The 288,358-nt window shown below is 36.9% G+C and overlaps 2 protein-coding genes across 6 annotated transcripts in view; one reads left to right on the forward strand and one right to left on the reverse strand.

Annotated features, from left to right (window-relative positions):
* Positions 1-12,164: 12,164 nt before the first annotated feature.
* LOC102103304 (guanine nucleotide-binding protein G(q) subunit alpha) lies at positions 12,165-127,228 on the forward strand. 2 transcript variants are annotated; one of them, XM_005522645.3, is made up of 7 exons: positions 12,165-12,671; positions 53,829-54,013; positions 94,008-94,162; positions 107,150-107,278; positions 108,226-108,355; positions 120,743-120,896; positions 124,304-127,228. In XM_005522645.3, the coding sequence occupies exons 1-7, from the start codon at positions 12,536-12,538 to the stop codon at positions 124,492-124,494; spliced, it is 1,080 nt and encodes a 359-aa protein (XP_005522702.1). In that variant the 5' UTR covers positions 12,165-12,535; the 3' UTR covers positions 124,495-127,228. The 2 variants fall into 2 exon arrangements, with proteins under 2 accessions (XP_005522702.1, XP_014107805.1); XM_014252330.2 differs by lacking the exon at positions 12,165-12,671 and adding an exon at positions 33,402-33,611.
* A 64,140-nt stretch (positions 127,229-191,368) lies between these two features.
* Positions 191,369-288,358, reverse strand: part of VPS13A (vacuolar protein sorting 13 homolog A) — a 111,488-nt gene continuing 14,498 nt past the window's right edge. Inside the window, exons 11-73 of one of the 4 annotated variants that reach the window (XM_088054416.1) lie at positions 286,985-287,112; positions 286,668-286,774; positions 285,812-285,983; positions 285,381-285,443; positions 281,513-281,648; positions 280,807-280,901; positions 279,865-280,007; positions 278,371-278,572; positions 278,173-278,287; positions 275,332-275,468; positions 271,425-271,557; positions 270,515-270,632; positions 266,724-266,862; positions 262,526-262,610; positions 260,656-260,828; positions 259,047-259,203; positions 258,633-258,712; positions 258,321-258,380; positions 258,083-258,239; positions 257,542-257,658; positions 257,356-257,459; positions 256,754-256,921; positions 255,802-256,109; positions 254,937-255,084; positions 253,878-254,028; positions 245,558-245,682; positions 244,696-244,865; positions 243,856-244,076; positions 242,408-242,640; positions 239,029-239,121; positions 237,536-237,892; positions 236,697-236,798; positions 235,248-235,406; positions 234,870-235,131; positions 233,845-234,005; positions 232,666-232,769; positions 231,111-231,408; positions 229,565-229,960; positions 228,662-228,766; positions 228,424-228,569; positions 224,896-224,935; positions 223,781-223,909; positions 222,954-223,087; positions 221,410-221,539; positions 220,819-221,054; positions 218,609-218,762; positions 217,595-217,741; positions 216,945-217,026; positions 215,624-215,693; positions 214,926-215,031; positions 214,452-214,565; positions 213,016-213,161; positions 212,814-212,895; positions 212,057-212,170; positions 211,541-211,616; positions 211,283-211,446; positions 210,841-210,886; positions 210,443-210,566; positions 208,582-208,696; positions 198,198-198,283; positions 197,490-197,613; positions 195,985-196,059; positions 191,369-194,193 (exon numbers count right to left, since the gene is read on the reverse strand). In XM_088054416.1, the coding sequence (XP_087910542.1) occupies positions 194,143-194,193; positions 195,985-196,059; positions 197,490-197,613; positions 198,198-198,283; positions 208,582-208,696; positions 210,443-210,566; positions 210,841-210,886; positions 211,283-211,446; positions 211,541-211,616; positions 212,057-212,170; positions 212,814-212,895; positions 213,016-213,161; positions 214,452-214,565; positions 214,926-215,031; positions 215,624-215,693; positions 216,945-217,026; positions 217,595-217,741; positions 218,609-218,762; positions 220,819-221,054; positions 221,410-221,539; positions 222,954-223,087; positions 223,781-223,909; positions 224,896-224,935; positions 228,424-228,569; positions 228,662-228,766; positions 229,565-229,960; positions 231,111-231,408; positions 232,666-232,769; positions 233,845-234,005; positions 234,870-235,131; positions 235,248-235,406; positions 236,697-236,798; positions 237,536-237,892; positions 239,029-239,121; positions 242,408-242,640; positions 243,856-244,076; positions 244,696-244,865; positions 245,558-245,682; positions 253,878-254,028; positions 254,937-255,084; positions 255,802-256,109; positions 256,754-256,921; positions 257,356-257,459; positions 257,542-257,658; positions 258,083-258,239; positions 258,321-258,380; positions 258,633-258,712; positions 259,047-259,203; positions 260,656-260,828; positions 262,526-262,610; positions 266,724-266,862; positions 270,515-270,632; positions 271,425-271,557; positions 275,332-275,468; positions 278,173-278,287; positions 278,371-278,572; positions 279,865-280,007; positions 280,807-280,901; positions 281,513-281,648; positions 285,381-285,443; positions 285,812-285,983; positions 286,668-286,774; positions 286,985-287,112 (8,873 nt within the window). In that variant the 3' untranslated portion in view covers positions 191,369-194,142. Of the gene's footprint in view, positions 194,194-195,984; positions 196,060-197,489; positions 197,614-198,197; positions 198,284-205,932; positions 206,451-208,581; positions 208,697-210,442; positions 210,567-210,840; positions 210,887-211,282; positions 211,447-211,540; positions 211,617-212,056; positions 212,171-212,813; positions 212,896-213,015; positions 213,162-214,451; positions 214,566-214,925; positions 215,032-215,623; positions 215,694-216,944; positions 217,027-217,594; positions 217,742-218,608; positions 218,763-220,818; positions 221,055-221,409; positions 221,540-222,953; positions 223,088-223,780; positions 223,910-224,895; positions 224,936-228,422; positions 228,570-228,661; positions 228,767-229,564; positions 229,961-231,110; positions 231,409-232,665; positions 232,770-233,844; positions 234,006-234,869; positions 235,132-235,247; positions 235,407-236,696; positions 236,799-237,535; positions 237,893-239,028; positions 239,122-242,407; positions 242,641-243,855; positions 244,077-244,695; positions 244,866-245,557; positions 245,683-253,877; positions 254,029-254,936; positions 255,085-255,801; positions 256,110-256,753; positions 256,922-257,355; positions 257,460-257,541; positions 257,659-258,082; positions 258,240-258,320; positions 258,381-258,632; positions 258,713-259,046; positions 259,204-260,655; positions 260,829-262,525; positions 262,611-266,723; positions 266,863-270,514; positions 270,633-271,424; positions 271,558-275,331; positions 275,469-278,172; positions 278,288-278,370; positions 278,573-279,864; positions 280,008-280,806; positions 280,902-281,512; positions 281,649-285,380; positions 285,444-285,811; positions 285,984-286,667; positions 286,775-286,984; positions 287,113-288,358 lie in introns of those variants that run through there. The other 3 variants (XM_005522646.3, XR_001331455.2, XM_014252248.2) reach the window with 3 other exon arrangements.

The following is a 288,358-nucleotide window of genomic DNA, read 5'->3' on the forward strand; positions in this document are numbered from 1 at the left end:
ACTGAGTGAGGGCAAGAAGGTGAGTATATGGACTGATTCCAAATATGCCTTTAGTGTAGTCCATGCCATGGAGCCATTTGGAAGGAGGGAGGGCTATTAACTGCTCAAGGTAATGAAATTAAGTGTGTTGAACAGATCCCCACACTCTGCAGAGTATCTGGAAGCCTTCAGAGATAGCTATTATGCATTGCAGAGGTCATCAAAAAGGGAAAACAAGTCCCCAGCTGGGAAATTGCTTTGCTGATGAAACCATGACTCAGGGTCACGATTTGCATGGGGCCAGTCTTCAATCTAAAAGGTGTCCAAAGCTCTTAATAAGAACAGTTACTGGATTGTAATCAATTGCCATCTTTAGATGGGAGTCATAACTGGCTATTGATTGGTGTTTTAATGGAAGCAAACCGTACTGAAAGGTGGGAACAAGTCAATAATACTCTTCGGCCCCTGAGTGGCCTAATAGGTCACGGGAATGATACAGTTCCCTGTGCAGTTACAAAAGCTACAGAAATGGTCATCCTTCCTTCATACTGCCATGGAAAGAATAAGCCCAAGAACTGTGAGGAAAAAAGGAATTAACATGGAGACTAGTTCAACTACTGTGACAGAGACTAGTTCAACCACTCAGGACAGAGTTGTATTGGATATGTGACAGTAAGGCCTGAAAAATCCTGCCCATAGATAAAGCTCAGGTTTGTACCCTTGGTACAAACAAGGGTATAAAAAGGGGCTGTAATTTCAAATATAACGATATTTGATCATATTAAAAATCCAAATGGGAGGAGGAAAAGATCTATTAATCCCCTCACTGAATGTCGTTGAATGTTTCCATAGTATAATCAGAACTCTTATTCCCTCTTTCAGAATAGTCAGGCTGGAGAGGGCAGTTATAAACATCTCAGCCATTATTGAACATGTTGAATGGAAGACTGAGAATGCAATTTTGGCCTTAAAGGAAGAAGTCCATGGTCTGTCTCATGGTTATGCAGAACAGAATGGCTCTCAATTTCATACTGTCTGCACAAGGAGGTATATGTGTTATTATTAATACTACTTGTTGTTCTTATGTGGGCCAGAGTGGAAGAATTGAGAAGGATTTGGCTGAAATTTGGAAGCAAACTCAAATTTTACATAAAGTAGCTTTCAGAAATAACACCTTTAACTATATCTTCAACACCCTTATCTCATGGTTATCAAACTGGGCCTGGATAAAAGATAGTAACTATAATTATAGTTGGTATCTGTATAATAACTAGTGGGATAGCCAGTAGTGTGAAGTGGTACTGTGGTAAACACAGAGTAGAGACTAGACAAGGTAGAGTATTGTTTGGCTCTAGAAAGGGGGGAGAATGATGCTTGATTTGTGTGATTTTTTTCTTTACACAAATATTTGCAGTAGTCGACTATTTTAACTTTACTTCAGTATTTTCCTAGGGAGAAGGGACAAAACACATTCCAAGATCCCTATGCTATTTCAGCTCTCCTTAGAAACCAAGATTGAAAACAGCTTTTCAAGACATATTTTTTATAAACAGAGTTTAGGTCTCATGCATTGGGAGGAGGATTTAGAAGGTACTAGAGCTGGGGGGTATGACTATGCTGAGTGTACAACTAATTGGGGATGCTTCCTGATACGCTAATTTGCAAAATCTATAAAAATTGTACATGTTATGCAGGGTGTGCATCTTCAGTGTTTTCCAGCTGATGAATTGTGTATCTAAGGATCCTTATATAAAGGTAACCCCTTTTTATCGCTCTGTGTCTGGCTCCTGTTTCTAGGACTACAGAAAAAGGCATCAGTATATGCTAAAAGGATACAAAAAAAAAAAAGGACAGCCAGAAGAAAAACAGATCCCAAATACTCACTGAGGAAACAATGTCCTGAATCAAGTCGTATTTGCTTACCAATAAGGGAACTTATAACTGATGGCGACCTTTTACTAATAGTGATGCATGTGAATACAAAATGAGTTACTTGCTTATGGGAAGTGTGGCTGATGCTTTCTAAAAACTGAGTTCTACTCCTTTTTAGGTGGTCTGAATGAATGATGGGAAGGATTTGATACGGCAGAGGGAAGGAGAGAGAATTTCTGTAGTTGAAATACCTGTATTGGCACACAGGGCTTTGCATATGAATTTCTCATACAACTACTATCCATTAGGACTGGAATCCTAATGGTCTGGACATTAAATAGAATTAGAGAAAAAAGGAAATATACTTCTAAATTGTTTATGCTTGTGGTCTATTCATATGCATGGCAAAACAGATTTAGTACTAAAGCATAAAAATCTACAACATGAACAAAGCAGTCAAATAGGACAATGGAGACAAAATGGAAATGTAACAGATTAAACAAACAGTAGGATCTACATTTCATCACATAGAATTCTAGCAAAAAATAATATTCTCAGCTCACTGCAAGAACTGGCTCTTCTCAGCATGGTCAGCTTTTTGAAATATTATATCCAATATAAACCTCCATGTAAGGCTTGATAAATCTTCTGTGAAGACTATGTAGCTTTTTTTTTTTAATTCATAAAGGAAAAGACAGAGCAATAGTAATTATTAAGGTAAAAGAAGATTAACTGAGCACATAAACAGCAGGCAAATAGAATTAAAACTGCAGTTAAATTGAACTTCACTTGATCACAGAATCAGTTAGATTAATCAGTCATCTGAGATTATCAAATCCAGCCTTTGACCAGACATCAGCCTGTCAAGTAGATCATGGCACAAAGTACCCCATCCAGTCTTCTCTTAAATACCACACATCCATCCAGGGATGGATGACTCCACAGCCTATCCAGGTGGCTTGTTCCAATGCTTAACAACTCTTTCTGTAAAGAAATTCTTCCTGATATCCAGCCTGAACTCCCCTGGTTCAGATTGTCCTTTCATCCTAGTCACCTGGGAGAAGAGGTCAGTCTCACTTAGCTACACCCTCCTTTCAGGTAGTTTTAGGAAGTGATAAGACCCTTGAGTCTCCTTTTCTCCAGGCTAAGTAATCCCAGATCCCTCAGCTTCTCCTCAAATAACTTACCTCTAGACTCTTCAGCAGCTTCATAGCCTTTCTCTAGACAATGTAGGGAACAGAAAAATCGTGAATGATCTGAGGGTAAAAACAAATGTCTTCATCAGTCTTGGAATGCTGTCTCTCTAATGAGACCACAAAGTGGCATTAAAAGTCAATCACTTTGGTTCCCTGGTTTATTTCCTAATTAATTATCACAAAGGAGCAATGTGATCCCTGAAAAGAGTGCAGGTAGATGCTGTATTGGGATCCTTGCAGAAGACGTTAAACCTGAGGAGCTGGTGATCTTGAAAAGATGCATTTCTCCTATTGGAACTTGCACTTGAGGATGCCATATGTTACTAATATGATTTGTAAATTAAATCATCTATTTGGGAAAGGTAAACTGTATAGGGATCAAGGGATGAAATGTATTGATCCTGACTGGGAGATCAGTGTACACAATGTACACTGTAACTAACGTGGGACTGTGCAGGCAGCTGCCTGCGGACAGCTTCTGATCAGCACTGCAATGATACCTCCTGCATGGACTTGCCCTTAAACAGACCTGTTTTCCTGTAAGGAAGTTAAAGATGACCTCAAATGACTTAAAGGGTGAGTTTCTTCCCCAGACAGTATCTGCTCTCTGCAGTGTGCCATGGGAAAATCCACTGGGGTACTGTTCAATGGTGCTTGCAGTGCCCAGCACCTGAGGAGATGTAAGATGTTACTATCTACACCCCTCTTCTTAGCCTGTCTTTTTGAAGTAACCTTATTAAGCCACTTGTTGTTGGGTCTTTCTCATTAAAATGTAGAGAGACCCCTGCACCAGCTCACTCTCACTTCACCTCCCACCTCCATGCAGAACAGATGGTATTTGGTGTTATCAGGCCAAAGAAATAGAGGTTTGCTTAACTACTTTTTGGAAATAAGAATGGTAAAAATGAAAGATTATTTCATTAGAAGAATTTTTAACTCCATAGGGAAACTTAAGGAGAAGTACCAATATATATGATACACTAGAGAGAATTTGGACTCTTTTTTTTTGTTAAAATACTATCACCTTAAGGTCACCTGTAAAGAGACTAGCAGAGACTCTATGAGAATGGGTATAGCAACACTGGAAATAATCAGCACATGAATATTTTTCAGCTGTTAAAATAATGAAAGCAGAGAACTCCAAATAAAGCTCAGCCTATGTGCAACTTCAGGCTTTTTTCTGGAAAATAGTAAGTCTTATTTAACAAAGAAATACTAATAAGCAGATTGCTTTGATCATGAGCACTGATGATGATCTTGAACTCATAAGCTATATATTATAAACAAATCTGGTCATTATGAGATTAAACACTTTCAGTGAAAAGTATCTGTAATGTCAATGAGTAACTTTGATTATGGGTCATAATTATGGCCATAAGTATATGGGTCAGAGTTCTAATTCTTAAACTATTCTTTGTAATTTGAAATGGTAATAATGTAAAGGAACAAAAAAAGATAGATTTACAAGTAGAAATTTATTACAAATTGCAGTGAGAGTTCCCAAGTCACTTACCGAAATAAATAACAGCTTTTTGAAAGCTATCTGGAAAAGTAAATTACTCACTTGAATGTGTGAATGTGCCAATATTTAGTAAGTCCTATGATACACCAATTTTATGTAAAGGGGACAAGATTAAGTGTATGCATACACAAATAATAAATCATACCTTCATACGAAAACTTGGAAAACTATTGTATGTGAAGATATACATTCTCATGCACATTATGCTATGAATGCTAAAAACCTTCAGAGTACTAACAACGTGGAAAACAACTTAGACACTCTCCATTGCTAATAGCACATTACCGGAAACTTAAAATGGTACTTCTGTATTGTTAAAGTTCTCTTCTATCTGACTGACATTTTACTCATAAAAACAAAATTCAGGTTTTCCACCTTTTTGCTTTTTGGATGGAAAGAACAGTAGGGGGAGCTCAAAGCTTTTTTTTTTTTTTTTTTTTTTTTTTTTTTTTTACTTGTAAATCTCAGCCTTATGACTAGGTTCTTAGCAGAAGCAGGTATAAGTGACAAAAGTTTTCCCTCATAAATATAAGAAGTTTGAATATCCTACATAGTTCAAAATACAGCTACAATTACTCTCAGTATCCAAACTAAAATTTAACCACTGATTCTTCTGAAAATTTCCCAATCTCTTCAAAGTTGCAGTTCTGTTAAACACTCTTTATTTTGGGGTAAAAGAAAATTATCTACTTTCATTCTCCTTAAATATGTAACCATCAAAACAAAACCAAAATTTCAGATGATTCTTTAATTTAGATTCTATGTAAGGCAATGGAAACCCACAATTCAAAATACTGTCAGATTAGGAAGCAGTCCCATAGAAATACAGTACCCTGACAATTATACCCATACCAGGGTAATATATGGGTTTTATCCAAACTGGTATTTAAAAAATCTTAGCACTCTATCCAATTGTCTATGTATGTCCAAAGCAGCATTTTCTAAGGGTTGAAAAGTCTCTTTTCTCTGTCTCTTAGGACATGTTAGCCTTTTCCCTACTAATGAATTTCTGTAATCCCCTTAAATATGATTATAGATTCACCAATCTTCCTTAAGAGTATAGTGCACTATCTAAATTCCATGTTTACTGCAGGGGAATTTGACTAATAACAGCAATCACTGCAGTGCTGCTGTTAGCTATGCATCTCAAGCATGACAATTTTTTTCTATTTCTGCCCAAATTCAAGCTCACAAATGGTTCCATGCTGGTTCAGGAAACATACTATCTGGCTATCTGAGGTTATAGTTATATAAACTGAGGTTATAGGTATAACTAAAGTTATGTAACTGTAACTATAGTTATAAAATGAGGCTTGCAGTTCAACCCACATTTTTACTTCAGTACATAACTGAGTGCCTTGATTCCTGCTCAATACTTCCTAAAGTATCGAATGGAAGCCAATTATTTTGCTATCTTCAAACTCAGTTTTCTCCATTACTTTAAATACTTCCACGGAAATATTACTTTTGTCAAGTATTTGTGATGGCTTTACGTAAGACTTAATAAGGACCATTTTTTCTAAGTACCACAAGCTTTTCTAATAGATCTTTGTATAGAGAAAGAAAGATACCTCCTGTATTAGTGTACTTGCACTTAGAGGAAAACACTGATCACCTTTTGTCCTAAGATCCTTCTCTGCATTCACTTTAAAACCATAAATACTTGAAACAGTCTCCTGATGGACTTCTGTTATAATGTTTTTAAATTATATATATCAATAAAAATAATTTAATTGCTCATCTGAAAATGCAATTGACTAGGTCATAACTTTTATACTTATATCACTTATCCCTCACATATTTCCTTATGATTTTCATTAGGAGATTTGGTAGTAAGGTGCAAAAGATATTGATGCTCCTATTAATACAAGACAATACGCATATACAAAGTACAGAATTCATTCTGAAGGCTTCTAAATTCTTGCATTTATTTTGTGTAAAAATTGCACATTGAAAAGATAATTTTATTAAGTACTACATGCAAGTGGGTATTTATTTTCTGTTCATCTTCACTGGAAAAAGAATTTTTCATTTTACATACTAAACTTTGGTACAAGATGGCGAAAAGTATTGAAGAATGCTTTGATTTTGGACAAGTCTTCCATTATAAAATTATGGGCAATGAGCTAGTTATCCATAGTCATTCTAGTGACGTACTTTGGATTGCAAGAAAATAACCTCAGCTGACGCACCTTTGGATGATGGAAAGATTCATAAATAATAGTTTCCCATGAAACGCCTGAAGAACTACCTCTCTCTGGGTAAAGTGTAACTCTTGCCTCCCTGTCCTGCAACACAGTGAGAACTAAGATGGGAATGAGGGCCTATTGGTTTTTGCTTCCTAATAGTTAGACTGAAATAGTCACTCAACAAACTGGAGGAGTCACACGATTACAAGGTGTATGTTACATATATTAAAGGGAGCTCAAGGTCTGACACTCCTGCGTATGATAATGAAAAACAGTGCGATTCCATTGAAAATTATGGAGTTACTATGCTACAAAACTTAAATGAAATCAGAATTGGGAAGCATATATCCAAGAGTAGACTGTAGGGGAAGAGTAAAAGCTAGAATAGAATGTCTGAGGTCTTAGATAAATAATCCAAATATACAGTGCCGTTAGCCCAGCAAAGCATGAGAAGTCCTACTGATGGCAAATGAACTAGACATTATACAAAGCCTCTCTAGGTTAATAAATATGTGTGATTAATATATATATATATATATATCTTATTTTGGACTTGCACAAAAGTAAGAAACCCATAAAGAATAAAAGCCACTTTGTTAAAAATTCAAGAAGCTGAAATAAAAATGTGATGTGATTAACATAATAAATGCACATAAAAGGTATTTTGACAGAAACAATAATATTTCTATGATGCCAAAATATGAATTTATAATTTACATCACAGAGGTGGAAGATTAGTATCCCCCATGATATATCCTGGGCTGAATAGTTAATCACAGGCTTTATTGAAACATTTGGGAGGAGATTTTAACCTGTATAACTGTCAAACAATAAAAATACAAATAAGGATCCATAATTGGCATTCATTTCATGGTAAACGCAATACAATAGGACAAAAGTAATCAGAGAAACAGCAGGTGCCAATACTGAAGAAGTATTCCTTTTCAGTCAGTGGCCATACACTGCAGTATCAGCTCATACTCTACCAATTTATTAATGTAATTTGTGTCATGTGGCTATGTCAAGTGTGGTGAGACTTTTTGCTTTGTTTTGGGTTTTTCGTTTTTTTCAGGGTTGAAATTTATGATACTGTTCCACCACATTTGTGTAGAACAATACAGGAACAACTGGCTTATGCAGGTGATCCAGCAGCTTATTCCCACAGAAGTGGTGGTCTGGATCACACTGTGCCTACTAGACGTTTTCCATGAGAAGGACTGAAGGGTCAACTGAAACTTTGTGAAAGACAATGCAAATCCTTAAACTAACAGCAAACTCTGGGAAAATACCCAGTCAAGCAAGCAAGCAAGCAGCCAACCAACCAAAAAAAATCCTAACGACCAAAAAAATTCCCACCCAACACAATACACCAGATCAGTTCCGCGCACAGCTAGGGGGCCAAATCATGCGGCTGGCAGCCTGTCCTGCGCCTGTGGCACCCCCGCCGTGCCCCCCGAGCGCAGCGCGCTGCGGGACGCGCACGGCCGAGCGCGCCGCACCGGGAGCGCTGTGACGGACAATGCTGGCTCCCGGTGCGGCGCGCTCGGCCGGGGGCGCGCCCCGCACCGCGCTGCGCTCGGGGGGCACGGCGGGGGTGCCACAGGCGCTGCTCCGCACAACACCCCTCTGCTGGCGCGGGGGAAAGTAATATTAAAGAGATGCGTCTGAAGAACAAAAGCGTTTCGAAAAATACTTGAGCTTTTTCAGAGATGGGCCATCCATAAGAAGCTTGACATGCAAACAGGTAGAAGGAAAGAATTTTCTAAAATTCCACATAAATCAAGTGAAAAGACGCGGGGGGTGGGGGGTAGGGGGTTAACTCTTTCCCAGTCCTTAGCCTGTACCTTAGCACCTTGGCGGGCACCTTTTGCTTTGAAATACGTAACACTGAGAAACATTCAGAAGATAATTTGTCAAAACTACACACACTGGAACAAATGGATATCAGTTGAAGGAAATTGCAAATACTGGATGCTATTAATTTAACAGCAGAGAAACAGCAGACACATTTTATTTGGGTTTTTTATTTCCCTTAGAAAAAGAAATAAACAAACAAAAAAAACCCCACAAACAGAAAACAAACAAAAAACAAACAACCCAAACAAAACCAGCAAACAAGAAACTGATTAAGAGGGCATACTGGAAGGATAATTTGCTCAACTCAGACATACTGACAGCCTCCAAATTTACTGGAAGCATTCACAAACAAGACTGGGATGTACCTATGCATAACACTGTGCAAGTATCTTCTTAATGCACAATGGCAACCAAAAAGCACTCACAAGATATCCCATTGCTTAATATGGGAGGCTTACTAATTATGAAAGTCCTATGATGTTGCTATACACAATCTTCTGTTTTACTGCCATGTGAGTACCAAGTTCAGATACCATTTGGAACCCATCAAAACATCACAGGAAACCTGTCTTAGGCAGAAGAGACAGAGGAGAGTGACAGTAAATATCTTCAGGCATATGGAAGGAAGAAATTGAAAACTGGGATAGATTACTGCAAAGAATGTTACAGACATGATAAAACATAGTGGTAGTTTCCAAATTTTTACAGTCTTATTAGTAAGAAGACCAAAGACACAAGGTGTTTTATACCGTCTTTTCTCCCTCTGTCAGTCTCACTTTTAATTTCCCCATGGCAGTAAGCAACATTAAAACTTTACACAAGCAATGGGTTGGTATGAGCCATGCAGTGGAGAGTGCTTGGATAGAGGAATATGATACTAGTGCTATAGGGAGGCTTATCAGGAAGTATCTGTCCAGGATTGGGTAACAGTATGGATAGTATCTATGGATAATAATTACCTGTATAGGTAATAAAGATTTCTGTCATTTACTGATAGTCGTTATTAGGATAAAATATTTATAAAGGATGTTTCACATTTCAAAACAAATGCCAACCATTATGGAATTGAGGTCTGGAAAGAAATTTCCTCATAGGTTTATTATCATGTAATTGTCCGTAATGGGGTTCTTCTGACTTCCACTTAGTCATGAAGCAAATGAGTAAAACAGTGTATAATAGCTATCTGCTGATGCCATATTCAGGACTAGATGGCTCAGCCATTAAAAGTCTGAAAACATCTATCCTGTAAATATTTGAAATCCAGTTATATCAATAGAAGTGGTACATAAAGATTACAGTTATAGTCAGTGGGGTGTCTTCTCTCATTAAAAATGCAAAATTAAATGACAGTTCTGCATTTAACATTTTCTATATGCCTTCTATACTGAGCATATAAAACAGTTAAGAAAGTTTAGTCTAACTTCTTCCATCGCAGACTATTACAGTTTTTATTAGAACAGTGTGCCTTCAGTTTTGAAGAGGATGTTGATTCTGTTTACCTAAAGGTTAGAAAGTCATTGACCTGTTCCTTACAGGTCCTAACTTTTTTCAAGAAGTGATTCCTGGAGATTGCTGTGGATTTGGACACAATGTACAAAACATCCAGCAAGTATTTCTTGTGAGCTTTACCATGCACTCACCTTTACTCTTTTGGACTCTGGCATTTAGAAGAAAACTTAAGTATTTATCTGGAAAAACCTGATAATTATTTTCTTGAAGTAACCTCCTCTCTTTTTTGTTACTTGTTGTCTCTGCAATTCAGTGTTGGCACTTTAGAAATCTTAATTGCATGTAATATTAATGCATCTGGGACCAGAACACAATACAGGTGAATACATAGATACATTTATATCTTACATACAGGTTTTAAAAGAGAGAATATGGTTTGAATGAAATATAATCTATTCTTAATAGCTGGAACTATCCAATTTTGACTAGAAGTCATTGAATGGAATAAAGAAAAAAGATTCCAAGTTGAATCAACCAGTTTTATACATTATATATAGCAGTACAATATAGATCCATGGGGAAATCATGCATTTTTTAAAGCAACGATTCTGTTCATGCTCTAAAAATTTGACTGAACGTATTATTTTCCTGATTGTTTTATTCTTTTATGTTTATTCTTAACTCCCTCATTGTTTTACTCCTTATGGCTGACCTTACTTAAATAATTTTGTCAGTACATATGGAAGCTTTTAAGAAAGAGCATATGAATTTCAAAACAGATGTCAGCAGGTGCTGGTGAGGTATCAGACATGGAGCTAGAAGACAGAAAGTGATGTGCCTTTCTACCCATTACCTAGGCTAGTACCAGATTCACAGCCGATTTGGCAACATTCCTAGATACAAGTAGCTTGAAATGGAGGCGGACAAGGAAAGCGCAGGTGTGGGAATTCTGTGAGTAGTTTATGAATTCACAAAAACTAGAAGGTGCATCAGTGCATTCTACTCGATTGTATGCCATCACTCTGGGGGCTACCGAGAGCTAGGTGGGGAAAGCTTTCCAGGGACTGGGCCTGAGGCAGGGGCTGGGTCGAATAGAACTCACCGCAGCCGAGTATCGGCCACACCGGTGGCGTTCCGTGGGGTGTCCCAGCGCGTTCGTGCGGAACGCACGGCTTTGCCTTCCCAGCAGGGAGTCAGGGCGCTAAACCTTCCGGGTGCCTGACCGTGTGAGTATGTCTTCCCATTCCGGCTAAAGGTGGAAAAAGCATTTTCGTCTCCTTATTCCTTCCTTCCTTCCTTCCTTTCAGCCGGCCACATTTTCCGCCAGTCCCTGCCAACCCAACTCATGTCTCCTAGAATGGGAACCGAATAAAAATGTGTGCCCACGACTAAAAAATAAAGAAGCGAAAGCAAACACGGCGTTAGGGAAGGCGCTGCCCGTCAGGACAAACTGGAGCAGGCACAGCTCCTCGCAGCCATTTGGCGTGAGAATCCTTTCAGTCTCTCCCCGCGCCTCCTCGGCTCTCGTCCGCCGCCGCAGGGCGGGCGGGGCGGCCCTGGGGGGCGGCACAGCGCGGGCGGGGGCTCGGCTGCCCCGGGCGCTCGCCCCCACCGCGCAGCGGGGCGGAGAGAGAGGGGGAGCGGCAGCGGGAGACGGGCCGCCATATTCCTGCCGCACCACGCCCGCGGAGCCCAACCATTTAAAAGCCGGTCGAGCTCGACCCCTGCTAGTGCGCTCGCTTCCCTTTCCGCTGTTCAGTCGGGGACGCGGGCAGGGCCGAGCCGGGCGGAGCCGAACAGCGGCAGCTCCCTACCACCGGGCTCCGCTTTCCCTCACCACCACCTCTCCCCCACCCCCCCCCCCCCCGCTTGGAAGGGCGAGCCGCCGAGGCAGCGGGAAGGAGGAGCGGCCGTGGGGAAGCTCTTCCTGCCGGGCAGCGGCGGTCTCCCCCACCCCGCAGGAGCCCGGCTCCCGCTCCGGGGGCGGGGAGCGGCGGGGAGATGTGTGCGTGTGTGGGGCGGGGGAGGGATTAGTGGGCATTAGCGGTTCCACGGCGGGTGGGGTGGTCGCGTCGGAGGGCGGCGGGGGTGTCGGCGGCCGCCAGGGACAGTCGGGGACCGCGCAGGTTGCGGGCGGCGGCAAGCGAAGGGGAGCAGCGGGGCGAGGGGCGGCTCGGCTGGGTAGCGCTGCTACTGCTGCCGCGGTGCATGTTTCCATATTGCTCGGTGCATGATTTAGAGGAGAGGAGGAGTTGGCAGCGGCAGAGAGCGGGGATCCGCGCCGCCAGCGGCCCTGCCTTTCTTCTTGCCCCTCTGTGGCATCGAGGCTGCTCTGCCTGCACGCCTGCCCTGCGGCGGCCCCCGGGCTCTCGGAGAGCGCCTGTGCCCCCCGGGGCCGGAGCGGCGGCGGGGTGCGAGTGTGCGTGCGGGTTTAGGGGGGGTGGGGGCTGTGTCTGAACCAGTTAGGAAGAATGACTCTGGAGTCCATCATGGCGTGCTGCCTGAGCGAGGAAGCCAAGGAAGCCCGGCGGATCAACGACGAGATCGAGCGGCAGCTGCGTCGGGACAAGCGGGACGCCCGCCGCGAGCTGAAGCTGCTGCTGCTGGGTGAGTGCGGGGCTTCCTCTGCTCGCCTCGGGCCGCTCGCCTGGGGCCGCTCGCTTCGGGCCGCCGCCGGTGCGCACGCCCCAGGTGCCACCGGGCTGCAGCCCGGGCATCGCCGCCGGCGTGGACTTTGCCGGGGCGCAGGCACCCGGCGGCGGGGATGGGGCAGCAGCGACATTGCCCGCGGTGCCTCTGGGCGCTCGTCGCCCCCGCCGCGGGTAGCCGCAGGCCGAGTCCCCGCCGCGGGGAACGGGGTGTGTGTGCCCGCCCGCGGGCATCGTCGGCGGGTGGGTTTGGAGTGGAACGTGAAGCGGCCTTCCAAAATGGAGAGGGAACGGAGGCTGGTGAGTGAGGGGGCTGCGGGACGAGGGGCAAATGTCGATGTGTGTGGGACAGCGACGGTAGCGAAGTGGATTAAGGAAGGGATTCGCAGGAGGAGTCACTGTGCAGGTCGATGGTGGCGGGTGTGATATCTGCATTGTTCCGTGAGCTTCGGGCACGTTAACTCACCGGTTGCATTTTTTACTGTGATTTTTATTTAATGAGGTACAGTGGGATAAGGGGCTTGTGCTCAGCTTGTGCACCGGTTTCTGTAAAGGAAAGGGAACGGCAAAGGCCCAGATGCGCATGCCAAGCTGATGGGTAACCTGAAGTGTGCACGATCTTTAATACCGTTGGAATACACCCACTGGTCAGGAAATAAAATCAACTAAGTGTATAATTTCTCTTTAATTATAACGGAGGTTTCTATTTTAGTACATTTTATGTACTATTTTAGTACATACTCTGCAAGTATGCAGAGGCGGCATTTACCTAATAGAAATTTGACTTACGTTAAAATAAGGCTTTCGAATTAAAATATGCCTGCCCGTGTCCGATGTGATGCACTAGGTCGCTTAGCTCCCTGGTAATAGTTCCTGCCTGGACTCATAGGCCTTTAAGTATTTTTGCACTACTGTCTGGTGTGTGGAGGAGTGAGTATGTTCCAAATGGATGTGGGATGTTTACAGGGAAGATTTCTTTTTTCTTGGGCCGCGTATATGGAAGTAGTGATTTATACTGGGGAAGTAAACTGCCTCTTCAGTGAGATAAGGCAAGTTGAAAGGAAAAGTTTGAATACATTTTAGTGCTTCTATGTGAATATGCAATTGTGTGAAGGTTATCTTCTGGATACAGAGAAGGTTGAGGTCTCTTAACTGGTCTGGGAGAGAAGTAGTGGACATGGATGCAGCACTCACAGTAATAATGTTCTGTCGGATTTTGGTTTATGGCAGTGCATGGTGTGACTTTCAAGATTCACAAAGAAGATAAAATAGATTGCCCTCACTTAATATTATGGATGTCTAAGTATGAGTAATGATAGACAGTCGCTTCAGGAGAGGCAGTTCGTACATTTGGTGTGTTACTCGGTCCAGATTTTTTTCTGTATGTTCTTGATTTCTCTTACAGTAGTGCTGGAGGCTTCTCCCAGATTTTCAGAAACATATGAAATTCACTGAATGAGACTGATATCTATTACCTAGAGAAGAAATTCAGAGATTAACTTCTGCAGTTAGGAATGCAGAACTTGAGCTGCTTTGCAAGGTCCTCCCACCACTAACATGAAGTATTGGGGTAGGTGGTGGTAGACTGTAGTCCAGTTATGACATTGTTTTGGACCAGATAATGTGTGGTGATTTGCAGACGAACAGGGGAGAAGCCAACCCATAGAATGAATTAGGGAAAACTGTACTGAGCTCCTGTATAAAGGATTTCTGTGTTCATCATCAGTGCCAGCTAAGAGTTCCAACAGGCTTGTGAAAGTGGAGGCATGATGTACTAGAGATCTAGAGGGGTGAGCTTTTGGCTGCATGTACTTAACAGCACATCTATATATCGGAGTAATAAAACCAGTACAGAAATTGTTACTGTGCACACATTTTTAGTCTTGTGTTTTGTCAGCCTCTGTCATATGTTTGGCTGAAACTGTATGTGCACATTTGGATTAACACTTAATGATCTTGTCGTGTGAAATGCAGTGTGTGGCGAACAGCTCTTGGTGTCTTGGTTTGCACAGAAGTTTCAATTTCTGAAAGAATTTCAGGGAAACTAATTTCATCAGTGGGTTTATTTTAAGTACCTTAGAGCACTTTTTTTTTTGTCTCTTTCATTGCTTCCCCAGCATAAGCAATTGCTCAGCTACTAAGTTTGTTGTCTGTATGAGCCATTCACATGGTTATGAGACAGAAAAAAACATTTTCACATGAAAATAAATCCATAAAAAATGATGAGGCTGGTAGCATGAAAGCCATTTGAACATGCTTTAAATAATCTGATTTTGTTTTTAGTACTGAATAGATGTTTACTGTCCCATTTCATCTCTTTCCCTTCATTTTTTAGGAGGAAAATCACTAGTGCTCTTTAGTTTTATGGAAGCATAAGCAAACATGTTTAGCTTTTTACTTTTTTTTTCTCTTTTTGGAAGTGCCAATTTCTCAGTCCTACTCTCTTAAGTATTGTGGGTCTGAAAAACCTAAGCGTGTTAAGGGTTTTTAAATATGGGACTAAGGAATATCCTTTGACTTGTAAAGAGCATACTAGTGCAGTTTAAGCTGAGCCTTGTTAAGTGGCTGTGCATGTTCTTCAGACTAGTTACAAGTGCAAAGTGAAAGGTATTATCGACATTTGAAGGCGCAAACAAGTGTATCTGTGCTAGGTTGTTTTATTATTATACTTGCTTAAAAATTAAGTGTACAAACATAAAAATGCAAGCTTTTTTTAAAGAAAATACATTTTCTTTATGCAGCAAACATAAAGAAAAAATTAATCTTTTTTGTTCAGAGGAAAAGGTTTTTTCCCTCCTTAACTCATGAAAGACACAGTGCCTTCTTGGAAGCTCAGGTTCCTCGTAATTGTCTCTGACACACACACACACACTGCTTTTAATGTGCTCATGATATCTTTTTTACTTTTCATGAAATCAAAGAGTTCAAAATCTGAAGTAATTCAAAATCTGAAGTAATTTGTGCAAAACTTTTACTGTGTGCTAAGATTATTTTTGGTATTAGTTTAAAAATAAACATTCTTTGATTAAACATTTAAATTTTAAACATTAAACTTTTAGGTACTCTTTTGTACATCATTACTTGAATTTTTATTTTTTTTTAACGTGTTAGAACAGGACAAAGTGTTTCTTTTTTTTACAGTTGTAATTGTGGAAAGACAGAATCCATAAATATGTACTGAAGCGTACTGCATACTAGTAGTTTCAACTAGCACAACTTGGCTGTAGTTTTTTGAGACACTTTGGAACAAATACAGTCTTCCACTGAATTTGGTTTACATCTGTATTTTTCAAACTCTTCTGGATGTCATTACTGCTGAACACTTCGTAAAACCCTGTGATTGTTCTCCAGAGCTTACAGTTGTTAATATCCATCCATTGTTTGCTGTTAGCTGTAAAAACACATTGTTTTTATAATTAGGGGAGGAAACAAAGAGGTGTTCTAACGTTTCATATCATTTATGCCACTGTGCTCTGCATGCTTTTATTTTAAGCATTTATGTACATACTTATATTAAAGTAGTATGAGCTATATACTTAGGTACATAAGTTTTTTTTAATACTTCCACGTATAATTTTTTCCTGCCATCCATGTACATTTTCCAGGGACTCAGAAAAAGCAGCATTTGAGCCTGCATGACAGGTTGTAGCCATAAACCATCAGTCCTGGACATAGTCTGCCTGTAGACTCTAGACATCAATATTGTATGCTATTTTCTTGCTGAGAAATGCCTTGAGTATCTAAGAAAATAATGTGCAAAGGGTTTGCTAGCTATGCCTATGTGTCTGTAAGCCCTGGCCAGATTAGGTATAGGAGATGTGTGTGACAGGGCTATTTTTTTGCAGCATATTGGTTGGTATTGTGTCACGTGCAAAGCATGTTTTTTTAAGAGTTAGGTGCTTCTTATGTTGAAGATAGTGAATGTGTCAGTGAAGAGACTTGCTTTGATTCAAGTGTCTTTCTATTCTCAGTGGTGTAGCGCAGAAAGTAAATGGACGATAAGCCATTTGAATTGGCATGAACAGCAGTCAGTCTTACGCCAAAAGATGCTTTTGAACATAAGATGAATATATGTATTATTTTTTAAACTCGTGTCAACAGAATTAGATGTTGAACATGCAGAACTTGGTGTAGTAACAGAGGCAGACTTTGTGTAGATAGGTTGAAGAGGAAATGGGTCCATTAAGCCAACAATGGCAGACTCTTGTTTCATGTAACTTCAGCTGGAGAAACAAGCTTCCTTATTTTTCTTTTAACTTGTATTTTTATCAGTCTGCCCTACTCATACTGAATTCTTTCGAACAATTTTAGCTAATTAACACAGTACATATTTACTACTGTAAAATGAACAGATAATTAACTTGCATCTTCATACATACAGACACTAGATAGGTAAATATCTCTTATTTAACAGAAGCTGTTTCTAAGGATATATAATTTCATTCTGTATGTATTAACATTTTGATGTATTCTCATATACACAAATATGTCGATATATATGAACATCTCTTTTTGTGGAGTAGGAAAACACAAATCATCATTTGGATATGCATGATAGTCTGAAGTACATATCTCCAGAAAATATTTAGGAACATTTAAGGATACCTGTGTGCAGCCATTAAAAAGGCTGCTCTTTTGTTTTTACTACTTGATAAGGGGTCTACACTCACCAAAGTTCATTAAGAACTAGTGGAGGGTCTGAGCAGTTAAAGAAATCAGACTAATGTAGCTTAATTTACATGTAAAAGAGCCAAGTGACCCCTAATTTGTATGTTACACTGACAAACAATGTTGAATAAATGTAGGATGAAAAATATATGCTGAGCAGAGAAATCTTTGGAGAATGGGCATTTGTGTGTGTGCTGCAAAATGAAGAAATAATAATTCTGCTCCTCTAGTTGCTTCAAATTAATTTTGTTGTTGTATGGTGGTAACAACAGTTTCATAGGGGAAAGCACTACCTTGCGATCTCTGCAGAACTAATCACAGAGAGGTGTGAAATAAAGTAAGGTAGATGTCCGAGTCATGGTGATTAGCTTTGTTGCAGCAATAGAATGCTTTAAGAAAAATATTTTTTTCTACCAGCTTCCTTAACCTGAATGGTAGAAGACTGAAGAAAATATGTTCTTGTACACAAATGCAGTGGTGTTCTTGTATACAAATGCAACTGTGTATGAACAGCTGTTCCTGATGAAATTACAGAATTTTTTTACAGTTATTTCCTGTAATTATCAAACCTGGCAAGAACAAAGAGCAGGAAAGCAGGAGAAAATAAAGGAGGAATTAGCATATAGGAAACACTAGGAAGCCATACACAGGGTGTTGGCCAAAAAGAAGGAAGCATGCCACAGGTTTTACATATCATTAACTCTGTGTGAAGACATTAGCTGTATTAAAACTGGAAGAGAGAAGTCCAAGAGATACCAAAGTTTTAGAAGTTAGAAGTTTTGAAAGCTACTGGGAGAGTTGTAGGAATAGCAAAAATGTTTATTCAGGCTAAACTAAAGTTTAAATCTGAGATGTTCTGAAAGCACATTGTTCCCTCAGTAAGTAGTGCTGATACTGAGACAAAACTGAAATGTGATTGTCTACAGATTTTTGTCCTCTGTAAGCTTTCAAAGGACAAATGGCATGGAATAATGCAACTACCTAATTTGTACACTCTACTTACTGTTTATCAGTAATGCAGAGTTTTATCCCAGAACCCTTATGCAGATGCAGTTGCCAACAGAAAAGTACTGCTGTTCATTTCATTCTGGTGTCTGAGAAGGTGGTGTGGCTATTCCAGAAACAAAAAGAAACTCCACCAAGCAATATTCCTCCTTTGTCAGTCTATTAAGGCATCTGACAAACTACTTTAATGAACTGTATGATTTAGGTGAGCTGCACTGTGTTGGTTCAGCTCACCTCCCTGTGGAAAGCAGATAGTGTGCAATACATGTATTGCTTGAATAAGCAACAAAACATTAGAAAATTTATGAAAGTGAAAGCAACTAGTGATTCAGTAAATTGAGAAGACCATATCACTGTTGCATCGGCAGAGCTGAGTCTGTTTGCCTCTGAGTACATGGATAAGATTTCTACCCAAGGCCCTGTTCTTACTGATTATCTGACTTTTGTTTTGTATGTAGGAGAATGCCATTCTGGTCCTTGTTGAAGTACTTTGGTACTCAGTTCCAGCTGTCCAAAGGCTCTTGAAAGATTTGTTTTTCCCAAGGGAAATTGTGGAAAGGGCAGTTAAAATTTGAAATACGTTATATTTCTCCCGTCTACCCCCAGTCTTCTCTTCACCAAAGAGCTGAGTGCAGTTAGATCCTTAAGTCTTCTGAAGTTCACGGAAAAATACAGGTCAAATTTTGGTAAGTATTAGCAAATGTGGATCAGAATAGTGTTTGCCCAGATAGGGTTAGCCACCTTTAAGTTAAATCCATACCATAAGGTTCCTGTTCTGTAGGAACTTGGTGTATCTGGATGTGAAAGAAAGTTAGCCTGTTAGAGATTCTTTGAGAAAACAGGAATTAAGGTAGAAATTACTCATTTAGTTCTATACAGACATGAAATCAACCTAAAGAGATCCTGTTCTTGATAATATATAAAAGCTAAGGTATAATACAGTGAATGTATTTTAGGTACACATTGAAGTTATCCTTTAGGAAAAAATATTTTAATTATAATATTTATTCTTATGGTACAGAATATACAATACTATCTAGTTTTGTTAGTATGTCTGTCACTGTACCTGAGCTATATGCTCACTAGACACTTGCATGAGCTTCTTGGTCCTTGGATAATTCATTGCTGTAATGATAATCTTTGTCAATAATCCTTACATGGAATGAGAATACTTCTGTGAGTTAAGTGAACTTGCTTTTATTTTCTTGTTCTATAAACCCACCACAGGAGAGTTTTTAACTCCTAAGTCGTTAAAGTTCATTATCTTGCTTACATTAGAGAATGTTGAAAAAGAATGCTGAAACGTATTCCAGCCCACATTTATGGGTGAGCTGTGTCATCCAGAAAGTCAAACAGAAGGCTTCTGAGATACCTGCTAATTCAGAAGGGCAGAAAAATGCAAAACACACAGAAATTGGAAAAGATGCCATCATTCTTCATGTTTTTGGGAACTGATCAGGCTTGGGAAACTGATGATCACATATGGAATTTATATTTTGCTCTGATAATGAATTTGCAAAGCACTGTAAGTGCCTTTCATTCTCATAGACCAGAGTAGCAAAAGCAATTGAAATTAAATGCTGAAAAATAAAGTCATCATTTAGATATCTTGAATAGATTCTTACACAACTGTCCAGGTATTTGGAGGATCTGATGCTTGTGTTTTTGGAGTGTGCTCTCTAGATGGTATTGAAATTAAATATTTATGTTGATAGTAAAACCTTTCAAAGATGGTTTGCAAAAAGAAACACTAAAAACAAAAACCAAACCCAGAGTACTCCTTTGTAAAATTTGTTTTAACTCATTTAATCTTTTGGGAAGGAAAATAATGATTCTTACAATACTTATCACTTGCATTTATGTTTGTTTGTTTTTAAAAAGAAAGTAATAGTAGCTTGGAGACAGAGATGCTGTGTAGTTGTCCTGGGGAGAAAAGGCCAAAGAATAAAGGACATATTCTTATACCTATATTTCAATAACTCTGGTAAATTCTCTTTTCCTTCTTTTAGTTTCTTGTTTTTGTGTTAATAGAACCTGATCCTTGGAAGTGTTTTCATACAGCAACAATACTCATGCTGCTTGAATCTCACATGTCCTGTGACAGCTTATTTTCTTGTGGGGTGATTATGGTGTATGGACCTGGTCATCTTCAGCAGTGATGGGATTAGTAGTTAATCCCAGAATGCAGGCCACCAAGTCACTCTCTTTTAATAATGGGCCAAGTCAGTCAGAGACTGACTTGGCTCATTATTAAAAGATTTAGAGATTAAAATCTTTTTATCTCATTACCATTCCCCCAGTCCAGTAAGTTGTCTAAGTGATTTTTTGTGGAAGGTTTGGTCTGGGAAGTTATAGGTATTACATGTCATGGCAAAAGGATTTAGTATAAAATTCTGTGACAAACACTTGAGAAGCTTTTTTAATCCCCCCCAAGTAGGGGAAGCCTCTTTGGCAACGTTAAAACTCAAGACAAAACTCAGGCTGGTCTTTACATCATGGAACAGATAGTCTTTAAACATCTGTTGAAACATAGGGAAGATAGGGAGGTATTCATTCAAGAGTCAGCCAGTAAGGCCTCATGAAGGACTAACTGCCTGATCTTGTGGCCTTCTATGGTGGAGTAACTGTATCAATGGACAAAGGAAGAGGTAAAGATACCATCTGTCTAGGCTTCTGTAGGACCTTTGATATGGTGTCCCCTCCCAAAATTCTTACTGTTAAACTGGAGTGAAGGAAGTTGGATGGATGGATTCTTTGATGAATAAAGAAATGACATGATGGCTGCATCAAAGAAGTTACGGTCAATGGTTTAATATCTAAGTGGAAACAGTAATGAGTGGTGTCCCTCAAGGAATCGTACTGTTTAATACCTTCATTATGATAAAAGCAGTGGGAAGTTGCAGCCTCAGCACATTTCCAGGTGATACCAGTCTGAGAGATACAGTTGGTTCCTTTGTTGGAAGGTAAGTTGGAACCTCAACAAGGTTCACCAGGGCCAAGTCTAAGGTCCTGGGTGTGTTGCCTGTGGGTTAGGACAGCCCCTGACATCAGTACAGTGTGGGGCATGAAAGGATTGAGAGCCATGTGCAGGGAGACTTAGAGATACAGGTGAATGAAAAATTTGACTTGAGACAGCAGTGCACACTTGAAACCTGGAAAACCAGGCCTGCATCAGAAGTCCGTCTGGGTGGACAAGGGAGGTGATTCTTGTATGGTGGGACCTGGAAAACTGCATCCATCTCTGTAGTAATCAGCACAAGAGGGACACACTTCTAAGTGAACAGAGCTCAGAAAAGAGCCACAAAAAATTATCAGAGAGCTGAAGCACCTTTTACGAAGAGAGTCTGAGATAGTGTGGGTTTTTCAGTCAGCAGAAAGGAAGGTGCCAGTGAGACCTTGGAACAGCCTTTCAATATACCAGTTGTATATATAAGAAAGCTGTAGAAAGAACTTGTTACCTGGGTCTGTTAGAAGATAAGAAGTGATGGTTTTGAACTGAAAGTGACTAGATTGAGACTGGACTCACAGAAGAAAGCTTTAACAGGGAGGCAGGTGAGACACTGGAACAGGCTGCTCAGGGAAGGATGTGGATGTTTTCCTTGGAAGTGTACAAGGCAAGGCTGGAGGGGTCTTTGAGCAGTCTGGTGTGGTGGGTGGCATAGATGATTTTTAAAGGTACCTTGCAGCCCAAACTGCTCTTTGATGCTATGATTGGACTGCTGTGGTAATAAGTGATTTCCTGAAGTCTAAGCTGTTGTACATCTTCCTAACTTGATAACTGTAAGTGCTTTATACATGTATTTTTTTTTCCCCGTATGAAAGTGCAAAATGCACCTAAACATACTTCTGTTTTTCTTGGTAAAGAGAGAGTATTGAAAAGAAATAACATGAGATTTTTTTCTGTACTGTGTTCAGTTTCTTTTTGGTCTATGTTTATCTCAGCACTGAATTGGTAAATTAAAGGAGATAATAAACATTTAGTCTGAGTGATGCAAAGATAGATTTCATTTAGGTGACTGTCTCTTCTGGTTTAGTAGCTTATTTCATAGAAAAGCAGAACAGACAATGTAGGAGTAAGTTTGCTTTCATCTAAATGTAAAACTAGGTATTTTCTACAGACAAAACAAAGATTCATTAGTATTGGTGTATTTCATTAAATGGACTAACAGCATGCTTCATGGAATAGCAACAGTTTGGGTGGGAAAGGATCTTGTAAGTTCCAGCCCCCTGCCAGGGGCTGCACCTTGCACTGGGCGGGGCTGCTCAGTGCCCCATACAGCCTGGCCTTGAACACTGCCAGAGATGGAACAGCTTCTCTGGGCAACCTATGCCAGTGCCCCTCCACCCCACAGTTAACACCAGTAAAATGGCTTGTCTTACAATCCTTTAAGCTTGGATTTTAATGCTGTTGGTGTTCATAGAAATCCAGAAACAGTCTCTGCCTAGAACAATTTTTGTTCTCTTGGGGTTTATTTACTTAATTGCATTCATCCTTTCCTCTTACCTGCAAGGGAAGGTAATAGTGAATTCAGATTCACTTTGATTTTGTTCTGTATTTGGCTCCACAACATAATACATTCGTATTAGTTATCAGATTGAATTAGGGTTAAGAACTAGACTCACAGTAATCTGAAGATTTTGATGTTTGAACCAAAACTACACAAATAACGAGAGCAGAATTTGCTAATAGCTTAATTATGGCTGTATTTCCTACACCAAATGCAAATACATCAACCTCTGGTGTTGAACAGTGAAGTTAGTATGTATACCTTTAAATTGTTTTCCCAGAGAAATTTATGACACAAACATTCTCTGGGTAATGACATTCTTGTGGTTATTTTTTTTTGTTTGTTCTATTTTGTAAATTTACAATCACATTAGTTTTAATAGTGCAGTTTTCATTTGGTTGTTCTCAGAAAATGCTTTGTCTGAATGTTTTTATTTACAGGCTTTTTTTGGTCTACAGCTTCATGTAGTAAAGTGAGAAGGATAGATTTAAATATTTGCATTGCATTTTCTGTCTATGGAGTTTTCCTATTAAATAATATAAACCAGTAAAGCAGGAGGAGATTGTCTTTTTGTTGTTTAAAATGACAAAATATGGTGGGACTTTTTTAATGCGTAATTATGCAAAGTTACTATATATGACTATATGACTTGTCAGACTGCTAGGGCATAGTCTTTTGTTAGAATTGCTTAAAAAAGTGGGGAAAAACTACCATGAAAACACTTTGTAATGCTTTTGCCTTATATTTTAGTTCTTTTCAAGGACTGACAGTATTTTCTAGAATAATCAATAGATGCAGAAACATGTGGTCACCTTCTGTGTCTGTTTTGTCTTGTTTACATGATACCAAGCTACTTCTGCTTAGTGACATGGAATTTTCTAATACCTTCCCATTTCTATGCAGCTTTTTTTTTTTTTTTCTGTAGACAGAGGATCAAAACTCTGGGGATGTAGTCAAAACAGAGCCATAAGCAAGACAAATGTGTATTTGTTGATTGAGTGTAACTGTCTTACTTGAAACAGTATTTCAACCTACCAATCTAGACTGTAGTTAGGTATAGTGATATTAATTGTATATAACACTGTGCTCAATAACTCAGACTTGTTGGTGGGTTTGGAAAGGCTTCTTTTTGAGGGTATTTATGATGGGGTTTTCTTTTTTGTGTGTGTGTTTTTTGAGAGGGTGGTATGTGGTTTTTTGAACCAAAATGGTTGCACAAAATGCCAGTGACCTGTCTGATAATCTCTTTCTTGATATATTATGGAATTTGTTTTCTGACGTTAGGTAAAGTATAAGAAGTAAAATAACTGCACTGATAGTTGTTTTTTTCAGCTCTTCATAATCATGAGCATTACACTTATTATCAACTTCGAGGACAGAAAGAAAATCATCCAGTATTTTGAGGCTTAATCTGAATGATTCCATAGTTCAGTTCTAACTTTGTAACTGTAGAGTGGATTTCATCATCCTTTAATTGTTTTTGTATCTGTTTTTTGACTTCTTTCTAATTCAAGGTCAGTACTGAAGTACAGATCATGAGAATTGAACAGTGATGTGTATATATTTTTTATTGTAAGTACTTCTGGATGAAATACAACTATTGAAGTGCATTCAAGGAGTGTAACAGCCATGACATTAAACTCTTCATGTTTAGATGACTGCTGTAACTCAAATGCTTTTCTAAAAAATTGCTTTTTAGGGTGGGTTTAGTCATTGTTTGACAAGTTTATGTTTAATAGTATTTGGATACACAGTATTTGCCTCTTGCTGTTTTACAGATTATTCTAATATAGTTTTTAGCATCATATCATCATCACTGTTTACCAGTTCATAGCTTTTGCATCACCTGCGACTACTGTCAGTAATAATTTCATGTTTTATTTTATCTCATGGGTGAAGATTTTAAAGCTTTTTAAAAGTCTTAATATTGTTGGGATCCTGTTTGGAAGACAGTTGTCTGTTGAGGACTTTTGCCTGTGTAGTTTACTACTTAACTGTTTAAACAACTGTTAGTGAATGCATGTTTTGTTGGTCTGTTGTACGATCAGTTGCTTAGCAGATGCTCAGTTCTTCAAAACCACTGACTTTGTGCAGCAAACCATCTGACTACGGTAACTCCATTGGTCTTGGTATGCAGTCTCTTTCTCTCACCCATTTTTCACCCTTTGGGTTTTTTTTGGGTGATGGTTCAAGAGTTTCAAGTCAGTATGCCTTCCTAGTCAGTCCTTCTAAAATCTTTGGACCCTCTGACTGACATTCTGACTTGAATAAATCCTCTGTGTTGTTGGTCTTCAGTGGGCACCCTTTCATTGTCACTGCAAATGTGGTCTGTGCTTCCCTGAAAGAAAAAAAAGATGAAAATTATATGGGTGTTTTTCTGTGTTAATAAATATTAAGTATTCTACAGCAGCAGTTTCATGAGGGAACGGTGTGGTTTGTCATTAAAAAAAAAAAGTGAAGTCTTACTTGGAGCCTCAGAGGTCTTCATTTGACTTTTTCTCTTAAAAATGGTTGAGATTTCCATGTTTTTGGCTTACCTATTTAAATTCTTTTCTTTTAGTTCCTCTCTTATCCAGGCTGGTTTATTGTTTCTCTTTTTTCTTTGTATAATTGTGGCTGTCTAGGCTACTTCATAAAATGATCTGAAATGACTCCTGATTGTTCCTGTTTTAAATCTAAATCCAGTTTACACTTTGAATTCTGTCAGGTTTTGCTAAAGTAGCTGTCATGAACACAGTGTGCTTATAACGAGCCTTTACTACTGGTGTTAAACTTCTTTTGTTTACACATGGCAAATGGTGTACAGTCATAATTATATGCTCCTGCAGTTACTTGTGACTGTGGTTCCGACACATGCTCCATTTCTTAAGAGGTATTTCTGTATGGTGCTTTTCTGGTTTAGGAATCACAATTTTTAAACTTGCAGAAATACCAAGGTAATTTGCTTGAGGCCTTTAGCATCAGTTACATGGCCTTAAGAAATTATACTTTTCCTTTTCATGAAAGCGCTAGAGAAGCCCCGCTTGACTTGACTAGTCTGTCAGGTGTGACGGTCATACCTGTGACTATCATCTGCTATGGCATTGGCCTTTGTTTCTGTTTTTCCCTATTAGAATTTAAACCAAAATCATAAAGATCACTGGCTGCCAGCCAATTCTCAAGTATAAAATAAAGCAAACCACTGAACTTCAACTGCTGTAAATATTTTCTTCAGTTATACCTCCTTTTTCAAATTGACATCTATATATCAGCAATTTTGTGGGTTTATTGCCTGTCTAGAATATTTGTACAAACAGTTCAACCTCTCAATATTATTTGATTATTCATTTAATTGTAATCCCTCTTCGACTTTTTTGCTAAATAAGTGCACTGCCCTCCCCATCCCCCTCTTCACTTTCAACAGTGCAAGGATACTCTGACATCTCTGATCAACCTGCCGTTCAGAATGTCTTCCTCTTCTAACAGTGGAAATTGCCCAAATTCTATAACTTCCATCTTCCACAGAAATCAAGGGACTAGTCCCCAGCCCAGAACTCTGTCATGTATTCTATTCCTTTCCAGGAGTTTATCTCCAGGTTTTTCTGCTTCCTTCTGGTATAGGACAGTAATGTTTAAACTGTGTGTCAGGATGTTAAATGCTGGGTGTTTAGGTACTTACAACTTAAAAGGTTCAGAGTAATTAATCAGATGGGAGTGTACTTCAGGCGCATGTACCATATTGCTGTCATTATTTCTATTAAATAGCATTAAAGGGAGCAATCCCTTGGAAGTATTTGCAGGGTCTTGCTTGCATCCAGATAGGGTGCAGTGTAATGATACCAGAATCAGTCTGTGCCTACGCCTTGGTACCTGCAGGCTTCTCTTGTGTACTGCATGTGCAGTGGTCATAGCTCATCCACCTTGGGAGTGCTGTCTGGCTATATAGACTATATACAGTGCTTGGTGAATGTTGGTAGCAGCTGCTTAGCTCTTGTGTGAAATACGAAAGCAGCTTTAGGTTGTACCTTGAGGACCACTGGCTCTAGAGGTCTGCTGTAAGGAGTTCAGCATCTTCTGCAGAGGCCTTAGAAAGTGAGTACTTCTGAAAATTCAGGAAGAACTGGACGTTCCAGGGCTTGACTGCAGTTGGAATAGTCTGGGATACTTACAGGGTACTTTCTTCCAGTTACCTTCCCTCATCTAGGTGTCAAGGCTTTCATGAATAGATTTATTCTTACAAAAATGAGGATTTGAGGCGCATAGGTCTACTGCTTACCTGTGGGACTGTTTTCTTGTGTACCTATGGAGCTCAGAAAGTCCTTATATAATTTTCAGATGGGTGTCAGCGCAGCTGAAGCATGGTCAGAACGTGACACTGTACTGATGCAGATGCAGCCTGAATACTCTGGGGAAAAGGTTTCCTTATGAAGTAGAGAGAGCACTTAGCACTCTTTTCCTTTTGCCTGGTGGGCTGTGAGTCTGATGTTAAGGTTGCCAGTAACAAGAGAGATAGGTGTGGAACTTCTGGAGGGATTCAAGCAAGGAGTGTCTATGGTAATAAAAGTTCAGCCAGCTGAAGAGAAGACTCAGAGAGGATATTACCAATTTATGTAAGTATGCAAGGGGAACTTGAAAAGAGGACAGAGACAGGTTCTCTTCAGTGATGCCCAGTGATAGGGCAAGAGGCAATGGGCAGAGGCTGAAACATAGGAGATTCTGAACATCAGGAAGCACTTTTTCACTGAGAGGGTGACTGAGCATTGGCATCAGTTGCCCAGGGCAGTTGTAGCATATGCCTTCTGTTAAAAAACTTCTACCCATGGTCCTGGGCAGCTTGTTGTGGCCCTGCTTGAGCTCCCTTCTGGCCTCAACCAATTTGTGATTTTGTGAAATACAGGGACAGGGACAGTATTTTGTGAAATACTGCAGCATCATCTTGCAGGTATGGATTAGCTGAGTCATCAGTTCACCCTGACCTTTAATCATACAGTGTGGGGGAAATCCTATGGGAGTTTTATTTCATTATGCTGCACTTGCTTTATTCTGTACAAAAAACCATTTTGTAAGTAGTCCTGGACCACTGTGACCAGTTACTTGAGGGGGAATCAGTGAAAATACTAGTTTTGCAGTTCAGTGGCACAGTATGCTCACAGTGGCAGTATGCTAGCATGCTTTTCCCAAGGCAGTCACCTGTGCAGCTTAAGTCTGTCTGGGAAGATAGCAAGGTAGCTCATTACCCTGAACTGTGGGTTGATACAGGTCTGTCTTTCAGCTGGTCCCTGAGTAGCTACAGGACTGACACAGCCTGTAGCTTCAAGCACTTGGTTGTAGGCTGACTTCTGGGCAGTGTCAGTGCTTCTGCTAATGTCACATCATTATCCATAATTACATAGGGTAGTTGTGGTTTTAGGTGTTTGACACATTATTTATTATAAACTAAGTAGACACAGCAGGGTTGAAACCCTCCAACTTGGAAACACACTTTGGCAACATCCTGAGACCATGTGTAAGCTAGGTGCACGATGCTAACGATGCATGTAAGCCCAGGTAAGTACAAAAACATCCTGGTAAGTGGCACATGGTTGTGATTACAAACTCAGTTTTTTTCGTGGTACTCGAAAAAGATTCTCTGTCTGCTGTCAGTAAATTCCTTTTGCAGAAGACAAGTTATTTCTGGATAAAGTAGCAGAAGGAAAAATATCTCATCTCCTACCCTCAAAATACTTACCACTGGTAGAAGTGTGCTGCAAAGTCAGAAGATTATTTGCAAAGGTGAATGTTAACTTGGTGTGTACATTCATGGAAGAAAGAAACGGATAAGACTTGTGATTCTCTACAAAGGTACTGTAGAGTACTTTTGTACATTTTTGTATATACAAAAATTTGTATTTTGTGCACCAAATATGTGTATTCTAGAATATGTACAAACAAATTCTTAAAAGCCTGTCCAGTCAAGGTTGACAAGATTGGGAGTAAGGAAGAAGTGCATGTACTGCCAGTCTATAAACCTGCCATGCTCGACCAGGGGGAATAGCAGAGCAACCAGCACCTGCCTTGGCTCTTGGCAGAGTTTTACTGTCTAAGGTGACAGGACTTTACTATGTGGATGCCTGCTAGAGGGCCTGGTGGCTTCCCTTAGAGGATTTGTGGGCATGGTGGTGTGGGATAGAGGGTTTTATATAGCGATGCACCCACTTCTGAAGTAACAGTCCTACTCTGTCCTTACTGCTTTCTTTAAGAACGCCCCTCCTAGCTAGTGTTTGAAGATGAGCCTGTACCCTACAGTTGAGTGATGTTGTGGGTCACATCTCCTGTGTCCCTTAAGTACCTTAAGATCTGCTGTCTTGATGTCTGCTGGTGACTCTGATATCTGGGACAGTGAAGCATGAGGGAAGCTGTGAAGCATACCTTAGCTCTGTCTGCCTTGTCTGTGCTGCAGGGAGAAACGGAGATATTGGCATGGTCTTCTGGTAAAACATTCAGTACATTTAGAGAGATACAGGACATTTGTCAGGCTGCACTGGAGCTGGAACGTTGGCCCATCCATAGGTCTCTGTTTTAAAGACTGGTACTCAGTGCTCCTGTGGAAACTAGGCACTGAAACCCATGAGGAGGGCTGAACCTTAGCAAATGAGTATGTAGCTGTGTTTGGCGCTCTGCTTTCTAAAAACTTTACTTTCGGTGTTATTTTCTAAAAATGGACTCTTGGGTTTATTTTCCTCTTGTCATAACACTGTGTCATGTTGAGGATTTATTTGTTAGGTGTTGGATTTTGGTTGTCTTTGAAGCTCTTAACTTGTAGAATTTCTTTGCATCCAAACCTGTAAAATCAAATGATGGCAAGTTATCTTCCAGGCTCTCCTGAGATAATTCCAGTAATGAGTCAGCTGTTTATGGATACGCTATTTTCTTTTCTTTCTTTGTGAAAACCGAAAAATGGAAGGAAGGTAAAAGCCATTTGAATACTGGATTATTTTTTTCCCTGTCCTTTCTTAATAGTCTGCTTTAAGTATATAAAAGCCTTTGCCTCCTACAAAGATTTTTCTTTTGTTCTTACCCATTCCCCTTAGAATAAGGTATGTTTTAAAAAAACCAAATGTCAAAACCAAAAAGAAGAAAAAAAGAACGCATCCTTAGAAAAAACAAACAAATCCCAGAAAACAAAACAAACCAACCCTCTTCCATGTTATGAAGTTACCTCGGAATATATCAGGTTTTGCAGTTGTAAATTAATTGTAGATGAAGAAGAAACCTTCCTGCCATTCTTCCTTTGGACTCGCCTTGTTAATGAATCTCCTTTCACAGAGAAGGGAAAAATGATCCTCTTCAAAACATCAAAAGTATTTTGAAACAGAAAACGCAAAAAACTTGCAATGCAAATTTTTTATTGCTTTCACCATAATTTTCTTCTCAATTTCAGGCAGCCCTTTAATCAGCAAGCAAGGTAGATTATTTTTCAGATTGTATGTTATGACATAAAAGTCACCTAGGAGTATTTCCTCTTTTTCTTAAATTAATGGTATCTCTGTTACTAAGTATCTTGAGCTGCTTGCTCTTCCCAGTAATCTCTTTGTAATTATAGTGTTATGAATTACATTTCAGAATGATACTGGAAATGATACCAGGCCTTATTCCTGGATCAATTAATGAATCCATACCATCATTTCTGAAACACAGTCATCATTCAGACTGATCTAGGGTTGGGTTTGGTTGGGTTTTTTCTTTTTTTCTTTCCATTTACTTCGTAATGCTTCTGATACTGTAAATTACAAGGGAATGACAGCATGTTGCCAATTTTGCTGGTTTTCTGCAATCCACTTAAGATAATCATTACAGTTTGGATCATAATGCATGATTCTTTCCTAAATGATAAGGCTTTAACTCAGGGCTTCGTGGATCATTATCTTACCTTCACACAATAGCTTTTCTTTTTGGAAAAGTCATACTGAAATTAAATTTTCAAGTAGGGAAAGTAGAAAGGTAGTAGTTGTTACTTTCATAGGTGATGCTGTTTCCCCCTCTATCACATCACCCAGTTTATACAGTGAGATAGAAAAGCGGCTGAGGTACCAGTGCTTCCAAGGAGGCAGATTTTAGTTTACATTGGACTGGAAATGCTTACTTAGGACTAATAAGTTTTGCATTCTTAGCCAGTAGTGCCTAAATGTCTGAACTAAACTTCACATTTAAATATCTTTGGAACATCTTGTTACAATTCCATAAAAAGTGACTATTTATAGAAGTTCCTTTTCATTCTTTCTGTCATGTACAATCAGGTGCTTATGTTATTGATGGCACCAGTAGTTAATTTTTTTCTGAAAAACCTTACTGTGAAATGTATTTTAATGTTCTCTTTTATTTAGTCTAAACTATGTAGTCATGCTGGTATTTGGAAGTAATTTTGACTAATATTTTTGAATGTGTACATAAAAGGTCCTATCACTCCTCTAAGCATCTATTTAAGGACACTGAAATTCATTAATTTATTTTCAGTACATCCAGCTTCTTTAGTTACTGGTTTCTCAAACTGCAGCTTCTTCTGGCATGCTTGGACACCTGATTTGTTTATTTTAGTATTTGTTTATGTTAGTATCATGCCTTGCTCTCTAGGTGAAGAATCTGTTCAGAGAGATTGCAGGTTTCCTGGAGAGAACTGTGACCTCTGCCATTGAGGACTGAAGTACTTACCTACCCTTTGACCTGGTTTAGAAGCCCTGAGAGAACTGGATGAATGAGTAAGCATATGTGTAAATTGCTAGAATTGGCAGGATCAGAAGTTGAGGCTAACTTTTGATCAAGGGTGAGAACTTTCCTTCCTTCATCTGATGATGCATCCTGCTTTTCAACACATGGATGCGCAATACATAGCAGTGTAGTTGGACAGCAAGATAGCTTTCTTGAGAGGTTGAAACTGGGAGTTTGAACTGATTTGGCCAAACAGAAGACACATTCTGTGTACAGTATGACTAAACCAAGCAGAAAGCTGTTTGAAGTAGAAAGGGTTATTTTCTCCTGCTGTTGTATTTTGAAGCACAGAAAATGTCCTCACACTATGTGAAGCTTAATCTGGTAGACTGACTTCTCAGGTGAGCCCCTCTGCAGCTGTTGCCATACTGCAAAGCCTGGGAGGTAAGCAACTCTGGAAGCATGACTACAGTGCCAAAATTAAACATAAAAGGTAGCAATTAACAAAATGGCAATCTCTAAAATACTTACTAATAAATTCTTTACATTGTCTTTGGTTTTATTATGCAAGAATAAATAAGCAGAAGATGCATGAGAACAACAGTAGGTACTTGTTGCTTCTGTTGTGTATAGCAGTGATATTGAGGAGTCATTTAGTTGTTTGTGGGTTTTTGGATCCTGACTGATAAATACTGAATAACCTTTTAAGATACAGAGAAGCTTATACTATGTAGACAGACTTGTATTTCCACAGGCAAGCTTCTGCTGGACTGAACAGGTATCCTAACTATAATCAATGCATGTACTTCGAGTGGACATGTCAGATTGTTGTTAAGTTCCATGAAATAACCTACTGTCACCAGAGCAGCTTCAGCAAGTGGAGCAAAGGCATATTGCAAAGAAATGGATTGGTTCTTGTTTATACACTGCTGTCTTTTTGGGTGGTACATGCACAAGAGTATTTGTAATAAGAGGGAATACCTACACAGTAGCGCAGATTTTTCAAAATGCTGCCCACCCACTAGCTAATCAGTCACTCTGTCACCTCCATATAGTTAATAATTATTATCCCTGTGATGATAGGTGGGGGAGTACAGACAAAGGCTATTTCTAAGTTAGCAAGTACTGTGAATGAGGGATCTGTAGGGCAAAACAGTAGGTGTGGAGAACCTGATGTCCATGGTCAAGGGTGTTTGTTTTTTTGTTTTTTTCTTTAGCTAGGTCTTATCTGATCCTAGGGATTAAATGCCGGTGTGTGGTTAGAATGCATTAGTTGTGGTCCTTACCGTCAATTTTTGCTGGTTTTGTTCTAAAGAAATCCATGTTCTCACTTGGGCATACTTTGACAGCAACGGGAAAGAACACAGTCAGTGAAGTTGAGGATGTTTAAGCAAGGTTCAGAAGAACACCTTTGAAAAAACACTAGTATGTGTCTATCCACAGGGACACTCTGGAAAATGGTTTCAGTTGGGAGCTTCACTCTATCTACAGGTTAGTTGTTTAGCCTGGAGAGAAGGGGGCTCAGGGGGTCTCTTCAACTACCTGAAAGTGGGTGTAGCCAGGTGGGGATAAATAGGACAAGATGAAATGGCCTCAAGTAGTGCTGGAGGAGATTTACACTGGCTATCTGTTGCACCATTGGGAGCAGCGAGGCAGTACGACATGGACTCTCTTGTGAGTTGAACGGGAAGAGAGCAAGATTTATTACCTCAGATCTTCTTTTATAGACCTGAAAGTCCAGAAAGGTAAAACTCTTACTGGTCAGTGAACTAACATCACCATCATTGGCCAGTGGTGTACACCACCCCTCGACCTTCTCTTGCAAGAAAACAAGAAACTAAGAAAACACCTGCCAGGCTGTCGTCTGTCTCTAAGGATTGTTTTGATTCTTCCTTACGATTTTCCAGGCTTCTTTCTCAGGCAAGTCTGAGGAAGTTACACAGCCTGCTTTTCCACAGGCACTGTGCTCCCTGCTTGCTGCTGGCATTTAGTATCCATAGGTATCAGTGAAACTTTCTTCATGGGAAGGTTTGTCACTAGAACAGGATCTTCAGGTAAGCGCTGAAGTCAGCACCCATGGAGGATGCTTAGGAACGTGGTTTAGTGGTGGACCTGGCAGTGTTAGGTTGATGGTTAGACTCTGTGATCTTCAAGATCTCTTCCAGCCTAAATGATTCTATACTTCCATGATTTTCAGAGCTGCTAAGGGCACTTCAACTGAAAAAAAAATTAGCGTTTGCAGAGCATCTCCCAATAGCATTTTATATACATGAAAAATAATCTGGTTTTAGTGATTGGCTGCTACTTTGCATAAAAGTGACAGAAGTCGCTGGGAGTTTTCCTTTCCCTATAACTACTACAAGATAATGAAATTCTTTGAAGTAGGTTGATTTATGTTGAGAAACATCTTCGGATAAGTCTGATTTTCAGGAGGAACGTGAGCTACTTTCCTTCTCTGTGTTTCAATGCCAGTAGTAATTAGTAATTAGTCCATTATGTGAAACAACTTGGATTCTAAGTTGTCCTCTTTATCATCTTTTTTACTCTAAATTGTCTGAACCATTAATGACATTTCACTCCCCCTTTGCTTTGTTTTTGATGTTGGACCCTGCAGTAAGCTTAAATTTCAACATAACTATTTGATCAGAAAAGTGTTTTTCCTTTGATTAGGCACTGTCTCTGTTAATATCTAAATTATCAGTCCTTTTTGTTTCATTTGACTTTTTGTTTCAGTTAATGGTAACAGCTACTGTTAATTCATACCAATATTCTTCAACAGAAGCTCAGAAAAACAGATGCTAACAGATGTTTTTTATCTTAAGTAATTGGGCAGGAAAAAATACAGTCCTTCAGGCTGTCTTTTTGTCAGGAAGCAAAATAATAGCTAATCTTCTGTCTCTCTTCACATGTACAAGCATTTTCATGCAGTTTATAAAATAATTTTGACCTATAGAGTTTATGTAGCTGCACAGCAGAGCCATTAGAATGAGAGGTTTGGTGCTGGCTTTCCTATGTGTCAGTTTCATGTCTACAAAACTACTCCATTTGGAACTTTTTTATGCTTTGAAGTGAGCTAGCTGCCTTTAACTTGATGTACATTTCTCATGAGATTTTTGGCAACCAATAAAATTGGGAAAGAAAATTTTCTTTCTTCTGAAGCTTCTTTCTGGAAGCTTCTGATCAGGTGGTTGATGGAGAGTGTTTGAATTCTTGGGGAGGTATGTCTCAGAAGTTATACAGTAAATAGGAAGAAAGGAGCTTAATCTTTCAATTGCATTTTTAAGGGATCAGTGCATTATGTTACAGGATTCAAGTACTGCCTGGTGATACTGAAAGCAAGAGGTTGTTGACTCTAGTTAGACTGCAGTTCACCACCATGGACCTTGTACTGTTCTTGGTTGGAAGAAAAATTGTTGTTTTTTGGATAAAATAAAAATGAGAAAATACAATATGTAAAGAAACCCCGTAAGGCAGGATTGGATCTGAAGCTACATAGTTTGCTAGCTGAATTTATGGGACATGGAAATACATTCATGTCCAACTTCACAAATAAAAGAGAATTGCAGACTTCTATCATTGCTTTGCAGTTAACTAATAAATGTATAAATTTGCTTTTTGGAAAGCAAATTTAATTAGAAAGATGATCAGTTCAAGCAACCAAATTGTAGCGTAATTATATGATGCATTATGTTCTAACTGAAATTGCTGGTAAAATATATAAAAAGACACATCTGTTCATGTAGCTTTATGTTAGCAATCCTTCCTTGCAAAAGTCAAGTCAGTATTTTTGTTTAATATGTCTGGTTTATGATTGTACAGTCTTAAATCATATGTACAGTATTGTATATGAATCAACAGCCATGTATCAGTTGACATAAAGAAGCTGTCTCCTTGTCCTAGGAAGTTATGTTGGTGATGTAATTGCTGTCACTAGTTGCAGTCTGAAATCCAGTGCTGTAGGTGCCTTCTAGCATAAAGTTTGTGTAGTGTCCTTCTACAGAAATAGAAATGGTCGCATTTCAGTTTTGGTAATTCAGAAAGTACCTGTGCAAGGGGAGAGAAGAATTTAAGATACTTAATTTAGGCTTTAGGCCACAGTATTTGGGGCTATAAAAATGTGGAACTTTTAATTCAAATTTCCACATGCCTTCCAGAGTTTACCAAATACTAGATTGTCTGCAGTCATGTATTGTTTGAGAGAAAAAATGTTTGTGTTATTTGAAGTCAATACACAGTATAATGTACAAATCATTATTTAGTTCATCCCAGGTTGTTTTCATAGCATCTGTGTTTTACTAAACGTACCCTAACACACTTTATAGTGGAGGGTATGGGGTCACAGAGGAATGTGTGTGATTATGGAGTGCCTGTAAGCAGAGTTTTGAATAAATCTAAATGAGAGTGTGTGGAGATGTAGTCAGAATGGAACACCTTTTCTGCATTGAGATTATTCTTGATACTGTATTTTGTTTTAAAAATCATAAACATGCAAAGCCACAATGAAGGTAACATTTTAATAACTGATTTGAAATGGATAGCTCACGTAGAAAAATGGTATGTGGATTTTTTTTCTAAATCTCAGCAAAATCTAGCATGCAGATGAGATTTATAGGAAGGCAAACAAACCTCAAGAAAAATAGTGGTGAAATTGGTGCTTATTATTAAAAGTAATTAAGGAACAGGTCATTAATAAGAGGTCTGTTTGACTGTTTAGTAAGTAGAATAAGTAATTTTTTTTGTAGTAAGAATTAACTATGGTAACATAAACACATTCATAAGGAACTGTTCAGAGGACTAGTACGTCACACAACAGGTATAACCACACTGTGCTGAAATGTTCCCATTCAAGTAAGTACACGTTTCACCTGTGTTGAGAAGGAATGGGATCATGACCTGTACACCTAGTTGTGTGATGTAATGAAATACCTTGCCAAAGAATTTTTCATGTTTCTCAAGTTAAAAAGCAGGTTAATAATAAACTTGTAACAGCAGAGTTGCAGTAGAATAAAATCAGAGAATTAGTAAAAAATTAAGTCTTCTGATACTTTAGCTTAAAAATAAAGTAGTAACTATAAAATTATAGACTTCATTCTTCAATTAAATTTTTCTGCGTTTGGTAATATGGTATAACATAAGTGAAGTCACTTTTTAAGGTAGTGTTTAAATATTCTCATTAGCTATTTAGTGGATTTACTGAAATAAAGGAGGATTTACTGAAATAAAAAAGGACTAACAGTTTGATAAAGGTTGACATTTGCACATAACTAAAATGACCCATGCAAAAAACCACTGTGGAGCAGCTAATATGTGGTAACTGGTCACACCATGGTAACTCTGTTCCTAGACTCTCCCCCATCAAAGGTACTTTGGTTTATAAGTGATAGGCAGAGAATTTTGGAAAGCATTTGATGATTTTTATTCCTGTTCTTTGTTTTTCAAGAATACTTCTACTATTATTAAAATGGATGTGCAGTATACTTCGTCTACTCTCAGTTTTTTACCCTCATTCATATAATAAGGCCATAGTTTGCAGTAATCTGTTGGGACTACTTAGAGAGTAAGGATGGCAGAAAAAATCCCTTATAAGGCTTACAGGAAAAATGAGGGGGGAGGGGTATGATTAACCTTTCCTGAGGTTATCATCACTTTCTTTAATTTCTTTTTCTAAACTCTTCAGTAACTTAATTTATTTGAAATATGACTGATCTTTCTTTACTACTGACATCAGAGGAGTCAGCAGATAGAAGAAAGTTGGATATGGTTGGAAAGCTGGGGAGGAGTGGTGAGTTGTTTGGGCTTTTTCCCCTGCAGATACCCTGAAAATACTTTTGGTCTGCTTAGTTGCAGCAAGGTTTGTAATTCTTTGTAGTTATGGTAGTTGAAATTCAGTTATTGACTGTAAGCTGCATAGTGTAAAAACCCATATTTTTGTGCAAATAGTGTTCATTTTATCTTGTTTTCTGCTGCAAACTTGATTGCAAGAACAATTTTTCACTCACAACTCAGAAATTTCTCTTTTTGTGATTTTCACAGTTTGGAAATTTCTTAAAGTGTAGGAAACCCTGTCTTAATTTTCTGACTTTTACTGAGGTTTTTTGGGGGAAAGAAAAAATGATAGTTTGAAGTGAAGTTACATGATACTTGAAAGTATCAAAAGTTCTAGTTTCTGAAAACTTGTTCAGAAGCCTTTAAAATTTATTCCTCTTCATCTTTAGAAATAAAGCTGTTCAGATGTCATGAGAAAACTTGACCAACAAAATAGGTGACCTCTGATAACAATCAAAAAGGATTCCTATTTATCTGAGCGGAAACATTAATCTTAGGTTTTGTATCAGGGAATAACACAGGGCATCTGGAATTCACTGATCTATTGTCTTAATCACATTTCCATAGCATTATTCTTTATAAGCCATAGTGAGAAAGTAGTCTTTGACTGCTTATTTTCATCAACTAAATTTCTTTGTCAGAGTTGATAAACGTAGAGTTTTGTAGATAGCATTTTCCCAGAACTGTTACAAGTGAAAGGGCATCCCCAAAACACATCAGTTTCTTTTGTGGGGACTTGTTCCCATGTGGCAGAGATTAGAGGACCAGCATCCTTCCTCGTGCAATAAATGTCAGAATGCTTATGTAATTTTGGACGTCATGTTAAAAGAGAAAATTGACTGCAGCTTCTTCATGGCAAACACTTCTTAAGTGTTATGTTTTAGATAATTGGTAATTAGTGTGAGGTGTTGATTATACTGGATGTGTACATGTGATTCAACAGCCTAGGAAGGTGCAATGCTTAACATTTTACTAATGCTCAAAGGCTTCCAGTGGTGGTTGGATCTGTAGGGTAATACAGATGTTGAAGCAGCTTTTTTTTTTTTTTTTTTTTTTAAATGACAAATGAGACAGCTGGAGTCAGCAAAATATCCCAAAACCTGACAACTGACCAGAGGGAAAAAGAAAGATAGTTCAGAACTCCCTGACTATTGCATTATCTTCTGCTTCCCATTGTCTTGAAAAGAAAAGTGTTGCAAAGCATGGACTAAGGGTTGGCTGCTGGTGCTGGAAGTGTCAGCCTTGTCCTTTTTCAGACATCTCTCACTCACCAGTGTGATGGCAGCCAGATGGCTCCATGTTGCTTGTAGTTGAAGGCTGGGGAGGGAGCTTAAAACTCTCCATAAGTAAATACTGCACCGTGATCTTTATAGAGAACTGCCTTGTCAGCTTCTAGTCAGTGAGTGGAGGAAAGGCTCGTTCCTGATACTCCCTCTGCAAGGGCCATGCTGTGCCTGACTGGGGAAAGCTGGCTGGAAGCTCCCACCATCTTGGCCCAGGCAGAAGTTGTTTCTGCCACACACAGCTCTTCTTTCCTGGTTTGCACAGAGCAGAAACTTGCTGGATGAGTCTGGACAGCTGCTGGAGGGTTTGGGAGAAGACACGCACCTTTGTGCTTGGTGGTGATTTTGCAAATTATGCAGAACAATAGCGAAAGCTGTGTGGAGGAGTCTGTTAGTTAGAAATTGTGATGGTAGTATAGGAAAAAGGTGTTTGTCTCAATACTTTCCCTTGTTTTGAAAAACGTTAGTGTTTTCAGCATTTGTACTCTCCATAAAATTAACTTCTATTTCACAATATTCAAGGCCATTAGAGCAATAGGGGTGTTATGACGTGGGGATTTTTTTTAAAGTCTAAAAGATATGGGCTCTTTTCTAGTCATGTATGCTGTTGCAAGTCATTTCTGCCTGCCTGCCTTTCTTTCTTCTAAGAACAAGCCTGATAATGGAGTATTTTTAATGTCTTCTGTTGGATTTCCCAGAGTTTTTTCGTGATAATTTATGATTTGATTTATGATTATGATTTATGATTTATTTTCATGATAGATCCCTATACAAAAAGGATCAAAGACTAAATTTTATCCAAAAAAGTATTTGTGAAAAATTGAGAAATTGAATGAATTTTGTATCATGTTTCCCCCACACCTTCATGAACAGGGACTCCTTACATTTGCAGGCCTGTGTAAGTCAAAAATAATTGGGGGGGGGGGGGGTGCGTGGGGGGGCGTTTTGGTTGGTTTTTCACTGCTACTGCAGGGGTAAAAAAAATGATGAAAAAGTGGAAGTAAATACAGAGGTGCCAGATATAATCACCTTTCAGCATCATGCCTTTGTGGTTGTTGTAAGTAAATTCCTGTTTAGCTTTGAATTGTTAACTCTGTGGTTTGTGGTGACAACTGGATATGCCCTTGGTTGTTTCGTTGTGAGTTTTTTTAGCTGTGCTGAAATTATAATTTTGAAAAATTACAAAAAATGTTGACTTGGTGGATAACATTTTAATAGCCTAAAACATAAAAATTTGAACTCAATACTTCTTATTTGATTATTGTGCAAAGGAATGACATGTTAATTAAATGTTTACTTCCTGGAAGCAAAAGTTTCCTCTAGAAAGAAAAATAATGGCTGACAGAAACTAGTCCTTCACCCTGCCACCTCGTGCCTCTGTGAACTGCAGTTGCCCTACAGTTCTTTGCCCTGACAGTTATATTTATTTCTGCTTTGGTGTATTAAAAAGAACAGGAATAGATTCTCAGTGTTACCATGCTCTTGAGTATCTTTTGCCATAGCACTGAAAGTGGCTAGAAGTATATTCAATGTAATCTTTTTGAAACCAGATGCAAGTACAAGTGAAAACTAGAATTACATGAATGTTCATAACACAAGAAACCATCACCACAGAAAGCCCAGTTACTAAGGATATTAATTTGGAACTTTCTCTCAGATGAGCCAGGATTTATAATGCAAATAACTTAAATGCTAATAAACAGCATGTGGACTTTAATTAATTAAACAGAAAGTCACATGTCATTTCAGAAGAGGTCAGAGCAACGAGGCAACTCTAGGAGAGAAAGGAGGTGGCATTTCCTAAGTTACATACCCAAGTCTAGGTGGTACATGCTTTTGGCTAGAGTAGCTGATGTTTGAGTAAAACAGTAGTTGTAACTTGGACACCATCTAGTTAATGGATTTTTGGAGATTTCTTTTAATATTGTAAAAGTATCCAGCAAAATGGTCACTTTTCTGCAGCTCAGGAAGGTGTGTTGCTTATCCAGGATTTTACTGAGTTCTGACTGATAATATCTAATGGGTTTTATTACCTTTATAAGTAAAAAGTATTGTTTGTTAATCTGTGCATTCTTTGTTCATAGTGTGTGTGTAAAGTAAATAAAAAATTAAAAAGTCTAAAAGCTTTCAGGGTAGGTAATAAGCTGGTATATAAACCGATTATATAATCAGGTCTAAATAAATATGTAACTTCAGCAACAAGGTTATTATAAGGAGGATCAGAAGTTTCTTTTGAAGAGTCTGCTAGCTGTCTGTTTTGGCGTGTCAGAGGTATGATTGGAAACATCTTTGAGCTCCTAAAGTTGCTCAGCTGAGCAGGTCAGTAGCATGGGCGCTGGGCCCTGTCTGGGCAGTCTGAAGGGCAACGAGCCATGGATGCTGTCTGTGTGATAGTGTGGTACTCCAGAGTGCTGCCTCCTGACTTCGCCTGCTGGAGCAGAGCATTGAAATGTCACTCTGTTCAGCCATACCAAAGCGATGCTTTAAGCAGTACGCATGCTAAGACATTGTGCTGTTAAAAACACAAGTGCAAAATTATGGCACCAGATGCTTTGACCATAAAATCTGCCTGCTTGTCCCTGTTCTTACTGACTGTGACAGTCTATGTTCTTACTGACCCAGTAGTAGTTTTCATCCTTCACTTTCCCCAAGCTTAAATTTTTCATCTATTTGCTTGAGCAAGTGCAGCATCTGAAAAGACTGCTGCATTTCTGTCATGTTCTAAGCATGGAAATAACTATATGATGCAATGTGTAAAGCCAGGAAGGATGTCCTCTCAGAACTTAGCTATTCGATTTACTTTTTTTGTTCTTAACAAAAAGCAGGGTTTTTTTTTTTTGGGGGGGGGGTAGAGAATCTAATTATAATTTTTTTAATTATAAAATTGTTCTTTGTTAATATTACCCTTGACCTGATTTCTTAAATTCAGAGAGTGTCAGTGGTATATTTATGTCTTCAGAGCCTTCGTCACTTTGTGTGTGTATGCATGCACATGAAAGTATGTGCATAGGTGATACTTATATTAAAATATGCAAGGAACATGATTAAAACAGGATTTGTTCAATTTTTATTAGTATTTTTCCAAACTTGCTAGATTTGAAATGGTTGAAATAAGAGCTATGATAATACAGCAGTTGTGTCATTCCTATCCAGCTAACTTGCCTAGACCCCCTTCCTTACAGGAGGAAAAAGTTGTGCAGGGGGTCTACCTTCATTTTGGGGGAGCTGCTTAATCAGTGTATGGCTTCTTGCAATGCCTCAGAAGACATAAAATGCAAGAGGACAGCAAATTCCCTCAAAAACTAGTGACTCTCCAGGGGAAGTAGCAGTTAAAAAGCAGTTTCAAGTTGAGGATGATCTGCCATAAGCTGCAGGAAATGTGCCACAGTATCTGGAGCTGTGCTTCCCTCTGGGTGGATTTATAATGGGCTTGGCCTTGGAGCCTGCCTGGGTTTCACAGTGTATCTGCACACCTCAGCCGGTGTGCATCAAGAAACGCATAAAAATTGTGAGCAACACTGGGAATGTAGGAACAAGGGGAACACAAACCCGACATTTGAGCCCCTCACAGTATTTGCAGGATGAAAATAACAATGGAGTCACGTGTTTTTACTGTATAGCTGCTGTGCCAGAGCTTCTTATCATGGTCTGTCAGCCCTCCTGCACTCTGTGTGTGCCTTGGGGGTGAAGAGATGTGGGAACGCTGCCTGTAGTAAGGGATGGGTCTTTTGGGGACAGAGTCTGTCTAATGGTTGCTAATGTCTAATAGCCTCAGAGAAGCTTGAGCATGGAAGGAGGCTGGCAAGAGGAACAGCCCTGGACTCTGCAGCCCTGCATGTCCATGGGGTGAATGCCAGCCAGGAGGGGCTTTCCCTTGTAGGGGATGGCAAAAGTTCTTCCCAGGGCTACTCACAGCTGCTGATTTGAAAGCAGTATCTGCACTGGACTTGCCTTTGTGCACCTCAGTTCACCTACTTTTTGTTCTCCCAGCAGCCAATGTCTGCTGAAGCTGCCTGCCTGTGCTATTTTGTCAGGTTTCTTTTTTCCTTATAAAATGGTTGAGTTCTCCCCACCCCACCCTCTTTCCATTTTAATGCTGTGACCAGCTGTAATGACAGTGATATCCCAATTGGAGTAACTGGGTTGGTGGTATGTAGGAGTGAAATGGATGCTCATTCAGTGAGAGGACCTGAAGCCAGGTGGGTGTGGCTCTTCAGTCTCCCTGGTGAAGGAGGAGCATTGACTTTGCAGCGGCATAAAAGAAAGGGGTTAAATGCTAGAGAAAAATACTTACTGTGAAACTTTCACTTATATCATTAAGTATTTCCTTTATGATGCTCTCAAGATTGTTCCCCTAGGAAACCAGAAAGATACACAATGTGTAATACACTTGTAAGGTGTAGTATTAAAAGAAACTATAGATTACCCCAGCTGATTACTTACTGCTGTCAGTTCAGGGCTCTGCTTGCAAGACCCTGCACTTTGTTTGTACTTGTTTGTGTGTAATTAAAAGCAAAAATTACTTCATCATTGTAGTGCTAGGAGTATATTTGAGGCTTGAAAGAAACGTCTGTCTTGTGTGTGGTGGTGCCTGTGAATGGACATGGGAAGCTGTCTGACAGGTATATGCATACCAACATTTCATATATAGTTCCTTTGTGTTTCTAGTGAAAGTTTCATAGTTACCCTGGTAAGATGACTCTCATCTAATTCTGTGTTCAGAAGCAGCTGTTACGGTATACTAGTACAGAGGTCATAGGGAGCTCCGAAGCATGAAGAGCAAAAAAGCACAAGCAGAAGAGACCAAGGGAACAGCTTGAATGTCTTTCTCAGGAGTAAATAACATAACACAGAAAGACCTTAAATAGCTTTGTGAGACAAATATTGGTCTCTTCATGTGTAGGAAGAACAAACATTTGCTTCTTTTTCTTATTTTTAAATCATCTGAATCCATATGAAAATGTTTGTTCATTCTTTGGCATGAAGGGACCATACATAAAAAGATGGAAAAGCAGAAGGGGTTTTCTGTTCGTTCATTTGTGTTTTTCCCCTGGAAGGAGTGCTTCACGATATCTAGACTGGAGCTTGGAACTGGAGCGAATAGCATTCACTGGAGTGAAGCAGTGGCCAACTGTTCTTGAGGAAAAAACATACTGAAATACTTGCTATTCTTAGTCTTAATTTTAGATAGTAATATTTACCATCAAAAACATTACTTGACATAAATATTTGATCATAACAAATGTGCTATTACTCATATGACTTGTTTTCAGTAAATTCATATTTATACTAGCTTTCATATAGCAGAGCAATTCACTTGTAAGCATTTTCACATTCTAAGAAGGAAAATGCTGTACTGTATCCTTTCAGCTCCTGGATGGAGCTTTTTTTATGAGTGGTAGGTGAAAAGTTTATATCAGGCTTTCAAAATAGAACTCACAAACATAGAATAAAGTAAATATTATTTAAAAAAAAAACAACCTTTGGAAAGTGTGTTTTCATGTTTTTGCACTTAGTTGTTACTAACATATTATTAAAAATATACTAATTAAATAATATAGTGGTGTATGTTGGTGTCTCAGATAGATGCAAATACATATCCAAGATACTCTTGATTACTTCAGTACTTCTTTAAAACACAGATTAAAAAACAGGTCACAGAATTTCTAAATGTACCTTACGAAAGCAGGACCTGCAAACTATAAGGCTTTGTGTGCTTGGTAAATACAGCTGTTGTTTCGTTGGTATGTTCTTTGGATAGAACATATCAAGAGAGAAATATTCACCTTTTGCAGTTTTCCATAGGGTAGAAGAATGTTACCTTATGGCATGGGGGAAACAAAGACAGCCAAACAAATTCTGTTGCGGTATCTTAAAGATGAGGGCCACTTTTTTGAAGACATAAAGTTTAAAGTAGTAAAGGTATTTTATTCCCTTCCATAATAAAAACAAAGAAAAGCTATTGCAATTTTGAATGCTACTGGTATTTATCATAATCAGGGCAGTTTGTACTGTCCCTGAAATGATGTGTTCAGAGTTGCCAGGAATACGAGTTGTATTTATCTGTTCATAATCCCTCTGAGTAACATAAGGTGAAAGAAACTTGAAAGACTTAATTATTAGGTAACTAAAGTTTATGTATTTTCCTTCATAAAAGTTTAGAGCTACCTCAAACCTTACCTTGCAATTCAGAGAAACTTAAATCACACTCTGCAATTCCTGGAGAATCCTCTTGGAGACCTGAAGGACATGTGGGGTTGTATAGCCTCTCTTAGTGCCCATCATTTTCAGTCCAGCTTAGGTGCAGAGATGAACAACTATAGGTGGAATATGAAGGAAACATACAAGATTTAACCCTAAACCCAGTCTCTATCCAATTAGTAATTAACGTATAGTTTTCACAGAAAATCAGGTGATAGCGTATTATTACCATTTTCTTCTAATAAATAGTTTACAGAAAGCATACATATAGATTTATAGATGGTTGTGTACTATACTGATCTCAAAGGAGATAGATGATCAATTCTGATTTGCTTGTGCCTTGGAATTTACTTAAGTCTGCTTTTCAACACACTCATATAAACATTAATTTGAAGTTAGTCACACACAAGTTTCTAAAGACTAGAAAAATCTAAAGATTTTGCTTCTCCTCTGTGCAAGGAAGGTATGAGTTTGTATGATAACTTCTTTTACAAATGCTGATGTTTGCTTCGGTATTGTTTATAACATTTCCATGGAAGAACAGCAGCCAACAGACTGATTTTAAGCAGTTTGCTGTTTAGTTGAGTTCTGAGTAACATCAAGAAAATATTTGTGAGCATGTAATTATATTTGTGATATTTTCTCTGCACAGATGAGTTCTTCAGGCAGCATTTGTCAAAGTTGCTCCAAACCTTGTAAAATGGAAAATCAAGCACTGACTGAAAAGAGTTGATTCTCTTTAGGGAGTCTGTGGTTTTTCAGAGGGATCCTTTCTAGAGAAGGGAGGAGAAGGTCAGACAAGGTGGGATCCTGTCCTGCTTTGAACTCATTTACAAAGCTGAGTGAATTCTTGAGGAATTACTTGTACTCTGTGAAGGCACCTGGTTTATCTCTTCTCTTGCTTTCTTGCCTCTGAATTACACTTAAACCATAATAAGACACCTTCAGAATGGTGAAAATTATCTGTTTGTAGCTATAAAAGATAAGGAGGAGGTTCTGTTTTGTTGGGTGGGCCCTTAGGCAGTGGTGGTTGATGTTGATCTGGTTGTTCTGATTTTGGGCAACTTGCTGGTGTGGGTTTTTTTGGTTGGTTGGGTTTGGGGTTTTTTCTGAATTGAAAGTGGAGAGAAGAAGATGCTGACTTTCAGTAATGAGCTGTGCCTAGCTGCATACTAGTGTAGTTTTGTCTGTGTCATGTTAGCAGTGTAGTTTTATCTGGCACAAAGTTGTATTTGATTGACTGCATTTCCTTTAAAAGACTTTGAGGTTCTGGTTCATGAAAAAGCTTGAATTTACATTAATTAAGGAACTACTGAACATCAACTGAATTGTATGTTTCAATTCTATCTTCCATTTTCTTCCAGTTTTTCAGTAATTCGGTATCTGCCTTAGTCTTTATTCTAGTAGTCACTTGAACTATTTTGAGTGCATCACTTGTACAATGAGGATGGGTATTTAATTTCTCTTAAGTTTTGTGGCTGCGCTAGAATGACTAATTTTATTATCATCTCAAAACCAGCCAGATTAAATTTGTAAGAGTATTTTTCTGCTGTAGAAAGCACTCGGACTAGCTGTTCACATAATGGGAGGTATTTTTTCCCTTTTTTTAAGGAAGATGGTTAATACAATTTCAATAGTGTAGGTAAGGAAATGATGTAACAACTTTAGTAATATTTGTAATAGATAACATTTGCTTAGTTTTTCATAGACATTTAAAATATTCAAGATGATTCTTGAAACTGCTCTACATGAATGTAGACGTTTCATGTTTCTTATTTGATGTAATTATCTACTTCATGAGCTTCTTCATAAAATTCTCTCCATCCTTTTTTGGAATAAATTTTGTTGCATCTTGCCAGGCTCTTTTTTGTTGTTACGTTAGTAATTCATGAAATAATTTTGTGTAGAATATTGACAGCCATCTTAATGAAATGTTTATAAATTACTAAAATGATACAGAAATAATTTAGTGAGTGATGAAATGATTATGTGCTTACTTGTTTTAAAAAAGCAAGTGGAATATGCGAGTGTGGCTTGTAAGCAAAACAAGAAGATTATGTAGTAGTTTTAATTTAAAGATACTCTGTCAGTGGAGCAAACACTTGTTAGTAGGATACTATGTACCCCTCTCCCATTTTTTCCTAAGTGGTTATTTGTCCTAGTTTAGGGCAAATTAGGGAGGAAAACTGGTTCACCAGTGCCTTCTGATTTTTGATCAGTTGCTGATGTTGAGGGTCCTTCCCCCGCATCATCATTATCATCATCTACTGGCTGATCAGTTTTGGTTTTGAATTTCATGCCTCTCGTGGTAGGAGCAACAGACACTGGCTTAGGCTCACTGTCTGGTTTGGCTGCTGGCTTAGGCTCACTGTCTGGTTTGGCTGCTGGCTTAGGCTCACTGTTTGGTTTGGCTGCTGGCTTGGCTGCAGCCTGAGTGACTGGGGTAGCTGCTGATTTATCTGCCTGCCCTACAGTATCTAGCACCGTGCGATAAGCATATGCTAGGGCCCAGCTAATTGCAATGATATTTTTCTCCGTAGAATCATCATAGCAATTCTCTTCCAGATATTTCCCTACTTCATCTGGGTTCTGAATTTGTTCACGTGAAAATTCCCAGGCTGGGGGACCAGAAAATTCTTTCAGAGTTCGGCCAATTCTCTCCCATTCTCTACACCAATCAGGATTTCCCACACCTGTGTCTACTTCTGGGGCAGGGGTCTTGTTGGCTCCTCTGGATATCTCAGCCCTCACTCTAGAGAAGTTGCAGACCATATAGAGGAAGCTTAACAGCTGAACTACCAGGAAAATGACCAGGAAAGTGGTATCCTTAACACTCAGGGGAAACTGGATATTCTCAAAAAGGGACATAACAGATTCAAAGGAGAAGAAGGAAAGAAAAGGCTGAAAAGCCTAATCCCCTGCTCTTCCTCTAACAAACTGGGTACAATTACTAATAAACTCTCAAAATGTGCTACTGGGACTGGGAGGCAGGGTCGGGCGAAGAAACCATAAACCAAACATACCTGACAGAAACTTCAGTAGTTCTATAAACTTCCTATAAATCATAATCACCGAGCCCAGCACAATAGCCATTCTAATCCGTACCCCTCTACTGTAAAAGAGGGAAAAGACAGGTATTAAAACCTCAAAAAATTCTAGGGACCAGATCCACATGAAGGCCTCCACCCCGAGAGATATTATGCATCCAAACACCATGGCTACTGACTGCTTTATCCCAATACAGAATAAATACAACCAAACATACAACTAACTATCAGTACGGGTTTTTCTACTTTCTCGCCCCACGTTGGGCGCCAAAAACTGTATTTGTCCTAGTTTAGGGCAAATGAGGGAGGAAAACTCTAAAGGGGGGTTTCCCCAGGGAAATGTCCCTTCCCCACCAATTGGTCCGGGAAAGGGAAAAAAAAAAATTCCTTGGAGAGAAGTGGAAAAAGCTGTTTATTTAACAGAAATTGAATAATATTAAATAATAAAACTTCTCACTGTTGGATGGGATGGCAAATCCAGGAAGAAAAGTCCTTTTCATGTGGTGTAGCTCGGCTCACTCAGGTTCTTATCAGTCCCTCCGGCGCTGGAAAGTGCCGAGGCCCAGGCCCCAGTGGGCCACAGGCGTGAGCTCCCGGGGTTTGGCTGGGTGTTTCTCAGTCCAGAGCAGGCTTGCACAGATCCAAGAAAAAAGGGAAAAAAAAGCTCCAGGGAACTCCTCTGCCTCAGCTAGCTAAAACTAACTAAAAGCCAGAGAGAAGCTCTGTCCCGCTGTCTGTCCGTGCTGCAGACACCACAGTCCAGGCGCAGGATGTGTGGGAGTGATGTTTTTCCTTAACACAAACTGCGTGCTTCTTCTTCCCCCTCCCTTGCTCTCAGAGCCAGTCTTAAAGGTGCAGAACTTAATATATAACATAAACCAGACGACTGGGGATACCAGTATCATAAAGTCACCCCAGGACATTCTTAAACTTGTGCACTGTTTAATCTCAAAAAGCCATCACTGTGATTCTCACCTAATTTGGCTTTTTGGAGTTATTCCTTTCAGGTTTTAATGTAACTGCAGAACATGGTGCTATTGATGTAGGAACAGATTCCAGGACACCTTAGTCCTCTTTCTTGCTTTTTTTGCTTGAAATTTGAGGTACTTAACTGTTTCATAAGCTTCTCTGTATCACTAAATGAAACGTCTTTGAAATGCTTCCTAACATCATGCAGCTCTTGTGAGGTTTAATCTGTTAATGTCATTTAAGGAGTTTGATAATCACACAAGGAAGATACAATGGTACTGCTGTTCATATTATGAAAAATATAAATATGCCTGCTGTATGCATTATCAGGACTGGTACTTCCTTACAGGAATTCTCTTCATGTCTGTGGATGAGTTGTCACTTAAATTCTTTGGTGTTTTTATGACCAAGATGAAAATGGTCAGTTTGAGTTACTAATTTACAGTAGTAAAAATTGGTTGGAGATGTAGGTTGGTACTTATGTATCTTTCAAGAGGGTATGATAAAGTGATACAGTGTTATAGAGATAATACTTTTTAAGCAATAGGGAAAAAAGTTCACTGTACTGGGAGTCTTCACTTAGAAACTGCCTGAGCAATAGCTGTACCAACTTGAAGCAGATCAACTCAGTTGTGGCAGTTGTTGACAGAGGTGATGGTCAAGGCTGTTGTAGAGGTAAGGATCTCTTCATAAGATGTCAGGATGAGAACATAGTCTTGCATGACCACATCAGACGGACTGACCTGTTTGTGTGGGAGAGCCTCCTTATTTCAGTAGCCTTGCTGCCTTCTTTTGATGGAGAAGAGATACTCCAGTTCCGCTCCAGAACTTGTCCAGAACTTGTCCAGAGCTGGAGAGCTTCCCCTCCACCTCAGGGAGTTTCACTAGAGTCTTACCAACCAACTTACCCCTACCAACATGAGCCTTCAACTGTGAGCCTGAAAGCTGCTGTTCCAGATGGTAGGACAGACTAGCTTCTTCGGTTCTGCTCCCAGGAGGATCTCATGCATTCCATAATACCTTTCAACTAATTTGTCACCTAAAAAGACAAGCTGGTCCAAGGCCTGAATTCTACACTGTTTTGTGTTTTCATTTAGCCATACTTGGTTTCAGCGGAAATGTGATCCCGCTGCATTCCACTGCTGGAACAGCAACAGACCAAACCATATTTTTTTGTTTTCTGTATCACTGAATTACTCGTAGCATAGAGGACATAAAACCCTCTTCCAAGTGAAATATAACTTTAAGTGAAATCAAGTATTTTTCTTCACATGTTCATCACATGTTCATTCACATTCTTCACCTTTCTATTAATGTTTTAGCTCTTACTCCTCCTAGGAGTTACTCTGCTACTTGCTATCTGATGAGATTGATTCCTCCCCTTTTCTGTAAATCTGTGAGCCAGTGTACGACCGACTGCTTTATCTGAGTAAATGTTTGATGAAACTGTAGTTATAGTACAGTTCTGCTCATCTCTGTAGGATGTTGATTCCACTCTGACCCATGAATCTTCACTCTCCAGGTACTTCTAGCCTTGCTTTCTGCATCCAAGCCCCAACATGAAAGCAGTTTTATGCAAATGTACATGCTGTTGTTTTGACAGTTCCTAGTAAATGTGTGTGTACAGCGACTAACAGGGGGTAGTGGATTTCAATGGCTTTCTCCTTCTTCCTTACATGTTAATGTCTTCTTGTATCTAATTTAAAAATTTAAAAATTCAAACAGAATAATAGCGGGTTTTCCTTGCCTTTTCGTAGGTCAAACTTGGGAAAAAAACACCCCCAGTGTAGTTTAGAAGTGTTTCTCTTTAACAGATGCCAGTGTGAATTTTGCTTAGAGAATGGCATCTTTGTTGTTTTATTTAAAAGTCCCGTATTTTATCTGAAGATACTATACTTGAGATTTATTTTTTTTTTTTTTTAAGTTGCAATGCAGAGAAATGCAAAGACAAGTACAGGTATGCATAGCACAACCATACAAAAGAATGGCTGGTCATTCTAGGCTTCTACAGTTGTCTTAAATTAGTCTCTTGTATCATCTTTGTCAGTCACCACAAGTTCTGAAACCTCTCTGCAAGCAGCTGCATTGTAATCTATTTAAAACTAACCATGTTTAAAGTTTTTCAGTAAGTTTCATAGAGCAAAGAATGTTTTATTTCAGCATTCTGTAGATTTTTTTCAGAATGAGTACCAGAAGAAATAGCAACAATACAGTAAATTGTATGTGATATGTATATATGTGGGTGCACGTGCATGCATAAGGATCTACTCTGCATTTAAGCATCCTGACTTCTGTCCTGATTCTGCCTGTGGATATAATACTGCTAGAAGTACTTTCAGCTCTCTGGTTTTAAAATTCTTGATGATGCAGTAATAGTTGTTGCTATTAACATTTTGAGAAAAAATACCCAGAGGTTTTCAGAAATTTTCAGTTTTTAAGGCGCTAAGCTCTTAGAAATTCTGATAATCCTCTATGCCATGATTGAACAGGAGTCCATTACTATTACAGATGTTTATTATTTTTAGAAGACCGTTACTATTTTTCATTCATTAGATTGATTTTATTTGGGAAAAAGTTTAAAAGTCAGATTAACAGTCAAGCTGTGTGTTTGAATCTGGAGTATGGGATTTTATTCAGTCACAGTACTCAATTCTCTCCCAAGTACTAGACAAGGAATTATATTAGGATTGGGAGGGGGTAGAGGGGAAGGTTGAAAGTCATGTTTTATAAAAGATGAGGGAGTCTGGTAATGGTATTCTGCTTATGATTGAGATTCATTCACTGAGGTACACTGAGGTGAGAAGATACTATACATCTGGTTTCAGAGAACTGACTTGACTAATTCAAATGTGCAGTGGTAGCCAGCAGAAAATTGGTCTCAGTATATTTTACTCCCCCATTGGTCCATTATGCTGATCCACTGGGCTGCCATTTCACCTTTGTTCTCACCTTTTATCAGCTAGAGGTATTCATGGAATGATGATGGTGGAAGCAGTGGCTAACAGAGTCCATGAGGCCTTCATATCCTCTCAGAAGAATGTGTAAATTTTTTTCCTATGTAATTTCAGGTTTTCTTCTCACCAGATGAAACAGGCCCACTCAAGGGTCCTGTTCAGGTTAGCCTTGTTCAACTGTTACCTGGTGTTGTTTTTTGTTTTTATTATGGTGAATAGGTAACATTTCAATGTACTGCGATGATGTATTTTTAACTTGTTCTGTAATGAGTGGATGAAGCTGTAAAAAGCACAAGTTGGTATCATCAGTGTCTTGATCTCTAGGGAGATGATCTAGCAGCCTTTCTTTACATAAATGGAGTTTACAAGAAAGCTGGAGAGGGACTTTTATGGGGGCATGTCATGATTGGACAAGGAGAAATGGCTTTAAACTGAAAGAGGGCAGGTTTACATTAGATATTGGAAAAAATTCTTTACATGTGAAGGTGTGGTGAGGCCCTGGCACAGATTGCCCAGAGAACCTGTGGATGCCCTATCCCTGGCTGTATTCAAGGCCAGGTTAGATGGGGCTCTGAGGAAACTGGTCTAATGGAAGATGTCCCTGCTTATGGCAAGGGGGTGTTATGATTTCATGATCACTAAGGTCCCTTGTAACCCAAACCATGCTGATTCTGTAGTATGTAACATCATGTTTGATTTTCTGGGAATGTGTGTGTAAAGAAAACTTGCATTAGAAGTTCATTATATGTGTGCAGGAAATGGGAGTAATGGTTTCAAAATTATGCTTGTGGTAAGGGCTGAAGTTTTTAGAGGCTTAGATTTTACAGTGTGTGCTATCTCAGAAATAGTTAAGGGTTAGTCCTATAAATTGTACTGCTGTGAAACATACTTTTCTGAGAAAACACCTAAAATGTTATCTAAGAGGCCTTTAAGGATGCCATTGTCCTGCATATGAGTATTATGGTACGAGGCATGAAAGCTTTACAGAAATGATTAAAATAAAGCTTAGGCTGAACGTCTGAAACAGCACTGAGCAATGCATTTTGTTTTCTGCAGAGCTGAGTAGCTGGGTGAACACAGGGCTTACGTAGCTGTGCAGATTCAAGTCCTCCTCTTAAGCAAACACAGGGATAATATAGATAAGCTTTTATAGTCACAAATGGGCTTGTTGAATTGGAGCAAAGGAAAAATGTTGTGTGTTGTAACCTTTGTGAAGTTTCCAACAAGCAGATCTTAAGCTGACAAAAAGTAGTATTTCATCAATAAACTAATTTTATACTTTGTAGTACAAAGTATAAAAAGACATAAAAAAAATTTAATGGAAGGAATGACTGCTCATTAATAAGTATGAACCAAATTTTAATTAACAGTGATTTTGTATGGTTCTGAGGTTGAAGTTTGATGACCTCTGATTGTTCCAATACTAGCTTAAAACGAAAAAAAACCAACCCAACCTCACCCCTCAAACAAAAAGTAAAAAACCAAACTAACAAATACAACAAAACTAAAAACCCGAACAAGCCAACACTCCTGCAAAAAAAAAAAACAAAACAAAAAGCCCAAAACGCAGTGTGTTGGTTGCTTGCAGTACCAGATTACTTTACTGTAATTTCCTGAGAAGTAGCCTAGGAGGATTAGTTTTCTTCCTCTTTGAATTTTTGTGATGAAATGTCTCGTGAAGTTAGAGTTTTGGACAATTACATCTTTAAGAACAGAAGATTTTAAAATATGAAGTCATATATAATGTGGATATTTTGGAGTGCCATTTTGCTCGTTAGTTTAGTTTTTAAATCAAAATGCAAAATTTTAATTCAGTTGTTCCTCAGTACCTGGTGATGCTACTGTTTGACACTGAATTGGTCCTTGCAGTTACCTTCCAAGCACCACTTGACACTGTTGAGCCCTGCAGTAAGCAAGCTGTCAGCATTGGGAAAAAAAAAGTCATGTTTGTGTCCCCTGGCTAAAGCATATCCTTCTTATTTGTCTTGCAGGCACAGGAGAGAGTGGCAAAAGCACATTTATCAAGCAGATGAGAATCATTCATGGATCAGGTTACTCTGATGAAGACAAAAGGGGCTTTACAAAACTGGTGTACCAGAATATATTTACAGCAATGCAGGCCATGATCAAGGCCATGGATACCCTCAAAATCCCATACAAGTGTGAAAATAACAAGGTGAGATTTTTGTTTATTTCTGTAGCTGAAGTTTTTCCTCTTTTTTATTTTCGGAAATATACTGAAGGTCTCCAAAAAAAAGACGCATCACAGAAACGATACTAACAGCTCAGAAGGGCGTTTCCTGGCATTTCCTACCCTGCCTTTCTTTCTACTTTCACAACACAAATCTGCTTTTAAACAAGAGACCTCTCATAAGATGCCTGAGGGGAATTGTGACAGAACAGAGGTTTGATGGCAGGCTGCCATTCAACTTCAGTAACTCTTCAGTCCTTTCCTATAAGGCTGTGCTCTGGTTAGAGCACAGTTAAACCATTCTAGTGATGTGTAGCAAAACTTCACTGCTTAAGGATTGCTATTGCATTACAAGTGGAAAAAATTCAAATTATTAGAAAAATAGGTGAGAATATCTGTTTTTGTGTGAATAGATTGTTAAATTAAAATTTTCTACACAAGACCTTGAAACAGTCAGAGTCTTGAGATTGATGTTATTACTGCAGTTTAAAAGGAAAAAAATACATTTAAAATGTTTCTTAGGGTCATCACTGATTACCTTAAATTTTTTAGTTTTTTTTTTTTTAATATTCAGATTTTAATAGTACAGTAGCTATAATAGTTGGTCTCATTCTGTGACTAGGAATCAAATGCTTAGTATTTACTTAATATATGTAGTAAGCCACAGAATTACATGTCTGTCTCTCCCAATATCACAGAGTCATAGAATGGGTCAAATTGGAAGGGACTACAGTGGATCATCTAGTCCAACCTCACTGCTCAAGCAGGCACTGTTTGGTAACAGTTCCCTGAGAACTTGTTTTTATTTTAACCATTGGTCCATTATCAGCAACTTTGTTGAAAGTAGAATTTAAGATCTGTGACAAAGTGGATGGCTCACCTTTGTTTCCATCTTGTGAAAGACTATTTATCTATGATTAGAAATGATTATCTAGTAGTCCTGGATGAAAGTAATACTTCCTTTGATAAATTACTCAAAAGTTATTTTTTTCTATTTTTTTTTCATTAAGATAAAATACCAAAGAGCAGCAACATTTACAATAAAAAAAAAAATCCTCCATTAACTGGGAAAGAGAAAATGAGGTACTTGGATTAATATTAGAATTTTTTTTTTTCTGAACATATGAAGTTTAATTATTAAACTGTTGTATGTATTTTAAGTCAGCTAACTTAGAAGTAGGAAAGATAAAGCTTATTACCAGGTTAACGATGAGTTGTTTTTTCATTTGAATTTGCTGAAGTCATTGCAGATGATCACTTTGTTGGTGATGTGATGTTGCAATAACAAGAGTCTTGCAAGAGCATGACTTCATGCAGTAGGAAGTCAGGAGGATCCCATCTGTCAGAATCAATATTGTTAACCTTCTTTAATGGTGGGTGGATTTTTTTGTGCACATGAAAAAGATTGAAAAATTTGTAATTGGTAAGATTCTTGACTGTTAACTTTCCTAGTCTAGCTGTGTACTGGAGCTCCTTCACCCTCTGTAAATCAATCAAATGTCTAGTTAGTTTTAAAGCTGTAATTTCATTTGCATTTCAGCCTTTTGGTTCCATGTTTTTGCTGTGTGGAAAGCATAAAACATACTGCCCTGAAAAGTTAGTCGATCCTAAAGCAGATCTTTTGTTCAAAATTGGTGTTGACTGCCACTTTGCCTTAATATCTGAAAATGCTAATGATAGATTAGGATTATTTTTTCCTTGTATTATGGTACAGAGTATGTGTTCTGTAGTTATTTTTCAGGTGTGCTGAGTTTTCATAGTGTTCTTATATGGCTGAGTGATTCAGGTAGGTTTCTATACAGCCATAGCTGTATAGACATGGCCAGAACTCTTCACTTTCTCTACATGGAAATTACTTCACTGAGAGTAGGAGTCTGTACTCAGCTACTTTGCAAGGATTCCCATCAGTTTCTAATAGGGCAGAGTAAAATAAAAGTTACCAATTACCTGTCTCTCAAGGCAATTCCTTTACAATTCCATCAGGAATACAGGAAAAACCAAACATGCTACAGCATTGTGCCTAAATAGGCATGATTGTGGTCTACAACACTGGCTTTGTATACAAGGTCACTTCACTTCAAAGCACTGAGCACTAGTCAACAGATAAATCTGCTCCTTCGTTTTTTTACAGGCTGTTGAAAACAAACTCATTAGTCTGGCAATCTAGAAAACACAGGAAGGACACTTCCTATTAATTTGAAACTCCTATCAGGAAGTCCTATCTCTGAAGAGAATATCTCGAAGTTTGTGTAACAGCGTATTTTTAGCACAGTAGCTGTTTTACACTGTAGTTTAGAAAATTGCAGGTCAAGCTAGAATTGATGTGGTTGAGCCTAAAGAAAAATTATCCCTTTTTTGGGTCAAATTCTTCATATTCTGCAGTAGACTTTAGGGCTACAGTATAAATGGTTTTCTCTTACAGTACCAATTTTCAAACCTTTAACTGTGATTTTTTTAAAATTGGAGTATTTTGAATCTCTGACTGCTGCTGAAATTTGAAGTGCCTACAGTGCCCTGTGCCCTAGTAGTCAGTTAAGTAGGCAGCGGTGTTCTTTCGTGTGGTGTACAACATCAAAACATTTACATTGGGTTATTTTAGTATAATCAACATAGCAGGAGGCAAATTGTAAATTTGGCAAGTCAGTTCCTGTGGGATTGAGTTTGGCTTCATAGTCACCAATGTAACTAAAGAGGCAGACAGTGAGATGCATTGTCCTATATTATAATAACCTAGACTGTTTTGAAGGATTCATTATCAGAGTAGTGAAAGCCAATTGAGAAATGTAACTGTGTTTAGAAGCTAGTATCTCAGAAGTGATGGTAGAGAATTATATGATGGTAGAGAATTATATGATGAAAGACATTTATTTTTTTGTGTTTTAACTTCAGAATGTGAGCTCTTCTGATGTTCAATGTAATGGGTGAGTGTGATCTCTTAGTAATTTGTCTGTCATAGGAAATGGTTGCTTATAGACTTTTTCAGTTTCCTTTTAGGTAAATTTTACTGTGCTTCCATTATTTCTTTTACTAGAAGTTATGAAGTTGTTGTATGACTTCTGAATTTTAGGGTAATAAGTATTTAATGAAATGAGGGAAAGTTAGTTTTTAAAGAAATGTTCAGAAACAATTCTGAAAACTGCCTGTCTTTTGTGAAATTTTGTTTATACAAACTTCCTTATGCAGCCACAGGTATTCAAATACTTAGTTTTTAGAAAACAAAGTGCGGGCTTATTCTTTTTTGCAGTTTGTCTTTTTAGACAAATGAATCTAGTACTGTACTAAACACTAAATGCCACTGTTGTCCTATACTATTCCATTTTAGTGTAAATTTCAAAAGACAAGTTGCCACTCTCTTCCAGCAGACAGTATCAGAAAGTATCAGTATCAGTGTCACTCCATGAAGATTAACAGGCAGGAAACTACTTGAATCCCATTCTTATCATTTCCTTTGAGACTTCTTAAATATTCATAACAATAAAGCTAATGTGAGTAACTGTAGCGTTTAAGAACAGGCTACAGGAAAGTTGTTCAAGAAGCTGGAAACATAAAACTAAGTTTAGTGGTAGACATTTGCTATTAAGTTTCTATGAATGTTTTCTGATTATTTTTTGTCTGTATTTGTGCCTGTTTCCTTTGGGAAATGTTTTGCAGTCAAAATGAGCAGATATCAGAAATGCTTTCAAAGTTCAAAATCTTACTGGCATTATCTTCAGATCCATAATTGCTTTGTTAGCTTGGTTTATTCTGTCAGACAGATCCACTGGAGAAGGCTAATAAAATTACAGGCAGAGATGGGACAATAGGAGCAGGAATGGAATCAGATTGCATAAGTGTTTGTCTTGGTTTAACAGTTAGGGATGTTAAGTGGTTTGGTTCTCTTGGTGAAATATGATGTTGAACGATTTGGAGGAAAGGGCCTACTGCAGACACCTCACCCAAAACAGTGCAAAGGATTGAATCTAGGGCAGTAGTGTGCAAACCAGGAGTGTAGGTCTCTCAGTCTGGAGGGTTGTTTTATTTAACAAAAAAAGCAAGAATTAAGTTCTTGGGACAGTGACATAAAATGCTTACCACTTTAGAGTGGCCATAATCAAATGGCTCTTAAAGCAGATGGAGAAACCTGTATGGTTCTTGGTTAGTATTTAACAATCTGTAGTGCTTGGTTAGTATTTAAGTTCTCTGAGGTGTTTCTCCAAGCACTCAATATCAAAGTAAAATTACCCAATAAATAGCAAGGCTTGCAGAAGCGTTAAATGCTTCTAATACCAGGAAGCTCAATAGGCATTATTTCAGCAAGAAATAGGTAGCTGCAGTCAGATGACATGTGAGAGTGTATAGACAATTTGAAATACAGTCCTTTAACTACATGTATTCAGAGGAACTGAGGATAGCTTGTTTTTTTTCCCCCGGAAGCTGTAATATGAGGGAAAGCCGATCTCCCTGATAGCTTTGTTTCCTCCCATGGGGACACTGATCTGTGAGCTTTAGGGATTCCAATAAGGTCATGAGCAGTTTCTTCTGAGTGCTTCATAAAGAGTCCTTTGTGAGGACTTGGACAATCCTAAATGGATAGCAGCCTCTCCTCAGCTGTCTTACTCATCTTTTTACCAGTCTCTTGTCAGTCATTTGCTCTTCTGATTCCATGCCTTTCTTTCTGGCACCTCCTCAGTCACATGTATTTATTTGACCTCAGCACATCTTTATGTACTTACCTGTGGCCTACCATTTTGTCCTATTTTCTGCTGTTCTCCTTCTTTATATTTGAGTAGAATTAAAACAAATAAAAAGCCCCCCCATATATGTAGCGGTTGGCATTCTGTTCTCCTAGTCACGCATTTGCTTGCTCTCTGTTTAGAGCAGAGGTCTCTTGAATTTATCCCTATTGCTCTAATGGAGTACTAAATTACTTGTTCCATCATGTTGTGTTTTGCTTAAGTGTTTCATACTTCATTGCAACAGAAACTCAAGTTCCAGCTGTTTTCCAAATGTGTGGGGAGTATGATGGTATATGAGAAGTAAGCTGGAGAAACAGGGCTGAATGCTCCCATGAAGAGTTTTGAATACTTTATTTAAAATAAAAAAATATGTAAATGAAAACTCTTCCCTTCTCTAGTAAAATAGCAGTTAATTTTACTGATATGAAATGAGGAAATTGTCAGCTTGCAGTTCAAAATAAATTTGAAACTGAATTTTAGCTCCTCTTTTTGCAGAGCAAAACGATTTCTTCCTTCCTTTTTTAATATTTCATTTTACATTAAGCTCTTCTAAATACATTTTAAGTGATTAACTGCCTTTTGCTAATGAGATGTAGTAAGTCATATGCAAAAATGATGGCCATGTTTTATCTTTACATTTCTGTTTTAGAGTTGTTGCTAGAGTGGACAACTAATGGGTGATAATAATGCTAGCAGGTTCTTGTAGATTTTGTGATCACTTACGCACTGGAAAAAGGGCCATAAATGCAAAGTATGTTTCTAGCATTTTTACTCCTTCCTTTCTGACTATTTTAGTTTAGATATGTTTGTCATTTAATTATTTTGCTTGCAGAGCATATTATGTGTCTGAAAGGAAATGTTCACATGAGTGTGTTCTCTTGCAGTGAATATGTGAAATTTGCAACTTTTATGTGTAATAGGAGTTCGGCATATGTTTTAAGGTAGTGAGATTGTGTACTCTTGGAATGGTTCTGATTTTCTTCATGATTAACAGGATTATATAAAGAACAAGTATTTATACAATACAGTTTTACAAAAATAATGGATAAACATAATTATATATAGATATTTTCAAGAACGAAGTATTTAAAAGTAATAGTTTCCTGATTACTTAGTTCATTTCTACAGGAGATAGGCTAAGCTTGTTTAATACTTACTTCTAAATTAATTTCAGATTGAAGTATTTTGATGATATTTTCCTTTGAAAATTTGTAAAAATATTTCCTTCTCCTTTTTTTTGGGAATTCAGATCCTGTTGTGTTCTAGTTTTACTATGTAGAATTACTAAAAGTTATTTGTTTCTTCATTGTAATTCCTAGTAACACGCAAGATGCTTGAAATAAGGTTTATTGCGTTTAATCAATAGTTCTTCAGATGAAATAGACAATATTTTTCTCCAGATTTTGTCAGTCCCTTGTTCAGTGTGCTCTTCATATATGGTAAAAATTACAGTGTCTGAGATGCAAGCAGGTTTTGTCTTACAATAAAATTCAGCCTTGGCTTGACAAGAGTAGTTAAAAAAATCCACAAAAAAACCAAAGCACCACCCATCCTTCCCTCCTTCCTCCCTCCAACCCCCTTTTTTTGTTTCTGAAGTATAATTGTTTTGTATTGTTTGATGTATCGCCCAGTAGAGGTATTCACATCATTCCGTTGACCTCTGCTTTTTCTGAAAGATTATTTTGCTCTTTTCTTCTCCCTGGTTAAATTAGGCTTAAAGTCTGTCCATGAAGAGGTGATTACATACTTGTACTTCATCAGTCCAATGGCATGCCTGCCTATTTCAGGCTATGGGCCCCTGTAGCCCCACTCTTAGACCTTGTGTTCACTTCGGGTGATTGCATACAGGTGAGAAATGAGGCAAGAATCCAGGGTTTTGCTTCTGGAAGAGTAGGTTGGCAGAGGAAAATCAAAGCATGACATTAGTCATGTTACATTTTAATTTTTTCCTAACAGTTACGTAACAAACAGACAATCACAAGTGTGCTTCATCTTTGTCAAGAAAGTGTAGAGTTCTTCCCTTTAGATTATTTAGTGTTTAGATTGCTATGGTGGACCAAAGTTACTGGTAAGGTAAGAAAGTAATTTATTATGTGCAAGTCACTCCTGTGGACAGTTTTAAACATGACAAAAAAAGCTGAATATTGGGTTGTAGGGTTGGTAACTGTGAAGAGCTGCTTCCTAACATTTCTCTAACTTGCACGTGTCTCTTCATTAGTCCTGTCGTACATATGAGTTTGAGATGATACTGTGGAAAAGCTGTTGCAATTAAAGTAGTAGTTAAGGTTGCTTCTGATGATGACTTACCATTTTTCTTAATATGACCTACTAGCCAGAGTTAAAATTTGGCTGTTTAGTTGTTAATCTTCTAAGCCAGTTTGTAGATACAGTGTACTAACTGGTTTTACCTTCAGTCATAAACCCAAGGAATGGTAAAACTGATTTCTGGCACAGAATATTTTTGAAACATTTTTAATGTATGTTTTTATTATTCCTTTGACCCTATGCTTTTTTTTTTAAAGCTGCTTTTATTCAAAGTCTGGATTGAAAAAGGATTTCTTTTTAAAACTGAAATATAACCTTAGAACTTTATGAATTTTATTTAGTTATTTTTTCTGCTTTTTATTTCTTTTACTTTCTCTGTTGCTCTTAAATACTGCCTGGACCTTTGAAAAGTTGAAAGAGTAGTGATGAAGGACTGGAAATGAAGCCATTGAAAACAGTTCAAAAACATAACAGATACTGTAAATTCTGCTGTACAGTAGTCTACAAATAAAAGAAGGAGAAAATCACAGGAGAAAATGAAATGTGGTGGCACTTTCCAGAAACAGTTCATTGATATTTTAATTTAGCTGTGCAGTAGGAATTTGGGGAAGAAATTGGGAAAAGGAAGTGGCGCTTTGGTAATGACCCATGGAGGAGCTGTTGGTATTGAATCCAGACACAACTAAAAGACATGAAAATATGTATCATACATGTATCTGCTGCTATGTATGCAGTATGAAATGGATTTTTATTAAAGAAAGTTGGAATTACTTGTGTCTGATTCAAATTGCTCATAAGGGAAGATGTTTAAGACTGTGTATGGAAAGATTGAGGAATACATGAATGGACACTTCTCAGAGGCTGCAGAGGAGCCTGCACACTGAGATAAACGAAGCATTAGTGAAAGAACACAGGCCATGCAGGTGGTATTTAAAGTATGGTGAGGAAGGTTCTAAGGACCCTTTTGTGATTTAGAGGGAATGTGTCTATTCTTGCATGCTTGTTAAGTTTTAGAAGCTCTTTCAGAATTTTTGTAATGATACGATGTTGTGTATAGTTCATTTATTGCTTGAAGATCCTGTTCTATGAAAAAACTCTAAACACCAATCAGCATTTTTCCAAGCTGAGTTTTTAATTTCACCTCTGGGATATTCTAGTTACTTCTGTTAGGGAAAAGAAATTATGGAAAGTCTTTTTTTAAAAAAAAAAAAGTTATTTTTCTGGGAAAGTTTTTATAGCTAAAACCATCCTAATCAGAGACATGACAGTAAAGCCTTGTGGCTCATGTCCTTCTTGTGTGATAAGCAGTGACTTGGACTGGCTGCCGTTGTTATAGTGGTGTACTCATTCACTGCATTGCAAAATGTTTCAAATAGCAACTCCCTGCTGTAAAAAAATACTCAAATTTTCCTCATCTCATTTTTTTCAGAAAATAAGTGTACCTTTTCAAGAAATAGATTTTTGAGGCTTAATGCTTGGTAGGAGCTATAGCTTGGTCACTACTAGCTTTGTCGTTTCCTGATTCCAGTGGGGTGTGTATGTTCTTATTGGTATGTTTCTGCGTATCTGTTCCTTTTTGGACACTCGTCAGCTTTTGTGGTCTTCCTGTAGAGCTTCCTGCGCACTGCTGTCTGATGGTACCATATGAATCAGCAATGTGGGTAGTGTTTTGCCTATCTGACAAATAAGGAACCTGCAACAGTAATGTTTTTAGCTTTTCTGCCTTGAAGTCAGTACTGTTCAGAGTTACTTTCTTAAGGCACACTTGGATGAATTTCTGTGATCCAGCAGGTCTTTTTTGATCTATCATTTACTGGCTAGGATATGCAGTAGAAAGCAACTTTTTATGAATGCATCCCAGGCAGGTGTTTTAAATGTCTGGTTGTACTGAAACAGACAGAATCCTTGCCAAGATAAAATGCAATAAAATTCTGGCTTTCCTAGATTTTAATGCAATTTTTCATTGTGTCCTTCATTACTAGTCTAAACTACACAAGAATTGGATTTTATGAATTCTTTCATCTTTGGATGAAAATTGGACTTCTCATATGAAGTTACTACAATAAGAGGAAATTTAAATAAATATACCTTGGTAAGAGGGGTTGGTAGAGATATGGGTGAAGGGAGCAATGTAGTTGATATGTAGGCTGAGTTACCAAGATGTTACTTTGTATAGAAAGGATTAGTCCCTGAAGAGTTGGTTTAGTAATGCTTTTCCAGTGTTGAGATGTTCTCATTAAGTCATTAATCTTTGAACACGACACAGTTCTTTCTCAACAGGGTATCAAGTAAGGTATTTCCTTAGACAGCTCTTGTTTTTTTTATTTAGATTTGGCAATTAGATCTATCTCCTTGTGTTAAGGTTTGTGGGTTTGTTTTTTTTCCCTTTCACTTTGAGTGTTCTCAGATTTTGTGTAATTGTATTCGGTAGAAGAACATGATAGAAGAATTGCCACTGTTACGGTACATTACAGGTGCCGTCATAGTTACCATTTGTAAATAAAATCAGTAAGTGAGCTAAGTATTGTTCTCTGCACTTCATAGAATTTTTTTTTCCTCAGCACAGCCAATTATAGAATAAGGAAAAGGCTCATGTCCCTTCAAATAATTCTTCTGTTCCATGGGAATCTTGCCATTCTGAGTGTTAGTCTCTAATGTCTTTTGTCTTACAGCATCTTGCTATGTGAAGACCTGTACTCAATAGAGACCAGTGATTATGTCTAAAATACTAATAACTAGACCTTAAAATGAAGACCAGTGATGGAAAAGTGTTCAGAGCTGTTGTGGGGAGGCTCTTCAAAGGCAGAGCTTTCCTCCCTCCTTTCCAGTATCATTAACTGTGATTCTGTCCAGTGCCCCAGACTCCCTGCCCTTTGCCCTATTTGCAATAGCAGTCTTGTCCTGTGCAGTCCCAGGATGAACCCATCCAGTTTGCAACACAGATTCGTAAATGGAGAGCAGCAGTAGCATGGTCAGCATGTGCTGCCCTGGATCACCATGAACTACAGAGTCTCTGAGCTAAGTTCTCTCACACGCCTTGTGAGCTGCAGTGGGCTGTAGGGATCCTTTCTTCAGTCCTGTCATTTTCACTGGCTTATATGGCCCTGAAAATGAGTTTTACCTCAAGCAGCATAGCTAAGAGCCTAAATGTGGATGTTGGGTGGTATCCCACAACATTTAAATTAACATTCATGTTAGTTAATTCAAAGATAGGAAACTTCAAGCAAACTAAACGTACTTGAGTATGGCAATTGCCTGTTTTTTCTTCCCTTTTCTGACCTCTGAATTAAACAAAACTGTTTCCTTCTTTTATGACATCATTTTACCAAAGTATTAGTCATTGCTAGTTTGGTGTTGCTTCAAAACCTGTATGACTGCGGAACTGAATTCTGGATTCACATTTGTGGCTCAGTGCCTTGAGCAGCTGCAAATGCATACAGAAGTACATGATCTACAGTCTTGAGAGCTGGTTCAGTAAATGGACTGCAGTGGTTTTGGATACATGTTATTTATGCCCAACCTCATCCTGGGTGAATGCCCACACTTACCTCCATTCCCCTGCAGTATTCATGTATAGAGATGTGATTTGACTACCATGGGCTTTGGTGAAGTAGAGAAAGCAGAGCAGTGTCTGCCAGATCCACTGGCTGCTGCTGAAAGTTAGGTCAGCATGGAGGATGTTCTAGCTTAACTTGGAGTGGTGCCTGAAGCTAAAAGCATCAACTGTCAGGGGGGTGTAAAGATGATTTATCACTATCTTATGCTTAACTCTCTTTCAAATCTCCTCCCCTTCCTCCCCTCCCCCACCTTAATTAAGTATTGCTTGGCTGATTTTCTGGGTTTGACCTCAGACCTCACATGCAACAATAGAACATTCTAGAAAATGTAACTAAGTCCAGACCAGATCCTGTTGGAGGTAATGTTTAATAATGTTTATACTGGCTTATAAGTTCATGCAGTTAATTGAACATGCCTTCCACTGATTAAAACAAGAAATAGATTACTTCCCCGAGCTAAATTAAGTGATCGACCTGAAGCTGAAGTAAGCAATTGAAGTTTTGCTATCAGGTCTCATTTCTTGCTGATCTGATTTGTTTGTTGAAGATTTACAGAGGTTGATACTATTCACTTACCAGCAAAATCAAGATGGAATGTATTTTTTCTGGTAAAAAAAAAGGTATGTGTTCATCTTTATTTTGAGATTAAAAGTGTGAACTGTTGCCTGTCAAGAAGTTTTTCTCCCTTCACTGGTTTCTGAATGTGAATTTTATACATTGTCAGGAGTTTTGTTCTGCTTTTGTATGTTCATTTTCTTTAATGGTGGGAAAGTTCCTTTTATGAAGTCAAATTCTGTATTGTGGTTCTGAAACAGCAGTGATTTAACTACCATTTAACATGAAAGCAAGGAAAGTTACAAAGAAATTGCCTTCAAAACTTTTTATTCTAGCATTAGCTATGTAACAAGCAGGAAAAAGAGAATCTAGCTTCAACAAATACAGTTTAAGGTGAAATCCAGTAAATTTCTTTTAATGTGACAAAACTACTGCTGCCTCTTTGGGCATCAGTTTTTTTAAACACTTAAAACCAAAACCTACTCCTTGTTAAAAAACGTCTGGCACAATTTTAGAGCATTTTTTAATAGGCTGCTGATTATACTAGCAGTTTCTAAACACAAGGAAACTTAAACACAATTTAAGCTGCTAATTCTGCTTTCACTGACTGCCTTTTCTTTAATTTTTCTTTTAGGGCTAGTAAATATGTCTTCTGCTCTGAGAAGCTGTAACAAATTAATCCTAATTTTGGAAATTGCAGGAGTGGTCGTAGTCAATTTGTAGTAAATAAATGCTAATTCTTTCTGTCACCACCCTGTTTTTTTCCTTGCATTACCACCTTGGATCTTTTTAATCTACGTACTTGCTTTTTGACCTTCCCACTGTCACTGTTTTAATTACATGAAAACAGAAGGACAGGTATTTACAACTGAGTAGAAGTCAGACATAACAAGAAGGAAGGCAAAGCATCGTTTTCCTCCTGTTCCAGCATTTTTAGTCAAATGCTGTTAACAGAACTGGTTTCTGCGTAGTGGATGAATAGTGAAAGCACAATTGAGATTTCTGAAAGATACTTCTTAATTGTACTGCCAGCCTCAGACTCCAGAGTCTGACTCAGCTAAGCAGTGTTATCCTCCTCCCGGTCTTGTCAGTGTGAGTTCACAGTTAGTGGGGCATGTGACTGCCATACAGATAGTGCATTTGAACAATCATCATCTGTAGTCCATAGGGCAGCTAAACTGGGTGTACTGACAGTGGGGTGCGCAAGGCAAGCAAACCAAGCTCCTTCCAGAAAAAAACTTGGCTCAAGAAACACCAAGTTTTGCATCTTTGATCTACAGTTACTTTCTCGTTATTTAGCCAGCACCCTGCTACCACTGCAGACCAGCAGCCTGAACCAATGCCATGTGTTTCACATGCAGTTAGCAGGAAATGTGTAGTTTACCCTAGAGCTCTTTTTCTCATGGAAACCTACTTGCCTCTGATTTTACACAGATTATCAGTAGGAGGAGTTATTCCTGGTAGTTAAGCAGTATTTAAGCTTCTATTTGGGAGCCACAGTACCCGCATCTCAGATTAGACAGAGATGGTAAAAAGCTTTCCTATAAATTTTCCTCAGCAAAGTAATGAAGATGAAGGATGTAGCTGAAATTATAACCAAAAATGTGTTCTTTCCATTTATTCAGTCTACAAGGCATTCCCTCTTGATGTCATGTATCATCCAAGCACGTTTCACAAGTCTAGGGGAATGTAAAAAACTTCATGTAAAAACGTTTTGGGAAAAAATACATTAAACAAATATTCAAATAAATCTTTACATATTTTAGTAAAAATTGCATTAGATCTGGCCCTTAAGTATTTTTCTTTATCTTACCCAAGGGTACCTTTACCTGGCCGTTAATTGTGATGAGTCCAGTGGTTTTCCTCTTAATCATGTTGATAAGTACTTGCTCAGACTAATACCAGATTATTCATGAAGGGCTTCATAAGTATGAACAAAGGTTTCATAATTTGGCTCAGTATATTTGAAGTGTCAAAAGGCAAGTCTCTAGCTGACTGCCTTCCTCTCCCAAAGTATGGGACTTAACAGATTTCTTCTTGGGGAAAACTACTACTGCATCTTTTCTATGTTTGGTATAAAGGCTAAGTTACTGTATGTGATACACAGAGTGCTGCCAGTAATAAAGTATCTGTTCAAGAAAATTGCAGATTTATTTCTGTGCTATGTATTTATTATATAGGACCTAGTTAAAATTAAGCTTTAGATTGTGCTTCAGTAAGTCATTTGGTCATTTGCTGAGCAGCATGAACTCAGTTTTTCTAAGATACAGCTTTCCTTTTTTCTGAAGCTTTTCTTTGTTAAGACCCTAACGAACCAATGTTAATATTAATGAGTACCTTACTGAAATCAAAAATACAGGGAAAACATCCATAGAAAGATTGCAGTAGTAAGTAACTGAAATTCAGTTACTATTGTTTTTCTCATGGGAATATTCTGTGATTTTTTTGAATTTATTTTTTTTTTTTACTTGATGTATTTAATAATCGTTTTTTCCTTAATCATATAAATCTATGGCATGGTCCTTGTGCTACCTTAGTCACTCTTTCCACTTAGTTCTGCTGTCTGTGGGGGTGGTGAAAAAAAATTACACCTCAAATCGTACTGCCTGACCTAATTAATTTTAGAACTCTTCTGAAGATCTAACTGCTGAAATACTGTTTCCTTTTTAATTAAGGGTCTAAGAAAAAAAGAAAAAGAAGGTGCTTACTGATGGGATGCAGGGATTTTTTCAGTCTGTAGAGACAGCAACTCTTCATGGCAATCCTTCTCCAGAAATACATTGCTCAGGAGCAACACTCAGCTCCTTGGGTTTAGGTTTGGATGCTTGATGGCAAGCAAACTAGGAATAGATGATGTTACTTAATGCAGAGTTACTTGTATTGTTGATGAGTCGCTGTCTAGTTAACTGTGTTCTTTTTAATCTGCTTCGTTCATTACTTTTCCCTCTCCTGTGAAACAAATACTTATTGTAAACCTTGATTGAAGTAAATACTATAATGATGAGTAAACTTTTTCATTTCAGTATATTGTTGTGTTTGAGGTTTTTTTCTGTTGTTGCTTCTAAGGCAGTAGCTGAAGTAAATGGGAAGAATTTGCTAGTTACCTGGTGAAGACACTCATTGTTTGATAGTTTATATAAATACCATGTCATAGTCATTTATCTGTTCGTTCATTTGACTCTCATTTGGAGACTTTTCACTCCTGTTCCACTAACTAAGGAGACTAAACATCATGTACCAGAATTAAACAAAATAATGATTATTAAAGAAAAAAAAAAAAAGAACCATTTCAAACAAACAAACACAAATCCACAATTTGCAATACTTTTTGTTTTAAAGTCTTGGTAAGATGCACTGAATATCTGCTGGGGAAGGGAAGGTAGCATTCTTTTATTATTTGCTACATATCTTAAAGGTACTAGACTGGGATTTTTGGAGCTCCCCTTTGCATTAAATTGATTACAATTGATTGATTTATGGCATTGTGACTCCTGCTCAAGACAGAAAGAACAGGAGCCTTTATTAATGAAAGTGCCTGTGTGTATGTTTCCCTTGATAACTATCTCAGGCTGCATTTTAGGTTTTCCTCCTTAGGAACTCAAGTCCAGACAAACAAGATTTCTGCATTTTATAACTTCCCTTGAGGACTTGCAATAGAATAAAATTAGCATAGTGTTCTAATTGTGTCGCTAATTCTGAAAAAAATAATGATGAGGGTGATGGTAAACTTGTTAATACCTTCTGTTGATGTTGAAGTTATGAACAACACCACAAGCAATTTAGCATTCTGGCCAGTAACTCGGGAAGAGAGCACTGTTTTAATATGCATGTGAGTCATGGTTGTTAACTCTGTAAATACAAAAGGAGAAGGCAAGCAAAGTGGTAATACTTAGAGCTTAAGTTATTAATGAAATTGGCTCGAAAACTGAAACAAAACAAGCATATCAAGGGAATTAGGAAAGTGGCTGATAGCTGTTACAAAGCAAGCGGATTTTCACCTTGCTACCTGAGCATTTATATAAATTGTGAGATACATTCAGGGGATGGGGGCAGGGGGCTATTTCACTGTTCCTCTGAATTACTTCTAGAACTGAACAAGTCAGTGCAGCTGTGTCTGCCTGTGGCAATGAAACTGCTTTGCTTCTTGATACTTTTCCTCACTATAAACTCCGTAGGCAGATGCTTTTATCAGTTACCTCCTTAGTTCATAAACTCCCACCTGCCTTTCTGTAAGCTGTGCATGTGCTGTGTTTTTGATTCACCTTTAGACACCAGGTTCTTCTCATTTCAGTGAGAAGTGGGGAACCGTATAGAAATCAGAAACAGTGTTTTGCATCTGGGCTCTGGTGTTTGTGATGCTGATGTGAGAGGCCCTAAAGAGGAGAAGGCAGTGAGCTGTGTTTGCATCAGGAGTGACACAGCACTGAAGGGCTTCACTGCTGTAGTTTTGCTTTTTACCTCTTAGCTTGACAACAACATGAGTCATGGCAAACAGGCAGAGGTCAGAAAATGTTCCATACAGGTGACCAGGCAGTCGTTAGGCTATAGTAACATAGCTGTGTTTGTAATGAGATGGCTTGTCATGTAATCTCCCACTAGGGCAAGCTTTGTCTCAGTGGATCTGGAGAACTGGTCAGTCCTTTGATTATCTTGTTTTGCTAACTGATTAATAGTGCTCTTAGTTTTATGATGTTTGGCTTTATTAGTACAGACATTCAAGTGCATTTTTAAAAGAGGATGTCACACTGCAGTTCTTTCAGACAAAGTTTTAAGCTATTTGAAAAACTGGTTTTAAGCTTTATGATAATGATTATGTATCTTCCGAGAAACATTTTTTGGGAAATTTTTTTTCAGTGCTGCTTTAATTTTTATTTTTATTTTATTAAAGTAATTTTGGAACAGATTGGATGAATTATCTGTGCTAAAATAACTTTATGTTCACTTGTTTCACTATTAAATTAAAAAAAAATCTAACATCCTGGATGATATCAGTTAAAAGCTTACAGAAAGTGTTCAGCACCATTTGCTGTATAAGAAAGACAATAATAAAATAAAGTTAGAACCAGATTCTAGTTGATGTAGAAAGCAGTGTTGGCTTTTTACACAGGAAAATTTCATACCAAAATCTTCATATGTTAGGGTATCCATTATTTGTAGTAGTGCTTAGGAACTTATTAGTAAATGTTGAGGAAATAAGAGGGGGGAGAAAAACCCATTGGTTCATGTTAATAAAAGCATAACATTTGGGAGGAAAGTTCAAAATTTGATAACTGCTGCACAATTCAGCTGTAGTTGTATGCACCAAACTCACTCCTTCAGTTCAAAGTCCTACAAAAATAAGTGCAGTGTATATTGCTCTGTTTTGAAATGCTGCTTTAGAACAGAAAGAGAATAAAGGGTATGATTAGAAATCTCATAGAAGTTTTTGGGCTTTTACTGTACAGTACTGTAACTTTGTACACCCATGTCACTAGAAGTTGTCCCCATGTCCTGTCCCCAGGACACACTTTGGGAAGCTGGAGTGTTTGTAGGTATTATGGGATCTAAGACAAACTTAGGGCAGCACCTTGGAAGATCTTTGAAGGAAATACTTGGAACAACAGAAAATATGTAAAAGAACAGAAGGGAAGGAATCATAGAGGAGAAAAGCAGAGATTGCAAAAATGTGGTTATTAATTGTATAGCGACATATGATCCTGCCATTTATTACTGATAATCTTCTCAAAATGATAGTAAAAAAGTTAATACCAGGTACAGAATGTAGTTCTCAGCCTTGGTTCAAAATTTATTTATTTGATTTGTTTAATTGTGGTGTGGGTTTTGGAGCTGGGGGGGCTGGTTGAGAGCTTTGTTTGTTTTTTTTATTCCCTTCTTTTTGGTGGATTTTTTGGTGAGGTTTTTTGTTTGAGTTTTGGGGGAGGGGGGTGGGCGTGTTTTCTTTGTGGTTTTGTTTGTTTTGTTTCTGCAGCCAGGGTCTCCTAGTTCTTCTGCAACACTTCTGATGTTCTGCTTTCAACCTGTCAAGGTGTCACTATTGCATATTTGTTGCTGACAGCAGACTTCATGTGTTTCATGACTTTAAAAGTTAGTCTGTACATAGTTTTGGAATCAAGACATTTCTGTCATTTTTCTATTGCTGGCTAAAGATATATTTCCACAGTAAGGAAGGATTCCGTTAAGAAAATAATTCTGCATCTGCTGTCAGAATTAGATGATTCCCAACCTGTGTTGTTCTAACTGGTTCCTTGGTCCCATTTCATATGCTGAATTACCAAAATCAGTCATTTGCTTTAGATTTTCTTCCCTACCCATAGCCCCTTTCTTCCCTTCAAAACCAGTTTAGCTTAGTTTTGATTCAGTTTAGCACTTCTGCCCTTTCATATGGGGCTTTAATTTTAATTATTAACTTATACCTGGTTTTATTCTTCCACTGATGCTTCAGAAAATTAAATCTCACAGTTGATTCCAGGATTGTAAAAATTGTAGTTTTCCAGTGTTCAGAAGCTGTTCAGATCATACCTAATATGCTGTGTAAGCTTCTCTTGGTGCCATTACATATAACTTCATAGGTTTAGTGACTGCCTTCAGCAGGAATAGCAAGTAACAAATAACTGGAACTGTAAAAAGAAAGTCTTCATAGGATTGCCTAGTTTTTTATTGTTCAGAATGCCTGATGTGTGCTACTGACATTTAAGGAGCTGTGATAAGCACTAAGTTGCGTAGCAGTTTTTCTGTGTTTCTGAAATTGTGATACAATGCAACAAACACCAGAGGAGTGATATTCTTTGTGATCTGTTTTTTCACCTTGATATAACTTATTTTCAGTTACTGAATATAACTACTGAAATGGCTACGTATTTCCAAGTGCAAAGCCATTCTGTTTTTATCATGAATGTGAAAATAGGGGGGAATTTGAATCAAATTTTGAAGTTAACTAATAAAACAGTGCTTTAAATGGTCATTGCTTGGAGCAGAAAAAAAACACATTTTATCTCTTCTGGGGAATCTAAATTTGATAGTAAAGAAAAAGCAAACATTTTCAGTTTCAACAGCAGAGCATGTTCAGCCAAGAAATGTAGTACAGAAAACCAAAAGTAGCAATATTTATGCTACTGAATCCTGTCCCATTTATGTAACTTTGGTACATATGCACACACTGCTTTTTGCTGAGCTTCAATTAAGTTTTGAGTACTTACAGAAAAGCTATAAATAGGGAAACAGCTTCTGCTGTTACTGGTTTTGGTATTGCTTTCTCAGTAAACAGAACATTGGTCAGGATGTCACATGATGGACCATTATTCCCTTATATTTGAAAAAAATCAACATCACTAGTATAATTCAAAATCTACACATTTTTTCCTGAAAGTGAGCTAATTCTGTAGCAACACTTAAAAAATGGTGTCATGGTGCTGAATATGTTTTTATAGCTGTGCTGTACACGTACCTGAGTACTAATACTTCTATTTAGTTTTGTTTTTGAAGACTTGCGTTGGATAAGTAATACTTCTGTAACATCACAGGCCTGGGGAAATGGGTCTGTTTGGCAGTTTTGATAACTGCTTGGTTAGAACATTTAGATAACCTCCTTTTTTGTGCTTAAATTCTCTGGGGTGATCTGCTGTAGGATCAGATAAGCAAACTTACTTTTTTTCAGATAATTTGTCTAATTTCAGAATCGTGATGTGATAAAGATATCTTTGTGTTTGCTGCCCTTACTTGGGGCAGTAGCTCCATTGTATCATATTTCATCATCACCCTTTCTGGAGAAAATTTTTAATACATCTTATGCATAATTTTAACATACAGAAGAAGGGATTCCCAAGTTCTCTTGTTCAGAAAAAAAAAAATCTTATTCCCTAGATACTTCTTCCTTTAGATAATTTGTAGGTAGCAGAAAAAAAACAGTATTTTAAAAAACTTCATGTGTTTTCATGTATCAGAGCACCTTTGTCTTAGTTTAGAAATTGTCTTTGACAAACCTCATTGATCATGAGAAAAATTTGAGACTTACCTTGTAATTCCCAGAACAGTCCGATTTATCCTTCTGACTCAGATGTCTTCCTGCTTGCCTGCCTTCCTGAAGGTCCCTAATATTTCATGGTTATACTGTGATTTGTTTTACCTTTCATTTTTGTTCAGTTCATGTGTGATTACAGTTTGTCCTTTTAGAGGCTTTCTTCTGGGCCTGGATAGGAATTACATGGTTCTCTCTGGGTCTGATGAGGCAGTATAATGTCAGCCATAGGATGCCTACCCTTTGAAGAACCCTGTGAATCGTAATTTATGTGGCTACCGCATCTTGGGGAAAAAAATTCTTCCCTTCACAATCTTATATAATGCGCTTGAGTTTTATGCCTGAAAGTTCTTGGGGAGTGCATTCCTGAATGGGTTATCCTTACTCTTTTGGACAGGAGGATCTGGAGGAATGGAAATGGTTTGTTTTTCTCAGAGATCAGAGTCTAGAAGGCAACCCATGGGCATCCTAGAAAATTCCAGTTATTTCTTTTCCTGTTTATTCATGTGGAGTTTTCTGGTTTCATAAAATAGCTGAGTATGTTTTTTGACAAAGGAGGGCAAAAGACAGCTCATTAACTCTTACGTTGTTACAAATCTTCACTGATTGTTTACAGGAAAACAAATGTTCATGTAATTAGCTCATCTCTTCTGAAACCCTCACTGTCTCCCAAAGAATTGTCTGTCAGATTACAGTGAGTAAAAAATTTAAAAGGAAATTTTAATTTGTGTTGGTGAAGTTAGTGGAAAGTTTGTTTCAGCCTGAATTATAAAGAAACTGCTGTCTTTGTGTGGTTTGCTTTGTTCCATTCTGCATATTTTCTGGTTTTGATTCGGGTTTGTGGTTTTTGTTTTATTCTGTTCCTTGTCCAGCCTAGCAAAATTTTTTTGTGTTATGTTCAAATAAGTTTGGAGGGAAGACCTAAGTGTGTGAGGTTTGGAGTGAGGACAGGGATATGGGAGAGATGGAATGTCAGACCCAACAATCATAGATTAATCAAAAAGGAAGTCAAATGCACCTAATTTTGTGTGATGCTAGCCAGAACTGGCATCTTTTTGTGCTCAAGTTCTCAAGCAGTTTTTTTCAAGCCACCTCTTTTGTGCTGTTCCCCCAGTGCCCCCTTGTTTTCTCTCTAAGCCATAAATCTTCTGTCAGACTTGTTGCATCCTCCAAGCCAAGACTTGACATGCATGCAGGAACGTGCCAGCTCAGAAGACAAAATAGAACTTGATCTCTCAAAGTTATTTTTATTTTCTGATGATCTTGATGATTATCTAGCTTGGAGCCAGAAAACAGTTCATTTGGAACACTTTCTTTACTGGCTTGCTGGAAAGTAGGGAGGACTTCTGCTCTTCCAATGGGAGTTTTTAGTGGAGCTTCATACTACATACTGTTGTATGTAGTCTAGATTAGCAAAACTTCCTTGGGTTGTTTATGTTTCCCACTTTAATTGTATCTCCTATTTAAGGGTTTTCAAAGCGATTAGATGACTTATGCAGGAGCACAAAGCTACTGAAAGAATAAACTGAGAAGTGTGCAAGAAGTTCTGTAAGGAAGTCCAAGCTAATGTTATTTCCTTTACCTTCCCACTGAGAATATCTGTCCTTGCTTATGGAGAAGCTGTGTCCGTTTGAAAACTTGGTTCTGTAAATTTTTCATGATTCACCTCCAATTTTTTTCTTCTCAAGTAGTGAAGGGCCTTCCTGCTTCCTTTAAAGAGAAAAAATGTAGCTGGAACAGACCAGAATTAAGAAAACTCCCTATGCATGCAGTTTCTTGTTGTTCTCTTCATGAAATAACTCAAAATGCATAGTAAATAGTTTAGATAACTCAATTAATTGTTCTACTTTAAATTCAACTGTTAATGGTACTGAGGACTGAAGATATATCATATCTCAAGATAGATATCAAGATCTCAAGATATATCATTATCTCAAACACTGTATGACAGACACACCTCTGCCAATGATTTTAAGAGGCATATTACTAAATATGAGGCTGTAGATATAATATTTGACCACTAGCTTGGAGACAGATAATGCTTAAATGAGTTCTATATGGGAGACATTGAAGTGTGTGAAAAACTTTGAATTCAGTGTTCTCTTAAGGTGATGCCGTCCATTCCCCTTACAGTGGGTTTAAATTCTTATTTAAATTCTTTACATATTGCAGCCTGCAAAGATAACTGATGTGCAGTTGGAATGGATTTACTTGTTTTGAAGTAATGGCAGCCTTTATAGTTTAAATTAGCTGGTTATTATAGCTGTATTAAGCATATTACAGTCAATATATATGGACATAGCATGTTCACTTTCCAGATTATTTTCTAAAAATATTATTTTTTCCTTATTTACATACAACATAAAATTTTTATTGATTTTCTGTTTCTGAGGTCTCTGGCTGTTGTCCTCTTAATTTGTGGATCCAAAAGTAGTGATGATCTTTTGTCAGCATTTTTTACTTTCTCTTGCTATAGCTAAATGATGAGAAGCAAAACCTACACTACGCTTATTTTCTAGCTTTAAAAATAAACACTGTATTTTATAACAAAGCAGATGCATTTTTATCTTTATTTTTACAATTTCTGTTATATTCAACGCTTTCCTTACACTTTAAAGAAGTTAATACAGCTAGGAAGTAGTATCCTGTAATTTGGTCCCTTACATATATTTCATGTTTTTCCAAGGAAAAAATGTGTTTTTTACATCTCTAAAATGTTTTTTCTTTGTGATGCAGTATTTTGCTGAAGTCATGTTAACTCTTTTATGAGATTTCTTAGTGTTCTAATTAGCATTTCACCCAAGAGGAGGCTGAAGATTTGAGAGCAGCTGTACTTTTACATTGCAATTTAATCATTTTATAAAGTTACCCAGAATCCATTTTTATGTATTGCATTATGTACTTTTTTGTGACCTAATATGAAGGCAGTAATGAATACCATAAATATTAACTGTGTTGAATACCAGCCTCTTATTTGTCATATATTTCATACCAGGAGAAATTAGGTATCAACAGCAGAGCAATCGCCTTAACTGAAAATATTTACGTTATATGTAATGACATCTCTTTAACTTTTAGCTTCAGATACATGGTAGATACTTCATATCTCCAGAATGACTGTGAACACTTAGAATCAGAATTTGACAGAAGAGATTCTGGGTTTTGTACCAATGATATATTTTCTGTTTACTGGCCTGAAGTAATGTTCATCAAAAGGTGGTGCTTCTTTAATAATGTAATACAAGGTGTTGGGTAAGAAGCTGGTAAAGATTAGAAAATCCTGGCAGACCTGCAGTGGTTTCAGTGATTCTGCACTGATACACAACAGTTGCAATCCATGCTTAAAAATTACAGATAACTATTTTTCTTTGGTTGTCCCAAGTTTCAATAGATATACAACCTCTCAGTTAAAATAAACCTTTTCATTTTAAAGTGTATTTTTCTATATAGCATTTTGTTTTCATTGTTAGAATATATGTAGTGGTAATGTTTCCATCATAACAGATGTTGTAATGCATATAAAGTGTAGCACTACTGTTGATTTATTTCATCCAGACCACATAGGAGTGACTTAAATGTCCCTTGTGATTGGTAATGTGATGAAAGAAATCACTGTTGCCACCAAAGGCTTGCTTTCTAGTAAGGTGATTCCAGAGTTAAACCTCCATTTTGCAGTTTAGGTGTAGGGCTAGAATGTTCAGTCTTGAAAGTGCTTTAATATATTCAAAACTCATAAAATAGTTATCTAATAAGGAAAGAAACTGTATGAGAAAAATGAGTAGTGTGAAGAGAAACTTCAGCTCATCCAGCAGTAGATGTTTTCCAGTTGCATTTTAGTAATGTATACATATGAAGTCAAATCTAAGTACTGCTAAATGGTTACAGAAAGTGACAAATCACTTAATCACCTTCTTTCCTTATTGTGTAGTGAAAGGTGTATATGGCATATGTAGAGGCAGGACCTTTTTCAGTTGTAGAATTTTTTAGAGTTCCTGACTACGAACACTTCATTTTCTTCAATAAATAACATGTGGAAGAAAGAATTAGAAATTTAAGTTTCTCCTACTGTTTCTAAAAAAAAGGGCGAAATTTTTCTTGCATCAGTATATTTTGCTTCTAATCAAGCCCATTCAATTGAACTATAACTTAAAATGTAATCTTTTAATAAAATGAATCACCATTTAAAGATTTCAGTTTTTTAAAAAAAAATTTTGTAAATGGAAAAATTACATAACTGTTCTTTGTTTAGTGAAAGAGGAGCAATATTAATACAACATTGGGTCTCACTTTAAATGTTGCAAGCACAATAACTGATTTATTTATATACAGCAAGTCTTAGTCTCCATCAGCTTTAAAAAGAGTTTTCATTATGCATACAGGAAAGGATGTGTGATAAGTATTGTCATTCAGGTATTGTTGTATAGGTGTTTGAAATAAGAACCCTTAGGAAATTTGGCAAAGGAACATGCTTTTTGAATACATTTCAGTTTGAATACATTGTAGTCTGTATTAAAAAACCGTAAAATATTTTATGTCAGCAGACTAATAGGATTTCTAAAAAAACCTGTAGGTTTTAGCTATTGCCCTTTAAAAGGCAGAATTTCTAGCAGATGTCTTATGAGTAAATCCAAATTAGGGATACATGCACCACAGAAGTTTCTTGGTGTTTACCTCAATGATGTTCCATACATTCGTTTTTGCATATTTCCTTCTCTGTTGCCATTGGGTGGGCAGGGATTGCTGCGGTGGAGATAGCTGCAGGGGCCCACAGTACACCAGATATTCCTGATTACCCACTCCTCTCATAATTTTCCACAGTGAAACAGTTCAGGGTGCTTTGTGTCATTTGCCTCCTTTACTTGCAAACAGCATACATGATTCCGCCTGTCTGGTGGATTCTTCTTGCAGTACATCTTAATTCAGTATTACGTACAGTCCCATGAGTGATAAATCTAAATGATCTAGTTTGCTACAATTTCATGAATATTTAGTGTAATGTGGATGTCTAGAGAAATAAATCTAGCACCTTGAAAATTTCCATACCTCACCTTATTCTCAAGAGTCCAAAAGCTGCTCAGAAGTCTTCTCCGATCTCTCGTTCCTGGGCCAAGTAATTGAGGAAATAATAATTAACAATCTCTATTGACACATGCCATCTGTAAACATCTCAAATGTCCCACACCCAGGCTTCAAACTAGGGCAGAGCTCACAGGAGGTCCATATAAAAACCAAGTTTTCATTCTAATACAGTTCCATCTTTATTTTTTTTTTTTTTTTGGCATCAGCCTGATCTGAATGAGGGACTGATTACTGAATTAGTATGTCTACACTTCATTTAGTTTTTCTCAGGGTTTACATATGCAGGAAATAAAAACATAGAAATCTCTTAATTTTTTCTTAAAATAGGTATATTAAAAATTCAGGGCCAGTATTGTATTTTTCACTGTTCAGAAAAGTGTGCAAAGAAATCTAAAAACAAGAAAAAACACGGTCCATAAGCAATAGCCTAAATTAATTTAAAAATTAATCAGTGAGTATAACTGGAACAAGCATAGGACGTATCTGGTGCTACAGTTGTGATGAAAATATATATATATCCATATAATATATCAAAGAGGAAACCCAAAGCAATTATTTTAAACTCAGTTCCTCAAGAACTGCATGATGAATGTATGCAGCTTTGGAATCCAGTAAAGCTTGTGATTCATTAGGAGCTCTTGTACTTCCAAAGAGTGAGCTCAATTTAAATATTTAGAGTTTATGTCCAGAAAATAAAGTGGATGTTCCCATCTACAGTGCAGAATTCAGTACAGAATTACAGGAGTTATTTGCCTTTAGGGTTCAGTAGACAGTATCCTTTCTTTTGTTTTGGTGGTTTTCTCTTTTTAATATGATAAACGAATGTTCAGGAATGTAAAACCTAGATTCCTTACAGGCTTTCTGAAAGGACCCAAAACAGTTTAACATCTTTAAAGGAAGTTCAGGTGTAAATATGTGGCTCTTGAACTGTGCTCATGGAAGAGTATTGAGCGTTGAACATGAAGGAGTATTAGTTTTGCAGTGCAGTAACAACTGATGTGTTATTTGTTGTAGGGTGTTTACCTCAAAGGGGACAAGTTCATTGACTCACCTACAAGGCCTTAATCAAATAAAAGAGTTTAAAATTGCAGACAGAACTGTTAATCAGAGCTGTTCATATAGAATTATTTGTGTATATCTGTTAAGTTTTAGTAGCTTAGTGTGAGATAAAAATAAAGCAGTAGCTAGTGGAAGGTTGTCTGAGGAAACAATTAAGAGGAGCATGGTTTGGATGAAAAAGGTGAACAGTACTGGTAAGGATGCAGTGGTGAAAAGTTCATGAGTGTCTGTGGTTCATTTTGTGGGTTTTTTTCCTCTACAGCTTTAACTTTTGCTGGTTGGCCTGCTTAATAGTTCTGATTTCAGAAGGTTGCTGTCTGGCTCCAAAGTTGCCAGAAGTCTGTCTTCCCCCAGCAGCTTACCATTGCATTAACACAATTGCATATGCTTGATAGGTTTTTTTCCTCCAAGTCTTCTCTTTGCCATTTATGTTAGTGATAGGTGAGACATTAATCTTCAGGGTGATACAGGCAAGGTAATCTATTCTGAATGTGTGATTTCAAGTTTTAAAGACAGTGGGGTTTTTTTCTGTATTGATCAGAAGACTAAATCATAGATTTTAGTTAGAAGATGGAGCAAGCCCTTTCATGCATTTCATATGATGCCAAGGAAAGCAATTTTTATATCAGAGGTTTTTGCTTAGCTCATTTTTCTCTTATTTTTTTCCTAATCACCCTCTATAGTCTGTAATTATGCATTTTCCAGGTAAGTCAATAGATACAGTTTATTGTAAGGTCCTGATTCAAAGCACTGGAGCTGCTTTCTCTTTGCCATTTGGAGAAACTCTAGTGCAGAGCTGAGAAATGGCAGTCTCAGGTCTTCTTTCACACTGTTTCCTCTATTCATTGTTTTTTAACGTAGCTCCATGTTTTCATTTGTGCTAAGAATTTTAAGCTCTTTCTAGCCACACCATTTAAAAGTTGTGAAGCACATATGCCATATCTGGCATTTACTTATAGTATTAAGCCTTTCTTTTCTGCTTCTCCTTGTGTCTAGTCTGTTCCTCTATGTTCAGCACTTCCCAAAGCCTTGTTTTCTCTTCCAGAGTTACTTTTGCAGTACTAGAGTTGCTGATGATACAGATTGTGCCAAAAAGCCCCTAGCGTCCAGATAGGCTCATTCAGGTAAATGTTGTCCAGAGTAAGTGATTTCAATAGTATGTGACTTTGAAAATTAAAAATTAAGATTTGTACAAACACAGAAGGATCAGTTTGTTCTAAATTTGGGGAACAGACCACAATATTGTATTTTGAGCAGTCTTGTTACCTGTAGTATACCTAAAGCAGTGGCTTGTTAGAATTGGTGTAGATGTGAATTACCTTTTCGTAAAATACATTCCTCTAGTACTTTTGTGTAAAAGGTTTCTGCAATTTCTTTCAGGTTGTAATGAGTTACTGGTTTCTCTCACGCAGTCACATTGATGTGTGTGGCATTTGCATATGACTCTAACCATTTATGTCAAAAGGATCAGCTGAATGGACTGTTTATCATCTCTGTGGCAAGCAGCTTCATAGGTTTTTTTTTTAGGATGAAGTACACATGTTTGGTTAGTACCAAACACGTTAGTGTTAGTTAGCCTACTAACTAACACATTAGTTAGTAAAGATTAAGGATGTACAGTATTGTCAAGGTTTAGGTGTTGAGATGAGAACTGTAATGGTAACATTTTTTGGGGTTTAGGATTAGTGTCAGGTTTCTTTGAAATGTGATCTAAAGGCAGTGGAAGAAAGAATGGAAAAAGGGAGATTTCTTCTCATTCATAAATTATCTTTTCTTCTTTCAGCCTGCTTCCTGGTTTATCTGCGGTTATTAACCTTACCAGATTCTTCAGTTTCAGCTTTTCTTTTGCAGCCTGACTCAGACAACATACTTTAGGGATTACCAGATATAGTCCATAGTCAAGTTCAGTCCCTGGTATTCTGCAAATGCAATTCACAATTTAATTATGAAAGTGTAAATCACTAGGCATGCCCAGCTTTTTCTGTCCTCTAGAAACTGTTAGGCATCTCCATCATTACACAGTTTAGGCGAAACAGCTGTGGCCTGCCTTTTTTGATACCATTTGCCTATGGATCACAAGCTCGTGTCAGGTTGTCATTGTGACACTGGATGAGAATTGGGTTTCTCTGAGTTCTTGTTCTGCTTGTTGCTTGTTCCAATAGCTTTATTTATTCATGTTGGGAGGAAAGGCCAACATTAATACTGACAAGGACTCTTGGTGAAAAGGGCTGCTTACATCATCTGTCTTCAGGGTGTCTCTAAGGTTCAACAGTTGTTTTTCTGCCAGTGTGGGTACTGCTGGTACATAATTTGAACTTTAAATACTGAGCTGTCCTTACCTGTAAAAAGATGCTTTAGATGACTGAACATGAAACAAGGCAATATGGTGATGCCATTACCATGAAAATAATAGGAAAAAATCCATAGCCATATGGTTAGAGCTGTGTTTCTCTGGTATTCTTACTAAATAAGAATTCTTCAACTCACCCACTGAATCTCTGTATGAAAGTGGGGAGACCAGTATAGCAGCATCAGTTTAAATATTTTAGGAGTATTTTTAATATTTCCCTGACTTCAGAGTACACAGTCTTCCTTCTATAATTATAATCCTGTGATCTTAGGAGAGTAGGAGTTGACACTGCCCACAGGATACCGTCTTTAAAGATGTCGTTTCCTTTCCTGTCTCTTCTTACTTGTTGCCATTATTTTGGGTTGGCTTTTTTTATGTGATCAGTTGGTTGCTTTTGGTCTTTTGGTCTTTTTTAGCGGCACATACAACAGGAAAATGCACTCAAGACCTGTACTTTGTATGAACAGAAGCTGTAAATTAAGACCACTGAATTCACAGTAATGCTCACAGAAGGATTGCAAGGCATTTTAAGCATACAAAACCTGTCATTAGGCAATGCAGCCTTTCAGACCACTTACTGTTGTTCATCAAATATATATTGTTGATTGATTTCCAGTATGGTCTGATCCAAAGCAGTGGAAGGAGAACAACACAACTTACAGATCTCAGTAAGACCCTGATGGAGTTTGCCTAATCTATTGCGTTCTTGTAGGGGTAGTGATTTCTGCAGTGCTCATTCAGTAAAAATTACAGGAGTTACTTGCTTTTAGTTTTCAGTGGACAGAAGATCAGGCTGCAAAACTGCTGAAAAGTTAAAGAATTATATTTTGATGTTTATTCCCTTCATTTTTCCTCCCTCTTCTCTTTTTTTTAATAGACATAGAAGTATTAATGCCAGACCAAATAATTGATCCTGTAAGTTTAAAGATGAAGAAGGCTGTGTGTATTTGAAGGCTGATAATGATTGAGCACTTAATTTATTTATTTTTCTTGATTAAAGGCTTTGCTTACAGTTAAAGCAATGGAATTGCAAGGAAGCGTGACAATTTGTCTATTCCTCTTAGACAATAAATACTGTGGGAGAAAAGCGGAGACACCAACCACAAATGCATATAAACACAATTTTATGACACTGCTTGCCTTCAAGACAAGACTCCTTGGTCTTCATTGGGTCAGAGCTGAATCCTAATTAGACTTGTGTTTCCTTCTCAACAAGCCCGCATTTTAACAAACCCAGTTAACTTTTTTCTTCACCAAGTGGGTTGTCAGAGAGGAGGCAGTGTTTGGGACCTCTGAGCACTATGCAATACTTGTAATATTCTGGTGCCAGAGGCTGAGGTGGCTTCTGCAGACCAGCAGGCACTGAAGCGTGCACAGACAGAGCCTCTTGTTCTTGTCCAATCTGTTTTGTTCTTTATGTGACTTTTTCCCTCCATTAAACTTGAGTCATGTGCTGACCCTCAGGAGGGGAAGCACTGCAGACACTTCCAGCTGCTGCTGCTTCCACTTTGCTGCTTAAACTGGAAAGCGTATGGCCTACGAAGCGCGGAAGAATTGCTGACCTCAAAATTCTAACTTCTTACCTTTATAAAATGGAATGATTTTACTGTTCTGTGAGTGTTTTAGGAAAGGTAAATGTGATTGCTGATCCAAATTTATATTTGGATAAATATTTCTCTTGGTGGTGAATTATTGGGGCCTCTGAATATACTGCTAATATTCTCTGTCATAGGTCCCCTAAATAAGGAATTTTTTTTCTGTACTGTGAAAAGCTGAATTTTGGAAAATAATAAAAATAATATTTTTCATCAAAGAAGAGGCCTGATTACTACGTGGAAAAAACCTTACAACAGAATTTGATATCTTACTTTCTAAGGGGGGGGGGGGGAGGGGTGGGGGGGGTGGTTTTCATTGGATTTTTAAAGCCATATTCTAAAATTTAAAACAATTCAATATGGAGCAGTTTAACAGCTGGAGCAGCTAATGTGCTATAAAAGGAAGTCACTGATACAAAGAAAACGCAGGGGAAACAGCACTGAAATCTTCTGGAAAACATACGTTCTGTGGTTCTCCTTTGTCCTATGACACAAATAAGAGAAAGTTTAGTGTTTTCTTAGAATTGTATTGTGAATTTTCTAGCTTTCCATCAATTGATTTTTATACAGTTAAAAGTAATGCCACCAGTGTGACACCAGTGTAGTGAATTAATCCTCTATAATCCACAGCCAGTCAATTTTGGTTGAAGCCCGGTTCTGATGGTATGACAGATTGCATCTGAGAGTACTTTTATAGAATAGAAAGTGCTCTAACATCATTACATTGATACCTGAGCCAATATATAACTGCGTTTAGATCATAAAATGCAGACTTTATTACAAGGGGCATTCCATGATACATTCCATAGATACCAGGCATCATTAAGTGTTTTCTCTCTATCAGTTCAGTGGTGACTTCTGAAGCTAAATCTGTCATTTAAATCAGCCATTTGAATATATATTATTAATAGTGTGGAAATAATAGTGTGAAGGAAAGCTCACCAACATATCGATGTCCTTATAATGTATTCTACAACTTCCTAGCCTTTTAAACTTTTACCCTCCTCTGGATAGCATTTCCATGTTAGGATTTGTGATGACAATTACAAAAGAATGTTTTGTCCTGCTGCTTTGTATGTAACATTGCAGAGATTGTTGAAGGACTTAGTGGTCACTTATCTAGATGCACAAACTGCCAGGTGCTGACAATGGCATGGGCTGTCAGATCAGTCACCATCATTGCAAATTTGAGTGATTATGGGACTGTGGTGCAGATTTAGTGATCAACACTTCTGAAGAAGGTGTTGGGTGACTGCAAAACCATCATAAAGCTTCTTCTAATTCCTCTCCTCCATCAGTGCTCTTTTATTTGATTAATAATGTCCTGACCTACCTGCAAAAATGCAAAAGTGTTCCTAGTTGGAGATGTGTTCTGCAGATGCGGGATTGCATGAAATCAATGTACTATAATTATCCAGTGAAGCTAAATGTTATTAATGTTTAATCCAATTTGTGATCCATTTTATGCTGGAAGTCTGAAACAAAAATACTTACTTACCCTGTCCAAAAAGTAATGAGGGTTATTTTCATATTGAGAGAGAGTTTTAAGCTCACTGGAGAAAACAAATTTTAATGATAGCATCAGGTGATAACTTAGGGCAGGAGTGCTTTGCTAGCTTTTTTAACAAAACCCTTTTTTTTTTTTTTCTTACAGTGAATTAATCATTTTGTTCTAAAGGCTAATTACAGGTTATTTTCTTAACCATCCAGTTCAGTCTTCCTACCAGCATTTGCATTAATACTGTAATTCCAACTAAAACTGTTTCTGTGTGTGTGGTAGTTGCATGCTGATTTCCGAAGTAGCTGCCTTTCTCTGATAATACTTGTAAACAGGGTAGATAAGGCCTATTAATAAACGTTCTTTCTGGATAGCAGAATATAACTCAAACAGCCTGTCTTTTCTACATCAACAGCTTCCCTAAATTAACTTGATAAATTTGTTTTGAAGATTTTCTGGGAAATTGCCTTGGACATTTCTGAAACTAACAAACAACAGAAAAGGACAGTATTAAGAGGATAAATTTAGGTATTTGTGGCTAACTAGAACCTGTTGACTCCAGGAGATGTGATGTGATTGTCTGGATGTGACGGTTTTTTTCATTATTCATGTTCACTTGTAGATCTTCATCTCATTGCTTGGAGAATCTCCAGAGTATATTGAAGAGCAGGCTTAGGTGACTGAATTCAGAAACCATGCTATACTAGTAATGAGGAGTAGTCATTATACTAGTAGTCAATAGACTGTGTTTGTGACTTTTCTATCTGTGTTATTCACCTCCCACAAGCTTTTTCCAGATATAGTTTAATCAAGATTCATTCAAAAAAAGCCCTCAATTTTGTTTGCCTTCACATAAAGCCCTCAATTTTGTTTGCCTTCACATAAATGTCACTCTTAGTGATAGCACAGGCTTTCAAATAAACCATGTACATTATTAAAAATGTACTATAAGGAAGAAAACATAACCCTTTAAAAATGTATTTCCTCTCATGTGGTGACTGATGGTACATTTATAAAGAGCATGCCTTATTTCTCTTGGGAGTCTCGTCCAGTTGTGCTTTGGTGGATAAATAAGCCTTCCCAAATGGTTGTTAAAAAGGCTACTGTGACCTCTCACCATAAATACTGAATAGTTAATCACTGAAAAATACATATGAATCAATTTTACACACACCAGGCAGCAAAGTGAGTAGCTTTCCAAGCTCCTAATAATTGAAAACTTGTTTCTGTGTTTTCAGTATTGGAAAGATGTGTTTTATTGGTTTTTTTTCTTCCTCCTTCCTAATGATTTAAGTTGGCAATATGTTTCAGGACGCTGGTGTTTTGCTTGAAGCTTTGGAAGGAGAGTCAGCAGTGTTTTGCCATCCTCCTTTAAATAAGCTCTTCTAGGCGTCTGATACCAGACAGCACAAATACATTCTATTCCTAGGAACAGAGTAATTTATAAGGAAGCTCTCACTTTTTTTAGGTCACACATGGCATAAAACTTTATTTTAATTTAAAGGTATTTTTCGAATAGTTACTCATCACTATGGTATGTCTGTGTTTTCTCTAGAGAAAATAATGTTGGGTTGCTATCATTAATATGCTAAATTCATTTGTGTGTGACCATTTTCTAAACAATGGCTTTTCATCTGAGATTACATTTTCCCCCTTACTTCAGTCTTGCCAACTCATTGCTCTGAACATCAAGGGATTAATGAACACATTCAGAATAAGTAGGTGATGGGGTGTCATGTATCTTTGCATGCCTGGGGTCTGAAGCACACTTTCAGAGTTTACATCCAAGAAGTGAGGTAATTGTTTAGAAAGACAATCTTTTTGGTTGGACAGGACACAAATGCAACCATTTAAGTTAGTTGCAATTTTTACAAAGGGAAATTCCTGCTGGAATCACTCATTATTTTGAAAGGGACCCTCCCAGTTTTCCAATATTTCTAGAAATACCAGTTTGAAATAACTGCCTCTGCTGTTCTGTGTTAGTCAGCAGAGGGCACTCTGCTCCTTTAAAGATAAAAAAATGTGGCTTAAATATATGGGGGCAAAATGCATTTCTTTTATATGTCCCCTTTATTTTTTATTTTTTTTTAATCACACCTGACAATGCTACTTAGTATGAATTGTGTAGAGGATTATTTTTCCATGTAATACTTTGTCTCCTGAATTGAAAGACAGATACAATTACATGTTTGCTTGTCCTGGTTCAATCCCAGCCTAGGGCTAAGTACCACATAGCCACTTAGTCATGATCACTCCATCCATGGTGGGGAGAAGAGTCAGAGGAAAAAAATATTTAACCTCATGGGCTGAGGTAAGAACAGTTTAATTGACTCAAAACATCATATTAAGAATAATAGGAATGAAAAGGAGAGCAAGAGAGGAGCAAAACCCAAGAGAAACAAGACATGCCCAGTACAACTGCTCAGTGCCTGCTGAACAATGCCTGGCCCATTCCCCAGCAGTGATCAATGCCTCTCAGCTAACTTTCCCAGGCTATGACATTCCATGGTATGGAATATCCCCTTGATAGCTCAGATCATCTGTCCCGGCAGTGCTGCCTCCCAGTTCTAGTGCACCTGCCGGCTGACAGAGCATAAGAAATTTGACTTAAAGTAAACATACTTAACAGCAACAAAAACATCAGTGTATCATCAATGTTACTGTCACAGCAATAAATCCAAAACTGTACCAGTTAATAAAAAGAGAATTAACTCTATCCCCATCAAAACCAGAACATTACCTTATAAAGAGCCTGCTGTTTGTTTCCTTGTGCCCTAGGTTCACCATAAGTTCTTCTCTAGGTCTGAAATGCAGTGCAATTCCTGCAGTTTCTTCATGTAAGCAAGTAGATGCCAAACTGTCCGAATCAACTGGCCATGACCTCTGTGAAGAGGTGCATTGTCTTCTCAGTTTTAGGTATTTGAACCCATGAGACAAAGCAAGGCTGTTACTACATCTGCTCTTTAAAAAAGTGTGAAGTGTGGGACCAGGGCACAGGAGTGAGTACAGGAATGAGGCTTGAGAATTCTAGTAGATTGTATCTAGAAGGAGCATTGTCCTTCTATTTTTTTTTTTTTTTCAAATACACTTAGTTGTGTACTGCAGTGATTGTCTGAGGCAGCAGATTCTTGGAGGCTTGTGAGGTACAGCCAGTTATTTTGCTTGCAAATGGAATGAGTTTCAGCATGTCCATGTTTCCATAGAATTTTGTTTGATAAATTCAACTGGACCACTCTACTAAAATCTGGCATAAAGAATTTGCAAGGCTTATCAAACACTGTTCTTCAAAAACAATTAAGCCTGTTACAAAGGTCTAAAAACCTGATATGTTTATGGAGTAGAAGTATTTTATCATGTGTTGTGTATACACAACGTAGTAATTATTTGTAGGAATAACACAATAATGATTTGATGGTCTCAGCTTAAAAGTTGTCCTTTGGAGAAAAAAGACGACAAAGAGCACCTGCCCCCTGCTTCCCCCCCCCCCAAAAAAAAAAAAGGGGGGGGGGTGTGGAACTCAGAACATTGATATATTTATGAAAATATTATTGTATATACATAGAATGACCTGGAAGGGACCTTAAAGATCATCTAGTTTCAACACCCCGTTATGATCTGTCTTCCACTAGACCAGGTTGCTTAGAGCTCTATGCTTGAATGTTTTTGTAAACATTTGGTGATAATAGTATCTTTTATAGATGGAGCGATTATAGATATAGAGCGATTTTATAGATAGAGTGATTTGGATAATTCATTTTAGCTACAGAAACTACAGCTAGAGGAAAGCTTGTTACCGATTCTTGCTTATGCTGGTTCAAATCTGAAATGGTTTTTCTTAGTTTCTTTCACTGAAGATTTGAATTAAATTTGAAAATAGATTTCATTGCTAGAACAAGATTTTACCTGTTTGACCTTTTCAGTTATTAATTGTGAGGACAATTTTACTTACATGAACTGTATTTTACTCGTTGCTCTGTTTTCTTTAAAAAACAATCTGGCAAAGCCTGGAAAACAAGTTGAACTTATGAATTAATGTCATACAGTCCTAATCAAGCAGTTAAATATATATAAATGAATCCTGTAATTGAAGCTATTGTTTACAATTAGAATAAAATTGCATGTGTTTGGTTTGTTTTTTGAAGTATTTTAGAAGTGAATGTAAACAAGTAGGATGTTTAGGCAGACTTGACTAATTTCAGGGCAGAATACGTAGTCTCCTAACTGCACAAAACCAGCTTTTCAGAGATGACTTACTAAAGCAGTGGAAAGGATGTGGCAGTTGGCTGATCCATAAAGATATTTCAAAAAATCAGCCCTAGAATTTCCCCAGCTCTACAAAGCAAAAGCGTTTTCCAGAGAATAAAGCTATTTCTGTTTGTAGGATACTCAACAGCAGAAATGACACATTTTTACAGCACATACCAGGAAAGTATTCACTAGCTGCAAAATTTTAGGACCAGTGTGTGAAAATTTCATCTAAGGTGCTACATTTAGTACCAGCAGGAGGTATGAAAGTGCCTAATTTATAATCCCTTGCAAATGTAACATGCTACACACACAAAAGTAAATATTAGTTACAATTCTTTTGTGATAGGATTTGCAACCTGCTGTTCAGTTTTGCATGTTGATGTCATCTTACAACTTAGCTTTATAGCCATGCCAGTATTTGAAGAGTGTAACACCCTATGCAGTCATTAACTAACAAAGTTATAATGTGTGTAAAAATTGTAATGCTTAATGATCTTACCTTCTAAGAAAGTAGCCAAAAGTCTTGAGGATCCACCTGGAGAGTTAGAGGTATGAAACTTCTTAAAAAGGAGATGAAAGAGCCTATAATTTTTGTTTAATAAATCTTCATATTTTAGTTTATATCTATAGGTGAAACAAGTAGATCCAGTAAAAAATATAAAAAGAGAATATTTACAATCCGTCTACAGGTGAAACAAGTAGATCCAGTGAAAAATATAAAAGAATTAATATTTAAAATCTGAAGGTGAAATTTCTCTCTTTTGCCTCTGTCGTCACTGCAGTTGAGGAGATTATTGCATTATCTCTGTGGAGTTTAAGTCTTGCATAGCAGAGAGGGAGTGAGATGTTGCCCCCTCTTCAAATAGCAGGAATTTTAAACAGCTGTTTTTCTTCATATTCCAGCAGCACAGGGAATAAAAGATGACTAGAAATGGCTGTAATGTTTTTAATTAAATGTAGTCAAATAATTTAAAATGTTAGAATACGTTTCAATTTCATTTTGATTTTGAAAACCAAAATTATATCTGTAATTTACATCAAGCCTAAGGGCTCTCAAATGCCAGGATATCTGACATGGTACTATATCCCTGGTAAATTGCCTTCTATACCAGTCACAGACAAAACATTGGAAATACTTCGGTAATTAAGACTCCCACAGAGGTGAAAAAATGCCTCACTATACTACAATTATGTTAGGTAGCCTGGAGATGTAAGATTTTTGAGTAGTACCTCAGAAATGGCATAGAGTTTCCTGCCTTCATGGAAGTGCTTACCTGCACAGTTTACATCTGTTTATTCCATACCTTAATTCTTGGGGATGTTTTGCAAATAACCAATTTTGTCATAGGGTAATTAAAGTAAAATTTATGTATGGAAAGTCATGAGAGCTCTGTAATACTTAGAGTGCAAATGTTTATGTGTATGCACTTTTTTCATTTGCATGTTTGTGTAGTATTTTAAATGTTTGAGCAGCCCTGTAATGGCATTACTAAGGAGATCACAGAGTCCATGCAACAAGTTAGTTTACACAGGCTCTGTGTAAGTTATTTTGAAGTTCTGATGGATTTTAGTTCACCCAACTGAGATTTCACCCTTTCACTATGAAGAAACAAAGAAGCTATTATACATTCTTATTTCTTCCTTTGTGCCTTCATAGTTGTTTTTATCTTCATGTTGTAAGTAACAGCATGGTAAGGAAGAGGAAGATGGTGCTCTAACAGGTTTTATGAAGGTATGGCAGCTTTATATGAAAATTACTATATAGCAGATACCGACTGACAGCTGCAGCATTCTCAGCCTTTAATTGTTACAGTAGACATCCATAGTTGCATTTAAGTTCAGCCTACCAGAAAGTGTTGGGGTTATCCAAAGTTTCTGTGCTACTGTTATTCTGAAGCTGGGATTTTGGAATATTGTGATTGTCCTGCTCTGCTCTGCATTGTATTTGGCCTTACCTTGAGTCCAGTGTGTGGTTTTGAGTGCCAGAATACAAGAATAAACTATTAGAGAGCATCCAGAGGAGGGCTATGAGGATGGTGAAGGGCCTTGGAGGGAAGCCATGTGAGGAGTGGCTGCAGTCACTTGGTCTGTTCAGTCTGCAGAAGAGGAGACTGAAGACTGACCTCATTGCAGCTACAACTTCCTCGTGAGGGGAAGAGGAGGGGCAGGCACTTCTGTAGTGACCAGTGACAGGACCTGAGCATATAGCCTGAAACTCCCCAACACTGCATAGGAGGAAAACATTCTCACCCGGAGGGTGGTTTGGCACTGGAACAGCTCCCCAGGGTCACAGCACCAGCCTGACTGAGTTGAAGAAGTGTTTGGATGATGCTCTTAGTCACATGGCGTGGTGACTCTTGGGGTATCCTACACAAGGTCAGAAGTTGGACTTGATCATCCTCTTGGGTCCCTTCCAATTCAGGATATTCTATGATTTTCTGTCTTAGTATGTTTTAACAAAATGTAAAACACTCTAAATTAGCAATGTTTAATGAAAACTGTGGCATGATTTTTGGACAGGAACATATAAATCTTGTATTCATGAACACCTGAAGTCACATCAGCATTTAAATATAATAATATAAATATAAGAAAATTGCATGGTAGAATGGGCAGGAAAGTGTTCAGTTATCCATTAAATTATAAACATTTTGGGTCAGAAGCTGCTTCAAATCTCTTTTCTAAGATCTCACATAAATTTTTGGATATTATAATTTTGGATACTGCACGTATAATTCTTGGAAATGAACTTACTGCATACACTGTCTGGATGGGTCCCAACTTTTTAAAAAGCTCTGCTGTAGAAAACTTGAACTTGTTTCATGTGTGAAATTGAAACTTTAGCTTTCGTTCATATTTTTTTGTTTCGTGTAATACGATCCAGAAGCCAAAGATACTGCTTGAGTGATATTACTGTACTTATTACATTTTCCATTCCAACTGTCAATAATGTTATCTTTTTCCTACTTTGCCTGGTGACCTGATCTCAAACAAAGCTAGGAATGAATGGTTTATAGCAATAAAAATATAATGTATAAGGAGACATTTAAGTAGTTCTTCACTGCACTTCACTTTTATTGTCCACCACTCCATTAAAACTAATTCCAGTTTGGGGGAGTTTCACAAGAAAACCACCATTGGCAGACATTTGGCAGCAAGCAGATGATCTATTTCTATTTTCTCCTGTTCAATCAGTGTTTTTCTTTATCTGTCAGCTAGGTCTGAAATCCTGTTGCAGAGTTTTTATGAGAAAAATTTCAGACTTGTTAGCAGTTTCTGGTTCATAATTCAGTTCAGTCACAGGACTACAGTAGCCTGTGGCAACATTGGATTTCTGGGGTTATTTCTGGCTATCCCCTCTGTCCTTAGGTGGTACCTGCTTTTCAAAGGAAATAAACATACAAATAAAATAACGAAGTGAAAAGAAGAAAGGTCTGTGGCTTTTCCTGTAGTATGTTTATGGATAAGCTTTCCTGGCATGTTTATTACAAAACAGGTATTTGGAAAACATGCTCTGCTTTTTGGTTGCTTTACTCTTCCATTTTCACTGGGATCATGAATTGTCCAGGAGAGATGACAGGTCAGTCTTCTGACTTCCAGTGGTTTGGGTGAATCTTTGGGCATTTTTGTTTCATACAAAGGCTCCAGATGACGGAAGCTTTTTGGCTGATGTGGTTTTACCTCAGAGGTTTGGCTGACGTTTCATATTGAAGATTTACACTGATTGACAGAAAGAAAAACCCAAAGAAAAATGATGGATTTAGCTCCTCCCATACCTGGAAAAGTGAAATACATTTCTGGCATTAAGCATTTTTATTTACTCAGTTTATTCAGCTAACTGCTGTTGTTGTCATAACCACTGTGGTAGTTCAGGAAAATATATAGAGCATTTTGGTAAAACCTAGTTTAATTTAAATGCACACAAATAGCCAAAGAAAGCAAATGCTTCACAGTAGTGAAACGTGAACTCACTGGTCTTACGGAAATCTAACCACCGTTAACATAGTCCTAAAACCAAGGAACAGAGAAGGTATGAACCTTTTTCTTAGTAATAGTGCTGAATTACTAGAACTTTTTCAGCTTTTTGAAATAGGGTTCTGTAGGGTCAGGCATCTCATAGGAACTGGGAATTCTGTAATTTTCTTGTTAATACAAAAATAAGAATAATAAAGATAGGAATATGACTGAGCTGATGAAGCCTAGATATAAAAAAAACACACTTCTGTAAGTATATAATGGATTATGACAAAAAGAGTATTGCCATGAAAACTAGCATAAGGCTGTAGGACTGTTGAAGCCCAGAACCAGTTTTTAAACCTGCCCATAGTTTTCTCAGTGGAATAAAGAAGCAGAAGACGTGGTAGCTCTTTCAGTATCCCTCAAGTGGAGATGTAATGATTACCATTCCCAAAAAGTCCAGCTTTCTTATTCTGGAATCTTGTTTTAACGATCGTTTGTAGAAACCCATGAAGATCCAAAATGTATGAGACATGATTTTCCAAAAAGAATTGAATAAGTGTTTACAAGATTTCTGGTAAATAAAGGGGAAATTGTTACATTCCCAGAAGGCCATGGAAAACATTGTCTGCTGTTGTCCAAAGTGTATTGAACTGAAGAGTCACCTTCACCATCAGATTTTGGCTGTGGAACAATTGAGTTGAACTAGTAGTAGTAGCAAGATCTTAATGACCAGTTTGAATTCGGTGGTACTACAGTATCCTTCAGTTTTGTCCGTCATTTTTATTTTTCTTTGTTCCAATGTTTTGGTAACAATTACTGGTGTTCCAAAAGAAAGAAGCGTTAAGAAGATACAATTTTCCTGAGTGCAACTTCACTCCTTTTGAGGCTAGCTTAAAGGTTACCTTCTTTTTGCATCTTCACAATCATCTTCATGATATTTGATTTTTCAGATTGAACCTTGACCCTTATCACGTGTTGGTGGTATGACGAATGTGAAGAATTATTAATCTTGTTCATTGTATTTGAGCTGTCTGGAAACAGAGAAAATGAGGTAAATTTTACTGTTCTGTTTGTTTTGAATTAGGTTCATGCACTTTTAGTTCGAGAAGTTGATGTAGAGAAGGTGTCAAGTTTTGAGAACCCATATGTAGATGCAATAAGAAGCTTATGGAATGACCCTGGAATTCAGGAGTGTTACGATAGACGACGGGAATATCAATTATCAGATTCAACTAAATAGTAAGTACATGGTAGCAATGAATAACTGTATATAACTTGATGTTTCTAGCAAAGTAATTTTTGCTTTATTGTACTATATGTCTGTGTACATGTTTGTGTGCATATGCAACACAAACATAGCTGAATATACATGTACAAAATTGAATTAAGGAGTGGCATACATCTATTTTAGGATTATATCTGTGCTTATTTCACAAAATGACAGTCTGTGATCATTCAAAGTCTTAAGTTAACATTCTAACTAGGGATGGTTAATTTGGGGGAGGATTTTTTTGTTAAACCTATTCAACCTACTCTCTTCCAACATATAATCACAAATGCAAGATGGGAAAAACTAATTTCATGTAGTGGGACAGTAGTCAATACTGTGAAGTGCAATTAAAGTAGACCTCCATACAATTGATACAAATTGAAATGTCCAAGAACTCCTATTTTCCAGATTTTCTGTTTTCCCTTCCTGGCATTTGCATTCTTAGTAGTGAGATAAACAGTACTAAATAAAGGTATTTGTTTTATACTGAGCTGCCTTTCTATTATGGAAACAAAGTCTAAACATTAAAGAACATGGCAGCCAGGAAAGACATCAGGAAAGCACTTGAAGTGAAATTGTTTTTTCTAGATCAACAATAATAAAAATTGTTATGTGACTAAAAAAAAGGTCTGAAATGTTACACCTTTAGTTTCTTGGGACTGGAGTCTGATTAGAAAACAATGTGAAATTTGTCATTGGAGTCTGATGTCTGCCTGGAGGTTTACTCCATGAATCTTAGTTATTTTTTAGTGATGTAGCATAGAGCTCAGGTAAAATTTCTCATCTCCTGTCAAAGAAACAGTTGATGGCCTTTTCATGTTGACCAGTGCTACAGAACACAGCACAGTGTGTTACTAAAGCCATGGCAAAAACTTCCATGGGTTCTACATTGTTTTTTGTATTAGCTATGAAAAAAAGTTATTCCTTTGATACAACTCCAGTCTCCATTTGGCATGTATACATGAATGGAAGCCTCTTAAGCTTAAGAAAGTTCAAAGTGAAGCTTCCATTAAGCTGACTGTAGCAGGACATTAGACATGACAGGTGTGGAATGACATTTATCTGCACACTAGTTTGAGCATCCTTATCTAGTACATTACTTTATAAGGGAGTTAGTCAAGATGAACTTACTAGGATCTTGCTGATACAATTTAGGCAGCTGAAGATCCATGAATGCAGGATATAAGGCTCCTCAGATTCATTGCAATATTATCATCATGCCATGGCTTCCCTTTGCCCTATGCATAGGGTTTCTCTTGTCCTGTGCAGTTCTCTGTCCTTGCTACCTTCCCAACCCATCATTTTTGCACGCATATTTTGGTGTAGAGTGGTGCAAAGCACAGTGGCATCTCTTGTGTATTGTTCAGATTCTCACTGTCCTCAAACATACCAAACTGTGTTTTCTTTTTAGGTGGTAAGGAAACAAATATAATTTTACATAAAAAGAAATTTCAAGATGTGTAAACAGTGAAAAGAAAATTTTAGAGACACGTTGCTAACAATATTTCTTCATGTTGTTTCTGTACTAAAATGAGTGGCAAAGTTAAATAGAAGGTGAAGCAGAGTTCGTCTCATACTTTGAATTTCTTGTATTTGTAGGTCCTAACTTTGTTTCCACAACAGATGTGATACTGGTTTTAAAGTTGAAATAAATGTATGTATTTTCTGTGCTCTCTTCCTTAGAGGCTAAAAATAGAATTACTTTCCTAAATAGGAAATAATGATCTGATGCTACTTCAGATCAGATTGTGCTGAATACCATAGTTTTGACCTACTTTAATTAAATTGTCACCATAGCGGATCTTTTGAGTAGCATTAAAAATAGTAGGGAATAATCATTAAGAAGCTATAAAAAAAATTCCTAGTACATTGTCTTGCAAAATGTACATGTGCTAGTTGATTGGTTATTTCTCAAGCTCAGCATGTTTAGCAGTTTACCATGAGTGTTTTGCAGATTTGGTGACTACATTATAGTTCATACTATGGATTTCTGCAAAATCTTTTAAATAACTCTTGTTAATCACGGTGTATAAGTCTTTAGAAAAGCCTCCATGTAAACTTATGCTTGCAAGCAGAGTTTTTTCTGGGTACGTAAGTCCAAAAAAAAATAAAAATCAGCAAACACCAAAGAAACATTGTTTCAAAAATACAGTATGTGGGTTTATCATTAAAACACTCAAATTTATTAGCATTATATCCCTGCCACCAAGCAAGGAGGCAAATTACTTTAAAGTTGCTACTGAGATTCACAAGGCAGTAAGACGGAAACAAGCACTTGGTGCTCGTTGTCTTCTGACTTGATTTATGAACCAAAATGGTTTGTTGTCCATTCTCTCTCTTGTAAGCATATGTGGCAATGTCTGATAAGCATATGTGGCAATGTCAGATGTGCTCTTCGTTTAATCCCTTGCACAAGCCTCTCATCTTCTCAGTAGTTTTCCACTGTGGTTTTATAGTAGTAGTAGTAGTACCAGTAGTAGTAGAAGTAGTATTTTCAGTCTGCTGCCTACATTGCTCTTTTCTACCATCAGTATTCAGCAAGGCTAAGTGTTGGGTCCTGCCCTTGGGTCACAGCTGGCCAAGGCAGTGATACCAGCAGGGGCAGAGTAGCTGGAAAGCTGCCCAGCAGAAGATGACCTCAGGGTGCTGGTTGCCAGCAGCTGAACAGGAGCCAGCATATAGCCAGCATGGCCAATGGCATCCTGGCTTGGATCAGAAATAGTGCGGTCATCAGGACCATATCTGATATTTCATCAGAATATCAATATCAGAGTGTGTAGGGGTTTATCCCCCTGCAGTCAGCACTGCTGAGGCCACATCTCAAATCCTATGCCCGGTTCTGGCCCCCATACTGCAGGACAGACACTGAGGGGCTGGAGCATGTCCAGAGAAGGGGAACAGAACTGTTGAAGGGTCTGGAGCACAAGTTGTAAGGAGCAGCTGAATGAGCTGGGGGTCTTCAGCCTGAAGTAAAGGAGGCTCAGCTGTAGACTTACCACTCTCTACAACTGCCTTGAAAGGAGGAGGTAGCTAGCTGGGGGTCAGACACTTTTCCAGGTAACGAGAGGTAGAACAAGAGGACATAGCCTCAACTTGTACCAGCTGAGGTTCATTTTTCTGAGCATCAAGAATAATTTCTTCTTGGAAAGAGTTGTTAAGCATTGAAACAGACTGCTTAGGGAAATAGTGGAGTCACCATCGTTAAGAGTTGTTCAGGAAGTAATTGGATATTGTACCTAGTGCTGTGTTCTAAGTGATGAGGTTGTGATTGGTCAGTGTTGGACTCAATGATGTTTGAGGTCTTTTGCAACCTGAATTACTCACATTCCTGTTACTTTATTGTTTCTAGATGACGCTTCAGGTTTCTAATATGTCCTGTATATCATAATACTTTCTGCCATCTTTTGACCTGCTTTGTCGTTCTTTGTCATTGTTAGCTTAATTTTTGACGTTTTTATACCCACTGCTTGTACTCTGAAAGAATACATCCAGTGTTTGTTTACTGGAAGAGGTGGCAGTAGTGTCTAAGAAAGAAAATTCCCTGCATTATGGGAGTTGATGTAAACTTCTTGGAGGCTTAACAAATACATTCTATTCCGTTTCCTGATCACTGGCTGCTCCAAAGCTTGGATGTTCATGTTGTTAAAAAATCAACTTTAAGACTTCTCTGTAGCAAAGTTAAGAGCACTTGAGATACAGAGAAGTTACTTGCTTTCCATGCACATTACCAGGTGACTTACCGACTTAATTACCATCAAATTACTTCCCTTTAAGATGCTGCCTCACAGTGTGAGACAGATGTAAGCTAATAACATGGAGAATTGCCTTTAGTAGTAGCTGTGTGAGATGAGATCATCCAGAATATACTGTACAGGGTGCCTAGACCTTAACCCAAATGTAAAAAGGTCACCAGTCAACAGTTTGATTATAGCATACCTTCTCAAAGCCTAGGGAAAGGAGAGGTAGTAGTCTTCTGTGTTCGTGAATTTGGGTTGCAGTTGGAATTTTTGAAGATTCATTACCATTTTTTTCCAGTATGACTCTAAGGGCTTACCATTCATGAACAAAATGTAGGAAGTGTTAAAGACCTAGATGGTGTCCCAGAGCATTGCTTGGCTCAAATTTTTAATTTCATCTTTCTCTGGCCAAATGAAATTGAAGTATTTCAATTTGAACTGTGTACCTCCAACCAAGGACTTTGTGGTTGCTACACAAGCAGTGAGCATATCTGTTTAGTTTCCCTTCTATGGCTATGTTTTCTAACACTTAAGTTAATTAAATATAATTTTCCCATTAGTGTGTTAGCTATGCCAGTGGATCTATAACGCATTTTGTTATTATGTAATATACTGCTTCATTAGTCAAACATGCCTTGGCATTCTCGTACATGTATAGTCTTCCAGGCTTTTGTTTATGCATTTTATGTTGCATTTTAACAGCTTGGTTCCTGCAGTTGCACAGCTTTGTATACGCTGTCAGCTGAGATAGTTGGACAGTTAGTACAGAAATGCAGATTCCCATACTTTATTATACAATAAGAGCTCAAGGGTGTGAATCTAAGGTCATTTACAACATATCACTGATTTTTAACAGAAAAAAAAGGTGAAACCTGGTGATGTCTGCTCAGTAAAGTACACCTTTTGTAAAGCTGTAGCAGGAGTTGTAAGGCTTTGGTCATCTAGTAATTTTTCTATGTCAGTATTCCATTTGAGTTTGAAGTATTCTCAGAACTTCATTTAAACAATTAATTTATACCTGTCAGCTAAAAATAGCATCTTCCTTCAGTGTTACTCCTCCAAAACACATACATTTCAGTGAAATTAGCACGTATTAAATAAAATGTGTTTGGAGGTACACAGTGGGCAAGATCAGCATATGAATCTTAAGTTTTTACTACTGCAGTTTACTCCATTTCTTGGCATTACCTTTAGAAATCATTTTTTTATTTCATAAAGGTGTAGGGCACTCTTAGAGCATGATGGTTCTTCCAGAAGGAGTAATACTGTCTGAAAGTGAGACCTGCTGTGCAGCTGAACTGATAGCAAATTCTGAACAACTGTCTGGGGTATCTGTGTACCAATCATTAGATTGCAGTGACAAAACCATATAGCCATAATTTAAAAGATGTTTAAGTACATTATTATTTAATAAACTGTTGATTAGTTCTTGCTTATCATCATTTGTAAAAATGGACCTGAAGGTCCTAAAGCTATACTTGAAGGCAATTTGTGTTGTAGAATCATAGATTGTGCTTTTGTGTATTCACAGTATACACAGCCTTATTAAGGTTTATAGTAAGGTAGAAACAGCAAATAAAAATTAAAGTCTGAAATTTAAAGATCAAGTACTAGCAGAACCATGCTAATCCTATCTTATGCCTCAGATATAGTCCCAAAATAAAAGCAATGTCTGAAGAAAGATGGGACATGCATATCAAAGTACTGCTTCCCATAGAAAAACTGGAGGTTATGCAACAGAACTTAGGAAATTCTAAGCGGGAAGTGGGACAGTGTAAAGCAGTATACAGTATGTATTTCTTTCAGGATGCTTTTTTTCATGCAGCACCAAACATGTTCTTAATGACTGTATAATTTCACACCACGTTTCCTGAAAAGAAGGATTTGCATGAGCATTTTTTTATTTGATGACTTGTCTTTTTTAGCCTTTGCTAAGGTTGGCTTTTAGTGATGTAAGAAATTGAGGAAGACAGCTAGGTAGGATTTGGGTGGAATATGGTTAAAAACAACACTGTGACTTCTTCCTACTTCACTTCAATCTTAGGTTTATTGTGTTTACTGTAGATTAAGATGAGGTAGTTCTGGAAACTGGTAATTTACCTCAACTTTTCATCAATGGTGTAGAGTCTTAGAAACACAAACCTCTACAGAAGTTCTGAGAACACAGCGAGTACTTGTTTGTATTTAGTTTTGTGTGCTGAAAATTGATTCCATTTACTGAACTGCTGCCTGTTAGCATAGAGGACACTTGTGTCAGTTATTCTGGCAACTCTGTGAGGCAGGAAAAGTCCTGCTACAGCAGCTTTAGCATTTTGCATATGTCCTGTTGAAAGTCAAGCTAGTTGTGTGTTTTCTTATAGATGTAAGAGAAGAAAGGCTTTTGTTTTTCAGCACATGGTCAAAATTAGTTGCTAGGGCTTTTTTGGACAGTTTTGTTTGGACAGACATCAGCTGGCTCAAAGTTTTGCAGAACAAACTAAACTCCAACCCCACCCCAAAACCACCCCAAACTCCAACAATAGTATGGAGTAAAGCCCCAGTCCACTCTAGAGTAGCTAGGCTTCAAAGGACAGAGGTACATTAAATCTTACTAAATATCTTGCCTAATTATTCTTTGTCATAGACTTTGGTTGCATTTCTATTTTCTCTTGCGCTCCAGTGTCTATGCAGAGCATTTGGAGAGGGTTATACTCATGAACTATCATAATCTTGAGAAAAAGGCTTTTTTTTACATTAAACCTCAGAACTTCAGGGTTGAAAAGATGTAAATGTTTATGGTTACTATTGTACCATAATTTGTCATGTCATTGAATACAGTGTGAAATCATTTGCATGTGATATGTTGCTGATAGGTCTTGCTTTTATAGATGTGGTTACACTGAAATCACCAACAAACCTTTGTGTTAAATGACGGAATTTGTAGAACTTTTTGAGGTTTGTGCCTTCCCTGTTCCCAATACTCAGGTTTTCCTGTAGAGATGTGTTGGCTGGCTGGATTATAGCAAATCATCTTCACTGGTTTTACACTGACCTTTCTATCAGTGCCAATAATTACTTCTATCTCAACATGTTTGGTTTTATTTAGAGATTTGTAATGTAGTGTTTCTGGTATGGTGCCAGTCAGATCCTTTCTCATCAGCACTGTGTTTCAGAGGCATTCTGCTCTCCAGGGACTTCTGTGCTCAGAGTGTCTCTCAAGACTCCTAAGCACAGGATTTCACAGTGTGCTAGTGAGTATTAATTCAGCACCTTGCTACATCAGTTTTGCCTACTGAGTTTAGGAAAAGTTATTAGATAGTACTGATGAGTAGATAGAGATAGATGGAAGGCTGTACCTGCCCATGCCTTACTGCCTGCACCTGATCAAATAGGCTATATGCTGAACATAGTTCCTATGGAACTAAATTCTCTAAGTTCCTATGGAACTTTTCTAAGGAATAAATCCTATAGGTTTACTCCTTAGAAAATGCTTCTTTATCACCTGATTACTTGGAAAAATCTCACCTCAAAGATGCTGGTAAGTAGTAGCTCATGTCTGGAGGAGGGTGTTTCTTTGAATTGTCTGCCCCATGCTGAAAGTGCTCCAAGATCTTAATTTCTGAAAGAAAATAAAAGTGACTTTTGATGGTCTGTCTTCATTAGGTGATGCAGCCGTAGAAAATAGGCTCAGTATTGAGCTGCGCATTTGTGGTGGCTGGAGTCAGAGTCAATTTATTAAAGAACTTTACTTAATGGTTAAAACAACTGTGGTCTGTTTATTAAGCTTAGGAGTCTCACTTCCTTGCTTGATTTCTATATGGAAATACATATAGGAAAGTACAGAGTCAGTCTACTTCCATAATCCTATTTCTGCTGTTCATTTTGAAATGCGGGCCAACAGTACTTTGACATGTGCTTTCTTTCAAGGGCTTTATTAGCACCTCCATAACCTGGCAGCTTCTCTGAAGCTGGCTGCAGGCTTGGACCTTGACATGGGCGATGTAAAGTGCATTAAAAATACTTTGCTCTTGGTGCTGACTAGAAAACAAAAGTCTTCCTCTGCTTCTGGTCAGCCTGCGGATCACAGGTGTGTTGCTAGATGCTGGCAGCTTGTCCTGACGTCAAGGGAGGTCCACTGCTAGCAGCTCATTACATACTCATTGCCTCAGTAATGCACCCTCTGCCTGTCACTATGGCAACCCCCTGGAAAATTACCTCAGCAGCCACTAAAATTCATTTTTATTAAAACTAATTACAGATATGATTAAATTTTGAAACTTGGACTGTATTATAAATTTACTCAGAACCATGTATTTCCCCATTTTCTTTCCTTTCTATAATGCCTGGTTGAGTAGGTACTGTTTGGGTGAGAGGCCATATAGCTACAGTGTGACTCATCAAAATAAGATTTCTTAGTAGGTGGTGAAAATGAGCTCTGAGTACCATGTAGCTGAGACCTAAATGTCTTGCGGAGTTGCACGTAATGATGGTGGTTACTGACTATTGGACTAGCTCTCAGGATGGTTTCCAGGGTATTTCCAATACCCATATTGTGATTATGACTTCAAAATTTTAAGCTAATAAACCGAAAAAATATCTGGTCAGGGCAGTTATTGGCTACTCCTTTTGTGTAAGAATGTAGCTATGTCAAGTCTTGTGATTTGTTTGCGAGAGTGCATGTGTAGCCAGTTGTAGTTTACATTGGAGAGTTGGGTGCGTTGGTACTGATGGCAGTATTTGTAAATTCATTTTGAGTTGGGCTTCTACCCTGAAACACACTGTGCATATGTCTTACATGTTTATATTTTTTGTTTATATGTAGGATTTGTTTGCCCAGGAGAGCAGTATAGTTGTCAGTACTTTAGGGCTGCATTAGCTAAGTGCTTTAGAACCACAGTTTATTAGTAAGCAGGTGCATCCAAAAGCCCATCAAAATCATCATTTACTTCTCATCCATCTACATTCAAAAACTCAACACATTCCACATAGCCATGGCTTCACAAGTTCTCTCCTGGTTGCCAGATAAGCCAGTAGAGGAAGTAGCTGCACTCTGCTTTCCTGCTGGAGTTTATGGGCTTTCCACATCCATCAAATAAACCATAATCAGAACAATTTCAGTAGTGTTTCTTCACTATTCCAAATAATTTTGACGGAAGTGTGTTATCAGGCTGTTGCACAAGTGAAGGGGCTGGCAGCTGGGGATGGGCAGAGGAGCAGCTAGGGTTGACAGTTGAAAGAAGACAATTGGCATTAGCTAGCACTTTGGATGTTTTAATTTCAAGTTGCTGCCCGATTAAGTAATTTAAAAATAAATTTTAAAATAAATACATTACTTTCATTTTAGTTTACTTTTAGTTTAATAAGCTGTAGGATGTTTAAAGCTTATGTGTGCAATGCTGCACTTCTGTGGTGATCAGGGAATTTCTTTAAACCCCATCTTTCATGAGGGTAAAAAAAAATTCATCCAATCCAATTATTTTGGTACAAGGAAGCTTTGAAAGTATAAGTCTTTATTGTGACAGTAAATAAACCATGGTAAGCCAAATAATAAATTTTCAATGTTACAGGAACAGTTAGAATAGTAGTATGTGAGAAATGTGTGTGCTGCTGGTATGTCTTTAAATATTAATTGTAATCTATTTGTCTTTTCTTTTTATGTAGTCAGCTGCATTCATTTACATATTCCCTCTCAGCATTTTGAAATAGTGACTCAGCTCAACAACCAGTTGTTCAGAATGATCAGACTTGACACCCCGTCCATTCTAATGCAATGCCAAAATCCATTCTTGTGCTTCATTAAGAGAAAATGCCTTGGGTTTTTGTCTGTGTAGTACTGTGGATATAGAGATGTAGTGTTTTGCAATTAATACACAAGTTATGATAATGTATTGAGCTTATGTGTGTTGATTTTGCTGTCACTGGTATTATAGGAAGACTGCATCTGACTGAAATGAGACATTTTATTTCTGTCATATATCAAAAGTCTTCAGACAATGATATAAAACAGTGCATAAGATGGAAGGGAAAGACCCTATCCCAATGCTAGTTGTTCTTACTTAAAGAAAATAGAAGATTTTTTAAATTTTTACTTTGTTTTAGAGGTTATGTAAATTTAAAAGGAAACTTGCAGCATTTTTAGTGATTTTAAAATATCTTGAAGGCAACTTTTGTTGCTGCTGCTGGCAGAGCTTTCAGTTTGATTTTCAGAAACATGTTTAATCCCCCTGAATAGCAGAACACGTTTAATCCCTGTTGATAGCAGAACACAAAATTATATACCTTCATTAGGTAACAGGAAGTGTAATTGTCTGCAGAACTATCAGTAGCAGAAGATACCTGTTCCTTTGCTTCAGAATAACAGTGCAAAACTTAATTTAAATCTGAATTCCAGCACACCTAATTTTTCAGCAGAAGTCTCTTTTAAAATGAAATGTGAAGAAACTCCAAAAAAGTGAAAAAACCCCAAAAAGCAGAACAAACATAAACAAAAAACCCAACAAACAAAGGGGAAAAAAATCAATGAAAACTACAAAACATAGGAACTACAAATCAAAATTAAAACCATTTTTCTGTCTAGGAAGAATTTCATTTACAATTTGCTGTATGGTCACAGCATTAAAACAGCAATGATAAAAGACTTCAAGCTGTACAACAAAGACTTGGGATATTTTAATTTAAATAAATTGATACAATAATACATTCATTTATTAAGTTTTAAGTTAGAATAAAAGTGGTAGCGGCTAAATATTACTGGAAAACAAAAAAAAAAACTGCAGGATGTATTCTAAATGGATTTTGTTAGCCCATAGATACTGATTATGATTGTCAAAAAGATTTTCTTGTTACGGGTTTTTGTGCATCTTCTGATTTTATTTTTTTTTTCTGTGAGATACTTCTGGTTTTGACACTAATTTCTTGATTCTGGGTTTGAGCGTGTAATTCATGACAGTTCTTAGAGAGCCCACCCAACACTCTTTAATCTCTTAAGTGAAGAAATCCAGGGAATTAAGTAAGACTCCATAAGGATACATAAGGACTCCTCTGTGGACTGTATAGGCTCTGTAGGGGGCTACAGGTGAAAGGAGTGAAAAGGCAGTGTTCTGAGTTTGGCTACTGAGTGAGCAGAACATGAGCATAAAGGATGAGGACAGGGAAAAGGTAAGTATTTTTTAAGGTTAAATTAATGTTTCTGGAAGTTCCAAAAACCAAAAAACCCCACAAAACATCATCTGCTCATTTATTGATTTTTAGAAACACAAATGAGATGTAACAATTTAATAGTATTTTTGCTTGATCACATTTCTAAAATCAGCCATATGTGCCTTACCCCAGGTATTTTAGTAAAACGTCCACTGTGCAGAGATGAAGTAACTAGGCTCACCTTGGAGACCACAACTAAAGCTTGCCAAAGGAATGCACCAAGGCATTTGTGTAAATTGGCTGCCTGCCAATTTGTTCAGTTAAAATTCTCTTGCTCTTAAGAATATTACTGTAGCATGTAATGACTGGTAATGCTTTTTTATCGCCTTCCAAAATTTCATCACAAAATAAATCAAATTCTTATGTGGGTGGGAAGGAATAAGAATCTTACTTGGGGTCTGTCACTTTCTTATGGTTATGGATGTCATTCACTTTTGTTTTTTTCCTTTTCCACTAAGAAATTGATGATGAGCTTGTTCCTGCTGCTTTTTGTGTAAAAAACCCAGAGTGCTGATCCTGTGCTCAGATTCTCAAGTCTTTCTCTCTGCCAGAAACCAATTAGCATTCTCAGAAAATATTTTCAGATTAGTACCTTCTGGCTTACCTGAGATACAGTGTTCAATACATCTTTCTCACATTGCTATTTACTATTGAATTGATACTCCATTAATAAAGTCATAGTGAAGGAAATTTGATAATTATATAATTGAGCCAATAGTAATTTGGATCTTCCCCAATTCTAACAAATTCTTCTGTATTTTTACTTTAAGCTTATTTTAAATTTCTTTGTTTCTGTCATTGGTCAGGATAACTTTTCACTATTTTCTTAAAAAGTAATTTAAAACATGTAGAAGAAGTCTGATTATTTATAAAAGAGTGCCTGGACTAATTACTACAGGAACAGGTTCCAGGAAACAGGAAAATGAGGCATTTCATCATCACTATAAAATTATAAGACCATTGCTCTCATCCCTTGAATGAAGTTATGTTGCTTTATAGTGGCTAACTGTAGGTTATTTTTCTGCTGTGTACTAGCCAAATGTCAAGAACTTGGTTTTCTGCAGCAGTCTTTCTGCCACATGTCCACCATGGGTAGAGTGTAAGCTTCCTGGTGCACTGACATCATGAGATATCTAGCTCCTGGAAACACACATGGGTACCTTCTTTTTTGGAGGATGTTTTTCGTGACAGTAAATTAAAATGTTCAGTACACTGGTGCTTTATGATTGAAACTCACCATTAACCAATAAACAGGATAGTTCTATGTTGTAGTTACTGAACCTTTACAAACAATTTTATAGCAATTTTGGGTTACTTTCTAGTCAACTGGGGTGTCTTTCAAGTACTGCAGGCTTATCAACCTAATCAGAAGTCTCAGTGAATGCAGGACTTCAGGTGCCAGAGATCCCACTAATTAGTTTATGCTGCCTCCTGGTAACAAGATCCTGGAGAGTGTTTTAATTGTCAGGTTGGGTTTTTCCATTTTAATTTAATCTCAAAACAGTGCTCTTTATCCTCCTGTCATTTTATAAATGGTAATGATCTATTACTAGTCAGCTCACCAGACTGCTGTAGACTGCTATCTATTCTACAGCAGTCCATTGTTCTTTGGAAGGTTCATGTTAGTTTATCTAGGGGTGTGTGTGTAGGCACTTCAGACTGAATATCAAGAAATGCATCTTATATTCAAAGCAATTTTATATTTTTCACACTTGGTATAATACTATGTCTCTAAATTTCCTCTGTGTAATTGACAACTTTGGTGAATTTACATTTGAAAGCCAAGCAAAGTTGTATGGGAAAAAAACACCATAATAATTACATTACCTTTCTTGTTGAATTCGTTTGAACCTATGTAAGTGGGGATGAAGTACATTTTTATATTTTGTCCCCTCTTTTCTGCAGATAATGCTTTTTTTTTTTCTGTTGTACTTCTCCCTACCTCACAGCCCATCTCCTTCCCAAGTTTTCCTTTCTCTTTCCCTCAGTGGGATGATGGTGTCACTGTCTAGCATTCCTGTTGTTTCTCCCTGTTTATAGCTATCTTAATGATTTGGACCGCATAGCAGATTCCACCTATCTGCCAACCCAGCAGGATGTGCTCAGAGTTCGAGTCCCAACAACAGGGATCATTGAATATCCATTTGATCTACAAAGCGTCATTTTCAGGTAGGAAAAAAAATGTTAGCACCCACTTACTTGTTTCTTTTGTTTCCTTTTACATTAGCAATGCCAAGCAATGATACTGGTTTAAAGTACATAAAAAGCAATTATTCTATTTCTAAAATTTGGGCTTGGTCAATTTATCTTCATGTAATTGTCCACATATATTTAGGAGCTCATGTTGAAGATGTCAGAAGGATCAAAGACAGTTAGGTTTATTATTTTTGAGAGTCGTTTTTACTGATAGAAAATCTGCAATTCATCTTTTCAGTAATATATATATCAAAGTTTCACAGTGCATAATAATCTGAAAACATACAATCGTTTGTCCTTGTCATAAAAATTATGGAGTAAAAAGTTGCTATTTGTGTAGGTGACTTCTAGAGAGATATCACCCTACTTTAGTGCTAGTACAGTTGTTTAAAAAATAACTATGGAATTGTAATTACAAGTTAGACACCCATGTTTACACTGAGACGTGGGATGAAGTGGGAATACTCTGCAAGCAAACATGAGTTTTGATTTTGGCTGTCAAAACCTTTAGTAGATGCACATTGTTTTCTGTTTCTGTGCTTAAAATGGGGCAGCTTTAACAAGTTGTGGATTTTGATTCTGATATGTGAGGCAGAAAGGTGGTCCACTGTCTGTTTTGTTTGTATCCGTTGCCGAATACATGTGGCGTACATTGCCAAATTATTGCTTATGAGACCTTTATATCTCATAATTCTGAGGGGTTTGAGACTCAAAATTGTTCAAATACAGAAAATCCATCAAACTTAAAGTAAACATGATTGTCTGCTTAGAACAGATGCTATTAAATATCAGTGGAAAAAATCATTAAGAAAACCAAAGCAATTTGTGTTTTTAGCTAAATCCTAGAATTTTGTTGGGTTTGTGGTTGGGGTTTTTCTGTTAAGGTGTTCATGGAATTGATGTGGTTGTTGATTTTGCAGAATGGTTGATGTAGGAGGCCAACGATCAGAAAGAAGAAAATGGATACATTGCTTTGAAAATGTCACATCTATCATGTTCCTAGTAGCTCTTAGTGAATATGATCAAGTGCTTGTGGAGTCAGATAATGAGGTAAGGAATTGTCAATAAAACTCATGAGTTAAAAAAAAAAAGCGGTTTTGCCAATCCAGTCCCAGGTGTTTCCTGAATGTATCTACAAGCAGTTAGGCACAACTGGTTCCCAGTGCCAGTGAGAAGCACTTTAGGTGTCAAAGGGGAGGAAGGGCTCAATCTTCAAGTAGGGCTAAGTGGATCCATATGGATCCAAAGAAGTCTCTATGTTGTTTTGAGGAGGAATATAGTTGAATATGTTTGTTCAGTTACTGTTATTTACACCACAATAATAGGTGTTGTAAATCAAGACAAAATGTATAGATTCCGAAGGAACAGAGTCTAGGGTAGTAAACTTCATTCCTGTGACTTAAAGCCCAAGGTGCATATTGTATTTTTATTTAAAAAAAAAAAACAATAAGAGAAGTAAGCAAGTGGGTGGGCTGAGGGTTCAAAGCACACTATCCATTATTTTGAATGCAGTTTCAAATGAAGACTAAGGATGATTTTTTTTTATGGGGAGAGTATTTTGCCTCTCCTGAGGGCTAAAAAGTTGCTTATCAAACTTTTATGAATTTTGCTCATTAGCACTGCCCTGTGCAAATCTTTCAGCACATACATAAAAAAGTTAGATGAAAAAATGAAAACATTTGAAAATACCTTCTTCATGGCTGTATACAAGTTGTACTGTTTAAGAAAGTGCTTGATGTAAAGTAAAATAGGTGTCCCTGGACAATCACATTTTGTATTTTGAATTTTTTTTATGATTATTTTTTTTTAAAAACTTGGAGCTCTGGAAACATTTACATTTGTAGTGTTTTCATAAAACAGAGTTATTGTTATGTTAATTGAATAATTGTCTGTGTCATTCAAAACTGAATTTCCAGAAATTATGGTGTAGTCCGCACCAGCTTCATCTCCTGTAATTTTGGAAGCTAGACATGAATAGTTAAGAAAGATAAATCTGTCAGACTTGGTTTGTTTCAAGTCAAACTGGAAATGTCTGGTTCTGTCTTCTTCTGTTTGCATTATTCTTTTGTAGCCACAAAGTAAACACACAAATACTAAGCATTTTAATTACACAAATCAAAGTAAATTTATTGGAAATTGCATAAATTAGTTAGTTACGATAGAATTAGTTACGATAATTTTCAAATATTATTCTAACTATTTTGGGTAGTTAGACTATTCAAAAAAGAATATTCAAAATAAGCTTCATGGAAGTCAAAACCTTCTTGCAGGTGGTTTTTAAACCTCACTACTAAACTATTCATGTTTCTTTTTAACAACAGAGGAAAACATCTGAACCTTTTGACTTCTAGTTTAAAATACATTCCTGAGTTAAATTCAAACCAGGTTTTGTTTTCAAGTTGTATATGCGTACCTAGTCTAGTCGGCTTTCCAGCACACTTAGGCCTGTGTTACTCTAACTCTGGAAAGGGTCCAGACAGTTTTAGAGCTGAGCATCAATCTGGGCAAGTGAAGTTTTGGCTTTCAGCAAACTTGTAGCCTGTCTATATTTTCATCATATGCCGGGACACTGCCTTCTTCCCTTTTTCTCTCCCCTGTATCTCTAAACATTGCAGTCCCAGAATTAATGGAAAAATATGTTTATTTATTCCATTTAAAGCAAAGCATAGTTTGTCTGAATGTGCATATGGCAGAAATACGGCTTTAAATGTGTTTATTGACACCTTGATTTAAGAAATTCAACCCGCAAAGATATTTTTGTTCTTCACTGATGTGTCACAACCTCAGGAGGGAAGACAGTGATTTAACTTGAAGATTTTGGTAACCAGCCAAGAGATACTTTTCACACATAGCTTTAAATTGTGGAACAGTATTGAAAGTTTAGCACCAAAGTGAAGGGAGTGTGTATGAATGCTCTACTTTCTTAATATATGTGCCATCAGTGTGATACTAGGATAGAATCTAATCATTCCTTGGTCTGCGTGCCTCATACTGAAATTAAAATATTGGACTTGACAATTTACAGTGTTCTGCTATTTCCTTTTCATTGCTTTCATGGCCTGATTAAACTATGATTTTTGAAAGGTGGCCTGCTTTCTTTTTCTAATTAGTCCACTGCATATTGCCTGAAGTCTCATTTCCTGTAGTACATTTTTACGAAGAAAAGTGTAGTGTTTAATCATTTGTGTCATCCTTTTTAGCTGATACAGTTTTTCATTAATACAATTTTCATAACTAAATACAAACCTTAAAAAAGTACTATTTTCTATTTGGGAGGGTAGTGGGGGGTGGTGGTTATATGACTTTCCTCATTAGGAAATAAAGACTCCTGATTTTTATTTCAAAATGTAGTGCCTGATGGATGGTTAATTGTAAATGTGTTTCTTTCCTTGCTCACTATATTCAAGAGAAATACATTTGGATTATAAATCAGATAAGGTTACATTTAGTTGGGAGCCTTTGTTAGTGTCTCTGGCAGGATATAAGTGAGGTGGAGCTGGGAACTGTTTCTATTTTCATTCCATTTAAGGAGTTAAGAATTAAAAGTTCAGAGGAATATAACTGTTGTATACACAAGACATACACAGAAAATAAGACAAGGGTTATTCAGCCTGTTATTCAGAGGCATATGCAGCATGACTTGTGAATTTTGCATTCATGAAATTGCACTCCCATGACAAATATCTGAAGAGTTGGGAGTTTCAGTCCTGAAGATAAGCACAGCTGGCTGTCCCACTGCATTTTAGCTATGATTTCTCTAACAGGCGATACTCAGACCCAATGGCATCTCTTTTAAGTGTGCGTCTAGATTATATATAACTTGATATTGGTGCATAAATAAAAAACAGGAGGAGTCGGTAAGGATGGTATATTTTAACACATCCTGCAAAAATTTCAGTTCATGTACAGTCATGAAATACTTAAACACAAAGGAGAGATAGGAGAGATAGTTAACTGTTCCAGATTCTGCTCTTAATAAAATCTAAAGTCTGTCTAGGAAAATGAGGACAAAATTTGAACCAGAGGACATAATATACTAATTACATTAATAGTTCTGTAAATTAAGTAAATATTGCATCAGTCTGATCTGATGTGACAAAGGACAACATGTTATAAATTTAATTATTAATGTTTGACCTTTTCAGTTTTTCAGAAAACTCCAGTAGGATTAGAGGTGAGATAAAAAATGAAGGAATCATTTCTCTTTTAAATGGATTTATGATATGTCTCGTGGGTCACACTCTGGCTCTGAATTATGCTAGCAAATTTGGAGAAACTGGCAATTTTATCAAATGGTAAAGCTTAGAACTTTCTCTGTGTTTAAAAACAACTTATTTTTTTAAATAAAGCATTTTTTTTCTAGATTTCCAGGATATGCTATATTTGAATATGTATTAGAGGTAGCTCCTTTCAACATATCAAATCTCAGCATCTCAGTGCAATAGTTAGGAAAATGAGTTCCAGCTTTGTAAGAGAATCATAGCCACTTGCAGTTATGCAAGAACTAGAGACGTAACAGTATATCTGTAAAATAGAGTTCCATAAAAAAGTGGTTTTCATTACCTTTGCACAGCTAGGTAAATACTTAGCAAAATAGAGAAGAGTACTTATTGAAGCTTGTACATATTTATTAGTGCACTAGAAGTCTTAAGGTCTGTAAGATTTCATATAGTTTGTATAGTTCTGTGGTGGTTATGTATATGTTTTTATTTTTCTAGGGTTCTCAGAGCAAAACCAGAAAAGACAGAATACAATTTCTTCAGTTCATCTAAATTAATTTCATTAATAGGCTAAGTGAAAATTAGACATTTTCTAAACTATCAAAAAGTAAATGCAGTCTTTCCTGAGGTATTTTCAGAGGCTGCAAAGCAACAGAGGCATTGGACAGCATGAAGTATGCATTGATAAAAGATGATTTTTATATGAAAGTCATTATGAGTATTCTGAACATTGCACAACATATTTTGGGGGAAAATGCCAGTTTAGATTATTCTCATCAGAATACATTTTGGTTAAATTGTAAAATGTCAAATTCTAACAGGATTGGAGGTAAATTGTGAACCTCCTCGGTAAGAGGAAATTGTTGCTAAGTAGAGTGCTGTACCTTTGAAAAAATACCTTTTGTTTTAAAGCCCTTTTTAAAGTTTGTACTGTGTCTTAAGAAATTACATTTGATTTAGCTGCAGCCAAAATTGGTAATTTTAACATTATAATGACATGGAATTTCTCTTAAAACAGGAGCACCTTCCCTTTTTATCATCAAAATGTCACTCAGTTTTCATTAAAGTTTTATTAAAAGTACCATCTGCTTATAATCATGTATATACAGGTTTGATCCCAGATTACAGCTCTTGTAGAAAAGGATTGTAATGTATGAAGCAGGCAGGAATGGCTTAAGAATTGTGAGATTTTAACTTAATAGGAAAATTGATTTTTTTGGCTTAAGAAATCATAGACACCTTACCCTATAGGTCTTTTCCAGCTTAAACCATTCTGTGATTCTGTGCCTTCAAACTGTGTCTAATACTGCTTCCTGCTTGTTCTTCTTTCATACATACAAAAGTGTTTTCCAGGATATGTCTCTTCTGAGAGCTTGAAAAATGCCATAATGCTCAATGTCATTTGCTCAAAATCAGTTTTTTAATAGACATTAAAAAAAAATGATGGCATAATTTCCCCATCTTTCGTCCACTGGCTTTCACTGCCTTACTATATGGTTTGTCAGCTTTAAGGACCTGCATCATCTAACCTGGTGTGATAACCAGATTGAATCTTTTTTGTTCCAGTCTTGATCAGTCCCTTTTGAAATACTCTAAAATAGATTTTTGCATGAGGTACAATTCTCTTCATTCTGAACTGAAGGAGTTCCTCAGAAGCTTGTCTAAACCTGCTCCATTGTGCTGCAGTGTGACATACAGTGGTGTAGCAGCCAGATGTGTGAAGACTGCTGCTTGCACTTGTTGAGAATTCTGCTGCTGTGATTTTATACTTTCTCATTCTGTGTTCAGCATCCCATAGTCTTTCAGCTTTTTCTCTGGAGTTTACAGACTTCTAAAGCAGTAGCTGTTACTTACAAAGTGCAGGTGTGACCCCATCAAGTCTTCCAGGTTTCTGAAATACAGACTAGCAGGTTCATTTACCACTACCAGATGCTTACATGGCACTAGAAGGGGCGATCTGAGTCTCTTAGGGAAGCGGCATGGAGCTAAATACCCCAGGAAGAAAGTTGCTCTTGAAAATATTTAGTCCAAAACATTACCAACAGGGGATCATTAAAGTGACTTAATAGTCTGTAAATACGGTGGCCATCAGGAAAACAGTTTTTGACTTGGTGGTCCTGTATTACAAGGGCTGAAAGCAGAATTGTAGAGAGGATAGGATTTCCATCCTAAAGAGAGATGATTGAAGCTGGACTGAACACAGCCATGAGTAAAATGATAGGATAAAAGTTTTTCCTGCTGGGAGCAAGGAGTTATACCTGTTGACTTCGATGTAAAGATACACTCCAATGTAATTTCTTCTTTGATTCTAGAAAAAACATTGTATGACATGTGAAAGGAGGGTTTTTTCCTTTGTTTCCTTGGGGACCATCTTTGTCATCATGTCAAGGTTTTTCCATAGCTTCTTCAATGCCCCTGAAGAACTCTTATTTGACAGTGGATATCTACATTAATGTAGTTACCTTCACAATACTTAATTTCCACTGAAGAACTGTCTTGCAGTTTCATCAGATGAAGGCAGAACAGGATATTAAGAAAATTAGGGCTTCAGTATCTCAGCCACAATTGGAAATTGAAACTGAACGAACTTTGTAGCATGGTTTTCTGCAATGCTTTTGTGCTTCAAGTAACTGAATAAAGGCACTGTTCTTTTCATTGATGGAAAAATTTATTGTTTGTAGATTGCCCTACAGAGAAAGGATCAATGTTGTTTGGTTTGTTAAAAAACATTCCAGTTAAAATCTAATTTATTAAAATTACATTAAAATAATTACATGAAACCCAGGATAGGTATTTTTACTGTTAGCTCATTTGTGTTTATACTGGTATGGAGATGCAGGCACACATGCTTATATTTTTGAATCCGAACTAAAGTACATCTACAGAAGAGATGAGCCTAGATGGAACTTGTGTAGTGTTCATTTGTAACATATTTGTGTAATACGTTAACAGGTGACAAATTAGTACAGTGTTCTAGTCACACTTTGTTTTGATGTGGGCAAAAATAAGAAATGGCTTGAGGCTGCACAGCTCAGAGTATGTTTACTCTTCAAAGAGGCAATTATCTGAACAAAAATTTCATTTTTTCATCACAACTCTCACGCTGTTCACATATGAGCATGCTTCCACTTCTTTTCCAGCACTGTGTTCCTTATTCACAGGTTAGTCATACATGGCTTAGCATGAAGGCTGAAAGAAAACAATTCTGAGATCAGAGGACTTCTGTTTTTCTACATCATAAATAAAAGTAATGCTTCAGTTGGCTGGTTTTTTCATCAACGGCCAACAATCCAGAACAATTGAGCATATGGCAGAGGGATAATAAAAACTTCCAGTTAGAACTGGAATTAATTATTAATTACTTTTTCCCATGGGAAATGAAATCTCTAGAACTGATTGTTTATTTGGAAACTTGAGAAAATAGCACAATAACTACCTGTGCCAAACCTCATTGCTAGATGTATTCTATCTGTTCATACCTGTCCACACAAATGCATATTTATTTTTGGCTTATGGATAAAGAACCTTTCGAATGTAAACTATCAGTGCTGGGAAAGATTTGCATTAGAGGGGTCAGTCTTTCTTATTTTTGTTCAAGTGCGTGGTTCATAATGGAAATGGGGGGTTGGATTATCATGGACTGGCATACAGAGGCTGTCAGAAACACTGCTTGTAAATGTTGCTACTGGCAAAGATGTGACTGCTGCTGCTTTTTTTTTTCCCCTTTTTTTTCCCCTTCTTTTTTTCGTTCCCTTCCACCCCCTCCCCCCCCGCCATAACCAATGTCAGAACTGTCCAGAAAAGAGCTTTTTTCAGGGAGACTTTGATTTTAAAATATTTACACTCAGTTTTCCCAAATACATGTAGGTATTAAAAAAACCAGTCAGTTCTGGCATTCATGTTTTATCATGAAAAATAATCTAAGAGCCATTTTTGGATTTAAAAGGTACTTGACAGCAATACTTGAACCATCTTTTATAGACTACTCTATAGGCTATTTTTGTTTTGGGCAGTATTTTTTTTTTTCTATTTTTTTATGGTTGTTGAACGTGTTGATTTGATGGATTTCAGCTGTCGCTTAATCTGTGTCTCTGCTGGGTACATAAAGTTGCCATGTATTTTCAAGTGCACTGCTGAAAATTTAGTTTGTTGGAGAGTTGAGAGTTCTTCTTCCAGGTGACTAAAAAATGCAGTTCTTACTTACAGAGATGTCTTCCCAGTCCTCTACCAGAAGGCATTTTTTCAGGTTAGTTTACCGAAAGATTGAAGATAGTGAACAAAATAAAGGAATTATTCCTGAGCTTTGTTTGAAATGGCCTCTGATTGCGGTTGTGTTACTCATCAAAATATTTGTACAACCATTGCAGCTTTTACTGAGATGACTAGCTACCATAGTAGAGCTACAAGATTATACTTCATACTGCTGGCAAAAATGCAAAGCACTTCCAATTTTGATGCTGCATTTATTTTTTTACACAGTGGAGGACTCTGCACTTACCTCCCACTTCCTCATTTCCTCTATTATTTCCCAGCTTTTGCGTGGCAGCTTCATTAAATTTTTAGACAAGAAATACACTGTAGGTCTTTCTGTACAGCTTGACATCGCTTCTGTGAAAATAATTGTTGGAAGTCTTTGTTGGATAATGGAGAACTGTCCAAGTTAGTATAGATTTGTACATAAAAAAAATTCACAGTGAAGGGTTTTGTCAACCAAAATAATAGAGTCCATTACAGTGACACTAACCTTCTGAAATACGAACGCTGCTTTTTCTGAAGCTCTCTTGCGTCAGTATCTCATTTTCTGCAGTTATCATCTCTGAATGCCCTCTGACTCAAGTAAGCATTTTTGCCAGCCTGCCTAAGTTACATACACAGAACAAGTTGTTCACTTAAAAGTGCCTGTTTACCTCCTTGCCACCTTCTCCCTCACTGCATTCCAACAAAATGTAGTTCCTCAGAATCTGTGAAATCATAATTTTTAACAGACAATGCTTAAATTGCTAACAATTTTTTAAGAGAAAACTAATCATTTTTCATTCAGTATGTGAGTTACCGTATGCCCACTAGATGCCGCTCTAGATAATCATTAAGACCATAATGGGTGAAACTACACTAGTGCTTCTCTGTTGTTTCAGATTATTTTACTAAGTATTTTCTGTCAAAGCACTGCTTGTTAGCTGGGAAATGCTGCTTTCCCTTCACTGGGTACCAGCTGATACAGCTCTTAAATGCTGTTTTAGCACTCTTGCAGGTGTTCTTCAGGATCTGACAATTGAGTGCTTATAAATCGTCCCAGTTGTGTTATTTCTCTAATTGCAGGAGTAATTACATTTTTCCAGAGCAACAGATAGCAAAGAGAATTTCAGTATTTATATCCAAACTAGAAATCATCATTTTAGTAGGAAAATTAAAAGTGTACATATAAAAATAAAATTGGAGGAAGTATACCCCTTTTTAATTCATTAAAACTTAGTCTTCCTTAAGTTTGCATTTGGATAAAAGTGTGGGAGAACGTGGTTGATACTTCTGTGTGTAGTTGTGTTAATGCGTAACAGTTACGCAAAAACTTTCCATAAAATCTTTATATAAGAGGCACATGATAGAAAGAAATTCCATTTTATTTTTGTTTCATAAAAACATGTTTCTAGTCATAAAATTGGACAGTCATGTGATTCATTATTAAGTACAATGTGTTCTCTTTATATTTATTTGAATATTAGGATAACTTTGTCTAATATTATGTAACCTGTTTATAGTTAACAAATTAATTATTGGAATGTGTCTGCTGTATTTCTTACTCTATTTACATAATGGTATTTTTACACTGGACTGGCAACTCTGTCAGGTTGTATGGAAGATGGAGAATTTTACATTGGCATCTGTATATTCTAAGAAGAAAAACAGAGGAACAGTTAGTGATATCTATATGTTTTTATGCAGTTTGGGATTGGCTGCAGACAAAAGCTGAGCAGGGAACTTGCCTGGGCCAGCAGATGTTTAGGGATGTGATAAAAATAATCCTGCTGCTCATTGTCTATGTGCCAAGCCAGGGAGGCTGTCATGAGCTGTTGCTGCTTTTGAACAGGGATTGCTATTGAAGGTTGGCTTCACTGCTGACATTGCCTGTCAGCTACTGAGAAAGCCTTGAGCCAGATCCAGCTGCACATTTCTGTATGTTACTTACTCAAGTTTCAAGCAGCATTTTTTGTTGAGGCTGAAAGAAGGTTTTCCTGGAAACAGTTTGTAGAGATAGAGCTGCTCATAAAAGGAGATAAAGTACTTTTACAGACAATTAAATATCGCCTACTCCCCATTATTGCTGGTTTGTTTTTTGGTGGGGCTTTTTGTTGGTTTTTGTTTGTTTGCTTATTTGTTTTCATTGGGGTTTTTTTGAAGAGCCACACCATCTTGCTTTTTTTGGCAAAGCTTCCTCCATGTTGCATCTACAGAAGGTGAGATAGGTCAGATCCCCAATGCTGGACTCTTCCTATATTCTTTGTAATCTTATCCCTACTTCCAGTAAAAATACTGTAAAATGAAACTGTCTTTTACACAAGAAGTAGTGCATCTTGTTAAATTTAAGTTCCTCTCAGAACAGCAGTTCAACTATATCATCTTGTGATTAATTAAACTGATTAAAAATATTATGGCACATATATTTAATAAAGCAAAAGAGTGAGCATGCAAAGGAGCAAGCTATCATTAGGAACAGAAAACCAGTTTATGACAGATTTTAGAGGATAATATGCACTTTTGTTGGAGGAATTAACTCTGGCATAAAAATTGTTTTTATCTGCTGTGACATCCATAAAAGATGAATTGCCCTTTGTAATTCAATAAACAAGAGAGATAAAAGACAGCAGAAAGTTAAGCAGAGGTTGATTAGTCAAAAATTAATCACTTAATATTTTTTTCTTAAATCAATCAATCATAGTAAAATAAAATAATGAAACTATTATAGCATTTTAATCTGTTATGGCAAACTGAGGACTTGTATTTCTTTATACAGGCAGATAAAAATTACTTGAAAATCTCTAGGCTGTCTTTTAATTCCTACAAAACATTTGCAGACTACATTTATAAATGACAGCATATCAAAATGTCAGTTCACCATCCTTGCACTATTTGCTTTGATTTCCCTTTGAAATAATTTGCAAAGGATTTATAAATTTATAAATTTATTGGCCCAGAGCCAATGTCCTGTGAAGATAGTGTGAGACCTAAGCTTGTTTAGTCTTTTGAAGAAGACACTAAAATTAGTAATACTGATACTTTGTAACACTAGCACTAAGTATTTCTGGAGTTGCAAGTGTTCCATGGAACTGAACTTTTCAAGGTGGACCATAGAACTAACTCTGCTAGGTAGCTCACATTGCCTTTTCTTAAGGTCTTGTTAAGAAAGGAAGTCTATATGGAATGGTGAGGAGAAAATACCTCTTATTAACAATTCGTCTAGGGAGTTAAGTTTTACATTCAGCTGTGTTGACATTAGTGTTTCTTTCCTTTCAGAGTGAAATCCTGGCACTGTTGAAGTCAATGGGTCATGAGATCTGACTGCATGAAAGCAAATGTTGTAGTACTCTGCATTAGTTTCTCAATATATAAGTTCAGCTATTTATTTTCATGCAGCACAGCAACATGCAATAAAGTTTAACAGATCAAATAATTAACTTCTACTACAAAATTGAATTCGTTTACTATTTTGTTTTTATTTTCCTTTTTTATTTTATGTTTGTCTTGTGTTTTTAAAGTTCCCATTCATGTTTATGTTGGCCTCTCTGAAAGGCAAATTAATGGAAGTAAATGTACATTTGCAGCAAAACTGTCTGAGTTATCTGACAAATTGTTGTATGGCTCAGCAAAATCAGAATCTGCAGGATTCATGCTCTTGTCGTTCTCTGGAGTCCTGTTTGGTGGTGAAGCAGTCTTTTTCAGGGGGCTGCAGCTTTAAATAATAATAATAAAAGGAGTAAGTTAGTTCCTGTGTTTCAAATCGTATTTGCTCTGGCTCTGTATTAACCAAATCAAGTCAGCCTAACTGTTCAGAAGTAACTGAATTAGAACATTATTCTACAGTGACAAAAGAATGTTACTAATAGAAATAACTGTAGGCTTTGCTGGTATTTCAGCTATAATACAAAGTGGTTTCACGAGTAGCTAAGGAGTTAAAGGCTAATTCAATGACATTGTTGCCAAAAATCAGTAAAACTCCTCAGCCCCAGTGTAGCATTAAGAAGCAGGCATTCTTTATTCGGCCAGATGCATGAGGGGGTAGCTCCTCCAAATATTGTGTGTGCTGAGTACAGGACATTTTCTGTTTATATACTGTGTTTTACATACATAGTCATTGATTGTCCCAGAATCAACATACGTACGATAATCATTTCCCCAAAATCCTTGACATTTGTTCCCCCTACCTCTGCACATGCATTCTTTTGTCCTGGGGGTCTCTTTGATGGTTACCTGGTGGTTAGCAACCCCAGAATCATACCCAACTGCCTGGTGAACTGCTGAAAGTTAGTGTAACTGGGCTGGCTAGTTGCTTTCCAGTTTTTCTTCCTACAGAATAAGCATTGTGTTGTTCCATAGGCTCTGAACAATAAGCATTATATTAGACCACCAGGTGTAAACAATTCTTCATCTGGAAACAATGCTAGAAACAAGGTTAACAATTCACAATTTTTTAAAGTTCTGTCATAAACGTTTGGTTTTTTGATTGACAGAATATTCTCAGGTTTTAAATTTACTTAAAATTATTTTAAGCTGATCTCTAAGAATTGCTGAACTCTTTTCAAAATTTGGAAAGGCATGTAAAATAAATAGTGTTCTTAAAACTTGAATTGGTTGTCTTGTGGTGTTGTATGTGTCTCTACCATGAATGACTTGCATTTCGATAACGACCAGTGTGTTGGCTGATTGTAACTGTGCATATTCAGACTTTGCAAATGTACCCTGTTACCATTTTCATGTTCATGACTAAAGTTTTAAAGAATACTTATGCTTAACTAGCTGAATTTGCAAAAGAAAAATGCCTGAATATTTGATTTACTGCTTGCTTGTTACTTTTAATTTAATTAATTGGATCTTATATATTAGTAGGAAAGTGCAAAATGGGAAATGGATACTTTCACCAAATCGAGTGAAAGTGCATGAGTGTTGTAAAAAAAAAAAAAAAAATCTCATGACCACCAAAATTCTGCTCTCTCTTTTATTCCAGAATCGAATGGAAGAAAGCAAAGCACTCTTTAGGACAATTATCACGTATCCGTGGTTCCAGAACTCATCAGTTATTCTGTTCTTAAATAAAAAAGATCTACTAGAGGAGAAAATTATGTACTCCCATCTAGTTGATTATTTTCCAGAGTATGATGGTAAGTATAATGGCATCAGAGCTTTATGACTTGTTTGCACTGTAGTACTGATAAATTTTGCTAGCCTTTGTTCCAAATGCTAGACAGATAGATCCTTTGGTATATTAATTTTTAAAAATACTAAAAAATTGTAAAATGTGGTTGAACTTATATGGAATTTTTGGACTGCTGAGATTTTGTTCTATACTGTAATGACTTGTGGGTAGCACAGGAGAACCTTTATTGGGAAATTGTTGACTTCTGGATGAGTATTGTCATATTAGTAGTGAACCACATCCTGTCATTTTTCAGAAGTTAGGGTGAGGGTTTAAATTGAAATACATGAGTTAAAAATAAATAGAAACACATTTCTCAATTCTTCAGCAGTCTTCTGTATTTTTGGTGTTTTGAGGTTTGCTTTTATACAAGCAAATCTATTGAATACCTAAGGAGAAATGTCAGAAGCTTTCTGGAACACTCAGAGAAACACGAAACCATTCCTTGCACCCTTTTATTGTTCTTCTTTAAACTGTGTTTTAATTTTATATTAATTATGTGAAGTTAGTGTGTTTGTCCTTAAAAAAAAAAATTAATAATAATAATAATTTTGCGCTGGATAAGTGTTTCTACTAAAGGTGTACTTTTAGGAAGTTCTCATGAGAGAAAAAGTTAAGTATTTTTAGGTAACTGAGTAGTGGAGGCCTTGGTAACAGAGAAAAATCAAACTGATATAATAAGAGGTGTAAAGAGCTAAATTGCCTATTTTTTAAAAAGAAAAACAGTTTTGAACCACCAGGAAGGAATAGCCGACTGGAAAGCTGAGAGAAAGATTAAAACTCTGATGTTTGATTATGGAAAGTAATAATGGGAAAAATTTACTTCTAGTTTTCTATTAAAGAGGAAGAGAACAGTAAAAAGCCTGCAGGATCAGATCATATTATTTATGAGTCAGTGTAAATATAGTTTCATAGTAACATACAGAAGAAAACTGGCAGTTGAATAGAAATATACTTGTTCTTTTGAATTTTCTTTGTGTAACAAAATAATGTGTAACTAGATGACATCCCAAAGGTGAGTAGACCCTGTGGTCATCTATGTTACCTCCTCTCAAATGTTAACAAACCCAGTGTAAAATGCTTGTCCAGAAAAAAAAAATAGACAAAATTAGGACACTTAGTTCATAGAAACTTTGAGTCTCTTGTTGTTTGCCATTGGTGAGAGAAAAAAAATATGGACTGTCAGGGATGTGGGAGTGAAGACCTGCAAGTCTTTGAGAATTGTTTGTTTCTTAATGCTGCAGATCTTGCAGAACCTGTCTCCAGAGACAAAGTTACAGTTTGATTTGATTACTTCTGGCGGCAGGGTGGGGTCTGTGCCTTGCAGAGGTCAAGGTGTGGTCACCTTTTCTGTCCCAGTACATTGGGGATGTGGGAGTTCTGAGGAGGGTATCAGAAATAGGTATTTTTCAGCTGGATTGCTTCTCTCACTTTCAGAAGGGAGAATGTAGCCTAAGGGTGAGAACTGCTGGCCAGGGTGGCAAATTGGACAGATTAAATTAAGGAGTTCTGCTGCACAGTGCATTAGTAAGAGCTTCGAGAGGGAGGCTGAGCCTTGCTCCTAGGTCAGTTTATCACGTGAAGACAGGCTTTGCATGCTAGTCATATGGTAGTTCTTTTCGAAGTGTCTTACTTAGATCAGAACCGCTTTGCCATCTAAATTTAACATTAATTGATTCAATTTGTTTAAGTTCCTGGGGTCATACTTTTCTGTGCTTGAACCTCAGTCAGATAAAAGTTTAAATAAGAATAGAAGTGTGAAAATTCAGGTATCTCTCTGAATAGGCTAATAGATTTTGAGAAAACGCAGTGTGCTACTGAGAAACTGTTTAACAAAATTCTAGGAAACCACTTAAAAAACAAAGTGATTTGTTTTGAGGAAATCGTTGTCTTTGGAAGCCCAAGAATTTTCTTCACAAATACTCGCATATATATGTGCTATTGTGAGGCCTAATATTGCTGCCCTTCATCTGTAGAGACTGGTAACCAAGCTAAAGGCTAGGGCCGCTTGTGTTTTAGAAGCTGTTGCTTCTAAATGAAGCAGAACAACAGAAATGTGTTGGACAGTCCTCTGTCCTGCCTCACAGAGCTTATTATCTGGTTACATCCCTAAATCTCGGAAAATATGTCATCTATGTATGTATGTGCATATACATACATCTGTTCGCATGTATACATTCATGTATTGCCAAAGTTTACTCCACCCTGCGTAGATTTGCAGCACACCAGAAATTATGTGCTTTCTCTTCCATATATTCCCTCCCTAAATTTTAGTTACTCAAATTTGAAGTGTTAAAATTTTAAGCTTGAAAATAAGGTCTTTCATCCACTTGTTGAAATCTGTGGACATCTGCTGGGCACCAAACTACTGATTTTATAATTACTGAAGGACAGAGTTACACATAACAGCTGGGTGCTGGTATTTATATTTCTGTGTAACATCAGGACTGATGAAGAGAATAGGAGGAGGCAACAGCACAGAAACTGTGTGTTCTGTGGAAACCCACGTTTCAGAAACAGAAGAGCAAGGGAACAATGAATTCTGGTGGCAGCACTAAAATAGTGGAACAGGCTTCACCAGCATGTGGCTTATGTTCTTGCTTCTGCACTGCTCTTTTGGCTGTGAACATAAATGAATCCTCACTATTCCAGGCTGGAAGTAATTACTTTATCTTCTGTGATCTTTTAAGCTGAAAATGTAGTAGTTTGCTTAGATAGACTCCGTCCTTCTGAGAGTTACAATTTTTATTTAGGTCTGATAGGATCATTAACATACATAATTTAGATTCCAACTGATCTTAGAACATGAACCTTTTGCAGACAACAGTTTCAGCTGGAGAGCAGCTGTATATTTTATTATCACTAAAAGTAAATGAAGTTCTATTGATGACAGTGTCAGACCCAATTCAGGGTATAATTCCACTATGCTTCCTATTAAAATCCATATAGAGCTAGTAAATCTTGCAGTGCTAAAATAACTGAAGTATAATTTAAATATAGTAGGTTTAGACTGAACATTCACCATTTCTACTAAGTTTTTAAAGATTTAATTATAAAGTTAATTTTTTTTATTTTCATTCTGTGCATTTATAAATCACCTGTTCTAAAACAAGTGATCTATCTTGGTGAAGAAGGAAGATAGTCGGCAACAAAAGAGCAGCTCCAACTTAGTGAACTACTGAAATGTCCTTCCATCTTTATTTTTAATAGTTCCTACCACAAGGAATATAGCTGGTATATGATACTATTGGTTAGTAAAAGGTTCCCCATCTTCTCTTGCATGGGGATCAGAGACTAAGCCTTCCTTAATTTCTTCTAAAGAAGTAGAAATACAAAATTGACTTTAAGAAATCTGAATTTCTTTTCTTACAGGACCACAGCGGGATGCACAGGCAGCACGAGAGTTCATCCTGAAGATGTTTGTAGACCTGAATCCAGACAGTGACAAAATTATCTACTCTCACTTCACATGTGCTACAGACACAGAGAACATCCGCTTCGTCTTTGCTGCTGTCAAGGACACAATCCTACAGTTAAACCTGAAGGAGTACAACCTGGTTTAACTGTACCTGGGGGATCCTCCAAAACCAACTTGCCGTGATTGAAGATACACAAGAGGGACTGTATTATAATCTGTGAAAACAATTTGCATAATACTAATTTATTGCCGGCCTGGACTCTGTGAACGTCCACAGAGTTTGTAGTTAATATTATGATTTTATTTAAAATACATGGAGGAAAAACAAAAGATGCTGAAGTACATTCACAGCACATTTCCTCATTTTTTAGGCAAAACCTTGTGACTCAATGTGTTTCAAATTCTCAGTTGTTCATTTACAAAGGATGGCAGTTTTTTGCTGTTGAAGCAAAATCGAGCTGGTTTCCTCTTTCTCTCCCCCTCCTTTCCTACTCCCCTTATCTTTTAAAAGGTACAATGGCCTTTTTTTTCTCCCAGTTCCATTCCTGGGTGAAATATTTTCTGTTGAGTGATTTGATCAGTAAAACACTATCATAACAGTTTAAGTCATCAGTCATTCTAATTTTACAGTACGTACTTTCTTTGAAGGATCAAAAAGTATTGATACTGTGATTTTTAAATTCTTTATATGGGTGTCTTCATTCTGTCTTCACTTCTGTGACTAGAATATTTGGATTGCAGAGCAGAATTACAGTTGTCTAAGGGTAATTAACCATTGTTTTACAGTTAAGAAAGGTGCAGAGAAGACAGTAATGAAGTAATTAAGACACAATCTGGGATGTCCGTGGAATATGTTACAACCTCTTTTTAATTGCCATGTGCCATTTTTTTCTCTCTTCTTTTGTTCACAAATGCCAAATAGAAAAATCATAGACACTACATTTTCCCCAGTGGCTACAGCCTGAAACAGTGTTTTTCTCAGTTGTGTGGGGTGTTTTTTCTTAAGTTAGAGCTTTTTTAAGTGTTCTTTTTCCACAGTAGAAAAATTATTTTTATTATACAAAATTCATGTTGCCAAATCTGGCTTTTTATAAAAACAATGCATTTGAAACATAAGATTCTGATTGAAATGCCAAATGGATGGGTTGGGAACTGACCTGATTGAATCAACTGCCAAGTGATTAACACACACAGTTTGAGCTCATATGTTCCCTTTTTTAGAAAGTGTACCATTTTCTAATACCAAAACCAACATGTAAGTGAATATGCTATGAGGTGTACCATGCACCCGCATGTAGTCTAGTAATTAGAAGTCACTTGAGATCTCTCATTTTATCACTTATGACATGAGATTGTTTTCTGAATAATGTCAAGGCACCTTCAGTTGTATTACAAGAAGTTATTCATGAGAGATCATGTTCAGGAACCTTTTTTGATAAGGTTGATTGTTAATTGATTCACAGGCATTTGATAGGCTTTTGTGCAAAATAGCCTCTCTCAATGTTCTTTAGAGCAGATTTATAAATGTAAATGAAGCAGTGAGAAAATCATTCTTGAAATTTAAATGTGCAATTTTTTAACAACAGAAGTGCAGCACACATTGATGAGCCTTTATTCTGCAGCTTAGGTTGAAAGGTGTTTTTTGACCATGTGCGTGATTGCTAGGAAGAAAACTCTAGAGTACAGACATGTAATTCGATTATCTATAATGCCAACTGGCACTAGAGCGCACTTAACACAAAAATGGCTGCCATGTAGCAGCAAATGGGAGGTGGAAAAAAGAATGGCTTATTAGTTGATTACCAAAGTTAACAATAAATACTAATGAGATGTTTTTCATCCTTAACCTGCCCAAATCCAAAGTAATAAGGACAGTTGCTATTTTTTGCTCCCTCTTAAAACACCTTGTAATTTAAAACTGGTTATAGGTATAGTGCAATTATGAATGCTAAAGTCATTGTACATACATATATATATATATATATATATGGCAGCATCCATATTGGCTTTGTAATCATTAATTTTTGGCAAATTGAATGTGCTGTATTGATATGTATCTATGTAATTGTATTGTATGTCTTATAGCTAATTCACATTTTAAATAATGTTATTTTATTTACTTTTTTAAGAGAGAAGAATGTAAATTTTGTCAGTTTATTTCTGACTAGGGATTTGTTGTTGTTTTTATTTACAAAACAAAATACTATAGTACAGAGCGGTACTAGCATCGTGCTGTATAAAATCATTTGCACATTCCTGAGTAGAACTAAATTGGAGACACCAAGACAGAGATGATTCAGATTCAAAACAATGCTCAAATCTTGTCAAGGCTTTAAACAGCTGTTGAAAACAATCCTATTGGAATAACGTATGCCATTATATCTCATATTGGAACATAAGCTTGAAATACAATTTTTATTTGATTCACATTAGGTTACTTTCACTTTTCTAATAGCTTTATTGGAAAAGTAAATTCAGAGATATTTCAAACCACTGTATGTAAGTGCTAATGCAGATGTACTGTTGCCCTAAAAATACCATGATAAAATATGAAACATCAGATCAGTTTTTCAGAAATTGTGGAAACCTTAGGTATAAAAACAACAACCAAAAGGTCACTATTGTTAACAATTTTAAACAGTTGAAGTGCTTTATTTAATGAAGCTAAAGCAAGTAGATCTAGATTATAAAAAGTGACACTGATATTCTGAATAGGGGATCAGAGCAATGACTCTTTCTTAATATAGCTTAACAAAAATGGTCCTGATCATACTATAAGTGCAACAAAGCTTCTGTTTTCACAATTCCACTGTTGATAATATCCCTTTCTTACTGCCTGGGAATACATTGCCCGCATTGGATTCAGTGCTATAAATGGAACTGTAGCCAAAAAAGGAAGGGAAAAAAAAAATAAAGAAAAAAAAAAGAAAAAAAAAAAAAGAATAAAAAAGAAAAGGGGGGGGGGGGTGAAGAAGAAGAAAAAAAAACATAACCAAACAAAAAGCCACAGCAGACAGTGGTGTCTAACAGAAGTTTGGGGTTTTTTAATTTTTTTTTCTTATGGGATATTGGGTGGGGGAGAAGGAAATGTGGTTCCAAGTTTTGTATAAAAACAAAAGTTTACTCATGCTTTATAGTTATATTGTGATTGCAAAAGTTTTCAAGAGTGTGTGCCACTGGGCTATTTTCTGGTATTTTTTAGGTGAGTTGAACCTGTGGCAATGTTTAGATCATTTGAGCATGTTCTGGAAAAAAAAATACTCAGCATGCCAAGGCAAGCTTTACATGAATCACCTAACACAGCATTGCAATATGACAGTTTACAAAACATTTTCTTTTTAAGTAACACAGCTGTTCCCACTTGTAGTATATTCCATTGTGGTGGTGGTGGCGTTGCTGTTGTTTTAATTCGTGGTTTCTATTACGCCTTATAGTGCTCAAGTCCAGAAGTTCGTGCCTCTAACATGAAGCTGAAGGCAAAAACATCCAGACGGAAACCCTTTTAACTTTGCCAAAATGATGTGTTTTCTTTGATTGTTATAAATGGGGGAGGAGGGAAGGAAAATGTCTTGGGAACCTGTGTATTCTAAATGTTCACTAGCACAAGAAAGCTGTAACACGTGTTTTACAGAAACCTGGAACTTGCCTTTTTCACGAATTAGCTGGCGCTGTCCTTACAGATGTAGGATGATGCAGCTATAAGGGCAGTTTACTTTTTATAATTCAGTCTCTTCTGATTGTCAAGGTGTTTGGACTGTACTTTTTAATCATACTGCCACATGATTGTGAATCGCTTTTTAAAGTTTGAAAATGGAGAAGAGACTTTTAATGCTGGATAACAGTCAGAATTGACTGCATGATTTGCAAAAACTATATGGGGGGAAAAGGGCTGCATATAGATATTGCTAGACTCCCAGCCTTGAGTTGTAAGGTGCAGAAGACTTTCAGATTATTCAACCTCATGACCCTTTCCTTCTTAAACATTCTTCACAAAAAAATGAAATACTAGGAGAAAACAAAGACATGTTAACATGAAAAAATAAAATTTAGACAATTAATTTATTACATGTGCTGCTATTCTTGGAGCTCTGTGTGTAGTTATCCTGCAGATTATTACATTAGTGAACTAATGAAGTGTTCACAGCATATTAACAAGGCCTACACATGATCTACCTCTAGTTAAGAGATCAGTAAAGTAGCTATGTTTTGGAGAGACTGACATAGGTAATTTAGAAAATTTAAATGTCCTGGTATGTAATTAACCACGGTATTTTAGAAATTGGCACTTTTACAAATGCAGTCCCTCTTTTGACATATACCATCAATTCTAGAATTTAATAGACATCAAACAACTAAAGCCTTTCCAGATTGTTAGTTTAGTAGAAATCCTGCAAAACAATAGCTTTAGTTTGAGAAGTGGAGCTACTGGTATTTCCTCTGTTTTGCCTTTTTGTTACCTATAACATTTTGAATTCTATCAGTCAAATCTTTGTCTAGTCAATACGTTGGGGTCACAATTTAGATGATTAAAGAATTTTACTGTAAGTTTATCTTGAGCTTTTTCACAGTAGTCACACTGCAGATAAGAAAGGAATAGAGACTTTGAAAACTGTCAAAAGATACATCAAGTTTAATATAAATCAGTTGAAGATTTTTTTCTTTCAAAATACAGTTTAAGCTTATTTCCACGTTTACCATGCTTCAGGAAATCAGTTGGCCAGTTCTTAATTTTTTTTCTTCTTTTAAGGAATGAGTGTCAGATGTATTTTTAAACTTAAGAGTATTTAAAAGTAACATTTGCTGTTTCTAAAGTGTCTCTTAAATGCATGTATTGTGTGTTGCTTGAGGGCCAGAAATAGTTTTTTAAAAAAAACTAATATTGTACTGTTTCTGCCCCTCAAAAATGTTGTTGGTTAAAAATACAGTATTTTTGGCCACATATTCATACTATAGCCTCTTCATTCCTTGAAATTTAGTTTTTCCGGAATCTTCATTTGAGCTTATTGTTCTCCCAAAATGCTTCTTATTACGGTAAATGTTGGATAGATATTTTACTCCAAAATTATTTTTTAGTTATACATGCTTCCTCATCATTGTCTAAATATTAGAATTTCCAGAATATCTTTGTTACAGCCAGATGTTCAAAACATTTAGGGTTTGTAACAGTGGAGAAGGTAATCCGACAGTATTACAGAAGGTTTGGGATTTTTTTGGTTTGTGTACAGTGGAAACTCAGAAGCATGGGAGAAAATAAATAAAACTGCCTCAGGAAAAGAAAACTCAGACTTTTCAGACAGTGAGGCAAATTTCTTAAGGATTTTTGGATGATTGCAGTACTACTGCACGAGTAGTATTTTCCTAGGTCTTTTGTTCACCTGTGTTGTGGTAGGAGTAACAGAGGCCAGTGCGCTACTTTTCAGGAGTTTGACTCATACCTGGTCAACAATCAGTGGATCTTAGATTATCATTATTGAAGAAATAGTATTTCAGGCAAGTTGCAAAAATTAGGTCTTTATTAAGTGAACAAAACGGTTGAGGTAAGATTCCTAGAGTGCAAGCAGTTTGTCTAAGCAAGGACAAGAGTGAATGGTTCTTCTTCATTTTTCTTTCCAGTTGCAGAGTGTATGGGAGAAGGATCAGTCTCAAGGGAAGGATTTATTTTATGTCTGTGTCTCAGTGAAGATAATGTCAACAAACTACAGTGTCAGTTGTGACGTTTAGATTTGTGAAATAGATGTAGAAACTGTATCTGTGTGGTAAGTTGTGCATACTTGTGATTAGAACCTCACATCAGATACTATGATCATCTCACCCCATATCCAAGCACAGGACACTGTCCCAAACATTTAGGAGTTCCAGAATATTTATAAACTGCCAAAAAAATACACAATTGCCAGATCCTTAGGAGCACACCTGGTATCAGTATGATACAAAGGTACCAGACACCCTCTCACAGCTCATTACTACCAAAAGGAGCTACCTTCCAAGACCTCTGATTCTGGTTTTCATCTGCTCAGAGCTTTGCCTCTCCCTTATGTCAGCCCTGCTGCTTTGTCAATGAACTGGGTGGGAAAAAAAACCTTATTTTTGCTCTTCTTGCTTGGCTGCTTTATTAGGCTAATTTTCAGGGGTTTCAGCTAGTTTGGCTGACCAATGGTTCCAAGAAGCGCTAAGCTGACGAGCTGGAAGTGGTAGAATTGTGTGGCCCAAAGGCTCAGAAATGAGGAGATGAGGGAGTAACACTTTCCTCCCTAGAAACCTAGTGCTGTAGTTTCTAAATGCTTCGTTTTATGCACTTTGTGGGCTATTAGTTATTTTGGCTTGGAAGTGTTGCACTTGTCATTTTTCAAGGCCTTGATTGCATAGTTATTTGGGGGAAAAGAATAAAATTACAGAACAAGGAGTACTTTCTTGCTCCCCTTCAAGAGTCACGAGTTTCTGTGTATGAGGAGTAAATGCAACTGTAGTCAGACTGAAACTTCTTAGGAAGTTCTTAAGGATGGAAAGTGTTAAGGATGGAAAAATACAATAATTGGACTTGTATTCATCTCACAGAAAAAAACCCAAAACAAAACAAAACAAAACTAGTTCTTTTCCAGTGAGATGTAAAAAGAAAAAGAAAATGTTTTCTATCTTATTTAAAATGCTGTGTTGCTGGGCATGACATTCAGGGTTTACTCTGTCCAAGGCACTTCTTTCTCCATTCACACTCGTTTATCACACTCCTTAATTACTTCCTGCCATCTAAAGAAAATACCATATTGCTTTATGTATGTGCACTCTGGAATACTTTCTGATCCTTGTGAATTAAATGTAAATTGGTCTGGTAAAATTCAACAACAGATGATGTGTAGTACAGCTGAAGAGGAACGCACTCTCTGCTTAATATTGTTCCTCCTACCATTTTGTTTTGATTATTTTTTGGTATCTTTCCTTTATCCTGTTTGTCACAAAGAGAAGATTCCTTGACAAACCAGATTCAGTTCTGGTAGTCGGAATTGATCATACTGGCTGCATCAAAGACAAATTGTGACTAAGATCAGCTTCAGAAGGTTCCTGTAATCAGGGGCAGATACAATTAGCCTTTTGGACAGGCATTTCAGAAAACAAAACTGTAACACTCTAGTTGGAATACAATCACTTGAAGGGTGTAGTAGGCAATACGGGCCAAATGTTGCCATTTTAGTATGTCATTTTGTGTTGTTAGTAGAGAGCTGTTTGCTAAGATGTTGCTGAAAATTTGCCTTTCTCCTGCAGTTCTGTATGAGGTGGTTAATGCAATGATCAGGCTGGCACTCAACTGAAGAGATGCATTAATTTGACAATAAATTAAACTGTATTCTTGCAGAGACTATTGCATAAGATTACTTTATATGATGCTAACAACAACAAAAAAGATACTTGCATGCAGTAAATATTTAAGATATTGCACTTTTATACATTTATTATAAAGAGGAATCACTCTCCCTAAAAATAAAATTCCATGTATCTCACGATGAAGTATCTGGAGTCTCTTAACAACTGTCAGTTACTTGTGCACACAGGTGTGATTATTGTATAGTAGAGGCTAATTAATCTGTCACGTGCTGCAGAATACTTGGTTTATTTCAAATGCTGATTTTGGAAAGAATGAGTAATGTTTTTATTAGTGTCTTGGTGACTACTTTTCTCAACATACTTTAGGAGAGCCCTCACAGTTACTGATAAGTTACTGATTTATTTTAGCTCAAAAAATCAACTGATTTACTATTCATTATCAAGGTTTTCTTCCGGTGCTTTAGAACTTCACTGTTTCATCTCACTTTGCTGAAGTTAAGCAACCTGAGTGTAATTGAGAGGCAAAAGGCTAGATATAAACATAGTCAAATTTGATATTCCCCTTGCATACTAATCTTTCAATGTATAAATCAATTACATGAATATAATTTAGCTGATGGAGCTATTGCTCTTGAATTGCAACAGGCTGTGGTGGTACTAAGAAGCAATCAGTTTTCCTTATATACATAATCATATTACTCAGATTCTTTACAAGGTGTCAGAAGTGTTCAAATAATGTTATGACTAATACATGTAAAAACAGTTAATTGATTTTCGATATTATTTAATATGGTCTAGAAAATGTTGGAAACTCTTGTAAGAAATTATAGAAATGGTGCTACAAGTGGAAGATTTCTGTGGTTATGGATTAAATAATTCTCTTTTGATATATATTCCCACTCATATATGCTGGTTTTATTTCTGCTAATATGAAACAAAAGCAACTCCACTGTAGATAGAAAAACATAATCCTCAGTTAAAAAAACAGAAGAATAAAACATTATATAGCTAGAAGGTAGATGCAGGGCTTAACCTAGATGATGATGTACAATGTAAATGAGCACAACAAATTTCCTAAGCAGAGAAAAGTTAATGTAAACCAAGAACTCATTTGTGGGTTGCTTAGGTGACTGTTCAGTTCTTTGAAGTTAATAGGAAAAAAACCAAAAACAAACTGGATTTGAGATACTTTATTAGCATCTCCCTGGGAAACTTCCTTAAAAATTCTGCAGTACAAAGCAATGTAGGTTAAAAGTTCTTTCTCCCTTACTCTGATGTTCAAGAGTTGAGAAATACACACACCTACAATACATACATTGCAGGACACAAACGGATGCCTCCAAATTGCAGTAGAGGCGAATAGTGTAATGCTTCATGGAAGGCAAACGTTATGTCCCCAGTCATGCATATGAAAATGATTTTGTCAGTTTACCTGCAAAATATGCATAATTTATTTATTTCATTTGTCTTCATAGTTGAAAATACTATGGCTTCAGTATCGTAGTACATAGTCTTTTTAATTCTAATTTGAGTTAATTAACAACTCTTCAGTTGTTCTAATGAAAATAGGAAGAATGGTTGTCTTACCCTAGGCTACAAAAACAGCTCAACACCTTTCCTGAACTCTCAATCATTTTATGTGCTGATTTGCTGTCTTAGAGAGCCACGAGTATGACCTTTATTTAGCCTTCTGTTGCGCAGCAGGGAAAAAGACTGGTCCTAACCACGAGAAACTAATGAAAGGGCAGGCAAGTTTAGCTGCTGCAGATTCATTTTCTGCAATCTATTCATACTGGCTTAGTCTTTTCAGTAATGCTGTGACCAACACAGTTTAGGAGAAGGAAAATTGCTTCCCTTGTCTGCCTAGAGGTCTTTTCAGTAAAACTTTGATTCCACTAACATCTATGAAAAAGAAATCTGCTTCTCAAAAAAGGCTTCTTTTACAGCTGATTTTTCTGAAATTTCCAAACATTAACTTGGTAGATGAGGGTCTGTGAGTGACAGAGGTTGAAGCATTAAAAGTGTGTATTTTCATCACTTAGGCTGACAAGGCGTTATTTTAAATGCTTATGGGTACATGGAAATTGCTGTTCAATGCACAGCGATCACCTTGACCTGCTGTGTCACCTGTGAACCCAGGGCCCTAAAGAGTGGAAGTTTTAGCAGAAAGTCATAGTGTCTGATGTTTCTGCATTCAAAGCAACAGCAGATACGCTGCTGCTTTAGTACAACAAAATTTCTCTACAACAGATACCTGTTCTTTCTTCTCACTATCATTTTTATATATATAAAAAAACAACAAAAACAAAACCCCCCACAAGACAAAAACAAACAAACAAAACCAACCCCAACAAACAAAACCTGAAGGAGCTGGGAAGGCTTATGACAACCTGTACACACATTCCAGACCCCAGTTTTCAGCCTGGTTGGTTGAGCCTCCAAGTGCCCAGTAGGTTTCCAAATATGACTGCTGGTTGTTGAAGTTGAGTCTGTAGTCAAGCCTGTAATGTCTGGTGGGATTCAATCTGAGGTATGAAATATGTATGTACTATTCTGTCTTTCTCAAGTGGCAAGAGAAGAAGTAGGTAATGGTAAATGGCCATTAACCATGTACTGAGACCTGGGGTGAGAACACACAAATCACTGGAATGTGAAGCATCCACAGACCAAAGTTACTGGTGCAGGAGGGGACTTTCTTATTGCAAAAAACTATTACGCTTAGGCCAAAAATACACTGGGAAAACAGCAGTGTGGCATACATCATACCACTTAATAAAAATTCCTTTTAAAATAAAAATGGTAATGTCTGAGGCATTTTGCCAAGCCTTCAAGGCTATTATTAAAGAAAACACAAGTTGAGAATGTATCTGTGCATATAACTACCTAGCAGTAAATTCAGGAGATTTTTAGGGTGACATTTGGAAAATGGCATATATAAAAAATGACATAAAGAATTCAACACTAAGCCAATGGCAGGCCACACAATTTTACTTCTTTCATCAGAGACAGGTACAAACACTTTCAAGTATATTTTTCTATTTGTACATGCATATTTCTATTGGCATAGCAAGCATATCCAGGCATTTTTTAATGTCTGAGAGTGCCATAGTCTTACAGATAATGCTTAATTATGTAAAGAATTTTCAGAAAGTTATTGTAAAACCATTGTAAATTCATAGTTGTTAATGAAAACTACAAGTTGTATTTTTTTGTTGTTGTTGTTTTGCTTTGGCCTTTTTTTGTGTTAAATTAAACAAGTTTATTTTAAGGGTGTTTTCTACAAGAGCCTGACTTTCTTGAAATTTTACATCAAAGTACAGCTATGGCTTTGCTGCTGGCTGAAGGTGGTTAGGTTTCACAGACTATCATGATAATGAGGAAACAATGAATGCTGTGGTCAAGAGACCAGAAGTACCTTGTGAGAGAGCCAGGCGCCTCTCCTGCCTCTCCTGCCTCTGCCTCCTTGCCCTTTCCCCAGGGGGGAAGGGAGGCAAGAGAAAGTGTGCCAGAAGCTTCCTGGCCAGGGCTAGTGCTGGGCTGAGGAGGAAAGCCAGAGCTGCCCGTGCGGTGCTGCCCGCGGGGAGCGCGGCTGGCCGGGGACCCCGGCGGGCGGGCGGGAGTCCCCGGGTGCGCTGGGCGTGGGAGCCAGGCTGACGGCCCCCACCGCCCTCTAAACCCGCCCTGCTCCGCTGCCACTCGCACAGCAGCCCGCCTCTCGCTGCACACCAGCCTCTCGGCCCTCGCACAGCACCACCAGGCCCCCATCTCCATCTGAGCCGTGCGGGACCCCCAGGGCCCCTCGGTGACCGCCGCGCTTTCCTGCTGCGGGTCGTGTAGCATCACCAGCAATTCACTCCCAGCCCGTGCTCCCCCGCCCGCGCACGCACACACATCCCGCTGCACTGCACAGCGTCTCCCGCCTCTGGCGTGCTGTCACCCTCCGTCCGCTGCTGTCTCGAGTGAAACATCCGCCGTGCCCATCGGGCTGCAGGCACCGCCCTGTGACACAAGGTGATAGCACAGCTCGGCAGAGGTGTTGGAGGTGCTGGGGTCATCCTCTCATCAGTCCAGCGGTGTCCTTTATTTCTCCAGATGGGAGTTGTCCCACTCCTTGCTATAAGCTGTGGTCCTTCAGTCGTGCTTGCTTAGCATGACTGCACAATAGGCAATACCAACTACCAATCTATGTACCTATGTATGCACGCTTGTGTGTATATATATGTACGTATCTCTTCAGAAAGTTCATACAATTTAGAATTTGGATCATTTAGACTGGAAAAACCCTTAAGAATACAAAGTCCAGCCGATGAGTTCACCACTAACCCATGTCCCTAACTATCACCTCTACTCAGCTTTTAAATTTCTCCAGGGATGGTGACTCAGACACTTCATGGGGCAGTCTGTTCCAGTGCCTGACAGCCCTTACAGTGAAGAAGTTTTCCTAATATTCAGTCTTAATCTCCTGTGGCACAACTTGAGATCATTTCCTCTTGTCCTGTTGCTTATTACTTGGGAAAAGAGACTTGACCCCACCTCACTAGCAGCCTTCTGTCAGGCAGTTGCAGAGAGTAAAAAGGTCCCCCCTGAGCCTCCTCTTCTCCAGGCTGAACAATCCCAATACCTGGTATTTATTACTGACGAGAAAGTAGAGTTCCAGGAAGTAATTTATGTACCTCATACTTTGAAAATACCAGTTTGCAATACCTTGGGAAAATTTTAAATGTGGTATGGAATAAAAGCAGAACTCGCAAAGAAAGATCACAACTTTTAAGACATTTGCTAGATTAATAATGAGGATTCAGTAATAAGACAGATACTGCTGTATGTTGATTTTTACTCAGTAACAAAGGGAAGTGAAAGGCAATACAACACACTGAAAAAAAATCTAGTCATAAATCATCAGAATTCAAGGGTAGGGAGTAAAAAACTGTTAAAGGGAAGTTTAAATAACAAAGGCTGAGGTAGCACTGAAAAGACAGATACTTTTAAGTACATTAGAATAATATTAGCAATTTCATAGGTCCTACTAGGTTTCACCCAAATGGTAAAACTTAAGCATGAAGAAATTAGAAAGCAGGCATTGCAGATGCCTATGTCTGGTATGTATCTAAAGGGAACATAGCAAGGTGCTGTCTAGTGAGTATGATTAAACACTTTCTAATCCATTAGTCACTAAGGATAATGGAGAAAAATATTGAGTGGAAATTAAAACAGACCCAGATAACTAGCAGCCAAAAATTCCAAAAAACTTCTTGTTTCATTTAATGTAAAATTTTAATAAATCAGGAGCTCCAAGAGAAATACCACAAGAGTGGAACAAAGGTGATGTAGTTTAACTAATTAAACAGTGACCGCAAGTAAACACCCTGAAAAATTTTCAGAAATATTTGCCTGAATGTTACTGACTGCTTTATGACAAACTGAACAACAGAACAAGCTTCCTGTTCCACCTCTGCCATACTTGTGATCCAGTGGAATTGCTCTCCTGCCTTCTATGTACAGTCAGTGGAGCACAGTTAGTAAAACCAGTTGATCCAAACAGACTTTTGTGGGAGCTATTGCAGTTATTTTTGGTGAAGTTTAGACTACTCAAAAAAAGAAAAAGTGCAAAGCTTCATTGTGTTTGCCAACACTAGAAAAATGTATTATTCCCTAGACAATATTTAATCCAGTTTGTTTCTAAGTCCCTCTGAACTTGCCATTACTTAATGTATTTTTACCAGCATTATAAAATACTTAAACCTCAGAGAAGACTGCTGCTGGGGCATCACTCTAACAGGAGATGGTGGGTTTAAGCTCTCTGCAGATACAGAACCATTTATGCAACATTAATCTTAATTAATTAATTAATAATAAAAATATGAGAATTCTTTCCTCATACCTCAGGATTGCAGACTTGTAATTAATGTGCAATGAGCTCCTTTATTCCACCACACCGTAAGTCTTTACAAAGCAAAACATTAGTAAATCTTAACATCAGCATGCACATGTGCATTTACGTTGGAAAATTTTCCTATGTGGTCAAATCTTAAGGATCTATGAGAGGTCCTGGACTTATCCTCTCACTTACATGAACGATAATATGAAAATCACTTCCTCATTTGGTCATCCATAATGTCTTTTTTACTTCTCTCAGGAGATAAAGCACACCAGCAGTTTTATTTTGCTCTCATAATTTCTTGTTTGTTTGCAGTGTTAGGATAGTGGATAACTGCACATTGCCAGATGAGATTAGCCTACCATGTAATTAAATTAGCAAAATCTGGCCATGATAAGTCTCGGACATCTGGTAGAAAGAAACCTGGGCTGATGCTGGTTGTTTTCAAAGTATTCCTACTGCAAGAACAAGTTTCGCCTTTTGAGAATTAGACTGGTTTGTGATTTTTATACAATTCATTATTCACACTCTAAGTGCTACTTAATTCATGTGCTCTAGCCCAGGCATTTCTGTTGAAGCATAAGAGTATGTTAAATATTGTGTACTTGGAAGGTGGTTGAATCTGGGATATTTTTCACTGCACCAGTATTTGGGGTCATTGAACCTGTCAAACTAGTTTGGGCCAGTAAGAAAGTTTCTCTGGGTCTATTCCTTTTAAGGAGTGCAGCTACTGTGAGTTACTGAGCAATGACATGCACAAAGTACACAAAGTGAGAAAGAAAATAAAAAAGTCAGCCAAAAAAAAGCTTCATTGAAGTGTAAAATAGCAAAACAATAGAATAGCAAAACAAACAGAAACTAAACCCACCACCCTAAAGAGAAAGACACACATGGTGTTAGAGAAAAATTAAGTCTATTTTAATCTCCCAGTTTTGGAATATGCACAACACTTGAGGTCTGTTTCTGTTTGAATGTCTGTGTCCTACATAACTGCTCCTAAGAAAAGTGGATAGAAAGCACTGCCAAATAAGAATCTGTATCTGTTTTTCACAGGTTAAAATGACCATGCTTGATGAAGCCTCAATAAAAATAAGATATTTCTCATTTTTCAGTACTTCTTGAGTGAATAACAGCAGGATTTCTTATGGTCTTCTATCATTACTCTTGCTCATAGTAATATACATAGCTAGAAATAGGAAAACTATAGGAAAGTGTGTATGTCATTTAGGAGTAAAACTAAAATCTTATTGGTATCAATTTTTCTGCCTTGAAGCCCCCTCTCCATATCAACAGTACCCAGAAAGCTGATGTGAGCCAACAAAAGCCCCAAGCAAACAAATTTTAAAATCAGAAAAACTCGTTACTTCCCCTTTGAACCTACATTAATACATTTTTGCTCACATTTTTTCTAAATCATCATCTTCTCCACTCCCATACTCATTATGTTTTTTGTCAACCAACTACTCCATGTAAAGCACATCATAAAATACAAGCCTGTGAAACATATAAACATTACCTTCTGCTTCCTACCTCTGCTCAAAATTTCACTTCTCCTGGTTGCTACAGAGCATTACTTCATGGTCTTTTTGATTGGTAGCCTCCTGATTTAAAGGTTATGTTCCCTTCAAGGGATCATAACAACAATGAAAACCTGATCAGCTGAAGAGACCTGTAAATTACTGTGTATGTCTCTGCTCTTGAAGAATTACAATATGCAAGCAGAAGAAGGAGGGAACAACCTGTAGCTGTTTTACTATTTTGTTACAAGATATTCACTGAAAATTACTTGTGACCATCCTCCATGAGGCCAAACATAACTACCAACCAGCTTAAAAAAAGGGGATGATTTTCGCAACTGCCTGCCAAGCACAGCTTTGAGCTGGTTTTCAGCAATATGGGCACGTGAGACAATGTTAGATGTTTGAGTTATAAGGATTTTTATGTCATACCAGATTTTCAAAAATTTCAAACCGACTCCTAGAAAAAACATAATTCTTCATTTTTAGCTGAGGGCAGAATTTTCACTCCTGATAGTACAATAAAATTTTATATTGTAATCAGCTCTCAAGAAAAACTGTACTGACACAAATAATTTACATACTTCCTTGTTTTTGGCAGCCTTATCAAGACTGTTGTGAGTTCATACACCTGGATCTCTGAGAGTGGGCATGACTCATTAAAGGTGGATCAGCTAGAGGAGTTTAAAGGAAATGAACTTGATGCTCATACCTGGTCTAGGCTGACAGGTATTTTGAGTGGCTGTATTTCTCTTCAACTACACTGTGCTGGTTTTGGTTGGGGTGGAGTTAATTCTCTTCACAATGGCAGGTATAGGGCTGTGTTTTGATTGTGGGCTGAACATAAGAGTTGATAATACTGAGATGTTTTCGTTACTGCTGAGCAGGGCTTACACACAGCCAAGGCCTTTTCTGCTTTTCATGCTGCCACAATGGGGAGGAGACTGGAAGTGCATGGGAGTGTGGGAGGAGACCCATCAGGGACAGGTGGCCCAAAATGACCAAAGGCAAATGACCACATGACATCATACTCAGTGTATAAAGTGGGGGGAAGATGGAGGAAGGGAAGGAGTTTTGGAGTGATGTCTTTTGTTTTCCCAAGCCACCATTAAGTGTGATGGAGCTCTGGTCTCCTGGAGATGGCTGAACACCTGCCTGCCCATGGGAAGCAGTGAATTAATTCCTTGTTTTGCTTTGCTTGTGTGCACAGCTTTCACTTTCCCTGTTAAACTGCCTTTATCTCAACCTGTGAATTTTCTAACTTTTACCCTCCCAATTATCTCCCAGTTCTACTGGTGGGGGAGTGAGTGAGTGGCTGTGTGGGGCTTGGCTTCTGGCTGGGGTTAAAACATGTCATGTATCAAGAGAGATGTAGCAGAATTTTGAATTTATAAACCCCATAAGAGCTCAGCAGAAAATACTGACAGCCTTGTAGACTGCACAATTCTATTACTCTGCTACAGAATAACCAAACTGTAAATAGTGCAACCTTATTGAGGAAAGTAGTAAGTAAGCTGGAAAGAAAAGATCATTAGTGATTGGAAGAAAGTTTATCACATAAATGTTTGTTCCATGAATAAATTGCCCAGAGGATTGCCTACATTATACTCATTTGTTCTTAGATGAAGAAATACACGAACCAGAGTGTGATATGTTGGGAAATACTGCCTAAAAGTGTTTAAAAAGTGTGTGGATATGACATTTGGGGATCTGTTCCCAGTGGCAAGCCTGGAAGTGCTGTGTTAAATGGCTGGATGAGGTTCCATTAGAAGTCTTTTCCACCAGTTTCCATTATAGTTCTATGATTCTATGGAAGTTCTTCAGCATGTTAAAAGGTGCTATGAATAAAGCTCATAAAGATAAGACATATACAGAAAAAATAAATTTAGACCTTGATTTCATTCCTTGGAGAGCCAACCTTAATGTGGGAACAGAGATATGATGTAAATTTTCGAAGTCGTTAGCATAGTGGGAATTGTACTGCTGTGTAATCTTTCTGTTGTTCCAACAAAACACCCAGTTCTGACACTTATCTCAAACTGTGTGTTTGGGTCATCAAATGCTATTAAACAAGGCAAATATTTATTTGCAGTAGCAACATGTTCAGTAACATCATTCAGAGAATAGCCACCTTTGTATGAAACTCCATGATCAGAAAACTCAGAGAACCTGGCTCCTTTAAAACCTGACATATCCTTATGTCAGGAAAGTGTTCTAAAAAGTTACTGTGAATAGAAACTATAAAAATCTTTCACTTTTAAATTCTGCCTTCAGCTCTGATGCCCATAGGTCAAGACCTAGCAGCAGGAAGAATGTACCTAACCAAATAACCAACCAAAAAGTTGTTCGAACAAAAAGTTGTCAGGAAGACTGAACAAAACTGTAGATCAGGAACTAAGTTTAAACAGGCCACTCTCAATGTTGGATTACAAAACTTTTTTAAGGCAAAACTGATCTGAAAAAAAGAAAACCCCAAATACTGATCCACCTTCAGTGTCATATATCTGTTTTGCAATTGCTTTTGCCTGTTAACCATGCAGAAATCTGTCTGACTGCTTTAACCATCTACACTGATGTGTACATGATTGTGCCACGAATATTTATAAGAAATAAGAATTGTCTGTTAAAACATTTCACTATAGAAGTTTTTAATCTGTTCTGCTGATATCTTGAAATATTGTGAAGTAACTTTTACTCCAACTTGCTTTTCTTCAGTACAATGTTCTACCTTTATGCAATCTAAATATTATAGTGTTTACTGTTTTCTGTTTCTCTCTTGTTTTCATTTAGGATATCACATGCTGTACAGTGTTGCTCTGCTTTAACTGAAAACACTGCAGATGGTTTTCTATATTCATTTACTGTTTTTACCAGGAAAACAGGTGAGCATGAGAACAGATCAGTTTGTTTTGAAAAACATAGGGCTAACAAAAACAAAGCGGCTAAGCTAAAAAAAGTTATATAGAGATAGATAGATAGATAGATAGATAGATAGATAGATAGATAGATAGATAGATATAGATCCTGTTTGTAATTTTTCTTACTGAAATAACTGTAAAGCACACTTTCTCCAGTTACATGCAGCAGTGTATGCTGTGCACAATTGGAAAAATTGGTTTTTTGAGCAGGGTGGCTTTTTGAACACAAAGCAGAATATACAAATAATACTTGCAGTTTCAGGCCAAGCTTAATTTTGTAGCTTTTTGAATGAGAAATAACAGAATCTTAGTGTGATTTTAGTAAAAAATATAGGAAAGTAAATGGAAAGACAGAATCTAGTAGGCAAATCATAAGGAGCTGCTTCATCTAGAAACCGCATTTCTTCATAAGAGATGAGATAAAAAGTTTAACTGGGGCTGGTGTCCTTAGGCAACTGCTACCTTCCTGTGTACAGCTTGGTTAACATTGCTGAGTCATAGTGGGGTGAGCCCCAGGATGAGCAGTCTGGAGAGCCTTGGCTTTGGAGTCTGTACTTCTCCAACCCTTGAGTAATTTAGATGAAAATATTTTTCACAGTGTGTTGGTTTTGGCTGGGCTGGAGTTAATTCTCCCACAGCAGCCCTCACAGTGCTTTGTATTTGTGTCTGGAAAGGTGTTGGTAACGCAGCAGTGTTTTGGCTATTGCTGAGCAACACTGGCACAGCATCTGCCACGTATCTCAACATTTTGCCCCATCAGCAGGCTGGGGATGGGCAAGGTCCTGGGAGGGGACACAACTGGGCCAAATTGACCAAAGGGAGCTCCATACCATGTGATGTCACTCAGATAGAAAACTAAGGGAATGAGGAGGAAGGGGGACACCTTTCATTTACAGTGGTTGCCCTCTGGAGAAACCTCTATAGGTGCTGGAGCCCTGCTTCCCAGGAGGTGGTGAGAAATCACAGAAAATTTCACTTTTGTTTTAGTAAACTGCTTTATCTTGACCTACAATTCTTTTTCCATCTGATTTTCCCTCCCCTGTCCAGCTGAGAAGGGGAAGTGACAGGTCAGCTTGGTAAGCAGCTGGTGCTCAGCCAAGGTCATCTCACCACACATAACTATTGGAGGAAAGATTTTGGCTAGCTTAAGACTTAGATTTGATGGAGAAATTAGGGTGACATCCTATTAACAGTGATGTAAAATGAGGATTGGTTTGCTTTGAGAGTGAACCTCTCCATTACAATGTTTGACATCATTTTAATATTTTTAATTTTAATATAATTTTAATATTTAATATAAAATCCAACTTTAAAGGGCCAGACTAAGTCTGACTATTCTCTGGGTTCATCCACTGGTTCTTCTTGCATTCTATTCAGCTTCCCTTCTTTAAAAAGTTTTGTTTGTTGAAGAGCAAACCTATCAGAGAAAGTCTTAAACAGAGCAAGAATATTAGTATTTACTATTAATATTCTTTAGTATTTAGAAAGCTGAGAGGCTGCTGATTCAGGGAGAACAAGAAGAAAGGAGGATGAGGTCAATCTTAATAATTGGCAGTTAAGATTAATATATGGGGGCTAGGGGGGGTTTATGTTTGTTTTCTGAGTAGTCCCATTTTTTTTTTCTTTTGCAATCCATAATCTTACTGGGAGGCTCCAAACAGTTTACCTGCTGTATTTTCTGATATAAAGTCTGTATTTTAGCCTTTTTTGAGCAGAACTAAATAATACTGGTAGTTAAAAAAACCAAACTTTGGAGAATAATAGAAGATCTTTGTTCTCTAGTCCAAGTGTCTACATGAAAATTGGATGGCACGCAGAACTGGAGGCATAGTGGCCATGCTTTGATCCCATTCAGCCTCTTAGGAGATTGCTTTCATGTAGTCACCACTTTTTCTCTAGGTAAGATCCTGCCTAGCTCATCTCCCAGGCTGTGCAGGACTGGTGGTGTTTGGGTTCCTCTCTTGTACTCTTTTGACCTGAATAACCTTTTCAAGCTCAGTAATATTTTGGCTCAACAGAAGTTTTATATGAGATGTTTCAGCCTCTGAGGACAGGGTTTCAGTCAACTTCCAGATTCTCACTGCTGCACTGCTGTGTTGTTTTGGACAGTGTTTTTATCTACCCAGCCATAAAATAACAGTCATCAAGGTAGGAAGGAACCTTGGAGATTGCATCAGCTATGCCCTTGCTCAAAGAAGGGTCATCTGGAGCAGCCTACTCAGGACTGAGTCCAGTTGGGTTTTGAACATCCTCCAAAGATAAACACAACCTCTCTGGGCAGAATGGTTGTATATTAAATCACCTTTAGATTAAATAAAAAGGTTTTTTCCTTACATTTAATCTTTTATATTCCAGTCTATGTCCATTGCTTCCTGTCCTTTCATTTGTCAACACTAGAGCAGTTTAACCCTGTCTTCTTTGCACTCACTATCAGATATTTATGCACACTGATATTATTCCTTTGTAAGCAAAAGTAAACAAAACTATGGGAATGGTAAATTATCTTCCCTGTGTTCAGCAGCACAAAATGCTAATACAAGATGCAACTAAAGAAGGATAGTCTCAGCCAATATTTTTTAAGAACATTTTGCAATTTCTGTATTTGAGCAAGGTTTATCACTGGTTCATAAAGACTGGAAGACTACTTGTGGTTCAGAGGCAAATCATGAGAAATGCATGGCAGATTTTGGTTTTAAATTAAATCCAGTCAAGAGTCTAAATTTCATGAAGCTGAGAGAACTTGGCGTGCTAAATTGTTCAGGTCCTCCACAAGCAGATAGGCTTCAGCCTCCATGAGAGAAACTTAAAAAAAAAAAAAAAAAAAAAAAAGTTGTCCTGGAAAATTTCCATTTTAATTGAGTGCTTGCTCTATTGAAGTTTCTTTGTCTGTAATATGACACATGAAAATTTTTTTGTAGTTCAGAGCAAGTGTTGATAGAATAGTGCTTAGACTAGTTCTTAAAATGATCTTTTGATAGAGCTCTGTGGTGGTTTCACACTGATTTACATTTGGGAAAGGAATAAGAAACCACCCAAGGAAGTGATTTCTTTAAGAGAAGCTGCTGGGAGCTTCTTCTGTGCCTAGAGAAGGCCAATAGCTGGCCACTTCTGAGAACTGACATTTTGCACCATTTAAAAATTAGATCTGCCTCTGTGAGATTCACATTTTAAAAACACCAAACCCAGGAAATCTCTCTCTTTGTTTCCAGCCTCAGAAGGTGTCAGAGCTCTGGTGAGGCCGGCCCCGCTCCCCGGCAGCCTGTGCGGCCTGGAGGAGGCCGGGCCGGGCCCCAGCGGCTCCCGGGCGGGGGATGGAGGCTGTGGGATCCCAGCCCCAGGCTGGGCCAGGTCACAGCTGCTGACATCTTGCCAACACTAAACACCCCCCAGCACCGAGGCTCCGGGCTGAGCCCCAGCTCCCAGCAGCTGCCGGGTGGAGGGAGGCGCCCAGCGCGGCCTGAAATCCAACACCGGGACTGCCATGGCCACTGGGCCAGATTTAACCTTTTCACTACACAAATGAGACCTGCAGACCTCTGTCCTCTCTCCAGGGAGAGAAAAGGACAGAGTGATGGCATGTAGAAAGACAACATGAAAATACCAAGGTCAGTAGAGTCAAGCCTCAGATGGAAGGAGAATGAGGAGATGCCAAATGAGGCTGAAAATTCTTTTAGCAGGGCCATGGAGATGGACAATGATACACTAAAATATCTCCTTTAATTCATGAGAAAGTTGGGGGGGATGAAGTATTCAAACTGTAGATGTGAGCAGAGGTATCCATTAATGAAGCCAAGCAGATGCTGGAGTAACTGTGATCCCATGAGAAGCTTGAACAGAAAGAGAGAAATATGAGAATGAGGAAGACCCTTTGCCCCCAGGGAGAGAAGAAGAAAACCTCTTTTCCCAGAGATAATCACAGAGACAGATGAAGAGAACCTTTGCCTTTGAACAAATCATCCTTAAAATAATATCCCATGGCCCATGAACAACCCTCTAGGAGGGCTGTGAAAATGGGAGGGATTTCACAATTGCAGAACTTTTTGCCTGGGCAGTTGCTATTTGTAGAAATGAAAAGCCATGAGAAAACTATTTCTTGTGGAGAAGTCTCCATGGCATGGCATGAGAAAACTCCTCTCCCTACAAGAACAGATGAAAGACTATGGTATAGTTGGTACTGGTTTATCATCCCATGTCTCTACGTGGTCAGTTGGGAAAGGAAAAAGTTGGGCAGAGGGAAGAAAGGTGTTCTGGAAGTTTTATTCTGGTACTTCTTATTCTTGAAGTCCTGTTAGTAGTTTCTTTATACCTTTTAAGTTTTAAGCCTGTTTTGCTCTTCTCCTAATCCATATTTCACAGCAAGAAATGAGTAAGTGTACTGGTGATTTTAGCCAGTGCTAAAACCCACCACATTTTTTGGTGCATTGGCCAAGAAACTCAAATTGGCGAACCTAAACCACTACAAGCTCAAAGTGTGTCAATACTGAGTGCTGCTGATCTGCATTTTTTTTGCATTGCATTGAGAGTAACTAAGGTTTTTGTCTTTGTCCCATGTATCACAGGGCTTGTCCAGATAATCTATAACTTCTCTTAGGATTGTGCCAAATCCACATGCAAAAGGCTGATGCTTGAACTCTGTGGCTGGTTTCTGATATCACAGAAATAGGTGGTATTTCCCTGGTGATGTGTATAAATCAAAAGAGGTAAAATCCCTTAAGGAATTACTTCTTATAGTCAGAGCTGGTCTTCTATCTAAGAAAGAAGATGTCATTTGTGCAAGTAGTTATTACTTTACCTACATAGTGAGGATGGCTTTTGATTTCAGATTTGGTTTCCAGATTCTTTCCTGTCTTCATTGCTTCATTGCAGAGAATGTGAGCGTGAAAAATGCATGAGTGTCTTCATGACAATTCATCTTAAGTTTGGGAAGCTCTGCTCTTCCTGGGAGAATATGACATAGAGGAGCTATTTTGCCAAATCCAAAGCTACTTATGGATACAAAGTGTTTAGTCTCTTCCTATTTAAAAGTTTCTTTCAAATTCTATCTAGATTTTGTGGTGCGGAGAGGTGGGGTCTTGGATTTTTTTTGATGGTGCTGGTGGTTCTGGGGGGTGTCTTTGGGTTGTTTGTTTGTTTGTTATTTTTACTTTTAAGTAACTCTTTTTTACCCTTAGTTTTCATCAAAAATTGATGACATTTAATAGCAATTGTGAAATAGAATCATGAAACAACAGAATATTCTGAGGTGGAAAGGAGCCATCAGTATAATTGTGTCCAGCCCCTGGCCTTGTGCAAGACAACCCCAAGAGTCACACCATGTGCTTGAGAGCGCTGTCCAAATGTTTCTTGAACTCTGTCAGGCTCGTGCTGTGACCAGTCCCTGGGGAGCCTGTTCCAATGCCCACCTACCCTCTGGGGGAAGAATCTTTTCCTAATTCCAACCTAAACCTCCTCTGACACAGCTTCAGGCCATTCTCTTGTGTCCCATCACTGATCATAAGAGTAGAGTAAAAGAATAAAATAGTAAAAGACTAAAAGAACAAAGAGGAAGCTGCAGACTGTAATGAGGTCTGTCCTCAGTCTCCTTCAGGCAGAGCAGACCAAGTGACCTCAGCTGCTCCTCATACAGCTTCCCCTCAAGGCCCTTCACCATCTTCATAGCTCTTCTTTAGATGGTAACAGTTTAATATGTTTCTTGTATTGTGGCACCCAAACCAGCCCCCAGCACTGCAGGTGAGGCTGCCCCAGCTCAGAGAGGAGCAGGACAATCCCCTCCCTTGCCTGGCTGGTGATGCTGTGCCTGATGCCCCCCAGGACAGGGTTGTCCCTCCTGGCTGCCAAGGCACTGCTGACTTGTGTTCAACTTGTCATGGACCAGGACCCCAGGTCCTTTTCTATGCAGTTTAACTCCAGCCAGCCATTCCCCAATCTGTCGCCACTGCTGCAACTCCTATCTTGCTTTTATGAGAAACAATTAATAGCTTCTCTAGCTATATGAAGAACAAATGTATCTTTTTCTGTTGTATTAAACAATTACTGATGTGATCTTGCCAAAATAAATAAAAACAAGGTATAAATTTTAAATTTTAATCCTGAAGGATGATTTTGAAATAAGCAATATGGTCACAAAGTGGAGGAGCATTGCTGTGCTGTAACATGCAGGTTGCTCTGACCTACCTGCTCTCTGCATGCCTGTTCCAGTCTTCCTGTATAACACTTTCAATTATATATTATGGCTGCTCTATCATCATCTGCCATTTCACTAAGTAATTCATTAATGTGGCGTTTAGATCCTCTAATTCCTATAGCAGTTTTATTTTTTTAAAGAATGTGAGGAATATTTAAAAATGTACTGATCAGTGTTGATGACCTCATTAGGTTGTTACCGGTTTGATTGGCTTTTTCACCTTTTTGACAATTTTTTTGCATTGTATAGGAAATTTTTCTGTATTGCAACTGCCAGCTTTAGAAGATGACTGTTTTAGGGGTTTTTGTTTAGTTTAGTTTTCTGTCACTAAATCAAGCTGTAGTCCACTTAGAAAGGAGTGAGAAAGTTTTTCCACTTCTGTTCTGGATCTCAACAGAAACTGTTTCTACACCCCCACCATATTTTCTGCCTGTCACAAAAGTGGTGAGACTTGGTGGGTTTTGCTGGGTAGTCTTCTTCTCTCCACTTTCTTGTTTGGTCTCAAAAGCTGGGTTATGGTGTGGACTAGTGGACACGACTTGTGTACCCAGAGCAGTGATCTTAAGCAGCCAGCTTGAGAAGTGTGTGACTTCTGTTCTGTGGGGAAAGTTCATTATTTGGGGAATATTCACTGTCAGTTAATAATGAGTAACGTAACACTGACTGGTATAAGATCCTTTCACAGAAGCTGACAAGTGATGAACTGGAAAAGCAGCCAGTCAGGTGCCTTGAGAAGACTGGCCAGCTGCGGAGAGCATTGATCAACAGCACAAAGCGTAGTTGGAGGCCAAGTAACTAGGGATGTGTCACAGAGGGCAATACTTGTTTCAGTCCTGTTTAACCTTTTCTCTATGCATAGAACCATGGAATGATGGAGCTGAGTGCTGATGACACCAGACTGGGTGGAGTGGCTGACAAACCCAAGGGTTGTGCTGCTATCACAAGACCTCAACAGGCTGACAGAAACCTCATGCAATAAATGCAAACCTCATGAAAAACAAAGTGTGAACTCTTGGGGAGGAACAGCCAATGCACCAGTTACTATGGTATGGTATGACTTGCTGGAAAGCTTTGGAAAGGTCCTGGTGAACAGCAAGTTGAGCCAGCAAGGTGCCATTGAGGCAGCAAAGGCTAGCTGTATTCTGGTGCATTAGGAGGAGTGCAGCCAGTAGGTGGAAGGAAGTGGCCTTCCCCTCTTCCATGCTGGTGTGGCCACTTCTGGAGTTACAGGTCCAGTTATGGTCTTCCAAGTACAAGTGAGGATTAATCAGAGAATTGTGAGTGAAGTTGTTCCTGGAAATTTTTTTGGTTTTGTTTCTATTTAAAGTCTGTTCAGGTGCTACTATCAGTTTTATAGGACACATACACACACATGCACCCATACACATGTGTGTCTGCATTTTCTGTTTTCTGCCTTTTCTATTTTTAAAGAAATATATTAAAAAAATACTTCTAGCATTGATATTTTCAACAGTAACAGACTCTTTGGGGGTGAGGACAGTATCTTTTGCTTCTTAAGCATGTGAAATGTTTTTCCACGTCACATACCACCTGAGCGAAACTTCAGAGGATTTGACCAGAGGCTGTAACCTTTGGTTCCCATGCTGATTTTGCTCCCATGCATTCCTTCAAGATGTTTAGAATTATAGAATTAAGACTAACTTGGTCCTGCACTTCTATAGCATGAAAGACTGGAATGGAACTCTAACTCAGGTAACTCAATTATTAAACTGTTCCTCACTAAGAAATTATGTATTTAGTATTTTTTTGATTTCTAAGACTCTTACATTTAAAGGCTTATTTGAAGATATATTATAATTTCCACCTTTACACTTAGTATCAAAAATAACATTGAAGTAGCAAGTTGTGTAGGTGTCAGATAAGTCATGCCAGAAGCAGACATTCGGATATATGCATAGCAGTAGTCCATATGGACTTATAAATAATTTCTTTAAAAGTTTTTTTTCTTCTCTACAGTATTTTTGATAGTTATTATTAAATATGTTTGGAGCCTATCCCTCTGTTAATTTAACTTTGGAAATGGAAAAACTCCTATTCTGAATCACATTCCCTGTCATCAGCATGGAAAAATTGGCCAGAATGTGCTCTTAACATGTGGGATTTTAGAATGCATGAGAGCTGTTTCCCTGGTAACCAGTGTAGAAGATGGTTCTGAATCCTACAGAATATGAATGGTGTATCTGAAATAGTACTGGGTTTTGGGAGGTGCTTTTTTCAGTTTTTGTTCCCCACTTCATGTCCCTGGTCAAATTTGCTTCTTTATACATCCATGGAAAGATAAATTATTTGTTGTTGGTTAGTAAAAAGTGACAGATAACACTTCAAAACATTGCCTGGCACAGATATCAGGAATGCTTATTGGTAAATGAACAAGAGAAGTGAAAACACATTTTATTTTTGGATTACATCCCTACTGGAAAACAATGATTTCTTATGAGTAGTAGAGATTAAATCTGCTTTGGCTTTTCCCCAGCTCTTGTCACTCCCTTGTAGTAGTGGAAATAGTCACAGACTTATTTTTGTGGAACTACATTGTACAGCTAATTCAAACATTTATTATAGTATGTCCATGAAGGTGGTTAACAGAGTGGGCATGTTAGTCCTCCAGAAGTGCTGCATTACTATAAAGATTTTCCTTCCTGACAACCCTTAAAAATTTCCTTTCTGCTGCTTCAGGTCTCCTCTTTGAAGTAAACATTATGAAAATTTTTCTGCCTCTTGAAATTAAAACCCTGTTGGCTTTGTTATAAATTTACATATTTTCAGTTATTCAGGTTTATTTATTTTAAAGCCATTTTTGTTATATCCACATTTGCACACTAGGTCCATTTAGTTCTGTATATCAGACTGTAATTCCTACAGTTATGGAAAGCTGTTCCCTTCTTTCAGTGGAACAAACCTAACAGCTGCAATACAAACTATTGCAGATCCTGCATTAAGGTGGTTTCAGTTTTCATGCAATAGTGAATCTCCTGATTTAATCACTAAATGTTGCTGTCTTTATTCTACTAAATATTTCTGCCCCTTTTTTCTGTAGAGAGTCAGAAATGTGGCCTGACAGAGGTTTAAGAGCAGAGGCTTGAGGGTACTGAGTTTTGCAGAGCTGGCACCTAAAGCTCTAAACATGATCCTCTTCAGGACTCTTTTCCAGTAACCATGCCTAACTGGAAAACAGGTTATACTTACCCATGTGGCAGGCATTACTTGGAAGCAGAAGAAATGAATGCTTGAAGTGACTGGAGGAGGATAATTGTATGACATTTGCTGTAGTATTTGCGTATGTCACCTTTTGTCTCTGACCTGGTCGGTAGAATAAATATGCCCCATTGTGGCAGTAATGATTCAACAGATAATTTCCTGAAATTAAATCCACTAAATGTATTCTGAGGAAATGGTTATCAGAAATGTCACTGAGGAGTAAAGTACAATTTGCTTATTTTTTTGGGGTGTATGTTTTAAAATTTTTTAAGCACAAATAACATTTAAAAACTTGTGAGTAGTAGCAGAATCCCAAGAACTTGCTGGTATATAGCCATGTTTCAAAGACTCCTGTTCTCCAATGCTGCTAGAATGGGCAGCTTTAAGATGTGATTATATATTTCTAGGTATAAAATGCATCACTATTTATCTGTTCTATTATCTATACTTTCTGTGCTAGAAAGTTTTTATTACCATTTTAGCTTTTTTGTTATTCACAGCTATACTTTGTTTTCTAAAGACGCCCCAGCTGAGGTCTTAAAAGGTATGTTCCAATTTGTGTATCTACTTATTTTCCAGCTATTTTAATTAGAAAGATACTCAGTCCAAGTCTGACTGCATGTGCTGTTCCGTCCTGAATTTCAATTATCTTTAGTTTAATAGCTCGGAAGTATGCATGTTGGCTGGAATACTCCATATTCAAGCTCTTTCAAAAACCCAGCCTCTTCTTAACATGGTTTATAATGATGCTCTGTCAAGATGTGCTTCAAGAGCCTTGTTTCATTTTAGATAATGAGCCCTGAAGAGTTTATGGGAATGGAGTAACAAACCCTTTGTATTGTGGGATTTGCACAGAGACCCAGTATTCAGGGTTAATGTCAAGAGGCACAAAAATGCACATAAGGAGTTGCTGTAAGGAAAAATACAAGAGGAAGACTGTGTACTCTGCTTAAAGTCAGGTGGGGAGCACAAAACTTGTAGATCATCTTGTATTCAGGGTTATGAAAGGCCATGGGGTAAAGCAGGATGGCTCTGTTTTTTACCTATGTATTTCATACCATTTTGTGAACCACTTCAACAGCCCATTTTCTTTTGCTATAAGTTGATAAACTTGGATATTAATAAAATATTAATCTAACAATTCCTTAAAAATTAGTTTGGTTGCAGGCAATGAAGAACTGTATGAATGAAAGGAACAGAAGTCACATTATCAGCAAGTGGCTTAAAGGCTGGTGTCATCAGCAGAATTTTGGGTTCTTTGATCGTGGAGCGACTTTCACGGCACCTCACCTGCTGGGACTGGATGGGCTGCATCTCTCTGTTAAGGGCAGAAGGATTCCAGCTCATGAACTGTAAGACCTCATTGAGAAGGCTTTAAACTAGGTTTGAGGGGGGAAGGGGATGCAGCTGGGCTCTCCAGAAACAAGCCCAAGGGTGGTAAGCCTGAGTTAGGGGTGAAATCAGTAGCCCAGCTGAGGTGCGTGTGTACCAATGCACACAGCATGCGTAACAAACAAGAGCTGGAGGCCATGGTGCAACAGCAAAGCTGTTGATGTAATCACCATCACACAAAAGTGCTGGGATGACTCAAATAGCTGGAGTGCTGCCCTGAGTGGCTACAAGCTATTCAGCAGAGATAGGAAAGGGAGACGAGGTGGAAAGGTGGCCCTTTATATTAGGGAGGGTTTTGATGCCATGGAAATTGAAACAAATGACAATGAAGTTGAGTGCCTATGGGTAAGAATCAGGGGGGAAGACCAACAAGGCCAACACCCTGGTGGGAGTCTGTTATCATCTACCCAATCAGGAAGAAGAGGTGGACAACTTATTCTACAAGCAGCAGAAGGATGTTTCAAGATCACCAGCCCTTGTTCTTGTAGACAGAACAAGACATCTGCTGGGAAGTCAACATAGCAGAGAAGGGGCAGTCTAGGAGATTCTTAGAGTGTGTGGAGGAACACCTTCTTGACACAGCTGGTAAGAGGGAGGAGACTACACTAGACCATATGTTGCAAACAGAGAAGGACTAGTGGGAGATGTGGTGGCTGGAGGCTGTCTGGGGCATAGTGATCATGAAATTATAGAGTTTTCAATATTTGGCAAGACAACGAGGGGCACCAATAAAACACTCTGGACAGATTCTGGCCTGTTCCAAAGACGTATTTGGAGAGTTCCTTGGGAAGTAGCGCTTGAGAACAAAGGCGTGCAGGAAGGATGCAGAGATCTTGAAGGTGCAGGAACAGACTGTCCCAGTGTGCTGAAAGATGAGCCAATGAGGCAAATGACCAGCCTGATGGGCAAGGAGCTTTTGAAGGAACTAAGGAAAAAATGGGGTGCATTGCATTTGGAAGGAGGGTCAGATATCTCAGGAAATGTTTGAGAGGGTTGCTAGGGCATGTAGAAAAAAATTAGAAGAGGCAAAAGCCCAGTTAGAACTCAAACTGGCAACCTCTGAGAAGGAAAAAAAAATATTTTTATAAATACATTAATGACAAAAGGAAGGGTAAGGACAACCTCCATTCTCTATTGGATGCAGGAGGGAATTTAGTACATAAAGATGAGGAAAAGGCAGAGGTACCAAACACTTTCTTTGTCTCAGTTTTCAGCAGAAAGACAGGTTGTCCTCAGGATAACTGTCCTCCTTGGTTGGTACATTGTGTCAGGGAGCAGAATGGTCCTTGATATCCAGGAGGAGGAAGTCAGAGGGCTGCTGAGCCCCTTGGATGTTTATAAATCTATGGACTCAGATGGGATCCACCCCAGGGTGATGAGGGAGCTGGCAGGTGAGCTGACAAAGCCACTCTCCATCATTTACCAGCAGTCCTGGCTCACTGGTGAGGTTCCAGATGATTGGAAGCTGGCCAATGTGACACCTATTCACAAAAAGGGTGGGAAGGAGGATCCTGGTAATTACAGGCCAGTTAGCCTGATCTCAGTACCTGGTAAGGTGATGGAGCAGTTTATGTTGAGTGTCATCATGCAGCACTTACAGGATGGCCAGGATATCAGACCCTGCCAGCATGGATTTAGGAGGGGTAGACTGTGCTTGACCAATCTGGTCTCCTTTTATGACCAGGTGACCCACCTGGAGGATGCCAGAAGGGCTGTGGATGTTGTCTGTTTGGACTTCAGCAGGACCTTTGACAGCGTGTCCCACAGCACACTCCTGGAAAAGCTGGCTGCCCACGGCTTGGACAGGAGAACTCTTTGCTAGATTAAGAACTGGCTGGATGGCTGGGCCCAGAGAGTGGTGATGAACAGTGCTGCACCCAGCTGGTGGTCAGTCACCAGTGGTGTCCCTCAGGGGTCTGTGCTGGGGCCATTTCTGTTCAATATCTTCATTGATGATCTGGATGAGGTGATGAGTCCACCATTAGTAAATTTGCAGATTACTTCAAACTGGGAGCATGTGTCGATCTGTTGGACAGTAGAAGGACTCTGCAAAGGGACCCAGACAGATGGGCAGAGTACAGTAAGATGAAGTCCAAGTGCTGAGTCCTGCACTTTGGCTACAATAACCCCCTGAAGTGCTCTAAGCTGGGAACAGTGCAGCTGGACAGTGCCCAGGCAGAAAGGGTCCTGGGTATACTGGTGGCAGCAGACTGAACATGAGCCAGCAGTGTGCCCTGGTGGCCAAGAAGGCCAGCAGCATCCTGGCCTGTGTCAGGAATATTGTGGCCAGCAGGAGCAGGGAGGTCATTCTTCCCCTGTTCTTGGCACTGGTGAGGCCACACCTGGAGTGCTGTGTCCAGTTCTGGACTCTCAGTTCAGGAAGGATGTTGAGATGCTTGAGCGCATCCAGAAGAGGCAACAAGGCTGGTGAGGGCTTGGAACACAAACCCTGTGAGGAATGGCTGAGGGAGCTGGGGTTGTTTAACCTGGAGAAAAGGAGACTCAGAGGTGACCTTATCCCTCTCTACAACTCCCTGAAAGGTGGGTGTAGTCGAGTGGGGTCAGTCTCTTTCTCCAAGCAGCAGCTGACAGAACAAGAGGACACAGTCTCAAGCTGAGCTGAGGGCAATATAGGCTGGATATTAGGAAAAAAATTTTCATTGAAATAAAGTACTGGAATGGTCAGCCTGGGGAGATGTTGAAACCACCATCCCTGGATGTGTTTAAAAAAAGACTGGATGTGACAGTCAGTGCCATGGATTAGTTGATGAGGGTCTGTTAGGTCATAGGTTGGACTAGATGATCTTAAATTTCTTTTCAAACCTAGTTCATTCTGTGATTCTGTGAATTCTAGATTTATAGATGATGATTTCTTCAAACTTGGCTCCACCTGCCTTTGGTGTTTGTGTGGCTTGGGAAAAAAATATTTTCCTTTAAAAACTGAAATTGGGAGGAATGGGGGGGGGTGTTTTTTTCACAGCATTGTTACATAATTCTAACAGTCACATAATGTTTTTACTTTAATTCGAGCCAGAGGGCACTGCTGTAATGAGATAGGGCTGTTTATTTTCAGTTTTATAAAATTTAGGCCAGAAATTAAACATAGATTAAGCAGTCTTCCTCTGAAATATAAGGGTTCCATTAGCAGTGAAGAATGTTAGTGGTGGGATTTTTTTAAATGGGTTTTTAAAACTGAATTGTATTTGCATTGTACTTTTGTTGACTTCTGAAAGCTGACATGTCAGGACTGCCTTCCTGAGGGTCATGATATACAACATAACATTAGCACTTTGCTAAAACAAATTTTTCCCAAACTTTGGCATGTGTTCCATCATATTTCTATCATCTTTCATATGTCTTTCAAGTAAACCAATACAACACCAAAATTAAAGAAATAAAAGAGATATGTTGAAAGAACAGCTATATTGTCTCTTTTACATACAAAAATAGGAAATATTTCATATTCCTTGTTTAAAAAACTTCTTCAGTCTTTTTCTGGTGGTGACATTACCTGGAGAGCAGAGCTGTGCCAGCAATGTCCTTGAGAGGGGCTGTTGAGCAGTACAGGTTTGAGTAAGAGACAGATGATAGCTTTTTAATTGCTTACTGTGCAGGTAAGACAGTGATGCCACTTCATAAAATCTAAGTTTTTTCAGCACCCTCAGATTTGACATTTTGGTACTTCAAGTGTATCTCACTTGAAGTGAGATATACAGATAAACAGAACTGATAAAACTTCAGTATGAGCCTAAGGGATGATCAAGTTTTCCACCTAAGAACTGAAATGAGCTGACTAGGACTCATCAGTAGAGGAAAATACAGCAGAAGGTAAATATGTGTTGTCCTTTGTTGACTTTCTTGTGTACACCATACTTCTCTGTCATTTCCTCTTCTGTCGTGGTTTCAGACCAGGCAGCAACCAAGCCTCACCCAGCTGCTCCCTCACTCCCCTGCAGCAGGATGAGGAAGAGAACCAGAAGGGTAACAGCTGGAAAACTCATGAGTTGAGATAAAGCTATTTTAATAAGTAAAGCAAAAACTGTGCACACAAGCAAACAAAACAAGAAATTAATTTACCACTTCTCATGGACGGGCAGGTGTTCAGACCTGCCCAGGAATGCAGCGCACAATCAAGCATAACAGTGATTTGGAAAGGCAAGTATTGTCACTCCTACTTGCCCTGTCTCTAGAGGCTGACCATGATGCTGGGCTATCTCTTTCATTGGCTGGGGTAACCTGTTCTGGCTGTGTCTCTTCCCAAATCCTTGTGCATTCCCAGCCTTCTTGCTGGTGGGGTGGAGCAAGGAGCAGAAAAGGCCTTGCCTTGAGTAAGTCCAGCTCAGCTATAACTAGCTGAACACCCTTGAGTTATCAATACCGTTTGCAGCAAAAATCCAAACCTCAGACCCACAGTAGCTACTGTGAAGAAAATTAACTCCTTCCCAGCCAAAATCAGCACATCTTCTTAATAGGAAGAGAAGAAAAAAGTGTGAAAAATTTCATGGGTCAAGATAAAGACACTTATCCATTACCATTATGGCCAAAAAGGCTTTGGAAAATTAAGTGCCATTCAAGGGGACATTCTGTGGGAAGCATCAAAACAGAAAAAATCTGTAGAATCTATGGATTTTTCAACAGAAGCACTACATGAACAAAATACAGTTGATAGCTTAATTTTTTTTAATTAAAAAAATATGATTGCATATGACTGATATGAATACAAAAAATAATTATTAGACTTCTCATTCTTTAAATTGATTTCTGTTCTTTTTTCTCATTAGGGTTATAGAGAAGAAGGATAAAAAACTGGGAAATTAAAATTATTTCATTTTTGTCACAGAAGAACATATGGTATCAACAAAAATGAATTTTGGACTTCATAGACTGGAGGTACTAGGGTTATTCTTACATGCATAAGAAAATATTCTGAGGGCTAATAAGTCATTTGTGAAACATCTTTGGGTCCTCAAGAAGGCAAGAGTTACAGAAGCAGCTATATGATTGAGAATACACTTCATCTTAATTCAGATGTGTATATTTGGATGAAAATAAATGAGAATTTATTTGAGGGAGTCTATTTTGCACTCGTTTTTACTGAATTTCATGCTTGGGTTTGTTTTTTTTTTGTCTTCCCATTAAGAAAAAATATGAAGACTTAATAAACAGCAAAGTTTTTCTTATTCTGAGCACTGAGAACTGAGTTGGATACATTCCCATAAGACACTATTCTGCCAAAATTGTGCTCTTGATGATAGTTGTGCTGACAGTGTCTTCACATTCTACAGATTATAATGTTATTTTACACTTGGAGAGAAGCAGAATTTAGTGTTGTGGTTCTTTGTCAGAGGTAAGGAAGCAGTAAGTGACAAGAAGAGTTTGGCAAGGCCAGCTTTAGTGGCATATAGAAAGCAAAATCACTTTTGCTTACTCACAGAGAAACCCCTGAGAGACAACATGAAAATAACCAGGCATCACTCCAGCTGCTTTGCAGAAGACTACTGCATTTTGGTCTTTCATTAGGTAGTGAATATAATGCAAAGTGCTGTAAGTCTTGTAATTGTCATTCATTAATGGATCTTAGGCCTGTAATGAAAAGTAGCTGTCAACAGAAATGAAAAAAGCAGTTGTGATTCTGCTGTCATAATGTACTGCAAAGTATCCAGTGTCAATGATGAAATCACCAAGCATGGTGGTCCCCCACTTCCCACTGTGCCTGCCTTTTCCATGGCATGACTTGTTTTCTTGGAAATATTTGTTTCCCTATGGTGTTTTTATCAGTTATGCTTTTTTATTTTTCTGGTATTCAGGTTTGTGCTTTGACCTGGTCAGAGCCCGTGAATTCTCTGGCTGCTGAGTATCTGTCTTTAGTGCTTTTGTAGCAGAGAACAGCTTGTTCTATGCTGAGTGTCTCTTCTTTGTGAGTCTGATGTGTTTGAAAATCTATAGCTCCTGTATGGGTAGAATGTCAGAAGGGCTTGTTAACCTTCAGAAATAAAAGCAATTTATACAAGGTATTGAGAGAGAGTTTTCTTATTGCTGTTTTCAGCTGTAGTTATTTACTTTCCTCAATGGATTGTGAAATGAGAGGGTAAGAGGGTTTTGTTCTGTGTTGGTCTGATATTTCTCAGATGAAGTAGTTATGCACTATGGTAATGCTTGACCTTTGACTGAGAAAGCAATTTTTATCTTAATTTCATGTTGTGTGTTCTTTGGGATATTTTGTGTAGACCTCAAATTAAAATTGGAAGGTATCGTAGCATATTTTGGGAACATTTTAGGCAAAAATCCTACATATATTCAGAAATCTTACATTTCATAAATAATATAAGGCATCATTATAGTACCCTCTAAACTCTACAGTTCTGGAAGGGACTGTTTGGTTGGGGTTTTTTCTTCCTTACTTTTTTTGTGTTTGATTGTTTGTTTTCTTGTTATAACCACTCTGTAAAATTTTCTGCTAGAAGTGAACTCCAAGTATCATGGAGTGGGAATTGGTAAGCTGAGTGTTGGCTGAATGGCCAGTTACAGTACAACACATTTTAGATTCTGAGGATGGCACTTTTGTGCAAGAGCTTGTACTAACACTTCTTGTGATAATACAGACTTCTAAGCTGAAAATTAATGGCAACCTGGCTCTTGGCTTCTTTGAGGAACAGTGCATGAGTAACTGTGACTACTAATATAAGGAAATGAAAGATGAATTCTTCAAGTGAGGTACAGAGAAATGAAAAATCATTTGATAGCATTTGATAGCAAGTCATTGGTAAGTGAAGTAGTGGAAGCCCTTTTTCACTTACTGGAGTTTTTTAATCGACCTTAAGTCAAATCGTAGGAAATTAAATTTCATAATAAAATACATACTTTTTGTTATATCTTGCATTGCAACCCAAGACACATGAGTAGACAAAAAATCAGTTGATGATGGAGGAAGGGAAAATGTACCATTCCACTTGTATACATCAGTTTTAAAAGGATAATTTTAAGAAATATTATTGGTTGGTTGTTTCTGCCAGCTAGTCACATCTTGCTGAATTATGTTAGTTTTTGCTGTTGCTACTCATATAAAGGAGATAAAAAGCCCATAACTGGAGATGCAACAGAGATTTTAGAATACTAGTTCCAAAAAACTTTTCCCTCATCTTCCAAACTAAAAAACACCCTATATTGCAGAAAAATCACTCTTTTCCTTTTCCACTTTAGGTGACATTAGAAATTTCGATTTACTTACACTGAAGAAAAGAAAACTAAAATTCAGAATGTGTACATCTAGCCAGTTAGGGAGACCTTTTTATACAGCTGTCTAGGATGGGGATCACAGAAAAGGAATTCAGTTCTGTTGTTGTAGGTTGGTTTGATGTTATAAATGCCCAGGTGAGATGACCCAGGGTATATGTCTGCAATTAACAAATCTTTTTAGCTGTCTGAACAATTGTTTTTTTCCTAGGGAGAAAAACAGAATACTGTGAAAAATACATTTCAGATTCAATGTGTCTCCAAAATAAATTGCATCTCCAAAACATTTCTTACTTTTAGTAAATGGTAATCTACTGTACTTTAGTCTTGCCAAGTTGCCCCAGAATGAGTGTGTTGGCAGAACTAATTTTTTTTAAGAAAGTACTATAATGCCAAATTAATTTTATGGGATAGGTAAATAGCTTATGTCAGAAAAGGGGAATGCAAAAAGACAGGTATAGCACTATCAAATTTGGGAAGTACACAGGGAACCCACATAGCGTGGACAAATGGAAAACATAACAAAGAGGCATTTGTGGATTTCCTTGCATGTATGTATTTAAAGTTTCTGGAAATTTTGTAACACAGTTATTTCTTCTCTTCAGTATTTTAAATCTTAGCAGAGAAACATCTTCTTATAGCAGATGCTTTATTTTATAAGTAATGGTAATAATTTTATTTTATGTTTTTAAAAGCATTTTTACTTGCAATTAAATTTAGCAAAAAGACACTATACATTTTAAACTGATTTTCATTGGGCTGGCATTAATTCAGGTGGTAAAAGAATGGAATTTATGGACAGTCTAGATGTATTTTAGAAGTTTGTTTTATAGAGACTCTAATTCAAAGCATTCCAAAATATATTATATCCTGCTTCATAATAAACATGTTTAGTTATGAGCCAATGCACAAAATCTGGGTCTAGGCACTCCTAAACAGAGGTTTCGATTTGATTTTCCAAGGAAATGAGACTTACGTGAACAGATTAATTGTATCTGTCTTTAGACCTTTTCTGTGATTTCAGCTGAATTCCACAAAGAGGTTGAAGGTAGAAACCTGAAATTTTTCACTTCAGAGAATTTAGCTCTCCTAGATGGTTATAAGTAGAGAAAGGAGAAAACTTCTCCAGATAACCCAACTGCAATAAAAGCGAAGTGTCGGCAGAGGAAAGGCTCTTTTCAAAGCACCAGAAGAAGGAACTGTGTTTATTCAGTCACAAAATGAGCATGTAGCACCAAATTCTTAGAGTCTTGGGCATACAACATCAGATCTTCTGCTTCCTTCCAGGAAGGACATAGTTTTTCTTGTTCTTGTTTTATAACGTATCATTTTGAGAGAGAACAATGACCTCCTTCTGGAGCAAAGTGATTCAGTATCCACTTTGGGGGCTTAAATTTGTGTTCTGCTTTACATGGCCAAATATAAAAAACACTACAACTGGGTTAACTGGTCTCTACATGGAAGTCAGGAAGGAAATTTTCCAGTTTTTAAATGGCAACCTTTCCTGCCACACACAAGTGATATGCACATGCTCAGTTGGGATATGTTTGTTAGTATTAGAATATGTGGCACTCTTTGAGGGTGTGTTGAGAGTCTCACTTTACTAATTTTACATTGCTTTTGTTTTGGGTTTTTTACTGTCCTATTCATCAGAATGCCTTATTGTATTTAAAAATTACCAGACTCTTAATGACACTTCCATTATGACATAATGACATTTCCAGTAAAGCCACTGCTTCAAATGGTGAAGTTTTCTTCTGGCATGTCATAGTAAAACTGTGAGCTTATAACAAGTAATACTAGTTACTAATTATTATTAAGAGACTTGTAGGAGTCTCTACAGGTTTGTAAATACAAGGATCATTTCCTTTTACTTTAAAGACTTCAAGTTTCTCTACAACGCCCTTTTGCAATAGAATGCAATAGAAGACTGAGTACTGGGATTATTTCTTCTTAATTCTGCCAATGCTAGAGAGGTTGTTTGCATCATTGTTTGCATTACTCCATTGAATTTAAATAAATCTGACTGTCTAGGCTTAGAGTTGCTTTTTATTTGAATATAAATATATTCAGAAATTAATTAATATTAATTTAGAATATATAGAATATAGAATTCAAATGAATTCTATAAATTCAGAATAGTGGGCTGCTGGCAGTCCTCCTTCCTAAATAGTTTCTAGACAGACCCAGATGCAAAAGCAATATTAACATGCTTTGTCTTGTTTTCTTTGCATGTAAGTTCCAGCTATCCACTTCCTTGTTTTCTAGTGGAATTGCTGAATTAATTTGTTCTTGAAAACAAGTGACTGTTATTTAGAAATCTGCAGGTATTTCTTTACCTTATCAAATTTCAGAGCTACCAAAAATGTAACAGAGTTTTCCACCTAACTTATAAATTCATTCCAAGTTTTGTGTCATCTTCATGTTATTTTGTTCTAGGGGTAGGGTTGTTTTGCTTTGTTTTCTGGGTTTTTTTAGTTCTTTTGGGCTTTCTACTCTTCTTTCAATAAAATCTTATGTTACATACATTTTTATTTTGCTTTGCTTCTTTTACATTATAGTTTAGCTTACTAGAAAGAGAGCTAACCTTTTGAGTTGTTTCAACTAATTATAACTGACTTTTGGATGCTTCTGGGAAAAAAGAACATAAAAAACTGTAACTGGATCAATATCCCAAGCAGAAAAGAAGAAAGGAGGAAAAAGTAGGTCTTAAAAAGTGTATACTTTTATGGTTTCTAGGAGAAAAGTAAAAGATGGGAGAAAGACTGTGTATTTTATATATATATAAATAATATGTATTGGATTTTAAAGAAAGTTTGAGCTGAACTGGCTTACTTGAGTCTATAAACTGAGTTGCATTTGTGGTAGTTATTAATGATTTGTGATTAATTTCTTAAAATTAATAAATTAATGATAATGTGATTTGTGATTTGTGATTAATTTCTTACATCTCCTTATCTTTGAGTTAGGTTCATAATTCTTTTTTTAAAAGAAGTATAGTTTCTCTTAAAATACTAAGAAGGGCACCCATACTTTAGACTGGGCTGTTTCTAAGAAAAGTAAATACTAGTGAATACTGAAACAATGGTGAAAAATTGTTGCTTTTTGGGGGTGGTTTGGTTTTTTGGTTTCTTTTTGGTCAATATGTCCTATCTCTTCATAAATACAAACATTTGAGCAGCTACCAAAATCAGCTCTGAGGTAGTCTTCAGACCTGATACTTTGTTAGACTTTTTCCAGAAAATGTTGTATCTGTATCTCCTGGATATAGATATATATTTTTTCTCTTTATATGGCCTTTAGTCTAAAATGTTCTGACTTTATAGTTGCTATTTCTATGTAGCATTTAACAAAACACACAAAGTTGCACAAGCACACAGCACATAGTTAAGAAGGCTTGGGTTTAGTACATTAAGAATGGTTGGGAGGAAACCCTTCAGCCAGCAGCAGAATTATTGCAAATTGTTCTCCTCTTACTTTGCAATGTTATAAATATTAGTGGCGTAAATAGTACATACAGATAAGATGTCATCTGATAATGAAAAGGAAGGACAGTAGTGATGAAAAAATTAATGAAGCAGAACTTGTAAGTGAAGATTCCAGACTTAGTGCTGTACTTGGAAGTGAAGGATTGCATAAAAGGGTTCATACTAGGAGGATATGTGCAAGTGGTGAATATTTTCTGGCTTTTTAGAACAGAATTCCATGTACTGCAGACCAAAAATCCTTTCTCTTCCCCATGCTCCTTCCTTTGTAGTAAGTGAATAATTGCGTTGCTGCCTTTGTGGCTGCAAAAGCATTATTTATTGACAAAGGGAAGCTTGAAAAACAAGTCTCCTAAGGGTGCAGAATATGGAACAGAGTCCAGTTATTCTCTCTGTTGTGGCTTGAGGACATTTTAAGTGTCAGAATTTTTCTGTAGAGACTAAAATAAAGTCGGAGTACAAAGACAGCTGTGGCTGAATACATTTTTTTACCCAATTTCTCTATCAGAGCTTGAGACTTCTTCATCAGAATCTGGATGGAAGAATATACCCCTGGCTCTGCTCCCTGAGTTCAATCTGGGAAGTTCACATCTATGGTCATCATAACAAAATCAACCAGAATATATCTCTCAGAGACCTTGGTCAGCAGAATAAGGAAAAGAAAATCTCAATCAGAAGGCAAGAAAAAAAAAAAAAAAAGATTGATTCATCAAAGGCTCTAAGAAAACAAAGTTAAAAACAACAGAAAAGTCTGTGTTTTTAGATTTAGCATGAGGAGCCAGAGGTTGAATTAGTCCTGAGAAGAAGATACTTGAAAATGTGTGTCACAGCTGGAGAGTTTTGATATCTGCACACAATTGGCTGTATGAAACACATGCTGTCTGCATGAAAGCCACGTGACTGCTATTGCTGACAACTTTTTCCAGTTCATTAAGTTTTCTTGTACAGTCATGCTTGCATACTTTGGTTTTAAGATAGAAATGAGTGAATGCATACAGTTGAAAAATTTTTATTCTTAGAAGACAAACATACTATTTTATAGACATTTTGTGTAATATGTGAGTAACTCCTTGCAATAGAAGATCTGAGGATTTTATTTTAATGGAAAGTTTAATGGGCATTTCTCTAAAGGAAAATTGGCAAATTTCTATGTTGCTGCAATTAAATCCCTTAGTGTACAAGAAACAAAGGAATTAATTGCATATGAAAAAACCAATTAGTAGCAACTCAGCCAAAGTCATTTAAATCAGCATCTGCTGTCATGTTAAAAATGAAAAGGCCACTTCAGAAAGAGACCATCTGGAAAACTCCTCTAGGCCTGCTCTTTCCTTAGTGCTAGAGCCTGTGACACATTATGGATTTATGATGTGCCAACAAAATTAATATTTGAAGTGAATTTTCCACAATGAAGAAGTGTTTTTAATGTTAGTCTATTTCCTATCAAACACCACAGTTACATTTTTACACTCTTGTTTTTCACCCCTTGTCGTGGTTTTAAACCAATAACTAAGAAAATTACTTATTTCTTGCTGTGAGATATGGATTAGAACAAGAGCAAAACAGGCATAAAACTTAAAAGGGAAAAAAAAAGAAAGTTTATTGACAAACTACAATAGGAACACCAGAATAAACTTCTAGAAAAACCTTTTCATCCCCTGACTACCCACTATTCCCTTGTTCACATGACAAAAGAGACAAAACCTTTGGAACTTTGATGGTTAAAACAGTCCCAATTCTTGCTACAGTCTTTTCACCAGTCTTTATAGAGAAACAGAAGTTTCTTCCTGTTAATTTATGGAGTTTCTCACAAGAAAAAACTATTTTTGTTATAGTTTTCCATTGCTCTAATGTTAGCTGCCCAGAGCTGCTGTTATTAGAGCCCACTCCTCCCATTTTCACATCACTCTCAAGTGTGTATGGGCCATGAGTCTAGGGATGGGATTTTTAAGGATAAGTTATTCAAAGGCAAAAAGTCTTCTTCATCTGTTTCCGTGAGCTTCACCAGAAAACAGTTTTCTCATTGCCTCTCAAGGCTTCAAATCTTCCAGCACTTCACTGTACCATAATTACTCTACTTTTTACTCAAAATTTACACTTTTAACACTCTATTCCTCCCTATATACTGTCATGAATTAAAGGAGCGTTTTCAAGACCTTATTGTCCATTTCCATAGTTTTAACAGAAAGATATTTCAGCTTAATTAAAGCATCTTCTTAATTCTCTACCTTTTCTTTTCTTTCCTGTCACTAGTAGTTTATAAAGTCTCTTTTCATGTTGATCACTCTCTTTTCTCTGTCTGGATAAAAAGATTAATCCGCAAGTCTCATCTGGGAAATGAAAGAGTTAAAATCTTGCCCAGGCTGTTGTATGTAGTTCTGTGGCCTCAGCCGGTGCAGGAGCTGGAGCCGTCTGCGATGGAAAGTTCCTCATGGCTGCTCTGGAGAGTGTAGGCGCCGCGCCCAGCCCGCTGCAGGCCCAGAGCCCCTCTCCTTCTTCACTCAGCAGTCTCCAGTGAATCCAGCCACAGCAAAAAACCTGCAGCCGAGCCAGAGATCGGCTCGGCCCGGCCCGGCCGGAGCCCGGAGAAAACCCCCTCCACAGGGCCCGCATCCCCCGGCCGGGAGACGCTGGGCCCAGCCCAGTCCCCGCCCGGCCGCATGGCCTGGGCAGGGAGTGGGAGGCCTGAAGCTCTGCCGCCCTTCCCAGCCAGGAAACAAAGAGAACCAAGAGAGCTCTGGTTTTACACTTTAAGGTAGGGTTCACAAGTTGATCCCACTTTTCAATGGCCTAAACTGCTGTCAACTCTCAGCAATGACCGATAATTGGTCAGGAGAAAAGACGCCAGGCAGATCCCAGCAACTTAAACTTTCTTAAAGGTAAAGTAACTCCATGACACCCCTGTTTGTGTGTTGAAACATGATGCATACTGTTCTTTTCATGAATTTGATTTAGATATTCTTGCAATATATGAAGTGACTATAAAGACCATTAGATTGATGCTGGTCAGCAAATCTGAGCATCTTTCTTGGAACGATGCAGAGCATTTTGCGGGGCTGAAAGTGCAGCTGTCATACTGGATTTGGCTTTGAATTTTTTGGGTGCTTTTCGTTTTGTTTGTGGGTTGTCTGGGGTTTGTGGGGTTTTGTTTTGGTTTTATTTTTTTGCAAGCCATTTCTACATCTTGTTTGACTGGGAGATTAATTCAGAGGCATTGCCTGCTTGCTGCCTGGAGGCTACACTGCAGACACAGCAGGGAAGTCCCTCCACTCTAGCAGTGTTCATGGTGTTATTTATTTGCAAGGGCCGGTCTACTCTGAGTAGGTGTTGTGCTCAGTAGCTGTCAATTGGAGCCTACAAAGGCCCTGTTTACTTGTGAAAAACATGGATTCCAATGGCTTTGACATTTACAGCAGCATTTATCTAGTCATCTATAGATCAGCAAGAATAGAGTAAATTAAGGAAAGATGGAAATTTGGTGTGCAAACCTTATTCACTGTGCTTCATCAAATTTTGATGGTAGCACTCCCTGGTAAATACTCTTCACTTTGAGGAGAATGTGTGGTAGACCTGTGGGGAAAAAGCCTGCAGAGCTCAGAGCAGCAGCAGGAAAAAGAAGCTTCAACAAAACTTTTGTATCCTTTAAACCAAAGAGCTTTCTTTCTGTCTCTTGATTCTTAACACCTTTACTGATCATTTGCACTGGTATAGAATACAGTCTATCTGGATGCAAGATACAGTGGAGAAATACTGAATTGATTTTTTAGATTCTTGCTGTACGGTGAAAAATTGTATTTCTTAGAAGAAAAAAGAAACAGTATGTTATATACACATATTGACTCACTAAATCAGTATAACATTAAATAGTATATCTCGTGTTTTTCAAGTATTTATATAATGCTACTTAAAAACTGTGGGCAGAAGTGGACTAATTTGCCCCTAGGCTAGAGTGTACAACAAATTTCATTGAAGCAACAGAATAAATGAAAGAAAGGCAATTCACATCAAAGAGGAAAAAGATCACATCATAAAGCCATAGAATCACATCATAGCTTGGGTTAGAAGCTGCCTTACAGTTTAGCATTTGGTTCCAACCCCTTGTCATGGAGTAGCCTCCCTGCCACCCACTGTAGCAGATTTTCCAGGGCTCCATCCAATCTGGCCTTAAATGAGGATGTGAAATCTGCAATAACATGAGCTTTCAGGAACCAGCTTCAGGTCAGATTTTGTCTTGTGATATATTACTTTGAACAGGTTCGGTAAAACAAAGTCTTATACTAGAAATTTGGAAGAAAATTCATTCTTAGTGGGAATTAAGATAGTTTGGTGGGTTTCTGACCTCAACCATTCTGTGATTCTGTGACCTCTGCAAGGATGGTGATAGACAGTCCACGGAGAGGACACAGTCCTTGGGGCAGTGTGTGAAGATGTAGTCTGGGAGGTAGATAGTGGGAGGAGATTTATAGCTTTAGTGAGTTTTTGAGCAGATATCTAAGCAGACATCTTAGAAGTCTTTCTGGTATTTGGAGGCCTGACCTTCTCCATAGCTGTGAGCCACAAGATCATGGGTCCTGTGTTAATTAAGAGCACAGCAAAGCTAGGAATATCTAGCATTGACTTTATTAGTCTGAAAGAGACTTGACAAGAGATTTACCAAAACAGTAGGCTTTTCCCTTGCTTTCTAGTGTTTCTTTTCCTTCTACTTAAAGGGACAATTTTTCTCTAATGAGCAGAAGCAAGGTAATTCAGGGCTACAGATGCTGTGGTATTACAAAAAAAAACTTGTGAAAGTTAAAAGCCTCTTTCTGCTTTACCAGTAGAAATAGAAAACTGATTATTAGTAGAAAGACTAGAGTGACAAGATTCTATATTTTCTCCACCCCCCCCCCAATTCACAGTAGAAGAACTAAGAGATTTTTCAAGGATAACCTCTTGGACCAGGGCATGTTACAGCATTCTTGTGCAAAGCACCCCATTTGAGACAAGGGATCAGAAAGCAGTTGGGCAGCTAAAATGTAAAGCCATAGGAAGCTCAAATAGAACAGGGACAAATAGTGAGCTAGAAAGTGGAGTAGGAACTCTAAAAATAAGTAAAACTTAGTATTGTATGGGTTAGTATTTTATTCCTAGTTACCCTCTGTTAAATTCATGTTTGTTTCCTTTTCCTTTTCACAGGATCTCGAAATATTATGAGTTGGAAAAGACTCACCAGGATCATTGAGTCCAGTTCTTCAGTGAATGGCCTGTACAGGCATTGAACCAGCAATACTGGTGTTGTTACCACCATGCCTTGATGCCGGATATATGCTCTTAATTTCCCTGCCCAGCTGGCTTCTGCTCGATGTTCCTGTTAGCAACAAATCAAATTAAATAAATGGAACATAACACACATTACTCTGAATTCCAAGAGATAACATTTCTTAGAAGTATCTCAAAAGCTGACAGCTATTCTTTCATTATAACATGTCAATAAGCCCCAAGAGTGCCTGGCACAAAAGTGCATTATAAAATAGCATAATGGACTAGAGAGATGTTGCTGCAAATTTCTTGTCTAATTTCCTGTACAACACAGACCATAGGATTTCCCTTCATTCCAGCCCGTCTGTTTTTGTAAAAGCTATGCTCCAATTAAAAATAAAATGAGAGTCACTATAATAGTAAATTAATTTCAGCTCCTGGTAAAGTATTCCAGTGGATAGGTTATTCTCATAGGAATGTGTGGGAAGTTTGCCTTGTTCTGTTCCATGCCAGGGTTCCAGTTTTGATGTGTGGAAATTGTTACATATTTGCTGGTTATCTTGCAAAGTCATCTGTTACTTTCTGTTCTCCACTTTGTGTGGTTAAGTTACTCATGCTTATTCTCTTTCATCCCTTAAAGGTTTCAGTTCTCATGAAGATATACATTAGGCATGGCTTTAGTCCTTTAAATGGAATCAGTTCCAAGTTTTGCCAGATGTGCCTCACCAGGGCTGAGTAGAGGGGCAGGATCACCTCCCCCAGCCTGCTGACAATGCTCTTCCCAATGCATCCCAGGACACCTTTGACCTTCTTGGCCACCAGGACACGCTGCTGGCTCATGGACATCTTGCTGTCACCAGGACCCCCAGGTCCTTCTCCTCAGAGCTGCTTTCCAGCAGATCAGTCCCCAGCCTGTGCTGGTACCTGGGGTTGTTCCTCCCCAAGTTCAGGACCCTGCGTTTGCCTTTGTTGAATTTCAGACAGTTCTTCTCTGCCCATCTCCCCACCCTGCCCAGGCCCTTCTGAAGGGCTGCACGGCCCTGGGGTATCAGCCACTGTTTCCACCTTTCTATCAAACAAAAAGTCTTATCAGAGGCAGGTTGTGTAAGCAACATTTATTAGAAGGCTGTGGATTTTTCTATTTTACCACTACCACAGCTCTCAGTTGAAAAGTACTGTGATGGTGTCTTCTCATTCTTAAAGTAAAATTTAATTACTGGTAAGTAATAAATGAGCCATGAAACACAGACATTTGTCCAGCAGAATTCTTTAGAAGATATTTGTAAGACATTTTCATTTTTAACAGGTTTTAATATCTAAAGGTGGTAGAGGCAAAGAGGATAAAAAGAGGGTCTGGACTGTAGATGTCAAATCTTATAGGAGCAGAGTATTCATAAATTGAAAATAAAATTATATACTCTGAAAATATTCATCAACATGGTATTCTGCTATTCAAATATGGTACTGTTCTCATAAATGGAAAAACATTTTGGCTTAAAATTGCATGTTACTCATTTTGATAGCATATGTAGCAAGTTATTTTAAAAGAAAAAGAGTATCATACAGTACTGTGTTTGTGAATATGGCTTTTTAAGCAACAAATTGCACATAATGACCTCTATGACAAGCAATATTTTATTCACATTAATATGCAAAACCAAAGAGTTTACTATGTGAACTCATGGAGCAGCATAGAAAACATAAAATGTTCAACATAGAAAATATGAAACATTCAGCACAGAAAACATAAAATGTTGTAAAATGTATGTTCCTTGTGAAATGTTTCTTAAACATTTTTCTGGAAAGGTTTGTAGCACCCGAACACAGGCCCATTTCTTTCACAGAGCTGAGTCATAACAAAATTGGAACCCATACCAAGTATTTGCAAGGCCTTTGACAAGGCTGATTTGCATGACAAATAAATATTCATTCATTCTCCATCTCCTGTCCTAGTGTATACAGAGTGTTTGGAAAAAATTGCCATCAGGAATACATCAGAACTTCTGAGCTAACATTTTTGGGATTTGATTCTTTCATTTGTTTTTTATCACTTTCAAAGTAACAGTTATCTACAGGGTAGAGGCAAATGGGTTTTCTTACATTCTTTGTTGACATAATTCAGTACTAAACTGGGTAGGCATTTAAGATGCGTCTTCAGTCTTGGCATATTGGTCATGTCAGGGCAATCCCAAGCACAAACACAAGCTGGAAGGTGAATTAATGGAGACCAATCCTGCCAAGAACTTGGGGGTGCTGGTGGATGGGAGGCTGGACATGACCCAGCCATGAGCATTCACAGCCCAGAGAGCCAAACATGTCCTGGGCTGCATCCAGAGCAGCGTGGGCAGCAGGGCCAGGGAGGGGATTCTGCCCCTCTGCTCTGCTCTGCTGAGACCCCACCTGGAACCCTATGTCCAACTCTGGAGTCCCAGCACAGGGAGGACATGGAATTATTAACCAGAAGGCCAGGAAGATGATTTAAAGGCTGGAGGAGCTCTTTTATGAAGACAGGATGAGATGGTTGCAGTTGTTCAGCCTGAAGAAGAGAAGTCTCAAGGGAGACCTTAGAGCACTACCTATAGAGTCCCTGCAGGAAAACTGGAGAAAGTCTTCTGGCAATGTCACTTAGTGATAGGACAAGGGGGAGCGGCTTCAAACCAGAAATGGGTAGGTTTATATTTTATATTTAGCTTTTAGGAATAAATTCTTTACTGTGTGGGTGGTGAGGCACTGGCACAGGTTGCCTAGGGGAGTTGTGAATGCCCCATTCCTGGCAGTCTTCAAGGCCAGGCTGGATGGGGCTCTGAGCAGCCTGGTATGGTGGAAGGTGTCCTTGCCCATGACAGGGAAGCTGAAACCATGTCATCTTTAAGGTCCTTTTCAATGCAGGCTATTCCATGGTTCTGTGTTCCTATGATTCTCTGATTCTATAATTTGCTTAGAGGTTGTCACTACTTAACAAGGCAATGACAGTGTATATAATTTGTTCCCTTCTGTCTTTCAGTAGTTTAAACCAAAAATGCAGAGTGGTCTGCTTCATATTCCGTATTTCAACACATGAGAGAAAAGGCTTTTGTGTTTGTGGATTTTAGAAAGCTCAGAGTAATGAAGAGGAAATAAGGAAATGGCTTTCATGCAAATGTGAAATTAACTTCTTGTGTAAAATTATTTAGGTCTATTCAGTACTTAAATTGATAAATTCGTGAGTTAAAGAGAAGCTGATAATGCAAAATCTTCAGTGCTTGTGATGTTTTAACAGAAGTCTAGGATTCTCCATATCCCTGTTTGAGAATACAGACATATTTTTGAATACAGAAAAATAATAATGACATTCATGTTTTGCATTCATCTTCACTTTCTTTTCTTCTGGGTACTGAGGCAAGTAGCATATCTGGTGCCCTACATAGGTTGAAGGGGAAAGGAGAAATATTTCTTCCAAGACTTGTATGTCTGACGTCATAGTTACTTGGGCTGTGCTGTGAGGAGTCTGAAGTGTCCTTAGAATGTAGTCTCTCAGGGCAGGGTCATGTTATATTTGGCTGCTTTCTGTTGCTGTACAACATGATATACCCTTACAATCCTACATAAGATAATATCCAAGGAATTCACTTAGAAGGGAAATTAGACAGCTGAGTAGCCTGGCACAGTCAGAAAGCATCGACTTTCAAGGACATTGTCCTTAAAACCAGTCCTTGTTCATGGGTGAACATCAAAATCTTGGAGTTTATTTTAGTTTAGATAGCAATGACAACTAAACTAATTATATCTACAGATACAAATTGGAAATATGGCAAAGCAGATTGTTAAAAATTGTTATATATCTGGTACTTTCTGTGCTCAAACCATTTTAGAAATTCAAGTCATTAATTACTTCACAATGATGGAAGATTTATTATTTTAGAAAAGAAATGGAGAAAGTCTGGAAAAACCAGTCTAATATGTAGTACAGTGTAACTGTTAACACTCAAGTGTGAAATGTTACTCTCCTAAACTAAAATATATTTTGAGGAATCATCTAGCACCTATTGAGATTATTTTTGGTTGAGACTTAAATATTCTTGAAGATGTATTTTCACATATTGTTGTACACTGAATTAACAAGAGTATTAATACCTGGTGTCTGGGCATTCTACTGAATGGAACACAGACACTTGCAATAGAATTTGTTGAGAAGGTTGAGATACTGAATGCCCTTCTTTGCATCAGTCTTCACTGGTCAGCCCACAGTGAAGGGCTCACAGTTCCTCCCTGACTGAGGAAAGCAGGGGAAAATTCTGGATGAAGGAAGGTTTTCCCTTGGTGGAAGAGAAGTGGGTTATAGACCATTTAGTCAGACTTAACATCCACATTCTCATGGGCCTGATGAGATGCATCTATAGTTGTTGAGGGAATTTGAGGATCATTCTCAAAAGGTCATGTCAGGAGAGGTTGCCTGACTTTTGGAAGAAAGCAAATGTCATCACAATCTTCAAAAAAGACAAAAAACGGATACCCAGGGACCGGCAGGCTCACCTCAGTCCCTGGAAAAGGGATGGAAAAGCTCATTCTAGCCTGCTTCAAAGGCCATCTTCTCAGCATGTGGACAAGATAAGAAGGTGACAAGGAGTAATCAGCATGGGTTCACTGAAGGGAAATCAAGCGTAACCAAACTGGTCACCTTTGCTGATGCAGCCAGGCTCCACTCATCGATGCCAAGCAAGGACAAGAAGCAACAGCAGAAACTCATGCACAGGAAGTTCTGCCTGAATATGAGGAAGAACTTCTTTACTGTGCAAGTGACCATGTGCTGGAACATATTGCAGGTAATTATACTCATTTCTACTTGATGGAGCTGTTATACATCTTAATGCACACACTCAAAAACAATGTCCATAATCCGAAACCTTCTTTGCAATTAGCTTCTATACTATAAGTACACTAGTAAGACTGCAAGAGAGTGAATTCTTGAGGGGTGGTGTGACCTGTGAAATACTTTTGAAATGTCCATCTCTATTCTAAAAAGAACACCAAAAACATGGCAGAAAGTGTTAGGTAAATGTTACGTTGTTTTAAAGTACTGGGTGATAATGAAAACACAGCATTTTGTCCTGAAAGGAGTCAGAGGAACTGTATTATATTTGCCTCTTTTTCTTCTCTGGTATGTTGGAAAAACTTAAGGTGGCCAGAAATTTAATTTTCTCCAGATGCTCTTAACATGGAGTCTCCGAGGACATGGTGTATTTCTTGTTATTTTCAATTTTGACATTCATGTGTGTCTTAAAAATGAGACAGTATGTGATTTCATGTCATGTGGCTGCTGGTGGCAAGTGATACCATGTATTTTCTTTATGCAATTCAGGATTTCTTGTGTCAGAAGTAATGAAGACAGAAGTCAAGATCACCAGGGATGTGAAACTCTGTGTAGAGACCAACTGAGACAATCTCATTCCAGGAAAGAAATTAGTTTTCAGGAAGGGTTTATTTTACTGGCACTCTTTGTCCTTCAAAGGGGCAGAGACAAAACTGCTGCTTTGTCTAGAGATGTTTGAGAAGAGATAACCAGTAGCTCTTGGTTTTCCATGTACATTATCTATGATACAATCCCAGGAAAGAGAGACATTTATCTTTCATTTGCTCCAGGCTCCCTGATAAAGTCTAAATAATTTGAATGTTGTCTCCAGCTGCTTGTAATGCAAAACCTCTATACAGTAATTTAAGAAATAGATAGAATGGAGATAGAATGCAGGAAACAGTTCCTAAAATTTTGGTGTAAGTATATGAAGTAGTTACTTGCAAATATTGACTGCATAAGCTCCTTTTCACAATGCATTCTCATTCTCTAGAGTTGAAGAATTTTCTGTTTCCAAGAGATTGAGATATTTGCTGGTAGAACTACAGAAATAACTGAGAGGAAATTAATCTTGCAGTATCAGTGTTTGCTCCTGCAGAAATTTGATGTATTAATAGGTGGAATGGTCTGTGGTTTTGACAGAAAAGAAGAAATCTAGTGAACTTGCACCAAACTGTAGAAGTTAGACATCCACATTCTTGTACTTTTCTAATTTTTCCCTTGTTTTTTGTGTGTGTGGGTTTGTGTGTGTATGGGTGCGCATGTGTGGGTGTGTGTGTATGCCTTCAGCTGGTTAGAGAATCTCTTTGTGACTTCAGTAGCTCTTAATTATATAATAATCACATATTTAAAAGTCTTTTAATGTCACTTTTTTCCTACACCAGCTAGCTTCCACTGTGAAAATTACATCACATATAAGACGTAAAATGAAAATTACATCACTTGTAAGAAATTTTACACAAGTTCTGTCCAAAAATTTGTTTTTTCTGACTAATAGTTGAATTTGTTGCCTTGACAGAAGATCATTCTTTTTCATCTTAATGCTTGCATTTTGATTTATTTTTCTTTCCTGATTCTGAATTCACTAATTCACTAATTCACTAATTGAATCTCTTCCTCAGCCTAGGAAATCTCCAAGTAGTGTGTATCAGCTGGAGTGCCTCTGTTCTATCACCTGAAAATTTTGCTTCACACACAGAGCTGGACATGCAGGCTTTTGGAGCTCTGAACCTTGTTACTTTCAAGGAAGGAAATCAAGGCATGGACGAATTACCTATTGTTAACCAACTGCATTTCTGTGTTTTGTTTCAGTTTGGTATGAATGTTATCTAATCACAACTTTTTTTTCTCCCTGAATTTGTTTCCTTCCTCTCAGGAATCTGCACATATTGGTACCTTAAGAGACCTATTCATGTTTTTCCTAATTCACTATGAATCTCAAAGAATTTCATTACAGTCAGTGGTGGGATACATGTACAAAACAACTGAGTCAGAAAACACACTAGTAAATTTCTCCCTGATTTGAATACATATTTAGAGAATATTGTTACTTGGAAACATGTTTTCCTTTTTTCACAGAATTTTTCTTTAATTTACTATGACTAATTAAAATAAGGTTTTTCTATTGTTATGTAAGGCTGGAATAAATTTAATAAGTATTAGTCTGGTTTCTTAAGCAAGAAATATTCTGTGATCATACCGCATGACTGTCTTTCTTCACTCCTTGTAGGTTTTAAACCCATTGGCATGTGTCAGCCAAAGTTACAGAGGAAAGAGTTGTCAAGGGTAATTAAGTTCTGGCAGGTTTTATGATAAAATTATTGCAAGTGTTTGGTGAAGGAAAAGGAAGTGACAAGAAAGTATTGAACAAAGGAGGCATACAGTTTTTGTGTGCCTAGACCTATTCCTGATTTAACCTTTGAAAAAATTATAGACATTAATTCATGTCTTCACTAAACCTGGTTGCTTTTTCTCTTAGTATACTGTAAGAAAACCAGAAGGATTAACTGGATCAAATTCTGTAACTAAAAATTAGTCTATATTCCAGGGTTAGGTAACCAGAATAATTTATTCAGGAAAAGAGATAATTACTGTTACGGATATATATTCATATGTTTTAAGGGGATGAAAATTCAGTTTCATTCATTTTTTTTAAGCACTGCTAGAAAACTAAGATAGAAAAATAATCCCTTTAATTTTTCATGTCAGTTGACTTAACAATGGTATGTTACTGCATTGCTTACTATATATGGTTATTTCTATGCTGTTATTTTTCGCTAGGTTTTGAAACAGCATGGATTGAAATCTGTATTACTGCTGAAATTTGCTAGGGCCAGTCTACCTAGAACAAAAGTAGGAACAAGGAATATCAGAATGTGTTCACTTTTTAACGTCTTTCTTCTGATTTTCTGGAAGCCATCCTTAAACAGCAAATGGTAAGGGAATATAAGATAAAGTTATCTCTCTAGAAAGATTTAATACAAACAGGATGTAGACATATGAAATTGATTCTTTTTATCATTGTGATCAGAAGTGATCAAATTCAATTATAGATTTTGGCATCACATATATGGCATGACACATACATTCCTGAATTGAACCTTCTCAAATAGTTGACATCTTGGCATATCGCTGCTTAAAATTGCTAGAATGGGCTCATTTGGAATCAGACAACAGATTACCAGGGAATGTCAGAGAGGTTTGTGAGGGTAAAGACTATGGAGCAAATTCCTCAAATGTTTATGCACAATATGAAGATAATATTAAAGTGAAATGGCATGTGTGGTACACTTTGACCTTCCAATAAAACATACACTTTTTCTCTCCTTGTGAAAGCTGCATGATCTTGATAAGAAATGTGGCATTACTAGACAAATCTATCAGATTTTGCATCTGGGATGGGGCCACCCCAGATGTATGGACAGATTGGGAAATGAGATGCTGGGAAGCAGTGTCAGGGAAAGGGACCTGGGGGTCCTGGTCAATGGAAAGCTGAACATGAGCCAGCAGTGCCCTGGCAGCCAGGAGGGACAACCCTGTCCTGGGGGACATCAGGCACAGCATCACCAGCGGGGCAAGGGAGGGGATTGTCCTGCTCTGCTCTGAGCTGGGGCAGCCTCAGCTCAAGTGAGCTGATTTTGGTTTGGGTGTAACAATATGAGAAAAACATGAAACTATTAGTGTCCAAAGGAAGGCAATGAGGATGGTGAAGGGCCTTGAGGGGAAGTTGTATGAGGAGCAGCTGAGGTCACTCAGTGTGTTCAGCCTGGAGGAGACTGAGGACAGACCTCATTGCAATCTACAACTTCCTCATGAGGGGAAGAGGAGGGGCAGGCACTGATCTGTGCTCTGTGGTGACCAGTGGATGGCCTGAAATTGTGACAGAGGAGGTTTAGGCTGGCTATTAGGAATTCTCCAAGAGAGTGGTTGAGCACTGGAATGGGTCCCCAGCGAAATGGTCGCAGCACCAGCCTGACAGAGTTCAAGAAGTGTTTGGACAATATTGTCAGGCTCTTGGGGTAACTCTTCAGGCTGTCCTCCAGAGGACTAGGAGCTGGACTTCAACGATCCTTGTGGGTCCCTTCTGACTCAGGATATTCTGTGATTCTATCTTTTGTCAGTTTCTCTGGCAATCTGCTAAATTCCTTACTTCTGAGCAGATCTCTATTAAAAAAGGAATAATTTTATTTTTTTAAAAAATATGAGTTATTTAGCAGTGTTGAAATAGAATTTACTGATGTGTAGTCAGAGTTACACTTGGTATCTCCACATTTCCATTATTGCAAAAACACAGTGGCAGCAGAGTAAAAACTAACCTAATTCAAGCAGAATGTCCTGTAAGAATGCCAGTGTTTGGCATTGGTCAATGATAGGAAGCATCCTTTTTGTGCTCTTTCAGCACTATTGCATGTAGTGCTGACTAGACCAGTGTGGTGGGCTGACCTTGGCTGGACACCAGGTGACCACCAAGCCTCTCTACTATTCCACAGCTGAACAGGGGAGGGAAAATCAGATGGAAAACAACTCATAAGTTGAGATAAGGCAGCTTATGAAAGAAAAAGCAAAATTTGTATGCACATAAGCAAAGCAAAAAAAGTATCATTTTCCATTTGCCATCAGGAAGTGATGTTCAGTGTTCAGCTGCTTCCCAGGATGCAGGTCTCCAGCATGAGTAGAGGTTACTCCAGAACATAAATATTGTAAATAACAAATGCCCCCCTTCCTCCTCCTTCCCTTAGTTTTATATCTGAGTGACATCACATGGTATGGAGCTCCCTTTGGTCAATTTGGGTCAGCTGGCCTAGTTGTGCCCCCCTCCCCTGCCTGCTGATGGGGCAAAATGGTGAGAGACGTGGCTGATGCTGTGCTGCCTTTTTACACTCTCCATTAAAGTAGCTATAAAGAGTAATAAGGTCTCTCCTGAGCCACTCCAGGCTAAACAACCCCAGCTCCTCCAGCCATTCCTCACAGGATTTGTTTGTCAGACTCTTCCCCAGCTCTCTTGCGGTTCTCTACACTCTGTATCCCTCAATGTCTGTCCTGTAATGAGGGGCTCAGAACTGGACACGGGATTTGAGGTGTGGCTTTGCCAGAGCCAAGTACACGGGGACAATCCCTGCCCTGGCCCTGCTGGCCACACCATTGCTGGTACAGGCCAGGATGCCATTGGCCTTCTCAGCCACCTGGGCACACACTGACACATATTTGGCTACTGTCAACCAGCACACCCAGGTCCTTTTCCTCTGGACAGATTTCCAGCCACTGTGCCTCCAGCCTTCACCACTGCTTGGGGTTCTATTTAATATTTAGTTTCCTAGGAAATAGGATAGAGGTGCAAGGTATCAAACCAGATACAATTTGTTTCCAAGCACACAGATTCAAACCCTCCAGAAGTGAAGCTTTACTAAAATAATAACATTACATGTAACAGCTGGAGATAAAATTTATCCATATATCTTCAAAAAATTACTTTTCATTTACAGTGTTATTTGTTGCCTGACAAAGATTTGTTTTACTGTGAGTTCTATTTAATATTATATTCATTCACCTGGCATTTATGTCTCTTTCTTGTCACCTTCACAAAACAGGGGAAAGATGCTTTCACCCAGTGTTATTACTGATTGAAGTGAAAAAGAAATACTCAATACCCCTCCTGATTATTTTTTTCTTTTTTATTTCACTTTTTGTTGAAAACAGATTAACAACTGGACCTTGCAGTGGTGCCTCTTATTCATCCTCCATCGCCCTTTCATTGCAGAATTAAATTTGATTCCCACTGGAGAGTAATGTAACATGTTTTAAAGATTTTTAGTATTCAATTGATGTTAGACAGCAGTTTTGAGTTTATTTGCCAAATGACTTTGCCACTGTTTTTATTTTACATAATCAGTTTTCTTTCCTGGATTATAGATTTTGGGGGTTTTGGTTTGTTGTTTGTTTTTACATTATTTTTAATGGGACATGTATATTCTCCTACTTCTGTATATTCAAAGCTGTTTACTCTTGTTTTGTCATATGTATTCTTTTCTCTACCTGTCTACATGTCATGGAAAACATGGTGGTCTACATGGAAGACATAGAGGTCTACAAAAAAACCAAAATCCAGCCTGAAGTAAGGCAACTTTAGCATGGATATTTTGAACACAAAAATTTTATAGATTATTAAATGTAACTCTTGCTGTTCCTGCTTATACCGTGTTTACAAAGAAGATGTTATGTTATATGTATTTCAATTAAGAGAGAAGCCTGGAATTAATCTGTGGCTCATATTTCATTAACAAAAATTTCTGCCACCAAATGACGTTAATATGTGGTTGTGCTGTTCCGTATTTTCCCTCTTTGTTCCTTGGTTTGCTCTCTAATGATTATAGATTTGCTTTGAGCCCTTTCTGTTCTTTTTGTAGAGCAGCTACTGCTCCTTTGTTTACAATGTTGCATATTTCCATCACATCTCTTGGGCTGACTTCTCAGTGGTGAGACTTCTATAAAATTCCAATCTTGATGTAAATTTTCAGGATATTTTAATTCCTTTCATGATACACAGTTGGAAATGTCAAAAGATATTTGTTAAAATATAATTTTATGTTATTACTAAGTGTTGACAAGATTTAATAACCCTTTTCTAGAATTCCTAGTTTTGAGCTTCTACAGCAAAATAGCAAAAATCCTGCAAGCCTTGTGGGACGTTTTATCTCATTCAGTTATCCTTTAGATTATTTGACAAGAGGGGGAAAAAATGGACATTTAAGCATTTTATTAGACTAGCTTAAAGAGCTATAGCTACAGTAATAACTAGAGCTATAGATTCAAAGTCCAATGAAAGGCAATAATCCTCAGAAAACCTTCAATCAGAGAGATACAACAATGTAAAAAAAGAAAGTAGTGGTTAGCAGAACTGATTCTTGTATACTGGAGGAGCTGTGAATACAGCTTGGGCATTTACTTAATTTTCCAATGGTTTAGAGGTTTTCAGTTCAGTTGCAGTTATTTGTCTTGACCATGAACGCAATACAGAAAATATATAACTTAGGTGAATCTTATATCAAAGCCTATAGTCAGTAGTCAGGCTGAAACAGCTGGCATTGCACTGGTCTTACCTACAATGAATGTTTCCTGTTGTAAATCGTCACACACACCCACAAACACAAGCACACAAGCACACAAGCACTCAAACAAAACACAGTGGCACCTGCCTCCTGGTTAAAATGCTGATATTCTCCAGAATAAAAAACTACAGGACTCTCCTGCTGCCCAGTTTGAAGGACTTTCTGCTGCTTCTAAGGACATTTTTGAGCGTGTTTGACATTAATCCCCTCTTCCATCAGATCCTGGCTGCTTTATTGTAAACTGTCTCCTAGTGTTAATCATACTCATTTATCCAGAGGTCTGCATTTTAAGGAACATGAAAATTCCTGTATCTTGCTTTCATATCATATTATCCACTATAATCCACACCAGAAGCATTTTATAAACGTGCCTGTTTACTGAGAATGAGGAAGATATACCCACAGGTTTATACTATAATGACTTGGTGCTTTAAGTATTTTTTCACTTCATTGTAGGACTTTTCTTTGAATTATACCATGAGACTAGCTGTCAGTGTCAAACTCCTTTTGTCATAATCTGTCAAACTGATTATTAATCCTGATGTTACATTGCACTTGGCCACATAAGGTGACTGAGGTTTGCAGATGTAGGTGCTTGTGAAATAATTCTTTTCACAAGACCCTGATTAGAAAGCTGGCTTTGCAGCTACAGTTACATGAAACCCCCTTAGATGTGCAAAGTTTTAGCATGGACTGAAGCCAGAGTCAACCCCAGTCAAAATGCTGTGGTGTGCCTTTTCATGACAGTGCCCTTTAGTTTCTCTACAAAAAGCTGTCTGTTCTGTGTCTTCAGTAAATTGAAGGAACAGTAATTGATAATCAAAATTATTCTGCACATCTTTCCCCTGGTAAGATTGAAAAATATGGAGAAAGTGTGTTGTCAGGAAACAGCGCTTCTAACCTTTCTAATCAGAGCTGACACAAGAGATGTTTTTGTTATTCCTGAGCAGGTTTTGCACAGAGCCAGGGCCTTTTCTGCTTTCCATAGTGCCACACTGGCGAGGCAGCTGGGAGACTGGGAGGAGACACAGCCAGGACAGGTGACCAAAGGGGTGCTCCAAACTATATGGTATCATGCTCAGTACATAAATTTGGGGGGAAAAGGAGGAAGGGGCAGTTGTTTGGAATGATGGCACTTATCTTCCCACATCACTGTAGCATGGGACCCTGCTCTCCTTGGGATGGCTGAATCCCTGTCTGCCCATGGGAAGTAGAGAATTAATTCCTTGTTTTGCTTGGTTGGTGTGCATGGCTTTTGCTTTTCCTATTAATCTGCCTTTATCTCAACCTGTAAGTTTTCTACCATTTACCTTTCCAATTCTCTGCCCAATCCTGCTGGTGGTGGAGTGAGTGAGTGGCTGTATGGTACACACCTCTTATGCAAATTAGACATTTCTCACCATTTTGTTCACAACATCACAGCCAGGCCTTTGGGACCCTCATCTAGGAGGTACGTTGTTGGCAGGGCGGATGAACTGAGCAGGAGTCTCAAGGCAGAAAAATAAGTTGGTCAGTACAGCCCTGCCCCAGCTCTGCAGGACTCTCTCTTCTAATCCCAGCTGTCCTATAACAACAGTCAGAAGGCTTGAGAGATGACATGGTTGTGCCTGGTCCTCCACAGACTCAGAAGTTCACTGCTCCAGATCCAAACCAGATCTGTATGCAGCACTCCCATTTGCATCCTCAGTAAGAGGTAGGGAAGAAAGCTTATTTCATTTTTACATCGGATCTAACTAACAAGTTTTGATTATATCTATCAGAGTAATAGGAAAAGTGTAGGGCAACCGAATTTACTGTAGCTGGTTTATATTCCACCACGAAATAATTTGTTATAATATTAACGAATTTTAGAACAATTCTTTTGCTGACCACTAAAGGTATTAGCAAACATTAATATATACCAGTTCAACAGTTACAGAAGACAATGCTTCCAATCATAGAATGGTTTGGTTTGGAAGAGATCTTTAAGGGTCCTCTAGTCCAACATCATACTGTGGGGGCACTTTTCACTAGACCAAGTTACTCAGCCTCATCCAGCATGACCTCGAACACCTCCAGCAACAGGGCATCCACAGATTCTCTGGATAACCTACTCCAGTGTCTCACCACGCTCAACATAAAACATTTCTCCCTTATGTCCAGACTACATCTACTCACTTTCAGTGTAAAACCTTTGCCCCTTGTCCTTCCTCTACTGGCCCCAGTAAAAAGTCTGTTTCTGTTTGCTGGACTTAGTCCAGCAGGTCTTTCTTGCGTTACGGATTCCAGAGCTGTATGGAGTATATGCAGGTGGGGTCCCAAGAGATCTCTCTCAGCCTACGGGCCACACCAGTTTCATGTAGTTGGCTTTCTGGGCTGCAAGCACAGGTTTCTGGCTCATATTTAGCTTGTCATACACTAGTATCCCCAGTAGCCTTCTCCTTAGGGCTGCTCTCGCTGTCTTTTGTCCCCCTGTCTATACTGATGTTGGGAATTGCCCCAACTCAGGTGCAGGCCCTCGTGCTTGGCATTGTTGAAATGTAAGAGGTTCAAACATTCAATAGCAGTCATTTCTTAAATGCATTCAAGGATGGAAATTGCATGATTTCTCCTAGGTTCCTTTGTGATTCCTATTCTTGTTGATGGGAAGACTATAATAAGAAAGGGGGAAACGTGCTGCATTGTGTGCCAATAGCAATTTTTTCTTACAGTACTGTAATAATTTAATTGATTCGATGATGAAACAAATAGTAGTGAATAAAGTGGCATTGCTGAAAGGACAAGCTGAGGCTATTGAGGAATTCTGGGAAGATTCAGGAAGTCACTCTAGGATGGGGGAAATGGCTTTAAACTGAAAGAAAATAGGTTTAGACTAGCTATAAGGAAGAAATCGCTGAGTAGTTTGTGCAATTCCTATCCCTGAGTCTTCAAGGTCAAGCTGGAGGATGTCTGAGCAATCTGGTCTAGTGGATGGTGTTCCTGCCCACACAAGGAGTGTTGAAACTAACACATCTTTAAAATCCCAAACATTCTTTATGATTCTATGAATTCAAGAATACTACAACAGACAGAGGGAATAGCATCTCTTAGACTCCTCTAAGCAGTAATTACCATGCCTAATTACAGAAACAAGTAAGAAGTTAAGTTAATCTTAAGTAAAGAAGTTAATCATAGAATTGCTTCATTTTGAAAAAACCCTTATGATCATCACGGCCACCACTAAATCATGTCTCAAGGTGCCTCTTCTGCATGGCATTCAAACACCTGCAGGGATGGTGGCTCAACCACTTCTCTGGGCAGCTTGTGTTCTGAAAACTCTTTCAGTTAAGAATTTTTTCCTTATATCCAATGTTAATCTCCCCTGGTGCAAATTAAGGCAATTTTGTCTCATCCTGTCACCAGTTACTTGGAAGAAGAGGCTGACCCCCACCTCATTACAGCCTCCATTCAAAGGGATGTAGAGTGTGATAAGGAAGATATTCCCTGAGCCTCCTTTCCTCCAGGCTAGGTGACCCCAGCTTCCTCAGCTGCTCCTCACAGGATTTGTGCTCCAGACCCTTTACCTGCTCTGTTCCCCTTCTCTGGACACACTCAGTGTCTTTCCTGTAGTGAGTGAGGGGGCCCAAAACTGAACATAGGCTTCAAGGTGTGGCCTCCACAGTGCCAAGTACAGGAGAATCTGGCACTGTCATCCACACTATTTCTGATAGGCCTTGTCCACCTGGGCACGTGCTGGCTCATAAAGAAGAGATAGTTTTACTCTGATTTTATCAGTTATACCTGTCTCTATGCAGCAAACTCTAAGCTGGAGAGATGAAACTAATTTTAGGCTTTCTAAACATACTGGAAACATCATTCCTCCTAGTTCTGAGATCAACAGATCTTGTACATAATTGAATTTCCCTTGGGAAAATCATGAAAAACAACTGTACAAAATATATCGACAACAAGCAGGCAGGTCAGACAGTTTAGTTAATGTAATGTTTTGCATATAAATAAGAATGGAGTTAAGTTTCTCCCCCACTTTTCAAATAATTTAATTGGTGGGAGGTGGGGCAAGGGGGCTGTGGAAGCTTTATTCTGATAACAGAAAAATGACATTTCTATTTCTGCCAAGGCTGAGAAGTAATAGAGTTAAATTTCAGCAAGGAATATTTATATTATGCATTTATGGTAAATTTTAACTCAGAACAGTTACATAGGCAATCTCCTCCTCTATGTCAAGCATTATCATTCTTGTCATATGTTTGTCTGCATTTTCCTTAAATAATCCTACATTGAAGAAGAAAGGTGTCATTTAGCAGTCTACTGTAGCCCCATTTTCTAAGAAATCAGTCATAATCGGTAATTAGTTTTATTTTGAATTTTATTAAATTTTCATGTTACTGCTACTTACAGGTGAAATCTCAACAATAGTTTGCTACGTTATTTGAAGAGGAGGAATTTCTTAAGAGAAAACTTTTCTGAGCACGTGGTTACAATTTAAGTAATTTTTGTTCTGAAGCCCAAATGCGAGCGATGCCTGGGCAGCAAGGGAAGAATACATTGAAGTCCTCGCTTTTGCATAAAAGGAAAAGGGAGAGAGGAATTGGTGCTTTAAAAAAGGAAGATTTGTGCTATAACTGTGGTGTAGGATTTGGAGTACCCCTTCTATCTTTTGTGCTACTCCTCCTAAGACTTCCACCCTTGTTAGGGTTTTGGATGATCTAATGTTGACGTCTAGTGGCGGGAAGGTAGATTGCAGAGAGGAATCTTGCCCGGTTCACACACACACGCACTTCATCGAGGCACAGGAATGTCATCCTAAAATTTAAACCCAGCCATTAAAACCGTAAGACTCGTGAAACTAAGGAGAGTAACGTTAAAAACTACACAGTCAGAGGAGAAATTAAATGCCTCATGTTTTATACTAAAAATATTTAAGTCTGAAGCATCTTCTTTGCAGCATTTCTCTTCACTGTGCGATATAAACAGCACAGATGAAGAGTCTGGGAATAGAGTACTGTTAGTAAAAATTATAAGTAGATTGATATTTATATTTGTCTTCTTGATCTTAATTCCTATGTATGTTTTGGGGTAATAGCGAAGATTATTCAAAAAAAATTTAAAGGGTTTTATTGTTTTATGTCAGCAACAGCTGAAGGCCATACACAACTGGATTTCTACTTAGCTGCTTCTGTGGGAACACTTAGTGATTGCTGGTTACTGCTTTGTGTTTGAGTATGTGTGATTCATTTATGATAATGCCTTCATCTTGTTTCTGTTGGGTGTACTACCTTTGCAGTTATTTCACTGACCTCGGTCATATTGTTATGTCCTCGTTTGTGCCAACTTGTCAAGATATTCTTGGAGTACTAGTGCGAACTACAGGAATTATTTGGTGTCCTTTTCATTTAGAAAATATTCTGTTTAGGTAAGATGACCTGCCAAATGATTCGGGATACAATTGTGGAAGTAATTGCTGCAGCTTTCTTTCTATGGTCCTTTAAGCTTTCACATTCAATGAGTGTTGGGCATACGTGTTTCCATTACTTTTACTGTCCAAAGTTAACACAGTAACTTGAATGGTGTTTCAAAACATTGCTTTGGAAGATTTACATTACATGAAAAAAGCTTTCCAATTAAAGCAGCCCAATTACTGTGCATACTGAACTACTATTTAACTAAGTTTTGGATGGGGGAAAGGTGTCATGCAGAGGCAAGGTATTTGCAGTAACCCAGGTGCTCCTATTGGAATGTAGTTTAATTCCATCCAGAGACAACAGCTTCTGTCTCCTGACTGTAGCTGTTTGGAAGAGAGGGCCCTCATAAATATGCTAAAGCCCTGAAGTGTGTTTACAACTTCCAAGTTAGATAAAGTTATGGAAAGGTTGAGACACCAAGAGAAGGAGGAGGGGGAACAAAAAAAAGCAAAGGGTCACAACAGTAGATGCTTCTATTCTTCCTGCTATATAATAGAAATAATTAAAAGAAAAATTATGTTCAGTGGAGTTGAGAGAAAAAGTCAGTTATAAAGGCAGCTTGAATAACTTTCCTTAACAAATGTTACTGATGCTTTACATCACCAAAAAGATTAGGTATCCTATTACACAATACAGGATTATATTGTGCAAGACATGTACCAAGCTTCATCCTATACCAGGGGAGCTTCAGGAATAGGCTGCCCAGGGATGGATGTGGTGGGTGAAGTCACCATCCCTGGAGGCATTCCAAGAAACAGTTGTTTTCTTGTTCCAAGAAAATGGCTGTTACATGCTCTAGTTGACAAGGTGATGATCAATCAAAGGTTGGATTTGATGATCTTGGAGGTCTTTTTAACCTAAATGATTCTATGATTCTATGTTGAATCCTACTATCAGAAATTAAAAATATTATATTAATTTATTTGCTACAGAGAAAACACATGTTCCCTTCTTGGCCAAAGAAAATCTTATTTACTCTTTTTAAATTTATTTTGTGTGTGTTAAAAACTTAATTTCTCTCATGGTCATTGACAAACTACGACAATGTAGCAAACTATTAATATACGCTGGATAATTTCAGTAGACTTTTGGAAAAAAATTATTTTGACCTTTAAGGTTTACCTTTGGAGAAAGCATTTCACACATTTTAGAAAGCAGTGTTACAAATAGCTTTTGTTCCACTAACATATGAATGAAAAAAAACCTAACAGGGACATATGTCCTTATGGTAATTTGACATTTAAACACAAAATTAGCCTATTTGATACTGTCTACATTTTTCTTCCTCAACCCATAGCTCTTAACTGTTCAAAACCACAAATTGTGTTTTGGACTATGATTTAAACAAGAAGTCAAAGCTGTCAGAGACTTAATTTTGGAGCTGTATCTGGAACAGAATTCAAATAAGAACACAACTTTCCCACTTGTGCCTCAGACAGAAAATACTCAATTTGTCTTTGCTGTTACCAAGGCCATTAAACCTGAGGGAGTTTGACCTGTTTTAAAGAAAAACATGGTTGCAGCTACAAAGTGTAGCTTGCTCATAACACAGCCTGTGTTGATTTAAAAAAAAAAAAGGCATCTTAAAATGCCATGTATGGAAATGGAAGGGGAATTTATATTTACTGAAGAAATAGGGATTAAAAGAATTTTAAAGAATTCATTTTAAAGCTTACTTTTAAAATTATACATTTGAAGTATTGTGTTCATATTTCGCATCTCATTTTTGCCTGAGTTATTTTTTTGACAGCTTTAAGAATCAGGTGTATTCAGAAGAATGTACATAGCTACATTGCTGTCCAGTTGGTATTTCCTTAAGATTTTTTTTATTTAGCATTTACAAACATAGCTTATAAAATCTGAAACAGTATTGCCTTAAAAATATCAAGTTAGGTTTTTTTTAGGGTGCTAGACATTTTTATATTCTTGTTCTGAGCAATGTAGTTGAAACACTAGGGTAAGCCTATTACACTTTATAGAAGCAGCTCTCTGTAGTCTTGACAGACTGAATTCCTTGGATAGGAAATAGATAGTTCTAATAGTAATTACAAAATATTAATTATTGCTGACTCTTGCTTATCACTATCTTTTTGTTCAAATGCTTTACAATAACACTGTTCTCAAAGAGCAAGGCACAGTGCTCCTAGCATTCACTGCCATGGGAGTGAAAGATTATCCACAGGTACCTGTGATTAGGCCATAAATTCCTCCAAGTCCCTAGCATAACTTGCTTTTCGCACTTTGCGTTTCCCCTGCCATTAAGCTTCATGGGTAGTTTTCCACGGCTTAGAGAGCAGAGTTCTTTAGATTTCCAGCCATTCCCCTACCCCTACATTTTCTGCCCAACTACAAACTCCTCCACTAAAGATGGCAACACCACCAACGGCACAGCACCAATGGCACTGGGTCAACAATCCTCAGAAAAAATAATGAAGACATGAGGGCAATTTTGAAAGCTGTTCTTACCAGGCAAAACTCATAGAGGTTACTGGCACTTGATCAGCTTATCAGCAACACCACCAACACTGGCGAGTACAGCATGGTAGTAAAGCAGCCTCATAATAGTGGTAATTAACCTCAAAAGATGTGCTGATTTTCTCCTATACTTAAATACATAAAAATGCCATTTTTCTAAGGGAAAATAACATAGCAATAGTTTTTACTATCAGCATAAAATAGCAATTTCTGTGTAGCAGGGGAAAAAAAATTAAGTTGCACTAACTTTTCAGTTTGAGTATTGCTTTTGTGTATGCTGCCAGGTGATAGCTCTTACACCTCACTCCTGGGAAAAACACACCTTGACCTTTCCCTGCTCATAAAAGATGTTTGCACTTCCACATATTAAACAATACATATCCTTTTTGCCAGCAGTACAGGAAAAAGTAGTGATTCCAGAAGAAAACAGTCTGTAACATTTGACTCATCTGCTTTTTCTTTAGTGTTGGAAAAACAGGAGAAGCCCCTTCTTAACAATGCTTTTATGTTTTTAAGGAAGTGAAGGACACTGACATATAACACTGCGTCCATACACTAGAGAATAGCAGTTTTCCATGCTCAGGAAACAGTGAAGAACACCCTGGGATGAGGTACAGGACACTGAGCCACTTGCTAAATGAGAGCCTGCCAAGGTGGGGGGGGTGGCAGAGCACAGAATACAACAGCCCATCTGTGTGACTATCCATGTTCCCAACATGTCGTCTGAACCCTCCTTTAGAAGTACTGATGTCATGCTAAGTCCTCCAACCTATTGTCCTAAATTGTTGCTCAGAGAATAATTCAAACACATTTTTTGTTGTAAGATTCAAAGATAATGGAATCTTACTTTTAAAATTTCAGTCACATGAAAAGATGTAAACAAAATACTTTTCTAGGGCAGCAGATTTATTAGAAGAAAGCATATGAAATGCCCAAAAGCCTGGACTGCTTGATCCAGTTTTGAGCCTCCTTGAACTTCCAGAAAAATATGATTAAATTCTTAGAGGTTTCTTCTGAGAGTCAGAGCTATTTATGTGAGTAGGACACTTGCACCATGAATGTGGGAACCTGGCTCTGCTGGAGTTCTGCAGATGGTAAGACTGTTACCATTGCAGGATCCATCAGCACAAGATTGCTTTATTGTCACACTTTGTACACAATAATTAAAAGCATACATGAAGGTGCTTACCAAGACAAACCTCTGCACATAGTTCTCAATCAGCTTGTTGCAACAAGGAGTGAACACACACAAAGACAAAAACACACTTGGAGACATCGAGCAAAAAGAGAATTCCATTTTTACCCCTTTTTGTCTGTTCTGGCATAGTGGAAGCTTTTGATGTACCATGACAAGTTAAAATAAAAAAAATTATGTAAGACATTATTTTACTTCTTGTTGGAACAGACTTAAAACAAATTTACTCTTCCCTTGAGGTATTACAAGAATATTTAGAATTCTTGTTCCAGATTTGCCATGAAGACAATCAAATCCAAATTATAAAATCTTGTGGGTGTGGTCAGTTAACTTTAGATTCTTGCAGTCACAAAAGCAAAAATTGTGACCAAGATCATAGTTGCACAGATTAGATAAAGCTTTGTCTCCCAGATGATGCATAGATGTACTTGCATATACTAGGCAGAAAATTTCCAAGTCCAGGTCCCAAGAATAATTTTGTAAAATGCTAAAGATAACAAATAGCTAATGGCATACATACAGAATCTTTATAACGAGAAAAAAATTCAAAAGAAGGTTCCATTTTCTTGGGTTATTCTAAGCCCAAGTACAGGCTCAGTAGAGAAGGCATTGAGAGAACCCCTGAATAGGACTTGAAGATGCTGGTGAATGAGAAGCTGGAGATGACCCAGACAAATGCATCCTAGGCTGCATCCCAAGCAGTGCAGCTAGCAGGGGAGGACTCTGCCCCTCTATTCCAGCTGCATGAGACTGTACCTGGAGTGCTGCGCCAGCTCTGTGGCTCTCAATAGAAGACATGGACCTGTTGCAGATGGTCCAAAGGAAGGCTAGGAAGATGGTCTAAGGGCTGGAGTAGCTCTTTTATGAAGACCTAAGTCTGAAGAAGGGAAGGGAAGGTGCGGGAAGGGAAGGTGCGGGAAGGTGCGGGAAGGGAAGGTGCGGGAAGATGACGTAGCAGCCTTGTGTACCTACAGGAAAGCTGGGGTGGAATTTTTGACAATACAGGACAGGGAAGGAACAGCTTCAGACTGAGTAGGTTTAAATTAAGGTGTCAGGAAGGAGTTCTTTCCTGTGAGGATGGTGAACCACTGCAATCAGATTGCCCTGGTAAGTTGTCCATGCCTCAGCCATGAACTGTTCAAGGACAGGTTAGATGGGCCACTGAGCAACCTGGTCTAGTGGAAAGTGTCCCTGCTCACAGCAGGGGGATTGGAACTGGGTCATCTATAAGGCCCCTTTCAACCCAAACCATTCTATGATTCTATCATCTGGCAACATCATTATGTCTTTTTCAATACAGCTACAGAAGAAAGAAAAAAAAAAAAAAAAAGAAGCCAAAAAAAAACCTCCACACCCCCCAAAAAAGCAATTTTAAAAGGAACTTACATGTGTTAATCCAGTTACTAAAAACTTGTCTTAGAACAGTAAACCAAAGGTTAAGTTCTAAAATCTGTAATTCTGTTTTCCTGAGATGGCTGCAACAGAAGTTTGACCATGTGTACTCAGAGACAGGATTTGACTTTATCTATGGAATTCTGAGTAATGGTATTATTTGTTAATTAAAGCAGTACTTAAAGAAAGCAAGTAATAATCACATTTCAGTCAAATAAAATTCAGTTTATCTTTATTCAAGATTAAGAAGGGTGGGGTAAGTTGGGGTGGAAACCAATAGAGCCATGCCATGAAAGCCATGCAGCTGAACAAAAAGGAAGTGCAACAATCAGGCTTACAAATGTTTCAGCAATTTCTTAGAGGTAATTGTAACCCTTATCAAACTGAGAACACAAATGACATTTCTCAAATGTATTAATTTTACATAACAGTCATATTGAAGAGGAGTGGTTCTTTCTTTACTGAAAGTGGCATTTCAGTAAAGGCCAAGATACACTTTTAAACACCACAGTGGGCAGAACTAAATGCCTACATTTTGATTTTTATCGACATCCCCTTTTCTAGTTGCATATACCCTTTCAATAAAAGCTAACATACCTATTCAGCCTTCTTGTTGAAAAAAATATGCATATTGCAATAAGAAATGAGGCACAGCAGAGAAGACATCTCATACAACCGGCAGTAATCCAGAAAATTTCATGATGGCACAAGTCTCTAAATACATTTCTTTTCACCCTGGGGTGATATATAGTTAAAGAAGACAACTGGTGTTTGTCAAGAAATGACAAAATTCTTTCATGACTGTATGGAAAAGCTTTATTCAAAAAACCAACTAAGTCAAAAGACACAAATTATGGACTAGAAAAGGGATCTATTGAAAATCATATTTTCATTACAAGTGGAAACCAAGGGACATAGAAGAGAAGTCCCACATTGACTTCTGGACATTTCAGACTCTGTCTTAAGGCTTTTAGATAGAAGAAGATCAAAATAATTTTATAGTCTGTAAGAAAAATGCCAGTCTGGGGGAATTTATATCTTTCCCAAAACATGAACTGCTTAACCACAAATACTCACATTTAAAGTAAATCCTTCCACATTAGGAGTTAAATTGCTTAAATATTACCAAAGTGCCAGCTAAGATTTGAGAATTTGAGTTTGTTGACAAAATAAATGTAAGAAATAACTAAAATAGAGGCTCTGTGGAGAGAAAATATTTAGAATCTGGTAAATGGAAAAGCTACACACAAATGGGAATGTACAAGAACAAACAAGATGTATTGTAAGTGAAATTTGCAGTAAATGCTGGGGATGCAGAGGAGACCACCTACTTATCAAGAACATTATAAGGCTTTTAAATGAACTATCATGCCTAAGACAGAAATGACAGATGAAAAACAAATAGACAGATAAAGAATGGTACTCCGTTCACCTAAAACCACGACTTATCTAAGGCAAAGTATGGAAGTTTGGCATGATATAACCTGAGTTAATACTCTTGGTATGTACTTGGTGTACAAAATGATTGGAGTAACACCATCATTGTAATAGTCTTTAATCCCCTTATAATATTTTTATTCCATTTGCAATTTATGGGGAAAATTGCAAGATTACCGGTATTTAGTAATCTGCTAAAAGGTTAAACACCAATGGCAAGACTTACAGTAAATTAAATATCTGCAACTATAGGTTACACGCTAGTTGTTTTAGATTTACAATAACGGAACAGTCTGGATACTTCAAGCATCATCAGCAATGTTAGAATTCTATCCTGTAGCTATAAATATTCCAAACTATTTTTTGGAAATAATATTTTGGCAGTAGGTGCTTTCTATATGTACAAGATATTTTGAAGACTTTGATATGGGAATTTATAGAAATCTTCATGTAACACTATTGTTTCATGTACTTTTTGTATCAACTGCAGTAAATGGCCATTCAACAATACCATGACTACTACATCTAAGAAATAAACAGAATTGCAGACATTCAAGCTAATAAAATGCTGCTGTCTGGATATGAAACGAAGTTTCATTGGGTAAGAAAAGTTAATAAAAGCAACTGTGACATATAATATTTATTATTTAATATAAATTTGACTTCACTAGTCACTTGCTAAGCACACAATATTGTGTAATTCAAGGCATTTATATTTGGTATGCAACAGTGCACTTATAACCCCATAAACTCCTTCTTGAGTTGCAAGACTATTTCTAACTTCTATTTAAAATAATAGGCTTTTATTCATGTGTTTAGTGCAGAGTTAATTGTCCCCAGTACGCATTTTTGTAAACTGTTAAATTTTCTGCAATAATTGACAGAGGTGCTGCAATATTTCCTTGAGTAGGTTGTAAAAAAGTTCACACTAAAAGCAACAGTGTACTGTTAATGTGACCTGGTCCATTCATTTCCAAAAGGCCCTAGTATAGTCAACTAAGCAGCCCCTCGTGACCTAAATTCAAATTCTCTAATCAGTAGCCTCCTTCTTATATTCTGAGTTACAACACTAGTGATTAAGTTAACATTTCCTTTGACAAAGAAATTTGTATTTCAACACAGCCTCAAGTCATATTAAAACCAAAACACGAAGTACTGATTTTCACAATTAAATCAAAATTACAAGGTTTGCTCCAAATAGTATCATAAGAATTATTCCAGAGTTCAATTTCAGTATCAAAGGTTAAGACAAACTCACTTTATACTGCTTATATAAAAAATGAAATCTGAAATACTTACATTAAAAAATCAAGCAAACCAAGACAAAACTTGGCAGACATTTTTTATCATTACATATTTTTTTAAGCTAACATCATCTGTTTTTCTGATATAGACTGTTGTGACCATAATAAATAATTGGATAAATCTTCCCTCCCTCCTGTTTTTGCTTTTGTTGATGATATTCAAACAGTTCTGCTTGTGAAAGAAGAATTAAAAGGAAGCTGTTCAGTGTTCTTCGTATCTTGGTGCTTCTCCATTCATTACAATTTTGGCTGATTCTCTCGTACTTCTTCTAGTTTAGACAGGATCCACTGTGTGAAGAAAAAAGTAAAAATTAAAATCTTTCTGTGGTACAAAACAGACAAAGCAGCTGAAAACTGGAATGGTTTTTGTCACCGCCTTTACTACCTGCTCTCTTCCTGAGTTTTAAGACAGTGTTAAAAATTATTCTGTAAGTATAAACCCCTGGCTTTCTAACAAAAGTGGAGCCATTTAAGCACCAATATTTGACATTTGATACCATGTCTAATTAAACTTGTTTCCAGCTCTGTACTTCAAGGAATAGGATTTGAAAAAAAAAAGAAGACAACATTTAATCCCCATCCTGGCTCTGCTTTCATCTACAACTCTAGACAAATCAGACAACAGAGAAGCAGGATCACAACAGAAGTCAGAAGACAATAACAGCAGTAATGTGATAGGTCATTTAGAAAAAAAGCCTTATTTAACTATATCTTGTTCCTTTTAAGGAATTTCATATTGGACTGTTTACATTACATAAAAGGGAAATTAGTTTCCCAAGAGTATTAAAGAAAAAAAAAAAAGGAGGGCTGGGTGAAAGTGCAGTGAGATGGAAATCTAGAGTAGGTCATGAAGTTATATCAAGGGTCTGCCATAAAAGATATGCATACTGCTTTGAAGAAAGATGAGTGGATTATTATAAATCAGAATGTGTTACTGTATCAGGTTCTATCCCCTCATATGAACATTTGTGTTGGCTTTGTGAGGTTCCTGTGCCTCTCTAGGAAAATACACACCCCAGTATTTTTGTGAAAGATGTACTCAAATTTTTCACCTTTCTTTTCCTTACTTAAGACTTGTGGTATATGTATCATGACATACTAATTTCACTTTTGGAATTGTTCCTGATTTAGCTGGGGCACAGATGGGATTCCTTTCCCAGAGAGACTAATGGATCTCAGCAGTGCCCACCCTTGTTCCACCACAGTCAAAATGGAAAAAAATAAAAACTCAGTACCTTCAAAGATTACAGGCAAGTCAAATTTAGCATAGGATTCTTATCTTTCAGAGGTAAGAGTTAACTGCTATCACTTATGTGTAGCTAGAAACTACCCTCACAAAGACAAATGCAACCTAAACTGGTAAGAAGATGCAGAAGCAACTAGTGAGAGAATGCAACTTCTGCAAGCTGTCTGTAACCACGATCCCAGGGAACTACACCCCACTAAAATATATACAAGACTCATTCATTTTTTGTGAAAATTACCAGCTATACTAGTTAAAAACAAGGCCGAACTTTGACCTTATAGTTCTGGTAGCAGATCTGAACTGTTCCTACCATCTGTTACAGTCAAAACTAGTGATGTCAAAATGAAGATGTTACAGAGAAAATGTATAAAAAAATAGCAGCAATATCATTTATCAATTAAACTACTGGAATTTTTATTAAGGATAGTCTTCATTCTTCAGAAAAACATGTATTTTGAAGAGCAGAGTAGTAACATCCCACCCCTGCCCACCACCTGGAACTAGAAGTAGTGTGCAAATACTTTTGTTCTATTAAAATGTACTATTTTAATTCACATTCTAGATTGTTTAGTTTTGGTTAGCATTCCTGTTTAATCAATCTTTTGTCAGACTACTGTAATTCAAAAGATTTATGTGGAGAAAAGTCTGGTGTTGGAATTGAGTTTTTTAGAATTCAATACTGAGTAAATTATTGCTTCTTCCACGTGTGTAACAGATATATGGAAATACTGAATTTTAAATGTACATAGTTTCAGGTTAAGATTATTTCTGTCAAAATTTTGACTTTTTAAGTCAAATTTACCACTATAATTTTAATCGTATTTTGACTTTACCTTAGCATCCTCTGGACTTCTAAAATTTATAATTTTTCCAAATTCTTTGGCATGGAAGACAGACTTAACTCGTTCCTAAAAAAAAAAACCAAAACCAAAACAGTAACTCAAAATTGAAGTTAGTTACTTCAGGTTTTAAGACTACAATGCTATTTACTATCAAGGCAGCTATAATGGTTCAAACAGCCACGTGTACCAAGAACAGTCATCTGAGTATGTTTGCATCACATGCACATACCCTGAGAGAGACCATTTTCTGCAGGAAAGCACAGTAGAGTGAACACTCCAGCAGTAACAGACTCCCCTTTTTACCATGGAGTCCCTGGATAAGGGTCTATAAACGTGTGTAGAATGGAAGGCAGATAATGGACATGTGGTAACAAAATCCATTACTCCCCAAGGTATTAATTTGCAATTCTCCTTCAAGTCATTACTTGAGTGGACATTCCACCAATACTGACTTGCAAGTAGTGGACTACTTTCAGGTAGTGAAAACAGCAACTTAGGCTTCAGAAAGAAAAACATAAGGAGTTATTTGCAAAATATAGTTTCCAACCATAGTTTTCAATAAAGAGCATACTGCAGACATGTAAATGGATTCTGAAATGACTGCTGTGTAGAGGTAAAGATGGATATGTTATTCAGCATTGTCTGAAATGGCAGAAACGCTAAGAATTATTTCATCCTGTAAAAGTTCACTTGCTGTCAGAAATCCAGTTTGGAGGATTCCAAACCAATATGGCTCTGCCTTTCATGCTCTCTGCAATAGAAACAAATAATCTGAGTGAAAAACTGAATGATGTTGTGCACCATCAAGACCGTCCTGACAACCAATATGTGTAATTACACACGTGAAGCTTACTAAAAACAGAAACAACACACTGGCAGACAAATTTACTGAATCAAGGTTCAATAAAGTACAGCTAATATACCAATAAGAATTAATTTTCTAATTTAAGAAACTGGTCTGTAAATAGTCATTGGTGGTCATCTTTCTCCTTATGTCCTCTGCCAGTTTACCAGGGTTTTTAAGGCATTTTAAGGATTTTTTAAAGAAAAATTGCAACTAAGAGCAAAATTCTTCAATTTGTATTAAATTTAAGGGGAAAAATATATGTCATTACAGTTATTTTTAAAGACAATAAAACGTTATTATGTGCCCCAGAGTGCATAATAAAAATGTTCTGTGATCTTCTGATTCTTTTATCATATTGGCATCTTCCAGACTATGAACAAACACTGAACTGGTGCATACAAACAAAAAATTCCTACAGCTCAAGGAATAATCTCATCTGCAAAGACTAAGTCTCCATGCTGTTTATAACTAGTCAGAGACTAGCTATTTGAGGAGTTCACTCATGCCAAGCTTCAACTCCTTTCTCTGAGTGTATCTCAAATACAAAGGAGATCAAGAATTCAGAGAAGAGTGAGCAGAAATTCAAAGATCAATTTCATAAATAGTAACACAAAAACAGTAACAACAAAACACAGTAAAAGCAATGTACCTTGGCTTCTATGCGCAATCTTCGACCATCAATGATGAATGGTTCTTTGGTGAATTCATCATAAGTGTACTGCCATTCACATGTCAGCTGTCCAAATGCCCCTTTTGTCACAAATAACACACCACTAGGCACCAGAAAATAAAAGTAGTTTTAAAAATTAATGTAAGAATACTTAGAAGTTACCATGTTACCCTTGCTCTAGTGAATTAATTTGTCATTGCAAAATAGGTTTAATCTTATGATCTGTAATTATACAGCACACTTTCCAAAAGAGTGAAATTTGAAACTCCCTCTAACATTTAAAATACTGTGTTTCATAGCACTACTTCAAGCTGTATTTGAGATCCTACTCCACTGCTAGACATTGACTGTTTTTGTATTATCCTTTCTTTCCTTCCATACACCATCTCAAGTGAATCCCACAGATCAGGTGATTTTAGTCTAACCCAGCTTGTAACAAATCCTTCTCAGCTAAAGAAATCTTAAAATCAATATTTCTTTCCCTTCTAAAATAGGAGAGAAATAATATTGAACACTCTCCTGCTGAAAATGACACTGTTGAAGATAATTATCAGCATATTAGGACACCTAGTCCATTATTTTGTCTACATATATGATGACACAGCAGGTACTGATCAGCAATCATCGTGGCATGCACATTTTGACAACTGTTCTAAGTACATATTATTTGGAGTTGAAACTATTTACCTTTTTGTTACCATTAACAGATCTGTACTGTTGACCATAGCATGTGCAATATATCTGAGTTTTGCAAATCTTCCATTTTCAATTTTCTAAAAGAGATAAAATTTTTATAGCTTTGAATATGCTAATAATGTACTAATTTTGTCTTTAAAAAGTACTTTTGCTCCAAAAATACAAATTGTAACAAAGCACATACTCTTAAAGAAAAGGCTACTTTTCATAAAGTCAGAATATAACTAATATCTGTAATATGTAATATTTGTAACTACTTGGTTGCTGTTAATACAACTATGTAAATAAAACTCAATCCTAACCAAAACTGACAAGGAACAATATCATTTTTAAAAAAAATTCAGGACTCAGTTTTCTACATATTTTTGGTACACAGTGAACTTCTGCCAACACATTTCTGAGACAACAAACAAAATAAAGATTCCTTTCCTACTTTATCTCATTGCCTCCAAAATACTGACTGATTAACTCTGAGAATAAATTGATACCTAACTGTATATAAGAACCCTTATGTCGACAGTGGGACTTATGATAATGCACTTGAGTAATATTTGGGATTCATGTATGCTATTTTGTTTCCCCATGAACTTAACCATTTCCTACAATTAATGTGTAGCAGAATACTTTTAATGTGCAATATATTTTAAATATTGATGACAGCAGATTAGTAACTTTTTGAAAACAGAAGCCCTGTACCTCTCACTTGGCAACCACTGGATTTCTAACTTTCTGAGCAGTGAATGATTAAACTAGTGGTCAATTTGCTGCATCTTGGTTGGGAATAGTAACATGATTGCTTGCATGCTTCCCAGCTGTTACAACTTGTAAGCAATACCAGATTAGAACAAATTAGTATGATTCAATAAAGTTTTAACTACAAACATATAGCTTCAGATACGTATGCCAGAAGTTTAAAAATATCTAGATCAGTTCTTAAAGCAGTTAAGAAAGCAAAGCAAATTAATGTGTGTTCCCCAATGCAGTAAAATTATGAAGACGTTTTATTATTGCAAAAAACTTCAAATTTGACTTCATGGATAATTCCACTTGCCCAAAGAGATGTTTTCAAAATTATATTTTCCCCAAAGATACTGATTCTTTTGTGACTAAAATGCATGAATATTTGAGTAGCAGGTTACCCTAAAGAGAGCTTTCCAAAAAGCTCTTAAAGTTCAAATTATTTCTCTTTCCACAACTCTGTTAGGCTACAAACCACAGCTGTCAGTCATGTGCCTACTTAAGTCACTGCTTGCATTCATTTTTGCAAGAGCTAGTGTCAGGAGCAGGAAGAATTCAGCAAGAAGAATGATAGAAGAAATGAGGAACTAAGGGCATGGATTTTTTTTTTTTTTTTAATTTTGGAAGCTTCTTATTCAAGCTTTATTGAGGCATTGCTCTGCCTCTGAAATGTGTCTCTCCCTACCTCTTGTATTAGAAGCTTGGACCTAAATAAATAAATAACTTAAAAAACCTCTCTAAAAGGTAGCCCCTACACCATTGCAGTACATAACACGCTGAATGGTTAGAAGACAAAGGAGGCTGTATGGACAGAATATGAACAGCATGGATAGGATACCTGATCTACACGTCAAGCTACTGGTCTAGGTCTGTGCTATGATGGACTCTCATTAGTGGCCTGGAAAGAAAGACAGGGAAATGGAAGAGAAGGCTGACAGGAAATTAAAGAAAAAATGTGTTGGAAAGAGCAAGGATGATTCAGAATAGGTATAAAATACACTTAACTGCAAGACACTGAGACAATGACACAAATTTCTCTTACTGACCAAACATAAATATCACACAGAATGACCAGTATCTCTGATCTATTCACAGTAAGTATAGGGTAAAAGCATTTAGCAATTTAGCCTTATTAGGACAGAGAGGATTTTCTAATGAAAGAAATTACTTTCTATCAGTTTTCTTCGCATAGCACTGAAGTAAGACTCTCAATCTAAATATTAATACCCCATAGGTGGGATTTAGGAAAGGGGTGTGACCTCTTTCTGTCTTCTCATTAGCTTGCTAGCTAATTTTCAACAAGTCATGGCTCCCTGCTGTAACTTACTCAGCTTGCAGATAACAAATTCAGAATTGTGAAAATTATTATGGAGATACAGTACTTAACTACTGCACAAGTGACAACCTTAAACAAAAGCTATTTAAGCATATACCAAATTCCACAGAGTGTTTCATTCTACCAAGATTCCCAAACACATGATTTGTGGAGCACAAAAACATTGTTGGCATGTGGAAAACACTGAGACAACTAATTCTCATTGTTAGCTGTGAGTCAAAAGTCAAACTCAAGTAATCTGTGTTTTGTAGACAACAGGAGTTAATTGGGAAATAAAATACACAGAAATACTGCACAAGCTATTTACAAAGGGAACACATGCCAATGCTAAGCAGTAACTACTTTTAAATTTTCTGCCTTTGGATTTTTCTACATTTTATTTACAATCTTGATCACTTTTAGTGATCAAGATCAATTATTTATTTTCATTATGAAATACATCATAGAGCTGACAATTCTTATAACAAGCTGACTACTACACTCTGCTACTGAAGTGCCTTATACAACTCAAATGTAAAATTATATATAATTGATCACTCAATACAGATGCATAAATAGTTCTTAGAACTTTTATAAGTAGCTATTGTTTAGAGAAAGACAGCAACTTGGACCACTGTTTGGTGATGCAAAACTATGAAAGTTAACATTGATCAATCATTCTTTGTCCAATGTTAGTTTCAACATTGTAAAAAAACACACAAAAATTTTTAAAAACACGTCTGCATTTCAAATTAAAATAATTTTAATAACCTGATTAAGTACATGCAAATCCATTTTAAAAAGACACTCCAGAAGCTGTAAAGTAGGAAATAACATAAGAAGAGATACCCTCCTTTGCAAATTCTTACCTGTAGTACAATTACTTAAATGTCACTGCAATAACCTAACAGTAAATATGATCAGTTGTGCATGTATATGCAAACATGCTCAATGTCTTAAAGGTGGCATCTCCGCACTTGGAGAGATTCCTAACCACACCATACCCTCTTAATGTAATGAGAAGCAAGCAGAGAGGCCTATGACAAAGTCAGAAATTATACAGATCAAAATTAAATACTGGAGGCAAAAATTAAAATATGATTCTTCTAGTTTCTTATAACTAGGTAACAGTTCTAAAAAATACTAGTAGTATGTGTGATACTTAAGTCAGAATGTTTGATATCCTTCTTGAACTCATCTCAGCTGAAACAGTATGTAAAAAAATACTGAAAAGGCTGTTACTACTTAAAAAGTGGTTATAAATCTGCTGTTCTCTCTTGATGTTCAAATTACATTTTATCTGGCCTGCCAGTGTATTTCCCCATGAACTGTTTACTGTCCAAATGTGTGAATTCTGAAGGTAATCCACTGTTGTTGCTAGAAACTCCAATCCTGAATGCATTTTTCAGCTCAAATTACATGGTTAATTTTTCAAAAGCTGCAGAATTGCTAATTTCAGCAGGCTAACCTGGTATGATTACCTATTCAGTCTTCCCCACAGAAATATTACATAGTTCTAAGTAGTTCCCAGCTGACTTGTTAGATGTAGCTTGAATGAGTGTGAAAAAGGGGGAGAAAGTGTTCAAGAAAAAAAGCATGTAAAACATTCATTTTTGCCATGCAAAATTCTCTCATTTATGAATAATAACCACTGATAATCTTTTATTACCTACTTCCTGATTTCAGTTTTCCCAATGTTCAATGCCATTATACAAAACCTAAAGCAATGTGCAATGTCCATGATGTTTTAGAGTCTGTATTCAAGACTCCATTTAGCCATGCTGCACAGTAACTCTGATATCAACATGGTTTTATTAAAATCAGTGGGAATTTTTGGTCATGATTAACATTTCAATCTAAGGCCACAGTATGCAAGACAATAAAAATTAGGACATCAGAATGCAAAACTCCTACTCTACAACAGAAAAACAGATTGCTTCTGCTGACTGGCAGAATTATTTTAATAAATTTTTGATCTGAATACACAGGATAATTTGTTTCAGCAGCTGAAATGAAGAAACCATACTGACCTACACTTTCATCATGACAACCACATCTAGACGTTCTGTTTCCTGCCAACACAACCAAAATACTTGATTCATACCATTTGAAGCATTATTACAGCATCAGCAGGGAAATTAAAGAATATTGTCTTTAAGCTTCAGTCACAGTCAAGTTAAAATGAAACTGAGTAATGCAAGCTTCCATGTTCCTCTGGAACAACTGGTGTTAGCTAGTTTCAGACAGCTTCCTATAAACATCTTCTATTTCGGTTTGGGCAACCGCTATGTAATAGTACCCAAATGTTACATATTTCATCCTGCTTCTTCCTTTAACCTACACAGATAAGGTTTCCCAAAGCACAACAGATCATGACATCTGTGACTAAGTAAAGGGACCAGAAAACTAGATGGCATGCATGAGTACCTGGTAAGTGTCTGGACAATGTCAAATAAAAATGAAGTTATTTTGAACTTCACAAAGAATATAATTTTATGAAGTGAAACCTATCCTGAAGTTTTAGGGTACTTCAGGATATGGATGTTTATGTTTTAATTTGAATCCAAGCTCAAGAACAGTGAGGGAAAGACAGAAAGAATTAGCATGACATACTTTTCTGACTCCTCGGATGTTCTTCCCGGCAGACCAAAGTGTGAATACTAAAGAATAAGGGCCTGCTAGAATCACTTCAATATCCTACCTGATATGAAGCTCATAACCAAAAAGAATCACTAAACCAAAATCTGAACACCTCCAATACAACAGGATATGGTATTGAAGCACAGCTTTGAAGGACTGTCTTCTCTGAAGCAACATAATTATGCAGCAACCTTTAACAACACAGTATAAGTGTCCTCACAAACTCACAGATTATAAAAGCAAATTAAAAATAATAATAAAAAAAAACTGCGTATGTTTTGAGGTTAGGCAGATATTGACACAGCAAACCACTGACTGCACAGCACAACTGGTAATGACTTGGCTTCAAAAGCACAAAACCAGTCTTTCAGCTTCATTCCCTGGCAAGGCCAAGATCTCACATGTCTATTGCTTCTGGAAATGACTAATAACAATTTATGTATAAACAGTCTTTTAAATGATCTCTGAAACTGTCTAGTATCCCCTGGCACTGACCTATGTCTACAGAGCATCTTGAGAAAACCAGACCACCAGAGAAGCCTGAACAATATAGATGTACTGGCTAACATCAAAGGTAAAGAGCACAGGCAGTTATTCACCTCAGCAAGGAGGAAGTTGTACAAGTCACTAGAAGAGTAAAACTGAACTCTTGGGAAAAGCTGCATTGTCAATTTTTCAAAAATTTTAGCAAAAATTTAGCATATCTGAGAGATAAGGAGGGTACTTAGATCTCCAATTTTCAGGGAGAGTACTGGACTTCAAATTCAATTCAGCATTTAAAAAGGGATGGGATGGGGGGATTATATGAAGCCAGAAGTTAAACTGTTAAAATATTTGAAATTGAAGAAAAAAAATTTGAAAATATGGTCTCTTTTTTTTGCTATGTTACTTTAAATCCCTAAAGAAAATAATCTCTAAATGTTTTGGAGTTTTTGTTTTAGTTTGGGGTTTTTTTTCCCATCCTGAAAGAACATCAGTTTCTGCTATTAGTTTTCACAGCTTTTTGTCCCATGACCTAAAGAAAAATTAAGTACTAATATCCCAAATAGTGAAATTTTTTGTTATCCCAAATCCCCATATCCACAGGTCCAATTTACTCCTTTTTCCATATATATTCAGAGAAGCCTAGACTCAAGAGAGAAACAAGTAAAATACTTGTACAAAACTACTATCTTTTCCATTAACACAAAAACTCCAAAAATAGAAAAACAGAATTATACTCCACCAAAGAGGACAAAATATTCTACAGCATAAAATCATTATCTGCCAGCTCCAGCTAGCAAAATTTGTTAGTTTTGTTAGGCTTTTTTTTTTCTTAGTTTGCATTCTATAACTTTTTAATCTAGCAAGTAAAGAATGAATTCTTTCACAAATTACACTGTGGTGTAACTTGAATTAGTAATATCTGACCCAGTAATATTATCATTCATGCTTAATTTTACCTCCATGTTCTGCATAAATTTGTAGGATTTCAAGTAAAAAAAAATTAAAAACCAGGTCAATTTTTATAAAGATTTAGGAAGAATTAGGACGAACTATGTTTTTCTCATAAAATTCCCATAAAAATGCATTTTTTCTAGAAAAGACTAGAAAAAGAAAAACTATTTTCTAGGATAAAAAAAGAAATTGCAGTAAAACAGCACAAAGGAAAAAGATAATGTTAAGTAACATTACTCTGAATTTTCAAAACCCAGTGAAGTTAACTAAATGTCACAGTCACTTTTCCATTATATGTAACAATTTCCCCAACTTTTTGGTATCATGTATCTTTTTCCTAAACTGAAGAGCAAGATGATTTCCTACGCTCTTCAAAGAAATATGGGAGATCAATTTCTACCTGAAACATTCAAAACCCTTCCCCCAGTGTTTCAGGCAGTAACACACTGCAATACAGCCTTTCATCTGATTCTGAAAAGCATCTCTTTGAGGTGACAGCATTACAAACCTAATAGCAACACATGACCTGTAGCAATCAAAAGCATCAGCAATTTCAGCTACAACCATCTCCCAAATTTAGTTTGTCCCCCTTTGTCACTATGACACTAAAGACAAAGCCCAAGAGATCACCCTATGCAGCAGTTTTTGAATGCACAGGGCCAGAGTAAGCAGCCTTGACAATTTTAATGGTTTTTCCCCCAAAATTTTGATAAATGGAAGCCAACAGACAATGAAAGATGTAACATTACTTCATTAAACATGCTAACATTTCAGAAGTTCTTATTGTTTTAGAGCAATGCTGACTGTTCAAATGGTGGCAGAATAATTAATTCTCATTCTAATACTTACTGGTACCAAATTATCTATTACAAGAAAAACTTTGAAGTGCAACACACAAATCTGAATTTAGTAACAAACCACAAAAAAAGAACGAGAAAATTTTGCAAGCATTTCAGTGAATGTGGAATAAATATTTCTTTTAAGAAACCAGTAACTTGTAAAGATATTTGGTAGAATTTATAGTATCAAATTGTAGTTGATCAGTGTTGACACTTTCCCCTCACCCCCCACGTCTAGGTAAATAAGAAACTAAATATGTCTGCATATTACATATGTTTTATTACACAGTGGCTTGAATAACTACTAGTATTTTTTTACATCTGCCTGTATTTTTTACATGGAGTTTAGTTCTGGAGTAGATTTTTTACTTTTTTTGTTGCTATGAAAGTAAAAATGTTGACTTACAGCATTAATAATTTATAGTCAAAATAAAAAACAAAATAAACTCTTATTTCACATGCTTAAGGATACCAAAAGATACACAAATAAGTATTAAAAAAATTATGGTAAAGCAAGTGATAAATGAAAAATTAAAGGTTTATGATAAGAATTCTTGAAAAACATATGTATTTTATCTATTCAATACCTTTATAAGCCATTTAGTGTTCTTACACTATCTAGTTTCAGGGAACATGAGAAACAATGTTGGAACAGAACAGATGAATCCATTTCAGATATACTTTAGACATGTTTATTGTTAGGAAGAAAAGCAGACAAAATACTTTTGAAATAGTAATTGTGCAAAAACAGTCAAACAGCATTTTAACACCAATAAGGACTGTACAAATCAATAAAGTTTTACTAAGCACATTAAAAGCAATAGTAAATTACCCTGTTAAACACTTTTATAAATGAAAAAAACATTAAACACAGCTGATAAAAATACATCTGGAAATAAACACTAAGTCATGGTATTACTTATTTCTTCATATTCAATATTATTTTACCTAATGTCTGGTTTTATCTGTAAGACTATATTTATTATATTATTTGCTTGTTTGCCTAGCACTCATCATCACACAGTTTATTATCCCCACATTTTTTTTTTCACAGTTTAAAAAGTAAGAATTTACTATCACAAAACCCCGATTTCTCAGCAATTATAGCATCTCAGATTTAGATATCTCAGGAATTATAGCAGCAACATTTAAAACTTAAAGGTCAAAAGAATGTGACAAAGGCCATGTATATCAGTTACAGTCCACATTATCCTAACTGTCATCATCATCACTACTACTGTGAGCCACAGTCCACTCTTTGTAGGCCTGCCTTTTCTGAAAGCATGGTAAGGGAAGAAGAAAGCAGAAGCATTAGTTTAAAAGTACTAGTTTGCCTGGCAAATTTGTTAATTAAAATAAAATCACAGAAAACAAAGAAATTCTGAAGTGACATCCTAAGTTTAGGGGACAGTATGAGCATACAAAATAACCTATATCTTATTTCCTTTGATCATCATATAAAATCTCTAAATCACCAAAAGAAGTTTTATTCCAACCTAATCCTGTAATCTGTTGAAAAGCTACAATACAGCGACCACAATGGGACAGACACCTGATCTGTATGCAAAGAAGCATTGCAAAAGGGGAAAGGAATCTTTTTATCCATAAGAAAATATTATTCTATTCAAACTCTTTCAGTAGTGGACATGCAATACACTGAGTCTCATGCAAAAACAAATTAACAGCCCTAGAACCACAAACATTAAGAACCAAAAATATTAGTACATTTAACTGTTAAATTAAGACACCAAATACCCTAAAGCAGAATTTAATGTCTGAGGGAGAAAAATTATGCAAATCTCTGTTTTCTGATTTGACTGTCTACTCTGTTTGGAGCTTTGAAAGTATTTCTTCAAGAGTATTATGCTTTGGAATCATTAATAGCAAAAACTAATATGAAGCTAACAATTCTTCAGTTTTAGCTACTTTTAAATGGTGGCTCCCATCACAAAACATCAAAGACATTACACAAGGCCACACCTTAGTGGTTCTTAAGTTGGATAATGGAAGGTACTGTACTCAGCCATACAATACAGAAAAATTAGAATAACATGTTACATGGCAGATTTTTGTAAAGGTTTCTCAGAAAAAAACCACAAAATACAAAAATGTACAAATTTAAGAAGCAAAAGCAATGTAAAGTCAGCTCATTAGAGCTGACCCTTTGCTGGCATTTGTTTTAGCAATACACTTAAAAACAGACAAGAGGATGTTTAAAAATTTATTTTCTTAACAAAAAGAGGATAAAGATCAGCAATAAATTTATGCTGTCCGTCAGTAGTAGCTTCTAACTACGAGAGAGTAGAGGGTATTTAAGGCAATAACGCTTTATAACTCCAGTTATAAACTGGAGAGCCAGGTTAAAGCCATCTCATTACAAGAAAGGCACAGGTACACTGTTTATTATCAAAGCACTTTCACAGTCTGCTGAACTACATCACCAGTGAATGGAACAATGAATACAGCTAAGGGGCCCCCAACAGATCAATCCTGTTCTACCAGAAAATGAATGACAAATGAATGAAATGCAGGAGAAACAGAAACAAGAACGGAACTCAACATGGAACAAACAGCTGTGGCAATAATCAAAATGAGTCATAAAATGCTCTCCCCCAAAGGCAACTTTATTCTTATCTACTTCTCCAGAAAGGTTATTCTGGTATGACATTTTCATGGCACACTGTGAAACCTCCCATGTGTATTTTTCAAATTCTGTTCAAATTTATGCAAACACTAATTACTACTTTATTTGTTATGGTTGAACATTTCTAGAAAGAAATTTTATTTCTAACAAAAGGAAAAAAACTCAGAAACTCAGAAAGCTGTGTGCGTCACAACTGAAATTATTTCCTTTCTGAGGGGAATTTTTTGAGTCAAATTTGTTTAAATGGCAGATGAATCATTAAAAAGTAAGTGCTGTTCAGCATATACTTCCTGCAAACAGTATTCCACTTCAGAACTGCTTATGCTCTTTCAATGGCTTCAGTATGACATAAATACAACTATTTCTAACTGTTTTATGCTGTTTTACATAAAATTGAGACTTAAAAGTCACTGTTTAAGCTATGTATTATAAAATTACTGAAAAAACTGTGTATTTATCAACACTTTTCACAAAAAAATAACATTTAATGGCAGAAAACTTTTCATTTGCACATATAAACCTTTCTCTTTTTTCAGAATTCTCTGTGCATAAACTTTTATATATATACTGATTTACTTTATGTTGTCTTCCTCAAAAGTTGTATCACAGCAGCCAAATCCCCAATGTGGTTACATGCCTAAGAAACTGAGTGACACGGTAAGAAGTGAATGGGAATTTAAGAAGTGGGAAATTCTAAAGTATTTATTTCTATGTAAGATGAGTTTAAATGTATGTCAAAAATTTATCTTTCATTTTCTTCACCTGTAACATTTGACTTCCAGTTCCATCTCTTAACCTGTAAGGTCTAATAACTCCATCTTCACCAAAGAAGCGAGGTGGGCGCAGGCTTATCACATCTTCTGATGAATCTGCAACCCTGACAAAGCAGAAAATTTAAGATACATGTCAAGATCTCTACTCAACTATACTATTTAGCTAAGGAACTAAATTATTTTGTATATAAATTAAATTGAAGTACTCGTGCAAAAACTATCATTGTCTATATATGCACTTTTGCATAGTAACAGACATTACATCAGAAATCTATTTCTGAGAATCACTATTATCAAATTACATGGCACAGAGCAGCACATGCCTGCTAATGCTTAATTAGTGTCTAACTACTGCACTTCAGTACTTCAAAAGTAAAGACAACTGTGCCATATAGAAACTTCACTCTGATATTTTTCTTGCATTTCTCCGCTAAAGAACTTAAACAGGAAAACAAAAGAGACTGGCACTCTTATGGTAACATAAGTGATCCAAATCACTAAGAACAGGGCCACTGAACAATTGTATCTAAAGTCACTAAGCACCTCTTCAAAACACTGTCTCCTCCTCCACTGCCTATAACAGTGTGAGATTATCTTCAACAATTGTTGGGGAAGGTGAAACAGGGAAACCTTACAAATATGATTGTTTAGCAAAAGATTATGAAAACATGAAACCTAGGATTGAAATAGAATTGAAAACTAGCTTCGAGCTATAGGGTACTGAGTGCTAGTTACTATATAACCAAAGAACAATAGCCTAGCCAGCTGAAGGATAGTCCCTGTTGATTAAACAATATCCTTCTGCTGATAGTGAATCCAAAGGTTAAGCAAGAGAAGAATTTGAAGAGTAGCTTTTAGAGTTTAAAATGTAACACTGCATGGTAATGTAGTACTTCTTATAGGCTATATGTAAATTCTACAGAATGTGTGTCATATACTGGTTGGTCACTAAGAATTAGAATATTCACCACAGAAAAAGATATAATGTATTAACAAGAACTTCATTCTCTTACTTCTCTTAACTTAGTCTGCCCTCTCTCAACTTCTGCTCCTCTCTAATTCCCTTCTACTCTCTTCTCTTAACCTCTTATTCCCTCCTCTTACCTCTTCCTACTCTCTCACTTGCTTGCCTCTTACTCTCTTAACTCCTCTGCTCTGCTCTTACCCGCTCCTCTCAATCTCTTAACTTGCTCTCTTCCCCTCTTTTAACTTCCTTTCTTACTCCCCGCTCTTACCCCGATTTCTCTACCCCTTTAATTACCTTATTCCCTCATGCTCCCCGACTCATCTCTCCACTCTCTCTCTCCCTCTCTGAGCATGTTTACACTGCGATTGGAAGTGTAAACGGATCTCTTCCACCCTCTACCTAAATAATAAACTTCTTATCCCTGAACAGCCTGACCCTGGAGAAGTCTCTCACCGTGAGCATGTTTTTTACACCAATAAAAAATGAATTTATTAAAGTGAGACTAACATAGTATTTAAATGCACTCTTAACATAGAGACTGGCATAATCTAGTGGTCTTGGAACTCATAAAGTAGTAGTAATATATAAAGTAACTTCCATCACATCTGAGAAGTCCTTTTTTTCCTGCTTATTTGGGGTAAAAGTTAAAAATCATCAGCTAAAGAAATTCTGATTGCTGAGATATTTAAACTAGTTTTTTCTGTAATGCCAGAAATATCTGAGATTTGTGTCTGTGTTTTTAAAATTATATCAAGTGTGTATTTTTTTAAAGAGCCACCTATTTGTTACATAAGTAACACAGAAGTGATATAAAGACACAAGGTACTACTATTACTATTGTCTCATTCATGCCATATGATTTTCTGTACATTTTTTTACTTACTTTTTAATACCCTGAAATGTGCTGCTTGCCATATCTATGATTCCACCAGTGGGCCTAGCTACTGCTCCCACTAAGCCTTTTCCAACACCTTTGAAAAAACCAGCTGCTCCTTCTTCCTGAGCTCCTGAAAGCATTAAAAGCAGTAAATCATTATACATCACAGCGTTTCTCTTAAAATATTAATAAATTTTATAACCATTTAATTACAAATTTTATTTGATATACAACTATGTAGTCTCCACACGAAGTTCATGTAAACAACATTTAAACTATAAGTCAGTAGGAATATAAAATCTTGACAAAGAGTTTTATAACTCTGATAGAAAACATGTCATCAAATATCAAAAATTTGCCATCATGCAAACAGTTAATGCATCAAGTTAATGCACCAAACTTACCTCTTATTGGTTTTGTAACTATTCCTGTTATGCCACTTACAAAACCCTACCAAGATAAACAAAACAGACATTACAAATATGCTTCCATATAGTATTTTTCATTTTTAACATTTTTCTTTCTACTTCATTGGTGAATAGCCTCAAAGTACATATATTGGGAGTATTCTAGAATTCACTATAAGCTAAGAGAATCAGAGGCACTTGCTTCACAGTTTCTATCTTCTTTTCTATCCTCCTGCATTTTTCTGTAAAACTATGACCCAATTGTAGCTCTATACCTGCAAAAAACCAAAATTAAAGTTAAGAAACAAAACTAACTAAAAAAATTGAAAACCAACAACCTTCTGGTGAACACAGCAAGTGTTCTGGTACTCTTGCCTGCATAAAATTAATTAATTTTTTAATTAAAAATGAATTAATTAATTTTTGTTTTCCTCCTTACAGAAACTAGTCCTTTTCCACCACGAGTGATACCCTCTCTCAGACCAGTGGGTTGTTTATTCATAGCTTCTCTCCTTTTTTGCTGGTAATCCTCATCCATAGTTATTGCAGCGACTCCTTTTGCCATAGCACCTGTGATTCTTGAGGCAGCTCCCGCTAATCCACCTATAGGAATACAAACCAGATTAAAATTCCAATGCAATTTACAAATACTTACCTCTATTGTTAGGAAAACCACCATCACAGTGCTGAAACTTACCAACAGCTCCCCCTACCAGTGCTTTAAATCCTAGTGCCATTCCTTCTATAAATTCCTCAGGACCCTGGATGGCTCCCTATGAGAAAAAAATGATACATTCATGATGACCTTTGAATATATGCATTATATATTTTTTAATCTTATATTTTTATTGGTATTTATATGTGACAAAGAGGAAAACAGGTTGACATTGAGTGATAAAGTGTGAAAGCACCTGCAAAAGCTCCTTTGACAGGAAGACAGACAATTTTAGAATGCTAATTAAATCCCTGAAGTCTGCTTATTTTAAGAAGCAGAGAAAGATTTATTTTAAGGTATAAACTGTAAGAAACGGCCTTTTGGAAGTTATGTTGAATAGACTTCTCTGTCCTTTTTAATGTCACTTGTGTTTTCCAGGCATTTCACTTGAAATTTTCAATTCTAAATCTAAATTTAAAACCAAAAAATGTATCAATGTAGATTTCCAATACAGTGTATATATCTATCTACTCTTAAAAGGGCAGAAGAGAATTTTACCTGGTATGGTTCATAGAAGAAAGCTTCTACTCCTTCAGACAAGCCTCTTATGAAACCAAATGGATTACCCAACACATCAAGGCCAAGAATAAGAATATACATCTGTTTAATAGCCTAAAATGAAAATAGTTATTAGTGAAAATATTTCCTACATTACACTTAAAGGCAAACAGTGTAGGATCTTAGATTAAAACAGGGAAAAAAACTTGAGTTCAATATAAAAACCCCAAAATTGTGCAGAAAAGTAAAAATAGTTGTACTAAAAAGATAAGAAAATCAGTGAGTAAACCATATTATGTCAGGCAAGAAACAGTAATTAAAACCATTTCAGTAGTCCCTTATTATTCATGATGGATGGATAAAAGAGGACTAATTATCTTATGCAAAAGTATTTTTGTTGGATTCTCTCCACTGGATGACAGGACTTTCAACAATACACAAAAGCCAAGAAAGAACTATATGACTCATATAGTACTAATGTCCAAGAAAATGCATTAGTATTTTAATGCCAATCATGTTCTATCAGAGTTCCATCGTGTTTGCTTCCCCTATCTATTCCAGCAAGCTGTTTTGTTATCATGCCATTTGGCAAAGCAATAAAATTCTTTCAATGAGTAATTGGTTTGTATGCATTTATTTAACCTTTGTACATTGATACAAGAATGAAAGTAATTTTATTAGTTTAATAGAATCAAAGTGCACAGTAGCACTTTCAAAATAGGAATTTATTGGGATATTGATATTTTCTTATTCTCACCTGTTTTGAATAATGCCTTACAACTGCTGACTGGAGCTGCTGTGTAGTACAGAAGTGATACCTGAGCTCAAAGAATGCCAACCTAAAAAAAACAGAAGAGAGAAAAAGTAAATCCTTACTATGCAGAACGAAGTAAAGCTTAACAGATGTAATAATGGTATAAACTTTGTGAGTGCTTTTTACATTCATATTTTTAACCTACTTAAAGACAATATCTTGTACATCTGTAAGGGTCGCCCCTATACTCTTCAGCAGGAGATTCAGGGACTGAAATGGTATCAATTCATTCTTTCTCTCTTCTTTGTTACTATCTTCTCCACCCGTACTGAGTGAAAAGCTCAAGTGTAACTGAGGGATAAAAATGAGATTGGGAAATAACATGGTTAGTTGTTAGATACATGATATTTCTACCTTTATAATTTTTTCGATGATTTAAAAATTGAGTTAAGACATTTTCAGTCTGACTGAAACCAGTCTGACTTTGTAACAGAATATACAAATACACAATGTAGGCCAAAAAAAAGCCCACTGACATTTAAAGCCAAAGTGAACTTTGAACTCAACTTTGAACATCTGAACTACCTTTAAGAAAACAAGAACTTGAAACTGCTTACTTATGTTTTCATAAAAGGTTTCTGGATTCTTTTAGCTATAATTTAGATTATTAACTCATTTTTATAACATTTAGTTTCTCTAATTTATACCCAAAATCAAAGCAGACAGAAATGACAACGAAGTACATTGTCCAAGCAAGAATGTAACAAAAGCTTGATAACAAATAATTACTAATACCAGTTTTGCAGGTGCCAAATACACACATAAATCCTACCTGTGTACCTACCTGAAATAACCAAGGCATTTGTTTCAAAGAAATCAGAACAGAATAACATTCAGGAAAATTGTTCAAATGGCTTTCATAGCACAAAACAGTACAAATCTATCCAGCAGTTTTCAAAATCAGATTAAAGGAAGTTATGCCTATTTCTGATTCTCTGAAGACAATATCACACGACATTCATTATGCTATAGAAGAGCGTAACTACAGGACATTTCAGTGATACACAGCTCACCTTGCAGAATCATTATCATTCAATACATAATCATTAAAGACGACTAATCTTTCACTAAAACCTCAAGCCCATTTATTCCCTCCTATTTCCTCCCCGCAATTTTCCTTGTCAAATGTAATTTCTAACATCTCACAAGATACTGCCAAAAGGTGAAACTCAAATCATTCTTTGATCTACTTCCCATGGATAGATGAGAGACTCTCTTAAGAACTGTTACAGAGACCTTGAAGTCCTATTACAGTTGTAATAATGTCAGCTACACACTAATCTCCTACCCTGGTTATGTATGTTTTTTTAGAAATTATGTCATTCTCCAATCCATAATACACTGTGTGCACACAAACCAGAGCATCTTGCAAGGAACTCTTAAATAATAAAATGAAAAAAAACCTTAAGTCATAAGGAAAGCCATAGGAATGCAATAGTAAGTTAGTGGCAACATTGGAAATACTTTATTGGCACCTTTTTTTTCAATCAGCTGTTTCAATCTTTATTTCCAGAGCCTACTATCCCGCGCTCTAAAAATTTTCAGAGAGCAAACTCAGTCTGCAATGTGAAATAGGAATACCTTAATTGGAGAGATATGAAAGTATTCATACAAGCTGATTTGTGATGTATCCATTGATGACACACTCATTAGTTCTTCTTGAAGAGATTCAACATCCTTTTTGAAAAGTTGTAGCTGTAAATGCATTTGAAAAAGATATCACTTCAAAATTTAGAGTACATAAAACTACTAGTCATTTTTCACTGATACAAAAAATGGACTAATTATATCCTCCTAGGTACAAACTCCTCTCCATTGTCCCTGTACCGTAAGGTTTAAAGACTTCTTTGCATAGCATACAAGAAGAGCATAAAGGAAGGAGTCACTGTTTCAGCCAACAGTAATTAAAAACCTCATAGCTTCATATTATTCCCAGATTCACATAAATTAATCATTGATGTGGACTTAGAAAATAATTTTTAATTTTTTTCAAATACAAGTTGAATAGTTCAAAATTTTAAATCTTCTTATCTTCAAACAACTAAAGGTTTCTACCTCTTGGTCACTTGGCACATCAGTCTGTGTAAAGAATTCACCAATTGCATACAGGAAGCCAAGATCTAATCTGAGATCCATCTCTTGAATCAGAACCTTAAAATACCTACACATGAAACAAAAAGTAATTAATAAGGTGTTCTACAAAAATGTTTAATACTTAAAGCTTAGTATAGGGTATTTAGACCACTTACACAACTTCAGGTACTGGTTTTGTTGGGTTTTTTTTGCTGTGGATTTTTGTTTTGGGGTTTTGGGTTGTTGTTTTGTGTGTGTGTTTGTATTTTGTTGTTGGTTTTCTTCTTTCTTTTTTTTTGTGTTTTTTTTTTGAGGGATTCATCATTGCTGATGAAAAATAGGCTTCCCACTTAAGATAAACACATTTCCAAGTAACCAGAAGAATTTTAAACACATAGCAGCATTTAACACTGTATATAACAACACTACATATATTTTTTCTAAATAAAGATGACTAAAAATATGAATTAAAAAGACATCTAAAAATCATTGCTTTACTCTTCAATTATGTGGATAATAAAGGACACAGCTTTCATCTCTGTTAAAATGCTCTGAGTTTCCAAGAAAGAGTTTGTGTTAACATTACCTTTCATTATGTTTGCCTCTATAATAATATTAATTTTAAAGCATGATTAAATATATCCAATAGTAATTGAGATGGAACATGTCAAAATACTTACTTAATATGAGATATCTGTGAGTGTCCAGCAGTTCTCATGACAATACTGACATCAGTAAATGGTTTTGGTGCTATGAAGTTGTCAAATAAAAAGAGATCAGCACAGATTGTTACATGATATACGTAACACTTTGTAAGTTTTTTTATGAAAATGTCATATACATGCAGGGTTTTCTTAATCCTGCACAACAGGATTACATAATGGATATGACTGGCAAACAGCTAAGACAGGGAAAAGAGCAGGAACAGAAAGTAATAGGAAGGATGAAATGGAACACCAAAATGATATTTAATTGGAAATGTGCCATTTTCATTTAAAAGCAAATTAATATTGATATAATATTAGATTTATATAATTTCCTTAATCATGGAATAAAATTTTCCAGTGGCTGATACAAAACTGTAAATTAAACAAAAAAGAATTCTGCAGATTCATGCACTGTAGCTTAAAACCAGTCATATTTAGAATGAACAACTGACATCCTACTAGCTTCTGAATAAAATTGCAAACAGTATTTTTTGTCTCAACATGAATTCTTTTGATATTACTTAGATTTTCCAAGTAACTTTGGCACGAAAAAAATAATAAAAGACTACATCACACAGTATAGTGATATTGAGCTCTATGCTCCAAGCAATGGAGAAAGCATACATAAACCATACAAAACAACACAAAATATAATTTACCATCTGGAGAGCTTATAAATGGTGCCTCACTTAACAACTTTGAGCTTAGGCACATTTCTTTTCTTACTGGTTAAGATTACTTCAGATAGGTTACTAGGTCATGCATTCCATGACACTGGAGCAGTAGGGAAATAGTGGGAGACTAAGGATGGCAAGTAAGTACCCTCACTGCCCCAAAACTCCAAATGCAAGTAGCACAGAAAAAGTGCAACAGATTCACTACCATCAAAATTAACAAGACTTATCTTATAAACAGCCAAGTCTTCTCATATATTAGCCAGCATTAAATTTTAGTGGTGGCCTGAACTGAAAACCTCCTTTTAAGCTTATATAACTTTCATGTTATATGTTGCCAAAATCAACTTAGTAATGTGCCAAAAAGATGCTCTTAAAAGGTATGATAATGACAAATAAAAGACATTTTCCTCTTTTCTATAAACTGTTAAATGTTGAAATGGTTTTCTGTGTATCTTCTTTGTACAGGTACCTATATGGTACTTCTACCATTATTATGTGTACTATCTGTAGTCAGAAAAGTCATGCAGACTTCACCTGATGAAAGTGATGGTTAACTTCGATACAAGCAAGTTATCTTACTGTTTTAAAAGGAAGGATTATGTTAAACTAGAACAAACCTGAATCCAAGGTGATGGACTTTGGAGGTTTAATAGGGTAGAACACAAAGGGAAATATGGCTCCAGGAATCTGGTTTTGTATCTAGTAGGGGTAAGGACAGGACAAGGTGCAGCACATTAGCTTTTCAATAGTGAAATATTTTAAAATCAGGACAAACTCAGATATGATCATTACCTGCGGCCTTCCACCAATACAAAAGCAGAAAAAAGCCACTACCGTGTTTAAAATATATTGATTTTCAAAATCTAATAATCCAATTCTAATAATTTAGAAATATTTCTTCAAATTGTCCATAAATTGACCATTCAAATGGTCCACAAAAGTTTTGCAAAGGATTTGTTTTGAAAATCTTGAGCATAGCAAAACAAGAAATTTCACGTCTCCTTTTACTTGATAAACAGAAATGCTCCAAGAAAAAGCAAGTAAGATGAATGCCAAGTATTTCTTTCAGAACAGTCATAGTTGTCTTCCTTTTTTTCCAAGAAGCACTTAAGTAGTATTTTCAAAGACTGAGAAGCGCTGATGTAAAGGCCAATGATTACAATTAAATTGAGAACATGAGAAATCCAATTCCAATTCTAGAAATGAACCCAAGTTTCCATAAACGTTCTTTCAGAATAAATAACAACTACTTTTCGATATGACTCACTTGTATCCTGTAAATTTGGATTCTGAAAGACTTCTGATGTGCAGAGGAACTGTATTCCACTTTTAAAGCTGGCAGATAATTTCTTCTGATAGGAATCTCATTTGGCTGTTGAATCTTCATGTTCACTCCATTAGGAGTTAAACATACCTATTATTAAAGAAAACTTGGTATGTCGAGTTCTATGTCGAGTATGTTCTAAAATACTGCTTTATATAATATACTTAAAAATTTACAATGTTCACAAATATTGTAAACCTCAGCAGTAAAAGTACCGCAGCTTTTAAGTTAGATGTCATAATTTTCCTTTATTTAAAGCAAACAAATTTTGCCCATAAATTTCAATAGAAATGAAACTACAAAATAGTGCTTTATTTGGGGGTTACTGTCATTTAATACATAGCTACCTAGAGGAAAAGCTTCACAGTGTAATGGACTATGACTGAAATAAAAATTTGATCATTTAGCTATCCAATGTTTATTTACCTACAGCACCATTTCTACAGAGTGTCTAGAATTTATCCATTGACAAGGACCGAGCATTTGGAGCATAATGCGCCTCTACGTTCCATCTGCAATTTCTTTTTCAGTTTTATGGGACTGAATGACAGCTAAATCATTCCACAATAAGCAGTTTTAAAAATATTGGATTTCAGGCTAAAACAAACAAACCAACCAACCCCAAACTGATAACACATTTACTGATACAATATATGAACCAAATGCAAAGCTTCCTTACTGGAGTTTAACACATATTTAGCACTACCACCTACAAAAATGTTACACCTCCATTTCAAAATCAGGCACTAACAAAAAGTCTGTACCAAGATATCAAAAGTTTATGGATTTTTCCCTGCATTTTTTTAATACAGAGGTAAAGAAATGTTTTCAAATGGAGTAGGTAAATCAATAATCTCAAATTTCACCGTAAGTTTTATCAAAGACAGCAAAATTGATATATTATCTCTTTCTTGCGCATACACATAAGCAATATAATTAGAGAGCTATCAGTATTACCAAAACATTAGATTCCAACTCAATGATCTTATTTTCTGAAGGACTTAGCTCATTGTAATCTCTGAATTCTTGTTCTAATTTATCAATTTGCTTAACACTCATTGGTCTCCATCTTGACTTCTTCTTGGGTTTTGTCTCCCACACCACATCAGAACTTTGAAAACAAAACAAAGAACCAAAACAGAAGGATTAGCTTTTTGAAAACAAGTTTTCAAAACCACACCTACTTTAGTGTGACTTTTAACAGGCTGTAACTAGGGAATGAGAAATCACAACATAAAGCTCTACTGTAGCAAATAAGCGACCCAAATCATGCACTGCCCTCTTGCCACTAAGCAGAAGCCAGTCTCTCCAATATGATGGGAAAAAAAAAAAATTAACAAGTCTGTGTATAAATCCCCAGTTTGATGAAAATGGTTATGTAGTGATACTCAAGGAAGCTCAATTTCAGCAGTACTACCATCCATCGTTCTACAATCTCAATTATGTTTTCCACTTATAGTCTTGCATTTATTTTGACATTTGAAATTTACTAGAAATTTAAAAGTTCAAGTCAAGACAAAATGCCTCCTGCACTGCATCTTATTTTTGACAGCTTATTTATTTAGTCTTTCCATCTAAAACCAATAGGTGTTGATTTTCTTTTACATGCTTCCTCTACTGATTTCATGGTGGGAATTTTAGGTTTGTTTCTGTTTGGTTTTTTTGAAATGTAGCCTTTCTTCTGTCTCTCAGTTTTATTAATGCAAATAATTCATCAGCCTTAAAGGGTATTTGACTTTTTCCCACTGCTTCTGTGAGAAACTCTGTGCCTGATTTCACCTTATAGTCAAACATAAAGCACAAAATCGGGCACAAACCAACACTATCAGGCAGGCAGAAGGTACTTATTTCCATAAATTATAGCCCATAAATTATGTATATAAACTTACATGTATATAAACTTTTATAAGAAGCATATAAAAAGCATATAAACTATTGCCTACAAATATGTACCTTTCCAGACACAACCACCTAACCTCTTTTAGCTATATCTGTGTCTGTGTTGAGACACATCAATGGTAGGAAAAAAAAGGTTAGCTGAAGCTCAAAACAATAAAAAAACAACTACAAAAATGAGTACTATCTTGATTGCTGAGAATTTCCCCCTTTTTTTTTTCTTTCCGCCTTTTCTGGTTTTGTTTTTGGGTTGTGGGGTTTTTTGCTGCTCCTAAAAAAAAGAAGCCAATTTCATCAGTATGGCCATCCATTTTCAAGAAGTTTAACACCTCATCAGGGTTTGACAAGAAAACAAAACTTACTATAAGCACTTCTAGACTAATGACTATGGATGACTGCTTTCAAAGAAAAACCAATTCAGTGAAATCTCAATACTACTGTGAATCTCGGCAATTACCTGCCACATTTAATGGAGTGTTTCCATTGTCTAAATATCAGAGCACAGTTTCTCAGGTGAGGGCAAGGACTGGAATTTTCTTAGTAAATGATGGATGTGACTAAGTGAAGCCTATGGGTATGAAAAGTTCACACTCGTTTGTTTTTTAGTACAGTGCAAAGAACTAATCAAGATAAAAACAACTCTCACTCTGTCAACCTCATAAATGTGAATAAAAATAAGTGGATTATAGCAATTATATTCAAGAGTCCCTTGATGGTTGCAAAGAGCTCCTGTCCAAATATATGATGGCAGACATTTCTGAATTATTACACAATTTCTTTTCTACTTCCCTTTGAAATGTATATAGTAGGAAACCCAAGCAGTAAAGCCCTGGGTCACCATAATTAATCAACCAAAACTAAAGGGACCTACAAGCTTTTGCATCAAAATTTCCAATGCAGAATTCAGCTGTTTCTGTAGTGAAGATAACAAAACCCACTGACACAAACTATTCACAGACTTTACTCCTTAAAACTCTATTATCACTTCTCAAACTAGATGGACAGGAAGTATTTTCTGTTCAAGGAAGTCTGCCACACAGAATTACAAATATATGTTCCAAAACCACATGCATCTAAACATAGTTAGCATATGCATTAGTACAAAATACAGTAAAAACATATCTCTTGACAGCAGGAAAATATAGTGACTGGGTTTGAATATTATTAACCCAGACCTCTTTTTGCTCTTTCAGCACAAGCCAAAATGAAATTCACAGAGTGAAAGTACCTGAAGCTAAACATTTTAGATTGTTGTACACAAAGTAAGTTACCTTGTAATTCCAATGTAGGACACCTCTTGTTTTGTATAATTATTAACCAATGAAATTCCAACATCTTGCAAAGACAGAACAATTTCTTGTTCTGCTAGTTCTGCTTTTACGCTTTCATATGTCAATTTAAATACATTCTCATCTTCAGTGATGAGGACAATACGCTGCAAACCTTCATAAAACGACATTAAATAGACCGCTTTTCTAGAATCCACACTGATTATTTCCATTTTGTCCTATAAACAAGACAGAAAAAGTTTTTACAACTCTATTAATCATTCTATTTCACAAAAAAATGCTGGAGTCTTAGCAACACAGCAATGGAAGACATATTTTAAGGTACAGGGGAAAAAAGTAATGACAAAGCCTTATGACAGCCTCTCACCACACACACAGACACTATTCAGCTGAAGACTGCTTACTGGCACAAGCTCTGGCAAACAAAGCATCGTTACCATTCTGTGATTGGAACTCATATATGAGACTGCTGATCATACTCATTAAACACAAAATTTAATGCATACACTGATGAATGGAATATAAATATAAAAGTAGACTTCATTAAAATGAGGTTCTGATAAAAAAACGTACCTCTTTTGGGGAAATTTCCTCAGTTCTATTTCCACATCTCCATTTCAATTTCCTAGATCCTGTTGGGTCTGCCCAAGTATACAACACTGCCTTATCTGGCTGAAGGCAGTCTTCCAATTCACCGAGGGAGCTAGAACAAAGTAATTTTAAATTTAAAAATATCAGTGAATATTTTGTGTTGGTGACCTTTGCATTCTAGCATTTCAACAAGAACACTAATTATATTTTCAAGTAATGAAAACAGAACAAAAAACAACATTATGCATGAAAAAACATGCACAAAAACATTCTCAGAACATTCTCAGTAGTAAGAATGAAGATTTAAAATACATACTTTTATATGTATTTTATATAAATATATACTTAAATACAAAAACATGTACTTTAAAATAGACACATATACTTTAAAAATGAAGTATATACAGTAGTACAGTATTTTCTTTAGCCCCTTGTGATGAACATTTTCAGAAAAATGTGTTTTAAATTCCATTCCCCCTCACACACAGTTAAAAACTTGCAGAATTGTCTTCTACAGCTCTCTGAAAGGAGGCTACCCCAGGAGAGAAATGCAGAGATGCTGATCTCTGCTTGCTGGGATCCAGTGATTTGAACCATTCCCTTGCATCCACACTGTGGCAGGGGAGGTTCAGACTGGACATTACGACAATTTTATTTCAAAACACTGGAATAGGCTTTCTTGAGTGACAGGAGATGCCCCAGCCCTTGACTTGGACAATACTCTTAATAACATGCTTAAACTTTTGATAAGACCTGGTGGTCAGGCAGTTGGGCTAAATGATCGGCCCTTCCACTCAAAATACTGTACTCTGTTCTAATTAAATTAGCACAATGAATGCCCACAATTCATCTGAAAAGATAAAAGTTACTAATCTTTACAGAGAAAAAACAAATCAAACAATCATTCTTCAAGCAAACAGGAAGCAAACAGGATTTGACTAGCAACTCTTACACCCTCCAAGTAAAAATCTTTAAACTACATTGCTCTGACTGACTGAAGGGAAAAAAGAGTAGAAAAAAGTGTAGAATGCTGCAGGTATACACTTCTCAGCATTGCACAGTATCTGCATACAGTGGCAAAGCATTACAAAGTGATTACAGGTAGAGAACAGAGTAACTGTGTGCAAGTGCAGAAGTAAATATTCACTCTGTGCAGAAAACTAATATTTATTAAAATTATCTTAGTTTCATCCTAGATTGACAAAATTTACATAACTACCTCTCACCCCCTCACATCTCATGTAACTTTAACCCATGCTTTCAGCTGTATCTCCTTCATTACTTATTCTGCACAGTCGGCACTGCACAATTTGAGAAAACTACATCCACTGCCCCCTCATCAGGAATGTAGATTTACCATTTTTCAATTTACCAAGCAAGAGATTTTTGGGTGCTCTGACAAAATTTGAGAGCCATTTCTTTAAAGCAGGCTTCTTTAGAGAATGCATGCTTACAATATACAAACTACAAAATTACAGTTCACATGTCTTCATGCAAACATCCAAACTAAGCCCCTTCATACGTACCTTTGTCCGTACTCAATAATTTCCTCTTTGGTATGGTTAATCAACAGAAATGGAGCTGCACCATCATGGTAATTAGAAAAGGTAATCACCGTAGAATGTTCAGTCAGATTAACATCCACTGCAATTCCTCCAAGCTATCAGTTGTAAAAATTATAAAGTAAGTAACAGCAGAATGAATTTTCAGCAAAGCAAATGTAATCTAAATATTTTGAAAGCTTTTCCTCTCATCACAAGGTGAAACTCTCATGTAGTAAAAATAGCTGTTTTTCTGTATCTTCAAAATATTTCCTTGATCTAAATACTAGATGGCAGGTATTACACTTGGTAATTAAAACTATGCAGGAGTTCCATGCTGTGAAAAGTCAGACTGGTAGTAGAATAACCCTCCTTATTGCAAGCATACACATTCATGCCCTCAAGAACATTATACTTCAAAAACCATTCACCTACTTAAAAACTACTGCTAGATGAGACTATCTGCAACATAAATGCAAGTAAATTTAGTGCAAAATTACTTTTCAGACCAACTCAGTGTTAGTTTAAAACTAATATTAGTACTTCTCACAAAGAATACCTGCAAAACAAGCTGTATTTTAGCTCCTGTAGAACTGCTCCCCAGAGAAGTGCTTAAAACAGAATACCTACTTACATCTGTTTATACACACATGAAAAATAGAGTATGAGAATGTATTTGTATAAACAATCTTTTCCTCAGCTAGGGTTTTGCAATACTTGATTTCATGGGAAAACAAAGTTTTGAGAATGAAAATAAAAAAGTGATTTATGCTGTTTTACCTAACATCTAAATATGGAAGGCAATTTATTACCTTATTGTCCAAATGCAGTAAAAGACAGCTTTCTTGCTGATCAAAATTTATCTTCTTTGGAGGGAGATCAGAATTTTCAACTCTAACAAGCAGTTTGTTGGCATCATTTTCAGGCCAAAAGGGAATACACTAGAAAAGAAAAATAGAAATTTCAAAGTAAGAATACAAATGAGGTGTTAAATGCCATTCACATAGTCCAAAATTCATCTACTAAATTCCATCCAAAATTTTATCAATTAGCATCAGAAACCCTATTAAAAAAACCTGTAAGTTATTACTTACCTGAATATAATAAACTGGAAGGAAGTCAAGAAATTATTCAGACTACAGTGAAGAAAGTGAGGAGTTAAGCTAAAGTGGAAAAAGTAAGACTTCATATTCACAATAAGAAGTACATTTAAAATGAATGAAGTACATAAATCCAGAGTATAAAATAGCTACAACATAGAAAATTCCAAGCTTGGTAAAATAAAAAAGATGAAACTGTTCTTCCACTAGCTGACCTTTTTCCAAAGAAGTATAATTTCAAATCAATCTTACAGTGACAAGGAATGACAAAACGTAATATTAGCATAAACGCCACACCAGAGTAATTTGAGTACACAAGACATCTTGCAGTCCTTTTAGAAGTGTTTCACATATATTTAGAAGTACCTATACCCACATATGTACGTGGGTATAAAAGACACAATATGAAACATCAGGCAGCTTAATCAGAGAGCATATTCTGCTACTCACATTCACAATGGAAATCATAACCATTATGGATTTTAAAATCTCAAAGACAATCTCTCTTCAAGAGTTTACTTGCTAAATGGAGACAACCAGGAGACAGAGAAGACAGAAGTTTTAATTGTAACTAATGAAAAGTCTCTTACTAATTGAGTTCTGTCACAAGAACGAGCTATGACTAACAGTAACTCAGCTATGAACAGCCAATCTTTTTAAACAGAACATCTTTCCTGTATTTCAAACTGTTGACATGCAGCATCCGAAATTTTAGAACCATTTTTCTCTCTCTCTAACATAGTTTAAGAAATGAGATATCCATATTTAATTGCATCTGAATTCTGGAATTAATTCTTCAGTGGTGAAAGACTAGTTCACTAACTTACCATGCCACTAAGTTCCCTTTCCCATTGTTTCTCACACCACAGGAAGCAGGAAGACAAAGGAAAAAAATATAGTTAAACTGTAAGATTGAAGGTGTTATTTACATCAACATGTATCCCACAGACAAAGGAAATTTAAATTGTGTTGTAAACTATAATAAAACACAGCATGTAATTCTCAATGTGGAATTAATTGAGCCCAGAGGAAATTAAAGAAGAATCAGTCAACAGTAAATGGAAGTTTAAAATCCAAACCAAATAAGTAAACAGGATTGGCTAAACAAGACATTACAGAATCAACTATGGAGAATTGAAAATTTTTTGTAGTAGACTTTAGCCACAGATTGTGTCACATAATGATGTTGTTTTCAAGCCTTTTACCACACATTTGGTTAAGTGCTTCACTAGATGTTCCATTTATACAATTTTGCTTCCACAGTGGGATCTTCAATTTATATTTAGCAGTAGTCTTATGAGCAGTCGTCAGCAATGTCTTCTTTCTCTAAGGATATCTGTTGATCAACAGCCTTGCACTATACATAATTAAAAGGACTGTCCTTAGCAAGCCACTGCACACTAATCACTGTTCATCAAACTCTATTGTAAATTTGGAAGATCAATGGATTTTTCTAGAAATAGTGATGCATATTTCTGTTGTATTTACTACTTTCCAGAGAGGGATGATGTCTCAGAGAAGATAAGTTCTCTGAGAGAGAACTAATTGAATTGAATGAACTAGAAGAATTGCTTTTTTTCCTGAAAAGACAAATTATTCGTCACTAAGAAAGAAGAGTCAATTTAAAAAACAAAATCAGCAGGAAAGTCTCTGCCTTACTTAAAATGACAAAAAATAGAATATTGGAAGAAAGAAGCAAGCCAAAATATTCATTAACATTTCAGCAAGCTACTTCATGTTTTGAAAATCAACCTAATCTAAGAGTTATGTGATAAATACTCAAAAAAATCACAATCATTAGTTAAAAAAAAAAATCTAGACTAGAAGAATAGCAGAACTCCCCATCTCAGCAGCAGGATCAGATGGAAACTTGCTCCTAGAAATTGTTCTGGATTAAGAACAGAGATAGACCAAAGACAGACCAGTAGAGGCTTGACACTACCTACAGTTAGAAGAGATGAAAAACACACTGGATAAGGCAACTGAATCACAAAAGAACAACCCTGGTAGACCAAGTTGTCACAACATGGATTTTTAGAGACTGCCTATCAAAGGGGAAAATATTGACACAATGTGAAAGCAGGCTTTAGAAGGGGATTCAGATTCTTCTGATGATTCAGATTCTTCTGCTCTATTTGGTAAATTGTGATATCTAACCTTTTAAAAGTTTTTAGGAGTGATCCTAAGATCCACAAGTCTTCCATGGATACTTTATTACCAAAAGAAGACTAAGATTAATCAATACAATTATGAAACATCTAAGAAACATTGACATTTGTGGGACAAACTAGAAAATCCTGTAGGCACACAAATAAAACAGCCAACATGGGAAACCTAGAGATGATATATACTGAATATACTTCAACTTTCAAAATTATTACCTTTGAGTAGTTTTTGCAGAAATTGCAGAACTTTCTATAAATATTCTGGCTTATTCTAAGAGCAAAGATATATCAAATATAAGCCGCAAAACAAGAAGTATTACCATCTGATCACATTTCCTAAGAGCAAGAAATTAGATATGAAGTTGTCCATACCACTACACAAACACTATTATAGTGATATAGTAATTTCAGACCTTTATCAATAAACTCGATGAGAAATGCAAAAATCTCAACAACTATGTAAGGCCAAGCAAAAGTTTGGTTCAGAGGAACATAAGAATATTAGCAAATAGAACGTGTAAGCTAATGTCATTGTCTTAAGTCCAGTGTTGAGTAAAAGCAAAGAAACTTTTTTTGAAAATTATAAAGAAACTTTACTTTCTGAAGCTGAACTGACTGAACATCTAAAGATCTAAACATCTTTATGCACCCTTAACAAAAATCACAATGGAAGAACATATCAATTTCAGTAATTGAAATAATGCTATTTCAATGGCACATCTTTAATGACTGTATCATTAAAGATAATATACTCAACTAAGGAGCATGTACTGAAGGTAACAAAAAAGTAACAGAAAGATCTGGTTAGGAATCTCATTGAATATATTTTTTTAACTTTTGCAATTTGGTTTGCAAACATTTTTAGTAATCACTTGGAATATTTACGATGCTGATATTGAGGTGGAGTGTGTCCAAAGAAAGGCAATGGAGCTGCTTAAGGGTCTGGAGCACAAGTCCTAGGAGGAGAGGCTGCGGGAGATTGGATTGTTTTGTCTGGAGAAAAGGAGGCTCAGAGGTCACCTTACCACTCTCTACAACTTGCCTGAAAGGAGGATGTAGCAAAGTGGGGGGTGGTCTCCAAGCATCAGGACCAAAGGAAACAGCCTCAGATTGCACAAGAGGACATTTAAAGTGGCTGAGGAAAAATTTCTTCACCAAAGGGAAGTCTGTCATTAGAATAGACTGCCCAGGGAAGTGGTGGAATCGCCATTACCAGAAGTGTTCAAAAGATTTGTGGATGTGGCATTTGGGGATCTCTTTTTGTGATGACTTATTTAAGTAGAGCCAGGTTTGTGGTTGGACTTGATACATTATCTTAGAAATCTTTTCCAAGCCTAACAGTCCTGCACTTTTAGGATTCTACAGGAAATTAACTGGGCCTTCAACCACACTATTTGTAAGGCTAAACTCTATTTTGGATAATGCTCTTGTCAAGGGGTAAGGGGAAGGATTTCACTCTTCCCAGAAGGCACTACAGATCACTTCCAGCTTTAAGAAACCTCCAACACTACCCCAAACAAGTGCTGCTTTTCCTACATGTTCTGCAGGAAGGCGTGATGCCCCCAAGACTCAACACACATACAAAACGTCATTGTGTGGTACTGCAGTGCAAACAGACAAGGTGCATACCCAGTCTGCAACAGTCTCTGCAGCATAGACAAAAGCCCTAAACCCATTTACACACCACGTGGCCTGAGGGATCCCTTTCTAGGAAGTATGCATTGAGCACTTAAAAGTAGAAGTGAAACTAGATCCAGAAGAACCACTTGGATCTCTCTGAACTGATCCACACTAGGGAATTTCTTCCCATACCACAGTGGCTTCATGCATAGCACGTCAGCCAAAATATTCTACCACATACCACTGCTAAAATGAGCAGAAGCTTCTATGCCACTGCAGAGAGATAATACAACAATAATATAATATAGTAGAGGTCTTTTTCTCATACTATTTATGACACAAGGTGATAGAATAAAAAATTCCAAGTACAATGTAAGCCATCTTAACAGTATGTCCGAATGCAATACTGAGAAATGGTAAAGGACACAGATCATTGGTTGAAAAAGCATGGTGTAGTCAGGCATTGTCACAGAACACCGGATATGGCTCATGTTTTCCATTAGTGAGTGTTCAAACCAGTTTTTTTCCTTAAGAGGCACAACTTGGAATAGGTTCCATTATAAGTTTACCTGTTGCAAAACAATGGGAATCCACTTTTCCTTGCCTTCTTCAGCTACCTCCAAAGTGTATTTACTTCTATTTGAAATCATAAAAAATGGAGTGAAGGTTACAATTCTAGTAATATTGAAACTGCTATTGTTTATGGTGACACCAACCTGTGAACAGAAAGACATTATTTTAAGTACACTTTTTTAACCCCATTTATAGCTCCTGAAAATAATGAATTTGAAAGATAAATTTAACTCACTTGATATTCCTTTTTATGACTCTTGCATTTCACAGAACCATGACTTCCAACAGTGTCCAGAGAAAACTGATCAGACAGTTCACTGTCAGTTACCCTAAGCTGCACCTGTGAAGAAGTCCCCTGAATTAATTTTCAATTTACAATTCACTGAAAACATTTGAAGTTATATATATATAAAGTATACATAAATATAAATACAGGTGTTTCTATTAAAAAGTCAAGACGTAACAACTGCCAGTATCATCTCACAAATATATTTTCTACCATGCTTAGTTATAACCCATGTGGAATAAGCATTTTAAGTATAAGATATTCCAGAGGAAGCAATCACATAAGGATTCTTTAAAAAATATTGTAATTAAAATTTCAAAGGTAAATCAATGCATTCTTGTAATCTCTCTCATATACATCCATCAGTATCATTCAGTATTAAAAAAATCAGGAAATCCATATGGTGAACCTCAGCCATAACCTAGAATCCTTAGCATTCTATTAACCCAGAATCAATCTATCAACCACCATTTCAAGTAGTAGTTTTTCAAGTAGCATTCATTGCTCAAATGCCACAGCTTTACATATCCTACACAATTGCTGTGTCTTATTCGGAATAAGAACCTTTATTAAGGTTAAAAAGTAAAAGGATTTTTTTTATTTAGAAAACACTTCTCAGTGAACTTCTTTCAAGCGAGGATATCTTCCTTAATAACACCTCTGATAATGTAAATTTCCTATCTCAAGCATATTTGACAATACGCTTATTTAGAACACTGTTTTTAGACAGAGATATTAGTTTCATGCCCTTCACAGAGCATAGAATACAGTAAATACATTTTAAAATATAAAAATGCTTTCACACAACAACATGAGGGAGTACAGAGGTGTCAGGTTTGCAAAATACAATACCTTGTTATTTTGACGGAAGTTTTTAGGCTGGAAAGAAAAAAGGAGGGGTTTTTTGTAATCTGGAGGATGCTTGCGGTGAATACCATCCGCTTTGTACTGTAACATTCGACCAGTTTTATTCACCATCCAGTAAGGACTGTGAATTGCTATTATCATCTGCCCAGTTGTGTAGGTCACATGAACAGCAATATCCAGTTCAGTCTTATCCAGCTCTGTGACACAGTGAAATGTGGTGAAGCTGATATCAGGGAGATTGCTTTTTATCTGGTACTCGCTTCTCCAGTTTTGATCAAGATAGTTAAGCAACTGCAAATCTAGTTTTGTTTGGTCCAAGACTGCATTATGAATCTGGGCTGAACATCCTTCTTGTAGAGTGTCATATTTGTTCCCATTTCCCTTAGAAAGACAAGCAGATACCAAACAGGATACATTTACATGATCACACACTAAATTCATATCAACTTTTATTTTTTAGCTAGCTTTAAAAATTAAGATACAAGCTATTTAGGCATAATTTTGAAATACCTTTTGTACTATTTAACTGTGTTACTTTCCTAAATGTCTACCTTAAAACAACATTTTGAAAAGAGAACCTAAGTGCATGGTCATCAATATTCGACATCAAAAAGCCCGTCTATCACCAAATTCAAACACACAAATATTCTTAAATGACAAATTTCCTCAACACAGCATTTTCTTCACTAAATTTAAACTTGTAAAAGACATACAGAGCTTATTACTTCCAAACATTTGGTACAAGCTACAGTCCCAGCAATTGTTTATTTGTGATGAAGTTTTACTATTAGATTCTATTATTTGAGTTCAAATACTAAATATTAAGACCATCTGAAAAAAATCTGTCTCCCAACTGTATTTCTATTATCCTAAGCAACATCAATAAGGAGTGGGATACAATTATACCAGATCCATGGAATGAAACATACAGTGCTGAGGAATCAATGTCTACACTACACGTTTTAGATCTTTTACGCAAGACTGTCTCTCATCTGACACTGGAAAGAATACCTATTAACAGTCAAAGTGCACCTAATTGTTTAATTTCATCAGGAAGGAATCTGAAGTCTGGCAATAGACTGAAATTCAAGCCAAAACCTGGAAAAAAGGCAGGTCTGTGAGAACTTGTTCAAAGCATGTTAAAAGCTACTGCTGAAAGTCAGTGACTGTACATAAAATGCTAACAATAGGGTCATCCACTTGAGGCAGTCTTCACAGAAAATGCTGCACTATTTAATGAGGCTCAAGTTGCTCTTGAGCAACTGAGTGACCCTCACAGGGCCCACCTTGTACAGTGTTAAGCTTCACTTAGCATACATATCTAAAGTATGGCTTCATTAACAGCACATTTCACATTCTATGATAATATTTAAATTCTGGAAATACAGACTTTGACTATTTAAGACTTGCCCTGATCTGTGAACTTGCTTCACAAATACTCCACCAGAACCCCTTCATTCCAGTCTCATTTCAACTAGCTTTCACAATATAAGTGGGAAACATCACTAGAATTCAAGCATTATGTAATTACCTCCACGGAATAAGTTATTTGGTAAGGAAGAAGATTGCGGAGAAGAACAGAAGGCCATAAATGAACAACATATGGAAAATCCCATTCATCTTCTGCACTTAATGAAGTTGTCAATGAATCTTTTACAGGAACAATATTGATGATAAGTGAGTGGTTAGTTGACCTCACAGACTGGCATTTCCTTTGTAACAAACCGTCAACATTTTTCATAATTTCATCAAATGTAATTCCTTCACACATATCATATTCTCCACCCACTCCGTTTTCACTGGCTAGTGGTTGCAAACTCAGTATGGATCTGTAAATGAAAACATTTTTAGACACTTAATATTTGACTGAATGCTGCAATTATAAAAAAGTACTGTGCAACAGGGACATTTTAATATTTGTATTTATGAAGATTTCTAGCAGTAGTTCATTGCCCGCCTTTATCTTGATTAAAAGAGGAATCAAATTATGGACTGGATCCCAAAATTTCATACTCTTGTAACAGTTGGGGTTTTTTGCTCCATACCTCCACATGCTTCCCATACAAAGAAAGAGTAATTGGAGATTCTTAGGAAGAAACTACCGAATTTCCTTACATGTGCTACTCTGCTCCTGTTCTAAGCTAAAGGTCTGCATCAACAACTTACTCCTAAAACATGCAGAAAATGCTCCTCTTTTCAGTCACGTAAATCATCAAGTTAGTTCATGGATTATTTACACACATGGCTTTCATAAGGCAATGGCTTGAATTTAATACACCTGCTTCTGAATGAAGATTTTTTTTTGTTTTAACACATTTCCTGACTGCCTAGTGGAACTCATCTACACAACTGGAACATCACTAAATCTTATACAGGTGGTTAGAAGTATCAATGAATTAATGAATCTACAGTAAAACATAACTTAAGTAATGAAGAAGATGCAAAGCTTTCGCTGTAAAAAATGAGATGAGTGTTTGGGAGAAAACAGAAGAAGGAAGTCTCTGCAACCATAAAAAAATCGATCAAAGCAAACCTACCTACCTAAAACTTGGTGACAGTTCAGCTAAAACGTACATTCAAACTCATTGCAGTTTTGTTATTAGCTTGAATGTGATAATAGCATAGCTATGCTATATGCCAACTTTTTCTAAGGTTGATGAATCTTTTTTTACATCTTCGAAAGAGTTTAAGTGTATAGCTTTTAATCTGTTACTTCACAATCAAAAAATCAAAAGAAGCCTTTTCAGGAAAAAAAAAAAAGCTGCACTAATTCACCAAACACCACCCACTAAGAAGTGTATCATGTAAGTTACAAGTTCCAGAAGTACCTGAGCTCAGATTTTTAAAGTAGCTTAGATAATTTAACTTGTTCATAAAAATGGATTTCAAAATACTTCAAATTCAACAATGAAATAGTACTCTGTTTAACACAGACTACATGCCCTGAGAAGATCCTACCCAACAAAGACAGCACAGTATTATTTAAGTATTAAGTAGCAAAGGTAAACAATTTTTTTGCATAACTGTATGGATACAATAATTAAAAATGTATAAATGTATTCTACTATAAAAGAAAAATAAACTACCTGTAAGAAGAAAAGGGTATGTTGAATTCATTTGCTGGTGAAGCAGTCCCTAAACATCTTCCTTCCTCAAAAACATTTAACGGGATTGAAAAGTGATTCCTTATCTACGTAAAATAAAAATGCAACAACACATATTAGGAAAAACTGTAAAGACAAAGTATTTTCAGCTTAATAAAGCAAGAATGAGAAGTCTTGTTTTTCATCTTACCCATACACCATTCAATATTTCAGAAGAACTGTCTCTAAAAGAGCAAATACTTTTAAATTATTTGGTTGTGCAGTTTAATGCTATATTTTGTTTATTAAATGCTTTTTAAGGAGAAACAAAAGACTTTGAAAAACCAAAGACAAGCAAATCTCAACTATATGGTGACATTCCAAACAGTGGTCTCCTAAAAATATAATAAATACAAGGTTCAAAAATCCATAGTGAAAGTATAAAGGAAGTCAAAAATTTAAGGTTAAGTCATTAATGTCCATCCTGGGGCACCTAGTTTTCTTGCAAACATTCTTTTTTATTTATTATGTGGTTAATTGAATGGCATTAATTAGCTCTTAGGAAAAAAATGCAGAAAATAATCAAACAGTAAATTTTGTTATTAATCAAATCATAAAGCACTTTGATAAAAAAAAACTAACTGAAATGTAACACGAACACTACCTCTGTAAGAGACAGAGATATATTGAACTGTAATATCTGATTCCTCACTGTAGTTATAAACCATACAATATCTATCAAAAATACTACTCAAACAAAAGACATAGACACTTGAAGGTCTCACTTTTCAAATGACATTGTACTAAATTTGAAAATAACATATCAATGGTACAGGATGAATAAAATTAAATAACCTGACTGAAGGATAACTTGTGGAACCAAGGTAAGATTAAAAGAAATTTGATGGCTTCATACTAAGCAAATAGTTCAAGACCAAAATTAGAGGCAGTATTAGTTAACATTACTAATGAATGATCCTGATCCAAAATCTGATTGATGTCCACCTGCATCCAACCCATCTGTCACTTTGAAAATGCTTTTTATTCTTGAAAAATCAAACACAAAGCAAAGTTATATGGACCATTCAGGTAACTTTTTAAAATCTGTTTTTTCATGTTTATTTAAAGATGACAGGATTATTTTCAGTCATTAAAAAATTAAATGTATGGATATATAATGACCTGAACAGGGGAACGTATAGTTATCATCTTGCTTCCTTCAACCGTGTCAATTTGACTGACAATTGACCTCTCAACGCCTGATTCCTCGTGTCTCACTTTGTAAATACATCGACCCACTTTAGTCAATGGAATCTTCTCCACAGCAGAATGATTATGAGGACCTAGAATGTGCAAGATGAGACATGAAACACTCAAAAGGAGCACAAAGAAAGAGTTGAAAGACAAAAATGTGTATTCAGTAGAATTTTCCGTGTCACTCAATCTAATAATAAAAAAACTGCCCTCTGGATGAAAAAGTACAAGCAGCACTCTTTATACACTGCTTTTACAGTGCTACTAAGGAAACAGCAAAGATTCTTTCCTTGCCACAAGGAAAAGAGTAAATTTGTCCATCACTCAAATATTTAAGTGGGTTTTGCTACTGCAAATAAAATTAGTGCCTCACAGGAAAAGTTTACAGGATGTAAAGGCTTATTAACAGAGTACAGGTCTTATATTGTAAAAGCAACTCAATTAATATATCAAATGGTCAAGTTTGAAAAACTGCCAATTGCTACAATAAATCAATTCAAACTGTAAACACATACACCACTAAAAATAGCTAAATGTTAATTTTGGCTTTAACTATGGTTTGTTTAAAATTATTTAAAACCATCTTTTCTTAAAAACATTTCTCTCAAGAATAAATTCTGTAAACACACATATACACAGTACTCAATTCTAAAACAAATTATTTTGAGCAGCTGAATTCTGTAATAACATATAAATGCAAACGAATATCTGACTACAATAAAGATTATTACATAAATAGTTTATTGCAGTAGAAAACCTATGCTGCAAAAATTATATAATTTTCAGCTGTAAAAGCTAAGGCAGTATTTCAAATACTGCCATGCATCTAGAATTCAAAGAGACATCCCTTTCATGTTACATTGTCCTCCAAAATTAATTGACTTGTACAAGACACTGTATTAAGCATGATAAATATTTACAAAAACAGAAGATACATGAACTTTGGAACTTACAGATCTGAATGTAAAATCTCTTGCTACACAGGGTTGTCATTGCTGTGAACTGGTCACTCTCATTTCTAGTTCTGACAAATTCCATATTTAAACTCTCTTTGTCTTCTAAATGAAATATTTTTGCTCCAAATTCAACATTAAGGACACTAAAGGAATCACTAGGCGAGACTGTGATAGGAACTCCTAAAGAATTTATTACTACAAATGGTGCTCGGTCTTTTTTGAAGATGTCTGAAGTTTGACTAGCTGCTTCAGCAAATGCCTAGAAAGCAAAGAATCAATAAAAAACAAACATACTGAGTAAGACTTCACCAAGATGATCTCTGCATGTATTCATCAGGCAATTCTTACATTGCATTGTTAAGGAATCTTTCTTACCGTGCCCAAGTTACTCAACATTTGCAGTCCTAGCTTTGACAGTGTAATGTTCAGCTGGTCTTTTGAGGAAACATTTATTACTGTTTTATATTCTGGAACTTTGTAGTTCTCTTCTTCTTCATCATCTGATTCAAACAGTGCTTTTTTAGCCTTCTTCATCTGAAAGGAGATGTTTAAAGAATTCTTATATGACCACTCATTCTGTAGAAGAAAGTTTCACCTTAAGACTCACTATGTCTCCTTTTCCTATTTCTATGTCCTGACAGAGTTTTCTTTTTTGTTGTTTTTGTTTAAGTTTTTATTCTCAAATAAAAATGAAAGAGGAAGAGAATAAGACAAGAGGCGAATAATATATTCAGGAAGTCGATGAAATTCCAGTAACAGTAGCTAAATTTATGATTATTCAAAAGTAAAGAAAATATATACTAACATATTCAATAAATATTGTGTGAGAACATTCATCTTAACCTCTTGAGTTAAATGTAAATTAACTGAAGTTAAAGTGTAAAATGTTACACATAATTGACTTCCTAGTGTTAAAACAGTCGCCAAATTTAGTTGTTATGTGTTTCCAAATCAAATACCTATTTTGTTTTAATTTGGCTGAAAGAAAAAATAAAAAAATCCTGATGGAATATATTCTGTAGCCTTCAAAACTTTTGGAAATTATGTATTTCTAAATTTTTTATTTCATATCGGGATGAGGAGGTTTGACTCACTATCTTCTACCTCTCTTTTGTATTATGTCTTGTACCTTTCTGAAAAATTGTTGGGGGTATTTTAAATTTGCAGTTTCTTAACTGCAGTAACTTAGTCTTTATCCTTCTGAGGCTATTATTGTCGAAAGGTTCTGATGGTAGTCCTAGGAAAAGGGTGGGTCTTCAATTCTGAGCAACTTCTCAGGCTAAAAATACTTGAACAGTTTCGAAAAAAAGTCAGGAAACAATGAAATGAAACAGTTAAGACAGAAAGAGGACAAACAAAAAGTACCTCCCATCCTTTGATAACCTCTTACCTAGTTTGAGAACAGAACCTAGTCTATTTCCATGAAAGATGAAAATGAAGTGTTAAGAGCACTACTCCCACAATACTCTTCGGGCTACTCAACAACTATCAGTTTTTCCAACACAATTCTGCAACACATACTATTGTGGAATCAGTGCAGTGGCTATGGCCTAATAGGACAAGCTGATATAAAGCTGTTTTGATAACCCTGTGCAACTAGAATAAAAATCTGCCACCTGAAAAACAGTATTTAAGAGATCTGTGAGTCTAGATCTTTCCTTGTAGAACAGCTGGTTTCATTTACTATTTTGGAAAAAAAACTCTCAGTAACCAACAAGAAAGAACAAAATTGTTAGATTAGTCTCAGAAATTAAAGGTGGAGAGCATTTGTTTTTTTCTAAGGTATTGTAATGTGATATTTGAGTTCAGCTTTGGAAACCATACCTTGATTTCAAGAGTCCATGGCTTGAATAAGTCAGTCTTCTCAACTTCTAGAGGTTCAAGCAAAGGCTCCCACACACCAAACATCTCATTAAAATAATGTACCTATCAAAATCCAGAAATCAGTTAGGAATTTAGTAAAACTTAAATATAAAATTCTGATTTACAAGTATATTAATTATTTTGGTAATCTAAAAGATTCATAATCAGATTGCACTTTCAGCTGCTACCATAAGATGAAACAAATGCATTAGAGAAAAAAATGAGGCAATCTCTACTGCAAAGTCCCAGTTCCAAGAAAGTGGTAAAAATTGTGCCACTAAAATATAATTTTGGCTTAAATGGTAGGTGCACTGGAATTCAAAAGATCTATAAATAAGGAAGAATCTACCTACAACAATCACTGACTTTTGTCATTAATTTCCAAATATGAATCACTTTGGATGTTTTATGAACAAAATTTGTACCACATTGTATTCTTTAGAAACAACACATATTCTACTGTAATATTAACTGAAAATTATTAGATATTTTAGCCAATTGCCATTCCAACACTTAACACTAATGCAATAGGTCTTTAGGAGTCAAAGAGTGCAAATTTGAGGCTGCATAACACCAATTACTGTGCCATTAATTAACATTACATCTGATGCATCAGATTTTCATTTTAATTTAGCTATCTTAACCCATCATTCCCATCATGCTCCCACAACACATATCTGTAGTTTAGTCATCAAATATATGGGTTTTCTTTTATTGTCTAAATAACATGTATGTAAAATTTAGACAATAAGGCTTAGCATCCTAGGAAAACTTCTGTTCCTTTTTGTAAGATTCCTCACCTCTAGCTCAAGACGAGAATGTAGGTTGATTAGAGTACTCCAGTTCTTGACTTCTCCAGTAAATGAGGACTTGGCTAAAAGCATTGGCACTGTTCTGTGCCCAACCCCAGCTTCAAGTGTTAGAAAAACAGATTCTATATTAATTTTCAATGACTCTCCTGTGGGAACCAGTTCTGTGTTTGGATTTTTATCTTCATTTTCATTAGTCTCTTCTAGAAACCACATTTTCAGGTTTTTTATATCTTTCTTATTCCACAAATCAGGAGGAATTTGACTAATCTCTTCTTTTGTTGCTTCTGTAGTTTGATAAAGAGCTGATGTAATAGTAATTACTGTGTTTATGATTATTGGTGAAACCTACAGAAAAGAAATTGGAATAACTGCAAATGAGATTCTAGTACAGAAACAGCTAGTTTCAGTCACAAAAGTATAACAAGTATGTTTCAAAAAGAAAACACTTCCAATTTCTACAGGACTCTCATTCAAACATACTTCCCCTTCCACAAGCAATAGCTCAATCTTTTCAGATTTGCCACCCCTGCCTTATTTCCTGATGGAAGCTTTCTAAACTACATCATTCAATGATTTATCCTAGCATTTCAAGATGTATCTCTGCATACCAGCCATTTTATAATGCACAGATTTCAAAACTGAAGCAGAGTGGCACAGTTGTTAACTTTCAATCTTATTCATTTTGACATGCTCAACAGGTAGGTGTTCTTCTAATGAAGAACAGGAACAATTCCTGACTTCAGTCATTCCTGAAGAAACTTCATAGCCTGCTGAGTGAGAAGCAGAAAACTAAAAATACAATACTGTCCTGGGGTGACTTTATGATGTTTGTATCCCCAACTGTCTGTTCTGTTTATGCTGGATGTTAAGTTCTGCACCTTTAGAACAGGTTCTGAGAGGGAAGGAGGGAAAGAAGAAGCTGCAGTTTGCTTTCAGAAACTGCACTCACTCCCCTGCATCTCTTTCCAGACTGTGTTGTCAGCAGCATGGACAGGAAGAGAGCTCTCCTTTGCTTTTTAGTTAGTTTTTAGCTAGCTGAGGCAGAGAAGCTCCCTGGACTGTATTTTTTTTTTTTTCTCTTTCTTTTCTTGGATCCGTTCAAACCTGCTCTGGACCAAAACCCCAGACAAACACTGGGAGCTCACATCTGTGGCCCACTGGGGCCTGGGCCTTGGCATTTTCCAGCATCAGAGGGACTGATACGAGACTGAGTGAGCCAAGCTACACCCCACAACAAGGACTTCCTGAATTTGCCATCTCTTCAAACAGTGAGAGGTTTTATTGTTAATATTTTTAATTTTTTTTTATGCTTTTAGATACTTTGCTTGTTAAATAAACAGGTTTTCCCACTTATTCTCTAAGGAAATCTTTTCCTGAACCAGTTGGAAGAGGGGCTGCTTGAATTTGCTTTCTGGAGGGACACAATTCAGAGGTTTCTTCCCAAATTTGCCCAAAATTAAGACAAACACAAGTTTACTTACTTCTATTGTTAGAGATTTAATGGTTAGATCAGCTGTCTGTGGATTAGTTCCTGACTGTTTCATTTCAAAGAAGAAGTCACAAGGCTGCAATACCTGTACAACAAACACACGTCATATAGAGAAAAAAGTATAATTAAAAACTTACCTTGAAATCGTACACATAAAAAGTACTGAAAAAAAACTTACTTCATTCTTCAAAACTGAAAGATAATTGAATTGAAAAATATTTCATTATTCAAAATTAAGAGAAATCTGAACACTAATGACAAGTTCAAAGAAAAAACAAATATCTAGAAGCACCACCTCAGCCATTCTCAATCACTAAAGATTGAGAAGTCATCCACAGTAAAAAGCATTACACTTCAGTAACTCCATTCTTATGGTAAAGTCTGCAGATGCCTTCAATGTGCTGCACCACCATGCCTCTGCCTTTCGAGAAGAACCAGTTCTTCAGTTGCAAGACAGCAATGACACAGTTATAGTTTTCCTGAGTAACAACATAACGGAATATGTCTGAATCACAACCACTCAGTTCAAGCTTTGTTTCGCTATCAGTCCCTGAATGTTTTCACTCGCCGAAGTTTACCAAATCAGAGGTATGCTATAAACAAAACAGGTGCTGTGTTATTAATAGAGCACTCAGATGAAATTAGACTCTACTGACACTGTACAGACAGGAGAATTTGCTCTCTGATCCCCATCTGAGATGATTAGTCTTTCAAAAACTGTAATTGCAAACCATATTGACTCTGCCATCTTTTCTGTCCATATCTGAATTAGATGCTGGAGGCACAGATATACCTTGAATTAGTTTGATGACACTTTCCCCAAATGAGTTTGATCTAACAGAAGTTTTGTCTATAATAATGTTTTTTTATTCTGTTGCTCAAATTACCTTTTTTTCTTACTCTGTATTGCATTCAGGAATGAAAAATAAGAGATTCCTCTTTAGACCAACACATATATGAGAAACACACAAAAAACCCCTCATCATTCATGCTATTTTAAATCTAGAGGTTAGTTTCCCTACTTGGCATCTGGACATGACACTTGGGGATATGGTTAAGGGGTGACCATGGTAGTAATGGGTTAATGGGAAGGATGAAAATTTAGTAGAAAAGTTTCACAGATACGAATGCTTAGCAGAAGGTTCTCTAGAAGTGAAAGCAAGTTTTGATATAAAAAAGATGTTTTTAGGGCCAGTTGTTGCTGAAATAGCTGAGAGAACAAAGGTTTAGTTGAGTTGGAAGGTTTAGAACAAAGGTTTAGTCAGTTAGAAGGAGGTTGTATGGCTGAAGTCCAACAGGTTAAGTGGTCTTCAAACAAAGCACACTTTCTACCAAGTAACAAAGCACAGGCAGCCAGAAAGAGGTTTATTACCAAAGCAAGAAGGATTTTCCACTGCAAAACAAAAAAATTACTAACTCGAATGATTGGTTAGTCACTAACATAATATGATAATTTTAGCAGTTTTGATAGGATATATATAAATGTAAAGCTATTGTGTTATGATGCTGATTGGTTGTTATGTATTAAGATGCTCAGTAAAGAAAAATATGCAATGCATTGTAACCAGAACTAAAGGGGCTTCAGGACACACGGCTTGCCTATAGCTAGCAGCTGTAGGCTGACCCACAACCCCCACTGCTGTAATCTAGTCTATGGAATAAATAGCTTTCTAAAGAAGAGTTGTCTGAAGTCCCCATCTCTCTGTTGCTCCTACACTGGGTTGACAGTTGGACTAAGTTATCTTAGAGGTCTCTCAGTTTTGATGGTTTTGTCATCAAAAGGCTGAATTCATCCAACCCAATTACTTTCTGTCTTAGGTTACAATGTAAGATGTACCCAAAACTATATATTCTATTACCATCTTCATAAACTGTTAAAACCAAGTGGGGCAGTGCTCCTTATCTCTCCATGAGTCATCTGTGATAATCCACGAGATAACTTCTGCTAATGGGCAGAAAAGCCTCACTGCATGACTCAAAAATTACATCATCCCATTGTGTGATGCTCTGCCCAGAGGGTGGAACCAAGCATTCCTACCTGGATATGATCTGAGAACATCACAGGCAGCCTTATCCACCAATTTCCCAGAGGACAAGAGCTCCACAACTACCTCTGGACCTTCAGAGGAAGATCAAAGCCTTCTACAGAATCACTCCTTCAACAGAACCACATCTACCACTTCAACAGGATTGCAGCCACCATTTAATTGGACTGCTACCAATGTCCTGACCAGCAAGGTGTCAGGTTGTCGTCTGACTCTGTCAGTGTTTCTGTATTATTGCATTTATTTTAATTTTCCTATTAAATTGTATTTCCGACTTTGCATCTCTCACCGGCTTGCTTTCAAACTATTACCCTTTCCCAGACTAAATTTAGACTGCTTACAGAAAACCTGGGTTCAGAGGTTTGCTTACACATATGTTTTCAAAAGGAGCAGTTACGTTCCTACGGGTAACTTTTTTTATTTTTGACTCTCCTCAAGAACTTTCTTCATCTTTCAAGGAAGGTACTGTTTTAAGCACTTAAACTACTGTCCTCTGAAGTTTTTTCCTCCATCTACAGCACAAGCATCCTGCCAGATTCAGGTCTTTTTCTCTGTTTCTACAGTCTGAGATAAGGGATTCCATCAGAAGATATTCCTGTAAGAGGAAAAATTTGGTGTGAAGCCTGCCAATAGCTTTCTACACAGAAAGTAATGTTTATGCCACACTTGCCAGCTACAAAAATAAAAGTCAAACAACTTTGCATGGTATTGTGTCTATCAATGCTAGTTCATTGCTTTCTAAATGACTAGACTTAACATTTTAGTACAATTAAAGACTGTGTATACCCAAGAAGTAAACTGAGGTGCTATGATTCTACCTGAAACTGAGATGAAAGGGAAGCCCCAGTCCTTTCTGCTTATAGTTTTGGTCTTTCCTATGTCACTCCGTAAGTAAACAGGCATTAACAGAGAGCTGAAAAGATCTGCTCTTCAAAATTCATGTCTGGTCTGAGGACATGGGTAGACTGATAGCACTCCAAATTTATTATACTGCTTTTGACGTAGCATACACTTACGAAACTCTATTTATTTGGCTCACATGGGATATGAAAGATAATTAACCTTTTACTCTTTTGGGCTCTGCATTGTAGCTTGTCATACAAAGCAAACCCCAATGCCACAGGTCAAGATGCTGCTTTAGGCATATTAGACAAAAAAGAATAAAATCAAAAAAATCTTAGCTACAAAACTTTACTCATACTGTAAATGTATACTACTATACTGTATTATACATTTTAATGATGAACATTTCAGATATTACTTGTATTTTAGTAGTATAGGTTAAACAGCACCTTTTAAATATACACTGAACAGCTGCAAACTCACCGTAGTAATGTTCCCTTTCCTTTCTTCTGGAAGAAATGGGCATGCTTTCATCTGTATCTCTCTAACAGCAGCTGTCATGCTGTACCTTTCAGGGCTACTTTTAATGAAGACCTCACACTGTGTTGTAACCACCAGCGCAGGAGCATCACTTCTTGTTAAATCAGCCACAAACACAATCTCTGGATTTTTAACAACAATGTTCACTTCCATCGTAGATACAGGCTGCACAGATGCTTCAGAAATATAAATTGCATTAGTTTAATTGTTCAAAGATTCAATTTCTATTATTTTCTTGCTGTGATTTAATTATTAATATAATTTATTATTATAATCAATGATATTAATTACAAAAATTAATTCATTCTTGTAACTTACAGGGAGGACTTGCCTATTTAGGGGTAAGGTCTATCACAACTAGTGTTAGCAAATCTGTCAATCCCTGCAACTGACATTTCTAGGCTCTTCATTGAAGACACAAAACCATTTAATATCTAATTACTCTTGTGTGCAACAAAAATCTCCACAAAGCTTCTCAGTCAAAATAAAAAGGGTAACAGTATCCCCACTACTACTAACTGTGACATTAACAAATATATAAGCTTCACTCCATACCTACACGGGCCAGCTCTGATAAGAGTCTTACGAAAATGCCAGGCACATTACTCCACATTACTCTGGAGTAGCAAACCCTCATTTTTCCACAGGACAATCATGCAGCATTATGGATGCCTAATGTAAACACTTGAAATAAAAATACACTTTCATATAAGACTTCCTTATCTGTTCAGACTTTGATCACCAGCAAATAATCACAGCAGGCCTGGCTGAAAGGGACACCACCATGATATTCACGGCACAGGAAAACAACACCAAAAATACAGGGACTTGCTTTGGCATACCTGGTGAGAACTACTTGAGTCCTGGAAGCATAAAAATAATATTTCCTGCTCTGATGCTCTAATGGACCAATTTTTTATGTCAAGTGCTCAATCTAAAAGTCTGTTTTCTGATATAGGAAGTAATGCACATCAGTGGACAAATGAGATTACATTTCTAGGCAACAATATTAGGCAGGCCCATTCCATGAGCAAGCACAATATAATATGCTTCGTTATTATTCCTATTTTATTTTAAACATACATTTTTAGGTATCTTCTTTCTCTAGTGAAACAAGACTTCATTTGGAAATGAAGACTAAAGGTTATTAATCTATTTCCATGATGCAAAGAAAGCAACATCAATGGTTACAAGCTGTTCTATACATATTAACACAGGAAATAGCATAAAAAGAGTATTGTATTTTTTACATAGTATTACATAGCATTAATTACATAGTATTAAATATTAATAATAATTAAATACATATGTATTATTTACATAGTATTAAAATTAAGATGATATTCAAATACGTATTTTAAACGATCTCCAGTGTATACTGGTGTATATACCTTGGTCCTTTGATGGTAATGACTGCTTGAGATTTCTCTGTGCAGCAGCACTTTCTGCATTAGCCTTTAGGAATATATCTGCTACAGTAAGTAGAAACTCCATGCTTGCACAAAGGTATATCTCTTGAACAATAACATCAAGAACAGTGCCATCTCTCCCCTGTTTGTAGTTTACATCCACCATAACTTTTTTTTCAAATCCATGTTTCATTTCCACCATTCTGAAAAACAATTAAGGTGCCATTTAATGAAACAATAAAAAGCCAGCCACAAATACTGAAGAACATTCAAGATTCTCATTCCAGATGCAATACATTAACAATATCAAACTTAAAAAGCAATAAAAATAATTTTAGGGCATGACCAATAAAAACATTAGCACAAATTTTATATAACTTTAAAACTAACTGGAATCCCATACACTGGAAACAAAAGGTGTTAATAATTTTAACAAGTCAAACCATCATATTTACTTGCTCACATATCTAAAGTACTACATTTTAATGAAGTTTGTTACTACTCACGAAACATCATCTCAGTCTCACTTAGCATTTCATTAAAGTGGGAAGTGAAATTGTTTTCTATGCACATTTATTAAATTTATATTTAAAGTTCAGTTTATTTCATTTTTTGTATCTAGCACTGGTCTCTCAAAGATATGTGGAACAAAAGGCACATGAAACGCATAAATCCACAGTAACAGGTACTTTAAGAACCCCTACACTAAAACTATTGCAGTTTTAACAGAATATTAATTAATAGAAATTTAACAGAAATTAATTAAACTAAAACATTATGAACTCTTTTTCTAACTCTAATAAATTATGTAAAATTACAGACCTTGGTGTAGCCTTCTGGATTGACTGTCTTTTATCATCTAATGTACAGTTTGCCAGTTTGACTGACGCATTCATTGAACCATCTGATAACATTTTCAGAGCAGCTGACATGAGAACTAATTTAAATTCTGCAAGCTTCAAAAGGTCATCTCTCTGATCCAAACTGTTAACCTGTTTAAATGAAACATTTGTAGATTTCATTACAGGTAACAAAAATAATATATAGTAGTGATACACAGTTTTATTCTAACTGATGATATTTTCAATAATAATAATAAATTAAAAAACCCACTACTAATTCAAAAGACAACCACAATCAACAACATACAAGAGAAAACTTTCAAAGAGCGAAGTTTTGCCCTTCTACTGTCTTTCTAAAGCAAGCTTACATAAATGAGAGACCTAAGTTTATAATAAATTACAAAATTTAGTCAGAAATGTGGTGACAAGTTTTGTAAGTTTAAACCAAGGTGAACATAAATGCATTCCTACTGACAAATTTAAGACTCTTTCTCCATCATCATTTTGTGTGTGTCCATGTATCCATCTCTACGTGTAACTAATGAATATGTTTCATACTTCTGCATATTTTTCTTCCCAAACTATATTTTAAATTAATATAAATTTTCATCAATTTTTAGTCAGATGACAGAAGATGCCACATATTATGTACTGGCTATTCTACTTCCTGTAGTATCTGCCAAGCGACTTAACTAAAATAGTTGTTCTCTCATTTCCATTACACTTGTTATTATTGCTAGAAAACACTTTCTCTGTCATAAATTAAGCTATTCTTGTTCAGAATTTCCAGGATTCTAGGCAAAAAGCTGCTGATTACTCTTTGTAACCAAACTTTTACTCACCTGTTTTGAATTTGGACTATACAACACTAAAGTAAGAGAGTCAAATCTGAAGTCCAGTTTTAGTGTTGTTTTAATTTTCATAGGTGAATGCAATTCCACCACAGCTGATGTCACAACAGTTACACCTTTCAGGAATCAGAAAAATGGTTAATATTAAGAAAATTACCTGACTGCAAATAAGGAAAAAAACAAAACTAAACACCCTCGCTTATGACCATAAACACAGCAACTTCCCTTTTTCTCCATATGTAAATTCATCCACACATAGCATGTGTTTATCATGCCTTATATAACAACTTTTGGCAAAATCACACAATGTTTGAGAATATAAAACACTCCCCCTTACATATTCTACATGAGATTTTTACTATCTTTGAAACACAAATGTACAATTTCCCCTTAATATTGGATGGTACTGTGTGCGAAAGTCTTACAAAGAATACAAATTTACTTTCATCCTCATTTGTTCATCTACCACATTGTTTCTGGTTTTCATATTTAATAAAAGAATTCAACAAAAGATGGTTTTCTTAACTTTACTTGCTTTCCTTTTCAATGTGTGCTGAACAGTTGATAGGCAGTGACATCTATTGAATAGGAACAACTTTCAGGGGTGTCATCATTACAACAAACCAAACTAAATCAGAACAGCAACGAAACCACCATATACAGGAAAGAGAGTAAAATGGCAGCCTTCCAAAGTTGAGATGGTCACAAATGCAGCTGACAAGACTTTTAAGAGCTACCTTGCATTATGGCCAGGAAAACAAGACCCTTACATTTCATGTCTTGCTCCAAAACTCACTACAGTGGCTCAGCTGCTCCTATTCATTATTAGTGCTGTTAGCTATAGCTCAAACCACAATGTCAAGGTAATAGGTCAACTGGCAATCAACCGACCTGAACAGCCAAGGAGGCACATAGTGACAGCAGCAACAATGGGAGCCACAGTGCCGGCAGTTACAGGGCAAAAGAGCCTGGTAGGGGGTTCCCAGAGTCAGGGAAACCCAAGAGATGGGAGAGAAGTGACAGGGTCCAGGAGCTATCCCAGGTGCAGCCTACATGGTGAGAGCCTTGCCAGAGCAACCAAAGGAGATTTAAAGGACTCTAGCAAACATGAGCAGCTTGGAGCACAGTGAAAAGGTGGGTAAGGTAAACAGGACATGGCACATCAGAAGGATGTGGTACAGCACTTGCTGCAGAAATTCACATGAGCAGGGCATGTAGGAGGGCAGAGTGACCCTCTCAGCTCATTAGGAGAGCTCACCAGGTGGTTTTCACTTACCCCAAGAGAACAGATCCAACAGTGGTCTCCATAAAGCCAAAAGCCATTGCTAGTAGGAGCACAGCAACCCAGACCAAGCTTCCTCAGAAGCATGCACCTGCTCAGGTCTGCAGCTGCAGGGAGTGCTGCAGCTTGGCATTAGCCCCAGAGGGCAGAACTACACTACACTACACTTGTGTGCAGTGGGACCAGGTGGATGACCTGCTGAGCCTGGTGGCTGAGTTTAGAGAGGGAGTAGAGAGGCTGAAGAGTATCGGGGTCTGACAGAAAAACAGACTGGTGAAAATTCCTGAGAGAAATGTAGGAGGTAGAAGTCCAGCACAAGTTAGAGGAACTCCAACACTCTTGTCATCAGACAGAAGGAGGGGAACTAGAAGACAAGGGGAAAATTTGAAACAGGTCCCAGCTGGGGGCAACAGGAGAATTACCTCCCTTGCTTTCACAGGTAACCTCAGGAAATAGGTATGAGGCTATACCTCACCTGAGGGTGAAACAAATGATAGTGAAGAACAAATGGTAATGAAGATGAAGGTCTATCTGGGGGTGTTACCCAGCACAAGTCAGTAAACCAAATGCATCACAATTTCAGGCAAAAGAGAAAGAAGAGTAGTTGTTGCAACTCTCTTCTGAGAGGAACTGAGGGCCCTACATGCCAGCTGGACCCAGCCCACAGGGAAGTCTGCTGCCTTCCTGGGGCTCAGGTAATAGGCACTACTAGGAGACAGGATCTGGAGCACAAGTTCTGTTCTCTTCTGTCCTGTCAAGAAAATCATGCAGACGAACCCCTTGGTAACACCCTGTGTTTCCATCAGAATTTTGGTTTTGTTCATCATGGGTCAGTTTATAGAACACTGGCATTAAACAGGATCCTCTTGTCTCAAAGGGGAAAAAGGATTTTAGCTCAGGAGTTAGCAGGGCTAACTCCAGGGTTAACTTGAGAGAGATTTAAACTAGAATTAAACTAGAATTGAAGAGGAAAAATAATATGGCCAGGCTTGACAGAGGTGAGGTGTGGGAAGGGCAGAACTACAGTGATCACCCAAGCAGGTAAAAAATAGGCTAAAGAGGGAATACACTCAGTGAGTACAAGCATCTGAAGATGTAAACACATGACAGACTAGGGGCGTCCTTTTGCACAATCAAATACTTCTATAACGTGCCTGTACACCAACGCACCCAGTATGGAAAACAAACAGGAGAAAAGAGAAACATGTGTGCAGTCAAAGGACTTTGACTTAATTGCAATTACAGAGATGTGGTGGGCTAGCTCACATGACTGGGTTGTTGAAATGAAGGGCTATATTCTGTTTACAAAAAACATTCTATACGAGGAAACATCTGGAAGGTATTAAGCTCTGCCTTGTGGTGAATGATGAGCAAGTCAAAAACTTTTGGGTCAGGATAAAAGGGCAGACTAGTAGGGATGACACTTGTGGGTGTTTGCTACAGGCCACCCAAGCAGGAGAAGGAAGTGGATGAGGCCTCTGATAAGCAGCACAAAGCCTCAGAAACACAGACATTGGTTCCTGTGGGGAACTTTAACTACCCTGACATCTGCTGCAGAACCAGCACTGGGAAACACAAACAGCCCAGCAGGTTCCTGAAAAGCATTGATCACAGCTTCCTGCCATGGATAGTGGAGGATCCCACAAGAAATGCTGTGCTGCTTGACCCCACACTAATAAGCAGGGAAGGCCTCGTGGGGGATGTGAAGGTTTGGAGGCAGCCTTGGCTGGGTAGTGATCATGAGATTGTGGAGTTCCTCATTGGGTGAGGAGCGAAAAATGCAGCAAGTGAGATTGTAACCGTGGACTTCAGGAGAGAGAACTTTAGCCACTTCAGGGAATTTTCTTGAAAGAATCCACAGAAATAGGCTCTGCAGGGAAGAGAAACTGACATTCAAGGATCACTTCCTCCAGGCTCAAGAACTGGCATCCCAGTGCAGGCCAGTGAGCAAGAAATCAGGCAAAGGGGTAAGAGACCTCCATGGTAAGATAAGCCCATTAATAAAGGGCTTCTGATACTACACACACATAAGCAGGAAATACATAGGAGATGTAAGCGGGGTGAAGGTACTTGGAATGCATATAAACAGGTTGTCAGGGTAAGTTGAGACAATGAAGCCCAAGGCCCATCAGGAATTAGATCTGGCCAAGGATGTCAAGGACAACAAGAATGGTTTCTCCAATAAGAAAAGTAAAAGTAAGGGTAACATGGGACATTGCTAAATGTGGGAGGGACACTGGTAACAGAGGAAGCAGAGGAATTGCTGAATGTCTTCTTTCCATCAGTCTTCACTGACAAGACTGATGGAAATCACTGACCCAGGAATCACTCAGGAATCACTGACCCAGGAGGCCAGAGTAAAGGAACATTGGAAGAAAGCCTTTCCTGGTAAGGGAGGATTGGGTTACAGAACACCTGTGCAATCTTGACATCCACAAGACCATGGACTCTGACAGGATATATTTATGAATGCTGAGAGAGCTGACTTGCACACAATCATCTTTGAAAGGCTGTGGTGGTTAGGAGTGATGCCTGAGGACTGAAAGGAACCAAATGTCATCCCAGTTTTCAAATAGGGCAATGAAGAATGACCCAAGGAACTACCAGCCAGTCAGCCTCACTTCAATCCCAGCAAAGGTGATGGAGTGCCTCATTCTGGAGGTACTTATCCTCATCCCCATGGAAGACAAAAAGGTAGTAAGGAATAGTCGGCATGGATTCACCTAAGTGGAATCATGCTTGACCAACCTAAATGTCTTCTATGAGATGATGGATGGATGGATGAGGTAAGAGCAGTGGTTATTGTCTACCTTGACTCCAACAAGGCTTTCAATAATGCCTCTCACAACATCCTCACAGGCAAACTCAGCAAGCGTTGCCTGGATCAGTGGACAGTGAGGTGGACAGGGAAGAAAGTTATGGACAGGAAGTTCCAAACAGAACTTCCTTACTGTGCAGATGACCACACACAGGCACAGATTGCCCAGAGAGGTTGTGGAATTTCCCTCACCGGAAATACTTAAGAACTGCCTAGACACTATCCTATGCCATGTGCTCTGGGATGATCCTATTTAAGAAGGGAGATTGGTCCAGATGACCCACCGTGGTCTCTTCCAACCTTACCCATTATGTGATTCTGTGAGATCCTCTAGTGTTTTCCTTGATCCCATCAGTTGCAGGGAAGAACACTGAAATGAACAGGAGAACCCACCTCATGAACATATTGCATGAAGGCTGGTGACATCAGTGAATTTTTTTTTTTGACCAAGAGTTAATTGATGCAATACCAGGACTGCTGGGGACAGATGAGGTTCATCTGTCTCAAAGGGGTAAAAGGATTCTTGTCCATGAGTTGGCAGGGCTGATTAGAGGGCTGTAAACTAGATTTGCAGGGGGGTCGGAATAAGACCAGGCTCACTTAAGATGAGCCTAGAGCCAGAATGCCAGGGTTAGGGGTAAAATCAGTAGCCCAGCTGAAGTGCAACTATACCAATGCACACAATATGGGTAACAAATAGGAGGAGCCGGAGTGCAGCAGGAAAGCAATGACAGAAATGTGGTGGGATGACCAGAGTGTTGCATAGGATGGCTACAAGCCCTTCAGAAGGGACAGGCAAGGAACGAGAGGTAGTGGGGTGGCTCTGTACACTAGGAAGTGTTTTGACTTTACAAAGCTCCAGGACAGTGATGAGAAGGTTGAGTATCTATGGGTGACAATCAGGGGGAAGGCCTAAAAGGCAGATATCCTGGTGGGAATCTGTTACAGACCACCCATAGAGGATGGGGAAGTGGATGAGCTATTCTAAGATAAGTTGACCGACGTTTCATGATTGTCATGAAATCATGTGAAATTTTAACCTGCCAGATGTCTTCTGGAAATTTAACACAGCAAAGAGGAGGCAGGTTAGGAGATTACTGGAGTGTGTGAAGATAACTTCCCAACACAGCTGGGAAGTAAGCCTTCCCGAGGAGCTGCCCTGCTGGATCTGCTGCTTACAAACAGAGAAGGGCTGGGGGAGATGTTGTGGTTGGAGCCATCTTGAGCAGCTGTGACACAAGAGTTTTCAATATTCAGGGGTGTCAACAAAATATTGGACTTCAGGAGGGTGGACTTTGTCCTGTTCAGAACACTGGTTCAATTAGTCCCTTGGCAATGAGCCCTTAAAACCAAACGGGTCCAAGAAGTCTAGATGTACTTTAAGAAGGAAATATTATAGGCACAGGACCAGACTGTATGTGCTGGCTTGGCTAAATAGGGAGGAACTCAGCGGGGAAGATCAGAGTTCATGATCTTTGGAAGAAGGAGCAGGCAACTGGAAGAAGAGTACAAGGATATTGTTAAGTCACATAGAAAGAAAATTAGTGTGTTGGTTTTGTATTAATTGACTTTTGGCTGAGAGGGAAGGAACTAACTACAGAAGTAATTTTCTGTGAGGAGATGCAAAGAGCTTCTTCAGTGCCTGACATCAGTGACTAGCTTTGAAGATTGACACATAGATAAAGTACTTAAAGAGTTAAATGCGCTTCTGTGAAAACACATTTTAAGGACGGGCAAGCCCGAGAAAAACTTTTTTTCCGGCCTGGAAACAGGTAAAAGGCTGGCCCGGCCTAGTTTTGCGCGGTCGTGCTGGGCCGGGTGGGCTCTGCGGCGGGGCCGGGCCCCTTCCCGGGAGCTTTCGGGGCCCCGTCCCATCAGGGCCGGGCCCCAGCGGCTGCCAAGCAGGAGGAGGGGAGGCCAGCCGCGTCCTAGCCCGGCTGCTGAGATCCCGGCCGCCCCCCTCCAGTGCGGCCGCTGAAGAATTCCAGCCAAGTCATCTTGCCGGGGGGTGCTATCCCAGCGCCGAGGGAAATCATGTGGCTAAGACCAGGGGCGGCTCTGCAGCCCATGCATAAAGTAGCCCTGCGGCTGGAATTGAACGTAGCAGGGACCAGGCTTGCAGCCAGAACAGCCTTAAGATCCTCGCACAGCCCCCAGCGTGGCCTGAAATACATCACCGCGAATGCTCCGGCTGTCGCCCGGAGGGATCAATCATATAACCACCATCCGCAGGCATGAAAGTTGAAAATGCAAATGCAAATCGTCTCTCGAGAAAAAAGGAAAAGGAGAAGAAACGTAAAGAAACAACAGGAAGACACCAAATTCAATAAACAAAGGAGTCAAGTTCCAAATAGGAGGAGAATGAGGACATGCCTTAATCTTAAAATTCTTTTTGTAAGGCCATGTTGATTATGATACACTAGAATATCCCTGTAATTCATGAAAAAAACCATAGGGAGATAGAGTGTTCAAACTATAGACATGAGCAAAGGCATCCATGCTGAAGTAAATCAGATGTTCAAGTTGTTATGAACCAAATTAGAAGTTTTAACAAAAATAAAAGTGATAAAGACACTTTGCCCCCAGGGGAGAAGAAGACCTCTGTTCCCAGAGATAAAGATGATTTCAAAAATAAATGAAAAGAACCTCTGCTTTTGTACAGCTCATCCTCAGACACGTACCCCACTAGCAAAAAATAGAGCCCTCAAAAACAGTTGTAGTGAAAGCTCAAAATCAAGGGGAGGGATTTTAACACTGCAAACAGATTTTCCTTTCCCAGGTGGCTGATTCACTGTGACATTGAAGCCACGAGAAAACTTTCTCTGTAAGTAAAACTCTTCTCCCTAAGAAAATTGATGAAAAACTATTCTAGAAGTTGCAAACTAACTGGAAGTCCCAAGTTTTGTCCATTTACATTATCAGTAAGAAAAAAAGAGAAGGTTGTGAGTTAAGTGTTCTTAAGGTTTTATTCTGATTCTTATTATTCTTTTAGTTCTGTTGATAAACTTTCAAGTTTTGAGCTTTCTTTACTGTCCTCCTAAATCTTATCTCACAGCAAAAAAATGAGTAAATTATTCTAGTAAGTGCATTTAGCCAGCACTAAACCAACTACAATTAGCAAGGTTAAAACTCAGATAGAACTCAACCTGGCCACTCGATCTGCTGTGAAGTAAAATAAAAATATTTATATAAATACATTAACAACAAAGAGCAGGCAAAGGAATAATCTCCACTCTTTATTGGATGTGGAGGGATACCCTCCCACCAAGGATGAGGAAAAGGCTGAGGTACTTCATGCCTTCTTTACCTCAGTCATTAAGAGTGAAAATGGTTATTCTCTGGGCAACTGGCCACCTGAGCTGGTAGACAGGGTCAAAGAGTAGAAGAGAGGTGCTGCAATCCCTGGGGAAGTAATTAGTGACTGCTGTGTCACTTAGATGCTCGTAAGTCTATGGGGCCAGACAGGATTCAAGCTAGGGTGATGACAGAGTTGGCAGAGGAGCTCACCAAGTCACTCTCCATTATTTATCATCAGTCCTGGTTAACTGTAGAGGTCCCAGATGAGTGGAGGTTGGCCAATGGGATACCCATCTACGAAAGAAAGATCCAGGGAACTACAAACCTGTCAGCCTGGCCCCAGTGCTGGGGAAGGTTATGGAGCAGATCATCTTGAGTGTAACCATATGGCACAAACTGGACAACTAAGGGATCAGGTCCAGCCAGAATGGTTTCAGAATGGGTTTAGGAAAGACAGGTCATACCTAACCAATCTGATCTCCTTTTTTTGACCAGATGACTCATCTTGTGAAAGAGAGGTTGAAAGGAAGTTGCAGCAAGATGGGGGCAGGTCTCTTTTCACAGACAGCTAGTGAGTGACAGGGTAAGGTGATAAAGCCTCAAGCTGAAACGGGAGGGGAGGTTCAGGCTGGACATCAGGAAGAGTTTCTGCTCAAGAAGGTGAAGATCCCTGGAAGCGTTCAAGAAGACCTGGACATGGCACTTAGTGCTATGGTTTAGTTGACATGGTGTTTGGTCAAACGTTGCATTTGATGATCTCGGAAGTCTTTTGCAACCTTAATTATCCTGTGATTCTACAGTATTGGTATACACAAATGAATCTGGCATCCATTCGTAAATGCAATTCCAACACAAGCCATATAGTGACAATAATACCTAAAAATGCCAGATGATGTAATTTTAGAAAATGTTACCTGCAGACTGCTGAGAAGTACCATGCGTTTCACTAGAATGACTAGTTGGTGCTTTTGATTCTGGCAAAGCTGTTGATGCACCAGAGCTTTCACCTGCATTTTCATTTAGTGTCCTCAGTATTGTGGTAATATCTTCCTGACTGAGAATTAGCTTTAAAAAACATTGGAATGGAAATCAGAACAACTCTGTTTGCATAACTTTTGTTAACCAAAATCTAAGCTTACAAATAAACAGATAAATCAAATTAATCTCATCTGAGACTCTGTTTATGATGCTGAACATTTTTCCCAAATTCACACAACTCCTTACAGTAATTTCTAAAAATCAGAAGTCACACCTCATTTTGTTTTCATCCACAAACTTTCCCTACCAAGTTACTGTTTAGAAACTGGAATGTCAGAATATGAACACACAGTTTGACCTACAGTCAACCAAAATCTTTATCTGCATTTAGTCACAAGCCACTTTACAGTAACAGTTACTTTACAGTAATACTTAAGAGTTCTATTTCAAAATCTCGCAAATTGGTTTTCCTCACACTCTTCATAACCTTTCTATTTTTAATGTTAAATTTAAATTATGTTATGTTTAAATTTTAATCTACATTATTTATTTAATTTTTTTCACATTTAAATCACCCTAGGATGAATCCCATCTGGCCCCATAGATCTGTGAATATCTATGTGGCACAGCAGGTCATTAATAACTATTCAGGCTTGTCATAGATACAAATTCAGCAGTGCTATTGAACAAACCAATAAATCCCAACTTTTTCAATCCTTCACTGACAGGTAAAAGGCCAGAATAGAATAAGCATTTTTAACTAGCAACAGTAATTCATAGTACAAAGTCTCCTGGAGTATCATAGATGAAATACTGAGCTTAAATTAGAACAAAAATCTATTCATTTCCTTTTACCCTATGAAACAACAAAATCTGTTCTACCTCTGTCTTGAAATCAAACAATACCTTAACTACTGAGCTTGGAATTTTATAGAGAAAAATTAATCTGTTTTCCAAAAATATTTTAACAGTTGCTTTCAGAAATAAGTGCTTACATTCATAGGCTTGAGTCGGCCAGATATTTCAATATCAGGAACTTCATTATACCATGCAGCAGCTAAATTTCGTTCAACAGCTACTTCCAGATTGACTGGCTGCAGCAACTGTACTTCAGTTTGCAAAGAACCTTGCTCATAGTAAGATCTGTGAAGAGAAGCAAAATACTTCCAGCTTTCACATATTTCACATTCTAAAAAAAAAAAAAACATTTCTGTATTTTCCTCATCTTTTTAACTAATGCTGTAAAAGTGCCTTTATACTATTCCAAGTAGCTCTAGTTGAAGCCTTACTCCACCCAAGCAGACCTCCTTCCTTTGTAGGGAGAAGGTATCAGGCATGTATCAGAAACACAACACACAAACTCCTGCATGTCAGATCTCTTACCTACTCTCCAGTGGAGAGCAACTGCTTCTTTCTTAAGTACTCTTCAACTGTGTTTGAAAAGCCCCTTCCACTCCCTCTCCCTTCCATGAACCCCCTCCACCAAGGACCATTTTCAAACAGTTCTTTATAGCTATTTAACTCAGTACCTTTGCTGCTATGCCTAGCATGAAAATCACATCAAAACAGTCCAATACAAATAGGTATAGCCTGTCCCAAAGTAATGAATAATGCATAAATCTATAGTACTACACAATTTGCCCAGAACAAACATTTGCTTCTATTTAAAGACGTGCAGATTGCTCTTTTTCCTGAACCATACATTTTCATTGCTTTAAAAAAATGTTAGTTTACTGTTATATTCCAAGATAACAGTCTATCAATCACCAGCAATTAGCTAATTATTTAATTATTCCTTGAAGCTCACTGAAGAATTCCAAAAGGATTAAATTAATTTTTAAAATATTGACAGTACATTACCTGTATAACTTCAGTTCACTCAATTTCACCGTCATAGAGTCAATAACAGGTGGGAGAGTATACCGTGCTTTTGTTTTAGCAATAAAGAATCGGTTCTTCACAGTGATTAAACCAAGATCAGCCACCAGGACATTTGCAGACATTGCTGACTGTGGAATTATCACAACAGGTGCTTTGATATTGATATCTAGTGCCAAACGGGAACTCCGCTCTGCTAACTCTTTTACACCTGTAGCTGCTTTCTCTGCTGTTCGAACAGTTGCCTCAGTAAGAGCTTCCTTGGCAGCTTGAAAGTTATTTATAAAAGCCTAGGAAAGAAATACAGATCTCAGGAATTAATAATTAAAAATTACAGTATTTCAAAAACACTATGAATCATAGTTATTTAAACAGCAAACCATCCTAAAATGTTATTTTTGCTATACATTTTGTCCAAATTATTTGTTAAGATAATCTTCCCTCAACTATGATAAATTATGCATATATATAAATAAATTTCTATACTAAATATTTGGAAAATTAGATGGTAAGAGCAATGACCTTGAAACATGACTTGTAGGAATTCCATTTTATTTAATCATAAGAGCAGAAAAAGTTTGATTTACTTAGCAGAATCTATGGAAAGGGCATTAATTTTCATGGTTTCTTACTTATATTTCAGTGTAATGAATAGTTAATGGTATGAATGTTTAACAGCTGTCACAAATCATCTAAGAAAAACATTACTATTAACAATAGTAAATCTTTTTGCTTACTCATTTGCTCGACAGTAACAAACATATCTAGAAGAAAAATAAACAGCCCAACCGTCAACCCCAGTAAAGTTTTTACAACAGTATATAAGAGCTCTTACAAAAACAGATGCCAGCCCATATGGAACACTCTTATCCTGTTCTTACTCAGACAACTTCACCTGGATGCTAAGAAACAGTATTTGGAAAATTTAACTTACCAAAATAGATGAAACAAACTTGTTGACAAAAACTACTTGAATACACCCAACAGTTAGGTAAATACGATTGTCAACAACATCCATATTTGTATATGCAATGCCATCTGTAGCATTCACATATGATACCATTCTGAAGTTGAAGACTTCTTTTTCTGTGATGTAAAGAGCCTTAAGAAGAAAAAAAAATAGTATCTCTACTGTAAAAACTTACATACTGGAGAAACTTCACTTCAAAACAAAATATACCTCACACCAGTAAGACATTTTTACTTCAAGTATCTCAATAATATATGAAGAAAAATATTGTATTTTAAAAATCCATTGAAATTGCTGAAAATACTCAGTTGACATCTCAGCTTCAATAACTCTCTTCACTAAAGTCAACACAGTAAGAGGCACAATGAGCAGCTGAATATCACAGTTGCACAAATTAATGTCAGTCTAATAATTACTGGTTGTGGGAGCAAAAGCAATCTGTTATATAGAGAATCCTACTCCCAACAAATACATAAAACATGACTGAAAAAAGTCACAGTAGAGAGTAGAGTCTAAAAAATAAGTTTAATTTAGCATCCATTAAGAAAATACATGCATGTTCTTACCTTTTTATACAATGCTGTCTCATCAGAATCCACAATAATGATGTTCTTCAATTTTGCAGTCACATCAGTTGCTGCTTTCTTCATGATCACTTGGCTATCGAGACCTCAAAAAAAAAGATATACAAAATCTATACACTAATATGGTTACAAAGTTTTGTGTCTTTGTGATTAAAGATTTGTTCCTACCTTCAATGTGAATTTCAGCTATTCTATGGCTTTTCTCTCTGATAAAAATACGCAAACATGATAAATCTGCACAGATAATGAGGTCAATAACATCTTCGCACTTTGATTTTTTTGATGCTATGGGAAATAAAAAATAACAGATGTTAGCATTCTTCAATGAGGACATGTACTATTTTGGTATCCCTTTGAACTGCACAGCAAGCAAGAGGTTAATGCTCCTCAAGTATAATGTAATGACTATAAGGCCATCAAATGCTTAATTCATACCAGGAAAAAAACTATAAAAACCTGACAACAAGGTATGGCTTTTCTATTTACATTGACTTAGTGCCTCCAATACATAGCAAAGGTATGCCCTGACCTAAATGTCAGAAAACTACACATGGCTAAAGATACAACCATATAGATACGTATTATTCTAAGCAAAATTTCTATCAAACATCACTGACAGGTTTGCAAAAATAGAAAATACATTTGCTTTATTCCTTACTTAAGTGAAGACAGAGTAATGAAAAGAGGAAAAAAAAAGAAAGAAACTTACTTAATTTTTTAAGAACATCCTTCTTCTCCTCTGTTTTTTCATGGACTGGTTCTTCTGCAACTTTAGTTCCTTGTTTAGGTAGAAGATTATTCAGATAGTTAATAGCATTCAGCAGAGCCTCAGTATGCAAATGAACATCTAGAGAAGAAAAGTTCACCTAAAAGAAAAAATTTTGTTTATCCAGTATGCCTCTTCTCCCAAACTCACAAAAATTATATTAAAAAAAAAGATATCATACCTTTATTTTCTGTAGAACATTCTGACAGGCAGTTTTCAGTTCTGGTCCCTTAATATCAGTCTATTTTACCAAAAGTGCACATAAAACAAACAAATCAGAAGTTTGTTAATTCCATTAAAGAAAACTTATTTTCAAAATCACTACAACTTAAGATATAAAAGTTACTCTGTTGAAGGAGCAGACAGACTTTGTACATGACACTCAAGATGTTAAAAACATCAATAAGTAAGGAAAAAACCTTAAACATCTACTGCATATTAATGTGATGTTTATGACAGACTTACAATTCTAAAGCAAAGTCTTTTTCCTAACCTTTATATACTCCAGGGTGAGAAGATCATCTTCTACATTATCCAATGTAGTAATTATGTAAACTGGCTTGTCATTATCATCTAAAAAAAAAAAAAAGAATACAGATTTTTTTTTTTTTTAAAAAGAAAAAAAATTTAGAACTTTCTTAATCTATAAACTGCCAACTCGGCTCCTAGCTGTCATTACTGTTTTGCAGACGCAAAATAGTTAAACCTCTCTCTACAATCATCAGCACCAGAACATATTTACCAAAGCACTAATAAGAGGATGAGCTCCTGATTTACTTGCCTTCACCCTGAATTTACCTTAGGAAGCAAATCTTCCCCATTTGACAAAAGCCCTACAGTTTTTGAAGACAAATTCACAGTATTATTAGTGAATAATTAATTCCTTGACCAGATTATAAATACTTACCAATATACTCTGGGCACAGAAGACCAACTTCACGAAGGAAGGCATTCCCAGTCATGTCAAATGTTCTTATTTTAATTTCAGTGCCTAAGCCCAAAATATCAAGCTGGAGCACAGGCATCTCAGTATCACCAGTAAGACGGCATAATTTAATTAAGACCTAAAAAAAAAAAAGAACCAAAACACATCCCCAAAACCAGTAAAGGATTATAATAAGTAAAAAAACCTTTTCATTTTTATACAGAATATAATATATTTACTTATGTTATTGGTTAATGTCTATTTGTGTATTGATAATTTAACTTTGTACAGCAAATGCATTGGAAAAAATAACAAAAGCTTCAAACATGCATGCTTGAAATTTCAAACATGTATTACCAAAGTAACAGTTACACAAACTAAATTATTTTTTAAAAAAAATTCCATAAAGCACTCAGCAATGTTCCATACAGTCAAAACCAGATTTTCAGTCAACACAAAGTGTTTACTATTTTCACTGGAATTTCTCTGAATTCTCCTCCTAAGAGTCAGATTCCCAAGCTGAATGTCTTACAAGAGGATTTACTACATTTTCACAATGCATGACAATACTGTTGTTAAATAAATACATAGCTGAGCTGTTGTATCTGATTTTGACAACCAAACAAATACATGTATTCTCCCTTTCCCTGTACTGCTGTCTACAAATAAGGAAAATCAAAACAAAGCCCAATAAGTAATATTAAACTATGAGAAGAGAGGTGATTTCTAATAGATTCCAAATTTATTTTTTTCTTAGAAATTTTAAGTTAGTTGTCATTAGAAAATAATGTAAAACACAGCATTCTTGTTTTAGACTAGTAGTTCTAAATGAGGTCTTGTCATCACACAAACAGTACACTTCAGTTTTATTTGTAGTAAAGGTGTAGTATACAATATGCTACAAGCTAGCTGTGGAGTGTTGAAGACGTTCTGTAAGCCCTACCACAAAACAAAATTAGTAAAGTTATCTGAATTTGTATCATTTATTTTTAAAATAAATGTAAAGTAAAATACACTGAGTTGCAGGAATAACAGTATCATAGCCATGATGGTCTAATGACAAAGCTAACGATAGTGTTAAGAGGTCACCTCTTTTACTAGAACTGATACAGTTAGCAAGTGTTCTTGCATTTGGATAAAATACTCTTTTTCCCCCGCAAGCCTGAAACAGGAAGAACAGCAAGATAATACAGATTTACACATGTGGGCAACAGCATCTGGGAAAAACTAGAATAGAAAAATATGGTGCTTGTAACAACATAAAACATTAATGAAGTTTTCCAATTGACCAAAGCAGTTATCTGGAAAAAAGATGCCACAAGCACATATTTAGCTAAAACAAATATGTAATGACATAGGTAAAGAAAATTCAGTGGCAAAGTGAGTTGAGAAATCGAGGGGATAACTCAAAGCATTTCAGTGATGACAAGGATACAGAAGCAACACTATGACTTGGAGAAAACTCTGCATAATAGTTTCAGGCAAAAAGAGGGAATGAGTATCTCTGGAGATATAGAGTTGTAAACACAACAAACACTGAAAAAATTACAGTCTTGCTGTGCTTCGGGGAAATTCAAAAAAGTAATTTTACCTCAGCTACTTCAAACTTTAGCTGGAAATCTGTCATATTTTTCAAAGATTCTTGTTTGCGTAGGGTTTTTCGCCTTGTACTGATGGCCTGCTTGAGGGAACCAGATGGGACTTCAAAAAACGGCACATCTTCCACAGGACTGCTTAGTGCATCATAAAATTCTTCTTCTGATTCTAAGGATTAATTCACAACTACATTACATATGCAGTTTACACAGCCAATATTTTACAGTACTATGACCTAGAGTTCTTACATCTACATCTATAAAAGCTTAAACATACAAGTCTCTAGCTGACAACTAACAACTGATAAAATCTGTTCCCACAGACGTCTCAACTCTTGCCTCCACTTTACATCACACCTACATCTGCCTCCATCATGTCACCATAAACCTCAGATCTCATCAGCTAATTCCTTCCTTCAGCATTCTCTTACTTTTGGCTTTGCAAATGACAGCACAAATGATGCTTTGTCTTGCCTTTGGTGTGACCTAACAGCTTAACTCATCTACTGGTCAGACTGCCATTGACAAGTACAGGAGCCTTGGCCTCTATATTAGGCACACTGTTAGGGATTTCTCCCTGCTGTAGATCTCCCATTTCAGAGAGACTCCTAAGAACTATCAAGCTTTCACTCCACTTTACATCAGCGCAGAAATACAGCCAAGATAAATAGATTGTACTGTCTTATGAAGGTCTTCTCCTTCACCTAAAAAACCAAAGACACTGAAGTATAAGATAACTGCAGAAGAAATAGCCCTCTAAAAAAACTCAAAAAATTACATGAAGTATTTTGTAACACTTAAAAGCAGCCCTGAGTTTTTGGAGGGTGAAAATCGAGAATTAACATAAGTCACTTAAAAGGACTGTATAGCTGTATGTATAGTATAGATTAGAAGTCAGACTTCATTAAAATCTAAATCTAGCTATTACTTTCTCAAATTACTTGCTGCCAGCCTGCATTCTCACTTCAGCCCAATTTTTAAGAACTGAAAGGTATTTCCACTCTACCTTCAGACTTAAAGGAACTCATATAAAAACCTCATACAAAAAACATGAAGATGCACAAACACATATTTTTACACATATATGTACATGCTGAATTTAAAGCTATAAAGTAGACATAATAACTTTGCTGATAATTTTGCTAGTGTTTGCTAACCAGACAAACCATTAATCTGAGAAAGGAGTAGAAGTCTGGTTCTCTGTTTCTCCAGTTGAGTGTTTTGACTGACACTGAAATAACATATTATATATATTATTATTTTTCTAATGTAACTACTAGATAAATGTTAGGATCTAGCTAAGCTGTTTTGAACAACAAGGTAGTATTGAACACAAGTGATTCTCCCAAAGCCAACTGCTTAATCCAGTAGAAGTCAAAATGTTTATGAAAACACAGCAGTTTCTAATGGACATCATTTCACTACCTCATAATTTAAATAAACCCACCTAAGTAGGAGCGAAATCCTTCACTATAAGAAAATAATTAAAACCGTCATCAGAGGAATAAGCACGTGCTAAAGCTAAAAATGTCATACTACTTCAGATGCCCTGAATAGAGATTTGCAGTGACATATGCCCTGACAAAAATAAACTTACCATACCAAACAAAATTTTCCTACTATACCCTCAAGAAGAGAACAACAAAAACAAGCATACGGAATTTTACTGCTATGAAAAAATACTCAAGTAGTTTGTACAGTATCAGTTATAAACTAAACAGAATACAACACTACTCGGCCCTCAAGAACTTGAAATAAAGCCCCATATCCTTGCTTACAGCAAGAATAATAAATTTATTCAAAGAACTCAAAAACTTCTTGACTTGACCCGCTTCTTAAGCAAGACTTTAAAATAGATTTTATTACCTGACTCAGCAAATGAATGAAGATCCAAAACAGGACACATGTTTTGAGATAAATGTGGTGCTGAAAGCACAGGGGACAGTACACCCTGAAACAGGAGATAGCATAATTTTTTTTCTTGTGTTTATTGGTCATTCTATTGCATGCATATATGCTTCATCCAAGTTTTACAACTTAGGGAAATTCAGTTTAAGTGCAAATCAATAAAGGTAAACACATTACTAAAATAATAAGCATGGGGAGAAAGGAGACCTAAAATAGGTAGAAACAGCAGCTACTGCACTTGCATCTAACTAGAGAAAACACACCAGGAAACACACTGAAGAGGTTCAATCATTCAACTTCACAGACCAAAAGATGGTCAGAAACTGTACATTATATGAAAAATCATAAAAGACAAAACCTAGTCCCTCAAAGGGCAGGGAGGACTCAAAAAACTACAACACAGCAACTTCAGAGAACAATAAAGATGAATGGTTCTTTACAAAAATAACGTAAGTGCTGGGTGGGGAAAAAAATTAAAAAAGAGCTACATAAAACATTAGAGCAGACAAGGCTGATTTGTTTTTCATAGAATCATAGAAACATTTAGGTTAGAAAAGACCCTTCAGATCACCAACTCCAACCATAAACCTAGCACTGCCAGAGACATGGTTTAGTGGTGAACTTAAATGCCACATCTGCAAGTCATAAATAGCTCCAGGGATGGTAACTCATCCACTGGGCAGCCTGCTCTAATATTTGACAATCATTTTGGTGAAAAAAATTTCCTAATATCCCATCTAAACCTCCTCAGGAGCAATCTGAGGCCATTTACTCCTGGCACTTTTTACTTGGATAAAAGACCAATACCTCAGTCTTTCTTGCAGTGAGGAGCCCAAAACTGAGCACAGGATTCGAGGTGCAGCCCCACCAGTGCCAAGGACAGGGGGACAGTCACTGTCTTGGTCCTACTGGTCACACAATTGCTGATACAGGCCAGGATGCCCTTGGTATTCTTGACCACCTGGGCACATACTGGCTTATATTCAGCTGCCTGTTACCCAGCACCTCTACGTCCTTATCTGCTGGACAGCTTTCCAGCCACTCTATCCCCAGCCTGTAGCACTGCTTGGATTGTTGTGACCCAAGTGTGGGATCTGGCACACTGTCTTATTGAATTGCACTGCTTCAGACATTAAGGAAAAAAAACAACCAGTAAAGGTACTGAGAGGAGTCCTCACAGTAGTCTTCATCTTTCTTGCAAGAGGAAGCAAAGGGGCAGAGTCTGATCTCTTCTCTCTGCTAACCAGTCAGTGACAGGACTCAAGTGAACAGCATGAAGGGGTGTGAGGGAGGCTGACACTGAGAAAAGGTCCTTTCCCAAGAAAGTGGTTGAACACTGGAACAGGGAAGTGGTCCCAGCACCAGCCTGAGAGAGTTCAAGAAGTGTTTACCCAATGCTCTCAGGTACATGGTATGACTCCTACAGCTGGAGCAGGGCCAAGAGTTGGACTTTGATGATCCTTGTGGGTCCTTTCCAGGTAAGGATAATCTATGATTCTTCAATTGTGAAATGCAGTTATGCACAACCCAGAGTAGTAACTGAAAATATGTGAAATACCACTAGAGTGCACTCTACAACAGGAATCCTCCACTCCACATGGTTTCATATATGATAGAATTAAATTCTCTTAGTAAAGGTATTCAAATGATTTATTTGTCATCAAGCCTCAGAAAGCAATCTCAGTAATCTGAGTTTGTAAAGAATTCTCACCTGCAAGTTCCACATGCACATGTATAGTACATGTGCCCTGCACAGAGAATCAAAGTAAGAGGAACACTGTGCACCTTTCTTCTTGAGTGCCTTTGGCTCTGGACTCCATGGTTGACAACAGTTCTTTCCCTGCACCACCACACCTCCTCCTCTCCCTTGTTACCCTTTCAAAGCTCAGGCTGAGACAATTATTCACATAATCATGGTATCAAATCTATACATTATGGTAACATGAAGCACTCATCTTGAACATTGTTTCCAAGGCTACATTTTTAATCTCACTCTCAACATCCCCACATCTCTCTTGGTCTACAGCCTAAGTAATCTGACTTTACTGAATATATTCATGTCTGAAAGTAAATATAAATGTCTAAAAGTAATAAATAGACTAAGTATTTTAAGAGTCTTGTAACTGTGAAAGTGTCTCATCTGTAACACTTCCCCATTCTAAGAAAACAAGGAGAAAAAACTGTGAAATTTGACTTCATAGTACCAAATCATGAAAAATAGCCTTACACACTGAGGAGTCTTCTTGGACTAAAATGCTGAGTGCAAAAATGTAGAAGGATCTGTTCCAAAATGTCTTCTGTTTCACAGCTCAAGAACATTTCCACCACTAACTCAGAATGTAAAGAAGAAAACATCCTCTGAAAAAGGATTTCACATCCTTTTCAGTTCAGAAATGATGTGATGCTAAAAAAGTTCTGAAGAATTACAGCTGTAAGGATGAAAGCGTGAGAGTGTATCTGCCACCATCAAAGCACAAAATCCACTCAAATTAACTGAATTTAATACCAGCAGTTAAAGTCTGTCAAGTTCTGAAGTAAATGGAAGCTTGAGCAGAGAGGTTTAAGAGTAAATTTTGATATGGATTCACTTATAATGCAAATATATTTATACTTGGTCCACAGTCTTTCCTCAGCTCATCCAGCATTTATCACAACTAATTTACAGGTAATACCAACTACTTCAAGGTCACCTAAAATACTTCAGAAGTAATAGTTGAATTCTATAAATAAATTCAAGTATAGTCAGTGTTGTAAATTAGCACAGGACCATCATCTTATACATGCAGATTCTATTTACGTAAAAGTAAAGTCCCAACACCTATGCTCAAAAAAAATTAGTCTGCAATTACTTGCACCAAAAAACCAGAGACTACGGCAGCTTTTGGCTAGATATATTGTTAGTATATGAAGAGTGAAAGAAGTCAGAATTAGCTAGCATTTTAATGGCATCACTAACGAGATGGAAAGAACCATGGCACAAAAAACAGTCTTCATTCTATATATATTTTCAATAGGTATGTATGTCTAATTGTTGCATTTACTGCTAGTAAATAATATAACCCACAGAAAATACCAAACTGCAGCAACAGCTTTCCAGAACAGTGCAGAATAATTTGTACAAAGATGGAAAGATAATTATCAAATAATCTAAAAAAACCCAAATACAAAGATGACCACTACCCCTGTAGAACCAAGTGCATGAGTTACTAGATAACTGTTCAAAGTATTTACAAGTGGCAGGAAAACGGAGAGCCAAATTTTGTTTTTTACTTTTAAGATTTCACATATATTCTAATGATAGGAATGTTCTGCATATACATAAAGGCATAGCCAGGTCACACAGACTAGACACGTCAAAAATTAGCAACTGTGAGTTAATTTCCTAATTTTGTTAAGAACAGCTCAAAAGGGGAAATACATTTTTCAGGAATAATAGGAAGGGGACAAATTTCTGTTCTGAAGAAGATATAAAACAATGACCCAAACCATTTTCACCAAGAAAGGCGGTGGTGAAAGAGCAAGAACCACTCTTCAAACTCCTAATCAGTACAAAGAAGAACTTCCACCGCTGAGAAACATTGTGTAATGGACTTGAAATTGGAAAAGCACTGAGGTCAGCTGAAAAAAACCTGCTACTTTTGCTAGGCAGGCATTGTTTATAAAACAGATAGTGAGTAGTTTTTGTTTGGCTCTTGAAATTCTCATCTAACATCACATAATACTTGAATTTCAAAAATTACACCATTTTAAACTTTTCTCAACTACATGAAACAGCTGAACCCAAATTCTGGAGCACTCCAATACATGCATAAATCTGAAGGTACAATTAAACTAATCCTCAACAAAACTGAGTATGTTTGTTAGTCAAGATTATTATAAACTACAAATTAATTCCCATAGTAGTAAAACTCTGAGGGGTTCTATTTTAACTCCAAACAGTGGACAACGATTTCATAATTAGTGGCTAAAGTTCACAATAAATAAACTAAATAGCAAGAATATTTTCTGTATCTTTAGAGAAAGAGCTAACTTTCCCAAGATGCATTGAATCAATGCTTGTTCATCACTGTCTTGTACACCTTCCAAAACTGGAATGCTAATATCAAGAAGGTGTTTTTCTGATCATTTTTAATGAAATCTCTTTTAAAAACCTTACCTCGGTCATTTTTGGAGGAGAACTGGTAGCAGGAGCACTTTCTGGCTTGGGAATACTATCAATTAGCTCCAAGATACTTGTCACCTTCTGGTCTGATATTTGGATAGAGAGTAAGGGCAACTGTCCTGACAGTTTGAACCTGTTTTTTAAAGAGACAAAGTCAAAAGTTTCACAGTTAAAACAATCAATCTTAAAATTATTTCAATCAAACTTCACATTATTTTTCTTCTGAAAAACATGAAAGTCTTCCTGGTCAGAAAATTGTTCATCTAACCACTGCATGTATAGTGTATATATCCGTGTATGTGTATATGCAACCCTTCTGTTGCATACAGGAAAGTTCCTTGATCAGCAAATATCCACTTAGTAGCATCATTTATATTTCCATATTTCCATTTGCTACAAAGTCTTGTGGATCAGGATTACAAATAGCACTAAAAACCACTTCTGGTTAGGCTACATAAGGCAAATTTTCCTTTCAATCAGAAATTGTTCCCTCTTGTTCATGCATTTAATTTAATTACTTACAATAAATCACATCACTGAGCTTTTACATGGTCTTTTAGAGAAGAGAAGGTGGAGGGGTTTTTTGCATATTAATGTTTAGGGTTCAGACATCAAAAAAAAGAATACAAAATACTTCCTAGAACTCATGTATAGTTCAGCGGACTATAGCAGTAGTCTAAATATTTAACAAAGGAATAAACATATAGCAATAAAGGTCATAAAATAATAAAATAACCATCTTTCAAAAAGAAAACAGTATAACATATTTTAAGTGTATTTGAATAGTTTGGCCAAAATATAAGTAGAATCATGTCAAACACACACTGAGTTGTTAAAGACTTAAAACACAACTTAGTTTCTCTTACTAGTAAGTGTAACAGAAGCAGAAAATTTGTTCAAATAACATATTCTGCTTTATTACAACTTCTAGTTAGAACAGATAAAGAGGTCTGTTCAACAGCTAACAGGTAGCACCACATGCTTATTGCATAGTGTATGAGGAAAAAGACAAGCTACTTCCTTCCACTTTTGATGTGCTTAACTCGCATCTGAGTCTTCAAAGCAACACAAAACATAAGACTGAAGAAGATGTGAAAACAAAAAGCTCTGAATTTTCAATCCATTTCAGCCAACTTTGATGAGAGTATGAGAGTATCTGAAAAAAGAGCTTTTGACACTTAAGGAAGCACAAAAATGTACATGTTAAACTCTGACAGTAGCTAGTTTTCTTCAGTTTATGAATTTCTTTACATCCTTACACTTATGAGATTAATTCTCAACTACTATTCTTATTCTTAATTCCAGTTCTATCACAGAGAAATTTAGACCCTTTCCCCACATCCCCCCCCTGCCTTCTTGTTCTTTTATTTTTATGGAGAAGGTTAAGGTAGGTGTGTAACTACCCAGGTTTGAAGGACCTGTCTCTCTACTGTGCTCCTCATTTGTTGGAGAAGCAACAGCAATTAAATGTACAATAGCAATTCTCATTTTCATTGCACTTAAACCACTCTACAAAAATTCGTGAAAATTGTTAAAACATTTTTGATGAGTGTTTGTACAACAGACAGCCCATACACTTAGAAGGAAGGCACTCAGCAGATATAAAGCAGACAACTGCAAATAATCTGGGCTCTCTGAACTGCTTTTTAAACAAATGCTTCTAAGGTTTGGACAACCTCTGTATGAAGAATCAGTTACACCCCATTTGTAGAGACTGAGGCATGGAGAAGCTAAGTACTTCAACTGATGAGGAAATTTGTGCAGAACTTCCTTCAAGTTCAGACTGGTTGTGAACAGAGAGAAAGAAATGTTAAAAGAATGCCATCCTCAAAGCTGCAAATAGGTATATTCCTTCACAGTGGAATTTTTATTGTGTTTATACTGAATGCTATTATACAGGATGCTCTTAATATTGCTGTCTTAATACTTTCTTCATACACCTTCAAAAATCATGACAGACTCTCAGTCATCTTCCTCCAGAAAATGAAGGAACCATGCAACAGGATAAAACAAACATTAAAAAAAATATAACACAGGCTACAAAATCACAGGATCGTATTAGTGCTTTCAAATGTGAAGCAACAGAAACCGTAAGGAGCCTCCTATTACCAGAAATGAAAGAAATGCAGATATTCATATCCAACAAGCACGTAAATTCATTTTAAGGATTAGGAACTTTGAGTAGATGAAAATACAGATGAACAGTGAAAATACTTTGATACAGTAGTCATTAACAAAATTTCCTAAATCAGTATTTTCCTCAAGGCAGCAATATAGAATTATGCCTTTATAAACAAAGTCAGGACAAAGCCTAGTAAATTCATCAGTATTTTGAACAATAAAATTGCAAGGAATTCAAGTTAGTCCAATGGTCACTGAAAGACATACAATCAAGGAATCAAAAAATAGAGACACACAATCATCTGCTTTTCAGATGCCTAAATGTAAAACAGGGGCCTTCCAAACTAAGAAACTAATTTCTAAAAATCTACTACATTAAACAATAATTTTGGTACTAGGTTTTGCTGTAAAACCAACATCTTTCCATTCATTTTTCTCAACAGAACTATGCTGCTCTATGCATACAGTTCCAAATATTAATAAAAAAACTCAGAAAAAATATAATACTGGGTCTATAGTACACTTGCAAAAACTGAAATAAAAAGGAATAGATACATGTACACTAAATATACATCTCTATATATATATATATATGTAGCTGATGTGAGCATAATACCCTATTCAACTATACTAAAATTTACTGTTCAGAGGATTCTTGCTAAAAGACAAAAGCTACAGTTAATCTTTATCATTTGTGCCCAATGTGATATAGGGAAAAATTAGGCAGAGATTTTCCAGAATCAGTTTGGACACATTAACTGCCAAAGCACACCTGGTAGCCAAGACAGTTAGACAAGTAGTAGTGCAATACTGTTACAAGTGTACTCATTAAGAGAAGATGCTCCTTAATCCAGGTTATAACTGTGCAATTTTTGAGAAATGTGAATTACAAATCTACATTAAAATTATTTCATTCTGTTATATGACCATAGAAATGAAATCTCACTTTCTAACATAAAAAGATTCCTATTAATTGCATTCCCCTTATTTGATCTTCTTCACCAAACAGAGAAAATTAAGGAGGGAAAACATTAAGATGTTAGTTTTAAGCATCAAAATGCAGAATCTGGCCTCTAAGGTTTCCAGAAGGTGGCAGCACTACACCATGCAATCGTTACTAACAGTACTAATTATTTTATTTTGATTGCTACAATTTCCTTAACTAAAAAAATTTTGCTAGAAAACCCTAAGTGAGAACTCAAGGCATTAAGAGCTGTTTCTTGAAGAAGTGATCCATAGCAGCTAAAATAACCAGAGCAATAAGCCAAATGAAAAGAGAGGGAGTATGACAGCAAATTACTTTTCAAAATATTTCTTGCTATTTAGAGAAGTGATTTTAAGTTCAGATTTTTAGCTCCTTGGTATTTGGAATGAGAACTGAAATGTAGCTATTACGAAGACTGAATTAGAAGAGGCAGTAATATCTTTAATACGAATCTCTAAATATGTTAAACATAGTACTATAATATTCTATCACCTTTTCAGAGTCTGAAAACTTATTTTAATTAATTTTCTGTTTTTCTAGAAAAATGCATTTTACTTCCAAGATTTAAATATAGCCAATGCGAAAGTGCACAGGCATGACCAGATCCTTATTTTTTCCCTCTTTTTCCCTGCAAAGAAGTAATTTACCATAAAATTTCAAAATTAGGAAAAATATATACCTGGGCATTCTTGCATCTGTAACAACCATAGCCCTGCTAAATTCCAGTTTTACATCCAAGGGCTGCAAGATACACTGAGATGAATTTTTTAGCTTCCGAGCTTCTCGCCAGTTCTCATCTAGAAGAGCAGAGAAAATCTACTTTAAACATTGAAAGAGATTCCTTCTCAGTACACATCACAGAATTCAAGTATCTGATATCAGTATATATTGCTAAAAATTCAGATGCCGTATTTTAAAGCTCTATCAACAGATATATTTATACACACAAAATATAAGACTAAGAATTTATCCTAGTCTCATCTACACAGTTACCCCATCCAGGGGTAGGCTTCTAAGGACACAGTTCTTAACATGCACGGTACTGGGAGTTTAGGCTCTGGATTCTCCCCTAGAATCACAGAATTAAGAATTAAATGCTTAAGACATCTCTGATTATGACTGACTCTATGTTGCTAGTTCCCAAAATACTAAAGTTTCCTTTGATACCTTATTGAAGTAAATTGACTCCGATTCTTGAAGTAGTTTGATTCTCATTCTTTCTTTACCCTCAAAAAAAATGATCAAACCTACAACTACTTGTGGATTCTGCTTTAAATCTGGAGAAAAGCAAAGGCACTGAAGGAAAATACCATAAACAAAGTAGTTACAGTCTTACCTTTATTATGCAGCAAATCAAATGAGATGTCTTTAAAAAGGAATTTTATTATAAATTTGCTAAGATTGGAATTAAGTCCTAAAGGTTTGTTTTGGAAATTCGTAACATGTTCATAGTACTGAATTAAGAACACTTATATTTGAAGAAGTACATTCCAAAAGATTCTCCACTGTTTCAGCAAAAAATATGTGGCACAACAACCACCACATTATATTTAGTCCTATAAAGAAAGATTACTTTCAGGAATACTTGCCATGTTTGCTGTACAGTAACTGCATACTGCTGAGCTGGACATCAAAACTGTCATAAGCTCTTGACATTATATCTTCAATAGAGGTTTGTCCTACTTTGATTTCTGATAAATCAGAACGACTTTTGCTTCTCATCTTAAATCAGGAAAAAAAAAAAAAGCAGAAATCAATTTCAGAAATATTCAAAGCACTAATTCTACAAATACTTGTTCCTACCACAAAAAATTATTCACTCCTTCCTATAGGTCAGAGTCACAGCACAGCAGCAAATATCTAAAATTCCTAGCCTGCACTGCAACAAAAACCAGAGTATTAACACCATCTCTTCCTCAAAGAAAGAAATAAACTAATTCAAATACACTATGTACTCTGTACAGAGTAATTTTCTTTAATAAGTGGCTTATACTCCAAAGTATAAAGTCTCAAACCCTTTGAAACCAGTAACATAATTATTCAGAATTTTTATATATAAAATATTATTGCATTAAACAACTCAGACACATGAAATTTATTTCTGAACCCTGTTGAATTCAGTTCTGACACAGAGAGGAAAAGATTATTTGGACTGTTCATCATCAATGTCTTTCCTTTAATATCAGTCAATATTCCTTTCATTCAGCTTTGAAACACCCATGCGTCTCTGGTATTTCATATTTGTATGTGCCCTCTCTGATGTTCATCTCTGATGAAATGTGCCTGTCCTCATCCTTATATGTCTAATAATTTTGGATTCATATTTGATTTTGTCAAACCCAGGTAATATTCAGAAAAACTAAAAGAGGTTTAAAAAATAGCATCTAAGACACAGCATTTATTTTTCAGTACTGCTGGACTGTAAGTCCATTGTAACTTTTATGGAAAAAATAACTTAGAGATGCAAACTCAGAATGACTAAATTAATAACCCTATTTATCTAGTGAGAGACAGTTTTAATTTTGCATGCCATTTTTCCTCCTGGGGCTTGATCTTTTCCTGTATGCAACTGAGGGAAAAAGACTATTTGTTTTGTGTTAAGCATAGTCATCCAACAAATGACCCATCTCTCACTTAAGCATATGTCATTCCAAGTGAATACAGAATTACTAATCATGTCTTGAAAGGCAACTGAATTTTCTCTTATGATATTTCCAATTTCTATTAAATCAGAGGAACCAATCTAGGAGTCACATTCACTCCAAAAATTACTCATCCAGTTCAGGAAAAAGATCTCACAGACACACTGAAGTCTGATTTTGAAATGTATCCTTCTACGCAATTCTACCAAGAATCCATCTTGTATGGATGGAAAAGGAGGTGGGCTATTAGATTTAGGATTAGATCCAGGAGGTTGTCTCATGCACACAAACAGCTACAAAGTGCCAACTCTACAAACTGCCTACAAATGACCAACATTCAGAAGAGCTCATGAAATTACTTGTCACTGAAATAACTTGGATTTACAACCAGATAACAATTTTTTGTATCTACAGAGCAATATTCTTCACTAATTCTACTTTCCAAAGCAATCCAACACATTCTTTTAAAACATGACCTACTGCATGGACCTACACTTGGACTGGGGTAGCCTCTATTACCAAAGCATGATACCACCACAACTGATGCACTTGATCAGAGCTCTGGTGGGAACATGCTGTCATGCAGGTGCAGGCTGCAGGATGTGCCTGACTCTTATGCCAACACCAGACAGCAGCAGTGAGCACACCCGTAGAAGGTGTGCCCAGGCAGAGAATCCCTCTGCTTAATGATACAGCTCAGGGAGGAGGGGAGCAGGTCGAGCTGATTCACAGCAGTTGGAATGTGAGCCAGTGAGTGCCCAGGTGGCCGAAATCAATAGTGTGGCCAGCAGAACAAGGGAAAGGATTGTCTCCTTGTACTTGGCACTGGTGAGGTTGCACCTTGCATATTATACTTTATCTGGGGCTCCTCACAGTAACAAAGACATTGGGGTACTGGAATATGTCCAGAGAAAGGCAACAAAACTGGGAAAAGATCACAAGTCCTGTGAGGAGTAGCCAAGGGAACGAGAATTCTTTAGTCTGAAGAAAAGGAGGTAGGGCAGGGCCCTTGCCTTAAAACTACCTGAAAGGAGTCTGTAGCTCTTGGGATGTAGGTGGGAACTTATCTCTTACCCCAAGAAACAAACAACTGAACATGCAGAAACAGACTCAAGTGGTACCAGGGATAGTTTGAATGGATATTAGGAAAAATTTCTTCATTGAAAGCGTTACCAAGCACTGGAACAGGCTGCCCAGGGACCTGGTCGAGTCATCATCCCTGGAGGAATTTAGAAGACACGTAGATATGGCACTTAGGGACATAACTCAGTGGTGGACCTGCCACTACTGGGTTAATGGCTAGACTCAATGATCCTATAGATCTCTTCCAATCAAAGTGATTCAATAGTTCAGTGATCAATATAGGCTGCTGGCAATGGGATTGAGAGCTGCTCTATGGAGTAGGGCCTGGGGATGCTAGTGGATGAAAAGCTGGATGATACCTGACAATGTGCACTTGCAGCCCAGAAAGCCATACATACCCTGGGCTGCATTCAAAGCAGTGTGGCCATCAGGGTAAGGGAGAGGATTCTGCTCCTCACCTGGAGTGCTGTAACCTGTGGAAGCAGGTCCAGAGAAGGGCCAGAAAAATGATCAGAGGGACAGAATGCATCTCCTCTAAGAAAAAGGCAGAGAGAGTTGGTGTTGTTCAGCCTGAAGAAGAGAAGGCTCTGGAGAGACGTTTCGGCAGCCTTTCAGGATTTAAAGTAGGCCAAAAAGAACGATGGTAACAGACTTTACAAGGACCTGTTCTGACAAGTCATGAGATAACACTTTAAAACTAAGAGTAGATATAGACTAGATATAAGGAACTTTCTTACAATGAGAGTGGCAAGACACTGGCATGAGTTGCCCAGAGAGGGGGTGGATGCCCATGCCTGGGAACATTCAAGGTCAGGATGGACAAGTGTCTGAGGAGCCAGATCTAGTTAAAATGTCTCTGCTTATTACAGGGAGATTAAACTCAACTTTAAAGGTCTCTTCCAAGCCAAACCATTCCATAATTCTAACTGAAATCACATGTTCAGAAGGTAATTATGGAAATTACATAGAAAATTAACTCTCTTTAGAAAGATTTTGAGATTGGAAATAAATTTTTACTAAAAAACAGACAGCAATCTAAACAGTTAGTAAGTGGCAGAATCAATCTTACCCAGAGTACAAGTAAGGAAAGTAAATTGCCTGTACACATGTAAGATCATTTATCCTGAAGAATACAAGTTCATCAGTGAGTAAGAAGATTACTAATAATATGGAAAAAGTCTCTTTTCTTTTAAAGTCTATTTCTATTTTATAAAGATAAATTATAATTTTACATACTTTATGCAAGGGAAAAGTCAAAAAGATAAATCATTATCTCAAACATTCCTCTAATTTAATCCAAATTATCTTTAAAATCGCCAGTATGTTTACTTTTCTCATTTTAAAGTAAATTCAGTGACTAAAGGCCAATTAATAATAATAGGAAAAATAACAATACCATTTAATCATGTAAGAAAGAAGTTCACTATTTTATATTGTAAGGCAATGTAAAAAGTTACTAGGTATTTTCCATGTAACACTCCAAAGTATCCACAGCAGTTTCATACTAGGGAAGGAATATTTTCTAGCAATTCTTTTGCTAGAAAAGAATTTGCATTGAACAAATCTATTGAGAAGAGTTCAGTACCTTCTGCCTTGACTAGAAAACACTTTAAAATAAATACCTAATACATAAACTGCAAGAGGTACTTTTACTTAATCACTACCATAAAATTCAAATTAAGATACTGAAAATCAGGTAAAAGCTGAATTTTTGGTAAATCAGGTAAAAAGAATTATTTTTGGTAAAATACTGCATTGAGTAAATACATACTTTAAAACTACCAAGATCCAGAAGTAGTAAATTTGATGTATGATCATAGAATCCTTTTTGTGGAACAATAATGTATGATGCCATGAGGTTTATTTTGAGGTCAAGAACTTTCTGGGTTTCAATAATATACAACAAACCTGAAAAAAGAGTACAATTATTAAATATAAAGAAACAGAAGTAATTAATACAGAACCTATAGGATTTTTAAAAAGCAATAAATATAAAATCAGGTCTAATTTTAAATAAGCACTGTAAGCTAGATAAATAAGGTACATATTCTCTTCATATTTTTTCTGAACAATTCATTACAGACACTCCTTAAAGAAGCATAGAGTAGATGAAATTATGATAGCAAACAGTACTAACTGACAAGTATGGACAACAACATGACATATGCAAACTCAAAAAAGTTTCCCACTGGGCAGAGATGAAATGAGGAGAAATGGAATGTGAACTGCTACTTTGAAATTACTGAGTTAACCCACTATATCCCATACATTCAGAAATTTAATTGCTCTAGAATTTTTTATTGGGGGAATCCACCACTCTGGTGAAACTGCTAGTATTTATTGACACTGAAATACACAAGTTTACACAAACTGCTGACAAACATCTCCATCTTGAGATACCAAAGATATGCAAATACAGAATCTTACAAAAACTATGTTTAAAAATCATGCAATTAGTTGTGAAAATTAGACAGTTATAAGTTTTGAGGTCAAATTCTGTTTTTTTGCTCAGCTGAAGAGGAATGAATGGTATTGCTTCAAGTTAGCTCTGGAAACTGCCTTATGATGCAGCCACAACTCATTAAATATTTCCCATTTACAACAAGCTGATGATCACAGATGTAGAGATAATGAATTATGAAGATGACAACATGATAGTCAACACATCCATTGGCAAGAAAATAATTAGAACTGTTACAGTATCAAAGGTTGTCCAGACACAGAAGAGCTAGGCCAGTCAGTGAAGAACTGGATGGTAACTACATTTCAGGATTTGCAAGGCAAAACGACTTATAATAATAAAAAAATATTTTTCAGTTTGCCCTGACTAGTTGAATTTGAGTGATGTTGAAAGGTCAAACAAATATTTTCTTGTTTCTTTTATTTGGGAAGAAAACACAGAGGAATACATAAATTGAGCTCTGGTAAGCCAAGCTTTTGTAATGTGTTTTAGTGCAGAAAATCGTAACTATTCCAGTGTAGCAGGTTCCTTCAATTTTGCAGTTCACAGTCCCCCTGTATTTTCCAGCTACTTTCTATTGCTTCAAAGAAAAGTGTTAAGGACTCATTCTTGAGGTCTGAACATATTAATTACATTTCTATGTTCCCATTTTTCTAATTCTACCTCTGAGATTAGCATAGTCCCTGCAACAAAATATTCTGCAGATCAAATCTTTTTTCCCTGGCAATTCTCTAAGACTCAGACAAGATTTTACAAGCAATGTACCACATATTTTTAGGAACTCCCATCAGATTTTTCATTTGTAACTGGAACAAGGTCTTAAGTTGCTCTGGGCTACTCAGCAGTCTTGTGAGGGTACAAACAGTATTGGATATACCTCTACAGTAATATGCTTAAAATGTAATAAACACAGAGCATGATTTCATATTTCCACAAAAAAATTGATTATTATCAACACCACTATATTTGGTGCTAATGAGCAGAGAACCACCCATATTCTATCTAAGCAAATTTAAAATTTCATCTGAGAAATGAACAATGAACTGTTGTATCAATGTACTCAATATCGATCAAGAAATTTCTGAAAAAATCAGAAAAGCAAGCACATAATTCTGGTTAATCTTAGTCCTTAATTAAATAGCTCATTCAAAGAAGAACAGAAGAACTAATGAATAAAAATACCATTGACACTTGATTTCCCTCCCAATACTAGCCTGATAAAAGCCATCAATTAAATAAACATTTTTCTTGAGTTTTCTTTAAATCTTTATCACTTGAGTATTCAGATTTTTTTATACTTACAATTTAATTATTAATAGGTTATAAAATTAAAAGAGGTTTCAGAAAACATCAATTGGGTTTTTTTTTCCTTTTAAAAATAATTTATATATGAAATCTCCCCTCAGCATCCACTCCCATCCACAGAGACAGGACACTGTGCTGGACACATCTCTGATTTAAAAGTCTCAGACATCCTTACTGGAACTAATTAATTCCACAGATCTCAGTATTAGTCTTCACAGTATTCAGCATTTGCATTCATGTCTTAAAATACAAGATCTCTAGAGAAAAACAGGATGAAATGAAAACTAGTGAAACGGCTGTAAAACTGAGCAGTTGGAAGGCAGATAAATGTAGTTTATATAACTTGAACTGAGTCAATCCAAATCCAAATCAATATTCATCAAGGAAGTCAGAAAATTGAAAACACCTATACAAAGGCATGATGTCCTGAAAAACAAGGAATCTGAAAAGGATGTAGAGGTTAACTTAGGGGACTAATATCCCAGAATCAGTATTTGAAGAATATTAAATAACTAAGGGCTTTTACATATGAGATGAAAAAAATAGATGTATCAAACTCTTTTAACTCTGTATGGAGCAAAAATACTGAAATACTATCTATGGCTTTGGAGCGTATTTTACAAGTAAGCAGAAATTGTTTAAGTTAAAAAAGATACAAACATAAATTATTCAATACCTAGAATAAACACATTGCAATGAGATTGAATAATTCAGCTTATTTTGATGGTGTGTTAGAAAGCTATGACTTGGATGCACACATCTCCATAAGGAAAGATACAGTTTTAACACTCCTACGATCTAAAATTTTTTTTGAGTGTGCCATCAGAAGAGCATTGCAGCACTTGCCTGTTGATGTTTTTTCACGGAATTCTTCAAGTTTCATCAGAGTTGCTGATGTCAATTGCTCTAAATGTACATCTTTAGGAGGCCTGAAGAAATCCACTAAGCTATTTACTGTCACCTGTTAAAAAAAAAAAAAACATGGTAAATTTACTATTTAGTAGGACTTTTGATGATTTATAGCTTATTCAAATATTTACTTACTGCATCATACACTATTTCCAGTGGTTGTGATTCTATCCTAATCCTCTGATCTGCTTTCTCATCCAAAGGATTAGTCTCAAACATTATGCTTAAAAGTGAAGTACTCTCATCCGAATAGACAGTTCGAGAAGAGAGGAGACGGGGTGTACACTTTTCTTGAGATACACCTGTAACTTCAAGTGAGTTAATTTTTGTTTCAAACCTGTAAAGAAATGTAAGCAGACTGTTCAGATGCAATATCCATCTGGCTAAGTACAATTAGATGGTAAGGGTATAAAAAATTAGATTGAAAGAAACCAAAACACAAACCAGTAAAATAAATTTCTACCCTACCTTAACTATAAATAGTTTATTCTAAAGATTTAATACAAACATCCATGTGTAAACTGTTTTCCATTTCATTATCTTTTGTGTCTATTAGCTGCCCCTGTCGAAATACAAAAGGGCATCCAAGTTATTTCCTTCATACACTTTTCATGAGGATAGGTGTCAGGGCAGGTAAGAGATACAAATGGGAATTCTTTAGTATGACCTCAGGAATTAGAAGGCATATCTCTAAGTGGAAAACAGACATACAGCAGAGAGAAAAGGGTTCTAGTGCAGAGAAATGAAAGAAACAAAGACATACAGTCATTACTCCAAAAGGTACTTTTCACGTCTAGGGTTTTTTTTTTTTTCCAATATGCTATCCACCTCTGTAACAGCTCTCAGCTTAAGAATTTTTATCTCCCAACACTCTAAGAAAAATATTTCACTGCAAAAAATGTTGTTTTTTTCCTTTTTCTTAGTACAATAGCACTGTCAGGGCCATTTAGATGCACAGGAGTGCCAACAGAAAAGGCAGAAGCAAAACTTGAAAAAAATTATGCATAAAACTAATCAAGATGAATAGTATCTTAATATCATACGTAGATTATACATATATGTCTCAAAGTAGAAGGAACAAGGTTTAAAACAGAAGGGCTACATTCTCCCAGAATTTTTAAGACACTATATTTGAAATAAAATTGAAATATTTCAGTAGATGCTTTTCAACACCTACTATGAGAGCACAAAACAAAGGAAAAATCATCAGTTACACCCTTCTTCCACAAATCTAAAAGTGAACTGGGAATACAAGAACTTTTCAGTCATGTTAAATGCCCACAAACAAGTGGTTGTAAGATCACCTTACTCAGGTTAAGTTTCAAAAGGAAACTTAACAGTCACTTTTCAAAGTAATTTACAAGTTAGTAGCTGGATTGTTTGCACATAACGATGACAAACTTGAAAAAAAAAAGGACTATATCCGTATTAGCACAAAGACCTCTGAAGATGCAGAGTATTCTACCATGGAAAGAGTATCCATGATTCATCCCTTAGCCACAGAAGGGTTCCACTCCAAACTGCACAAGAAATGACACTTAAATACCATAACACAGTCTTAAAATGCCTACTAGTCATCCTCATCATCATTTCATGAAAGGCAAAACCAGTTTGATAGAGAAAGCTCACCTTATTGCTTGTGCACCTGGTCGTTGGGTAAATACTGTACTCAAGTCAGCTAATGCAATTTCTATTAGTGTAGGAGTTTGCTTGTTTTCTCTTATTGATATCGACATGCTTAGTAAGTTCACAGAGAACTTCATGGCTTCATACTAGATATGCCAGAAAGACAACAACACAGGAGTATAAAATACATTAATATACATCTTGATACAGTTTATGAAGAGATGAAAGCTGCAACTAAGCTTGCTTTCATGCATAGTTTGTACCACAGCTGGTGTAAAAGTCTACGAAGAGGCAAGGCTAAACTAAAGAGTAGAGTATCCTTACAAACATGAGTCTTTGATATCTTTACCATATTTTGTGATAAAGACCTTCTGATGCCGAGCTAGAATGCAGTTCATCATACCATCCTTGGTATCTCACAAAAGGTTAATTTATCATACTATTTCTGAACAATTCAAAATGTTGCTCTTCCCCATTACAATCCTTGAATCATCTCTTTCTTTATATACTCACTTATTCTACCTCATCTACTGTCACTCGTATTTTAGATTCCCATGCACTTCCTGATACTTCATTAAGAAGTGCATTTTCTTAAAAAACTTTCGAATATTGTAAGATAATATATGAATATACTTCAATGTTTAAACCACAATACACTAGATTTAGGATCTTATTCTTCTCAGAACAAGCACAGATTTATTCTTTACTATTTCAGAATTCCAAAAGTAAGCTTTATAACCACTATACTGAAACAGCATCTAAGGATGCTCTGTTACACATAAAACCAGCATGCAGTAAACTCATAAAGCATATCAGAACAGCAGCATTCAAATACAGAGAAAGAGCTTCAAGTAATTTAAAAGTGATTTCCTAACACCTTTATAGATTTTTATTAGTAGATAAAGCTACCAACTGTGTGCTGTCATATAGCCAGCAATGACTTACTGATTTTGGAAGAGTTGGATCCACAGCTGTTTCACTATATCCAATTGCTGCATAAAGTTTAGCCTTCTCTTCCTGTGTCATCAGTTCTTCAAGACCTGGCACATTTCAAGAGGTTAGTTAAATTATGCATATGTAGTATATATGCAGAACAGGTATCTGAAAAATGCAAATACTGTTAAACACTTTCCTGTGCTTGCTAACTCCATGATATACAGTAGATACTGTCAAAATTACTGTCCTGAATTACTGGAAGGAAATACCCTGGAGTTTAAAGCCAAGTCTTCCCAATCTAAAGCATGCTTTAAAATGCTCTTAAAATTTTTTCCTTACCTATTCTACTTTCTAGCTTACTAACAACAGAAACAGCCTTTCTGATTTACTTTCTATGTTCCATAACTTTTAGTAGTTGCCTCATAAATCAAACATGATTATACATGGCATGAAATAGACAAATTTTAAAATGTATGCAAGTTAAATTGTTTACATTCCATTAATTTCAACTGTATTGAACGCAGTTCAGAAGGAACAACAGAAGGAGTTGTACAATTGTACAACTTCTGTTACATGCAACTAACAATTACACTAGCAAAAGAAAAGGCTAAGAGAAAATGTAAACACCAATAATTTGATAAGGAGTTCCACTGCTAGGGACTTAGGACTCTATTAGAGTCCTAGTAACAAACAAAATACCAGTAAATTATCATACTTGAACCCTTTGTTTCTTGGCTCTGTTCATCCTTTTTTTCACCTGACCAGCTCCATATCCAGCTAAACCAGCCACCAGAATTTTCATCATCTTGTTTTACTCCTGGTCTGTAGATTTTCAATCCAGCTTTAGTTGCCTTAAATTTAAAAAAACATTCAGGTAAGTAACTTTCTTCACACTTTTCCTTTATTTTCCTAACAAAGAGGAAGCTCTGCCCAAGGCAGCTCCAACATATCAGAACTGCACTAGACAACCATTAAAAAGGCAAAATATTGTTTTTTAGTTTCCCTTCTAGTCACTTTTTCAAGTACACAGTGTATTATTGGACCAGTTTCATTTTGCATAACAACAACTACCTTTACAAAAGAACAGAGCATGTAAAAGGTCAATAAACATTTCTTACATAGCAGATTTTCTCTCCAGCTCTCGCCATAAAAAACTCTGAACATTATATGCAACAGCTTATAAATTATTTCTAAAGAATAATTTAAAATACATATGTAAGCAATTAAATAGCCATTACAGGTCAAATTTTACATCAGCCCTATATTTTTCACTTCAAGATGGATACCCTAAGAAATTTAAAAGGTATTTACCCTCATAGTACAGTATTTACTCTAACTATTCCTGTATGTGATATATATAGTTAGACTAGTAAGTAAGCCTTCCCTTTGCCCACATTATTTCCACAAGGGGATGTCCTATCTGATGCCAGTGCAGTGGTCCTCACAAATGCTAGATCCTCACAGAAAGTATAGACTACATCCAAAATTGACCACTAAAAGTTCATCATAGGGATGGCAAACGAATATCAAGCAATCCAAGTGACAAATTTGTTCTTAGAACTGTAGTGATCCACACAAACTAACTTTCTTCATGATTAATACAATCCAAAAATATACAAACAGTTGCATATAAGCCCTAAATTTAAAGACACTTCAGTGAAAGTAAGACAGGGATCCCTCCTCAGCATTCAAAACCCAAACGTCTCTGCAACACAATTAGGAAAAACAGATGACTATAAATCAGTACTCTGTAGGGACTTGTCACATCTACATACCTACTGGCCAAAGAAAGACAGAACTCACTAAAAAACAGTAAAGGCTTCTGGATTTATACTATTGATTCACCTCAGAGATGATGTAAAATGTCAGCTTAACAACACAAGGCTTCAAAAAGTTTTAACAAAGTACTCAAAAGTCTTCTTTATAAAGGTTGCCATGTCATCAAGCAGATGTTACAGAGTGAATGACCCAAAGAAAAAGCAGACCAGCCTTAGATAAAAAGAGTTAAGTCTGTAAAATTACAGGTATCTGGGATACTGGGGAGTTGGTGCTGAAGGACAACTGCCAGGGAGAATAAGTGATGTTCAAAGCTATGACTCTTAACATGCCTGAAGCAGAAGCAGGCATCACAGCCCAGGGTAAGAAAGACCGTAGACAGAAGCCACTTCTGCAAAGATGAAGAAAAAAACCTCTGTGCAGTATGGGTACTACAAAAATTTGCTGAAGAATCCTCTTGGACTTTCCCTGTACTCCATTTACAATGGTTTAGTAATCAATGCAGTCATAGACAAAGCTTAACCAGCAAGGTCAACTACTTAGACTAAAAGAGAGAACTACCTGAAAGGTGGGTGTAGCCAGGTAGGTCAGCCTCCTCTCTTCAAGTAACAAGCAACTGAACATGCAGAAACAGCCTCAAGTTGTGCCAGGGAAGGTTTATATTGGCTATTAGGAAAAGTTTCTTCACTGAAAGGGTTGCCAAGCAAAGGAACAAGCTGCCCAGGCATGTGGTTGAGTGACCATCCCTGGAGGTATTTAAAAGGCATGTAGATGTGCCTGGAACATGGTTTACTAGTAGACTTAGCACTTTTCTGTTAATAGTTGAACTTGGTGATCTTCCAGATCTTTTCCAACTTAAATGATTCCATGAGTCTATCCTGTGTTCTTACTTAGGTAAATCCTAAGTCTGCCCTGGGTTGAAAGGATAACATTTCTCAAGCTGATATAGAAACTTGATGCTTAGCTCACTGAAGCTACTATTTGGTACTTCAAACACTCAAGATAAAGAAGCAGAAGTGGTCTGAGGTTTGGAATATAAAGTTCTGGCTACAAAGTTGCCTGAAAATCAGCACTGTGATCACAAATGTGATTTCTGAGGAGCCTGATTTCAAGGTCTATAGAAAAGTAAACCCTTGAAATTCAACTCTTAGGTATGTTTATAAGAAACCTAAGAAAAGCTTTCCAAACAGCAAGATCATTTGCCTGGCTTTACTCAGCCCACATCTAATGGGTGCTCCTTTAAATACCTGGTAGACTTAAGGCTAACTCTCAGAGATTTGTCTCTTCTAGGTCCTTTGAATCTTTTTACAAAGGTATAACCTGATGACAGTAACACAGACGGGTCCTGACAGATATATAAGAGAGAGAATACAACTTCATATCACTGTGACCTGATTTTCAATACTTTGAAATATATTCATATAATCAGCTAGCACATCTTTCAAGATGCACTTCTAACATATTTCAAATGCAAGAGTTAAAGTCAAAACAACTGAAAATTCGTTTTCTTGCAACCTATTTTTAAGTGTTACAGAAATGTATGTTAAAATTCAGGATCTGAAGGTACTAGGAATGCAATATGACAATGTTTTGTAAACAGCATGATCAAACTGGGGAAAGGAAAAATAAAACTAGATAGGAAATATTTCAGGATTTCCATCAACTTGCAAAAAGTTGGAGGAAAAAGATAAAACCAAGAAGTATACACTACGAGATAAGACAATTCTAAAATCAAATGAGAACTAAACCAAAACCAAATCTTCCCCCACCCCTTGAAAAGCACTTCAGTTTGGACAAACTGAAGGGGAACAGCCATGAATGCTGCTTCTTGTTTTGTTACAGTCTGGATAATGGTAACATGCATCCAAATGGAGGCACACATACAGACAAATAGATGGGAAAATCACATTTTTAGATTCCTCTTCAGAGTTTTGGGTTAGAAGCACAACATCTGTGACTGGAGCAATTGCATTTATACTATATCTAATATACTTCACATACCAAAAACCATAAAAAAATCAAAATTTTTAAATTGCTTTCAAGCACTGTCATAAGCAGTAACTGATATTTATAATGTTTAATTATTAATTACTGCCTTCTTTCAGATGGCAAACTTCTTATTCCGCTTACTTTTAGGTGCCTTGATTATTAATGGAAAAAGATCACAGATTTCAAAAAAACTATAAGTATTTCACTTCAGTGTCCTAGAAATATGCTCAGACATTATATTAATGTAAATAAATGTAAATAAATATATTAATGTAATAAAGTAAAATTAAGTAGTACATTAACCTAGGAAAAACAAAGGTAACAAATTAAGTGTAACTACTCAAATCACATTATCTTGCCTAATTGCACAAATCTACTTAAATGTATTATGCATTTGCTCTACTCTGAGTCACATTTGCAAACAGAAACACTGCATCTCTTTGCAAAGCCACAACATACTGCAGGTGACCACTCAATGTAACACACTATCATGAAAAAAAAAGGAATAAACCAATAGTCTAGGCTACTGTGGGGAGGAGGGAGGGACACCCCTCCCACCACCAACCTGACAGCTTTGGGTATAATTGTTTCCAAATTGAGTTTGGCCACATTTTCCACAGTAGATCTTTCCCACCAGAAGTAGAAACTGATTTATCCCAGATAAGTCAATTTGAAGAAAGCGTATATGAAGTTATTTAATTTTTGTTTAATTACAAGCTGAAAAACTAACAAAGACTGTATGATACACAATTCAATCACCATAGCTAAAAGGCTATGTTTCAGTTATTCATAGACTCATTTATATTATGCAATTTTACCTCAACTTCTGCTTGTTGCCTTGCTAGAGTGATGTTAAAAATATCCAAGGTCTTTTCGAATTCCTAGAAGAGAGATGAGAAATTATTTCAGACAATTTGAAAATTGTTACATTCCATAGCTCAGTTTTACAGGAAACAACAGAAAGCAATTCAATTTTTGCAAACCAAGTTAATTCACTCCATCTGAAAACTTAAAACAAATGTGGAATAGCACATCAGTTTAAGCTGCTCTTTCTTGCAGTTTCTAATTTAAAGATTTACCTCACGTATTTGTTACTACTACTCAAAGTGAAAGGTAATGACAAAGTTGCAAGTATTGCCAACTGAAAATTTTATTTTAACTTAGAACTGATTTAGGAACATATTACTATTTAAGTTTGAACAAGTGTCAAGATGAACAATATTTAAGCCTTCAACAGAAAATTACTAACCTCCAATGATTTTAAGATTTCTTCATTAGGTTTTTTTGACGTTATCTTTGTTTTATACATCTCTTTATAGTTCTTCACTTGCTTCCTATGATGTGAAATATGTTCCCATGACCACATTTGGAGCTTAGGTTGAACATTTACTTCAAGGATGCCATAAATAACGTATTTCCACCTAAAAGCAAAGACAAACGTATAGCTCAATTTTTGGGGGGGATATTGAAAAGGTTCCTAAGACTTTGCAGACTGTCACTAAATAGAACTTCAGGCTGCCAAGAGTGAAATCCCCTGACAAATACTGCACTTCTGATCAGCTGAGAAAACTAAGAATTTTACTCTTTCCCCACACAAAGTTGACAGACTGCCGGTTCCTAAAACTCAAAGTTAGCTGTGTATGAAAAGTACCCACAGATGTTGAGAATGTTTAGAATGCATGCATGTTGAGAATAATAAAAATATATCTGAAAGGAATCTTCTGAAAAGAAATCAAATCCTGGCCATCTGTGTTGCAAAGGTTTGCCTATTTTTAGGTAATAGATTTGCTCTTGTAATACTACCTAATACATAACTGGGGGGGCCTTCATTTAAACAAATTTATGATACAAAAGTACTATAAGACTTAAGCTCCTGATAATGGTCTTTAAGACCACAATCACAGGTTTTCAAATATTGTGTCCTCAGCTTTGGTTTGAGGTCCTCATCAACTTCTTACAATACTGGCTTAAGAAAAAATTATAAAAACAAAGATGACTTCCTTTCAGAAGGAGATGAGTTCTAACCTCCCTAAGTAAGAAGCAATTCCTTGATAATTATTTCAGATTAATAACTAAAATTATTTTCAAAATCTGAGGTTGCCTACCATGTCTTGGCGTTGTTATGCACTGGAACATCAGGTCTGTACCTTCTATATGGCAGATTTCGAGTCATCATATCAATAGACTCAAGAAGCTCCACAACACTGAAGTACTAGGCAAACAAATTCAAACTGAGCATTATTATCTTTCTGCAAACAACAGGTATCAAGCTTCTCTTTGAAGAGGAAATCAGTTACAAAGAAAAATGAGACTAAGTTAATAGATTCTATATGTATAGTATAAAATTTCAGACTGCCTTCCTTATTCTTGCAAACTAACTGTTTTACTACATTACATATAACTTCAGAAAAATAGTAGGTACCTGTGGTTTATTGAATTCAACAGTTATATCCTGTAAGTTTACATCTAAATCTATTTTCGGTGATGAAAAGTCAACATCAGATCGAGGATTCATAAGGAGTTTGGCTTTAGCTGAAATTGGGCGGAATACTAAAAAACACAAGTTGATAAAAAAGTGCAATTCAATTATTTAAGACTGTAATAAATTGTACACATATTTATCTTAAATTATGCCAGATTATTAGCTTTAAAACGCTAGACTTGAAAAACATGTACTGCACCAATAGAGCTTAAAATAGAAAACAATCTAGACTCAATCTTCAGTTTCACTCTGGCAACATTTATCAAACAAATTTTTGCACAACACCACCACAAACTTTCTTGTATGCTGAATTACATACAAATGCTTCAATAAATAATTTACTTTGAAACAAATGTAATTTTTTTTTGGCTATGATACATTTATAGTACAAGACAGTTTCAAATATAGCATTTATTCCACTGTAGGAACTCTTATTCTGTAAGATTTTTTTGCTGTTGTTGTTGTTACAAATGCTTTACTCTTTGATAAATTATACTCACAACGGTTTTAACCATTGTTAAACATGTTACCAAACATCCCATATTTTTAATTTCAAGCCCAAATAAGCATGGAACAAAATCATGCATTCTACATAAAAGTGAGGCACATCACAAGAAAAAACATTCAGAGTAGAAATATTTTATCTGTTCCACAGTTTGGCAATATCTGGCATTTGAAGCCATGGTAATTCAATATTTTCATCTGCCTCAGCAATTAATCCAATAGTAAGAATTTTTTTTATTACTTGTGTTCCTGTAAATCATATTTTTATCAAATATGACTTCTTTCATCTCAGCAAAAATACTGATATATTACCTACATATCAAATATTCCAGATTCTCTGAATGGTTCATACAAGTGGAAACATGCATTTTTTTCAAGAAGAAACCATTAAACTTCCAGCTATACCTCTATATGGTAGCATTTCAATTAGTTTTCTCTCTGTATTTAGCTTCCTAAACTTCATTCTTTATGATTTTTATCTTTTTATGGTTCTTTTACATAAGTATAGTATTTGTATTTACATGAAGTGATAAAATTAGACTTCATGCTTATTACCTTCCTATCAAAGTTTTAATCTAAAGACTTGCCCCAAACGGGACCAAATTTTCATTTGCCGCAGATCACCAGCATAGTCAGCACCTCTGATGGAACTGCTGAATGTAAATAGTGTTAATCTTGAATCCTAAGCTTTACATACACCTATTTTGGACTTACTACATGAAGCCTTAAACAACTTATAACACTTAACATTTGTTTTCTTGCAAATAATCAAAGCCAGCAACTAAAAAAGATTGGTAAGAAATTAGAAGA

This window comes from Pseudopodoces humilis, chromosome 4 (genome assembly GCF_049639895.1).
Source record: "Pseudopodoces humilis isolate 2021_Gansu_Grassland_sample_001 chromosome 4, ASM4963989v1, whole genome shotgun sequence".
NCBI lineage: Eukaryota > Metazoa > Chordata > Aves > Passeriformes > Paridae > Pseudopodoces > Pseudopodoces humilis.

Coding starts and splice junctions, on each gene's coding strand:
- LOC102103304 (XM_005522645.3), top strand. CDS start 12,536: ATGACTCTGGAGTCCATCATGGCGTGCTGCCTGAGCGAGGAAGCCAAG. Junction 54,014..94,007: donor ACAAGTGTGAAAATAACAAG/GTGAGATTTTTG, acceptor GTTTTGAATTAG/GTTCATGCACTTTTAGTTCG. Junction 107,279..108,225: donor CTACAAAGCGTCATTTTCAG/GTAGGAAAAAAA, acceptor TTGATTTTGCAG/AATGGTTGATGTAGGAGGCC.